Genomic DNA, 288,358 nt, shown 5'->3' on the forward strand with positions numbered 1-288,358 from the left:
GCTTCTTGGGGGAGGGGACTACTGTCTGTGTTCTGGTGGATGAGGCTGGATCTTGTCTTTCTGGTGGGCAGGTCCACGACTGGTGGTGTGTTTTGGGGTGTTTGCGGACTTTTTATGATTTGAGGCAGCCTCTCTGCTAATGGGTGGTGTTGTGTTCCTGTCTTGCTAGTTGTTTGGCATAGGGTGTCCAGCACTGTAGCTTGCTGGTCGTTGAGTGAAGCTGGGTGCCGGTGTTGAGATGGAGATCTCTGGAAGATTTTCGCCGTTTGATATTATGTGGAGCTGGGAGGTCTCTTGTGGACCAGTGTCCTGAAGTTCGCTCTCCCACCTCAGAGGCACAGCACTGACTCCTGGCTACTCAATTTGGGATGATTTGTTGTCTATTCATGTATTCCACAGATGCAGGGTACATCAAGTTGATTGTGGAGCTTTAATCCGCTGCTTCTGAGGCTGCTGGGAGAGGTTTCCCTTTTTCTTCTTTGTTCTCACAGCTCCTGTGTCTCAGCTTTGGATTTGGCCCCGCCTCTGCGTGTAGGTCGCCGGAGGGCGTCTGTTCTTCGCTCAGACAGGACAGGGTTAAAGGAGCAGCCTCTTCGGGGACTCTGGCTCACTCAGGCCGGGCGGGAGGGAGGGGCACGGAGTGCGGGGCGAGCCTGCAGCGGCAGAGGTCGGCGTGACGTTGCACCAGCCCGAGGCGCGCCGCGCGTTCTCCCAGGGAAGCCGCCCCTGGATCCCGGGACCCCGGCAGTGGCAGGCTGCACAGGCTCCCGGAAGGGCGGTGTGGACAGTGACCTGCGCTCGCACACAGGCTTCTTGGCGGCGGCAGCAGCAGCCCCAGCGTCCCACGCCCGTCTCTGGGCTCCGCGCTTTCAGCCGCGATTCGCGCCCGTCTCTGGAGCTCCTTTACGCGGCGCTCTTAATCCCCTCTCCTCGCGCACCAGGAAACCAAGAGGGAAGAAAAAGTCTCCTGCCTCTTCGGCAGCTCCAGAGTTTTCCCGGACTCCCTCCCGGCTAGCTGTGGCACATTAGCCCCCTTCAGGCTGAGTTCTCGCCGCCAGTCCCAGTCCTCTCCCTGCGCTCTGACCGAAGCCCGAGCCTCAGCTCCAGCGCCGCCCGCCCCGGCGGGGGAGCAGACAAGCCTCTCGGGCTGGTGAGTGCCGCTCGGCACCGCTCCTCTGTGCGGGAATCTCTCTGCTTTGCCCTACCCAGGTATGTGGGGAGTTTCTTGCCTTTTGGGAGGTCTGGGGTCTTCTGCCAGCGTTCAGTAGGTGTTCTGTAGGAGTTGTTGCACGTGTAGCTGTATTTCTGGTGTATCTGTGGGGAGGAAGGTGATCTCCGCGTCTTACTCTTCCGCCATCTTACCCCTTGCCACTCTTATTCTTTTTTATAAAACCACTTTACTGAGATATGATTGACAAGTAAAAGGCAGTACATAAAAAAATTTATACAACTCAATGCGTTTGCAGATCAGTATACAATTGTGACACCATCGCTACCAACAAGACTGTAGATATATCCATCATTTCCCCGTTTCCTGTCACTCCCCTTATCATTACATTTCTGTATTGTGTGTGTGTGTTAATAACACTTAGCATGAGACCAACCCTCTTATCAAATTTTAACTATACAGTACTGTCAGTTATAGCCACTATCCTGTTATTTACCTTGTATAACTGAAACTTTGTACCTTTTGACTATCACCTATTCTCCTCTGCCTCCAGCCCCTGGTAACCACTATTCTACTCTCTGCTTCTGTGAGTTTCACTATTTAAAATCTACCCATAAGTGAGATCATACATTATTTATCTTTTGGTGTCTGACTTATTTCACTCAGCATGATAACCTTCAGGTCCATCCATGTTGTCACAAATGTCAGGATTTTCTTCTTTTGTAAGGCTGAATAATATTCCATTGTATATATATACCACATTTTCTTTATCCATTCATCCATCCATGAGCATTTAGGCTGTTTTCATATCTTGGTTATTGTGAATAATGCTGCAGTGAACATAGGAGTGTAGATATCTTTTTGAGATGCTGATTTTAATTCTTTTGAATAAATACCAAGAAGTGGGATTGCTAGCTCATGTGGTAGTTCTATATTTAATTTTTTTGAGAAATCTCAATACTGTTTTCCATAAAGGCTGCACCAATTTACATTCCCATCAACAGTGTACAAGGATTCATTTTTCTACACATCCTCAACAACACTTGTTTTCTTTTTTTAAAAAATAATATTCATCCTAACAGGAGTGAGATGATATCTCATTGTGGTTTTGATTTGCATTTCCTTCTTGATTTATAGTGTTGAGTACCTTTTCATATACCTATTTGCCATGTGTATGTCCTCTTTGGAGAAATGTCTATTTATTGTTCTTACTACACTGAGCTTATCTGTAACTTAAGACCTCTGTATGAGCAGAACCCTCTAAGAGGGAGACTCTCACTTCAATCTTTGCAAATTTGTGCTTTCAGCCAGATGTCTATGCAGGGATGTTCGTGCAGCTTTCAGCCTAAAGGTGACTTCTTTATAAAGATTTATCCTTCCTATCCAGTCTAAGGTAACCAGTCACATCACCTTCTATCACACTCCAAGATTTAATTCTCTGTATACATATTTTCTAGTTTATTTATGTCCATCTCTTCAGTATTAGTCTTACTTAACTACAATATATGCTACAGTTAAGTGCTGGGACATTTTCAATTCTCTTCATTATGAAGTTACCATTACATAAAAAGTGACTCTCAGACATCTAGGTGTTTAATGAACATGCGGAAGTTGTACAAATAAATGGGCTGTCCCTCCAGATAAGCAGTGTGAAATTAACCAATCACAGATAATATATATGTGAAGCATATGACTGTCTATAATTGATAAAATAATTTATTAGAGTTGTCAATTTGACAAAGAGTAGTATTTTATTGTTTTAATATGCATTTCTTTTATTCATAGCTTAATTTTACCTGTGCTTTAATAGTTATTCATGTTTACTCTTTTGTGAATTACCTATCTTTTCCTTTGACAATTATTTTACCATGAAGCTAATCTCCATTTGAGCTGAGAATGAGGGGATAAGAATAAGCCAGCCTTGTGTGTTGGCTTTGCCTTCCAGGAAGACAGAAAAGAAAATACAGGAGGATCAAGTTTGGCACATCTGAGGAATAAGTAGGCCAGTGTGTGTGGAGGAGAGAAGAGGTGAGTAGCATTGGGGGTTTGGATAAGCAGGGATGGGATCATGCAGGACTTTGTAGGTTATGCTACAATTTATTTTATTTATTTTTATTTTTTTGGTGGTACGCGGGCCTCTCACTGTTGTGACATCTCCCGTTGTGGAGCACAGGCTCCAGACATGCAGGCTCAGCAGCCATGGCTCACGGGCCCAGCTGCTCCGCGGCATGTGGGATCCTCCCGGACCGGGGCACAAACCCGCGACCCCTGCATCGTCAGGCGGACTCTCAACCACTGCGCCACCAGGGAAGCCCAATGCTACAATTTTTATATGGTATCTTAGTTGTATTTGGAAGCCATTAGAGGTGTTTTTTTATTTGGCTGTGCCTGATCTTATTTGCCACATACAGGAAGTTTAGTTGTAGCATGCGGGTTCTTAGTTGCAGCACGCAGGATCTATTTCCCTGACCAGGGATGGAACCCAGGTTTCTTGCATTGGGAGCAGAGTCTTAACCACTGGACCACCAGGGGAAATCTCCATTAGGGGTGTTTTAAACAGAAGAGTAACATCTCTGGTTCAAAGAAAAAAAAATCCCTTTTAAGGGGTTGTGAAAGCTCAAATGTATGATGAGTAAGGTGGAAGATGGAAAACAAGTTGGAGATTATTGCAGAGAGAGACCCAGGCAAGAGGCAATAACAACTTAGTCTAGAAAAGTAGCAGTGGAAATGGTGGGGAAAAGTCAGATCTGAGATATATTTTGAAGGTAGAACCAACAAGATACAAGATTTTGTGTGGAGTTGGAAGAAAGTGAGAAATATTACCAAATGGATGGCAACTATAAAGAAGATTGGAAAATAAGCAGGTTTTGTGGGATGTGGAGGTGAAACAGTGGTTTGGTGACATTATTTAGAGATTGCTCAGGCAGCCAGCTGGATCTGATGAGTAGGCAGTGAATTTTGGACTGTAAGTCTCAGAGGAAAGATGCATTTGAGAGATACGCATTAGGGAATCACGAGGATATAAACGCTGGTGGAAGTGCCTGTACTCACCATAGGAAACTGTAGATAAGGAGGAGGTGTCCCAGAGCTGAGTCCTAGGTCAAGTAGCGAAGGGCAGAGCATCAAAGATGACACAGCAGTGACTGTCACTTACTGACTGCTTCCTTTGCTTGTGGTTTAGAAAGGCCCTGCCCCTCCTGAAATAAGACATTTACCTATATTTCCTTCAATTCTTTGTGTGGCTATTCATGCTCTTTAAAATATTTTAAGGTAATTTTGAAAGACAGATTTCTAACTTCATGTATTTTTCCAACTATGTATCCAGTTGCTCAAGGGTTCTACTAAATAATTCACCACTTTCTCACTCATTTAAATTGGCAACTTGATTATAAATTAAATTGCTATATGTACTTGAGTTCACTTTTGGCCTATCTCTTCTGTTCCATTGTTTCTTCTGTTCAAATACCAGTACTAAACTTTTATTTGTGGTAAAATTTTAATACTTTTTATTGTTTGATCAAGCAAATCCTCAATTACTGATCTTTCACAAAATGTTCTTGGTTATTTGTCTCCATTTATTTTCAAGTTAAATATTTAAATCATCTTGTAGTTTGTCAAAAAAGTTCTCCATTGTATTTTTTTTTTTTTTTTTTTTTTGCGGTACGCCGGCCTCTCACTGTTGTGGCCTCTCCCATTGCAGAGCACAGGCTCTGGACACGCAGGCTCAGTGGCCATGGCTCACAGGCCCAGCCGCTCCGCGGCATGTGGGAGCTTCCCAGACCGGGGCACAAACCCGCGTCCCCTGCCTCGGCAGGTGGACTCTCAACCATTGCGCCACCAGGGAAGCCCCTCCATTAATTTTTAAATAGTGTTAAATTATATGCACACATTGATTTTGAAAAAGTCACATATTTGCAATATTTTTTTCCCATAAGGAATCTGGTTTATCTCATTTATTCAAGTCTTTCTTAAATCCCTCCAAAATTTTTTTTAGTTTGATTCCCACATTTAATCTGTATTCATTATTTGATTCCTATTCCTAACTTTTTGAGGTTAGTGCCATGGAATAAAAAACAGATTTATACAAAACAATTCTTGGGAATAGAGAGAAAGCAAAAGAGGTCTTATTATTATGACATTTTATAAAGTCTTGGGATACGAGGCAGCTCCAAGGCAAAGTAAGTTTGTATAATTATAAAACATTACCATTAAAAAGAAAGCCACCCTGTAGATCTGTGTACAGGTTTTACACAGTTTCCTTAAGATGTCCTTCAGGAAATGTCACCAACAGCTGTGTGACCAGGCCAATGTATTTACCCTGGTTCAAAGCTAGTTCCCTCCCAAGGAAAATGGGCATAATTATATGCCTATAGTGTTGCTGTGAATTAAGCCAGGTAACATGTGCTAAGCAAGTTTTATGGGGACTAGCACACAGTAAGCACTCAACAAATGTTAGTTCTTAATTCGAGAAAGTTTCTCTGGTACATAATTAAGACAAAGAACCACAATGTTGGAAAACAAGATTTTTCTTTGATAGTAATCTTTTCCCCTTCTCTTCTACTTTATATCTCCAAATGCCTGCATTTTAAACATGCCTCTTTTTAAAATGGTATTTTATTATTGTGTTAGTTTCCTGTGGCTGCCATAACAAATTACTATAAACTTGGTGGCTTAAAACAGCAGAATTAAAATCAGCACCACTGAGCTGAATTAAGGAGTCAGCAGGACCATGCTCCCTCTGGAGGCTGTAGGGAAGAAATTGTTCTTTGCCTCTTCCAGCTTCTGGTGGCTGTGGGCATTCCTTAGCTTGCGGCCACATCACTCTAATCATCAGGGCCAGCATCTTCAAATCTCTCTCTGCTCCTTCTTCATGTTTTCTTCTCTGTGTGTGATCAAATCTCCCTCTGCTCCATCTTCATGTTTTCTTCTCTGTGTGTGATCAAATCTCCCTCTGGCTTCTTCTTACAAGGATACATGTGATTGCACTTAGGGCCCACCTGGATAATCCAGGATAATCTCCTAATGTCAAGATCTGTAACATCACATCTGCAAAATCTCTGTCTCATAAGATAACATTCCAGGAATTCAGACTTTATATTTGGTTGGGAGGGCAGTGGCATTCCTCAACTTATTACAATCATGTTCTGCTAAAAGTGATCTGAAATAATATAGAAATACCTGTGATTAATTGAAATAGAAATTGGAATAGTTCTACTTAAAAACAGAAAGAATTCATTTCATAGGTTATATGTTTTCACCATTTCAAACAAATCTTTCTAAAGTTTAAAAACTTTGCTGAACAACTTTATTGCTCTTATTTCTTGAGAGGGTGGGGATGGGCTGGGAACCTTGAAGGTACTGGGGCCGAAGTTTGCTGTGCTCAAAAGAAAATCAAAATCTGATACCACAGGAGTTAATGTTTTTTAAAAATTCTTTTCAACTCCAGAGCCTCTGGAACAATCTATTCAGAACCTTTGAAATACAACATAATGTCATCAGCAGAAGGGAGATACAGTGTGAAGGGTGGCTGATGTCCAAGGCTCGGTAGTAGATTTATGATTATTCTGCTACTTGAGGCAGCAAATTTAATAGGAGGTATAGAAAAAAAGGTTTCTTACTGACTTCCCTTGTGATGATGGAAATAACAGAACAGCCTAAGCTTAAGTGCTATTAAATCTCTTCTGGAGAGTTGGGCACAGAAGGGGAGGAGTGTGCTGTGGGGAAGGCGAGTGTCCCAACAACTTTTGTATTTCATGCACCGAGGGACACTGGAGTGGATTATCCAAGAAAGGAGAGAGCTCCAAGGGCTGTAGGAGGTGAAGTGACCAGACCCTCAAAAGAGAAGTGTAGAGAGGAAAGTAAACACAGATTTTTATAGTTTTCCCAAGAGAGTGGTAAAAAGTAGAAGAAGACCATGACCATCTTGTATACAACACTCTTGATTATGAGGTTGGGTGAATAGGATGGGGGCCGTGGCTCTGAAGGTAGCAACAGAGGACTGGCCCAACTCATTCTCACAGGAGAAGAGGAATTTCTGGGGGGATGCTGAGTGCCAAGGGACCAAGGGACATAGGACATCCAGTGTTGCTGACAGCTATGCATGCAGCATGATGACTGCCACCATGGACACAGGGTGAAGCCTCCTGCTGCTTTTCCCATCTTGAGATTCTCATACAACAATGCTACGGAAAGGAAGGGACCTCCCCATGCCAAACGTGACTGGGATTGAACAATTTCCTAAGTGAGGGAATTTAGAAGAGGTTTTAAATTTATTAGGAAAACAAAAGAAGCAAAATAAAGTGATGTGACCTTTTTAGTGTTGTGTCTCATGTTCATACAAACATGTGACCAAAGTTACAAAACTGGGACAAAGAATAATTGCATTTAAGAAGCTTAGTCTCCATATAAAGACAGAGCTTACAAGTTAACAAATAATTTACAGGAAAATTAACACTCTCTTAAAATATGACCTTGAAAAAAACAAGGATCAGAACAGTGTATACAAAATTTTTCTGTGTGTGTAAAATAAGTAGAGATATATGTATATATGACTTTGCTTAAATATGCATGAAATATCTTTTGAAGGACTCACACGGCATTTACAAGGTTGGGGGACAAGGATGGGAGGAAGATGTTTCATGGCATGTGAGTATGGGAGCAGCAGTCAGACTGGCTCAGTTGCTAAGGAAGACTCACCAGACCCCCAATGTCAATGCTTGTTAATTTACAGTTTATTTCAGGAAAAATACTTAATTTGGTTACAAATTAAAGACAGGACATCACAGCCAAAGGATGCCACCCAGCAAGAAGTCTGAAGAGGCAGGTCCAAGGTCCAGTTTCCTCCCTCTCTAGGGTCATATCAGACTGCTTTTCTCTCTTGAATCAGGAACCACTGGACATATGCAGAGAACAACTCTTGAACTGGGGCTATTACACCTTGCTGGTCAGGTAGGCATACTTCTTACTATGTAACCAAACCCAACAACAAGAGCCCATTGGAAGTGTACTGAGACTAGGTACAAGTGCCCCTGTTATCAAAAATGATGCTGGCAAGCTGGTACAAACTGCCCCCAAACTCCTCAAACCCATGGTTACAACATAACCTTGTGAATCAGTACCTTTCACTTCTTGACCAGGAATCGCTGTCATGCAAGTATTTGAGCCAAACAGTTCAGGCCAATTCCAGGACTGAGCAAATTAACCCTCATATTACAATTCACTTTGGTGACTTTTGAAATTTTAAGTAAGAGACTAAGACGTATGAGACTGTGAGATGTCAGGGTTCAATCGGGGAAGCAAAGCACCATTATTATTATGGAATAAGAGAATAAGAACTTACACAATTGTGCAAGTATTTGGAAAAATAAGGATCTGAACAGAGGAATTGGTAGGTCAGATAAAACCACATGTGGGTGGGCAAGATGAAGTAAGGAAGGGAATCTGGGAAATCAGCACATCTAGCTGCTGTGGGACCTTGAAGGAGACTGGTGGAGAAGTCAGTAGAAGGTCAATTGCCTCGGGACTTTGCTTGTGCTATTCCTCTGCCTGGAACAACCTTCTCTAATCCACCTGCCTTGTTCCATCACATCTTTCCTGTTTACTTAGATGTAACCTTTTCAGGCCACCAATTTAAAATTGCAACCCAACCTTCCCACACTCTTTTTTGTACTTGATTTTTCTTCATGCTACTTATATTTTAAAACACTCTATATTTTACTCATTTATTTTGTTTATTTTTCATCAGGATAGCAGGAATTTTAGTCTGCTTTGATTCCAGTTTTATCAGCTATGCCTGAGACATAGTAGGTACTCAGTAAATGCATGCAGGCTTTAGGAACAATGAAGTCATGCCGATTATTCTTGGCTAGCTTTATTTTTTAGAGAAAAAAAAGTATTTCCATATCCTCTTAAGAAAAATATAGCATGAATACTTATGATAAATTCTCTAGTCTGCATCTAAAGATATACAATTTGCCCCAGGTAGAAGTAATAATCACTTTAATCAGCCTGGCCACTGGTTACATTTCTTTTAATCACTAGATATGAAGTTCCAGAGACAATCTGATTCTGAGTTATAATTAGTACATTTTAGCCTAACCAGTAGTCATAAAATAGTGATACGTAGTGCAAGTCTCTTTTTGTTTGTTGGTTTTGACCCTCAGCTTTAAGGTTCCAAACAAATAGAAGACAAATTGCTAAGTGAAAGAGAAGAATGAATAGTTAAGGTTCATTCTGAATAACTTAATTTTCACATTGTCTCTGGGAAGCGGGGGATAATTTATAGAAGTGTCTCTTCTACAGATTGGGACATAGGCACATGGGGGTCTGTCAGTAATTCAGCAACAGGCTGCAGAAGGGCTCAAATATTGCTGACCCATGATGTTATATTTTTATACAACATTTGTATCATGGGATATATTTAACCTAGAGTTTAGATCAATGGCTTTTTGTGGGACAAGTTTTCATAGTGAAAAAGTTGGGTATGCAGAAGTCAACTTGAACAATTCAACCTTTGATTTCTTTGCTGTGAGCTCAGGTGAAATCCACCCATCACCCTCTTCTGATCTCTGTGTGTCCACCTGCAGTCCCCACCACAAAGTGCTGGTGATCCTCACCACGGCAGACCAGGTGGACACAGTGGTTTGCTCTTTTGGAGACAATTTTTGTCCTTTGGTAACCTTGCAGGTCCCTCTTAGGGCCTGGGGAGAAAGCCGTGGAGGCAAGACCGTCTGTGCCTCACTCTCAGGCTCCCAAGACATGTCAGCCACCCCTGTGTCCCTCCCTGGCTGTGTGGTCTGGGGAGATTTGCTGAACTTCTCTCTTCAAGAGCCAGGTTAGTAAAGGAATTATGGGGCTTAAGTTCTCTGGTTTCTTTTTAGTCTCATAGTTAAAATCATCAGAGTAACTGATATTGCATTTCCCTTCTCACCCCTTCCCATTTCCCATGTTTATACCAGGTTGATGAGAACGCAGTGAATAGCCTCTATACCTCCTCTAAAGCTTTTTATATCCCAAACTACCCCTTCCTCTTACCTGACTCAGAGAAACTTCTCAAGAGGGATACGGGGTGGGATAAAGAAGGAGTGGATTCTGCCTCAGTATTTCCTTGCTCGTATATTCTGTTGTATACCAGTGATACCTTTTGAACCTAGAAATTATGAAATTGTGACATTTTCATTGCTGTTGTTGATGATTGCTCTGTGAACCAATTACTTCCCGATGGCCCAGTGTCTCACAATTTAACTGAAGGATATTGTGAAACAGTTGGTTTACTTCTCAAACAATCTTTCCATCACAGTTTTTAGAGTCTTTCTTTTTAATTCTGAAGTCAATCTGTCCACAGTTATGCTAGTCAGTTGTGAGCGTATTTAGAATCTTCTTAGGCATTTCTGTAGTGCTGTGCTCTATACTAAATACTGCAAAAATCTTTTGGTTGTTGTTGATTCAGAAGGGGATGTGATGGTGAGTAGGGGGGAATCAACCCACGGAAATGGGACAATGGATGATGGAGATAAAATGAGTTTCTTCCTGAAATCTCATTTTGGTAGCCCGACTTAGAATTTTTCAGGTTGCTTCCCATAGAAGAAATAATGGAATCTTTTGTATGGACATCTAAAATTGTGAGGAAATCTGGCTCTTAAATGAAAAGATAGATCTGTACTTAACTGACTCTATGACTGATTTTGTGCCTGATAGGTGGTGTGGTTAGACAGTCTTGGGGTCCAACCTTAGTTCTCTTTGTCCCTGGCATAGTGAACTTACCCAGAAATACTCGCATCTGAATGATGGAGATAATATTTCCACTTCAAATTTTTCAAGCTATTTACATGAGATATTACATGTATCTAGAATGGAATGATTTAGTGGAGAAATATTCTCTTAGCTCGGGATATATGTTGTTTAAAAAGTATTCAAACATTCACTTGAAGATTTTTAAAATCAGTTGTCTATGAAAACATGAGAAATGAAAAAGGGAAGTTAAAGACAACAACACCAGAACTGAGTGAGGCAAGGAAAGGGAGGACAACAGATTATTTTCCAGGTATGAACCTGTTACCAAATCGGGTCCAGCTGCTCACCGCTCAAAAATCAATACTCAAGAGAGAGATGTTGGTAGAAAGGAAAGTTGCTTTTAATCAGAAGGCTGGCAATCTGGGGAGATGGTGGACTCAGTGTCCCCAAAAAACCACCTCCGAAGATTCTGCTTGACCATGAAAGTTTTAAAGGGAAAAAGGGAAGTAATCTCAGTTAATCATTGAAATAAGGGATCAGACTCCTGGCCAGCCCCCACTGCATGCATCCACTTCTTGTGATCTTCCTCTAGATGTTACTTTGTTCACGGTTTGTTCACACAGTTTGTTCTCGAGATTACTGAAGGAGAAGTTAGGAAAGATATCTGGTCATCGGTTAATTACTTATTCTTCATTTATACTTCTTTGATCTACAAAAATAACTAACAAGTTAGACAAGGTATTGTGTGATTAAAAGATTTGAAAGGTGTGCTTAGGCCAGAGATGAGTAGAGCATGCAGGTGCCTGGTTTAAAAGTTAGTTACAATATAGCTCTGCTAAAGTGACAAGAAAAGCAGCTTCCTGATGAGGGCATTTTCCTGCAAAGAACTGCTTACAAAGCCAGGGTGAACTAGATTTGTTCATGCAAAATTGACAGTTATTCTTCTTATTCTATAAAGCTCTTTCTAATGTGCAGAATTTTTAAAAACATTATTTTATGTTTTAGGTAACTCTTCTCTTTTAAAAAAGGAATGTTTCATGCTCTGCTACACTTCAATTTTATAAAGCAGACTCCTCATATATACATTATTATATCCCCTTGGCTATTATGAGGAGAATTTTAAAGATCAGCTTTCTTGCTAAAGATTGATACCTAAAATATAAAAACTAGAGTTTTTCAGATTTATTAAGAAGGAGAAAGAACCAAGCTAGAAGACATAAATGAGAGTGAAATGTTTGTTTACTGAGTTATCCCATTAGTTCAGCAAACATTTAAATAAGAAATATAATGGCAAGTATCCAATTTAACCAGCAGGCAAATTAAAATTATAAGAGGCTTTCATAAAGATTTTGCATACTAAGAGATCCACAATTTCCCTTGAATGGAATTGGAGACTAAAGACATACCAATACTCCCTCCTGCCCTCATTCTTAAGGTAATGCAAATTTTTTGGAGCAGGCTCTTTATCTAATTTATATTCAATCATTTGGAGTCAATAGTTTTTCAGTGAACATTTTCTTTTGTAGCATATGTCACTTCCAGTTCATGCTTTTTGGTTTGCATTAAAATTATTCTCTCTGTGATAAGAGGATTATTCCATCACCCACTGCAGATCTCAGAAATGATTAAAAGATTCTCTCTGTAGTGACTTCCATGTGCCTGTCCATTATACAGCATCTAGCACTCTGCATCAGGGGGTTAGTGAGGGTTCATATACCTCCTCCCATTTGTTTCTCAGGATGAAACCTCTTTCTAATGGTGATCACAAACTTGCGTACATGTATCTTTTCCAAATGTGTTGACATTTCCGGCAGGTAGATGTATCTTCCCCTGGTTTCTGTAGAGGTATGAATTTTTCCCAATGTAATCATTTAGTAATTTCAGTGGATATTTTAAAGAGGGATAAAAGTTTAAAACATGGGCTGAGATCACCAGATTAGACCCCAAATCAGAAGTTAACCCTAAAAAAAAGCTCTTATTTATTTATTTTTTAAGAGTGTTGACTCAGGTCAGAGTTACTCATGAAGTTTATCTGTGTTTCTTGGAATGAATCTTTTGTTCTCTTTTTGATATCACTTTTTATATACTTGAAAAGCATACAAACTTTGTTTAATTAGAGACAGATAATATAATATCAGCAAAAAGTTAATACTTGCAATTATAGAACAAAATACTGTTAATATATTAAAATGCTTATGTTCAAAATAAACCACTTTGTCTCTATTGCTTCTCTGGCCAATCAAAGCATAATATTTCTAATTAATTACTTAGCTGCAAACATCAGGCGTATTTGCTTTTCCTTTTTTCATTCCTCATATATTGATCACTGTGGTAGACTGCTGCAATAATGGCCCCCAATGAAGCATACTTCCCAGTATCTGTGTATAAGTATAGTCTGTCCTCATGGACTTAGGGCTTGGCCGTGTGTCTTACTTTGGTTAGAGAGACATCAGCAAGTGTGACACAAGCAGAGGATTGAGGAATGCTTGCTCCTTGGGACTTGGTTGCTTGAAGGGTCTTGTGAAGACGCAGGTCTAGCATGAGAGACATACTAGGCATAAGAGTGAGGCACCTTAGACCAGCGAGCTTCACTTGAGCCATCAGATAACTGCAGCCATATGATTGACTCCAGGTAAAACCAACAGAAAGCCACCCAGCTGAGCCCAGCCCCAAATCCTAAGCCACAGAATCATGAATAAATAAAATGGTTGTCATTTTAAACTAATAAATTTTGGATTAATTTGTTACATGAGTTTAGATAACTGATACAGTCTTAGTGTAAATACTTGTCAAGAAAATTTTTTTCCTTTTTGAATGGGTGTATGTCTTTAACACATTATAAATTAACACCCCATTGTAAGGTATAAATTCTTCAATTCATATGTATTGCAGTGATGAGAGTGTGCTGCTTGGTTCTCTTTTAAGAGAGAAATTGCTTCAAGGAAGGTGAGAGCTGCCAACTTCCAGCTGCTCCAAGTTCAAGATTGACAATCATTTTCTTGAAGCTTTCTCTGGGCTACTCCTGGTCAATGACTGGGCATAATCAAGATACTAGAGGCAGGCCATTCCTGTCCATTGTGGGGCTCCTCTAATGGGTATTCATTGCTCTGGAGCTCCCCATTGGCCTGGCCAACAATTTGAGCTGCACTCGAGCTGCTCCAATTGTCTTTCCTTCCCTCTCTTCTTCTATAGTCATTAAGACCTGCATAGGATTTGAAAAGTCTTCCTGTTTGGGTCTTTTATATTTTATTCTTTACACACCTTTAAAATGATGTCATACTGTCTTCTATTTTTCTTGTGTTCTGATGAAAATTCTATTGTCATTTTTTTTCAAACTCAGTTCTTTCGTAGCAGACTTTAGAACATCCTAGACTTAAAAAGTAATTTGTTAAAGGCATGCACGGAAGTGTAACAGTGAATAAAATATATTGGTTAGCATTTCAAACTTGTATAACCAATGAACACAGCCTAGGTATTTTTTTTTCATATTAATTTCAGTAACTTGACTCCACAGATATAGGCAGTATGTAACCAGAAAGTTATAAGTAAACACAGATTATACGTGATAATTTTTGTTCACAAAGGTCATGTGTGCAGGTGCATGAATGAAAAGCATGCATAGATTATGATTGAACTGTTTTTTAAAATGCAAAAATGTAAAATTACATCTTGTAATTATAAAGAGATTGTCTATATACTTCAAAAATTAAATGTTGCTTATACCAGGTGTATGAGAGCTACAGGATTCAAGTGACAAGCAATAAGATCTCAAGAAATTAATACTGGTCAAAGAGAACAGGAACATTTGTACATTTCTCTGAAAATACATCCACTACTAGAATATGAAATCTAGCAGGAACTTAGGGAAAAAGTTGGAAAATCTAAAGCCTATTACTTAATATTTCTTATTACCTAAACAACAATATGACATTAAAAAAAAAAAACTGCACCTGTATTTAAATTGCCAGTCTCACGTGATTGTCATTTGAATCGTTGAGTTATTCCTCTATATGAAATGTCTTGTCTTTCTCTGGCTATTTTCTATGTTATCTTTAATATTCTGCCGTTTGCTTACTATGTCTCTGGTTATATTTTCCTTTGAATTTATCTTGTTTGAGTCTCAGTGAACTCCTGGGATCTTTAAATTTATTTCTTTCACAAAAGTTGGGGAGTTTGGGGCCATTATCTTTTCAAATATATATATATATATATTTCTCTGGCTCATTCTCTCTGACTGGTAGCAATAGATGATGTATCTTGAGTAAAAGGAATTGCTGTAGATAGGCCTTTAATAATGTGGTGGTATCACAGCAAGATCTTTTTTGACCCACCTCCTAGAGAAATGGAAATAAAGACAAAAATAAACACATGGGACCTAATGAAACTTCAAAGCTTTTGCACAGCAAAGGAAACCATAAACAAGACCAAAAGACAACCCTCAGAATGGGAGAAAATATTTGCAAATGAAGCAACTGACAAAGGATTAATCTCCAAAATTTATAAGCAGCTCATGCAGCTCAATAGCAAAAAAACAAACAACCCAATCCAAAAATGGGCAGAAGACCTAAATAGACATTTCTCCACAGAAGATATACAGACTGCCAACAAACACATGAAAGGATGCTCAACATCTTTACTCATTAGAGAAATGCAAATCAAAACTACAATGAGATATCATCTCACACCAGTCAGAATGGCCATCATCAAGAAATCTAGAAACAATAAATGCTGGAGAGGGTGTGGAAAAAAGGGAACACTCTTGCACTGCTGGTGGGAATGTGAATTAGTACAGCCACTATGGAGAGCGGTATGGAGGTTCCTCAAAAAACTACAAATAGAACTACCATATGACCCAGCAATCCCACTACTGGGCATATACCCTGAGAAAACCATAATTCAAAAAGAGACATGTACCAAAATGTTCATAGCAGCCCTATTTACAATAGCCCGGAGATGGAAACAACCTAAGTGTCCATCATCGGATGAATGGGTAAAGAAGGTGTGGCACATATATACAATGGAATATTACTCAGCCATAAAAAGAAATGAAATTGAGCTATTTGTAATGAGGTGGATGGACCTAGAGTCTGTCATACAGAGTGAAGTAAGTCAGAAAGAGAAAGACAAATACTGTATGCTGACACATATATATGGAATTTAAGAAAAAAAATGTCATGAAGAACATAGGGGTAAGACAGGAATAAAGACACAGACCTACTAGAGCATGGACTTGAGGATATGGGGAGGGGGAAGGGTAAGCTGTGACAAAGTGAAAGAGCGGCATGGACATATATACACTACCAAACGTAAGGTAGATAGCTAGTGGGAAGCAGCCGCATAGCACAGGGAGATCAGCTCGGTTCTTTGTGACCGCCTGGAGGGGTGGGATAGGGAGGGTGGGAGGGAGACGCAAAAAGGAGGGGATATGGGAACATATGTATATGTATAACTGATTAAATTTGTAAAATAAAAAAAAATAAATTAAAAAATATATATATTCCTGATGTATGATTATGTCTATTTTGGGATTCTCCTTTGAACCAGTTGTAACATTTTCCTACTTTACTCATAAATACTAAGTTAAATAAAATATTTAATACATTAAAAAAAATAATGTGGTGGTGAGGTGTGTAGGGGAAGTGTTCTATAGTCCTATGATTTTGCGTCAGTTTTTCAGTAAGCTTATACCTCTGTATTGTGAACTGCACAAATGCTTCTCATAATTTGTCTCCTCCCTTATGTGGGACAGGATGGTGAAAGTGGACTAGAGTTGGATATTTCCCTTCTCCAGGTCAATTAGGCTCTGATAATATTCCAGCAGGTAGGCTCTGGTTAACTAGTTACCCCTGAAGGCAGACCTTGTTAAGAAGAACAGAGTGCCCTAATGTATTGGGTTGGCCACAAAGTTTGTATGGGTTTTTCCATACCATCTTTGGCCAAACCAATATTTTCAGAATGGTTTCTTTTCCCCTCTCTCTGCTAGAAGCCCAAAGGGATTTTTCTCTGCTATTTACCGAGGGAATCTGGTTGAGCTCCTGGAGATAAACCTCACAATATCTTGGGCCCCCCTATGTCTGGGTTACCCTGCAGGTTTTAACTCTCAGAGTTGTCCACACTGACCCTTCAGCAAATCATCAGTTGAAGTTCAGGTTTTACTGACCCAGCACTGGTTCCCTCAGTCGTTTCCTCTCCTGAGTTTCTGCTCTGCTAGTCAAGACTCCCTGTATTCCCCTGTCTGTCCCTCCAGTCTTGGAGGCAACAGTTTGCCCTGTGTCCTACTGTCTCTTATAGATCCGAGAAGAGTTCTTGCTTTTTTAGTCTGTTCAGTTTGTTACTTGATGTTAGGACAGAATGGTGACTTCCATGCTGCTTACATGTGGAACCAAAACTGGAGGTCATCATACAGTCAGTCTTAGAATCTTTCTTCTCTACCCTTGAAGCACGACTTCTGTTGCATTAAATTTTAGTGCACTCATTCCTTATAATTTTTTCTACCTCTGCTCTAGTCTTTGTGAATTTTAGATAGACTGTGTAAGGGATAATACATCATTTAAAACTAAGTGAACTATATCAGGCATCTGTTTACTGTTCACTTGACTAGAGCAACATTTACCTCCAATCTCTCATCTTTTCTACAACTATATTCACAATGTAGAACTGTCATTATATCATTCTGCTGCAAGTAAACATGCAATGGCTCTTCTTTGCCTAAAATATATGTTTTTTGTTTGTTTTCTTACATGACATTCAAAGCTTTCCACCTTTTGGAAACATCTTCCATTTCTAGATTTCTTTCTCACTCTAAACTCTATAATGTATTTGTAATGAATGTGTAATTTTTTACCCTTCTTATTTACATAAGAGCATTTTGTGCAGCTGCTAATACAGGGACATGCATAAGTGTGGTATAACTAAAACAAATCAGGATGAAATGAAAACCCAAGAAACAAGAAAAGAGAGGAAGAGAAAAAAAGAAAGGTATGACTTCCGGGTAAGATGGCGGAAGAGTAAGACGCGGAGATCACCTTCCTCCCCACAGATACACCAGAAATACAGCTACACGTGCAACAACTCCTACAGAACAACTACTGAACGCTGGCAGAAGACCCCAGACCTCCCAAAAGGCAAGAAACTCCCCACATAGCTGGGTAGGGCAAAGCAGAGAGATTCCCGCAGAGAGGAGCGGTGCCGAGCGGCACTCACCAGCCCGAGAGGCTTGTCTGCTCCCCCGCCAGGGCGGGCGGCGCTGGAGCTGAGGCTCGGGCTTCGGTCAGAGCGCAGGGAGAGGACTGGGACTGGCGGCGAGAACTCAGCCTGAAGGGGGCTAATGTGCCACAGCTAGCCGGGAGGGAGTCCGGGAAAACTCGGGAGCTGCCGAAGAGGCAGGAGACTTTTTCTTCCCTCTTGGTTTCCTGGTGCGCGAGGAGAGGGGATTAAGAGCGCCGCGTAAAGGAGCTCCAGAGACGGGCGCGAGTCGCGGCTGAAAGCGCGGAGCCCAGAGACGGGCGTGGGACGCTGGGGCTGCTGCTGCCGCCGCCAAGAAGCCTGTGTGCGAGCGCAGGACACTGTCCACACCGCCCTTCCGGGAGCCTGTGCAGCCTGCCACTGCCGGGGTCCCGGGATCCAGGGGCGGCTTCCCTGGGAGAACGCACGGCGCGCCTCGGGCTGGTGCAACGTCACGCCGACCTCTGCTGCTGCAGGCTCGCCCCGCACTCCGTGCCCCTCCCTCCCGCCCGGCCTGAGTGAGCCAGAGTCCCCGAAGAGGATGCTCCTTTAACCCTGTCCTGTCTGAGCGAAGAACAGACGCCCTCCGGCGACCTACACGCAGAGGCGGGGCCAAATCCAAAGCTGAGACCCAGGAGCTGTGAGAACAAAGAAGAGAAAGGGAAACCTCTCCCAGCAGCCTCAGAAGCAGCGGATTAAAGCTCCACAATCAACTTCATGTACCCTGCATCTGTGGAATACATGAATAGACAACAAATCATCCCAAATTGAGGAGCCAGGAGTCAGTGCTGTGCCTCTGAGGTGGGAGAGCGAACTTCAGGACACTGGTCCACAAGAGACCTCCCAGCTCCACATAATATCAAACGGCGAAAATCTTCCAGAGATCTCCATCTCAACACCAGCACCCAGCTTCACTCAACGACCAGCAAGCTACAGTGCTGGACACCCTATGCCAAACAACTAGCAAGACAGGAACACAACACCACCCATTAGCAGAGAGGCTGCCTCAAATCATAAAAAGTCCGCAAACACCCCAAAACACACCACCAGTCGTGGACCTGCCCACCAGAAAGACAAGATCCAGCCTCATCCACCAGAACACAGGCAGTAGTCCCCTCCACCAAGAAGCCTACACAACCCACTAAACCAACCTTAGCCACTGGGGACAGACACCAAAAACAACGGGAACTACGAACCTGCAGCCTGCAAAGAGGAGACCCCAAACACAGTAACATAAGCAAAATGAGAAGACAGAAAAACACACAGCAGGAGAAGGAGCAAGATAAAAACCCACCAGACCTAACAAATGAAGAGGTAATAGGCAGTCTATCTGAAAAAGAATTCAGAATAATGATGGTAAAGATGATCCAAAATCTTGGAAATAGAATAGACAAAATGCAAGAAACAGTTAACAAGGACCTAGAAGAACTAAAGACGAATCAAGCATCGATTAAAAACACAATAAATGAAATAAAAAATACTCTAGATGGGATCAATAGCAGAATAACTGAGGCAGAAGAACGGATAAGTGAGGTGGAAGATAAAATAGTGGAAATAACAGCTGCGCAGCAAAATAAAGAAAAAAGAATTAAAGAACAGAGGACAGTCTCAGAGACCTCTGGGACAACATTAAACGCACCAACATTCGAATTATAGGGGTTCCAGAAGAAGAAGAGAAAAAGAAAGGGACTGAGAAAATATTTGAAGAGATTATAGTTGAAAACTTCCCTAATATGGGAAAGGAAATAGTTAATCAAGTCCAGGAGGCACAGAGAGTCCCATACAGAATAAATCCAAGGAGAAATACACCAAGACACATATTAATCAAACTGTCAAAAATTAAACACAAAGAAATCATATTAAAAGCAGCAAGGCAAAAACAACAAATAACACACAAGGGAATCCCCATCAGGATAACAGCTGATCTCTCAGCAGAAACTCTACAAGCCAGAAGGGAGTGGCAGGACATACTTAAAGTGATGAAGGAGAAAAACCTGCAACCAAGATTACTCTACCCAGCAAGGATCTCATTCAGATTTGATGGAGAAATTAAAACCTTTACAGACAAGCAAAAGCTGAGAGAGTTCAGCACCACCAAACCAGCTTTACAACAAATGCTAAAGGAACTTCTCTAGGCAAGAAACACAATAGAAGGAAAAGAACTACAATAACGAACCCAAAACAATTAAGAAAATTCGAATAGGAACATACATATCAATAATTACCTTAAATGTAAATGGACTAAATGCTCCCACCAAAAGACAGACTGGCTGAATGGATACAAAAACAAGACCCATATATATGCTGTCTACAAGAGACCCACTTCAGACCTAGAGATACATACAGACTGAAAGTAAGGGGATGGAAAAAGATATTCCATGCAAATGGAAACCAAAAGAAAGCTGGAGTAGCAATTCTCATATCAGACAAAATAGACTTTAAAATAAAGACTACTAGAAGAGACAAAGAAGGACACTACATAATGATCAAGGGATCAATCCAAGAAGAAGATATAACAATTGTAAATATTTATGCACCAAACATAGGAGCACCTCAATACATAAGGGAAATATTAACAGCCATAAAAGGAGAAATCGACAGTAACACAATCATAGTAGGGGACTTTAACACCCCACTTTCACCAATGGACAGGTCATCCAAAATGAAAATAAATAAGGAAACACAAGCTTTAAATGATACATTAAACAAGATGGACTTAATTGATATTTATAGGACATTCCATCCAAAAACAACAGAATACACATTTTTCTCAAGTGCTCATGGAACATTCTCCAGGATAGATCATATCTTGGGTCACAAATCAAGCCTTGGTAAATTTAAGAAAATTGAAATTGTATCAAGTATCTTTTCCGACCACAATGCTATGAGACTAGATATCAATTACAGGAAAAGAGCTGTAAAACATACAAACACATGGAGGCTAAACAATACACTACTTAATAACGAAGTGATCACTGAAGAAATCAAAGAGGAAATTAAAAAATACCTAGAAACAAATGACAATGGAGACACGACGACCCAAAACCTATGGGATGCAGCAAAAGCAGTTCTAAGAGGGAAGTTTAAGGCAATACAATCCCACCTTAAGAAACAGGAAATATCTCGAATAAACAACCTAACCTTGCACCTAAAGCAATTAGAGAAAGAAGAACAAAAACATCCCAAAGTTAGCAGAAGGAAAGAAATCATAAAAATCAGATCAGAAATAAATGAAAAAGAAATGAAGGAAACGATAGCAAAGATCAATAAAACTAAAAGCTGGTTCTTTGAGAAGTTAAACAAAATTGATAAACCATTAGCCAGACTCATCAAGAAAAAAAGGGAGAAGACTCAAATCAATAGAATTAGAAATGAAAAAGGAGAAGTAACAACTGACACTGCAGAAATACAAAAGATCATGAGAGATTACTATAAGCAACTCTATGCCAATAAAATGGACAACCTGGAAGAAATGGACAAATTCTTAGAAATGCACAACCTGCCAAGACTGACTCAGGAAGAAATAGAAAATATGAATAGACCAATCACAAGCACTGAAATTGAAACTGTGATTAAAAATCTTCCAACAAACAAAAGCCCAGGACCAGATGGCTTCACAGGCGAATTCTATCAAGCATTTAGAGAAGAGCTAACACCTATCCTTCTGAAACTCTTCCAAAATATAGCAGAGGGAGGAACACTCCCAAACTCATTCTACGAGGCCACCATCACCTTGATACCAAAACCAGACAAGGATGTCACAAAGAAAGAAAACTACAGGCCAATATCACTGATGAACATAGATGCAAAAATCCTCAACAAAATACTAGCAAACAGAATCCAACAGCACATTAAAAGGATCATACACCATGATCAAGTGGGGTTTATTCCAGGAATGCAAGGATTCTTCAATATACGCAAATCAATCAACGTGATACACCATATTAACAAGTTGAAGGAGAAAAACCATATGATCATCTCAATAGATGCAGAGAAAGCTTTTGACAAAATTCAACACCCATTTATGATAAAAACCCTGCAGAAAGTAGGCATAGAGGGAACTTTCCTCAACATAATAAAGGCCATATATGACAAACCCACAGCCAGCATCGTCCTCAATGGTGAAAAACTGAAACCATTTCCACTAAGATCAGGAACAAGACAAGGTTGCCCACTCTCACCACTCTTATTCAACATAGTTTTGGAAGTTTTAGCCACAGCAATCAGAGAAGAAAAGGAAATAAAAGGAATCCAAATGGGAAAAGAAGAAGTAAAGCTGTCACTGTTTGCAGATGACATGATACTATACATACAGAATCCTAAAGATGCTACCAGAAAACTGCTAGAGCTAATCAATGAATTTGGTAAAGTTGCAGGATACAAAATTAATGCACAGAAATCTCTGGCATTCCTATATACTAATGATGAAAAATCTGAAAGTGAAATCAAGGAAACACTCCCATTTACCATTGCAACAAAAAGAATAAAATATCTAGGAATAAACCTACCTAAGGAGACAAAAGACCTGTATGCAGAAAATTATAAGACACTGATGAAAGAAATTAAAGATGATACAAATAGATGGAGAGATGTACCATGTTCTTGGATTGGAAGAATCAACATTGTGAAAATGACTCTACTACCCAAAGCAATCTACAGATTCAATGCAATACCTATCAAACTACCAATGGCATTTTTCACAGAACTAGAACAAAAAATTTCACAATTTGTATGGAAACACAAAAGACCCCGAATAGCCAAAGCAATCTTGAGAACGAAAAATGGAGCAGGAGGAATCAGGCTCCCTGACTTCAGACTGTACTACAAAGCTACAGTAATCAAGACAGTATGGTACTGGCACAAAAACAGAAAGATAGATCAATGGAACAGGATAGAAAGCCCAGAGATAAACCCACGGACATATGGTCACCTTATCTTTGATAAAGGAGGCAGGAATGTACAGTGGAGAAAGGACAGTCTCTTCAATAAGTGGTGCTGGGAAAACTGGACAGGGACATGTAAAAGTATGAGATTAGATCACTCCCTAACACCATACACAAAAATTAGCTCAAAATGGATTAAAGACCTAAATGTAAGGCCAGACACTATCAAACTCCTAGAGGAAAACATAGGCAGAACACTCTATGACATAAATCACAGCAAGATCCTTTTTGACCCATCTCCTAGAGAAATGGAAATAAAGACAAAAATAAACACATGGGACCTAATGAAACTTCAAAGCTTTTGCACAGCAAAGGAAACCATAAACAAGACCAAAAGACAACCCTCAGAATGGGAGAAAATATTTGCAAATGAAGCAACTGACAAAGGTTTAATCTCCAAAATTTATAAGCAGCTCATGCAGCTCAATAGCAAAAAAACAAACAACCCAATCCAAAAATGGGCAGAAGACCTAAATAGACATTTCTCCACAGAAGATATACAGACAGCCAACAAACACATGAAAGGATGCTCAACATCTTTACTCATTAGAGAAATGCAAATCAAAACTACAATGAGATATCATCTCACACCAGTCAGAATGGCCATCATCAAAAAATCTAGAAACAATAAATGCTGGAGAGGGTGTGGAAAAAAGGGAACACTCTTGCACTGCTGGTGGGAATGTGAATTGGTACAGCCACTATGGAGAACAGTATGGAGGTTCCTTAAAAAACTACAAATAGAACTACCATATGACCCAGCAATCCCACTACTGGGCATATACCCTGAGAAAACCATAATTCAAAAAGAGACATGTACCAAAATGTTCATAGCAGCCCTATTTACAATAGCCCGGAGATGGAAACAACCTAAGTGTCCATCATCGGATGAATGGATAAAGAAGATGTGGCACATATATACAATGGAATATTACTCAGTCATAAAAAGAAATGAAATTGAGCTATTTGTAATGAGGTGGATGGACCTAGAGTCTGTCATACAGAGTGAAGTAAGTCAGAAAGAGAAAGACAAATACTGTATGCTGACACATATATATGGAATTTAAGAAAAAAATGTCATCAAGAACATAGGGGTAAGACAGGAATAAAGACACAGACCTACTAGAGCATGGACTTGAGGATATGGGGAGGGGGAAGGGTAAGCTGTGACAAAGTGAAAGAGCGGCATGGACATATATACACTACCAAACGTAAGGTAGATAGCTAGTGGGAAGCAGCCGCATAGCACAGGGAGATCAGCTCGGTAAAAAAAAGAAAAAAAAAAAAAAAAAAAAAATGGCTCCTTCTTTACTCCTATAATTTTTAAAATTACCCTTATCTTGGCATTTTATTAGAGTATATTATGTATATAATCACTACTTTGTTATATAACTATTTCATAATCATTCTCAGATTCATAAATGTTATTGTGTTGTTGTTCTTTGATATTTCTTTTAATATTATTTAAAAATATTTTTGTATAACTATTTTTCCTATGTCTTTGATCTTGTCTTTCACTCAATGTTTTAAATATACACTATGTGTCATATTGCTTATGCTAAGCTCATATTCCTATAACAGCAGGTGCCTTTATCCTTTGATTTTATTTTGTATTTAAATGAGGTTTTGATTTTTGATTTACAATAATTTCTTCAAAACAATTACAAATACTAACCATATGTATGTGTTTGTATACGTCTGCTTATGTATGTAATATGAAGATAATGCACAACTTTATTTGTCAGTATACCCATGATACCTGAGGCAGTGTCTGGCATTATGTGTATTTAATAATGAATGATTATGGTTTTATAAAACTTTTCTAATAGTACATGAACCCATTAATCATGTTTCAAAACCTATTCTTGGCAGCTCTCCAAACATTTTGCAAAAGCCTACCTCAATATATTTTAATATTTTAAAGAACTACACAATTTTCTGTGGTAATTTATGGCATGGTTTGTCGTATTTTCGTCCTTGAAAGTATTATTTCAGAAAGATCAATATAGTGTTTTGTGAGGTAGAGTTTATTAATGGTATTACTCTCACCATTTTCCCCACCAACGGTGTTCTTTGATGTAGTTAAAGTATGTAATCCAATTTCTTATGTTAATCTGTCTGCTATGTTGTGCATCAAGTCTTAAAATAAATGGTTCTGCCTGAAGAAAATATGGACCTAACATTCATTGGTTAGTTGACTCTGCCTCTATTATGTAGCAGCAACCCTATCTCTACATGATAATTCTGGTGAAGTATTCCTTACAGCATACTAGTAACTTTTTCTTTATCTGCTCTTAAAAATAGTGAGGGATTCCTCTGACAGCAGATTTCAGTGTGATTCCTTTGCCATTTTATATAGTGAGAAAATAAACTACTTATATTCAAATCAAAAAAAAAAAAAAAAAAAAAAAGAAAGGTATGACAAAAATAAAAACATCATGGCTGAGGAAAGAAAATGTAACAGAACCCCAAATGTAGTTTTTAGTTTTCTAAAAGTATTGATAAAATAGGAAATATGTTGGATAATATATTAGTTGTATTGGAGTTGGAAGACTGCTGTTTACACATATCAAGATTATTTTTTTCCCAAAACAGTCATTTTACTTTCTTGAATTTGATTTTTACTTAGAATTTTCCTCTCAAGTCAATATTTGTCAAAAACCATTAACCCATCAAGACCACATTAAACTGGACCTCCTCCAGGAGATCTCCATGAAGCCAAACTCCCCTATGAGAATAAGTCCTTTTATTTGCCCATTTTTCTGGTTTTTGCACTTATTTATGTGTTGCCTTTTTTGTTAGTTTATAGTGAAGGCCTTTTGTCTTTATCATCATCCTTTGTTTGAATCCCCAGTGACAATCATAATACTTCAGACAATTTTGTTTTCATTGAAGTCTTTGCCTTAAATATGAAACACTAACTGAATTCAAAGGCAATGGATATATGACTTATTTATGTTTCTGTAATCTTCAGTCCTTGTCAGAGAAGAAAAAGAAGAAATTTAAAAATCAGTCAAGTAGTTTACAAAGATATTTCACTGAAATTTCATACCCCAAAGATGAGATGCTATTTCTATGAAGAATCAACCCCCACTGATCTGTAGACTCCTCTCTGGTTGCACAGTGGGGTGCAAGCGGGGAATAAGGAGCATCTTGTTCAGCAGCACCTAAGAATAGACATATTTTATGAAGGTCTAGCAGGAGATAATCCAAGAAAATGATGCAAGCATTTTTTAAAAAATCACAAAGGAGAAGGAATAGTATTATGAGGTTTCAGATAAATAATGCTAAAAAGAATGAGACATGTACACGGGTAATTTATTTTCTGAATTCTATGCATGAAATTCCCATGTTCAAAGCCCAAACTCTAAAGTCTGGTTAGGTCATAATAAATCATTTTAAATCCAGAGAACCACATGACCTTTATGCACTCAAGACAACAGCTTAGGTTTACCTCCTCACCACCATGGTCTTTACTACCATTTGATGTCTAACAGGAGCTATTTTTGTTTTCTATTGCTATCCTGCTCTTCCTTCTTTCTATTTTATTCTTGGCAGTAGATCCTGGCTCAAGACTATGTAGAAGCATCTCTTCTATGACTACTGAACTCTTGAGCTCCCACCTAATCACTACCATCATTGTCATCAGTCATGTATTAAGTCTCTATGTTGTGTAAGGTCCTGGGGATTCGAGATACATCATCTATATATTGGTATTCATGTCCTATACTGGTGATAATTAATGACGTAGGTAGTAATTTATTCAGAAGTTTAGGAAAAGTAAATCTTAGCTAAGTAAAAGGAAGGGAAATCACTCTGGAAGAGAAAAATGGGAAAAAATTCCAGTAAACATGCAGAGACCAACTTCATGGAAGTAAATTGTTCACACAGAGGAGTAAGGGAAGATACTCTTGAAATATATTTTAAGGCAATATTTTATGGAGGTTTGAATGTCAAGAAAAGAAATGTGGATTTTATCCTCCAATAGGGAAATAATTAAATGTTTATTGGGAGGCCACAAATTTATTTATTTACTATGTATTGAATACAACATAGAACTAAATGCCTGGAATAGAAAATGAATAGATGCATTACCTTCCAAAGGGACCATGCATGGCAGAGGGTGAGCAATTGCCACACAGAAATAACAATATGCGTATAGAAAAATGTATGAATATGTTTTCCTCAGGTAGGTCAGAAAAATGGAAGTGTTTTTTTTTTTCTACTTAAGAGGAAACATATCAGACAAGGTAATTATAAATAAGATTTCTTTAACATAATCAAGAAGGAGATAAAGGCAATTTCAACTGCAAAGAACAGTGAGCTAAATGACAGAATCCTGGAAGGTCAGGAAATGCTGAGTACAATATGATTGGAGCTGCAATAAAAGAGCTGACTTTCTGCACTAAACCTTACTTTTACAATATTTTGAAAGAGTTAATGGACTTGAAACATTGGAGAGAAAATAATTTATTACAAAGATCACAAGCAAATGTTTGGCTCAACACTCTACAAGCATAGAGTAGAATTAACTTAAATAAATATACAACTACTGTTGAACTTAATATAATATGAAATAAGTTATTGTTAATTGTACATTCTATGTGTCTGGCTCCCGGCTGAGCACTTCATATTGATTTACATTCTGAGCTAGCTGGTAGACTGAAAGCTATTTCATTCTTTCAATAAATATTTATTGAGAACTTACGATGTGCTTGGCTCTCTAAGGGGAACATCAGTGAGCAAAGCAGGAAGAACTCCCATTCATGGTGATGCTTATGTACTTGATGGCACCATCTTCCTCACTGTTGTACCCTAAAGTCTACACACAATGCTTAGTGCAAGAAAGTTTCACATACACATCTAGCCAAGATTATCTGGGGCATACCTAGGGTCAAAGCGTTGCGTTTATCATTAGTTGCAGTGAGGACGCCTGCACATCATGGGAAACATTGAGACATCTTGGTAAAAGAGTGAGTTCTTCTATAAAGGATCTCCTATGGGATTAGAGTTTGTGTTGGGTGATTTGGGAGAAAGTTCAAGGAAGCCAGGATTTTCTCTATATTAGATACTGTCAGAAAAAGGACAATTCTATGACTGGGAATAATAAGTCTTATCTAGGAGGGAAGACTAGAGCCAGGTTAAAGTTGTAATTGAAAAACAAAATGGAAAAGAGATAGCCATTACTCATATTAGGCAGTAGAGAGGGAAATTTGGCAGTTGGATATTTGTTGTAGCTTCCACAATGACCTGGTTTTTGTTTATGCTGGGACAAAATGATGAGTGGTCTTGTTCTTTGTTTCACTTCATCATGGCTGCAGAATGATGTTGTCTGTTGTTGGTGTCCTGTGAAATTATTCATTTCCAAAAGGAGAACAACGTGGCAGAGCCGTAAGGACCAGACCAGCTCGTAGCAACAGCAAGACTTAGCAGTCAGGATATCAGGGGTGTTTTCTCTTAGAATTAACTGTTTAACCACAATGCTATGAGACAAGAAATCAACTACAAGAAGAAAACTGCAAAAAAAACAAACACATGGATGCTAAATAATAGGCTGCTAAACCCTAATATTTCACTGAAGAAATCAAAGAAGAAATAAGAAAACTACCTGAAGACAAATGAAAATGAAAACATAATGATCCAAAACTACAGAATGCAGCAAAAGAAGTTTTAAGAGGGAAGTTTATAGTGATACAAGCTTACCTAAGGAAACAAGAAAAATGTCAAATAAACAACCTAACCTTACACCTAAAGTAACTAGAAAATAAAAGAACAAACAAAACCCAGGGTGAGTAGAAGGAAAGAAATCATGAAGATCAGAGAGGAAATGAACTAAATAGAGATAAAAGATTGGAAAAGATCAATGAAACTTAGATCTGGTTCTTTGAAAAGATAAACAAAATTGATAAACCTTTAGCCAGACTCATCAAAAAAAAAAAAAAAAAAGAACAACAGAGAGAGAGAGGGAGAGAGAGAGAGAGAGAGAGAGAGAGAGAGAGAGAGAGAGAGAGAGAGGGCCCAAATCAATACAATCAGAAAGGAAAAAGAGAAGTTACAAGTGGCACCACAGAAAAATCATAAGAGATTCCTGGGTACAATTATATGCCAATATACTGGACAATGGAGAAGAAATGGACAAATTCCTAGAAATGTACAATCTCCCAAGACTGAACCAGGAACAAACAGAAAATAAAAATAGACCAATTATCAGTAATGAAATTGAATCAATAATTTAAAAAAAAAAACCTCCCAGTAAACAAAAGTTCAGAATCAGATGATGTCACAGATGAATTCTACCAAACATTTAGAAGAGTCAACACCTAACCTTCTCAAACACTTCTAAACTCATTCTACAAGGCCAACATCACTCTGATACCAAAACCAAAGATATCACAAAACAGAAAATTACAGGCCCATAACACTGATGAACATAAATGCAAAAATCCTCAATGAAATGCAAGAAAACTGAATTCAACACTACATTAAAAGGATCATACACCTGGATGTAATGATATTTATCCCAGGGATGCAAAGATGTTTCAATATTCACAAACCAATCAATGTGATACACCACATTAACATATTGAAGAATAAAAAACATATGATTACTTCAGAAGATACAGAAAAGAATTTGAAAAAATTCAGCATTTAGTTATGATGAAAACTCTTAACAATGTAAGGGAACACACCTCAACATAATAAAGACCATATATGACAGCTAAGTCAATAGTGAAAAGCTGAAAGCATTTTCTGTAAGATCAGAAACAAGACAGGGATGCCCACTCTTGCCACTTTAATTCAACATAGTATTATAAGTCTCAGAAAAAGCAATCAGACAGAGAAAATAAATAAATTTAATCCAAATTGAAAAGGAAGTAGTAAAACAGTCACTCTTTGCAGATGACATGATACTATACAGAGAAAATCTTAAAAGCACCACCAAAAAACTATTATAACTCATCAATGAATTAGGTAAAAATGCAGGATACAGAATGAATATACAGAAATTTGTTGCATTTCTATAAACTAAAAATGAAATATCAGAAAGAGAAAATTAAGGGAAAAATCACATTGATAATTGCATCAAAAGAATAAAATACCTAGGAATAAAACCTGTACTCAGAAAATTCTAAGACACTGATGAAAGAAATTAAGAATGGCACAAACAGATGGAGATATATATGGTGTTCTTGGATGGGAAGAATTAAATTGGTTAGCATACTAACCAAGGCAATCTACAGATTTGGTGTGATACTTATCAAAATACCAATAACATTTCTCAGAGAACTAAAATAAGAAATTCTGAAAGTTATATGGAACAACAAAAGACACTGAATATCTAAAAAAATCTTGAGAAAGGAGAACAAAGCTGGAGGTATCACAATCCCTGATTCAGACTATACTACAAAGCTATAGTCACCAAAACAGTATGGTACCAGCACAGAAAAACAGATGCATAGATCAATGAAACAGAAGAGAGAGCCCAGAAATGAACCCACACATATATGGACAATTAATCTGTAACAAAAGAGACAAGAATATACAATGGGGAATAAGCCTCTTCAATAAATGGTGTTGGGGATATTGGAAAACTATGTGCAAAATAATCATACTGGATTCTTTTCTCACACTATATACAAAGATAAACTCAAAATACATTAAACACTTAAATGTAAGTCCTGAAATCATAAAACACCTAGAAGAAAATATAGGCAGTACTCTCTTGACACTGGTCTTAGAAATATTTTTTTTGGATATGTCTCTTTAGGCAAGGGAAACAAAAGCAAAAATAAACAAATGGGACTATATCAAACTAAAAAGCTTTTGCACAGTGAAGGAAACTATTGATAAAATGAAAAGGCCACCCACTGAATGGGAGAAAATATTTGAAAATGATATATCAAATAAGGGTCTAATATTCAAAAGATACCAAGAACTCATACAACTCAATACCAAAAAAGTAAACAATCCCATTAAAAAATGGACAAAGGATCTGAAAACACTTTTCTCCAGAGAAGACATACAGATGGCTAACAGGCACATGAAAAGATGCTCAACTTCACTAATTATCAGGGAAACACAAATTAAAACCACAATGAGACTTCACATCATATCTGCCAGAAAGACATCTGATAGATGTCTTTTTATTTGATGTTACATCTACCTTTTTATTATAAAAAAGACGATAAATGATAAGTGTTTGCAAGGATGAGGAGAAAGGGGAATCCTCCTGCACTGTTGGTGGGAATGTAAATTGGTGCAGCCACTATGGAAAATGGTATGGAGATTTCTCAAAAAATTAAAAATAGAACTAGCGTATGATCCAGCAATTCCACTCTGGGATATTTATCTGAAGAAAATGAAAACAGTAATTAGAAATGATATATGCACCCTTATGTTCATTACAGCATTATTTACAATAGCCAAGATATGGAAGGAACTTAAGTGCCCACCAATAAATGAATGGACAAAGATGATATGGTACATACATATAATGAATATTAGTCATAAAAAAAGAAGGAAATCTTGCCATTTGTGACAACTTGGATGGACCTAGATGGTATTATGCTAAATGAAATCATTCAGACCGAAAAAGACAAATACTGTATGATTTCACTTATATGTGGAATCTAAAAAACAAAACAAAGAAACAAACATAACAAAACAGTAACAGAGCCATAGATACAGAGAACAAACAGGTGGTTGCCAGAAGGGAGGGAGGTGTAGGAATGAGAGAAATAGGTGAGGGAGACTAAGAGGTACAAACTTCCAGGTGCAAAATAAATGAGTCATGGGTATAAAATGCACAGTGTGGGGAATACTGTCAATAACTATGTGATATCTTCTTTGGTGACATATGGAAACTAGACTTATTGTGGTGATCAGTTCAAAATGCATAGAAATATTGAATCACTTGTTGTGTAACAAAAACTAATGTAGTGCTATAGGTCAATTATACTTCAAAACCAAACAAGCTCATAGTAAAAGAGATCAGATTTGTGGTTACCAAATGTGAGTGTTGGGGGCAGGGGAGAATTGGATGAAGGCAGTCAAAAGATAGAATCTTCAATTTATAAGATAAGTAAATACTAAGGATGAAATGTACAGTATGATGAATGGAATTGACACTGCCTTGTGTTATATATGACAGTGTATAAGAGAGTAAATCCTAAGAATTCTCATCACAAGAAGAAACCCTTTTCTGTTTATTTAATCTTGTATCTGTATGAGATGATGGATGTTCATGCAACCTATTGTGATAATCATTTCATGCTTATGTAAGTCAAATCATTACACTGTACATCTTAAACTTATGAAGTGCTGTATGTCATTTATATCTCAATGAAACTGGAAGAAAAATATAAAGGAGAAATAAGGAATTAACTGTTTAATTAGTTAAGATCTGATGTAAACATTCCCAAATTCTTATCCTCTCACCACATGGGAAATGGTACCCTTTTCTAGCCCAGTTTAGTTTCATACCAGTTGTTGCTATTTTCCGAGTTCACATTGTCTCTGGACTCCTTGCTGGTTCTAGATGGACTGGTTGCCTTCCAGATGTATTGCTACGAAACTAGTAATAGTAAGAGGGGTGCTGGTAATAAGTCTCATCTTACAGACTAAAAGATTTTTCTGGAGTGATTTTTCTTTTTGGTAGTTTCAGCTGTAGTTCCAGTTCTTCTCCATCTAATGTTGAGACCATTGCTATCACTATTTTATTTTCAGGTTTTGTTTTGGCATTTTCTCATTTGTGTTCTATACTTCTGAGAAGATGCTTGCTTTGTCCTCCTCAAGGCAAAAAGCTTTTTATTTTCTTGTTTCCTTTCTGCATTCGCCCACTCTGGCACATGCTGAGATCCCACAAACCGAAGATGTTCCAAGTCTACCCTCCCACTGGGGCTGCTGGTGAGGTGAGGTATAGGACCTCCTGCCTGGGGAAATCCCCACACTAAGTTGATTAATTCATCACAGGATTGGTGGCCTTGTCACTGACCCTTCTCACTCAGTCACCCCTCATGACTCTATTACCAAGAACTGAGAGCACATGTGTCAACTAGTGAGACCTCCTGTTAAGTGGCTTCACATCCCGCTGTTTTTTTCTCATTTAACTTTCCAAAGATACTTTTAGTCCTTTACACACACTGAGAAATGCCATGGATCCTGACATTTTCCTTCTGAGAAGAGCAAGCCCTATTCTGAGCATGCATGGAAGGTTGCCTTGAGGAAATAAGTGACCCTTTGTCATCATTTATATGTCTAACCCTTCAAAACGTACCTAGCTTGCACACACTTATGGGTACTGTATTGACTTGGCATGCTGCTGCTTTCCTAGCATATGATCCCTTCTAACAATCTGTGGATTCTTGAATACTTTCTCGCCCCCAGTACATGTCAGTTTATATATGAATTTGCTGCCCTACCTGAATGATAGCAGCAGAATTTGTATATATTACATTCCAATTAAATGAAAAGAGTATTTAGATATTTTGTGGAACAATAAAGCAAACACACACACACACACACAGAAGCCCCACCAGCTACATGGCAATAATTCACTATTATGTGTGATTTCTAATTAAGTGTGCGATTTCTAATATTGTGTGTGATTTCTGACACGCTAGCCTGGTGTGTCTTGCTGAAGCTGGGCAGACGTTGTGCTTGATCTAAGTGATTCTCAAAAGTCCTCAATTCTTTGAGGCAAATATAAATGATTAGAGATTATGTGACAACATTTCTAAAGATCGCCATTTATAGTTTCCACAGATTCTCACGTGGCTTGTACTGTGACTAGCTGTTTCAGTATACACTGGTCTTTTTATTTATTTTTTCTTTCCTGCCTGGTGTGTGTTATGTAGTAATGTATATTTTTGTTATTTCAAATGAAATTGATTTGCAGTTGGGAAAATAACCACCCTAGAGATCAGTTGATGCTGTATTTGCAGAAAGAAAAGTATACAAGAAAGTCATAAGTGCTAAAAATATGAAAAAGCCCCAGTTTACACCTAATTTAATTTCGTCTATCCACTTTTCTTTGCTTATATTTCCTACAACTGTCCATTAGCACCACTCTTAGAACAAGCAGGCTATTTTCTTGCAGAAGAACATTATGGACACTGAGGATAGCTTAATCATAAAACAAACTGAAAATAAAAAATGCCATCTACATAAGAAACTGCTAAATTGGCTATAAAAACTATTCAAAAACCAATCTAACAGCAGAGGCATAGAAAACACAAACAGGAGGCTCATGTTTCCAACTGCTTTCCCATCTCAATTTCACATTGAAAATTGTCTCATAAAAGACATAGGTAGCAGGTCAGGCACACAGGAAACAATTTTTTTTTCTATCTTCTGATGCCAAAGAAGATACAAGAGATGGAAATTTTTTTTATTAAAAGAGATGCAAATTTCCTGATTTGGGTTTTTGTTTTCTTGACTCTATCTTATAAAAGATAGTGAATACTAGGGGAAAAAAGGAAATTATTCTCCCTGGCATGTGATGTTTATAATGTTCTCACTGAACTGCACATCTGTCACTGGAGTACAGTATTATAAATTGGTAAAGAGCGTGCAATATATTTTTCAGCCGAAGTGTAACATAAACCATTGGACAGAGATGGGAAAGGACTTAATAAACAAAGGAAAAGGCTTTCACTGTCACAAGCTAATGTCAAAAGCAAACAGCAATTACATGGAAAAAGAATTAACATTCAAATTTTAAAGTACATTTGTTGTCTAGTGGACATAACACCCTGTCTGTGAACACTGATGGGAAATGAATTTTTGTTTGTAGCACTGGACAATCCTAAAGGGGAGCAGACCAAGAATAGTATTTTTAAAGAGTGAACAATTATTTCATTATTTAATATTGTATAAAATTTCAAATATGCAAGACATGGAATTCAAAGATTGAATGCATTTTAAGACAAAACTGAAAGGTGTTTTAAAAAATATTAAAACAGGTACAATTTAAATCAGAGAAAGATGTTTAATGTTAAAACTATTAAAAAGTGGACTTTTCATATAAATAAACTATGAAATAATATTTTAAGTTAAGAAGGAAAAAGTAGAGGTTAAAAAAGAGAAATACATTCAAAGCAACTACTGGCATTAGTTTAACTGTTCATTGGGTATTCTTAACTAACTGCTAATTATATATTGGAAAAAAGCTGATTTAGGTAACATTAAAGTATCACTTATGTAACTATATATAGTAGATAAGTAGATAGATAGATAGCTGATAGGTAGTAGAAGTGGGTAGATTATATTAAATGACTGTTTATGTTTTCAATAATGTCCTTATCTCCCCTTGCAAGTGCTGTGAGATACGGAACATTTTTGATGTACATTTTTTGACCTATATCAATCCTTGGGAAGCTGACCCCTTCCCTTAGAAATGAGGAAATGCAAGGATAAAGATATTAGGAGACTGTCACAAAGCAGCCCATGGAGAACCAGAAAGAACATCTAGCTCTTCTGATTCATTCTCTAGGATTTATGAGAGCTGCCTCATTTTATTGTTTGCCAGGTGATCATTTTTATGTTCTGAGAGGTAGGATACCAGCATAAACACTCCAGTTTCTGGCCATAACACTCAACTTGGAATTGAAAGCAGATCCACCATTAATTAAATATAAGATCTTTGAAAAGTTACTTAAAACTCTGTGCCTCATTTCCTCATTTGCAAAATAAGACTATTAAGAGTACCTACTTCGTTTAATAATTGTATTAACTGAGTTAATATAGCATAGGTATTATATGCCTGGCACAAAATAATTGTTCTATTAGTTGAGGTAATGCTATTAATAAAAGATTTGAAAGTGACAAATGCTGAAACCAGGGTAAAACTGCCTTAAGCCATTTGTAAACATGTATCACAGTTCAGGCTTCCCTGGTGGCACAGTGGTTGGGAATCTGCCTGCCAATGCAGGGGACATAGGTTCAGGCCCTGGTCCAGGAAGATTCCACATGCTCCAGAGCAACTAAGTCTGCGTTCCACAACTACTGAGCCTGCGCTCTAGATCCTGCCAGCCACAACTTCTGAGCCCATGTGCCACAGCTACTGAAGCCCGCACACCTAGAGCCCATGCTCCACAACAACAAAAGCCACAACAATGAGAAGCCCACACACCACAAGGAAGAGTAGCCCCTGCTCACTGGAGCTAGAGAAAGCCCATGCACAGCAACGAAGATCCAACACAGCCAAATATAAAAACAAATAAATTTATAAAAAAAGAAAAAAAACATGTATCACAGTTCATAGTACTTCCCCATTGTAGCTCTCATCGTATTGTAATCGAATCACTAATTTTAAAATTAGTTATTTACTCTCAGTTGCCTCAGATAACATATAAGCTTTGCGAGGGTAATTGTTGGGTTTTTAGTGTTCATAACAATATAGCAACAATGACTAGTATAGTCACTGAACAAAATAGACACTTAATATATGTTTGCTTGACCTTTATATTTTACAGTTGAGGAATTAAAGGTAGATAAGCTAAGTGACTTGCCATAGGTTACAGGGTTAATGATACATAAAGCCACATTTAAAAGCCAGAGCAATGTTAGAACAGTCATTACCATCACTAGGGTTGGTTTCATGGGTGTTTGACTTCAACGGTTGCACAGGGCTCTGACTCAGAAGAGCCTTGCACTTTGTTTAGTACTCAAATGTGCTGTCATGAAATTCTTAATAATTTTTTTTATTAAAAACTTTTTTTTTTAATTCTTAGTTTATTTTTTACCTTTTTATTTTTTTGCAGTACGCGGGTCTCTCACTGCTGTGGCCTCTCCCGTTGAGGAGCACAGGCTCCAGATGCGCAGGCTCAGCAACCATGGCTCACGGGACTAGCTGCTCCACAGCATGTGGGATCTTCCCGGACCGGGACACGAACCTGTGTCCCCTGCATCGGCAAGCAGACTCTCAACAACTGCGCCACCAGGGAAGCCCCCTAAAAGTATTTTTAAAAAAGTGTTACTGTTGACACTGACCCATGAGAGGTAATAGCACTCTCTGACTTTTTCTCATTTCTAGGAAGAACTTAGAAGCTACACATGGTCTCAACCAAGGTTAGAGCTTCATCTGCTTCTTCCAAGGAAGACTGAGAAATCTTAAGATAATTTCCTACATCACTGAGACCACTTAGAATTTAATTATATATTCTATTGCATTTTTCTTTGGCTTCATAAACAGAAGAAAAAAATAGGAAGGGGAAGGTCATTTATAGAATGAACACAGGATAAAATTATATGTGTTGAACTGACGATTACTCCAGTATTGAAAAATTTGCTAGCAAGAATTAGATATCATTTTCATCCATTCTATTGACAAATTTTAGTGCAAATGGTAAGGAAAGAACTTAGATAAAATACAGGGATTCTGGAAATATCCTGAGAACTCATTATTCTTTCTTTTCACAAGAATACTCTGGCTCACTTGTCCAAATGACTTTAGGAGATAGTAGATTGCTGGGTATAAGAGAGTCTTTAGCTCTGGGGATTGAGGAATCCTTAGGAAGAGACCTGTGAAGGGCTTTCCTTCCATGGGCCTGGTGATACCATGGTAAGAGATCTTTTAAGAAAAGATTATGGAGGATATTGGAAAGAACATGGCTTACAGAAATCTGTGGACCCCTGGGAAATTAGAGGGGGCAATGCTGAACCCATGTGTACATGTGTGTGTGTGCACACCATGGACCCACAAGTGTCTGAATGGGCTGGTCTCCTTAGCCTTCAAAAGAGAAGGCAGAGCTGAAAAGCTGAACTGATACCTCTGAGGCTAGGAGAGTATGAGACTATTAGGTCACTGGTAGGATTTTTCCTGCTATCTGCCTATTGGCATACCTTTAGCCGACAAAAGTAGATGGTGATTCAACTCCCTTCTGAGAGTTCCTCCACTTAGGGTGCTTCAACAACCAAAGCTGATTCCTAAAGAGATGACAAGGAAAAATAATCCCACTCTGAGCGACCCAAACATCCAGCAAAGGAAACTGAAATAGAGGAGAACCTCTGGAAGGGACAGATGAGGACTCAGACAACACCAGTATATAATAATAACATGGTAAGGAACAGCTATGACTATTCCAGTTAGGTACAAAACAAGACTTTCTAAAATAAAAACTAAATGTTTGAAGTACAAAATTCAGTAGATGAGGTGAAGTATGGGATGATTGTTGTTAAGACTATGATTAGCAGCCTGGAAGAGTGACTGCAAGAATATTATCTCAAAGTACAGACCAAAAATATGAAAAGAGAGAAAATTTGAAGAGATGTGAGATCTGGAGAATAGATTTCAGAAATTTAGTACCCAAATAACAACAATTTCAGAAGAAGAAAAGGAAACTGATGGGAAATATACAATAACTATACTAGTGACTAAAGAATGTTTCTCTGAGCTAAAAGATTGCTTTCTACAGAATGGGAAATTACATTAAGTTTCTGGAAATAGTCATGAGAAAGACATGCTAGATTCTTGAACTCAAGGATAAAAGGAAAGAGAAGATGGTTTCTATTAATTTTGCCTATTTTCTGCAAAGTGACTTGGTAAGGGATAGGATGGTAAAACATTTTTATGAATGGTGACAATTAAATATTAATTTATACAACTTTCTGAAGTATTTGTCTTTATACATTATTATTCTAATGAATTAAACAGTTTAATGAAAGGAAATTAATGTCTCCAAAAAGTTAATCTTTTTCACATATACAACTTCCATTCTCATGTACAAATTAAACCACCATCCTAAAGTAACATTGTGCATAGTGTTTCATATAGATTATTTCAGCCACTTATGACTTCAAAGAGAAAAGAGAACATGAAATTATAAAAGAGATGATTTTAAAAGCATAGTAATGATGAAAACGATAAGGTCACTGGTGCTGTAAATGCATCTGTAGTTTTTTCTTTCATGGGGCTATTTTCATAATAGCAGGACATCAAGTACTTTTTATTATAATTCAAACGATTTGAGAAATAAATGTTTGGTACAAAATGATAACATTTTAAAACATATTATACATTATAGTCAGCAAAAATATAAGTGTAAAACTAATGCTGTGGGAAAATAAGCCATAATACTTAAAGCAAGCAGCTGCCTCTAATCCTGCTTCTGTTTTCCATGAAGTGTAACATTGGTCATCACAATAGAAATGCAGGTTCCCATTCTTTCCCTCTTCATCTGCAGGGATTTGAGAAACCAACCTTATTTCCCCGGACATCCTCTCATTTTATAAAAAACAACAGTGATAGTTTCTATGTGAGGTTTGTTAGAGACAGTGCCTATACAGCACTTATTATAAAACCTGGTACATTGTTAGTGGTGAAAAAATATTAATGGTGATCATGACTAATGACATTATTTGTTTACCCACATGGAGAAGGGACAAGACCAAAGAATTTAGAAATAGACAAAACTAGGTTGAAATTCTTCTCTGCCTCTTATTATCTTTGTGGTCTTGTGAAAATTAGTTAATTTTTCTGAGTCTATTTTTCTTAACAGTACATGACAGGCTAATGAGCCCCTCTCATTACTGGATGAGGATTAAGTGAGATGGAAAGTGGAGGGGACGGAGTCAAGATGGCAGACTAGGAGGATGTGGAATTCGCATCTACTCACAACTAGGGCACCTACCAGGCACCAGTGGGGGACCACAAGCACCTAAGGGGACAGGAAGAACCCCCGCAACTGGGTAGGACGTGGGGCGTGGGAGGGAGTGAAGGGGGAGGACAAGTGGAGGCGGGACGGGACTGGTGCCCCTGAGGGCAGCTGGGGGAGGGGAAGGGATCCCACGCCCAAAGGGGGAAATTGGGAAACTATTGGGAGGGCAGAGCATCAAAAGAGAGCATGGCCAGGTTTCCCCTGCCCACTGGGGCCCCCAGGAAACTGCTGAGATCCCAGACCTGATCCCCTGACTACTGAGGCCCCCTCCAGCCACGCAGGTCCTGAGGGAGTGGGAGGGATGGAAGGTGGAGCAAAAGTAAAGGCCAGACCACCAGGACGGCACCTCTGAGGGGTGGCTGGGGGAGGGGGAGAGTTCCTACACCCAGCGAGACCCACCCATGGTTAGGGGTCCATTGGCCATGGGAGAGACCCTAGGGGAGACGGTGCGGGACAGGCGTGAAGGAGTGGAAAGCCAGTGCTTTCCCTGTGCACTTAGGTAGCAGGGAGCCTTTTGGGCTCCTGGGACTAATCCTCTGCCCTTGGAGCCTCCTTTCTGGGGAGCAGAACCCAAGCCCCACCCCTACACCCCCACCCAGGGCCCTACCTCTACATTTGGATACCCCCTGTGAGACCCCCTCCAACACACCCACACTCAGGGCCCAACCTCCAAACTCCAGAACTCCACACTCTGGAGGTTCTCCTTTCCACATGGTGCCTCTCTCCTTCCATGCAGGTCCTAAGCAGAGGCCCCACCCCATGCTTGAACGTCACCCTGCCTAGGCCCCGCCCTCAGGGCCTTTTCCGACTATGTCGGTCCTGAGTCTAGGCCCTGCCCCACGCACAAACCTCAACCCCCAACCTGCCTGGATCCAGCCCCATCCTAAACTCCGCCCCTGCTTAAGTTTCACCCCCACCTAAACTCTGTCCCCATAGCCAAGGCTTTTTTTTTTTTCCTCTTTTAGATTGGGGTTCTGTTTTACCTTGTTGATTCATTGTTGGTGATTCTTTTATATTTTTATTTTTGCTAACAGATCTTTTAGTTTTCTAATTTTATTTTATTCTTTATACTTTGTTATTGTTCTCTCCGTTTGGCTTGTCCCCCACCCACACCTTTCTTTTTTCTTTTTTCTGTTGTAGTTTTACTTTACCTTGTTGCAGTTGTTTCAATTATAGTTTTATTTTTCCTAATATATTTTTTATCTTTCTAATTTTATTTTGTTTTTTATTCTTTGATATTGTACTGCTCCTTTTTTCTTTCTTTCCTTCTTTCTTTCCTTCTTTCTTTCTTTCTTTCTTTCTTTAGTTCTTTCTTTTTATTAACCATGCAATGAAACTTGTGGGATCTTGGTGCCCAGGCCAGAGGTCAGTCCTGAGCTCCTGTGGTGGGAGCTCTGAGTCCAAACCACTGGACTAACAGAGAACTTAAGACTCCAGGGAATATTAATCAGAGTGAGGCCTCCCAGAATTCCTCATCTCAGCACAAAGACCCAGCTTTATCCAGCTGCCTGCAAACTCTTGTGCTGGGTGTCTCAGGCCAAACAACAAGTAAGACAGGAATACAGCACCACCCATCAAAAAAAAAAAAAAAAAAAGAAAAACAAAAAGAAAAGAAATGACAAAAATATAAAAATATATACTACAGATGAAGAAGCAAGGTAAAAACCTACAAGACCAAATAAATGAAGGTGAAATAGGCAACCTACCTGAAAAAGAAGTCAGAGTAATGATAATAAAGATGATCCAAAATCTCAGAAACAGAATGGAGAATATACAAGAAACATTTAACAAGGATCTAGAACAACTAAAGAGCAAAGAAACTGTGATGAACAACACAATTACTGAAATCAAAAATACTCTAGAAGGAATCAATAGCAGAATAACTGAGGCAGAAGAACAGATAAGTCAGCTGGAAGATAAAATGGTGGAAATAACAGCCAGGGAGCAGAATAAAGAAAAAAGAGTGACAAGAAATGAGGACAGTCTCAGAGACCTCTGGGACAACATTAAATGCACTAACATTTGAATTTAGGGGTCCCAGAAGAAGAAGAGAAAAAGAAAGGGTATGAGAAAGCATTTGATGAGATTATAGTCAAAAACTTCCCTACCATGGGAAAGAAAATAGTCAAGTCCAGGAAGCACAGAGAGTACTATACTGGATAAACGCAAAGAGAATCACTCTGAGACACATATTAATCGAAATATCAAAAACTAAATACAAGGAAAAAAATATTAAAAGCAGCAAGGGTAAAGCAACAAATAACATACAAGGGAATCCCCATAACATTAACAGCTGACATTTCAGCAGAAACTCTGCAAGCCAGAAGGGAGTGGCAGAACATATTTAAAGTGATGAAAGGGAAGAACCTACAACCAAGATTATTCTACCCAGCAAGGATCTCTTTCAGATTCGATGGAGAAATTAAAACCTTTACAGATAGACAAAAGTTAAAAGAATTCAGCATCACTAAACCAGATTTACAACAAATGCTAAAGGAACTTTTCTAGTCAGTAAACACAAGAGAAGACCTACAAAAACAAACCCAAAACAATTGAGAAACTGTTAATACGGACATACATATTGATAACTACCTTAAATGTAAATGGATTAAATGCTACAACCAAAATAAATAGACTGGCTGAATGGATACAAAAACAAGACCTGTATATATACTGTCTATAAGAGACCCACTTCAGACCTAAGGACACATACAGAATGAATGTGAGAGGATAGAAAAAGATATTCCATGCAAATGGAAATCAAAAGAAAGTTGGAGTAGCAATTCTCATATGAGACAAAATAGACTTTAAAATAAAGACTATTACAAGAGACAAAGGACACTACATAATGATTAAGTGATCAATCCAAGAAGAGGATATAACAATGGTAAATATTTATGCAGCCAACATAGGAGCACCTCAATAAATAAGGCAAATGCTAACAGCCATAAAAGGGGAAATCGACAGTAACACAATCATAGTAGGAGACTTTAACACCCCACGTTCACCAATGGACAAATCAACCAAAATGAAAATAAATAAGGAAACACAAGCTTTGAATGATACATTGGACAAGATAGACTTAATTGATATTTATAGGAAATTCCATCTCAAAACATCAAAATACACTTTCTTCTCAAGTGCTCATGGAACACTTGGATAGACCATATCTTGGATCACAATTCAAACCTTGGTAAATTTAATAAAGCTGAAATCATGTCAAGTATCTTTTCTGACCACAATGCTATGAGACTAGATATCAATTACAGGAAAACCTGTAAAAAATACAAACACATAGAGGCTAAACAATATACTATTAAATATCCAAGAGATCATTGAAGAAATCAAAGAGGAAATCAAAAAATAACTAGAAACAAATGACAAAGAAAACACAATGACCCAAAACCTGTGGCATTCAGCAAAAGCAGTTCAAGAGGGAATTTTATAGCAATAAAATCGTACCTCAAGAAACAAGAAAAGTTTCAAAAAACAAAGTAACCTTACACCTAAAGCAATTAGATAAAGAAGAACAAGAAAACCCCAAAGTTAGCAGAAGGAAATAACTCATAAAGATCAGATCAGAAATAAATGAAAAAGAAATGAAGAAAACCATAGCAAAGATCAATAAAACTAAAAGCTGGTTCTTTGAAAAGATAAACAAAATTGATAAACCATTAGCCAGACTCATCAAGAAAAAAAGGGGAATATTCAAATCAACAGAATTAGAAATGACAAAGGAGAGATAACAACTGACACTGCAGAAATACAAAGGATTATGAGAGATTACTACAAATGAATCTATGCCAATCAAATGGACAACCTGGAAGAAATGGAAAAATTCTTAGAAATGCACAACCTGCCAAGACTGAACCAGGAAGAAATAGAAAATATAAACAGACCAATCACAAGTACTGAAATTGAAACTGTGATTAAAAATCTTCCAACAAACAAAAGCTCAGAACAAGATCGCTTCACAGGCGAATTCTATCAAACATTTAGAGAAGAGCTAACACCTTTCGTTCTCAAGCTCTTCCAAAATATAGCAGAGGGAGGAACACTCCCAAACCTATCCTTGAGGGCACAATTACCCTGATACCAAAACCAGACAAAGATGTCATAAAAAAAGGAAACTACAGGCAAATATCTCTGATGAACATAGATGCAAAAGTCCTCAACAAACTACTAGCAAACAGAATCCAACAGCACATTAAAAGGATCATACACCATGATCAAGTGGGGTTTATCTCAGGAATGCAAGGATTCTTCTGTATATGCAGATGAATCAATGTGATATACCATATTAACAAACTGAAGGATAAAACCATATGATAATCTCAATAGATGCAGAAAGATCTTTTGACAAAATTCAACACCATTTATGATAAAAACTCTCTAGAAAGTAGGCATACAGAGAACCTACCTCAACCTAATAAAGGCCATATATGACACGCCCACAGCCAATATCATTCTCAATGGTGGAAAATTGAAACCATTACCTCTAAGATCAGGAACAAGACAAGGTTACCCACTCTCACCACTGTTATTCAACACAGTTTTGGAAGATTTAGCAACAGCAATCAGAGATGAAAAAGACCTCTGCTGGAACTTGCTGTTCAATTGCTCCCTCCTTCCTGAGGAGCCTCAGAGGCTGCGGTGGGTAGGTAGGCTGAGACCCCACCACCACAGGTCGAGTGAGGTCCCCTGATTGAGGACTTCACCCCTTGATTAAAGTCACTTATGCTTCAAAAAAAAAAAAGGAAAAGAAAAAGAAATAAAAGGAATCCAAATCGGAAAAGAAGAAGTAAAACTGTCATTGTTTGCAAATGACATGATACTATGCGTAGAGAATCCTAGAGATGTTACCAGAAAACTACTAGAGGTAATCAATGAATTTGGTAGAGTAGCAGGATACAAAATTAATGCACAAAAATATCTTGCATTCCTATACACGAATGATGAAAAATCTGAAAGAGAAATTAAGGGAACACTGCCATTTACCACTGCAACAAAAAGTATAAAATTCCTAGGAATAAACCTACCTAAGGAGACAAAAGATCTGTATGCAAAAAACTGTAAGACACTGATGAAAGAATTAAAAGTGATACAAACAGATGGAGAGATATACCATGTTCTTGGATTGGAAGAATCAACATTGTGAAAATGCCTATACTACCAAAAGCAATCTACAGATTCAATGTGATCTCTATCAAACTACCAATGGCATTTTTCACAGAAGTAGAACAAAAAATTGAACAATTTTTATGGAAAAACAAAAGACCCCAAATAGCTAAAGCAATCTTGAGAAAGAAAAACAGAGCTGGAGAAATCAGGCTCCCTGACTTCAGACTATACTACAAAGCTACATTAATCAAGACAGTATGGTACTGTCACAAAAATAGAAATATAGATCAATGGAACAGGATAGAAAGCCCAGAGATAAACCCACACAGATATGGTCAACCTCTCTTTGATAAAGGAGGCAAGAATGTACAATGGAGAAAAGACAGCCTCTTCAATAAGTGGTGCTGCAAAAACTCGACAGTTTCATGTAACAGAATGAAACTAGAACAATCCTTAACGCCATACACAAAAATAAACTCGAAAAGGATTAAAGACCTAAATGTAAGTCCAGACAGTATAAAACTCTTAGAGGAAAACATAGGCAGAACACTCTATGACATAAATCACAGCAAGATCCTTGTGACCCACCTCCTAGAGCAATGGAAATAAAAACAAAAATAAACAAGTGGGACTTAATGAAACTTAAAAGCATTTGCACAGCAAAGAAACCATAAACAAGACAAAAAGACAGTCCTCAAAATGGGAGAAAATATTTGCAAATGAAGCAACTGACAAAGGATTAATCTCCAAAATTTACAAGCAGCTCATGCAGCTCAATATCAAATAAACAAATAACCCTATCCAAAAATGGGCAGAAGACTTAAACAGACATCTCTCCAAAGAAGATATACAGATTGCCAACAAACATATGAAAAGATGCGCAACATCACTAATCATTAGAGAAAGCAAATCAAAACTACAGTGAGGCATCACTTCACACCAATCAGAATGGCCATCATCAAAAAATCTACAAGCAGTAAATGCTGGAGAGGGTGTGGAGAAAAGGGAACCCTCTTGCACTGTTAGTGGGAATGTAAATTGATACAGCCACTATGGAGAACAGCATGGAGATTCCTTAAAAACTAAAAATAAAACTATTATATTACCCAGTAATCCCACTATTGGCATATACCCTGAGAAAACCGTAATTCAAAAATAGTCATGTACCACAATATTCATTGCAGCACTATTTACAACAGCCAGGACATGGAAGCACCCTAAGTGTCCATCGACAGTTGAATGGATAAGGAAGATGTGGTACACATATACAGTGGAATATTACTCAGCCATAAAAAGAAACGAAATTGAGTTATTTGTAGTGAGGTGGATGGACCTAGTGTGTGTCATACAGTGTGAAGTAAGTCAGAAAGACAAAAACAAATATCGTATGCTAACACATATGTATGGAATCTAAAAAAAAAAGTTCTGAAGAACCTAGCTGTAGGACAGCAATAAATATGCAGACATAGAGTATGGACTTGAGGACATTGGGAATGGGAAGGGTAAGCTGGGAAGAAGTGAGAGAGTGGCATGGACATATATAAACTACCAAATGTAAAATAGATTGCTAGTGGGAAACAGCCGCATAGCACAGGGAGATCAGCTCCATGCTTTGTGACCACCTAGAGAGGTGGGATATGGAGGGTGGGAGGAAGGCACAAGAGGGAGGTTATATGGGGATATATGTATACATATAGCTGATTCACTTTGTTATACAGCAGAAACTAACACAACATTGTAAAGCAATTTTACTCCAATAAAGACATTTTTTAAAAAAGCCCATAGAGATTGTTTTTCATTAAAATCACATCAGAATTTAAAAGACTCCTCAAGGCATTCTACACTTATTGTTTCTACTGGGAGGAGTTTAACAAAAAAAGGTTTTTTGGGAGGCAGGATGACATAGTGGTTTTGTGTATGGCCTGTGGACTAGGACTATCTGTGCTCAAATCCCAGCACAGCCACTTTGTTCTATAGGACTTTGAAAATTTTCTCAAATGTTCTCCACCTCTTTCCTCATCTATTAAGTTCAGATATGAGAAGTAGATTCTTTGCAGAGTTGTTGTGAAGACCAGGTGATGAATATATCTGATGTACTGAGAACCATACCCAGAACATATTGTTCTATAACCATTGATTATTTGGGCACTGGTACTATTTTTACTACTACCTGCCAAAAATGCTTATTGAATTTTCATGTGTATATCACTCTGACATGCAGAAACAGTAAGTTAAAAAAATACTAATTTATCATCAGAAACCTGTATTTCATCCTGGATCTGTTACTTACTGGGTATGTAATCTTGGATATGTTACTGTGTTCTTCCTTGAGTGATGATGTTTAACTTCCTGACTGAAAAATGGGACTAATCCACCTGATTGTCTTGAAAATCAGATGCAATTTTACAAAAGCATAAATATTGAGCTTGAAATGTGATGTGCACGTAAAAATAGTAGTGATGATATGCATAGAATTGGTAAGCATCAAGGATTTGTTGCATAATACAGGGAACTATGTTCAATATCTTGGAATAACCTATAATGGAAAATAATCTGAAATATATGTGTGCATATATATATGTGTGTGTGTGTGTATAAATGAATCACTATGATATACAACTGAAAATAACACAATACTGTAAATCAACTATACTTCAATTAAATAAAAAAAGAAAGTTAAAAAGATAGTAATGATAGGAGAAAGTATAACAGTAGCAATAAGAGTAAGAAGAGTAATTTAGTTAATTATGGAGAAAAAATGAAATCACAGAAAGTTAAAGAAAGAAAAAAGAATATTTCATGTCTTAATGTTAGCATTTAGTCTAATTTTTTCAAAAAATTTGCAAATTCTTGTTTTTAATCTGTTTTAAACATTTGCATAAAGGGTATCACACTATATATAACCTTTTGCAAACTTTTTTTTTACACTTAGCATGACTTTTCTTTGATATTTATTTAACTTGATGCACATAGGACTAGTTCATTTTCTTTAAATTTAAAAATAGAATTTTGCTGTATTATCAAGCACTTTATTTATTCCTGACTTTGCTGAGAGACAGATTTTAATTTTGCTATGACAAATTGTACTGCAATGAATATGCTCATACAAATATCTTCCATACATAGGTAAGAATTTTATCATAAGTAAATTCCTAGTAATGTAATTGCTGGATTGCAGGGCACATGTATATATGTTTTTATTAGATTTTACCAAACTGCTTTCTGAAGTGGTCATCTGTCTTACTGAGAATAACAAGCAGAAATTTTTAAAGCTCTATAATTATTTTCCTGTATGTTTATCCTTAAATAAAAGGTCATTGTCAAGGGCACTGAGGGACACTTTATTCTCATCCCTCTTCACCGTCCATTTGAATGCTGAATGTTGTGGAATTCATAATATTGTTGCTCTGCTTATTAGAATTATGTTGAATGCAGAGCAAGTATAACATTTTTTGATTATTTTGTATACACATATCCCTTTATATAAAATGAGTCATTAATTCCTTGGGATATAACTTCCTATGGAAACACTTTTATGAGAAAACCAGATTTAACTTGCATCATTTCACTTTATGGTGCCTTTTGTTAATCATTAATCATCTTAATCATCTTAATCTTCTGCAAGTATAATAAATTTCTGTAGCTAGAAAATATCTAGTGAATGTAAAAAATGCAGAAAAGTTAAAGAGAGTCCTTGAAGAAAACAAAATCATTAGGAAGGAAGGATGGATAAATGAATGGAGGAATGGATACATGCATAGAAAGATGATAAACTTGTAATGAAACAAGTATAGTAAAATATTAATAGAATTTAGGTAGTGGCTTTAGAGGTATTCACCACAAATTCTTCAAATTTTTCTATATATTTGCATGTTTTCTTATTAAACTGTTGAGGGAAAATAAAAAGATAATGGAGAAAACAATCCATGAAGAATATATGTGTCATTAAAGCAGATGAAACTTGAACTAAAGTAACTTTAATAACTAAACCAAATATAATAATAATCAAAAGAAAAAATGTTATTTTTCCTAGGTATAGACATTTCTGCTAATGCAACTTCTATTCCAAGATAGCCCGTTGATTCTTGATTGAAACTGAAGCAATCAAAATCAACCACTATCCATTAGTTTCAAAACATACTTCCTGTGCTTCCCTGGTGGCGCAGTGGTTGAGAGTCCTCCTGCCGATGCAGGGGACACGGGTTCATGCCCCAGTCTGGTAAGATCCCACATGATGCGGAGCGGCTGCGCCCGTGAGCCATGGCCGCTGAGCCTGTGTGTTCGGAGCCTGTGCTCCACAACGGGAGAGGTCACAACAGTGAGAGGCTCGTGCACCGCAAAAAAGACAAAAACAAAACAAACAAACAAAAAACATACTTCCTATTCTGTGTAAATGGATTCTGCATTCTTGGCAGGTATACTGACTAATTCTGCATACGCAGTAATCAGTGTATTGGGAAATTCTACCAGGAAGCATGAAACTTATTCATTTACCTGTTTTTGGAGCCTCTGCAGGAGAACCTCCTACTAGGTGAATCTACTTTACATGAAATTCTTTCTTTTCTTTCTTTTTTTTTGTAGTATAGAAAAATAACTTATTGAATGGGTTTCAAAACATCATTTTACAGCAAAAACTGATTTTTATTTCAAGTTTTTGCTCTATAAGTAAATAAGAAAAATACATCTATTGAACAGAAAACCGTGATAGAGTACATCAGTCAGGATCCCAGCAAGAGGTGAATGGCATATTTACCAGGGTAATTGAGGAGAGCTTAATAAAGAAACTGTTTACAAAAATGAATGTAAGCTTAAGAAAACCATAAAGCAATGGTAAAGCAAGGAATGACAAATCAGATGTGAACAATCATCACACCTAGACCCAAAAGGGCAGGAGAGGGAAGCAGGTACCAGTTATAGTGATGGAGAGGGCCCCTTGATGGAAGCTGTGTCCTTTTGTGGAGTAACACAGCCAACTCGCAACAGGGGGAGGACAGCCTGGGAAAGGGTACCCCAGTCTTTCTCTTCTCCTGTCCTGCAAACGCCTGCCACTATCTATGAACAGCTGAACCTATTAAGAAGTTAGAGAGCCTGTTGGTATCGATACAAGACTGTAAAAGTCAGCAGATGGACACAATTTGAGTATTTAGCTAGGAGATCAAAGCTACCCAGCTCATAAATCTCTTACAGATTACAAGCATTTTTATACTTTTAAAAAGTCTCACAATATCCTTCTTTGTCAGTGACTTTGTAAGGATAAGTAGATAAAAAATGAAGACATGCTATGTCTCTAGAAATGTTATTTACCATAATGTTATACATATTTACCAAATGGTCCTATCTAGAAAAAAATTAAGACTTTCAATTAAATAAACATTCAACATCAGTCACTTAAAAAAAAATCTTAGTTACTGAGTAAAGGGTGCAGAAAAGGACAGAAGAAAATAACGCTTCGTATGATGGGAAGCAAGATCCAACTGGCCATTCTCCCTCAGGTCATTATAAGTAAAACTAAAACTTTTAATTTTCTTTAGCTTATTTCACACTTATCAAATTTTGGTAAGCAAGGACTAATTATTGGTTTTACTGATTTATTTGGTCTTGAGTGACATATTCAAAATACTAAATTTAGTTGTAGCCAGATCTTGCTAAGACTACAAGATTATGTCTAATTCATCTAAAATCTAATTCAAAACATATTCAACATTTAAACTGAAGCATATTCATCATGACTTTCATCTTATTTTTACAGAATTTGACATGAAGTTAAAAATATTCTGAATAATACTGTATAAAATAATTGTACATAATTATTTTAATGTGAGATTGAACTAAGGAAAATGAGTGGTTTGATTTTTAAAGTTTTTGTATGTCCTGTAAAATACATCCTTAAAATACCATCTGTGTTTGAAGATCCATTGAATACCTAAATATTCTCATACTTATTATTAAGTTAGAAATATGAACTGGTGCAGCCATTCAAGAGAAAAATGTGGTAATATTTATGAAATGCTATAAAATAGGCATAAATTTTAACCCATTAGTTTTACTTCTGAGAATTTATCCTAAGAAAATAACTAGACATTTAGACCAAGATTTATGTACGCAATTTTGTTCACCCATACAGAAAATGAATGGTAAGAAATTATCAAAGAAATAATGCAAGAAAAAAATTTCAGGGTTGAAAGAAAACTCGAATGGTCTAACTGAAAGGAATGCAAAGTAAGATGAATAACAGATACCCACACCTAGACATGAGATAAATATTCACAGCTTCATGGATAAAAATAAAAATTTTTAAAGTTTCCCAAGGAAAAAAAGTGCTATCACCTTCAAAAGAATGAGAGTCAGTCTAGGTTCATACTTCCCATTAGAAAACACTGATTGCTTGAAAACAATGGAAGGGTAGTTTGAAAATTCTGAGGAAATGTAACTCTTAACTCATTATTATATACAAAAATAAATTTTGAATCAAATGTGAGTATAATTGAATGAGAGCATAGACAAATGCCTTGTCTCTACATCCTAACACACACAACCTCCTCTTCAGGGAGAAAAAAAAAAGAGTAGAAAATCATATGTTGACTTTAAACTGGAAATGAATAAGAAAACTCAGAAATGTCTGAGTTTATCTGGAAATGACCAGACTAATCTTTCTGTCATCCTGTACAATAGGAATTCAAGAGAAAAGTTAAAGTATAAAAAAGTTATTTTTTTTCTTTTTTCACGTCTGCGTGTGTGGCTTGTGAAATTCATAACTATTAATATTACCATTGCTAATAGTAATTATTTCTGAACACTTACTATCTGTCAGATAATTTGCTAAATGCCCTAATATATAAGCACATTGAATCCTCATAAATTTTATGGGATTTAAGTATGACTGATATTATCTCCAGTTTATGGATGACAAATTAAGTTTCAGGAAAATTAAGTAACTTTCTCAAAGTCACATATTTAGCAAGTGGTAAAGCCTAAATTAGAACCAGATTTTTGTGGCTCTCAAGACAATTGTCTTGAACATCAACCACAAATTTTGACTAAGGTCCAACTGACTGTCCTCTAGAAACAGCACATGTACCTTCTTTGACCTCCCAATAATTCACTGCTTTCTTTAAAATTCCCATTTTTGTGTGTGTGGAGAGAAATAATTAGAATTTTTTCAATCCTGTAACTCCAGAACATTCCTAGTATTCTCCATCTCAATTCTCTCCCTGCAGCTACATGACTCATCTCTACCCTCTGCTGAAAATGTCCTAGCATTCCCTGTTTTCAGCTGATAAGTTTGCATTGAATAAGTACCTATGTAGGGGCATGCAGAGTTGGCTGAACTCAGACCTAAGGGCAACTTAACTCTGCCAAAACTTTTCCAAAAATCCTGGGAAAATGCTTGGAGGGCTATTGTAAGTATTAATGGAAAAATGTTGAAAGGATATTTCAGCAAAAGAGAAATACATTGTTTTTTTCTACTAATAAAAGCAAACACTGAACTTTATGCAGTCAGCATGTCTAAAATTGATTATAGCATACTCTTGGATAATAGGCCATTTATCTTCCATGAACATTTAAATAATGATTAGACCACCTGTTCTTCCCTCTTTCACCCTCCTCTCTGAACTCAGACTCCATCCCCAACTTGGTAGAGTGGACATGGAAAGTTCTGTAAGGATTTCCTTTACACTGAAGAAGCCTAGTGCCAGAGGTGTTTTGAAGCTCACGTATATTGCTAATCTTAGTGCAGTTTGAATGTCTCAGTCCTGAGTTAAGTCTACAACTGAAGGTTGCTTGCTCACTGTCCAGCTTATTGTGTATTTTTAATCTCAGATATTTAATTTTGTTTTTGCCTATAAGTAATATTATAAACAAATGTGTGTATGGCATGTAACAAAGAAAAAATGAATGATCTGTTTTCCTAGTTTACCTAATTCCATATTAATTAAACTTTCAAAATGTATACCAAATACAATCATCCTGACATTTTCGTGGCTCTTATTTTCTGTTTCACAACTCCCTGAGGAAACCCTTACAATTCTTTCTACTACTTCTGGTTTTGCTTACTTTTATATTTTCCATAATATTTTAGTCACTGATAGGGAAGCCGATTGAACTTGCTTTCACTTGGGTAAGAATCATTTGATCTAAAGGCACTTTCCTACCTAACTTTGTCAGAAATAATATCAACTTTGTAACTGACATTCTGCAGGCTCTTGCAGCTACCTGCTAATACATCTTCAGAGACCTTCCAAAGCAATGTCAGAGCTATCCTGGAAGTCTCTCATATATTCTCTAAAAGAAAATCACTGTGCTTTCTGCTCCACTACCACTTCACATACCTTGTTCCCCTAACCCTCATCCATGTTTGCAGCTTGATTCTCATCTGTGGAGTACTATTGTGGCCTCCAGGAGCTTCCCAGCCATCCAGCAACCTGCCTCTGCTTAAAGCATCACCATTTTTGTCGATCAGCTGGTTCACGAATATTTACAGAGCACCTACAAAATGCCCAGCACCGATGCATATATCAAAGATGAGAGCAAATGTCTTTCCCCTGTGAGTCTTACATTTCAGTGTAAGGGGAAAGTATAATGAAAGACAATCTCTCCATATCACCCCAGAAAAATCTCTTCACAAAAGTAGAAAACATTTTTGTTATTAAATAATCATTAAACCAAAATGTGATGTGTGGCACAGTCAATCCACAAAAAAGAGATTGCAAAGACAGAAAGAAATCTCATCCTCCTATGCAGTTAAGCAGATACAACTTATTGCATGCATATTTTCAAGAGAAACAAACTAGTCCTTAATTAAAATGATGTGACAGCATCATTCATCATAGCTAGTCATTCATCATCATTCGTCTATCTTAAATTTATTGGTAATTAAAGTAGCTACCTGCTTTGCAAAAGTCTTTTAAAAAATAATTTTCTCACATCACTATGACCTGAAGCAGTTTGCAACCTGGAGCCAGCACCCACTGAAGTTAAGGTCTTAGCACCCCAGGAAACTATGGATTGGGGCATTATATTCCTTGATGATTACATTTCAAAGAGATCTCCTTAAGGCCCTTAAGGAAACATTCCTGACTTGTAAAATTAACAGAAGATCAATTTAGCTCTATAAAAAGATTTACATACACTTCAAAGAAACAGGGAAAGAGCTTACAACTACCAGTTTTCTAAAGTAAATGCATTAAGAAGCAGGAAGGAGTCTCTTCCCTTATTTTCAGCAGGGTAAATTAAGTCCCTTATTTTTCACTTGTATTTGCTTTTTAAAGGGACATAGGCCATCAATAAGTAGATGAAAAGATGAAAGAATGTACATATTTAAAAGTAAAATGTGTTATAAAAATTAAATAAGCCAATGTATTTGAGAGGTACTTTAGGTAGAATATCAAGGGTGTACTGTCTGAGGACGTGACATTTGACTTGAGACCTGAGAAGACAAATGTGAAAGTTCCAAGCAGAATAAGTAAATATCAAGGCCCTGAAAGAGGAACAAGAGTGAATCATTCAACGGACGTCAAAAAGCCAGTACCACTGGGATATAGTGAAATTGGAGAGAGTAAAGAAGACAAAGGTGGAGAAGAAGGTTGAGGCAAGATCAAGTGTTTGTAGGCCACAGAATGGAACTTAGATGTTCTTCATGTTGCAGGGAATTATTTCAAGCAGGAGAATGACAGGATCTAATTTATGCTTTAGAAAGATGTCTGGCTGCTATGCAGCAGATGAACTGTTTGGAACTGCTGGTGGTGGTTGTATTGGGGAAAAAATGCAGTTAGAGAAACTGGAGAAGAAGCTGTTGTGAAACTCCAAACAAGGGATGAGTTTGCTGGCACTCTGGTTGCTGCAGTAGAGGTGCTGAATTCTGTGATAGATTTGAAAATGTAATAGAAGCAAAAGAACACATTGGTGGATTGGATGCACCCTACATCATGTAGATTATGAGGCAAAGAATGAACCTAAGCATGATTTCAAGGTTTCTGGTCTGAGAAACATGGTAGGTAGTGGTGCCATTTATAAAAATGGTGTATACTTCAATTGAGCTAGATTTTGGAGGAGAGAAAAATTATGGTATACTTATTAGGCATTCAAATGGTAGTATTAAGCAGTGAAAGAGTCTGGAGCTATAAGGGGAGTGTGTATTTACATTTCTTGTTCCAAGTTTCCCCTGGGGATTGCTAACTCTACTGGGCACCTATGCCTCTGCTGGGCACCTACGTATCAAGGTGGCAGGATATTCTACTGCCTATGGGTGTTGAACAAATCTCTATTTTTGCTGTTACTTTCCCTTTATCAGGTTCAAAGACACTGTTTTTAGGTGCCACGATGTATTAACAAATCTGAATTACAACCAGTATGCCACATTTAATATCACCCCTCCTGATCATTCACGATTCTGCCTAGATCAAGCTTGTTTTGCCATCTCTGTTTTTTCTTTTTTTTTCTTTTTTTTTTTCTTGGTGAATTATTTCAGATTATGTCCCTGTACCCAGCATGATCTAGTTCAGCTGGATCTCTGCTCTGAGCATCTCAAATCTGAAATCATTTTGGCAGAGTTAAGATTCTCTCTGGAGGTTCTGGGCATGAATCTTTTCACAAGGATTCTGACCACTAAGTTTGTTAGCAGAATTCAGTTTATGGGGTGTAGGACTGAGGTCTGTTTCCTTGCAGGCTCTCAGCTTGGAGTCATTCTCACCTTCTAGAGGTAGTTCAAGTGGCCCAGCTTTGGCCCCCTTCTTCCAAATTTCAAGCCAGCAGTGAGTTCTTCCTATTCTTCAAATCTCTCTGCATCTCCTTTGGCCTCATCTCTCCTCTTTTTATCTCCTCTGATGTTCTCTTCTGTAATCAGCTGGAGAATACTCTCTGCTTTTGAGGGCCCTTGTGATTAGATTGGGTGTACCTGGATAATCCCAACTATTCTCCTTATTTTAAGAACTCTTATGTGGTAACCCTAATTCCAAGAGGAAAATTCCTTCAGCAGGACTAGATTCATGTTTAACTGAATAACCAGAGAATAGAAATATCAGGAGGAATTTTTCAGAAACATGCCTACCCAATTCTTCTGTCCTAAAAGGGTTTATTTTTTGAGCTGACCCACCAATTCTTTAGTCCTACACAGATGTGTCTTAATCTAAGCAGCTGACAGTTTAGCGCCAAAATTAGGACAGCAGCTACAATCACATATTATTCATTCATTTATTCATGTATTTAATAAGTATATTTTGAGCTCTTTTCATGTTTTGAGCACTGGAGATAAGACAGCAAACAAGATAAACGGATCTTTTGTTTACCATGTAGTTTACATGCTAAGGATAGATGTTAACAGATGTCATTTTTGATATCTTACTTAATAAGACCGGTAGTCAGAAAATAGAGAAACTTTGGCTAAGCAACAGATGTTCCAGCCTGCTTTTAAAACATTAGCCTGAAAATGATCAGATCAATGTGTTGGTCACTTGCCTGATGCCTCTCTTTGCCATTATCTCAACAGGAATAGCAGAAATAACCTCACTCTCTACATTCTTTTTTTTTTTTTCCTTAAGCTTAAGGTCTATAGCATAGAGTTCATCCATCTGCAGAATAATTTGAGGTAGAAAACGCTATGTACTCCAAGGGAATTTGACCCTTTGGATAACCAACAGGCACCTAGGAGACTTACTCTGCAAACAGCAATAACCTCTAAGATTCTCAAAGACACAGATAAGTGGATTCAGAATGGAATTAGTGGTCTTTGGGGTCATATGGAGCATACAGAGAAATCTAAATGAGTCAACCTTTTCAAAGAGCTAATGATGGCTTGAGGAGGAGGAGGTGATGAAAGAAATTTTGTTCTGACCTGCTTTGTTGTCAGGTCCCTGGTTTGAGCCTGGAATTAGAGCACATTTCCTGAAGTGGCTATTCTTAATTCATCTCAGACCCCATCTGAGCCCTCAGCTGTTATTCTTTTGCATCCATGTGATACCATATGCACCCCACAACTTGACATTTCAATGACAAAGTACAAGTAAATTTATTATCTTATCTCAAAGGACAAACTGGTTAAAAACAGAGAGCAATCCTACCACACTGCCCACAAACTATGTAAGTTAATTTGCCTACATCAATGATTTTATGTTAAGGTTTGCATTGTGTTGGGTTCCTTGATATCACTCGTTCTACAACTAGGAGGTATAAAGAAAGGAGCTTAATAAACCTTGAGAACAGATTGATTAATTGGATTTAGATGGGTTGAATAGTTTTGTTTTGTTTTAATGCCACAAATATTAGGCATATTTAATTTATAGTAAAGAGGAAGGAAACATGGAGGGGAGGCACATGAAAGGCAAAATGTCCTCAGGTTTCTGGAGGCATTTTGCTTTAACAACGAATGGCTGTGATGGCTTTGCTGACTGAGAGGTAAAGGGCTTGGTAGGGTTCCACAGTTTCAACTGTGCAATTGTCTTTTGAAATGATGAGTGGTTGAAAACATGGTATTTAGAAAGCCCAGCGAACTTTCCTACTCCCCTTCACCCCAGTCTTTCAAAATCTTTTTGAAATGAAGGCAAGAACCAAAGTCTGATAAAGGCAACTCATTTGAGCAAACTTTTATTCAGTCTTTACTAAGTCCCAAGCTCTATCTTGAAATTATCTTGAAGTTCCAGATCATTCCAGAGAGTTAGTAGGAAAATTTGCACTAAAAGGCAGAAATAATACCTGGTGAAGACTGGACCACATCTGGATGACCTGTCTCTCCTTCCATGTTTCTTTAGAAGCTAGACAATCCCTCCAGAAGTGCCAGAAAGTGTTCAAGTTTCATAAGAAGATTCCAAGAGTAAATAGTTAAATAAGTGTAACACTTGCTGATGTTAACCATACAATAAGCATGTTGCTTTTTGTATTTTCATTATTAAAAGACATTTGTTTATTTAAGAATGGGTGGGAGAGATACGCTATTCTTTATCACAAGCATTCAGTGGATTGTATAATCATTAGTTGGAGTCTTTCCCTTCCCTCCACCTCATGATAAAAGTTTGAGAGTCATTCATACACTATTGATTTGTAATCCAAGCTTAGAGAGAGGCTTTCATTCCCACACGAAGATAAATTTCAGTCAGAAAAAAAAAATTCAAAATGCCTTGTGTACTTTTGTTCCTCACTGTTTTCTTTCTCTTTTGCCTCACTAAATTTTTGTACTCAATAATTTTTACAGGTTAATAAAAAAAAGCAGGCCCAGAGTGGTAAATACATGTGATTCTGTAATATATGCAAACATAATGAAGGTTATGCCCTGGGGATTTTCCTGAGACAAAAATTATAAGAGCTTATTATTTATTTGAGAAGAGAGAAGAAGCAAGCAAAACATGAGCAACAAAGGAAGATTGGATTGTTTGGTAACTTTTATTTTCTCCCAACACTCGCCTCAGCCCTAGAGACAATTACATGACTGTTCCTAAGAAAGACAGAGATAAGACCTATGAATACTCCTCACTTTGATGTCTGCACTTGTGGTAAAATATCTGGACATACATCACCCACAGAGAGTGGCGGGCAGTCACCAGCTCACATGCAGAAGAGGTTGACATGTTCTAATATCCATTCCCCTCTGCTCACCGTCAGCATAAAGCCTTCAGAAACTGAATCCATCAGGCTCTGAGTAATCTCAGAGTTGAGGTTTATCCGTTCAGTAGAAAGGGTTTCACTCCAGTATCCAGGCAAGGAGCATTACACAACCTCACGACCTTTGCATACAGTTCCACATGATAAGAAATAACTTTTCTCAATAATCAAATTTGTATTGGACTTGTGCCTCTACCTTGCATTTATTGACTTCTGACTCTATACAACAGTCACACTTGTTCACTAATATAAACAGAACAAAATGCCCTCCACTCCAGCAGGATAAACCCTACTGGGGGGACCTCACATATTAACATATCAGTGATTAGAATCCTCGACATGGACTGAGAATTGCTAAAGGTCAAGTATAAACAAGATACTATGGGAGCATGGAGGCATGTTTGATGACCCAGGAGTGGGAAGACCAGAAAAGGTTTCATGAAGGACGTGGCAGCAGGATTAAATCTTTTCAATCACATAACCATAGACTTATGTGATTCAAAAGATTAGAAAAAAGGCATTCCCAACTTGAGATTAGTGATAGGAAAAATTCAGCTGTGTGAAAGCACTTTTAGTGTTAGGAAATTACACGTGTATCAGTGGTATGATGGTTAATTTATGTGTCAACTTGACTAATCCACAATATCCCAATATTTGGTACCAATATTGGGTGGATCAGAGTCATTTAATGGTAGAACATCAATGGAATCTTAGGGATTTTAGATTACACAAAATGCACGTACTGGGAAGTTATTACTAACTTCCAGTCCCACTATTGGAGTCCAGATGTTTACTGCCTAGATCACTTCAGTTCATCTAGCAGCAGGAATTCAACCTCCTGAAACTGTCATTTAGGTATTTCTCACATGAACCTAAAAACCAGTTAGAACCAGCTGCATCTTCTACTCCCTCCCTTTTTTCTACTTCTCTTCTCTTTTTTTAAAATTAATTAATCAATTAATTTTTTAACATCTTTATTGGAATATAATTGCTTTACAATGGTGTGTTAGCTTCTGCTTTATAACAAAGTGAATCAGCTATACAAATACATATATCCCCATATTCCCTCCCTCTTGCATCTCCTTCCCACCCTCCTTATCCTACCCCTCTAGGTGGACACAAAGCACTGAGCTGATCTCCCTGTGCTCTGCAGCTGCTTCCCACTAGTTACCTATTTTACATTTGGTAGTATATATAATTCCATGCCATGTCTACTTCTCTTCTATTCAAATTCCTCAATTCCAAATTCCTGCTTAAAAGCCAACTGGGTGAAACCAAATTTACTACTACCTAACTTGAAAAAAAAATACGTGTAACAAGGATGTTACCTCTGGATACTCCCAATTTAGAGTCCTTGGGATGCCAAACTGACATGAGAGCCCAAATGGGATTGGGAGGGCCCCTTCTTCAATTCATTACCACCCACTGTCCTTCAGGGATACAGCAACAGAATTTTGCAAAGTCCTTCTTGAAAATATTTGTCAGCCTCTTCCTCTTACTCCTATCTTTAAGATGTTCAACACCATCATGTATGGTCCCTTGTGATGAAGTGTTCTTCATTAAATTTAGTCCCATTAATATTTGAAAGATAGGGCTTCCCTTGTGACGCAGTGGTTGAGAGTCCGCCTGCCGATGCAGGGGACACGGGTTTGTGCCCCGGTCCGGGAAGATCCCAAATGCTGCAGAGCAGCTGGGCCTGTGAGCCATGGCTGCTGAGCCTGTGTGTCCGGAGCCTGTGCTCCGCAATGGGAAGGCCACACAACAGTCAGAGGCATGTGTACCGCAAAAAAAAAAAAAAAAAAAAAAATTGAAAGATAAATGTCTTATTTCTATTCATTTAGTAGTTGATTTTTAAAAATTTTTAAGAGACATATTTAACCAAGCATTTTTATCATCATGTAGTTAAAAATCTTTTATCTTAAGATAATAAAACAGGCACTCAAGCATTTTTAAACAAAGGTTTTCACTGAAGGCATTTTAACATAATATAGAAAAACATGGAAAGAACCTAAATTTGTAACAGTATCAGAGTTTTCTAAAACAAATATATGCTCCAATTAAATTGAAAAGGTTAATTAAATGTTCATATACTTTTAGGATGGATGTAATATAACCCAAACATCATAATAATTTTCTAAAAAACTTAAGTGGTAAATCATTTCCAAGAAATATTTAATGGGAGATGCAGGGCACAAATGTTATATATTATTTAATTGCAAATATGCATATATGTGTCTTTATATATTTCATGCCAAATTAAATATAATACTTCCTTATATTATGAGTAAAAAGATTGAACCAAATATACTAAAGGAAGTGATGGTGATCTCTGTTTGGTGAAATATTTTTTGTATATATAATTTTCAACTTTTCACATGGCTCATATTTAGCATTCATAATCAGATAAAAATAATGAACGTGATTTGAGGAAGGAGCAAGTTAAGAGAAAGCAGTGGAAGTGATAGTTACTATGAGGGATTGCCCTCATTACATCAATATAGGAACTATTTTGCCAAAAAGTGGATGGTACCTGCTTATAATTCACACTTTTACTCATAAATCTCCTGCTTTATGGTATCTCTATTAAGGATTCAAGATGTATCAAGTTAAACCACCAAAATGCAGTGAGACAGTCAGTAGACCATGGTGAAGTCAGACAAGTATAAATTAAAATTAAGCTTAACAATGTCACTGAAATTATCAATGAACCTGGCAACATTCAACCTCTGTGAGTCTCAGTTTCCTCATCTGTGCAATGGGGGAGTAATATCTACCTCATCAACTTTTTAGAAAAATTAAAATATAAAAAATGATATAGGTAAAGAGAATAGCTCACTGACTGGCACAGTTTCACTTAATGGTAATGTTAAAAGTAATTGATGCTATTATTCCTTCTACTTTAGAATTAACTTGTCACCATGAAGCCACTCTGCAAGAATGGGGAGGTATCATTTCAAGTAAAAAGCATAATGGTCATAAAAAGAACAATAGTGATAGCAATGTTAACTTCAGGCATGGGTTTGGCTGTATGTTTCTCCATATTGTGAGTCAGCATTGAGTTTGTAAAGTTGCTTGGCAAAAATAAATAAATAAATAAATAAATAAATACTAAATGGAACCATATGGTTATAACCAAAAAAAAGTTCTGATATTGGCACTTTATTTGAATAAATACATCAGTTATCTCTGCTTGAGAAAAAGAATGAAAACTTAAAATATTAGTAACTCAAATCTCATGCAATGAAGTGGAAATGAAACACAAGTGTAACCACTAATTGGAAGCTATTTCAGCAAAAGTGTTTACAGGTCTTTGGTCGCAGCATCATACTGTACATTACTCACTTTACATGAGACAACAAGGAAACACTAGATGACCATTGACTATGCATGAGTCTCTATGGGAGCTGAGGGCACAAGATAGAGTTTATTGGTTGCTCAATCTTTGTGATTTGATCTACATTCATATTCATGTCTTATCAAATGGTAGCAGACTATTTATTACTTTTGTTATCTCTTATTTTCTACATAAGCATATTAACTAATTATTTTTGGAGATAACATCTAAGACCCAAAATATAATCAATAAAAAAAAAGATTTTCAAAACAGTGAAATAGGGTACACATAAAGGAGAGTAGAGTAACACTTATAAAAAACTATGTATAACATGAAGAGCTAGACCCTAATCTCCATTTACAAATAGGAAACTGAGTGACAGAGAGAGGGTAACAATTTGTTCAAAGTTCTGAAGCTACTTAGTAGCAAGACAGAAGTCTAACTACAAAAGTTCTGTTTTATTACAAAGGTCTTGATCCCCTCCCCCAAACTAAAGTATAAATGCCAAATCCTTCCTATCTGCATTGCTGAACAGTTGTGGACAACTCTACATTTACACACATGTGAGACAATAGAAAATGAGATATAATCAACAGATTTCTAGTCAGCTTAACCTTTCAATTATTTTGCAAGACGTTAACATGCCCCTAAATATCTTTGATGTTTGTGTTATTAAGTATCTAGGAAACTAAACTGCAAAAAAACTCAAGTATCTCCAAACCCAATATAACAATAGCTCTTATTTCATTTCATGTACAGTCTTCATAAACTCTTCCATGCATAAAGCACATTCATACAGAATACTACAAGTAAAATAATTTTCAGCCTTCTGGGGTTTCCTTAAAATCCAGTGAGTCATCTGTGGCCACACACAAGGGCAATGTGTGCTTGGTCTGAACACATCAGCATTGCAGGAATGGGACCAGGAGGACTGATAATTATACATCTACATTATTTTTATTGGATATTGGAAAGTATCTCATGAGGAAAAGAGGAATACATGACAGCTTTAAAATCAAAACTGAAAGCTTATTTATTTTGTTTAACTACTAGTCATATACTTGAGCACAGTCAAAAAAAATTATCCTTCTCAGATTCCCTTTTATTGGTGCTTCCTTATTCATATATCACCCCATCCCTCTTCCTCCTTGCTTTGACTTCCTGAAAACACAAACGTGATGATTTGAAGAGATTTCATAGATCTTTAATTTAAAATGAAAACAATAATGTATTCCACTATTACTGAGTTTTATCTTAATTAAAATAAGGCATAGTGGTAAAAAGTATGGCTTATGGAGTCAAACTGTCTCTGAATTTTGTTCTGCAACGTACTAGCCATGTGACCCTGAGCAAGTTCTTTATCCTCTGATTTCTTTAGTTTTTATAATCTGAAAAATGGACATAATAATGTTGAGAAGATCAAAAGGTGAATATTCTGTATGTTTAAACACTGAGACTTTCATTTTGGACTACGAGAGAACCTGTGATTGGATATAATCCAGACATACAAAATAATCTACTGATTAACCATTAGGATAAGTTTATCTGGAAAGTCATTAGTCACAGGGTCAGTATACAAAACTCGAGTGTATGACTGTAGGTTAGACATGTATGATTAAAATTACAAGGACAAATATTCCATTACACTAATGTTTAAATACATCAAATAAATAGTAAATAAATGTAATGAGAGATGTGTAAGAACTCTACATTGAAATATATAAAACATTAGTGAATGTTTCGCTTCTGGTATAGCCAAATAAGGTCTTTCCTACAGACAAAAAACCTAAGTGCTGAAGGGATAAGTCTGAAATCACAGGAGTGCAACAAAAACAGGTTTTGAATGGGAGAAATCCGGTACAAAAAGAACATGGCATGGCGTCTGATTCCTATATTTTAATGGTTGTATCTAACGGCAGCTACAGTCAGCAGCAGGCAGAGCAATTAAAACTCCAATAGAGCACTCGCAGGACCAGAGGACTGAGTTTCAGTACTCCCTGTGCTTTAAAACATAAAATATTCACATTAGTGTGTCATATTCTTACAATGAATCAACACTTTTATCAATATAAAATGTTTTTTCCCCCCTCTGGCAATACACATTTTATTGCAAAATACCTTAGCTTAGCACCTTTTGAGGAGGTATGGAAGGAACCATTAGGAGTTTTCTGGGTTGCTAGAATATTTTGTTACATGAAGGGCACGGGTTACTTGGGGGTGTTCAGTATGTGACAATTCATAAAGCTATATTCTATAACAATTTACTTTTCTGTATGTATTTCATGCTTTAATAATGTTTTAAAAACATTTCTAGTTAAACAGTGTTCTAAAAGTGCTTAAAGTTGGAGCTGGCAGAACCCATGGAAACAAAGGTTTATTCAATCTGAGAGTTACAGTACCTTAGAAAACCTACAGTGTCAGCACCTCTTCTTCTGGATGAAGGAGATTCGACACAGAAGGAAGCAGAGCTGTGCCTAGGACAGAGCCTGAGCCCAGCTGCTCCACCAAGGCCAGAGCTTGCAGTCTTTGGTTGCCATGCTATCAGTGCTATTCGAACCTGCCATTTACCTTGGCATTTCCAGAGGGTGTGAAGGGAAGTGCCTCATGGACTTTAAGGGTCTTCGATAAAAGTAGACAAAGAGAACAAAGCTGCTCTCCTTTATTTGTCCTCTGAGTTAGCGTTGTCCTCAACGATGTCCTTATTCTGTTTTCAAAAGATTTTCCTGTGAAGTCGTTTTCTCCCAGGAAGAGCGCACTTGCATGATTGGGAAAACATTGAAAATGGAAGAGGGGTTGAGAGATTTTGCCAAGAAAATAATGCTTTGATCACATAAAATTCTCACTGACAAAGACTAAGGAATAATCCCTAAAGTGTCATCTAACTCTGATAATACTTACTTAATTGTGAGTTGGAATATGGGCACACGAACCTTAGATAAAATAACAGGGGAGGGCCTCCCTGGTGGCGCAGTGGTTGAGAGTCCGCCTGCCGATGCAGGGGATACGGGTTCGTGCCCCGGTCTGGGAGGATCCCATATGCCGCGGAGCGGCTGGGCCCGTGAGCCATGGCCGCTGGGCCTGCGCATCCGGAGCCTGCGCATCCGGAGCCTGTGCTCCGCAACGGGGGAGGCCGCAACAGTGAGAGGCCCGCATACCACCAAAAAATAAAAAATAAAAATAACAGGGGAAATTTAGAAAAGAGCAATTTATGGAGCTGAGGCATCAGTGTTTTGAGAGAGGAAGGCAGCGTGGATAAAGTTTAGAAGTGGCATTTCATCATTGTACCTTTGCATTTTTTCAATGAGTTTTTAATCATCTTCCCCAGAAGTAAAGAGATAATGATGAATGTCTTAGGGCATCAGACTGCTATAACAAAATACCACAGATTGTTTATAAACAACAGAAGTTTATCTCTCACAGTTCTGGAGACTGGAAGTCTAAGATCAATGTGCCAGCATGGTCATGTTCTGGTGAAGGCCCTCTTCTGTTTGCAGACTGCCTGTTTTTCTCTGTGTTCTCACATAGTAGAAGGGGCTAGGGATGTCTGTGGTGTCTCTTTTATAAGGCACTAATCCTATTCATGAGGGCTCCACCTTCATGACTTAAGAAACTCCCAAAGTCCCCAACTTCTAATACCATCATCTTTGGGGATTAAGACATCAACATGTGAATCTGAGTGGGGGATACAAACATTCAGACCATAGCAATGGGTATTTTTGTGAAAGCCAGACACAGCATTCATTGTGCAATCATTATATTAGTTGTTAGAGTGAGAAAATAATGTCTCACTAAGCATCAAGCAGTACTTCTGGGCAACTGTTCATTCACTCAGTGGGTTGGATTGAATTTGGGCATCAACTGTGATACCAGCAGCTCCCTTTAGAGCACAAGGGGTGACTGCACACATAGCACAACCTCAGCTCACTCTAAAACCTGTAGCATTTCCATGGGTGGCTGCTATGGAGACAGAACTAACAATGAGTGCAGCCTGGCCATAGACTTCTGAGAGTGCTTTCTAGCTACATCTCCAGAACTGATGGTGTCAAGCATCAATATAAAATAACTTGAGCCTGAGATGAAAATTCACAAAACAGGAGTCACAAAAGGTTTGGTTGAGAAAATCAAAGTTCATCATTGGGTAAGAGAGAACTCAGTCTCAGGACACAGGCAAGATCAAAGTCAGTGCACATCAAAATCACAACACTATAATTCAGTGCCAGGCTTGCAATTTGAGGAAAGGTAAAATTGGAACAGGCGAGCAGCTAAGAAAATAATGGAAAGCTGTTTTAGCTGTTAGTGTGTTGATTTTATTTTTTGTAAAAAAGCAATCAGTAGCTTCATCTCTGAGGTTGCATAATATGGGGAGCAGCAGTGGGTCACAAGTGCCCAGAGCTGATGCTCAGGCATTGGCAGAGTGTGCACTGAAATCCATCTGCATAACATTCCCACCAGGGGAAGGAGAAGGCAGCAAGAGAGTAGAGGCAATTAGTCTAAAGATTCTGCTGCACCCCTATACCCACTCCCACTCACCACCTATCTTAGTTTCAACCCATAGCACTATCTAACCACTGTGAATCATTTCTCTAACCAGTGTATATAACACCTGTATAATCAATTTCCTGCATTATTTTTTGTTTTATTATAAAGTGGATCTGGAACTTCTGATAGAGGTGGTCCATGGATTACATTTTGAGAAGACTTTCTTTAAATATGTTTAAAGTCTCAAATCTATCCATATTACAGTGCAAACATTTTGGGAAGACTTATTTTGCTCACAATACGCACAAGAAAGTAAGTTTTCTCTACTAATTGGTAGTCTGAAACTAAGTGGATCTGATTGACTTACCAAATTATGTCATGAGCTGTACAAATAGATTGACAAAATATGTAAGGCATGTTGTCCGTCAGCTCCATTCAAGGCTCTGATTCCGGAAAATCTTAGACAAAGACTAAGGAATAATCTCTTATTGGATTTCCCAGACTTCCTTGCCAGTTAGATTCTGGTTTGATTTTCCATTGAGAGGTACTGGCAAGACATTGGAAGAAGAAAAAAATGGATGAATATGGCAATACTTCTAGGAGTTGAGCACAAGAAGGTGTGTGGGCTACTGAGCTTCTATTCAGTTGCACTGGTGCAGTTTCAAAGCAGCAGCAATAGTAGTGACAGTGCCTCCCGTGGAGCAGGGACAAGTGACAGGTGGACACCAGCCCAGGGATAGCTACAGTTTCCATCTCTCTGGATAAGCCCTTCCTTGTTTGGGCTCCTCTAGTGGCCTCTCTGCCCCATTCACTCCACCAGCCCTTCTGACACCTGTCTAAGCAATTCCCTGCATTACAGCCCTCCCTGCCTGAAAGACCTGGAACTGTTTCCTATTCCCCTGTCTGGATGCTGACTGTTACAGTTGATAAATTATTAAACTATTTCAAGCTATTTTTCTCAGCAATCTGCCCTATACCTTTAAGAAAAACCAGGAAAACAAAAAGGATATATAAGGAAAAAATGTGTTACTTCCCTTCATTTTTAAATAAAAATGTCATGCAGTCATCATTTTGTAGCTTATAAATTATTTCCAGAGATTGTCTCATTTAATCCTCACATTAATACTGGGGTTCAATTTTTTTTTAATTACCATTTGCTTCATAGTTAATGGAGAATGTAAGTTATTTGCCCAAGGTCATATACAAAATGGCAGAAGTACAACTTGAACTCTGTTCTCTCCAAGAACAAAGCCCTTTCTCTTAAAATTTCTTCACTAATTTAAGAAAATCACATTTAAAAAATAAATCCTGGGCTTCCCTGGTGGTGCAGTGGTTGAGGGCCCACCTGCCGATGCAGGGGACACGGGTTCATGCCCCGGTCCGGGAAGATCCCATATGCCGCAGAGCGGCTGGGCCCGTGAGCCATGGTCTGAGCCTGCGTGTCCAGAGCCTGTGTTCTGCAACGGGAGAGGAAACAACAGTGAGAGGCCTGCATACCACAAATAAATAAATAAATAAATAAATAAATCCTTAGGTTTTATTAATTTTTCTGATCCATAAGAAGAAAATTTATACATCAGCCCAAATGCACATACTTTCTCTACCCATATGGTTACAGTATTTTCTTGTTTGGGCATATGTGAGAGCAAATTATTTCCCTGGATCTTAGCATCTTAAGATAGATGGATGTAAATATGATAGGATGAAATAGTAAAAGTTCCTTTCTAACCATCAGATTCTTACACTTCTGTGACTCTAGTCAGTGATTCTTAATTGTTCATCTCAGTGGCATGTTGTTGAGGAAAATGCAAAATTTTAATTATTTGGGATAATGAGAGACAGCATGCAGCCTCCACAGATAGTGTCCCAAGCTTGCAGAATTTTTTCGCACAAGATCACACTTATACATTGTGACAGGTTACATCATTTCCCACAATGATTCACCATCTGGCCCAGGGAAGAAAACAAGTATGGGCTCTGTTGTTGTTTAAATATGATGCTGTTTTCAAAGCTGAGATTCAATAAATATTCACCAAGCCATAGAGGAGACTCATAGGTCTTTTTAAATCACAATCTTTATTTAGATTCATGGTCAGGCCATGGAAAGGGGTAAATAGCAGCAACTGCATTGTCCTGAAATTATTGAACAATCACTTTATTTTTAAGTGATAATAATGATAATCTACAAACTGAGGACATAAAAAGTTAAAAGGAAGTTTTCTTGGTTTTGGTTTTGGTCAATATAACTCTATGAGATTGCTTGCATATTAAGGCATGTAAAAAAGCATATTAAAATGTCCCCTTATTGACACAGATAAGTATCTCTTGTAAATGCTTTAACAAGATATCAATTGCTTTTGACTAGAACCCTGACTTGTGATTATTTTTATAGATACCCTGTCAGGAACACAGTATGATACATTTTAGGCAATTTTCTAGTAAGACCACTAGAATAAAGCAAATAACATTCCAGTTAATTATTTTTGTGAAAGTGTTATTTTTTATTCTTTAATTTCTCATTTTCTCTTTCCATTTTCCAAAGTTGAAACCACATGAAAGTTTGAAAGTTTATTGAGGGAAGAGAAACATAGGGGCATTTTAAAATACTTTCCCAACTAGAGTTAGACTGTAAAATAAAAAGTTTTGAAGATCACGTATGCTTTAAGCATGAAGTCATATGGAAAAACAGGAAGAAATGTATGTACTAGGTAAATAAAATCATCAGGCTGAGATATTTATTCATTTTTTTCTTTAGTATTCCAAAGGGATCCCAGCAGTCTTAGGATTCTTGAGAGCTTGAAGTCAGTGCCAATTGATATTTTTTTTTAGTCCCTGTTGACTTTCAGGAGGCTCACAGAACCTTGCACTTGGCAGTGCCCTCCTGACTTTTGATAGTCCAGGGAAAGTGGTACAGGTCAGTAGTTAAGAAAGTGGGTTGAGGAGTCAGGTCACCTGATTAACTGTAATTGCTTCTCTCCCTGGCTCATTCTTTGAAGTTGTGCAAATTACTTACCTATTCTACACCTCAAATTTCCTGTTGGTTGGCGCAGTACTTTATGATGTTTGCAAAGACCTGGGAAAGCACTCAAAACAGGAAACTGTCATATAACTACCCAAGCCAATTTACAAACACTACCATACCAGGAGACTGATCTCAACTGTCCTTCATTTCTGTCATTTCCTCAGTATGGCAGTGGTCATGCATTTAGACCACAAAAGATAATACAGAAACTTAAAATATTTAAAGTTTCTCATTAACCAAATCAATGGGAGATATCCTAGGTCTATGATGTTCACAAACTTGAAAACTGTTGTTTTCAAGCATTGTTATTTGCAAGAATTCTGTTCTTACCCTCAAACTAACCACAACTTTGCCCTTAGACACTACTTCATGATGGAGCTAGCTAGAGCATAAGTTTTCCTACTCTAGATAAGTGCTGGTATTATTTACTTGTACCTTTTTATGTTATATTATTAACATTAACTAAGGGCTCAAGTAAGGGTACATGCACAGTTTAATATTTATAGGTAACTTTGTCCCATTTTACTAAATTCCAAATGTGCCCTTGACTTCATTGCAAATATTATCAATCTTTATCTTTATTTAATTCCTGAAAACAGTTCTTATGAGCTATTTCTCCTTTTCTTGAATTTGAGAAAATTTAAGCACAGTACTGATAACAAATATTTAAGCCTACATGTTAACCTTGCTACATTACAATATATATTATATAATACTATTCTTAATATAATATCCTACTATGTTATAACATATCTTATGATTTCCCGTATGTATTATGGAGGCAATACACACCATCTCTCTTCAAAGGTCATTGTGAATATTTAATTAGAGGGATCAGATAATGCTCTAAGCAAACTGGCCACACATAATAAATATTCAATACATTAAAATTAATCAATATGTAATTCAAAAGGGTAAGGTGAAATTTAAATGAAAACCTTATGTAAAGGAATAGATTTCATGGTAGCACTACACATCTTAGTTTCCTCTATTTCTATTTGGGCAGCTGCTGGGCTCAAGGGAACTCAGGCAGGCCATTGATTCAAGAATGAATAAAGCAGAGTAATTGGCTCTTTGGGTCATTCAACAATCTCACTAGATGTTATACAGAGAAAAAAAAGTAATGAGCAATGTGGAGAGACTAAACATTGACCAAACTCCTAACCTAAAGTTTCCAATAAAGCAAATTTCAATTCAGATCAATCAGTAATATTGAGTAACTAGTATGTCCCTTTCCTTGTGCAACAGCAAAAGAAAGTGTCACATCTAAGATTTCTTAAATTTAAGTTTGCTTAATAATAATATTTTATTGTTTTCTTAATATAATTGAGTCCAGAAAATTATGTCTGAAAAACATAGTATTCACCTTAAGACAAAAGCAAAGGAAAAGCAAGTTAAGCACAATTGAAGCAGAAGAAAGAATAATAAAGATCAAAGTAGACAGAAGGTGGGGTGAAGATGGCGGAAGAGTAAGAGGCAGAGATCACCTTCCTCCCCACAGATACATCAGAAATTCATCTACACGTGGAACAACTCCTACAGAACACCTGCTGAATGCTGACAGAAGACCTCAGACCCCCAAAAAGGCAAGAAACTCCCCACATACCTGGGTAGGGCAAAAGAAAAAAGAATAAACAGAGACAAAAGGATAGGGACGGGACCTGCACCAGTGGGAGGGAGCCGTGAAGGAGGAAAGGTTTCCACACACTAGGAAGCCCCTTCGCGGGCGGAGACTGTGGGTGGCAGAGGGGGAAACCTTCGGAGTAGCAGAGGAGAGCGGAGCAACAGGGGTGCAGAGGACAAAGCGGAGAGATTCCCACACAGAGGATCGGTGCCAACGGGCACTCAACAACCCGAGAGGCTTGTCTGCTCGGCCGCCGGGGTGGGCGGGGCTGGGAGCTGAGGCTCGGGTATCGGGTTTCAGTCGGCGCGCAGGGAGAGGACTGAGGTTGGCGGCGGGAAGAGAGCCTGAAGGGGTTAGTGCACCACGGCTAGCCCGGAGGGAGTCCGGGGAAAGGGTCTGGAGCTGCCGAAGAGGCAAGAGACTTTTTCTTCCCTCTTTGTTTCCTGGTGCGCGAGGAGAGGGCATTAAGAGCACTGCTTAAAGGAGCCCAGAGACGGGCGTGAGCCGCAGATAAAGACACAGACCCCGGAGACAGGCGTGGGACGCTGGGGCTGCTGCTGCCGCTGCCACGAGGTCTGTGTGGGAGCGCAGGTGACTGTCCACGCCCCCTTTATGGGGAGCCTGTGCAGCCCGCCACTGCCGGGGTCCCGGGATCCAGGGACGGCTTCCCAAGGAAAGCGTATGGAGCGCCTCGGGCTGGTGCAACGTCACTTCGGCCTCTGCCATCGCAGGCTTGCCCAGCACTCCATGTCCCTCCCTCCCCACCAGCTTGAGTGAGCCAGAGCCCCCGAATCAGCGGCTCCTTTAAACCCATCCTGTCTGAGCCAAAAACAGACGCCCTCCAGCGACCCACACGCAGAGGTGGGGCCAAATCCAAAGCTGAGACCCGGGAGCTGTGAGAACAAAGAAGAGACAGGGAAATTTCTCTGTGCAGCCTCAGAAACAGCGGATTAAAGCTCCACAATCAACTTGATGTAACCTGCATCTGTGGAATACATGAATAGACAACGAATCACCCAAATTGAGGAGGTGGACTTTGAGGACAAGATTTAAGTACATTTTTTTTCCCATTTTACTCTTTTTACAACAAATTATCCCAAATTGAGGAGGTGGACTTTGAGAGCAAGATTTAAGACTTTTTCCCCTTTTCCTCTTTATACAACGAATTATCACAAATTGAGGAGGTGGACTTTGAGAGAAAGATTTACGATTTTTTCCCCCATTCTCTTTTTGTGAATGTGTATGTGTATGCTTCTCTGTGACATTTTCTCTGTATAGCTTTGCTTCCACCATTTGTCCCAGGATTCTATCCGTCCGTTTTTTTTAATTACATTTTTATTTTAATAATGCTACTATATTTTATCATACTTTATTCTATTTTACTTTATCTTCTCTCTTTCTTTTTTCCTACCTTCCCTTCCTCCCTCCCTCCCTCGGCCCCACCTTTATTTCTGTCTTTCTTTCCTTCCTCCCTCCCTCCCTTCTTTCTTCCTTTCTCTCTTTCTTTTTCTTACCTTCCTTCCTCCTTCCCTCCCTCCCTCCTTTCTTTCTCTCCTCCTTCTGTCCTTCCTTTCTTTCCTTCTTCCTTTCTTTCTTTCTCTCTTTCTTTCTTCAACTAATTCTTTCTTTCTACTTTTTCTCCCTTTTATTCTGAGCCAGGTAGATGAAAGGCTTTTGGTGCTGCAGCCAGGAGTCAGGGCTGTGCCTCTGAAGTGGGAGAGCCAACTTCAGGACACGGGTCCACAAGAGACCTCCCAGCTCCACATAATATCAAGTGGCAAAAATCTCCCAGAGATCTCCATCTCAACAACAGCACCCAGCTTCAGTCAATGACCAGCAAGCTACAGAGCTGGTCACCCTGTGCCAAGCAACTAGCAAGACAGAAACACAACGCCACCCATTAGCAGAGAGGCTGCCTAAAAACATAATAAGGCCACAGGCACCCCAAAACACACCACCAGACGTGGACCTATCCACCAGAAAAACAAGATCGAGCCTCAACCACCAGAACACAGGCACTAGTCCCCCCCACTGGGAAGCTTACACAACCTACTGAAACAACCTTAGCCACGGGGGACAGTCACCAAAAACAACAGGAACTACGAATCTGCAGCCTGCAAAAAGGAGACCCCAAACACAGTAACATAAGCAAAATGAGAAGACAAAAAACACACAGCAGTTGAAGGAGCAAGATAAAAACCTACCAGACCTAACAAATGAAGAGGTAATAAGCAGTCTACCTGAAAAAGAATTCAGAATAATGATAGTAAAGATGATCCAAGATTCTATTTCCAAGATCCAAAATCTTGGAAATAGAATAGACAAAATGCAAGAAACAGTTAACAAGGACCTAGAAGAATTAAAGATGAATCAAGCATCGATTATAAACACAATAGATGAAATGAAAAATACTCCAGATGGGATCATAGCAGAATAACTGAGGCAGAAGAATGGATAAGTGACGTGGAAGATAAAATAGTGGAAATAACTGCTGCAGAGCAGAATAAAGAAAAAAGAATGAAAAGAACAGAGGACAGTCTCAGAGGCCTCTGGGACAACATTAAACACACCAACATTCGAATTATAGGGGTTCCAGAAGAAGAGGAGAAAAAGAAAGGGACTGAGAAAATATTTTAAGAGATTATAGTTGAAAACTTCCCTAATATGGGAAAGGAAATAGTTAATCAAGTCCAGGAGACACAGAGAGTCCCATACAGAATAAATCCAAGGAGAAATACGCCAAGAGACATATTAATCAAACTGTCAAAAATTAAACACAAAGAAATCATATTAAAAGCAGCAAGGCAAAAACAACAAATAACACACAAGGGAATCCCCATCAGGTTAACAGCTGATCTCTCAGCAGAAACTCTGTAAGGTAGAAGGGAGTGGCAGGACATATTTAAAGTGATGAAGGAGAAAAAACTGCAACCAAGATTACTCTACCCAGCAAGGATCTCATTCAGATTTGATGGAGAAATTAAAACCTTCACAGACAAGCCAAAGCTGAGAGAGTTCAGCACCACCAAACCAGCTTTACAACAAAGGCTAAAGGAATTTCTCTAGGCAAGAAACACAACAGAAGGAAAAGACCTACAATAACGAACCCAAAACAATTAAGGAAATGGGAATAGGAACATACATATCAATAATTACCTTAAATGTAAATGGACTAAATGCTCCCACCAAAGGACACAGATTGGCTGAATGGATACAAAAACAAGACCCATATATAAGCTGTCTACAAGAGACCCACTTCAGACCTAGAGACACATGCAGATTGAAAGTAAAGGGATGGAAAAAGATATTCCATGAAAATGGAAATCAAAAGAAAGCTGGAGTAGCAATTCTTATATCAGACAAAATAGACTTTAAAATAAAGACTAGTAGAAGAGACAAAGAAGGACACTACATAATGATCAAGGGATCGATCCAAGAAGAAGATATAACAATTGTAAATATTTATGCACCCAACATAGGACAACCTCAATACATAAGGCAAATACTAACAGCCATAAAAGGGGAAATTGACAGTAACACACTCATAGTAGGGGACTTCAACACCTAACTTTCACCAATGGACAAATCATCCAAAATGAAAATAAATAAGGAAACACAAGCTTTAAATGATACATTAAACAAGATGGACTTAGTTGATATTTATAGGACATTCCATCCAAAAACAACAGAATACACATTTTTCTCAAGTGCTCATGGAACATTCTCCAGGATAGATCATATCTTGGGTCACAAATCAAGCCTTGGTAAATTTAAGAAAATTGAAATTGTATCAAGTATCTTTTCCGACCACAATGCTATGAGACTAGACATCAATTACAGGAAAAGATCCGTAAAAAATACAAACACATGGAGGCTAAACAATACACTACTTAATAACGAAGTCATCAGTGAAGAAATCAAAGAGGAAATAAAAAAATACCTAGAAACAAATGACAATGGAGACAAGACAACCCAAAACCTATGTGACACAGCAAAAGCAGTTTTAAGGGGGAAGTTTACAGCAATACAATCCCACCTTAAGAAACAGGAAATATCTCGAGTAAGCAACCTGATCCTGCATCTAAAGCAATTAGAGAAAGAAGAACAAAAACCCCCCAAAGTTAGCAGAAGGAAAGAAATCATAAAAATCAGATCAGAAATAAATGAAAAAGAAATGAAGGAAATGATAGCAAAGATCAATAAAACTAAAAGCTGGTTCTTTGAGAAGATAAACAAAATTGATAAACCATTAGCCAGACTCATCAAGAAAAAAAGGGAGAAGACTCAAACCAATAGAATTAGAAATGAAAAAGGAGAAGTAACAACTGACACTGCAGAAATACAAAAGATCATGAGAGATTACTACAAGCAACTCTATGCCAATAAAATGGACAACCTGGAAGCAATGGACAAATTCTTAGAAATGCACAACCTGCCAAGACTTAATCAGGAAGAAATAGAAAGTATGAATAGACCAATCACAAGCACTGAAATTGAAACTGTGATTAGAAATCTTCCAACAAACAAAAGCCCAGGACCAGATGGCTTCTCAGGCGAATTCTACCAAACATATAGAAAAGAGCTAACACCTATCCTTCTCAAATTCTTCCAAAATATAGCAGAGGGAGGAGCACTCCCAAACTCATTCTACGAGGCCACCATCACATTGATACCAAAACCAGGCATGGATGTCACAAAGAAAGAAAACTACAGGCCAATATCACTGATGAACATAGATGCAAAAATCCTCAACAAAATACTAGCAAACAGAATCCAACAGCACATTAAAAGGATCATACACCATGATCAAGTGGGGTTTATTCCAGGAATGCAAGGATTCTTCAATATACGCAAATCAATCAATGTGATACACCATATTAACAAACTGAAGGAGAAAAACCATATGATCATCTCAATAGATGCAGAGAAAGCTTTCGACAAAATTCAACACCCATTTATGATAAAAACCCTGCAGAAAGTAGGCATAGAGGGAACTTTCCTCAACATAATAAAGGCCATATATGACAAACCCACAGCCAACATCGTCCTCAATGGTGAAAAACTGAAACCATTTCCACTAAGATCAGGAACAAGACAAGGCTGCCCACTCTCACCACTCTTATTCAACTTAGTTTTGGAAGTTTTAGCCACAGCAATCAGAGAAGAAAAGGAAATAAAAGGAATCCAAATGGGAAAAGAAGAAGTAAAGCTGTCACTGTTTGCAGATGACATGATACTATACATACAGAATCCTAAAGATGCTACCGGAAAACTACTAGAGCTAATCAATGAATTTGGTAAAGTAGCAGGATACAAAATTAATGCACAGAAATCTCTGGCATTCCTGTACACTAATGACAAAAAATCTGAAAGTGAAATTACAAAAACACTGCCATTTACCATTGCAATATAAAGAATAAAATATCTAGGAATAAACCTACCTAAGGAGACAAAAGACCTGTATGCAGAAAATTATAAGACACTGATGAAAGAAATTAAAGATGATACAAATAGATGGAGAGATATACCATGCTCCTGGATTGGAAGAATCAATATTGTGAAAATGACTCTACTACCCAAAACCATCTACAGATTCAATGCAATCCCTATCAAACTACCACTGGCATTTTTCACAGAACTAGAACAAAAATTTCAAAATTTGTTTGGAAAAACAAAAGACCCCGAATATCCAAAGCAATCTTGAGAACGAAAAACGGAGCTGGAGGAATCAGGCTCCCTGACTTCAGTCTCTACTACAAAGCTACAGTAATCAAGACAGTGTGGTACTGGCACAAAAACAGAAAGATAGATTAATGATGGAGCAGGACAGAAAGCCCAGAGATAAACTCATGCACATATGGTCAACTTATCTTTGATAAAGGAGGCAAGAATGTACAGTGGAGAAAGGACAGTCTCTTCAATAAGTGGTGCTGGGAAAACTGGACAGGGACATGTAAAAGTATGAGATTAGATCATTCCCTCACACCATACACAAAAATAAGCTCAAAATGGATTAAAGACCTAAATGTAAGGCCAGAAACTATCAAACTCTTAGAGGAAAACCTAGGTAGAACACTCTATGACATAAATCACAGCAAGATCCTTTTGGACCCACCTCCTAGAGAAATGGAAATAAAAACAAAGATAAACAAATGGGACCTAATGAAACTTCAAAGCTTTTGCACAGCAAAGGAAACCATAAACAATTCAAAAGACAACCCTCAGAAAGGAAGAATATATTTGCAAATGAAGCAATTGACAAAGGATTTATCTCCAAAATTTACAAGCAGCTCATGCAGCTCAATAGCAAAAACACAACCCAATCCAAAAATGGGCAGAAGACTTAAATAGGCATTTCTCCAAAGAAGATATACAGACTGCCAACAAACACATGAAAGAATGCTCAACATCATTAATCATTAGAGAAATGCAAATCAAATCTACAATGAGATATCATCTCACACCAGTCAGAATGGCCATCATCAAGAAATCTAGAAACAATAAATGCTGGAGAGGGTGTGGAGAAAAGGGAACACTCTTGCACTGCTGGTGGGAATGTGAATTGGTACAGACACTATGGAGAACAGTATGGAGGTTCCTTAAAAAACTAAAAATAGAACTACCATATGCCCCCGCAATCCCACTGCTAGGCATATACCCTGAGAAAACAATAATTCAAAAAGAGACATGTACCAAAATGTTCATTGCAGCTCTATTCACAGTAGCCTGGAGATGGAAACAACCTAAGTGTCCATCATCGGACGAATGGATAAAGAAGATGTGTCACATATATATAACGGAATATTACTCAGCCATAAAAAGAAACGAAACTGAGCTATTTGTAATGAGGTGGATAGACCTAGAGTCTGTCGTACAGAGTGAAGTAAGTCAGAAAGAGAAAGACAAATACCATATGCTAACACATATATATGGAATTTAAGAAAAAATAATGTCATGAAGAACCTAGGGGTAAAACAGGAATAAAGACACAGACCTACTTGAGAATGGACTTGAGGATATGGGGAGGGGGAAGGGTAAGCTGTGACAAAGCGAGAGAGAGGCATGGACATATATACAGTACCAAACGTAAGGTAGATAGATAGTGGGAAGCAGCTGCATAGCACAGGGTGATGAGCTCGGTGCTTGGGGACCGCCTGGAGGGGTGGGATAGGGAGGGTGGGAGGGAGGGAGACGCAAGAGGGAAGGGATGTGGGAACAGATGTATATGTATGACTGATTCACTTTGTTATAAAGCAGAAGAAAAAAAAAGATCAAAGTAGAAATCAATGAAATAGAAAACAAAAAACCCATAAGGAAAATCAATAAAATGAAATCTGATACTTTGAAAATATTATAATTGATAAACCTCTAACCTCACTAAAAATCAGGAATAAAAGAGAAAAGACACAATTACCAATATCAAGAATGATAGAGGTGATATCATTGCAGGTTCTACAAACATTGAATGGCTAATAAGGAATAGAATGAAAAAATTCAACTATTTGGATGAAATGGATGAATTATTTGAATGATACAAGCCGCTAAATCTCACAAAGAAATAGATAATCTAAATAGCCCTATAAATATTAAAAAAATTTTTTTTTATTTAAAAACCTTCCCAAGGGACTTCCCTGGTGGCGCAGTGGTTGAAAGTCCACCTGCCGATGCAGGGGACATGGGTTCGTGCCCCGGTTGGGGAAGATCCCACATGCCGGGGAGCAGCTGGGCCCGTGAGCCATGGCCGCTGAGCCTGCGCATCCGGAGCCTGTGCTCCGCAATGGGAGAGGCCACAACAGTGAGAGGCCCGCGTACCGCAAAAAAAAAAAAAAAAAACCTTCCCAATTAGAATACTCCAGGGCCAGGTGGAATTTTATCAAATTTTAAAGAAGCAATAACACCAGTCTTACAAATGTTTTTTTAGAAAACAAAGGATAAGTGAACATTGGTAACCTCATTATAAGAGATCAGCAGACCCTAACTAATAAAACCTGACAGATATGACAAAAATTAAAGGAATGGGAAAAGAGAGAGAGAGATTGCATACTATTTCTCCTATGAATAAAGAAAAAAAATTTTAGAAAATATTATCAAGCACTGGTGTTGTGGGCTGAATTGCGTTAACACTGAAATTCATACATTAAAGTCCTAATCCCTGTTACATCAGAATGTGACTGAAATTAGAGATAAGATCTTCAAACAGTTAATTAAGTCAAAAAAAGGTCAATAAAGTGGGCTCTAAACCAGTATTACTGCTGCCCTTATAAGAAGAGGAAATTTAGACACAGACATGCACATAGGAAAGATAATGAGAAGATAACAGGGAAAAGACAGTCATCTAAAAGCCAAAAAGAGGGACTTCCCTGGTGGCGCAGTTGGTAAGAATCTGTCTGCCAATGCAGGGGACAAGGGTTCAAGCCCTGGTCTGGGATGATTCCACATGCTGCAGAACAACTAAGCCTGTGCATCACAACTACTGAGCCTGTGCTCTAGAGCCTGTGAGCCACAACTACTGAAGCCGGTGTGACACAACTACTGAAGCCCATGTGCCTAAAGCCTGTGCTCCACAACAGGAGAAGCCACCGCAATGAGAAGCCAGTGCACCTCAACAAAGAGTAGCCCCTGCTCGCCGCAACTAGAAAAAGCTCACACACAGCAACAAAGACCCAACACAGCCAAAAATAAATAAATAAATAAATAAATAAATAAATAAATAAATAAATGTATTTAAAAAATAAAAATAAAAAAGCCAAAAAGAGAGGCCTGGAACAGATCCTTCCCTCACAACCCTCAGAAAAAATCAACCTTGCTGATGCCTTGCTCTTGAAATTCTAGCCTCCAGAATTGTCAGAAAATAAATTTCTGTTGTTTAAGCCATCTATCCTGTGGTACTTAGTTACAGCAGCCTGCTACTGCTACTACAATTGATAAATTATCCAGCAATATATAAATAGAACAATACGTCATAATGTAGTAGGGTTTATCCCGCAAATGAAAGGTTAGTTAGCTGAATATTTGATAAGCAATCAAAGTAATTCACCATATTAAAGAAAGAGTAAATGACAGTGACTATGTGGTCATTTAAGTAGACGAAGAAATATCATTTGAAAAAATTTAACACCAATTCATGTTGAAAATAAAAACCTCTTAGCAAGCTAGGACAGTACCTAAATATTATAAAGGTTAAATAAGTATTATATCTAGGAACAATCTACTGCTAATTATTATATCTAGCCACAGTCTACCAGTAAAATCATTCTTAATGGTATTGATGGAATTGTGTAGCTCAAGATAAGGACAAGGGCAAAGGTTTCTTCTCGTAACCAATGCTGTTAAACATTTACTCTGAGGCCTAAGACATTGCCGTAAGTTAAGAGGGAAAAAAAAATCATAGAAAGATGAAACACTGCCCAATTGTTTTTAGGAAGCCTGCATACCTCTAAGATCAAAGCTGAACAAGCACATTATGAAAAAATAAAATTATGGATAAATTCCACTCATAAATATAGGCTCAAAAATTCTCAACAATGTATAAGCAAATTGGATCCAACAGATTAAACTCCTTGAAGTTGTATTAGTATACACACACACACACACACACACACAGTTGATTCCAGGAATACAAGTTTAACATACAAAAATCAGACAAAATAATTACTCGTTCAGGGAAAAAAATGAGAAAAATAAATAACCATTCAAAAACTAGAGGAAAATTATTTGGCAAAGTTAACACACATTCACACACAAACACAAAATATATCAGTAAACTAGGAATTTAAAAAACTTCCATCTTATAAAGGCACCTAAGAAAAACCAACAGCTATCATCATAGTTAACAGGGAAATGTTGAATGCTTTCCACCTAAGATCAGAAACAAGTCAAGGATGTTTCCTCTTTCAATTACATTCAATATTATACTAGGAATCCTTGAAAATATGCTAATGCTATAAAAATAAGGCATAACTATTGAGAAAAGAAGTTTATTCTCAATTAACATGTATGTAGAAAATATGCAAATGGAATATAAAAATGTAATTTAATAAATTAATTCAGCAACTCTTGATATAAGTTCAATATACAAAAATCAATTGTATTTCTATATACCAAAAATAAGAAACAGAATTACACGAACAGTACTATTGGTAATATCACCAAAGAACATTTAAAAACTGGAAATAAATATAATGAAAAATGTAAAAGATCACTATAATAAAAACTACAAAACATTGCTGAAAAATTAAAGAACTGAATAAATAGACAGATATGCTGTGCTTCTGGGCTGGAAGACTAGATAATGTGAAGATGTCAATTTCCTCAAAATTCTAAATTATATTCAAAAGTTTAGCATTTTTAGTAGCAACTGACAGCCTGAATAATTAAATTTATAACCGGAAAACACTGAAAATACAAAAAGTTTTCTAACAATAGAACAAATCTTGAAGACTTAAACTATCTCAGTTTTAAAACATAAATCTAGTCATTAAGAGAGATATTGACATAAACATAGTTAGATTGACCAATGGAGCAAAATAGAGCCCAGAAATAGATCCTCACATATACAGAAAATTGATTTTCATCACTGAGACAAAGAATGTCTTTAAAACAAATGATGGCAAAACAGTGGATATATGTTGGGGGAAAAATACCATAAATCTTGACCCTTACCCCACACCATAAATAAAATTTACTTAAATTGGGATCCTAGGGAGGATCCTAACAGCAAACTTAGGAAAACATCTTTGTGACTTTGGAATAGATGAAAATTTCTTAAATAGATCACAGAAACCACTGTCGTAAAAGAAATGTATTGATAAACTAGTCATAATCAAAAATGAAAACTGCTCGTCAAAAAAAGCCACCAAAATGAAAAGAGCAAGTCATAGACCAAGAGAAAACATTCATAATACATATATATATACAGAAGTACTGGCAGCAGATGTCACAATTTCCCTCATATATGAAGAACTGCCACCAACTAGTAAACAGATCAGTGTCCCAAAAGGAAACATGGCAAACAGACGTAAACTCAGAGTTCACAGAAAGGGGCATACAAATGGCTATTAACTATAGCATTAGATATTCATTCTCATCAATGAAATGAGAAATGCAAAAAAAAAAAAAAAAAAAAAACACTGAAATAACACTTTTCTCCTAATAGGTTACCAAAAAATTTTTTGATGTTAACTTGTTTATAGGATATTATGAAATATGCACTATCATGCATTATGGGTGGTAATTTAATTTCAAGAAAATTGGCAACATTATAAAATATACTTCCTCCATATAATTCCATATCTGCTGGGAATTGTACCCTGGACCAGAGCAAATATCTAAAGATATTCAAATCCCTCTTATAAACTGGTTTAGTATTTGCATATAACCTACACACATCGTCCCATATATTTAAATCATCTCTACATTACTTATAGTATTTAATGCAATGTAAATGCTGTTTAAATAGTTTCCAGCCCAAATTCAAGTTTTGCCTTTTGGAAATTTATGGATTTTTTTTCAAATATTTTTGATATGCAATTGGTAGAATCTGGGGATTCTACCCACAGATACGGAGAGCTGATGGAATCTATAAAATTTAAAACCCACTCATACTTTGTTAGAGTATGCCAGAGGTGTATAACTACTTACACTCTGTTCAATCTTTTCTTGTCAGTCCCTGATGAAAATGTTATGCTAGCATCCCAGTCCTGTTACTGCCTTCCTGTGGATTCCTTTTGTATATTGAACTTATACCAGGGGACAGACTAAATTGTTATGAGTTTCAACCGTTATTTTTTCAGTTATTATTCACAGCTGAATGCAAACCCAAATTTATGCACATAATTTCATTTCTAGGAAATTATCATGTAAATATAATTCCAAAGGTGTGCAATTGCAACAGTATGTAATTATATTATCATTTATAAATAGGCAAAATCCTTAAGTATCCATCCATAGAAGACTGTTTAAATAAATAGTAGTACATTTTAATCTATTAGCAGTTAAAAAGAATGGTGCTGCTTTTTAATGACGGGTAGGAAATCATCTCTATGATATATTACTTGGTAAAGAAATAAAATATAGAGCTCTGTGTATAAGAAGGTGCTATTTGTGATATATAATTTAAACAGAAGCATAAATATACATACACACAAATGCACACACATGTAAATACATGAACACTCCCAGCTACCCACCCTACACAGATGTGCTGGCCAAATACCACATAGCTACACACAAATACGCACACACACACACACACACACTGTTGTATATGCTTAGAAACTTCTGAAAAGATCTTCAAGAGATTGTCAAGAATGACAGTATAAGGAATTTTTTTTTGGTAACGTTTTTTGTCATTACTAAGAAAAAATTTAAACCAGATAATTGAAGTAAAGCAAAAGTCACCCTAATGCCAAGAAAAATGTCATCAATGACATTTTTTTAAATAAAACTACTACCTTCCCAGCATTCCTCTTTGAATAAAACAATTGGTCTTTGGGAATTCCCTGGCAGTCCAGTGGTTAGGACTCTGAGTTTTCACTGCCCAGGGCACAGGTTCAATCCCCGGTCCGGGAACTAAGATCCCGGAAGCCACACAGCATGGCCAAAAAATAAAAAAACAAAAAAAGTGGTCTTCCTGCCCATTGAATTAATACTTTTCTTTATCAGCCTCTTGCTTATTATAGGGCATTTCCAAAATGCCAAGTACAAAGCAAATCAATTGAAGGGTAAAATTGAAAACTTGTAAATTATACAAGATTTCCTAAATCAATGCAAATGATAGTGATGTCTGTTCCAATCAGCAGCCATATCAGGAACAAGGGAGGATCTAGCAGAGCTTGGCTAGATAACCATTGGAGTAAAGAAAGGTTGTGGGCAACACAAGTATCAGTGATTAAAAGTAAACAATTTAAATATCAAAAGTATAAGGTAGTCATATATTCAATATTATAAAATCTACTTATGTGGTATTTTATTTTGAGGATTAAAATATAAAGTAAAAGATGTCCTGTTATGTTTACATACAATTTTGAACTGAAAATTACACTGAAAAGAAAAAAAATCAACACAAAATTCATTAGAAGAATTAATGCAATATTATGGGTATAATTATAGTTTTTGGTTAGATACAAGCTATAACTTGCATTTAGTTTTCAAGCCAAGTCACAACCAGACTTTCTCTTTATATAAGATTGCCAAATTAAAGACAAGACAGTTAAATTTTATTTTCATATAAACAATGAAAAAATTTTAGTATCAGTATACCTCACATGCATGTCTTATGCAATGTTCATATGGGACGTACTGATACTAAAAATATTATTTGTTGTTTTTCTGACATTCTAATTTATCTTTGTGTCCTGTATTTATATTTACTAAGTCTAGCAGCCTCAATACAATGATATGCTAGTTCCCATTTTAATTGGATTTTGTTTGCATCATTTTTCTAGTACCAATTACCTCAGGAAAAAACTTTCTGAATTGTATTTAAAAACTAAAAGGAAATATTATCAGTTTTTTTTCTTTTTTTTTACTTCCTTGTATTTTGCAAAGTTTCTACAAGGAATAAATATTACACTTGAATTCAGAAAAACGGTGCTTCAAAGCAAAATAACAAAGCAACATGCTAGACTAGCCAGAAATGCCTGGAGTCTAAAGGGAATTAGTCCAATTACAAAGGCAATGCGTCTAAAAGGGGGGGGGGGAAGCTGAGGATTGGGGGATGGGACATAAAGTAAATGTATTTTTTTTCTTTCCTTTTATTGCATTTTTGTTATGGTTTCAGGCAGTGTTTCAATTTGAACTTTCTGTAAGCTTTTAAAATGTGTTTGTGCTTTCAAACCCTGATAAAGTGAGAAACAAACTAAACAGATTGATAAAGGGTGACATTGTTTAAGAAGTTAAATGTTTAATAAAGAGTAGACTTTGTATAGAACAGTGTATTTTAAATATACATGAGAATTAATAAAAAATATGAAGTAAAATGATGTTAAATAAAGAGCAGATATGTGTTAGTACATTCAGTTAAGTCCTGCTTGCAAATTTATTTTAATGTTAACCATTTTGATCTATGTCTTCCTTGAGTGCCTACGATGGTGCTTGTAGCAGAAAAGATTATCAATCAACGTTTGCTGAATCATTGATTAATACACAATGAAGGAACAAATTGCATAAAAACGGGGTATGTGGCTGCTCCATTATTTACATGCCATTGCCAGTCAATAGCTGCTTTACATTTTATATGACAGTATCTCCGCTCTGTTGTGCACAATTACTTACAGAGTGCAACATATTTTCACAGAAACAAGTTGTTAAGACACATACCATTAGGGATGCTTCTTTCTTATACTTCCCAGATGGAACTGAATATTGAGCAACAGTGCCTCAATTATAATCATGTTAATATAATGAAATATCTTTGGAAAATTTCCAGGCTGTTCATGTTGCAATACTGGAAGTCAACTTGAAGGCTTCCTTTAAATCATTCTCCTGATGGTCTCTAATCTCAGACAATAGCAGATCCACTAAGTCATTCATTTTGCAGTATGGTGTGTGTCACACTAAGAATAATATAGACAAATAAGTTAACTTTTTTCAACCTACTTGGTTTGCATTTTCCCTGCTAGGATAATTTTTATTATCATCAGTAATTGTGTTGATGCCCATGGCTGGTGTAACACAGCTGGTACTAAAGCGATTTGCAGAATTGAGATAGAAAATACTGTACTTAGTGATATGAGTATAAACTCAAGAATAATGTTTTTTGTGAACTCATATTACTTTTACCAACTTTCCACAATTGAATTTTTCATTTTTCTCATACTCTCTCTCTCTCTCATTAAGGCTCATTCTCATAATTTGAACTACAGGGAATATTTATTGATTATATTTTAGTGAGCAACCATTATGTCAGAAATCAGCTACAAAAATGAAAATGGGGGCCTCCCTGGTGGCGCAGTGGTTGAGAGTCCGCCTGCCGATGCAGGGGACGCGGGTTCGTGCCCCGATCCCGGAGGATCCCACATGCCGCGGAGCGGCTGGGCCCGCGAGCCATGGCCGCGGAGCCTGTGTGTCCGGAGCCTGTGCTCCGCAACGGGAGAGGCCACAGCAGTGAGAGGCCCGCGTACAGCAAAAAAAAAATAATAATAATAATAAAAAATGAAAATGTATCTGCTTGCATCATAATTGACATTTTTCCCATTTAGGTAGTGTTACTTGAATGTAAAATTGAAACGCTTTCATGTTGATCTTTCTTTAAGGTTTTTTTAAATCATTTCTATATTGAATTTTGGGTTTGGTTTTAAAATGTCATAGGTGAGAAATAATCTGAATCTGGGTTCTGATAGTAACATTTTTTTTCATATTGCCCCTTAAAAAATACTGAAAGATAATATTTTGAAGGGATTCTTTGCTAAGACAAATGATGATAGTTTCCTTGATGCCATTAACCCCTTTAAAGTCTCATCTAAAGAAAGAAATACACAAAATCCTCAATAACCTGGACTTTCTCATCTGTTTTGGTCTCAGATCTTCTATCCCAAGCACCACTGCCAGCAAATGTTTCTTTTTTGGAAAGGCTTTGAAGGTCAAGCTATGCCAGGCTATTGACTAGAAGTGGTGAGTGCTGAATTGTCTTATGAGTTGGAATATAACCAGAATTTCTCCTGCCACAAGGATGTCTCTGACTTGATCCAAAATGAAAACTATGCCCAGATAGTCCTTTACAAGAACAAGTAATTATGAAGGATATAAAGAACAACCATGCTTGCTTCTAAGTATGCATGTTGAATTAATGAAATACAAAGGTTTGTCATGATGAAATGCTGGCAGTAAGGCCCCAAGGTGGACTTGTTGATACAAAGAAATGGGGGCAAGCTTACATCCGTTAGCTTTCACATGGATTACATTTTCTTTACCAACAAAAATGTGTATATAAACTTAATATTTATTTTTAACAGTGTCTACAGTCTGTGATCAAGTCAGATATTATCTCACTTCTATTTTTTTCCTATGTACACTGAACTAGTTTTGTGGTGAGATTTATCATCTTCTTACTTGGGAATTAATGATGTGTGAAGGACTTAATAGCCAAACAGTATCTGATCCTCCTGAGGATACTGTGTTGAAATTAAAGCTGTTTTACTTTGGAAATCTGTTGCACTAAGTGAAATAACTGTGCCTAGGGTGTTTTTTCTGTCACTTTAATCTATCACATAAATTAGTTTTTCAAACACTTTAAGTTAGCCCAAAAATAGAGCTCTCTCACCGTGAAGGAGAGTTGACTTTTATATGACCCTAGAATGGAGAAACATACCAAATGAGTCTGTGGACAGAAGCTCTGGGAGAGCCGCAATCAAACTGGTATTTAAAGATTCAGTGAAAAGGGCACAAGAAGGTACAAAATATAAAAAATGATGATGTGAATGTATGACATTTCTGCAAGATAGTGGCACATTTTCACAAAGTAAGACTGTGTCATCTGGTAGCTAATAAATCAGTCTTCTCACTTCTTTCTGCTTGACAGTGTCATCTGTTAAAATCACCTGCTCAAACCTTTCTGACTTCCAATTGAAACAAAAATTCAAGACCTTACAACACTTAGAACTAGGATTGAGAGTTAATTTGTTTCCAAAATCTTTAGGAAATTTACGGTAGTCAAAAAACTCACCGTCTAGCAAATGGCACTAAATTGAGACATGCAGTAGATCATCCCAGACAAGCTTCCAGACAAAGAGCAGAACGGTCATCTAGAAAGAAGGAAAGAATCTTGTGACTGACCCCTTAATTTAGAATATACCTCCTCTGCTGCTTAGGGTTTTCGATTTGTGGGACATGAAGTTTATCCCACTTTTATTTCATAACCACCTTCCTCAAAGAGGCTCTCACTGATGCCTTGCCATTCTACTATATACATTTTCCTAGCCATTTATTCTCTCACTATGTCATAAAACTACTCCATATGCTCTTCTATTTGCAAGCCCCAAGATCCCCTCCCCTCTTCATTCTCAGACGATGACCTTTTTTCTTATTTCACAGAGAAACAGAAACAGTGAGAAGAAACTTTCCACGTGTTTCCAACACAAAAATTGACTGATCTATTCATATGTGTGTCCATTTTCTCCTCTTTTCCCTGTAGTATTACAATGCATGAACTCTTCATCATTGTATACTGGGCTCCAGACTCTCTCAGGGATATGCTTTTGCAATTACTCCTCCTTTTTCTTTTATTGTCAAATTTCTCTGCATAAAATTCTCATCTGCATAAAAACATGCTTTAAGAACTTCTTCTTTAAATACACACACACATACACACAACCTCCCTTGATCTCATTTCTTCTCTGGCCACCATCAACTTTCTATGCCCTTATTTAATGAACAAATCTTTGAATGTAGTTTATAACTCAGTCTCCATGTGTCTCCTTTCATTCTCTCGATTGCACTCTAATTAGCCTTTAGTTCCCAAAACTCCAATAAACTTAATTTTGTTGAGGTCATCAATAGTTCCATATTGCTGAAGATAACAATTAACTCTCACTACTGACATTACTCAAGTCTTAATTATTATGCACATGATGAAAAAGCCTCATAATATGTTAAAATTTACAAGTCTTCAAATATATAAAATTTGACAGAACTAAAAGGAGAAATAGGCAAATTCATGTTATACTGGGAGATTTTACCACACCTCTCTCAGGAACTGGGAGCTCAAGTAAAAAAGGAAAAGCAAGAAGTGTTATTTAAAATTTAAACATCTCCATCCATAAACGTGACCCAGTTGAAATTGTGTAGTATGGAATACAGATTATTTTCAAGTGCCCAAGTAGTATTTAACAAGATCATCCAATGAAGCTCAATAAAGTTTAATGAGTATGAAAGAATTATAATAAATCCAAATATTTTTATGCCACAGAGAAAATAAGAAATCAGTAACAAAAGATATTTTAACAGATCAAATGTTTAGACACTAAGAAATACACATCTAGATGCCTCTGGATTTTAAGAAGCAATTAAATGAAAGTTATAAAATGCTTACATACATAATTATGAAAAAAATAAAATGTGTAGGATGCAACTAAACAATACTAAGAGGAAAACACCTCAGGTGTATAATAAGAATAGAGAATAAGGCTGAAAAAAATTAATGATATAGGCATCCATCTCAAAAATTGAGAAAAAGAACAGGAAATTAACCCAAAGAATGTAGACAGAAGGAAATAATAAAGATAAGAGCAGAAACCAGGGAGTAAGAAACAAATACACAATGGAGAAAAGTCAACAAATCCAAAATATTATATTTTAAAAACACTAATAAATTTCATAAGCCTCTGACAAGGCTAATCTAAAAAAAGAAGAGAGAGGAGAGAAGATAGAGGAAAACAGGGAGAGGAGAGAGTGGATGGATGGAGAGAGAGAAAGAGCTCGATTATCAGTATTAGAAATATTAAAAAAGATATACCTATCTACATATGGGTATACATGATATAAAACTTTTGAGTATAATATTAACAACTATATGTCAATATTTTTAATTTTTTTTGATAAAATGTTTAAATTTCCAGAAAAAGATAGCAGCAGTACTGACCTAAAGTAAATAAAAATATAAATAAACCTTTATATATGAAACATAAATTGATTCTGAAATTCAAAATTATGCCATAAGAACAGAGTAAACTGAATCTAGCAATGTGTAAAAAAATAATACATCATGACAAAGTGGAGTTTATTCATAAAATGCAAAGCCACCTTAACATTTTAAAATCTAATGTTATTCTTCCCATTAACTCAATAAAAAGAAAAGTCTTGAAATCATCTGAAAAGGTATAGAAAAGGCATTTATATTCATCAGAAAAGTTCTTAACACACTAGGAATAAAAGACAACTTTCTAATCTTATAAAAAACATCTAGGAAATTCTATAGCAAAAATCATACTTAATGATGAGGTATTGAAACCTTTTCCATGAGGCTTAAAATGTTACCTTGCCACCACTTGTATTTAACATCATATTAAAGATCTTTGCAGTAGTATAAGACCAGAAAAAGAAATAAGACTTATGGTTATTGGAAAGAAAGAAATAATTTGAAGACTAGTAGTTGAATACTTAGAAAATCAAAAGAATAATCTATTAAAATTAATATGTGAACTTAGCAATAGATCTAATATCAATACATAAACATCATTTGTATTTTTATATACCAGCAACAAATAACCAATAAAAGATTCAAAACATTACACTTTAAGGAGCATCCAAAAAAATTTAAATATCTAAGAATACATCTAATGAAAGAGTTCCACTTTGTCCAACATGTAGAAAGCTAGAAATGCTGGCTGTCCCAACCTAACAATAAGAAATAGCCAGATAAATTACAGAGTCACAATCTTCTGGAAGCCTTCAGGGAACTGAGATCACATGGTAAGTAGCATGGATTCCACTGAGGCACAGGTTTCCCCCAAAGGAAAGGGGAGGTGGGACTGGCTCACATAGGGCAGGCCCAGGAGGAAGAGGTGTGGCCATCATAAAAGAGGGAGGTAAGAAGAAATCAGCTAACTCATTGGTAGTAAGGCAACGTTAGAAGAAGAAAAAACCCCATAACTCTGGGTGAAGGGCAGAAAAGCATCCTGGGCCCAATATCACTAGTGATCTCCTGCAGCTGGGGAAGAAGAAAGAGCATCTCTCCTGCATAAGAAATTCCACAGATACAAATTGGAGCATGCTGGCATGAAGAGGGAAAGCAGGAAGGTTTAGATTACCTCATCTGCAAAGCCCAAGGCACACAGGATCGACCTAAGTTGGAGGATAAACCAGGACAACAGAGAACAGCCCCACGCTGCACACCATCAGCCTAAGGAGCCCTGGGGGGCAAGAATATGAACACAGATTCTCTCTGAGGTGTAGATGAAAAAGAGCAGGACCCTATGGTCCTTCCCTCCTGCCCCCCATGTCCTCAGCCTGTCTTTTGTCTGGGCAAAAACTTTAGCCAAAGAATAAGTTTAATCAGAGAAGTGAGAAAATACAGAAGCAAAGGAAAACAGTCAAACTAAACCAAATGATAATAGTTTAGTCATTAAGCAAAGTCAAGTCCTCCTCAAGGGCTACAGATAATATTCTGAGCCGTATCCTCTGAGCTGTCTTATATCCAATATGTGCAGAAAGCCACACCAGGTGGAAGAAGGTAACTACATGATGACCAGACAGTAGCCATGACATAAGCTGCCACAATTCTGAGAATTTGCCTCAAAGAAATGGAAATAAGCCAACCCTGGAACTGAAGACTAACTGTACCTAAAACAATCAAGATGAGGTTGGTCAGAACACCACATGACCAATTTCAAGATGCCTGTCAGAGCTGCCTATGCTGTTTCTTCATGTAGACCCCTCCCTCTGTCTATAAATCTCTTGCCCACTGATTGTCAGTAGTGGGGGGGAGTTGGAGTCTACCCTCTCCCCCGGCCCCGGCCCCGGTTGCCAGCATCTGAAATAAAGCAATAAAGCAATAAGAAATAAAGCATCTGAAATAAAGGTTCCACCAACCTTGCCTCCTCATTGGCTTTTGAGCTGCAAGCAGCCAGACTCCACTTTTGGTTACATAGTCATTCAATGAGGATCCAGCACAAACACAGGCAACTCAGCCCCCAGCCTAAGCACAAGGCAACCCTAGAGGAATCTGAAGCTTGTGCGGTTGAAATTTACCACAGCAATAGCAAAATCCAAACTCAGCACAACTCTTGACTACTCAACACCCTGCACAAATAGCCTGGCAGAAGAACAGGAAACCCCCTTTCTGGGCATAAATGTCATTTACCTCAGTCCTTACTATACTACACGCAATGTCTGGGATTCCATCAAAACTTATGAGGTGTACAAAAATGTGAGGAAAAACAATTCACTGTCAAGATATTTGGCCATCAACAAAACCAGACTTAGGATCACCCAGCTGTTAGAACTATCAGAGAGGGAATTTAAAGTAACTGTCATTACTACATTAAAGATTTAGTGGAAAAAGTGGATATCATGCACAAACAGTTTGAGAATTTCAGCAGAGGGATAAAAATGATGAGTGAATGGAGAAAAATGAATTCCTTCAATGGCTCATAATAGATTTGACACAGCTGTAGAAATAATCAGTGGACTTGAAGATATATTAATAGAAATTTTCTAAATTAAAACACACACACATTCCCACATACACACACACAAGGCAGTAAAAAAAGAAGAAAGGCATCTAAAGGTTGTAGAACAACGAGCAATGGTGTAACATACAGGTAATTGCTGTCCTACAAGCAGAAAAGAGAGAGAATAAGGCACTAGAAATTAGATAGTTAGCAGTGAAGATCTGTGATCCTGAGATAAGGAAAGCAAATGAGGTGAGCAGTCCTACTAGCCCAGTTTTCTGTCTGCTGGAGGAGTTTCAAGACCACAGCACAGATCTGGAGTGCTGGAGACCACCGGTGGGTACTCTTCACAGGGCAAAACCCTGGAGGGGAGGGAGCTGCACAGAGAGGAAGCTTAGGAGATCTGCAGAAGGTACTTGGGGTCTGAGAACAGATGGCACATGCATGAGAGGGAGCTAATCAAATCTGGGAAAAGAAACACCCAAAATATCTGGGGTTTCTCCCCTTACTTTTCTTACTATACTTGTAGCCCCTGCCCTGTGATAATTTCTCAGCCCATTGAGTTTGCTGCTTTGAGTCTGAACTCTATTCCACTTACTGGGGAGTGGACTGGGAAGGGCCCTCAGGGGAGAAATCTATTTAAATGTGAATCTCACCCCCTGGTTTTCCCTTCTTTCAAGGTTTGCAACCTCTCTGATTTCTGACTTCCCTTCATCCCTCTTCAGTACCTTCTTATCATTGTTTTTTACACTTTGCCTAAAGCTTGCCATTTTTGTCAACAGAAGGGTTGCTTTGACAGTTACTCTGTCACTATGGAATCTCTAAGTCCATGCGGTTGTAAATGCTCAAAACAGTGATCAAATACACTTTCTGCCATTAGACTGTTATTGCCAAGTTATTTACTGTCAAGTGATTTAATCAAGTTGGCACCCAGTGACACATCCATTGTTGGTATTCTTTCAGTTTTAAATAAACAACTGGGAATAACTCAAGGACTGTCTCTAATTTAAAAGCCTTTAGGCAACATCAGAGGCTTTGTTGAGGCTCCTATAATTTTGCAACTGAGCAAATATTGAATGAAAATTCAACTGCATTCATTGTTAGCAAGAGCTGAAGTTTTTTTATCCTTGGGAAAACTGTTGGGGAATTTTCTAACTTCCAGTTAGTGTTCTCCCTCTGTTCTGGAAAGTTTCTATCTAAAAAATAAAACACAAATCTCTATCCTCACCTTTTCCATTCACATAAAAATACTCTAATTAATCCCAATACCCTTTTATATGTACAAAAATAATATATAAAACTGGGTGAGAAATTCATTTATTTACTTTGTATACCTTAAATACCTGACCTGCATCAGGAACCACAGTAAAACTTACAATGTACTTGTATCTATGTCCTCTTGATTTAGAATATTGTTTTATTTGTTTTTATTTTTTTAAGTTTTAAAATTTTTAATTTTGTTTATTGGAGTATAATTGCTTTACAATGTTGTGTTAGTTCCTGCTGTACAATGAAGTGAATCAGCTATGTGTATACATATATCCCTTCCCTCTTGGACCTCCCTCCCCCACCCCCATCCCACCCATCTAGGTCATCACAGAGCACTGAGCTGAGCTCCCCATGCTATACAACAGGTTCCCACTAGCTATCTATTTTACGCATGGTAGTATAGATATATCAATCATAATCTCTCAATTCATCCCACCCTCCCCTTCCTCCACTGTGTCCACATGTCCGTTCTCTACATCTGCTTCTCTATTCCTGCCTTGCAAATAGGTTCATCTGTACCATTTTTCTAGATTCCATACATATGCGTTAATATACAACATTTGTTTTACTCTTTAAGGCTTACTTCACTCTATATGACAGACTCTAGGTCCATCCACGTCTCTACAAATGACCCAATTTCGTTCCTTTTTATGACTGAGTAATATTACATTGTATATATGTACAACATCTTCTTTATCCATTCGTCTGTAGATGGGCATTTAGGTTGCTTCCATGACCTGGCTATTGTAAATAATGTTGCAATGAACATTGGGGTGTATGTGTCTTTTTGAATTATAGTTTTCTCTGGGGGGATTGCTGGGTCATATGGTAATTCTATTTTTAGTTTTATAAGGAACCTCCATACTGTTCTCTATAGTGGCTGTATCAATTTACATTCCCACCAACAGTGCAAGAGGGTTCCCTTTTCTACATACCCTCACCAGCATTTGTTGTTTGTAGATTTTCTGATGATGCCCATTCTAACCAGTGTGAGGTGATACCTCATTGTAGTTTTGATTTGCATTTCTCTAATAATTAGTGAGGTTGAGCAGCCTTTCAAGTGCCTCTTGGCCATCTGTATATCTTCTTTGGAGAAATATCTATTTAGGTCTTCTGCTCATTTTTTAATTGGGTTGTTTGTTTTTTTAATATTGAGCTGCATGAACTATTTATATTTATATATATATTATATATAAAGATAGCTGTGGCAATTTGACAAGGGTTGGCAGTGGGATGAGAGCAAAAAGGAGGAAGAAGTTAACGTTTGCAGAGGAAAACCTCAGCAAAATTTTCCCAGAGGGGATGAAAATTGAGTTGAGCCCTAAAGTTTACATGAACTTCAGCAAGTGAATTCATGGGGGAGAAGGGAGTGTGACCATTCTTAAAACCAAAAGTACATGGAAAACTGGAAGGTGGAAAACCACTGCTTATTGGGCTTTAGGTTGACTTTAACTTCAGGTAAACCACAAAAATCAAGAAATCCTGCCTAGACCTATATGACACCAGATAGTATATAGGCAAAAATCTGTAATCTTAATAACAGAAAAAATGTAGGCATATATTAAGTCCCTAGCACACTGTAGCTTCTTGAGTGTTGGTGGAATGAAAAAGTCAGAATATGTATACATAGGTACAAAAATGTTTGACCCATCCTATGTGGTAGGCAGAATAATGGTTCCGAAAGATATCCACGTCTAAATTCCTAGAACCTGTAAATAGTCTATCTTGTCTGGTAAAAGAGACTTTGAAGGTGTGATTAAATTAAGAATTGGGGGATGGGGAGTTTAGCCTGAATTGTTCAGGTGGGTCCCATGTAATCACAAGGCTCATTATAAATGGAAGAAGGAGGCAAGAGAATCAGTGTCAGGGTGAAGCAGCTTGACAAAACCTTGACCAGCCACTACTGCTTTGAAGGTAGAGGAAGCAGCCAGGATCCAAGGAATTCAGGAGGCCTAGAGAAGCTGGAAAAGCCAAGGGAACAGATCCTGCTCTAGGGCCTCCCGAAGGAACACAGCCCTGCCAGTATCTCTCTTTTATCCCACTATGACCCCTTTCAAACTTCTGACCTCCAGAAAGCTAAGATTATAAACCTGTGTTGTTGTAAGCCACTGAATTTGTGGTAAATTGTTACAGCAGCAATAGAAAACTAATACACTCTACTCCCAGAGCAAGCTGCAGAAAAAAATTTCACAGTGTAAAAAAAGGCAGTGAGAAGGATGGAAAAGTTCATTCAATTTTGATTTTTAAGAAGTATTTAAAGAGGTCAGGCAGTTCAGACTTCAGGCCAGTTTGATTTTGTCCTAGCTGGTCAATTTATAATTTTTGTATTTCCCTAGGATTAAGAGATCAGGTGACAACCTCTGAAAGACAAGATTCCTGAAGGAGTCTTGATTTCAATACTAGAAAGGGAAAGAAAAAAACAAGCCTTTGAATTTTGGTAGTGGCTAATATTTTTTTTCATTTAGTTATAGCTTGTTTCTCCAAGCACACTGCACTGTGAAATCACTTAGCAAGTTTAAATGAAGTATGAAATAACACTGAGATTGGCCAGCTGCTCTCAGTTGGATAGGAGAGAATATACTTTGAACTGCTGTTTGCAGTCCTACCAAATGAAAACAGTCACGTAAAATGCAGCTGTTGTTTCCAGTTGAAATATGGCAAATCTGACGTAAATACATTTAACATAAAATAATATGTGTTCTATAAACTCTACTTATTCTAAATTGCAACTAATAGTCAAATATTTAGGCTAGGATTTGATTGATCCACGATGGCAGCAGCTGGATTTAAATAAATTCTTCACCTTTCTCAAGCATATGAGAAGCACAAGGATAGTTTAGTTTTTACCGGTAAACACTGCTGATTCCCTTCCAATTTTTTTTTTTTTTTTACAGAACCCCAATTTTGCTTCTGTGATTCAGAGGAACATGGCTCCAACCCAGCTCCAGAGGAAGCCTCTAATTAGTTTAAACCAACCCCACCGTTATTTCCCTGGTAACTATTTTTAGTCCAGGAATAGCTGCTTAACCTAAGCTAGCAAGTTAGCCATTATATGCCACTCACCCCTGATTGCCACTGAAGGTTTATTGTGACAGCAAGAGGAACCAGTTTTAGACAAAACTGACTATAATGATAACATTGACAGAAAATGGACAAACAAACAAATTAAAAAAAAAAAAAGCTTGATGCCCACTCTTCCTCTGAACTGATTATGTATGAAAATAATATTATCACTTAGGTCATTTTGATTCAGTTTTTCTTTTACTTACAGGTACAGTAAGGATGCTAATGACCTCAGATATTTACCTATTTTCCACTGACACTGACTCTCAGTATGTTAATTTGAGTTCTTAATAGTTATGATAAAGACAGTGTCCAAACTTTTGTGTTGGGCAAAGATAGCTTCTCAATGCATCTCAAAAGTCATTAGCATATATGTAAGATTCATAATACCAGTGCCTCTTCTTGACCTGGTCTTGGCCTGGTTAGCATATAAAAACCTAGTTGTGAGCTCCTGCCTCATTTCTGACTCCCCAGATGCGGTGGACAAAACAATGCATCCCAAAAATGCCCAAGTCTTATTCCCTGAAACCTGTGCATGAGTCACTTTACATGGCAAAAGGGAGTTTTCAATTGTGATTAAGTTAAGGGTCTTGAGATAGGAAGATCATTCTGGATTATCCTGGAAAACCCAACATAATCACAAGGGTCCTCATAAGTGAAAGGAAGAGGAAGAAGAGTCAGGGTCAGAGAAGGAGATGTATTGGTGGCAGCAGAAGCTTGAGTGACAGGAAAAAGGGGCCATGGGCCAAGGATGCAAGTGGCCTTCAAAGGATGGGAAAGGCAAGGAAATAGATTCCACTCTAAAGCCTCCAGAAGAAATTCAGGCCTTTTGACACCTTGATTTTAGTCTAGAAAGACCCATTTCAATATTCTGACCTCCAGAATGATGAGATAATAAATTTGTGTCAGGTCACTACATTTGTAATAATTAAGAAATAAATACATCAAGTTTAATTGCTATTTTAGACCCACAGACCATGGCTCTATTTGGTCTTCTTGACTGAGTGCACCAGAGCTGTATTCTTTTTGCCTGAAAAGCTTCATGAAGACCAGAAATTCTGAGGTTCCTTCAGTATTTTCCTCTTACAGCCTGACCGAGGAGTGTAGAGTACATTAAGAGGCTCTCCATCACCCCCCGGTGGAGGCTGGCTCAGTGACTTCTCTGTTCCTAGCTCTGAGGCTAAAACCAGTGGTTCTCCATTTGGCTACACAGCAGAAAGCTTCTTAAGCTTTGTTGCACCTAGGAAGCTTTTGAAAGCTCAGGATGCACTGGGTTGCACCCCATACCAATTAAATCAGCATACTTGGGGTGAAAGCCAAGTATCAGCATGGTTTAACTCCCCTTAGGTGATTTCAGGATGCAGCCACACTTGAGAATCATTAGGCAAAATAACTTTTCCTCACTTGTTCAGAAGTGGTTATAAATCAAAATGGGAATCTAGCTGTACTTTACGCTACTGTATGGAATAGTCACAATGGCTCAAAGTTCTTTTCCTGCCCCTGGCATAGTGCACCCTGAATTTCTCCGGCATTTGGTAGCAAAAGCCTGAACAAATACAGTGTAATAGCCCAGATGGGATTGGATTCTGGCACAGAAAAAGGACATTAGTGGAAAAACTGGTGAAACCCAAATAAATTCTGAAACCCAAATAAATTTGATTTTAATGTACCAATAGTAGTGATGCACCATAGATATGTAAGAATAAGGACAACTAGGGGGAGGGTATATGGAAATCTTAGTACTCTCTTTACGATCTCTCTGTAAACCTAAATTTATTTGAAAGTAAAATGTGTAATTGAAAACAAAGCCTGAACTAATTTCTCTATAGCAGCAGCCAAGACCAACGTCAGATCTTACCCGCTGGAATAAGAAAACGCCTTGAATGTGTCTGGACATATCTGCCACCAATGGCAATTCCACCTCATAAAAGGATTTCAATTTCTTAAGAAATTAGATAGCTCTAGATGCTGAGTTAACTAACCATTTAATTTTGCTTATTTTAATAGGAGGTTTTCAGATTCATTTAGCAAAGTCACATGTAGCTGCTTAAATCAAATCATCTGCTTAGAATCCTTCACAACGAACCTTATATACTCACAGTGCTTGTCACTGTGGAATCTCTTCAGCTTTCTGGTAATTGTTTAAGAGCACAGCAAGCAGAGGTCTGGCCCATCTTCATCCTTTGCCATCATTCTGTCAATAGTTAAACTGTCTGAGGTAGAATGTTGTTCTTTTTGTTTCCAAAGTAGGCTTCTCCCTGGTGATCTAGCTGTGTCACATTAAAAAATAATAATAATAATAAAGTAAAAGAAAAAGAGAGAGGAAAGAAAAACAGGAAAAGCAGTCAATTCAGAAGCCTTGAAAGTTCAATTGTCCATTAATAAGATGGCAACAGGTTTCAGGAAGCACATCACAGCATGCCTAAAACTCTGTCATCAACACCTTGCCCCCAATTTCTCATTCATGGCGTCCGTTAGTGTTCTCTGTCCACATGAGATGCCCACACTTCAACCCACAGAAGGTCACATCCACTTTCTCTCAGGAAGGAGCCCTCCTAACAGTTCCCTGAAGCACAAGCCCCCTCAATATTGTGGAAAAAAGCCCCTTCCTACTTCTTTTCTTAGGAGTATCTACTGGTCTAGAATTCTGGCTACTTCCTTACATTTCATTGATATTGTTTGGAATTTGGGAATCACCTTACGAGAGGTGTCAATCAAAACTTTGCTTGTTGAGGTAGTCCACAGAAAATAATATTTAATATCCTAAATGCTAATTTCTGCCAAAACAGTGTTAACCAAAGTATAATTTGTTTTAACAAATAGAAATACAGGACACTCAGTTAAATTGGAATTTCAGACAAAAAATACCTTTTTTTAGAATCATGTCATACTGATGCTAAAATATGACTAGTTATTTACCTTAAATTCCAGTTTAATTGGGCATCCTGTATTTTATCTGGAGATTCTAAGAGTGACTTTTGTGATCCAAGGAATACCTTCCTGTGTAGGCCAGTACTTGAGGGCACAATTCTTTGTGGCCTGAAATGGTGTAGGGAGACATCCTTTCCAAGAAGTCAAGAATAGAAAAGTGACTTTTATCTTTGATGATGACATCTATGGCCCTGAGTAATGCTTTTTCTTACTCCTGTACTTTCCATAATGTCTTTCCATTGTGTAATTTATTTTTGACATTTATAAAAGTACTATAGATAGCAATTTTGAATAGTAATAAAATTACTTTTTGCTTTTTCCTGTACCTAAGAAAGACTTTCCAGGAGAGAGTGAAGTATAGTACCTATCAACAGGTGATATCAAAATAACACAATTCAACTTTTGGTTTAAAAATAGAGTGATATTATCCACAAGCCCTCCTGAGTGAAATATATATGCCATAGATAAGTGTTTCTCTTGCATCCCAGAACTAAATTATTCCTTAAAAATGGTTTGTCTAAAGTTTGCTGTGATAAAAATACCATTTTTATGATTGCTATAAAAATTACCATTGAAAAATAGGTCATCATATTTGCTGCAGATTATTGTTTGTTTTCTTTTGACTTGAAAGCTTTACAATATGAGTTTTATGTTTTTTTTTCTGATGAGAGCCAGAAATTAGTGCTTTGTAATTGACATATGTCTTTAAATTGGAAGTTTAAACAAATGCTTCCATTTGACTTTAAATTATTTTCCCTGATAATTTTCTATTGGGTTATAGAGAAATGAATTCTTTGTTATATCTTTAAAAAGGTTTATAACAGTTCATCACAATAAACAGGATTTTTCCATTTCGTTTGAGATGTACAAAAAGATTAGGAAAAAAGTAAATATAAAATTACCCTCCTAAACCATATTACCCACCAGATTACATATTTCCAGCTTTCTAGTATTCTGGAACTTTATGTCTAGGTATATGAGTCTCCTGTATCATTATTCCAAAAATTATTTCTCAGAACTTTGTTAAAATGTATCCCAAAGTAAAGTAAAGTTATATTTCTCACCTGCTGGTGAGAAATATAAAACACATCTACCATTCTTTTCCTTTTTTTTTTTTTTTTTTTTTTTTTTTAGCAAAACAGTGTCCAACCCAAATAGTAAGACATTTAAATTCACTGGGATAAATGACCAATCTCCCTTCTCAACATTGACCTTGATCATCTACACTCATGTTTATGTGAATCACCCAGCAGTTCTCTTCCCAACAGACTAAATCTGGGCAATCAAGTTTAAAGAATAAATGATAGCATGATGACAAAATAGATGAACAATATTTAAACAATAATTATAATAACACAATTCCCTGAGATCTATAAAAATTTGTAGTTAGTCTAGGCTTTTCCATCCATACTTCGTTAGATACTCATAATAACCCTATAAAATAAACAGTTAGTCATTATTATTTCATTTAATACATGAAGACACAAGCTCGGAATGGTTAATGGCTTGTGCCTAAGGTTATGACATTAATGAGAGATGGGCAGAGCCAGGAGCAGTGCTCGTTAATTTTTGAACACCAACCCATGTTCTCTCTGGTATTTACAGGGGAAAAAATTCTCAAGCTATAAGGAAAAGCATAGCAATAATTTGAGGCTTGGGAGAAAACTGCTGCAATCCATCTGAATAAGAAGCATGATAAGAAAATATTTTATTATGAAACCCTTAAAAATTAAATCATGATATTTTGAGTAAAGCCTCAGGGTTAACCCCAAGTCTAAGGATCACACTTTAAGTAGCAGCAGGCACTGACAACAATGTCCAGAGCCACCAAAACAAAGATGTATTTTACAGGAGCACAGTATGGGACCTCTGCTTCCAACACTGGCTCCTCCAAATCCACCCATCCAAAATGCCTCCTGCTCTCCTCAGAATCCCACAGCACATAGCATTCCTCTTAGGACACACATATGCTCCACTTCAATGGCTAGTGACTGGTCATTGTGTGTGCTGTGCTTTTAAAATAATACACATTCTTGTTATAACCATAGTGTATCACCTAAATCAGATTCTTAGAAAGTAGAGACAAGAAAATATTAGCAAACCAAATCCAACAATACTTTAAAAGGGTCATACACCATGATCAAGTGGGTTTTATCCCAGGGATGCAAGGATTTTTCAATTTCCATAAATCAATCAATGTGGTACATCACATTAACAAATTGAAGAATAAAAACCATATGATCATCTCAATAGATATGGAAAAAGCTTTTACAAAATTCAACATTCATTTATTTTTTATTTTATTTATTTATTTATTATTTATTTATTTTTTTTGGATGTTGGGGGTAGGAGTTTTTATTAATTAATTTATTTATTTTTGCTGTGTTGCGTCTTCATTTCTGTGTGAGGGCTTTCTCTAGTTGTGGCAAGCGGGGGCCACTCTTCATCGCGGTGCGCGGGCCTTTCACTATCGCGGCCTCTTGTTGCGGAGCACAGGCTCCAGACGCGCAGGCTCAGTAGTCGTGGCTCATGGGCCTAGTTGCTCCGCGGCATGTGGGATCCTCCCAGACCAGGGCTCGAACCCGTGTCCCCTGCATTAGCAGGCAGATTCTCAACCACTGCACCACCAGGGAAGCCCCAACATTCATTTATGATAAAAACTCTCCAGACAGTAGGCTCAGAGGGAACATACCTCAACATAATAAACACCATATATGACAAACCCACAGCTAATATCATACTCAATGGTGAACAAATAAGATCAGGAACAAGACGAGAATGCCCACTCTCACCACTTTCATTCAACATAGTTTTGGAAGTTCTATCCACAGCAATCATAGAAGAAATAGAAATAAAAGGAATCCAAATGGGCAAAGAAGTAGCAAAACTGTCACTGTTTACAGATTGCATGATGCTATGCATAGAAAATCCTAAGTATGCCACCAGAAAACTACTAGAGCTCATCAATGAATTCGGTAAAGTTGCAGGATACCAAATTAATATGAAGACCTTTATATTTTTAGAAGATACTCAGGCAACTGTGATGCATATGTAGATTTACTCAAGGTTATGCCTTGAATTAGTAAACTGCTAATTACTTTCGAACAACATTTATTGAGCGTCTACTATATCTGAGGTACAGAAAAGAGGATCTGAATAAGATCTAGAAACTTTCTTCAAAGGGCTCATAGTTGGTTAGGAAATAGAGCCTGTAAGTAAATTCAGTATAAATGTGACCATGATGCAACTACTGTAGTAACAACTAAGCAATGGAGTCTTTATATGAGAACTACAGTGGAATGACAGCTGGGCAGGGTCTATGCTTATTCTTCTCCATACACCACATCACACTTAATGTAATCCTGGAATAAATGTCAAATAATCCCATGAGTTGGGATGATTAATGGCCTCATATTTTTCTTTTTAAAACCTGATTTTTATGTTTTTAAAATTAATTCCATGTTCAAAGTACAAAACTTAAAAAAAAATAAGAAACAAAGAAGCAAAGTTCTTTCCCACCTGCTCCTTATTCTGGATTCCTATTCCCAAAGGCAAACTTTCCACTCCCATAGAAGTCTCATCTGTTCTTTACCTCTAGGTTTCCAAATAACCTGCTACTGCTATATCTCTTGAGTTTAGGTTTAGATCGTATCTATTGGTTTCTGCACACTATTCTCTACTTGAATCACTCATATATTCCCCTCCCATCTTCAACATAATAATACACATTATTTGTTAAATCAATATTCAGTGTTTGCATTATTATATTATGTAGACATTATTTAAAGACAAATTACTATTTCTAAATTAATGTGCATTTTAAAATTGTTGTTTGATGATAACAATTACCTTTTAAAATTATTTAGCTTTATATATACATATATATTTCATATGCACATATATGTGTATTTCTTATACTTATATAATATATTTATATGTTTGTGTGTGTGAATAGATAGATGCATACATGGATTAACTATTAATTCAGTCACAAATTAAGTAGCTCTTGCTTAAAATTTCTTTTATCATCGTTAAATCTTATAACCAAAAATATCAGGTAAACTCCGTGTCCATTCTTTCTCTCTTTTTTTTTCTTTCTGCTTCATGATGGTCTGTTTATTCTCAAGCCTTACACACATGTGTGCGCGTACATGTGATCCTGCCTATGTTACCTTCCTCTCTTCCTCTATCTTGATTGATTCTTCTCTTTCAGTGAGCATTCTTACTATAGCTTCTGAGAAGGGTAGATACATCTGAATATCTTTGGTCTACCTTTATATTTGATTGATCATTTAGATTGGGGTAAAGTCTAAGTTAGAAATAATTTCTTCCATTTTGAAGACATTGCTTCATCATTTGCTCATTTGTTGCTATTTAGAAGTCTGATGCCATCAGATGCTCAATTTTATAAAAGTTACCAGTTTATTTTTTCAATCCTTTCTCTGGGATTTGAAACTTTCTGGTAGCAGGTGTCATTGGTCATTCATTGTACTGAGAATTTGCTAGAAAATGGATCATTAAATAAAACCACTAATATTCATATCCCTTAAATTTAGGTCTTTAATCCATTTTGAGTTTATTTTTGTGTATGGTGTTAGGAAGTGTTCAAATTTCATTTTTTTTTTTACATGCAGCTGTCCAGTTTTTGCAGCACCACTTATTCAAGAGGCTGTCTTTTCTCCACCGTATATTCTTGCCTCCTTTATCAAAGATAAGGTGACCATATGTGCATGTGTTTATCTCTGGTCTTTCTATCCTGTTCCATTGATCTATATTTCTGTTTTTGTGCCAGTGCCATACTGTCTTGATTACTGTAGCTTTGTAGTATAGTCTGAAGTCAGGGACCCTGATTCCTCCAGCTCCATGTTTCTTCCTCAAGATGGCTTTGGCTATTTGAGGTCTTTTGTGTTTCCATACAAATTGTAAAATTGTTTGCTCTAATACTCTGAAAAATGCCATTAGTAGTTTGATAGGGATTGCATTGAATCTGTATATTGTAGTATAGTCATTTTCACCATGCTGATTCTTCCAATCCAAGAACATGGTATAGCTCTCCATCTATTTGTATTGTCTTTAATTTCTTTCATCAGTGTCTTATAGTTATCAGCATACAGGATTTTTGTTTCCTTGGGTAGCCAAAAATGGGCTGAAAACCTAAACAGTCATTTCTCCAAAGAAGACATACAGATTGCCAACAAACACATGAAAGGATGCTCAACATCACTAATCATTAGAGAAATGCAAATCAAAACTACAATGAGGTATCACCTCACATCAGTCAGAATTGCCATCATCACAAAGTCTACAAACAATAAATGCTGGAGATAATGTGGAGAAAAGACAACCTTCTTGCACTGTTGGTTGGAATGTAAATTGGTACAGCTGCTTAAAAAACTAAAAATAGACCTACCATATGACCCAGCAATCCCACTACAGGACATATACCCTGAGAAAACCATAATTCAAAAAGAATAATGTACCACAATGTTCATTGCAACACTATATACAATAGCCAGGATATGGAAGCAACCTAAGTGTCCATCAACAAGTGAATGGACAAAGAAGATGTGGCACATATATACAATGCAATATTACTCAGCAATAAATAGAAACAAAATTGAGTTATTTGTAGTGAGGTGGATCGACCTAGAGTCTGTCATACAGAGTGAAGTAAGTCAGAAATATGCTAACACATATATATGGTTGTGATGGACCTAGGGGCAGGACAGGAATAAAGATGCAGACATAGAGAATGGACTTGAGGACATCAGGAGGGGAAAGGGTAAGTTGGGGTGAAGTAAGAGAGTAACATTGACATATATACATTGCCAAACGTAAAATAGATAGCTAGTGGGAAGCAGCTGCATAGCACAGGGAGATCAGCTCAGTGCTTTGTGACCACCTAGAGGGGTGGGATATAGAGTGTGGGAGGGAGGTGCAAGAGAGAGCGGATATGGGGGTATATGTATACATATAGCTGATTCACTTTGTTATACAGCAGAAACTAACACAACACTGTTAAGCAATTATACTCCAATAAAGATGTTAAAAAATAAATAGTCTATGAAAAAATCCAATTAAGAGCATGGGTAGTGGTTACAAGCAATAATACTTACAATTTGTTTTTTTCTTTCTTCTGAAAATCTGATTAGGACTATGGACACTTTCTCCAGGAAAAAATAGCACACAAACAAACAGTACACACAGGATTTTGCATAAAATCAAGTATTCATGAATTCCCTGATGATTATGATACCTCCAGATTAGGAATTCCTGTATAATAAAATTTTACACATTTATTTAACTCAACAAACATTGCTTGAGCACCTGTGATATACCTAGAGCACTGATAAACATAATAAATAAACATACAAGGATAAACAGAGTGAATAAGCAAATTACATAAGCACAGTGTTATTAAAGTGTTCAGTGCCATGGAGAAAAGAAGGGGCCAGCAGGGAAGGTGTGATCTTACAGCTGAGGTCTAAGGGCTTTGTGGACATGGAGCTATGTTTAAATAAGGGGTTCAGGGCTATCCTCCCGAGAAAGTGACATTTGCACAAACACTTATCAGAGGTAAGAGAGTTAGTCATGGAGATGTTGAGAAGAATGATGCAGAGAAACAAACTGTAACAATATATTAAGGTGGAGCATGGCTGGTGAGTATGAGGGACAGCAAGGCAGTTGTTATGGCAGGAGCAGAGTTAGTGAGCGGGAGAGAATAAGGAAAGAGTTTGGAAAGGTGAAGCATCATGATAAGGCTTTAAAAGGGCATAGGTTTTTACTCTGAGTGAAACAGAGATCCATTATAGGGTTTTGAATGCAGGAATAATTTGACTCAACAGAGTTCAAGAGGTAGTTGTGTTGCATTACCAATGTTGGGGGAAGTGCAAGGCATGTGTGAAAGTGGAAGATCCAGCAGGTGAGAGGCTAGTGCACCAGGGCAGCTGCTGTGGAGATGCTGCAAAGCTGTCACGCTCTAAATTGTGCTGAAGGTGCGGCCAACAGGATTTCTTTACTTTTTTTTTTGAAGAGCAGTTTATTGACATATTACACATTTACCATAAAGCTCATTCTTCTAAAGTGTACACGTCAGTGACTTTTACGTATATTCACAGTTATGCATTGATCCCCACTTTCAAATTCCAGACAAATTTCATAAGTCTTAACCATTTTTTCAACTTTTTCAGATGTTATTTTGACTTCCTGTGTCCCTAAACACAGTGATAAAAGTTTTTAACATCAAAAATGAAAGAAAAGAAATGTATGATTTTGTTCTATTATCCAATGCACTTATGTTGAGAAGAACTGGAGTGGAAAGTGTGTACTGACCAAAAATATGACATAGGAATGACTGTCTCAGTGTCAACTCTGCTTAAATTGTAGCTATAATAATTCAGAGGAAGCATTCAAAGTGCATGTGACATGGCCATGGGATGAGATAATCATGGCCTGGACTCCAGGTTGGGTTAGAGACCTCTCTGAATCAGAGAAGAGCCCAGCTATGAATGTGCCATAACAGAGTGACCTGCTTGCTGCCATATGTGCCATTGGGAACAACACATCAGGATAATGCCATAGAAGGTGGAAAGTATCAATGCCTCTAATACATGTTAATCTTTGACAATTTGCAGTAATATGTTCATTTAAAAATATATTTTCAACACTGATCCAACCACAAACTGTGCTCTTCTAGACCCACTATTTAATTTTCCTTAGTTTCACCTCCTCCCTGATCAAATTCCATGTTGGATGAGCTGATGTCTAGCACAGGTTTGCAGGAGCTCAGGATGCAGCCTGTTGTGCAGAGTACCACGATAATTTCACCCACTTGGTGTAAATTTTGTTGTAATGTTAGTAGCACTGAGTAAAGAAAGACTGAGCAAAAATAGCATTAATTTTAGAATTCTCAGTGTATTTAAGAAAATGAATAGTGGAGTTTTTCTGGGCATGTTTGTATGAGAGTTCATGATCAAACTATTAGTATTAGAAAAGCCGTATTGGAAAAGGCAGAAAGTATATCAGCAGCAATAAGGGGCAGAACTACAATAGAGTCCTAGTTAATTAAACCCAAATTTCATCCACAGAAATATGTATCTCGGAAAGGAAACAGTCTCAAAATTACTCATTCCTAGAAACTTTCATCCCATCACAAATTGACTGAACATCAAAATTCAGTAAATAGATTCAATAAATAGCAATTCATGGGGCTTCCCTGGTGGCGCAGTGGTTGAGAATCTGCCTGCCGATGCAGGGGACACGGGTTCATGCCCCGGTCCGGGAGGATCCCACATGCCGTGGAGTGGCTGGGCCTGTGAGCCATGGCCTCTGAGCCTGCGCGTCCGGAGTCTGTACTCCGCAACAGGAGAGGCCACAACAGTGAGAGGCCCGCGTACCGAAAAAATAAATAAATAAAATAAATAAAATAAATAAATAAATAACAATTCAGCCCTTTTGCAAGGCATATATTAAAAATGTAACTTAACAAGAAATCACATTGTTGGGAGAATTTCAGTTAGGAACAGCTAAGAAACTCAGCTGTAGAAGCTAATTTCCTCTGAAACCAGTAACTCCTTTATATGACCTGGATAATATTTATCAAACACTCTGGGTGACTACTGAGACCCAAAATTATGTTAAATAAGACAAGGGTCTTAAGATGTCCATGACCATAAACTTATGATTTTATCCAGTTCCTGATGACTAAAAGTTATAATTATGTTCTACTTTCAAAATGTTGTTGAAGGTTCTTGTGCCTCCATCCTAGCAGATGGAGGAGAAGAAAGTATAGTTTATCACTTGTGCTTAATTATTAGTAGAACTACTTTCTCTATCTAATACCTACTTTTATGAATACCACTTGCAGACACTGGGTAGGAGAAGGACAAGAAAAGGAAGGGTAAGAAAGGGAGAAGGAAAATAGAAAGGAAAGAAGGATAAATTAAATGTGTAAAAGGAGAAAGAAACAATGAGTGAAAAAGAAAATGAGAGGGTAAGAGTTAAGAGAAAGAAATGTCAAAAGTGAGCAGGTGTAGGGAGATCCCATCATTATCCCCAAGAGTTATCCAGTGCCTTTATTAAATCTGTTTCCTAAAATATAGCTGGATTCCAATGGAATTGTCATTACATGTGCAACACTATAGTATTAAAACAAGATATATCCCAGACTGGAATCAGGTAACTGTCTGTGATGAAACTGTAGGAAAACAATGGAATATAAGGAATCTGGTCAATTAAATGTAGAAGTGACTCACACTTAAGTAATAATCAATAAGGAAGTCCCCAAAAATCTAGATAAATATATTTATTCTAATTGTGTTAATGTACTGGGTTGGCCAGAAATTTCATTTGGCGTTTTCCATAAGATGTTATGGAAAACGCCAAATGAACATTCAGTTTTACTGTGTATTAAGAAAGATGGTACTAGAAAAAAGAGGATTATCTGCTTGGAAGCTTAAAAAAGGGAGCTCCAAAATGCTTTTCCTACCAGCCTATACCAAGGCAAAGGGTAACCTACAAGATGACCCCAACACCACGTCTGGTAGGTAGACATATTGCCTTGGTGGAAATGACGTAAGGGTATGACAGGTGGATGGTGCAGTTGATAAATTCTCCGCAATTACCAACAACCTCTAAATGCCAAATGACATCTCACACAAGCTAATCTCTAGGGAGACAGTACACTGACTGATAGATTATAGGGTGTGGTCCTTGTGACACTATTTTTTAGTACAAATTACTAAATTGGCTTTGTGGTTTCTGTATTAATCTATTATAATATTGATTAGGGAATCTAAAATACTCTGTATACCAGAAATAAATCAAGATTTTAAAACAAGTATGAAGACTTGTCCCATGATCATTGTGACCTCAACAATATACCACAGTACTTTTCTGCAGTACTGCAGTACTCTGGTGAGCCAAAAGTTCTTCTTAAGGACATAGCAGACCGTTCCATTATAAACACAATGTCTAAGTTCCATGTTTCTTTCTTTGAAGTTTGCCCAAATTTTAACTATAAACTTTAAAAAAGACTAACACATATTTGAGTAATGAAACTACAAACAAATTTGAAGCACTTACATAATGTACATATCTGAAAGGAAGATGATGTAGAATAACTCTGTCCTTAGCAATTATAACACACTCAGAAAAACAAGTCATTGGGAAATAAGTTTCCTTTCTTCTTAACCTCCTTTAGTTTATGTGGCTTTGGAGACTGCATAAAATCACAATCTCTGTTTCTAAAATGTTCCATCTGTTTCTGCCTCTTATTCCCCCACTTGAAGACTAAATCCTTTTGCTTCTCATTATCCTCAGCATCCAACTGTGATGATGGCAAAGGGGGTGGTAGAAGACAGTATGAGGAACTAAGAAATGACAATTGAGTTTTCATCAAAATATGTCCAGTAAGAAATAATAGAGAGAGAGGTGAAGGAAATCTAGATAATATCACTGGAGTTTCATAATTATTCCAGCTTCATTTGTATATATTGGATTCCAGATGAATTTGTTCTTTGTATAACGTTTCTCTCTTACATATAGACATCTACATATATTGACCATGATAAGTAAGAGGAAAGGGCTCCATAATAAGACACATGAGTTTGAATCCCAGACTTGCCACTTTCCACTGTGCAATTTTAGGCCAGCTACCTCTTTGAATCTGCTTCCTCTTCTGTAAAATTTATGTAATAATAATGCTTATCATACAGACTTATGATGATGATTGTGACATAGTGTATTTAAACTATTTAGCATATTAGCTGTGTAGTTAATAATATAAGCCATTTATTCAGAAATATCATTAAAGAATGAAATCTACATCAGAATCAGGCTAGTACATTGTAAGTGGTCCCACAACATTAAAACTCTTAATGTTAAATTTTATAATCAACACAAATTGGCTGAGATCAGATTTGTACCCAAGATACCTTGGAGGGAAAACATTGTTATGGGCCAGAAACATTTATATTGTACAGCTTTCCCAATTTCTTTATTTGAAGATGGTTTAGCCCTTACATGTAAAATATCACCTATGAACAAGCAATAAAAGATAAAGGCAAGACCACAAAACCAACTTAATTATCCCAAACCCTTTCTGTAATGTTGTTTTGTCCTTAAGCCCCAGTTGTGTTTGAAATACAGTTGTTCCTCGATATCTATGGGGGATTGATTCCAGGAGGTCTGACGGATACCAAAATCCACAGAAGCTCAAGTCCATCACATAAAATCCACAGAGGCTCAAGTCCATCGCAGTACAATGAATATAGTGCAACTTCCATATGCCTGAGTTCCGCATCTGCAGATTCAACCAACCATGGTCCAAGGGTACAGAAGGCAGACTGTGTGTGTTTCTTCGAAGTTAAAGGACGTCTTGCCTTACCTGTTATATGTATTATTTTCTAAAATGTTTATAGTTAACAAAAACTCTTGAACCTTATATGTTTGTTGTGAAATATATACTTGCCTATATGGCTTCAATCTACTTCTTTAAAATCAATTTACTTTCAACATTTAAGTTGTATAGAATAATTGATATCCCCGGCCCTAGAATGCATTGGCCATACTTCCCCTAGTACATTGAGCTATCTAATATAAAGCAATTTCCTCAATGTTTGGTAACTTTTTCCTTGTTTCCTTTCTCCAGCACTAAATGCATCAAATACAAACATTATCTCTTTTTTAAGATTGGGTATCCTACATGGATGGTGCCCAAAAATGTTCATTAGATAAATACATGGGTAACTGACTGCAGGAATCACATACTACATGCCTGTAAACAAACGAGAAAAAAAAAGCACTATAAAAACTCTAAGAATCTAACTATTAAATCAATACAAAACAGAGGACATCATGTTAATATAAAACAATTTAAGTTGAAAATGTTTCCTTGGGCCAGAGAGAGAAATATCAGAGTATTCACACAATCCTAACAGAAAGAGAAAATAGTTTAGCTAGATGCCCATTCTTAATCTTATCAACGGTGTATGTGTGTATGTATAGAAATATTGTAATCTAGTACAAAATAGTCAGCAGTGGACCACAGAACAATGAGATGGTAAAGAGCAGAATGGAAAATATCCAAGGATGAGGAACTCTTCAACAAATACCAATGTGTGGCTAGGAAGCACACAGTGGAGGATAATGGATTTGAGTCAGTCAGCCCCTTGCCATAATTCCACACTCACCAAGCAAACTTTCATTTATGGAATGGATGCCTTTGTGTCTCACAGTTACCTCAAGTACATCTTCTTTTTATACACCAATGTCCTGAGGAATTTTTAATGCCAGCCAATCTCCCTGGAATGAATCAACTCTGAGGCTTTAACAGAATTTACTTCTTGAAGCTGTTAGTCTGAGAAGACATAAGACATAAGACAAAGGACTATGGAAAAGGCAATTAAGTGGTACCATCTTGTGAAACTTCTAAGTCACTGGCAAGTTAATCAACTTTTCAAAGTGAAAACTCCTGTATTTTCTGCATATAGAAATAGAGGGACATCACCCTCACCCCTTATAAAAGGCACAGGGAATAAGAACGAGATAATTTCCAATGTTGATTACCTATAATTATTATAAATAATAGCTGTAGGTAGTGCCATCTAACAAAAGCAGTATGGACTTTGAGTTCAGTTCTCCTCCCCAGTACTTACTATCTGACTTCAGCCAAGTTACTTAAACTCTAAAACAATTTCCTGAGATGTAAATTAGAGATGTTAACATCTGTTTATCAGTACAAGGCAGCTAGAGCAAAATGCTGGTGAGATCTGAATATGAAGTAAATAAGAATGTCTTCTGAAAGATAAACTAAAAGACTGATCTGAAAAGGATCATAACAAATAATAGCAAAAAATAGAAATAAAGAGACAAAATGGCTCAAAATGCAGTGATATTTGACTGCAACACTTATCTATAGAAATAAAGTATCAATTAGAAATGGGAGAGGGTGTTCTAAAAACACCACAAAAGTCAAAGTTGGAAATGCCCATCCAATATGTAACAGGAAATTTTATACCTATTTTGAGAAAAATGCATTGAGTCATTTTAATCTAAGTCCATGAAGTTATATTAACTTCTCTGATTTTGGTTGGATCCTCACCAATTTGATGATTAAAATTTGGCATCTCTGAAATTGTCCCTACAGAGTGGGAAACAACTGCTCATAAAGACTATCTCCTGTCCCTCTAATTTTTTTATGGTGTTGAATATTATTGTTCCTATAATAATTTTTTCTCATCATTAGTCAAAAAGTCAATGCATATCTGTTAAGTATCTATGATGTGCCTAGAAATTCATGACAGGTACTAAGGAAAGAACAGCAAACAAAGCATATGGAATCCCAGACCTAATAGAGCAAACTAGAGAAATTTCACTGCACATTCATCAGTTGTCATTCTATTTTAAACATTATTTTCATGAGCCTGTCCAATGTAAGTTAAGTTCGTATAATAAGGCCACCTCTAGTGTCTCACCACATCAGGCTAATAACACTGAAAAACTGATGGCCAGGTTCTCAGCTTAGATAAATTCACCAAATAGTTAATTGCTTTTATCTTACTTTTCTTAGGAAAATTCTAAGCATTAACATGAGGGGTAAAGTCTTAACATCACAGCTGGCTGAGTAGGATATCTAATTTGTTTTCAAAGACAACCACAGCTCTGGTTGAGTGAGGTTTCTAACTTGTTTTGGAAGACATCTACATAAATGTGTGATGACTGAAGAGAAATTATTTGATACCTCTGATATAGTGTCAAGTGTCTAATAGATGCTCAACAACTGATAACAATAGTAATATTGATAATAATAATAACTAAACCAACCTGTGTCATTCCATTTAATGATAATAATAACTTTATTTTAGGGTGACTTAATTGAGACACAGAACAGTAAGTAATTTTCCCAATGCCAGACTGTTAGTGATTGTACAGTGGGAGTAAGTTTTTAACTCAAGCAGTCTTACTACAGGTCCTATGATTTTAATGTACTATATAATTGTTCTTATTTTATTACTATGTTTTTATTATTATCATCATCATTAGTATCAATATTATTTAGAGTTTCTTAACCTGTGAACCAACATTCCTAAGATAAAAGTGAAATTTGATTGACCTGTTTTGGCTATTCTTAGAGAGTGGATTATTTCAGCATGGTTTCAGAAATTTATAGTCATAATTCTCAGTGGGCTCACACTAAAAAAAGGTCATGATATGGATTTTTTTAAATCCAGAAGGATAATGAATTAATGTGCAAAATAATTAACTAATATATTTTCCTCAAGCAATAATTTCTACCAAATGGGAAGACTAGATATATGAATGCAATACAACCACAATAACATTACTACAGGATTATTATTATTATTATTATTATTATTATTATTATTTATTTATTTATTTGTGGTACACGGGCCTCTCACTGTTGTGGCCTCTCCCGTTGCGGAGCACAGGCTCCGGATGCGCAGGCTCAGCGGCCATGGTTCACGGGCCCAGCCACTCCATGGCATGTGGGATCTTCTCGGACCGGGGCATGAATCCGTGTCCCCTGCATTGGCAGGCGGACTCTCAACCACTGCGCCACCAGGGAAGCCCTACAGGATTATTTTTGAATGTAAAAGTAAATAAAGCTAATCTGAGAAGATAAGCATGCAAATATGTCAAGGAATATTCTGAGAAAATAAGAAAAAAGACACACTCTTTCAGAGATCAGTATATTTTAAAGACACACAAAACTAGATTGTAGATATAAAATAGTATAAAAGTCTTAAAATACATTTAAAATTATGTGGGAATTTAACTTATATTAATATATGTTAACATAAGAAAATGTTGATATTAAAAATAAATGTGAAAGAATACATAATTTATTAAGTGGTTCTGAAATGACTGGATAGCCATTTCTGTAAAAAATAGAAAAAATGAAATATGTATTTCTATAGCAACCCATGAAAATAACTCCAGATGTACCAAATACTTGAATATAAAATATGGAACAATATTACTAATAAAATACAGATATACATCATAACATTGGTGATAGAGAAAATCTTTCTAAGAATGATATAGAGCAAAACCATATGGGAGAAGCAAAATAAAGGCCACATATAGTTTTTAAAAGATTAGATGTCAAAAATGCCACAATTGGATTGAAAAATAAACTAGGAAAATAAATTTAAGTTATATGAAGTTTAGAATGTTAATATCCTTAATTTAAAAATAGCTCTTATAAAAAAAGCTCTTCTAATAAATAAAGAAAAATTATTAACAGAAAAATAGGCAAAGGATGTTAACAAATAAAATGTAGAAAAAATAGTCACTACACATAAAAAAAGCTATTTCATCTGACTAGAAATCAAACTAATGGGAAAAAGTTATATCATTTTTTCCTACTATAATTCATGCAATATGCAATTATTTAGGCACTAAAAATAGCTTTGTACTTTTATGACCAATCCTGATAGAGTAGATTTTGGCTGACAAATGCTTTTGCCAAGAACAATTTGAAAATATAGGTAAAACACATATACCACCTATTTGAAGACATTGGAGTGTTAATGAAGCAACCAAGACGTAAGTAGCCAAAATCCATGAGAAAAGAGAACATCAGAGGGGTGAAATGACATTCTGCAAGCTGCTTTTTCCAAAAATGTTTTGAAGGTCCTTGGTGTAGGGCAAGAAACTGAGAAGCATAGCAGAAGGCCATGACTATAGGATGGAAAAGAAAGAGGAGCTTTTGAAAAACTCCAAGGGGATCAAGAGGGTAAATGTGGTATTTGGGGTTCCCTATCTGACCTGATTGAGGCACCAAATCCTAGAAAGATGGGAGACACAAGATGGGGAGTGTAACACTATGTGTTTCAGGTGCATGGAATTTGCTAAATTCTTAAACAGAGGAAGAGGAGAAACTGGGAATATAAGCAAGAAACTGCTAGACATAAAAACAGATTTTAGAGTGGTGTGGTCCAAGAAGACAAAAAATTGAAGTTAGGATCCACCAAAACATGTCCCTAATAAAAATTCTAGGTCTCAGCTATGTCCCATGGAGAGTTTCACTCCTAATAAATAGGATGAAACAGATGTACACTAAACCTTACTAAAAAACTGCAACCCAGCCTCAAGGCAGATTTATTCTCAATAGCATTAAGGTGAACTGCTTGCCTTCAAGCTGCCTGCCAGAGGATAGGGTAAAACTTTTCTGAAAAAAATATATCCAAAGTCACTTCAATTTTTTTTATGAACAACATCCAGCATTTAAATGAAAAAAATCACAAGGCAGCCTAAGAAATAGAACACAATCCCCACCACCATCACCAAACAAATCTAATCAGACAGTACCACAGTTGACTTATTTGAAATTACCAGATGCTGACTTTAAAAATAATGGTGACTAACATTCAATAAACAGATTAAAAGGTGAAGAATATCACTAGAAAACTTTTTTTTAAATAACCAGATAGAAATTCTAAAGCTAAAACAATGTAATAATTGAAATTAGCAATGCAGTAGGTAGACTTAACACAGATTAGCTTTAAGAGAAATGAAGATGAGGAAAGTGGAAGAAATATAATAGAAAATATCTGTGTTAACAGATAGCAAAACAGAATGGAAAATACAGAGAACAACAAAAGAATCTAGATAAAATGTTCTAACATACATGTAATAAGATTCTCAAAAGAGATGAGAGAACAAGGAAGAAACAATAATTGAAGAGCTAATGGCTAAAAATATCCCTCAATTAAGTAAAACACACACACACACACACACACACATACACACACACCATTAGATGTACGGTAGTAAAACTACTGAAAACAAAATAGATAAAATCTCAAAAGTAACTGGAGGTGCTTCCTTGGTGGCGCAGTGGTTGGGAGTCCACCTGCCAATTCAGGGGACACGCGTTCGTGCCCTGGTCCGGGAAGATCCCACATGCCGCGAAGCGGCTGGGCCCGTGAGCCATGGCCGCTGAGCCTGAGCGTCCGGAGCCTGTGCTCTGCGACGGGAGAGGCCACAGCAGTGAGAGGCCCGCGTACCGAAAAAAAAAAAAAAATCCTCTAGTTGCACACTTATGAGTTGTATAATTTTCTATGTGTGTACTTCAATAAAAAACTAACAAAAAAATCAGAAAAGTATGTAAATCATTATTTAGTGTCATGGAATAATGCCCACACCAGATTGTCAAGGGGTGTTTTAAAAGAGTATGTAGAATATGAGCCCCTTTTAATTTTAAAAAACCTTATATACATTTATAGATTTTTATATAAATGTAAATGCATGAAGAAATGCCTAAAAATATGTTCACCAAAACATATTGAATGTTATCTCTGGGTGGTAGATATATGGTGATTTTCCTTTCTTCATGATATATTTTCTGTATTGTTTGAATTACATTTTAACTGAGCATGATCTATTTTTGATAATAAAATGAGAAGGCTATTTTCATTTTGTAAAATAAAAAAATTAACATCCCAACTCAGTAGTTCTCTCCATGTTAAATATGTAAATGTAGTGCCAATTACAAAGAGAAGATTTTCTAGCCTTAATTGAAGCCACAGAAAATCGCCAGCGATAACTCTAGCCAATGCTCTTGCGTCCACCTTTCCTTGACACCCCTAATCCCCTTCTACCTCCCATATTCTAATTTTGCCAATACATCTTAGGTTAAGTTAATTTTAAATTTTAAAAGCAATAATTAACATTTATTATTTTGAATGGAGATCTAAAGCCCAGTAGAATGTGAGCCATGCATTTCTTTCCTCCTGAACTCAATTTCACGTCTCTCCCCACTCAAAAGAAAATATTCTTGTAACCAGCTTCAAATAGATTCACCTTTCTTATCTCTTATTACAAACTTAGTTTTTTTTTTTTTCCAATGTTCCAATATTTCTATTTTCTCTCTTCATTTCCTGAGAATTCTTTCTGGTACTCAGCACCAATCTGCTCTACTAAACCTGTTTTTGTTCTGCAGAGGCTGGATGTCTGGAAACTATCTCTATCTTAACCATCCATCCAGCAGTCCTCTGGTCCAGATTACCTCACAATGTAATGTGGCTTTTCGACATTTTCTTGAGGGTAGCTGCTTCAGAATAGAAGGCAGCTGAGATGATCAGCATCAGTTTGTTGTGGTCCCTGAAACACGCTGATTTCCTAAGACTTTTAAAATTTTTATTGGAGTCTAGTTGTTTTACAATATTGTGTTAGTTTCTGCTGTACAGCAAAGTGAATCAGCTATATGTATACATATATCCCCTCTTTTTTGGATTTCCTTCCCATTTAGGTCACCAAAGAGCACTGAGTAGAGTTCCCTGTGCTATACAGTAGGTTCTCATTAGTTATCTCTTTTATACATAGCAGTGTATACATGACAATCCCAATCTCCCAATTCATCCCACCACCACCTTTCTCCCTTTGGTGTCCATACATTTGTTCTCTACGTCTGTGTCTCTATTTCTGCTTTGCAAATAGGTTCATCTGTACCATTTTTCTCTATTCCTTTTTGACAGCTACCTTAGAAGTACTGCTCCTCCAGCCCTTCCAAAGGATTTTAGAAGCATCTCCTATGTTAATTTCTATTGTGCCTCAAATATTTAGATTAGTTTCTTTTTTCTTAACTGATGCCTAAAGGATAGACCCTTTAAACTCCTGCTCTAATTTGGATAGTTTTCCTTTTTTAAATTGAAACCCACTTTGCATTTTTTTTACTGCATTGATTTTCCTTCATAAGCCACCTGGATTAGATCCACTGTTTCTTGGATATATGTCTTGATATTTTTACTTATCTCTGCATGCTTCCTCCTAATTGAATGTTCAAGGAAACTGCTTTAATTTGGTACAATGAGATTGTAGCCATGTATTACTTGTTTAGGCTGAAAAATATTTTTTTAATAAGGCATGCTCCATATAATCTTGTTTAATCCTCAAAACAGCTAGATAAATTGAAGCTGTTTTATTATCATTTTGCAAATGTAAGAACTGAAACACAAATTTATGAATTAAGTTAATATACCCTCTTGTTCAAAAGTATGTTATTTCTACCACAGAGTAACATCTCTCTAAGCACAAATTAAAAGCTAAAACATATCTTTCTTTCATTATATCTACAAGTTAGCTTTTGATTCCTACAAACTAATATAATACTTCCTGAAATTAAAAAGTTGGGTCAAAAATGTCCAATAGTGGATATTGGTAAGTTTATTTATAAATGGAATGGAAAGTATCAAGGTCATAATGGTAATAATATCACTAAATAATTTGAAAATTATAGACTTCTAAATTATGAAACATTTTATTTTTCTATGAATCCATCTTTGTATGATAATAAAATACTATGTAACATTAGCAGTGGAGAAAAAAAAACATACACAAACATACACCAAGAAGTGAAGACAATTTCCACTCAAGCTACCCATGAAAGACTGATACTTGGAGCTCATAATTTTTAATAGCATCTAATTCCCCCCAAAATATCACTGTGCCTACAGTCAAGATGGAATTTATTGTTCCTAGCTTAAATCATCCTAATTAGTACAGATATTCCTCTATTTTTGATGGGATTTTGTCCTGACAGACCCATCATAAATTGAAAATAGCCCCAAATGCATTTAATATACTTAACCTACCAAACATCATAGCTTAGTGTCCCATCTTTAACATGCTCAGAACACTTACCCTAGCCTATAGCTGGGCAATATCATCTAACAAAAAGCCTCTTTTATAATAAACTATTGAATATCTCATATAGTTTCTTTGAATACTGCACTGAAAGTGAAAAACAGTATGGTTGTCTGAGTCCAGGATGGTTGTAAGAGTATTCATTGTTTTTCCTCATGATTGTCTGGCTGACTGAGAGCTGTGACTCCTTGCCATTGTCCAGCATCACTAGAGAATATCAGACCACATATTGCTAGCCTGGGAAAAGATAAAAATTCAAAATTTGAAGTACAGTTTATACCGAATGCATATTGCTTTTGCACCATCATAAAGTCGAAAAATCATTAAGTTGAACCATCACAAGTCAGAGACCATCTATATGTGGACATAGGTCTTTACAAATTATGGACTGCAGATTTTGAACTTCTACTGGAGAAAGTTTAGTGGCTTGTGATTAAGGCATGAATTTAGACTTTGATTCAAGTCCTAGTTCTGCCACTTTGTCAAGTGTACCTTAGTAAGTTACAAAACTCCTCTAAGCCTCGGTTTCCTTATCAGTAAATTACTATACTGAACACATAGACTGTACTTATGATTAAATGACATAATGCCTATAAAGAGCTAAACAAGGTGCCAAGCACAAATATTTTTCTCAATGTCGGTTATTAATATTGCTGTTTCAAAAGATATGAGGTTGGTGGGGGAAGGAAAATGTATGCTGATGGCATGCATCAGGGTATCATTTATTGTAAAATGGTTAAAAGAAGAGAAATTTTTAAAAATTGCTACCACACTATAATCTTCCCTCTGTAACAAATATTCTAAGTTCTATGATATAATTTAATAATCACTCTCACTTACTGCTTTCCCTGCAGTACAAGGAAAACAAAATGTGTATCACACTGAAGTTCAGCTTCTTTCCAACACTGCATTTTGCCAGTGACACACCCACAGAGCATATGGTCAAAGGAACATTCTCTTCTACATTCTGCACTTAAATCTTCCCTTTGGGGAGGTCCTCTTTTTTTTTCCAGTTTTATTGAGAAATAATTAACATACATCACTATATAAGTTTAAGGTATACGGCATGATGGTTTGATTTACATATGTTTTGAACTGATTACAATACATTCAGCTAACATCCATCTTCCCATAGAGATCAATAAAAAAAAAATGGAAAAAAGAAAAAAGGGAAACAGTTTTCTCTTTGTGATGGGAACTTTTATGGTTAACTCTCTTAACAGCTTTCCTATATATCCCACAGCAGTGTCAGCCATAGTCATCAGGTTCAGGTCCTCTTGCTTTAAGATGTACTGCACTAATACTACCCTCTATGGGTAATCTCGAAACTGAAAAAAAAAAAAAAGAGAGAACATTTTTTCTCCAACATAATTGACAATTCAGTGTCAGATTGGGTCCACATGTAAAGGGAGTCACTTGAGCCTATGTTAGACCATATGTGTCAATGCCGACAAGTTCTATAAAATATGTCTTCCTTACAAAAAAAAAAAAGATGTACTGCACTGTTTCAACTCTATTTAATAGTAGAGAAGGAAGATGCACTCATCTGTAGCCTTCACTTGATTTTGCACTAATATGTAAGAATGAAAATTTGTCTGATGTGTTTTAGTTGATACTATATAGTATCCTTCACAGAATTGCACTGCATTTGCTCATCCATTTGGAGTCCAGTTTTTAAGTGAGTCTGTTTAAATCAAAATGGTAGTGATCAGTAAGATAATTTTTGGAGAAAATGAGAGGCAACAGCTATCAATCACAAACAAGAGTACATTTCTTCCTTTTATGAAACTGATTTACCTGATTATGCTCACAAAGTCAGTTCCTGCATAGATACTGGTTGAATAGCCAGCATTTATGTAAGCACTCCTGGCAGACCAGGGCAAGTACCACCTTTACATATGAACCAATTTTGCTGAGTGCATCTGGAAGCAAATGTTTCTGCTTTAACAACACTTGCAAGAGATTCCTTAACTTTGATCTCTGGACAGGAAGATATGGTTAATTGAGGTAAACCAGAAAAATACTCAATGTGAACTATATACAGTATAACCAACAGCTTGTTAAGATAAGTAGTAAGGCTATATAGACTCTTTAAATGACCAAAGAGTACATACTGTTGCGTATTTAACTTATATGTTGAAGTTATCAAAGATCTTCAAATAAAGGAATCAATCATTGCCTTCAATTAATTTAATATGCAATGTTTCAAAAATGGGCAATATCTTGACTTTGTCAACACCTTCAAATCTAAATTGGAGTATTTCTAGAATAACATACTTTTTTTCTATGCATAAGTTGAAGCAAAAGAGGATCAGCGTTTGCTATAGCTTTTCTAACTTTAACAGCAGGATATTTGGCCTGATTTGTTTCATTATCTCCATGCTATTGACTGTCATGAATATCAAAGGCCTTAATTACAGAGAGGAAAGACATGATTCACAGTGGATAAGAAAGAAAGTCATTAGAATCTCACAAGCAACCTGCTTTCCTGAGCAATGATGTGGTCTGATTGAGGAACATTGCACTGTAATTATGGTATCCTTTTAGGCATGATTGTAACTGTAAAAGATTTGTCCTCTGACCACAATCTGCTTTTTGTTCATGAGATAAATTGTCTCTTGTTCAGCAACTAACATATTTTTGTGCTTTGTCTTGATTTGCCAGATGATCAAGAACTCAACCAAATTTGCAGTTGTTTCTGTTTCACTGAAGCAAATATTGAGAAGGAGTGAATATTTGAGTTATTTTGGAAATTGTTCCCAGTGAAAAGCTTTAAGGACTATTAACTGCCATTCACATGGCACAAAAGAAACAAGTTTTCATTTTTGAAATGGAACCTGTCTTAGGCTGGGGATCCATTAAAAACATTAGTAATGGCAAGTTAGATTCAAATGATCAGTTTTCTATTTCAGGGTCATCCTTACTCGAATATTAAGATTGACAGCCAATCACTTACATTCTCAATTTATAAAATTTAGACAGAAATTCCCAAGTGCAGAATGTCTGTTTATAATAAGCTTTCCAAATAATCTGCATACATTTTTCCCCTTTTTTTGTATTTTTTTTATTAGTTTCTGCTTTACAATAAAGTGAATCAGTCATACACATACATCTGTTCCCACATCCCTTCCCTCATGCATCTCCCTCCCTCCCACCCTCCCTATCCCACCCCTCCAGGTGGTCACAAAGCACTGAGCTGATCTCCCCGTGCTCTGTGGCTGCTTCCCACTATCTATCTACCTTACGTTTGGTAGTGTATATATGTCCATGCCTCTCTTTCGCTTTGTCACAGCTTACCTTTCCCCCTCCCCATACCCTCAAGTCCATTCTCAAGTAGGTCTGTGTCTTTATTCCCATTTTACCCCTAGGTTCTTCATGATATGTATTTTTTAATTCTATATATATGTGTTAGCATACAGTATTTGTCTTTCTCTTTCTGACTTACTTCACTCTGTATGACAGACTCTAGGTCTATCCACCTCATTACAAATAGCTCAGTTTCGTTTCTTTTTATGGCTGAGTAATATTCCATTATATATATGTGCCACATCTTCTTTATCCATTCATCCGATGATGGACACTTAGGTTGTTTCTATCTCCGGGCTATTGTGAATAGAGCTGCAATGAACATTTTGGTACATGTCTCTTTTTTAATTATGGTTTTCTCAGGGTATATGCCTAGTAGTGGGATTGCTGGGTCATATGGTAGTTCTATTTTTAGTTTTTTAAGGAACCTCCATACTGTTCTCCATAGTGTCTGTACCAATTCACATTCCCACCAGCAGTGCAAGAGTGTTCCCTTTTCTCCACACCCTCTCCAGCATTTATTGTTTCTAGATTTCTTGATGATGGCCATTCTGACTGGTGTGAGATGATAGCCTCTTCAATAAGTGGTGCTGGGAAAACTGGACAGGGACATGTAAAAGTATGAGATTAGATCATTCCCTAACACCATATACAAAAATAACCTCAAAATGGATTAAAGACTTAAATGTAAGGCCAGAAACTATCAAACTCTTAGAGGAAAACATAGGCAGAACATTCTATGACATAAATCACAGCAAGATCCTTTTGGACCCAACTCCTAGAGAAATAGAAATAAAAACAAAGATAAACAAATGGGACCTAATGAAACTTCAAAGCTTTTGCACAGCAAAGGAAACCATAAACAAGACCAAAAGACAACCCTCAGAATGGGAGAAAGTATTTGCAAATGAAGCAACTGACAAAGGATTAATCTCCAAAATTTATAAACAGCTCATGCAGCTCAATAGCAAAAAAACAAACAACCCAATCCATAAATGGGCAGAAGACTTAAATAGGCATTTCTCCAAAGAAGATATACCGACTGCCAACAAACACATGAAAGAATGCTTAACATCATTAATCATTAGAGAAATGCAAATCAAAACTACATTTTTTCCACTTAATGATAAAATGGAAGTCCAAACTCATACCATAGAAGTCTTCTAGGGAATGGCTTAAAAAAGTATTGACATAGGCAGGTGTGCTACCTCCCCACAAAAACCTTCCTCCGAAACCTCAAGTCATTTCTTAAAACCACGCTTAGTTTTTTCACGTAGGTTAATTCAAATTGCAAGCCCTCTCTAGGGATCTTGCGTTTCTCATTTATAAAATATTTTCTGAGTACAATCAGCAACATATCATAAGGCAATTATCTCACTGCAGGAATTATTGCACTAAAGAAGAATATAAGACTTGGAATAATCACCCCTTTGTGGTCTTAACACAGCTTTCCCTACCACGATGTACCACACACATGCACAAACACACACACACACACACACACACACACACACACACCTCTGAATCTGCAGCATCTTGGAGGTGGAGGGATATTGAAGTCACTTCTATTTAGGTTAGTACTTCTCACCGTGGTAATTAGCTTTCAGTATCCTGGCAGACTCAGGTATATTTTAGGATTTCAATTCTGTGTAACCATCTGGGTTATATATAGATTTTTCCCTACAAATTTATTTTTTCTCTTCCTCATTACCAATCTAAAATATTCCTCCTTTAGTAATGATATGCTGCTTATTAGACATCAGTCCAAGAGTTGAACATTCAAATATTTTCCAAGATAATTACAGAAAAAAAATGTTTATTTCTTTCAAGTATGAGGGAATTTGTCATTTTTTATTAGTTTCAGGTATGCAATATAATGATTTGATATTTGTATACACTGCAAAGTGATCACTACAATAAGTCTAGCTAATATCATTAACACCTGGGAATTAGCATTTTAATTATTACAGGGTATCTGAAAATCAGTAAGTATTTTATATTAAAATTTAAAAAGTTAGACTTTAATATATAATAATTTTACATTTAATTAATTTAATTTGAACAATAAATTAAAATGACAGCTCAATAGCAACATCTATGTACAACTCTTTATGAGTCAACAAATCTGAATTCATTTTATTGGATTTCTTTGTTTTTAGCTAATATGAAAGCTTTTTAATTTTTAATAAGAAAGTTTATTCATTTACATTTATTATGATAACTGATGTTGTTGTAACTTTTTTGCACATTTTTCTCTTTGCCCTGATTTATAGCTACATCCACTAATATTGTTTTAACCTTTTCAATATTTTACCTTATGGGCAGATTAGAATCATTTCATTTTGACACAGAGAGTACTTAATAATTAAATGATAATTTACCTTTTAAAAAGACTCAAAATTTTCCTTTGTTTTCTTAAAATTCAGCACTTATCACGTTATTCTCTTGCTTAAAGTATCCTAAAAGCTTCCCAGCAAAGACAGAATAAAACAAGTTCCTTGCTCTGATTGACAGAGCCCTCCATGGTCTTGCCAGCCAAGTGCTCTCACCTTGTCTTCTGTGACACTCCCCACTCTGCTCCAGCCACACTGACTTCCTCTCTGTATTTCACTCTTACCAAGCAATTTCCTGATGGCCTTTGCAAAATAAAATTCAGAATCTTTGTTTAGAAACCATACTCTCAGACCAGCATCCCTGATCACCAAATCTGGACTACCAAAAATGTCCTGCCATGATGTGCCTCCATGACATTAACCTATTTTTTTCTCTGTGTTCCTTTTTTTTCATTGGCACTTTCCTAATGTTGGTCTCTCTCTAACATTATTAGTCTCTCCAATTCAAGATCTTGTCTATCTTATTCACCATTTTATCTTCACTTCTTTCTAGGCAGTCATTCAGTAATATTTGTGGACTATATAAATGAATAAGTAAGTACTCATAAGGTAGATTTTAAGAATTGTCATCCAAGCTTATTGTAATGCTTGGTGTCAACTGTCCTGTTGCTGCTGGTTTCTAAATAGGTCTGGAAGAGTAGTCTATTCTGAAAAGATTACGATTACAATTAACCCACTTTTACGTGGCCAATTCATTGATGGACCGATGAACATACAAAATGTATAACCTGACTCTCTACAGTATCATGCATTACACTGAAACAAACAAACAAACAAACAAAAAATAGAAAATTATTCCTGAAAGTTTATCAGGGAAGACTTCAAGGAAACCTATGGCCCAAATACATGTAACAACTACAAGTGTTTTCCCAGAATAAATGTTTTAGTCCTATTTAAATTGCAAACTTACAGTTTGCTATGAACCAGTGAAATATTCCAGAAATGCTAGTATTTTGGATTTCAGACAATATGCTCAGACTTCTCAAGTCTGAAAGCGGTTCGAATATTTTTTAGCCTATGAATCCAGTTTTGTCTTCCTATAAAATATGTTTACCCTAGGCAAATAGAAGGTATCTGGATTTTCAGTATGGTTATGGTTGCCAGATTTAGCAAATAAAAATAAAGAACACCAAGTTAAATTTGAATTTCAGATAAAAAACAAAAGATTAGTGTAAGTGTTTTGATGCAATATCTGGGGCATACTTAGGGTAAAAATGTTTTGCTCTTTATCTGAAGTTCACAATTAACTGGGAGTCCTGTATTTTATCTGGCAACCCTGACCAGACAATCCTGCTGAGCTGTATCTCCTCTAATTGGTACACTTAGAATATCCATCATATTTATAAAGCAGGAAAGGGTAGCATCCAGTTCTTGATGCATCTTGCTTCCTGATTATAAAAGAACAGATTCACTGATTGCCTTGGACTCTGGATCTTAATGGGCATTTTGACTCTTAGTTTAATAATAAATCGTGCCCGAGATGTGGAAATAAGCATTGGTACATCCCACATCCATGTTTGTTTCTGTTAACAGCACATTTTCTTTTTCTCAGACTCTTCTGAGACACCATTAAAACTCACTTGGGAGATGCATGAGGGAGGGGATGTGGGAACAGATGTATATGTATGACTGATTCACTTTGTTATAAAGCAGAAACTAATAAAAAAAAAATAAAATATCTATAACCTTTCCAGTAAAAAAAATAAAATAAAATAAAATAAAATAATAATAAAAAAAAAATAAAAATGTCTACATTGTAGTCAAAAAAAAAAAAAAAACTCACTTGGTTCCATCATTCACCTATCAGTCTGCTACCTAGTCAGTTATTCAGTCAAAAATCCAAAGTGTTTTAAGATGATAGCACTAGTGGGAAATGGTTTATGTTTCCCAAATAGTATAAAGTACGCCATCAACCTTGATGAGATGTAAAACATGTCTACAACAGGGAGTTACTTCATTTATGTACAGTGTGAGCTGGAAGTTTTCACTTAGCAGGCAGGACTTTTCATACACTGGGGAAATATGATTGCTATATACTATGTTTATTTTGAATAATTGTGTCCCTAGTTTGCTAACTCTATTCTACTTTTCTTATTGGCATTTAACATGGAAAAGAAGACATAAAATGTGAACTTTTCAGATTTCTGCTAATAAACATATAAATGTACCTACATGTTTAACTTCATTTCTTATGTTTACAATAGGGGTAAAGAGAGGCTTAAGGTTTTTCCCCTACCTGTTCTCTCAAGAACCTTAAACTATTGAGTATCATGTCTCTCTGTTGTATAGACAACCTCTCTCAATCGGATACTTTACACTGGTTTTTAGACATTTTCATGACTTCCCATAAAATAACTCTTCCTAGGTCCCAAACCACCCACAGCTACATGCTACTTCCTTTTTTTCACTTACAACCAAACTTCTCATAGTTTTCCAGAGTCACTCCATTTCTCACGACCCACTTCACTCTGCACCTACTGAACTATTACTTCCATCTCTAGCATCCTTCCAAGCAACTGTCTTCAAGATCATCATCATATTACACATCCTGTGGATCAATCCTTAACTTTTGTGGCAGGCAGAATAACGGCTCCCAAAAGACATCCACATTCTAATTCTCAAGACCTGTGAATATGTTATGTTACATGGCAAAGGGGAATTAAGAAAACAGAGGGATTTACAATTGGTAAACAAATGACCTTAAAATAGAGAGATTATCCTGGATTATCCAGGAGAGCTGAATGTAATTATGAGGGTCCTTAAAAGTGGAAAAGGGAGGCAGGAGAGAGAGAACCAGAGAACCAGATGGCAGTATTAAAATGACTTGGATTGATGTTGCTGGCTTTGAAGATTGAGGAAGGGGCCTTGAGCCAAGGAATGCATCCAACCTCTAGAATCTGGTAAAGGCAAGAGAACATACCCTATATAAAGCCTCCAGAAAGGAATGTAACCTTACTTATGGCCTTGATTCAAACCCAGTGAGATCTGCGTCAGACTTCCAGCTGAGAGACTTGTAACATAATACATTTGTGATGTTTTAAACCACTTAGTTTGTGGGAATTTGATACAGCAGCAAGAGGAAACTAATAGAAGTTCCTTGATCTAACTGTCCCCTGGTTTCCCTCCCACCCCTCAGGCTGTCCCACCTTTGCAAACATATCTTCTTCTCCTGAACCTTTAAATCCTCATGCTCGTCCTAGATGCACTTTCTTCTTATTCTGTATTGTCCTCATCCAGGGCTCTCATCACCAACTCTACACAGAGAACTCACACATTTATATTCCAAACACATATTTCTTGTTGGGTTCCAGGTCTATAAATACAATTGCTTGCCTGACAGCTCTTCTCAGGTGAATCGTGGTCACTTCAAAACACATACGACCTAAAAATGAAATCATGACCTTTCCTCCCAGACTAGATCCTCTTCCAGCATGTTCTATCTCTGTAAATGGAACCATCATCCACCTGGCTTTACAAGTCATACACTTAGGGGTCATCTTTGACCCTTCTCCCTCTCTGTCATCTATATGAAAACTACCACTCTCTCCTATCCATTTCACTTACTAAATATTGATAAACTCCATCCATCCTTTTCTTTACATCTCTACTGCCACAATTCTGGCTGTATTGTTTTTCTATTGCTGTGTAACAAGTCAGCACAAATTTCTCATCTTAAACCAACACTGATTTAGATTTATTAGGTCACAGTACTGTAGTTCAGAAGCCCACAGTGTAAGTGGCTTGGTTCTCTGCTCAGGAGGAAATCAAGATGTCAACTGGCAGGACTTCCCTGGTGGCAGAGTGGTTAAGAATCCATCTGCCAATGCAGGGGACATGGGTTTGAGCCCTGGTCCAGGAGGATCCCACATGCCATGTAACTAAGCCCGTGCACCAAAACTACTGAGCCTGTGCTCTAGAACCCACAAGCTACGACTACTGAGCCTGTGTGCTGCAACTATTGAAGCCCATGCTCCTAGAGCCCATCCTGTGCAACAAGAGAAGCCCCAGTGGTGAGAAGCCCATGCACTGCAACGAAGAGTAACCCTTGCTCACAGCAACTAGAGAAAGCCCGAGCTCAGCAATGAAGACCCAATGTAGCCAAATAAGTAAATTAAATAAATAAAACTTAAAAAAAATAAAAGATGTCAACTGGCTGCATTGTCATCTAGGGCTCAGAGTCCCCTTACAAAATCATTCATTTTATTGGTAGAATTTAGCTTCTTGTAGTTATAGCATCAGAGTCCCCAATTCTTTGCTGGCTATCACCAGAGGACTGCTCTCAGCTTCTGAAGGTTCCCCACATGCCTCATCACAATAGCCCCTCCAGCTCCAAGTTAGCAAAGATGCAGTGACTCTTCTACTTTGAAGCTCTCTGACTTCTCCTCCTGCAACTAGCTAGAGAAATCTCTCTATGTTTATGGGCTAATGTGATCAGATCAGGCCCACCAGAATAATCTCCCTCTCTTGAAGTCAACTGTGCATACAACATAGAAAATAATCAAAGGTGTAATATCTCATCACATTCATGGATTCTGGGGATTAGGATGTGATATCTTTGGGAAACCATTTTAGAAATTCTCCTACAATATTGACCTAAATTATTATCGTCATTCTCTGTACCAAGAATTGACCTCCTAATTCATCTTCTCAGATCCACTCTTTCCTGCTCCTCTAGTCTATGCACACTACAACCAGAGTGATCAGCTCCAAACACATGCCTGATAGTGTTACCCACTTCCTAATGTTCTTAAGGACAGCTGTGGCCTGAAGCAGAGATGCCCAATTTGTTGTCTACAGCCCAGTGCCTGTGACTGCTCCTGCCCTGCAGAGAGATCAGCACAGAAACCAAAGGCAAGTATTTAAACACTTTCACAGCGTTTCAGAGTAATTTTCTGTCTGATTAAAATAAATGGGGCACAGGACTTGTATTTTTATGCATTTTTTATTTTTAAATTTTATGTTTTGGGGTAATTTATTTTATTTTTATAAAACTATTAGACCATGAAAATTGAAAAGCAAAACAAAGCAAAACAAATACTGGTTCTTTACCTTGGAAAATTGAGGAGGTGCTCCACCCGTGGGCTCTGCACATCCTGGCCTGGTCTCCTCTAGCTTTATCTCATTCCACATGTCCTCTTACTCTCTGGTCAGTGTCCTTCTTGTAGTTCCCTCCATGTTCCATATTTCTGTACCATGTTTACTGCCCTCCCTAGATTACAATCACCCTATTATATTATCTCATTGCACGATGGATGTCCAATAGGTACCCATCAGAATCTCAATATTAATAAATATGTAAATATTTATTTTTTTAATGTCTGCTTGTCTCCTAAATCGTAAGCTCTGTGGTATCAGAGAGCATATCTTCCAGCTAATGGAGATATATGCAGCTCCCTGCACAGTGCCTGGTGCATTATACGTACTCAACAAATGCATACAGAATGAGGGAATGAATCAATAAATAAATATGATCCATATTATTCAAATCAAATAGTACCTCAACCAATTATCTGTTTCATCTTAATCATGATAGCTAAATCTCCTAAGTTTCATTTTTTATTATAGGCAAAACTAGAATATCATTTCCAGTCTCGTAAGAATGATATGGAAATTAAAGCATGTACAAATGTTTTGTTTCAAAGTGTAAGATGTTTCTAAAATGCAACTGATGAGCTGGTATGAATTATGTCTCATATAACATTGGTAGAAGGGTGAAATGTATAATGAATCTAAAAGCCTTTTGGAAAAATATATTAAAATCTCTTAAAATATCAATTTTTGCTTCCATAATAGATGTTCTAAAATTTCATTCTAAAATATAATTGGATAAATAAACAAATATATACATAGAAGCCTGTTCACTCCAGTGTTGTTTCTAATAAAAACATAGAAATTACATTCTAAATGTGTTCTCATATATGAAAGGGCTGATGGGAGAGGCAACCTGGTTGGCATAATTTAAGAAACAACCTAAATATTTTCTTACTGTGTGAAACTATTTTTTCTTTGCTGGTGGCGAGCTGATCCTGGCACATTGTGTGGCTGATTTACACCCAGTTACATGATGCTGAGAATGTGCTTTGGCTACAATATCAAGAGCATATGAGTGTAAACTAAAGTTGAAGACTTACATAAGCTCAAGCATGGAACAAACTTGACTGAACATGAAATTGAGAAAATAGGTTGAGATCTACACCAACGTTAGTGATAGTAGAGCAGGCGACTCAAGTCCAGTCACATAAGTTGTACAGCTACTTCCATCAGAGATAACACTTCTGAAACAGCCTTAATGATGAGAGGAGAGTCCCTGAGGTCTTTCCTTCTGGTAGCTGTAATACCCTCAGCCACTTCTAAAGTAGATGTTTCAGAGGCAGTTGTAGGTTTGCAATCTCAATAAAACAGGACTTCTGAGTTCTGAAATATCTATACCAAGGCAAGAGAAGTAAAATCCTCTAAGGTTTTAGAAAACATCCAGAATTCTTGATTAATTCTTGGAGGCCCCAAAATTGAAATATTAGATTCCTGTTCATCTGGACAGATAGTGGCTTGAGACACTAATTTGAATTAAAAAAAAAAAGAGGTATAGTATCTCCCCCAAGCTGGTAAATCTGGTCATTCAATCTATAGATCTACCTACCAATATTTCTACTTATTATACATAACAGAATGTCTACACTTTTTAAGTAAGAAAGTAACATATGCTGTTTTGTAACTTCTCTCCCATATCCTTGTGCTGATTTAGGAAAGGATGGACTGAAAAAAATATACCATTGATGAAGATCCATATGTCTGATTCTTGAAGAGCCATGTGGGGAACAGCCCAAAGGAGAAAAGGTATTTTAGGGAATGCTGTCTATAACTTGCTGGAAACCACTCAAATAATCATTCTCACCAGGGAGAACTGAGTAGTGGTGGGGAAACAGGAGTGCCACACCGATGTTACACCACACAGAACTGTATAGTCCTCCACTAACGTAGTGGTCAAACCTAAAAGGATAGATAATGGCTCACTTGATAGTCCACTCAGCTTTAAGACACTCATGTTCAAATTTTTATAATAGTATGGGAGGTCCTTACTTTCTCTAATATAGATTAATTTCACTAGACGTATCCAGAGCATGGGTTGGAAGTAGTGTTAGCTAGGGAAAGATAGGCTTCAGTTATAGCAAAGCATAGAAAAATGTTGTTTTCAGAAGATAGAAGAAATAGAGGATTTTTTTTACAGTGAGTACTGGAAAGAGTTAATAAAAAGGTATGAAACATTGACATGAGACTTATAAGAATAAGTGTGCTTAATAAAAATGAATGCTTCTATATATAAGGTAGAGAAACAACAAGGACCTACTGTATAGCACAGGGAACTATATTCAGTATCTTGTAATAACCTATAATGGGAAAGAATCTGAAAAAGAATGGAGATCTTTTTCAGTATATATATATATATATATATATATATATATATATATATATATATATATATATATGTAATATATATGTATAACTGAATTACTTTGCTACACACCTGAAACATTGTAAATCAACTCTACTTCAATTAAAAGAAAAGGATGCTTCTATAATGCTTGTGATATGCCAGGAGGCACTCCTCCAAGAACTTCATGTGTATTAACTCATTTAATAACCCCTGCACAACTTAAGAGGGCAGTAAAATTATTAACAGAGAACTGAGGAAATTGAGGCACAGAAGGTTGACAACCTGCCCAAGATAAGTGGCTGAACCAACCATCGTGAATCCAGGCATTCTGGCTCTAGACCTGTCCTTTCAACCACCACACCTTGTAAGTTGTAAAGAGAACGTTTGTGTATTAAGAATTTAATGATAAGCAAGAATCTGAAAATTTGGCTGGATGAAACATTTAAAGGTACAGGGAGAAGTTAAATGTGTAGAAAGAATTTGGAAATTTAGCTAATAGCATCATCTAGTCTGGGGGGTTCATATGGCAAAAAATGCCTTGTTTATAGCAACAGCAGCCCTTGAAACCTGATATTCCTGTGCTCTTGCCCAGGGATTTTATTAGTTGAAAAGAATCCATTTGTTATTTCTAGTGAAGGAAATTTCCAGTGGCTATGGGAAATAAAGCTGTAATTACCCAATATTTAACAATCTGTTAGGAATGGCAATGACTGTTCTTAACCTTGAAAAACACTCTCAAATTAACATTGTTTGCAATTTATTTCAAAGGTAAAAAGAACCACAGTTTTAATAATATTTGTGCATTAAGCTCTTGACATATTACTTTGTTACTCCTCAATTGGCTACAATTTTTGCTACAATTATTTTATTTTTGGCCTTTTTTTTTTCTTTGGGGGAGGGGAGCACAATCAATAACTCCTAAAATGACAGGAATTTAAGGTATTCTTAAATCTTATTTTTTTCCTGTTCAGTGATTTTATGTGTTTTAGGATTAAAAATACAAATGACTAAATACTAGTTTAGGCAAAGAAAGGAAATGAAAAAATGTTCACTATTTTAAGATGATAGTATTTTTTAAAAAAATATTTATTTATTTAGGCTGCACCAGGTCTTAGTTGTGGCATGAGGGATCTTCGTTGTGGCGTGCACACTTCTCACTGTGGCATGCAAACTCTTAGTTGTGGCATGCATGCGGGATCTAGTTCCCTGACCAGGGATCAAACCCAAGCTCCCTGCATTGGGAGCACAGAGTCCTACCCATTGGACCACCAGGGAAATCCCAAGATGACAGCATTTTTTTTAAATTATTAATTTATTATTTATTTTTGGCTGTGTTCGGTCTTTGTTTCTGTGCGAGGGCTTTCTCTAGTTGTGGCAAGCAGGGGCCACTCTTCATCACGATGCGCGGGCCTCTCACTATCACGCCCTCTCGTTGTGGAGCACAGGCTCCAGATGCACAGGCTCAGTAGTTGTGGCTCACGGGCCTAGTTGCTCCACGGCATGTGGGATCTTCCCAGACCAGGGCTCGAACCCGTGTCCCCTGCATTGACAGGCAGATTCTCAACCACTGCGCCACCAGGGAAGCCCCAAGTTGGCAGCATTTTATAAAAGAAATAATGGCCATGAAATTTAACTGAATCATGATTTAGTTATACTATTTTCCACCATAACAAACTGTGTTGACACGCGAAGCACTGGAGAGAAGATTGCATCTATATTGCACTATTATCCTTCACTTCAAGTAATAATAATTTATCAGTTTTAAATACAAAGGAATTTGTGAGGGTATTTTGTTACATTTACCACCACGTTACAAATGATATGTTAAGAAACAGGAAGATTTATATAAAATTCTATAATTATCCTGTTTAATCTGATAACAAATAATTCCCATTGAATAACAAAGAGTTAATGATACAACATCATCAATGTGCTGTATAAAACAGTAAACACTTCTAGGGAAATCATTCTTATGAAGCAATTAATAATTTGAATGTAGATAAGACACTATGCTATGCAGCATTCTAAAATGCAGAACTTTGAGCAAAAATGTATGAAGTATAAATAGAAAGTTTATTCAATTATGGAAAACAATACCATAAGAGCTCTAATTTATAATCACATAATCAAAGTAAGTGGGACAGAAATCACTTACTGTTAATAAAAGTGGAGAGACAGTTGGAGAAAGGGGAGGGGAGAGAGAGAAAGAGAGAGAGGCTTGTTTCATGAAGAAATGCTGTAATACATAGACACATTATAGTGGTTGAATTTTGTGTAAGTGGGAGGTAGGTAATTTAAAGTTTGTATATCAAGATATTTTGACATCATAAAGTATCTAGACAATTAGGGTACTGTAAGAAACTTTGATACACAGACTGAGAAAACTGTCTCTTCAGAACAGATTAAGAAAACCAAGAAAACAGTTGAATTAATTAATGAAATGGTAAATCCAGAGAATTGCATACCCAAGATCATATGTCACCTGTATTTCATCCAGGTTTCTGTTCTATGCATAGCTTGTTAATTCAGTGGATTAAAAACTGAGACTTTAAAAGGGAAAGGCAAGTCTTCCTTTTGATGTGCTCTGCAGTTTTCCCTCATGGGCTGTAGATTGTGATTACAGTTATTGTTTGAGAAAAGACCAAGCTTTTGCTCGTTTATTTTTAGGAAAAAAGGATATATATTTCTTTTAAGAACTAAGTAGAATAATTATTTAAATTTGTGTAATTTTTTGAGAAGGACAAAAATCTTAAGAAAGCTGAATCTGTAATGGCTCTTATTTAAAGTCCTATGTCATGTCCAGTATGTTCAAACACATGATTTTGAATCAAGATGTTCCAAACTACTACTTAATAATAAAAATTCTTTGGTTCTAACCTTAAAAAATACAAAGTTATCCTAAATTTCTGTGTATTAAAGTAGCTTTTTCTAAAAATTTAGAGATATAAAATATTAAAATGAAGAAAATAAAATTTTCAGTTTTTTAAAAAAGATTTGTTGTGATTAATATTTTTTCTATGCCCTTCTTTTTAATTCTTTATAAGCTGTTAGTATTCATATTTTGTTTTTCAGTATTTTAGATAAACTAGAGTAAAAAGTTGAATCCATAGTTTAGTGAATATAATCCTCATAGGTGGAAATTCTTACTTCAGTGTCTGTACTACCTAAGTTAACAGTTGGATGTTATATAGATACTCTTAATGAAAAAGGAATTATATAGTCATACACAAAAATGCAGTTAGCATGAAACAAAACACAAAATTTATCCAACCATGCCTTCTATCATGTAAATGCTCATAATTGTAAAAAATTTTAATCTTGGAAATTTGTTCACATTACTATCATTTTCTCAGTGAACTAGACTTTCTCTGCATATATCACTAATTGCTTAACAGCTGTGTACCCAAATCTATTATTTCCTCTTAATCATACACTGAAATATCAAGGTTACTTGAAGTTCAGGTGAATCATCAATTTTTTTTCCCAAGAACAACAATAATTTAAAATCCCATCCCTAGGAGCCAAGCATTTTGTTTCTATCAATCGTGACTCTACGTTATTTTTATAGCATTACTTTGTTTTCTTAATTTTCTAATAAAACAAGGAAATAAAATACCAGAATGTGAAATTCTGAAGAAGATGATAATTTAGATCGAGTTTCACACAGTTGGAAAAAAAAGTCAACCTCCTAAACCTCCAAGCAACACACTTCTAAATACTTAAATAATGGCAGTAATAACTAGACATATTTTGAAGAAAGAATGAGTTTCAAACGCACACAAATACAATCAAACATGTGTGATTGGAATGTTTTCTTCTTAAGACCAAGAAAGAAGTAAAATTTCTCCTCTCACCATTCATTTTTAATGTCACACTGGAAGCCCTAGCCAATACAATAAGACAAGAAAAAAATTTTAAATTATATAGATTCCAGAGGAAAAGATGAAAACATTTTTATTTGCAGACAATATGATTGTCTACAATGAAAGTTCCAAAGAATTCAGGATCCTAAAACCAATGACTGAATGATAGAACTGTTCTATGTGGTACTGTGCTGGTGGATTCACAACTCTATGTGTATTTCAAAACACATAGAAATGTACACCACAAAGAATGGATTTTACTCCATACAAATTTTTAAAAGTCAATGAAGACAGAAAGAGATCTCAAGATGAGGTATAACTGTGACAAAGAATCTAACTATATTACAAATGAGTGACATGACTATTTTAATTTTGTAAAGAAAGAAACTGACCTAAGTAACTTTGAAAAACAACATTTGACCAGACATTGGAATGTTAAAGTTTAAAAATAAGAGTGCACACAGTATTTCGGTTGGTAAATGGTGTATAAGTTAGCAATTCTGAAACTTCTTTACATTTAATTCAAGGACTGAACAAGTAAGTGTAATGTAGACAATGAAAGCTGGTTTGAGAAAAAAATTGAAATAAGCCAAAGTGGAATGTAAGAATAATCCCTATTGTGCTGGGTTGGAGTTGGAAGTGTATGGCCTCTTATTTCTGTAATCATGCAGCAAGATAATCTACATTGAAAACCAAAAATGAAAGTTATAATACATGCTGTATTAAAATCAAAACACAAAAATAAAATATAAAATATTCAATTTATAGAGTTTTTAGAAGTTACCTAGGTAAAAATATAACAGAAGACATATACGAGCCTTTAGAAAAAATAGTAAAACTTTATTGAAGGATAATTAAAGGACCCATATTATTTTCCATATCAAATTTAAGCCATTCATTTGTAGATAACAATAAAGCAAAATTAAAGAAGATTCAAAGACTGAAAAGTGTGTGTTTCTGAATATTTCCCTGTACAAAATAAATACTTATGATAAATTGTATTATTTAATTAAAATTTACAATTAATGAATAGATGTAGAATGTTATACACAAAATAAGTATTTTGGGGTACAGGGTTTTGTTGAGTTGGTTGAAAGAACCTGATCCTTTTCCACAGACTGTACTGATTAAACTACAGATAGTCAATTTGCCTAATGAGTAGAAATACTATGAGTTAATGCAATTTCTATCAATAAGTGGTATTTAAATTGGTTAAGAGACAAGCTCTTGAGTAAGACTATCTGTATTTGATTTCTAGACCATCTGTGATATCTGAAAAAAATGATAGTACTTGCATTGTAGATTTATAAGGTTTTAATGAAGTGACAAATGTGAAGTATATGTAGCATGATGTCTAGCACAAAGTGCCCAGTAAGTAGTAACAATTTATAATATGAATATCATTAACTGAAAAGGAAACATCCAACAACTCTATGGATATGAAAATCTAGATGGTCCTATAAAGGATAAAGATATATTATCACAAGCACACATCCACTGGAAAGGACCTCTCATTCATATTGCTCTCCTATCTGACAGCTTAACACTTAAGAAAGAAGTTAACAGAGCACCTGTGACATCCAGCTTAAACCCCTCCCGACTTCACTTTTCACATAAGCTCAAATTATTGTTACAACACTTCCATATTCAGAATGTTAAATGCATTATTTCCCAGAGGAAGCTGACACCCTCACATTAAATTAAGAAAAAGTGGTATAAAGTATCTAGTAATTTTCCATCAAAATCCAGCATTTGAAAAATAACCAAAGAAATACAATAATGCTCTCTCATTATGTGCCATATTTAAAACATAAAATTTTCTCGTACATGAACTGACAATATTCATCATATTCTTTTAGGAGTCTCCAGGTTTAAAATGTCAAGTGTCTTTAAATATGCCAAATTATGGCCTATAAATATTTTAATAATGATAGTTTAATTTATGTACTTTCTTTTCAAATAATAACAGAATTGAATAGAAATAAAGTATAAAAGTCATTACTATTAAATAATTTAATATTAACTGATCTGTGAAGTACAGACTTTTGATTAAATAAAACAAATTTCCATATTATTTTTACATGTAGTTAAATCCAAAACTATTACCTAGAGCTTTATGCTATCCATACCCTTTTTTATCAATTTAATGAAAGAAGAATAGGTAACATGAAATTATGTAAAAGGGACCTTGTTTTTTTGTTTTGTTTTGTTTTGTTTTGTTTTTGTTTTTATTTTGCAGTATGCGGGCCTCTCACTGTTGTGACCTCTCCTGATGCGGAGCACAGGCTCCAGACGTGCAGGCTCAGTGGCCATGGCTCACAGACCCAGCCACTCCACGGCATGTGGGATCTTCCCGGACCAGGGCACGACCCATGTCCTCTGCATCGGCAGGCAGACTCTCAACCACTGCGCCACCAGGGAAGCCCGGGGACCTTGTTTTGACCTGGGATTTTTAGTCTGCTTTCTCAGCTCACACCCATATATAGGATTTGACTTTCAGTGTATTTTTAACAATAATAAATTAATATTATTAATATTAATATGAATAATAAATTGTTATTACCTTCATATACACATTGTTATATAATATGCATATGTATGTACATATATAATCAAATATATTTAAAAACACAAATGTTTGTTGTGTGAAGACTGAAACAATGAAGCAGCAAAAATTAACATTGATTTTTCTCAGTCACCGTTTCTATGGAAACATGACAGTGAAGAGAAATTATAACACCTGAACCCCTTTGCAGTAACACTGGTATAATTTTCCCACTCATTTCTTGAAAAAAGCAATAGTACTGCTCATGCTTAGGCTTTCAAAATTATGGTTTCAGGATACAAGCTAATGGCTCATTTAGAAACCACCTCCTTTCTCTTTTAAAACAAATTCAAGTTTTTATTATAGTGAATTTATTTTTAAGTTTCTCCTCGAAAAATGTATTAAGCCATTCATAATATAATACCCATGATTATGGTCTATGAATAGATACCATGCCTGTAACTGCCTGATACAATGTCCAGCAGAGTGTGTTCAAAATTGTTTTAAATTCAGTTTTAAATTGTGAACATTTAATATATTTCTTGTTGGTAATATAAAATGACTCGATTTTTGAAGTGAAAATTGAAAGTATTTTGAAACAAAAGCTGCAAAATAAATATGTCTTTATTTTAAGCATATAGGTATCTAGCACGGGCAAGAATTGAGTATATTAAATGTTTTATTTACCAGGTACCATAAATGTTATAGTTAAAAAGAAAATCTTTTAAAAGAACTATAATATAATCAAGAAATTTATCATTAAAATTTGTGCATCTATTTTTCATCTTGATTCAGAAAGCATTTTGATATCTTGCCTAGAAGGTAGTCCTGACATTTCTGATTTTATGTCCCAAAATATTTTTAGAAATTTCAGCTGATTAACAGAAAAATAATAAATATCTCACAATTATTAGATGTTAACTATCAGATATCACTGAATTAATTTAAAACATACCTCATTTAGTCTTGAATACAATTTTGTGAGGAAGTATCTTTATTGTCCTTTTAGGTATTTTATATAATATAGTTAAAACTTATAGAGCTGTGATTAAGATTGTGGGCTCCAAAATCAAAAGATCTTATAGGGAAATGGCTCCACCATGCTGCCCTGATGAGCTTGTACATATCCATATTTGCCGCATAAGCAAAGTCTTGCCCCACAAATTAATCTGTGTCTTGGTGGGACACCTGTGACCCTCTGGAAACATGAAAGGATGTGAGGTTTGTGAGGAGCTGCCTCTCTCCTGTTTCTTAACCTCCTGGGATGCTATCAAGTGACAGTTTCTTATTGCCTCCCATTTCTGATGAGTATGACACTTTCTGCCATGTCCCCTCAAGCTATTGTTGCAGACTATAAAACTCTATAGCAGTAGTATACAACTATACAATTGTACTTAGTATACAATTGGGTCCTCAGCAATGGGGTGTTCCACAACTCATGTTGCTTTGCCACCTGGCTCTTGTTGCTTTGGTGACATTCTTTTGTGTATATAGGACTAGCATCTGGGAGCTGACACCCTTGGCTGCTCATCCTTTCACATGAGTAATAAACTGACTGAATCATTATATCTTTACTGGACAAATCAGTCAAGACTTGCTTTGCTGAGTGTGCTTGACATGTTTCAAGTTTCAAATCCCTTTAGACAACTTATCTTTCCGTTGATTACTTCATAGGATTATTGTGAGGGTTAAATGCTGAAAAGCTGAAAAGAATATCCATACTCAATTTATATTGGTTATTAATATTATAATATTTATATTTCATCCAGGGTCACATAGTGAACAAGTGACATTATAGGAATTTAGTTCCAGATTTCTTGAAAGGCAAAGCCTATTCTTTTAACTACTATCCCCAGCAAATTGCAATCTTTACTACTGTATACATGTATCTATCTGTCCCATTCCAAACTATCAAAGCTTTTCTAGTTACAAAACTTATTTAAATAGGTTTGGTATTTTTAGTTTGAAGAATACTTGAGATAATTATGTGTTATCTATCGCTATATAACAAATCATCCCCAAATTTAGTAGATTTAAAAACCAATAAATATATTACTGTCATAGTTTCTGTGGGTCAGGTTTTCAGGGCTGGCTTATCTGGGCACCTTCTTTCTTTTTCTTTCTTTCTTTCTTCCTTCCTTCTGCCTTTTTAAAAAAATTAATTAGTTAATTAATTTATTTTTGGCTGTTTTGCGTCTTCATTTCTGTGTGAGGGCTTTCTCTAATTGTGGCAAGTGGGGGCCACTCTTCATCGCAGTGCGAGGGCCTCTCCCTGTCATGGCCTCTCTTGTTGTGGAGCACATGCTCCAGACACACAGGCTCAGTAGTTGTGGCTCACAGGCCAAGTTGCTTCACGGCATGTGGGATATTCCCAGACCAGGGCTCGAACCCGTGTCCCCTGCATTGGCAGGCAGATTCTCAATAACTGTGCCACCAGGGAAGCCTTTCTTTCTTTCTTTCTTTCTTTCTTTCTTTCTTTCTTTCTTTCTTTCTTTCTTTCTTTCTTTCTTTCTTTCTTTCTCTCTCTCTCTTTCTTTCTCTCTCTCTCTTTCTCTCTCTTTCTTTCTTTCTTTCTTTCTCTCTCACTCTTTCTTTCTCTCTCTCTCCCTTTCTTTCTTTCTTAATTTCTTTCTTTCTTTCTTTCTCTTTCTTTCTTTCTTTCTTTCTTTCTCTCTCTCATATTCCATTGTGTCCTCCAAAATGTTATTTCATGAAAGTTTCTCTATTAGTTTGAATAAAACTAGGGTTTGCAAACTATAGCCCAAGGGCCAAATCCTGCCAAATATCCAGTTTTTATTGACCATGAATATAGCCATGATATGTATTGTCTGTGGATGCCTTCTCATTACAAAGGTAGAATATATGTCCTCTTGGCATATGAAGCTAAAATATTTACTATCTGATCCTTTGCAGGGAAAATAAAGTTTGAATAAATGAATCTAACTCAAGGCAGAAAGGAACCTTAGAGGTCAACTGATAGTTCACCCTCTTATACCTTCATACTGTGAGATCTGAGGTTGCTTAAGCCTTGTTCTGTGGTTCTTAGTCAGTTATTTGTCCATGAGGGTCACTACACTAAATTTATGCTACTTATTATTCATATAGGCAGTCTAACCAATTGAGATGAGTCAGTGATAACTTACTTCAGCTTTTATATTATCTCAAGAGGATATTCCATTCAATATACATAAAGCATGAATATTCCTTGTTAATCCTGCACTGATTATTTTTCATCTAGTATCATCCATCCCCTATGGTATGCCAAGATCAGTGCCAGTAACTAGGGGTATAATCAGTAAGTCTCAGTTTCTGGGATCTCCACGGCCTGCAGGAAAAAAGATATATTTACAGAGCTAATTATTACAAAGCATAGTGTGTGCTCTACCATTTGAGCTACATTAAAGAGTTATGTAAACAAAGTGACTAATACTGCATGGAATTTAATGTTACAGAAAACTATTATGTAGGGTCTTATGGATAAGATCTAAGGCTGTGAAACTGGAACCATAGCAAGAATTTGACTAAAAATTTGTGCAAATTTGCATGAGTGTGAAGTCCTCAAGGCAGAGATGTCTGCATGGGTTGACAACAAGAAGTTCATAAGCCCATAACGTTTTATGATGAAGTGTGCATGACACATCAATTTTTTTAAAGTTAGGGTTTAAAATTTCATCAGATTTCCCAAAAATCTGTGATGAAAACTTAAGAGTAATGGTTACATGGTGGTAGAAATGGATAGAAACACCCACCCACCATCATATAATAGAAGAGAGAGAATAAAAATGCATATTCTAAAGAGATATTACTGTATTTGTCACATTATCTTCGCTAACATACAAGGCATTTTGATAACCTTTAAATTTGATGTTAAAAATGTATGGTGCATTGATAATAGTCAAAGTGTGTTATTCTTATTGCTACTATATGTCTAATGGAGTGTATTTGATAGCTTAATTTTTTAGAACAGATTTGGATTAGAAGGGCTGAGACCTAAACTCTAGGGTCAACTTGCCTAAATTCTAATCTTAGATCTGCCCTTTACTACCTGTGTGGTAGGTAGCTTCTGAAATGGCCCGCACAATCCAGCCTCTTAACATTCACACCCTATAACTCACTTAGGTGTGAGTTGGACCTAGTGACTTCCTTCTAACAAATGAATACAGCAAAAGTGATGGCATGTCATTCTTGAAATTTGGTTACGAAGACTGAGATTTTCATCTTGTTGATATATTTTCTCTCTCTGGCTCTTCTTGCTTGCTATGATTAAGCAAAGTGTCATGTGGTAAGCTCAACTTTAGAGGGGACCAAGTGTTAAGGACCAGAGAATGTCATCTGGCCAACAGTCAGCAATAAACCAAGGCTCTCAGTCCAACATCCCATGAGGAAATGAATCCAACCAGTAATCAATTGAGTGAGTTTAGAAGTGGGTCCTTCCCCAATTAAGTTGTTATGACTGCACCTCTAGCTGACATCTTGATTGCAGTCTGTGGAAGACCCTGACACAGAAGACCAAGCTAAGCCACACTCCTATTTTTGACCTACAGAAAGAGAGAAAATAAATGTTACTGTTTTGAGCCACTATATTTGGGGGCTAATTTGTTGTGCAGCAATAGATAAATAATATAGATTTTCTTACAATATAGGACTGGGGTAATGTCATAACAAATACCTAAATATTTGGCACTGGCTTAGCAACCAGGAAGTGGACAAAGATTGGAAGGACAGGCAGTGGACAGAGGTTGAAAAGATTTTGAGTGGCATATTAGAGAAAGCCCAAATTGTCTTTAACAGAATATTAGTAAAATTATAGACATTAAGGATATTGTCAGTGCGAGCTTAAAAGGAAGTGAGAAACATGTTATGCAAAACTGGAGGAAGAAAGATCCATATTATATGGTGTCAGAAAATTTATTGACACCATCATCTGCACTTATGTGGAAATCAGAACTATGACTAATAAATGTTGATTTAAGCAAGGAGTTTTCCAAGTAAAATGTTGAAGGAGTTGCTTGTTTTCTTCTTGCTGCTTATTATAAACTGGAAGAGGAGAGAAATAAATTAAGGAACAGGCTGGTGGTAGACAGAATTCTAAGATGACTCTCTAAGGCCCAAACCCTTGTAAAATCTTCTCCCTTTGAGTGTGACTAGGATTTGTGAATGTGATAGATGTCACCACTATGATTGTTATGTGGCAAAGATGGCAGGAATGTGCAGATGTAATCAAGGTCCCTAATCAGATGACTTTGTGTTAATCAAGAGGGAGATTATCCTCAGTGGGCTTGAGCTAATCGGGTAAAATCTTTCAAACAGGGTAAAGCGTCCACAAGATCTTCTTGCTGGCTTTAAGGAGAAGCAACGAGTCACGTGGTGAACTGTCTCTGAATAAGAGTGGGCCAAGGATCTAAATGCCTCAACCGTACAACCATAAAGAACTGAGTCCTTCCAACAACCTGTATAAGCTATGGCTTTTTGTTCCCCTCTCCATTTTGTTCCCCTAGTCCCCCTTCTCTACATCTCCAGAGGATGTGCCTTGGTTGTGTTCTGTCATCTTGCTCAGTTGAGTAAGGGGTCCCCCAATTCTTGGGTATGAGTCTGCACAGGTTACTGTTGTCAGGTTTATTGTCTCTCTGCACATAGTCTGCTTTGGTCTAGTATCACTTTGCTGTTCCTGGGCGCACCCAAGACAAGGTGAATTTTCAAAACCACCTAAGTTTCTTTCCTCTGCTCAAATAAACTGCTTTCCTCTCTGTGGTCTTAGGGCTGCCTTCTGGGTAATTTTAGGAAACAGCTGTTTCTGTTCTGGGATCTGCAGGCATCTCTTAATGCAGTAACTGCTCAAGCTATTGTCCTAGCCCGCACCTTGCCCTCACAATTATGGAATGGAACAGAATAGATAATATTTTGTATGATCTCCAGAGAAGACTAATAGAAAGTAAAACATAAAATAAAACACTTAAAATATTACTCCACTACTCATGAAATGAACCAAAATTTAGGATTAAAGAATGGGAAGTTTGTAATATATTAGGGCTATCAGAGAGCAACGAAATCATTTAAACATAGAACCAACTCTAAGTAATTATTAAAATATGTATATGATTCATAATTCTTTAAAAAAAGATATGTATTTCCAAGTAAATAATAATAAATAATATGTCAAAACCCAAGCTTATAACAAATAAACATTGAGTAGGAAAAGCCTACTCAGTCAAGTGATATTTGTTAGCATCTTCTAAGACCTATGCACATTTCTAGGGGTTGGAACTAGTGTGATTATAAGACTTTAATCCTTATTCTAAGGAGCTTGCCTTCTAGTGGGGAAAGACATCAAAGTTTTTTTTAATAAATACAGTGGATTAGATACCAATATGTGCTGCAGGATTATATGATAAAGAATGAGTCGGAGCTACCCTAGCTAGTTTGATCAGGGATGGTTCTTTTGAGGTAGAGATTTAGATTCATTCATGATTCTTAATACAGTTAACATTTATGGAATATCCAACAGTATAATACAGTTAATATTTATGGAATATCCAACATGATCCAAACAAAATTCTAGATAGACAAAAGAAGAAACCTTTTTAGGAAAATAACGAACAAATTTCAGAACACTAATATCAAATGATCCTCTGTCAGGGGAACCATGCTTCTGGAAGTCAGTGGGTCAATAGGAGCCTTACTCTAGTGACCACAGGATCGCCACTGAAAGTCTGTCTGTCCCTAAACACTACTGCTAATAAATGTTTGCCAATGCTTGAATCCCTAAGCTAACCGAAACCTTGTATGGGATAGGCTCTGGCTCTGTTCTGGAAGACTGCACCTGTGTGAAAGTGGTTATAGATCACCACTTCAGTATTTTAACTCTGATCAGCAACAGATCACTTTCAAGCACTTCACATCTGACCCTGATGCTTCAGTCACTGACATGTGAGGCTACAGTGAGAAGACTGCTGTCTGTGACTGCTGCCTGTGCTGTCAGTGTCCCAATAGACACTGAATCTGCCAGCACCTTAACTTAGTCTTCCTAGCCTTCAGAACTGGTATTGGCGCTCTGGCCGGGTGTCAGTCCTGAGTGTCTAAGCTGGGAGAGCTGAGATCAGGACATTGCTCCACCAGAGATGTCCCAGCCCCATGTAATATCAAACAGCAAAAACTCTTACAGAGATCTCCATCTCAATGCTAAGACCTAGCTCCACTCAACAACCAGCAAGCTACAGTGCTGAACACCCTACAACAAACAACTAGCAAGACAGGAACACAACCCCACCCATTAGAGGAGAGGCTGCCTAAAATAATAATAAGTTCACAGATGCCCCAAAACACATCATCGGATGTGGTCCTGCCCACCAGAAAGACAAGATCCAGCCTCATACACCAGTACACAGGCATCAGTCCCCTCTACCAGGAAGCCTACACAATCCACTAAACCAAACTTACCCACTGGAGGCAGACACCAAAAACAGTGGGAACTACAAACCATTTCAGCTTTCTTGTATTGTTTACATTGTCTGCTTCCCATACTAGGGTGCATTTTTTTTTATTAAGACTTTATTTTTTAGAACAGTTTTAGTTTTACAACAAAATTGTGGGGAAGGTACAGAGAGAGATTTCTTGTATATACACTGCCCCCATAAATGGATAACCTCATACATTATTAATGTCCCCACCAGAATGGTACATTTGCTACAATTGACGAAACTACTATGACTACATTATAGTCACACACGAAGAAATAGAAAATATAAATAGACCGATCACAAGCACTGAAATTGAAACTGTGATTAAAAATCTTCCAACAAATAAAAGCCCAGGACCAGATGGCTTCACAGGCGAATTCTATCAAACATTTAGAGAAGAGTTAACACCTATAATTCTCAAAATCTTCCAAAATATAGCAGAGGGAGGAGCACTCCCAAACTCATTCTACAAGACCACCATCACCCTGATACCAAAACCAAACAAAGATGTCACAAAGAAAGGAAACTACAGGCCAATATCACTGATGAATATAGATGCAAAAATCCTCACCAAAATCCTAACAAACAGAATCCAACAGCACACTAAAAGGATCCTACAACCTGATCAAGTGCGGTTTATCCCAGGAATGTAAGGATTCTTCAATATACACAAATCAATCAATGTGATACACCATATTAACAAATTGAAGGAGAAAAACCATACGATCATCTCAAGAGATGCAGAAAAATTTTGACAAAATTCAACAATGATTTATGATAAAAACTCTCCAAAAAGTAGACATAGAGGGAACTTGCCTCAACATAATAAAGGCCTTATATGACAAACCCACAGACAACATCATTCTCAGTGGTGGAAAACTGAAACCATTTCCTCTAAGATCAGGAACAGGACAAGGTTGTCCACTCTCACCACTATTATTCAACATAGTTTTGGAAGTTTTAGCCACAGCAATCACAGAAGAAAAAGAAATAAAAGGAAACAAAATCAGAAAAGAAAAGTAAAACTGTCACCATTTGCAGATATGATAGTATATGTAGAGAATCTTAAAGATGCTACCAGAAAACTTCTAGAATTAATCAATGAATTTGGTAAAGCAGCAGGATACAAAATTAGTGCACAAAAATCTCTTGCATTCCTATACACTAATGATGAAAAATCTGAAAGAGAATTTAAGGAAACACTCCCATTTACCATTTCAACAAAAAGAATAAAATACCTAGGAATAAACTTACCTCAGGAGACAAAAGACTTGTATGCAGAAAACTATAAGACACTGATGAAAGAAATTAAAGGTGATACAAACAGATGGAGAGATATACCATGTTCTTGGATTGGAAGAATCAACATTGTGAAAATGACTAAACTACCCATAGCAATGTACAGATTCAGTGCAATTACTATCAAACTACCAATGGCATTTTTCATGGAATTAGAACAAAAAATTGCACAATTTGTATGGAAACACAAAAGACCCAGAATAGCCAAAGCAGTCTTTTTTTTTTTTTTTTTTTTTTTTTTTTTTTGCAATATGTGGGCCTCTCACTGCTGTGGCCTCTCCTGCTGCCGAGCACAGGCTCCAGACGTGCAGGCTCAGCAGCCATGGCTCATGTGCCTAGCCACTCCATGGCATGTGGGATATTCCTGGACCAGGACATGAACCCGTGTCCCCTGCATTGGCAGGTGGACTCTCGACCACTGTGCCACCAGGGAAGCCCCAAAGCGGTCTTGAGAAAGAAAAATGGAGCTGGAGGAATCAGGTTCCCTGACTCCAGACTATACTACAAAGCTACAGTAATCAACACAGTATGGTACTGGCAGAAAAACAGAAATATATATATCAATGGAAGAGGATAGAAAGCCCAGAGATAAGCCCACACACATATGGTCACCTTATTTTTGATAAAGGAGGCAAGAATGTACAATGGAGAAAAGACAACCTCTTCAACAAATGGTTCTGGGAAAACTGGACAGCTACATGTAAAAGAATGAAATTACAACACTCGGTAACAGCATACACAAAAATAACTGACATCTACATGTAAAAGAATGAAATTAGAACACTCCCTAACACCATACACAAAAATAAATGCAAAATAAATTTAAGACCTAAATGTAAGGCCAGACACTATAAAACTCTTAGAGGAAAACAGACAGAACATGCTACGACAAAAATCACAGCAATATCCTTTTTGACCCACCTCCTAGAGCAATGGGAATAGAAACAAAAATAAACAAATGGGACCTAATGAAACTTAAAAGCTTTTGCACAACAAAGGAAACCATAAACAAGATGAAAAGACAACCCTCAGAATGGGAGAAAATATTTGCAAATGAACCAACTGGCAAAGGATTAATCTACAAAATTTACAAGCAGCTCATGGAGCTCAATATCAAAAAGCAAATAAACCAATCCAAAAATGGGCAGAAGACCAAAATAGACATTTCTCCAAAGAAGATATACAGATAGTCAACAAACGCATGAAGGAATGCTCAAAATCACTAATCATTAGAGAAATGCAAATCAAAAGTACAATGAGGTATCACCGCACACCAGTCAGAATGGCCATCATCAAAAAATCCACAAACAATAAACGCTGGAGTGGGTGTAGAGAAAAGGGAACCCTCTTGCACTTTTGTGGGAGTGTAAATTGATACAGCTACTATGGAGAACTGTATGGAGGATCCTTAAAAAAACTATAAATAGAACTACCATACAACCCAGTAATCCCACTACTGGACATATATCCTGAGGAAGCCATAATTCAAAAAGAGTCATGTACCACAATGTTCACTGTAGCTCTATTTACAACAGGCAGGACATGGAAGCAACCTAAATGTCCATCAACAGATGAATGAATAAAGAAGGTGTGGCACATATATACAGTGCAATATTACTCAGCTATAAATAGAAACAAAATTGAGTTATTTGTAGTGAGGTGGATCAACCTTGAGTCTGTCATACAGAGTGAAGTAAGTCAGAAAGAGATAAACGAATACTGTATGCTAACACATATATATAGAATCTCAAAAAAAAAGTGGTTTTGAAGAACCTAGTGTCAGGACAGGAATAAAGACATAGACGTAGAGAATGGACTTGAGGACATGGGGAGGGGGAAGGGTAAGCTGGGAAGAAGTTAGTGGCATGGACATATATACACTACCAAATGTAAAATAGATAGCTAGTGGGAAGCAGCTGCATAGCACAGGGAAATCACCTCGGTGCTTTGTGTCCACCAGAGGGGTGGGATAGGCAGGGTGGGAGGGAAGGAAAAGCAAGAGGGAGGAGATATGGGAATATATACATATATATATATATGTAGCTGATTCACTTTATTATACACAGAAACTAACACACCATTGTAAAGCAATTATACTCCAATAAAGATGCCAAAAAAAAAAGATTCACATTAAGGATAGAACAGTAAGGATATTATTATTATTATTATTATTATTATTATTATTATTATTATTATTATTATTATTATTATTATTATTATTACATTCTAACCCCTTTATTTTTAGAGTATCAGCACCACTCCCAAAAAAATAACTTCACAGCAGTTTCTTGGTTCCATGATTCTGGGGGGAGAAAAACAAAACTCCCTGGGTAATACCTATTATACCTGTACTCAACTTCCTCTCTCCTTCTCTTCCTCCTCCTCTTCCTCTTTCTTCTTCATTCTATTCTCTTGGATAGATGGGTTGAAGAATTATGTACCCCTAAAATATTGCATTCTAACCCTCAGTACTTGTGAGTGTGACCTTATTTGGAAATAAGGTGTTTGCAGATATCAAGTTAAGATGAGGTCCTTAGGGTGGACCCTAATCTAATATGATTGAGTCCTTATAAAAAGGGGAAACTTAGGGGCTTCCCTCGTGGCACAGTGGTTGAGAGTCTGCTTGCCGATGCAGGGGACACAGGTTCGTGCCCTGGTCCGGGAGGATCCCACATGCCGCAGAGTGGCTGGGCCCGTGAGCCATGGCCGCTGAGCCTGCGCATCCGGAGCCTGTGCTCCACAACGGGAGAGGCCACAACAGTGAGAGGCCCACGTAAAAAAGAAAAAAAATAAAAATAAAGGGGGAAATTTACACACAGAGACGGATGCCTAGAGAGGGAAGATGATGTGAAGACACAAGGAGAATGGCAGCTACCAGCCAAGGAACATCTGAAGATACCAGAAACTACGAACCCTTTGAAACCATCGAGATGCCAGTTTTCTCCTATGGACACCCAGGGGGGAAAGTGGCGGCAGGAGGGGGTGATGGGATGCACTGGGAGATTGGGATTGACACATACACACCAATAAGCATAAGATAGACAACCAATAAGAACCTGCTGTATAAAAAAACAAACAAAACAAAATTCAAAAAAAGATGCCGGTTTTCTGTTTTGTATGTTTACTTTGTGGTTTCCTATGTACCCCAGCATCCATTCACATCCTTTACCTCCTGTTTCCCTACATTTTTATGAGTCAGATTTTGGTTTTCTGAAAGTCTGAATGTTACCTTCATTACAATAAGCATATTATTAAATGTTTTTGACTGTAAAATATATATATCAAATGATCAATACATGCCATTCATTACAGATTTGTCCAAACCTATAGAATGTGCAATGCCAAGAGTGACCCCTAGTGTAAATTACAGACTTTGGGTGACTATAATGGGTCATAGTAGGTTCATCTATTGTAGCAAATTTACCATTCTGGTGGGGACGTTAATAATGGATGAGGTTATCCATTTATGGGGGCAGTGGATATACAAGAAATCTCTATACCTTCCCCACAATTTTGTTGTAAGACTAAAACTGTTCTAAAAAATAAAGTCTTAATAAAAAAAGATGCACCCTAGTATGGGAAGCAGACAATGTAAACAACACAAGAGAGCTGAAATGGAAGAGAGGTCTAGGAGTTGGCATTTTATAGAGGGTGGTTTTATATTGAGGGTATTATTTTGTATACTTGATACCTGAATAATAAAGAGGTAGTACAAGCAAATTTCTAAGGAGCTTTCTAGGAAGAAGGACAGACAAGTACAAAGGCCTGAATATGTGGCTTGAACACGTGGAATAAGCCTCGTGTTTAATGAGTAGAAAGAGCTCTGTTGTATCTCCAGCTTAGTGAACAAGGGGAAGAATAGAGGTACGTTGAGGTCAGAAAAGTAAGCAGAGCCAAACCATTTTTCATCCAAGAGCTGGAAGCGTGTGTGTGTGTGTGTGTGTGTGTGTGTGTGTGTGTGTGTGAGAGAGAGAGAGAGAGAGAGAGAGAGAGAAAGAGAGGATGGTGGCAGGGCTTCTTTATTGATGTAATAAATTATGAGGAGGAAGAGAAATGTCAATGGTACAATGTGCCTGAGGTCAAAGATATCAAACATCCTATAATGTGTGAGACAGATCCTTTACATAAAAAGATTACTGCAAAATACTAATATTGCCCCTATTGAGAAACACTGAGCCTTGTGTGCCATAATGAGAAGTTTTGAATTTTTTTTTCTGTTTGAAATAAAAAGTAATGGAAAAAGATTTATCCTGGGAGGTAAATGATCTTGGAAACAATAAGTTCATCAGGGTTACTATATGGAGGTTGCAATGCAGGACAGGTAGATGTTACACAGTTCAGGTGGGTGATAGTGATGGCTTGTATTGGGCATACAGCAGTGAGGATGTGGGAAAGTGTTTAGTTTAGTGCTGTGTGTGTGTGTGCGTGCATGTGTGTGTGTGTATAAAAGTAGTCAAAGATCATCACTCTCTTGCCTCCTATTTTAGGCTTCTTTAAATTCCTCTACTCAACTCTCTTCAGTTGACCAATGAGTAAAAAGAATGCAAGAAAATGACAAAAATATTTTAAGGAGCCATCATGAAAGTGGCCTATATTACTTCCACATATATTCCTTTGGCTAGAACTCAGTTATATGACCAATACAACTTGCAAAGTAGGCTGGGAAATGAGTAGGAACCACAGACATGTGATAGAACAATTTATTCTGCCAAAATGAGACCAGAATCCACTTCTAAGTATAATAACTCAAGATATTTTTACATATGTACAAAAGTATATTCACTGCAGCATTGTTACAATAGTGAAAATTTGGAAACAACTGAAATATACTTGAGCAGGTGAATGAATTATTAACATATGACATATTTACAAAATGGAATATTGTGTAGAGTTAAAATGAATAAATTAGACACCTATGGACATATATAATACGGACATCTTGAAAATAAAATGCAGAGTGCATAAAGCTAGATGTACTATGATACATTTTCAATAACACCATTTGTAAAAGTTTTAAAAGCAGGGAAATAAATATTTTATTATGCAATAATTATTTTTTAAAATTTTGGAATTACAAATATCGAATCAATAATATTAGTGGCATCTAGTGAAGAAGGCGTGGATGCTGGAAAGGAACCAAAGTGCACTTCAAATGTATCTGTAATGTTTTACTTCTTCAATTGTTTTGAAGAAAATATGCAAAATAAATAAAGTGAATTTAATGTTATTTAGTTAATTAAAATACCATCAAAATATACAGAAAACTGATGTTTCCCTCTACAATATTTCAATCATTTGCTTGATGACTGTCACATTTAATTAGATTGTTGATTTGGCAACATGTACTAAATGGAATTATCATAAATTTTTAAAATTATTTCTATAAAGATTACATTCTCAAACACCAATTACTAATGTTTTGGCATTGTATATTGTCATGTTTAATCTAATAAATGCCAAGTTACCTTCTCAATACAACTTATTACCAAAAACACATTTTTTTAAAAAATCCGACAGACTTACTGCTTTTTCTAAAAGTTAATTATAGAATTGATCATATATATTGAATATTTCTGTTAAGTGATTTTTTTTCTATGTACAAGTTGACTATTTATCTAAGGATAAAAAGAGTTGTTTCAGAAAATCCACCTTTCTAATCAAGTATTTCTATTCTTCTAATTAAAATCTTATCCTACATTGTTTTAAAGTTCCCTAAGAAGGAAAAAATAATAATATATAAATTTTACAATTCATCAGAAATAAACTTTTCTTTAGTGTGTGATCACCATTCTGAGCAGTTAAACTAATGTAAACAGTAAGTCAAAAATTTCAGTTTGTAGATTATGTTATCTTGAGTCTGCTGTTGAGAACACTTATACCTCACCTTTCACTTCATTTCCTAGAAACTGCAACTGTTTTGGACTACATTTTTGTCACCACCACACAAAAATCCATATGTTGAAATGCTAACTCCCCAGTGGGATGGTATTAGGAGGTAAGGCCTTTGGGAGTTAATTAGGTTTAGATGAGGTCATGAGAGTAGAGCTCCAACTATGAGATTAGTGTCCTTATGAGAGAAAAAGACCAGAGCACCTTCACTTGGCCATGTGGGAAACAGCGAGAAGGAACTGTCCACAATCCAGGAAGCAGGGGCTCATCAGAACTGCACCAGGCTGGCACTGTAATCTGGGACTTCCAGCCTCCAAAACTGTGAGAAATAAGTGTGTGTTGTTTAATCCAGTGAAACTATGGTATTTTGTTACAGTAGCCTAGAGCCAACTAAGAGAGGGATCAAGAATAAATGATCGGGAAAGTCACTTTTTTTGCAAACAAGCAAATTTAATATATCATGAAACACTGCTGAAGAAAATTGAATTCAGTGCCTTGGCAGACTCCCAAATAACTGTTCTATTTTAAGCAACAACTCAGTGAATAACTTAACCTACAAGAAAGGAAAGAGACTCAAGTAAATTTTTATAATAAACATAATTATAGTATCCTGTTGTTACAACTCAAAAAAAAAAGTAAAAAGTTAATCACAAAATGCTATCATTACTGTATTCAGTCTGATAATTCAGCAATGGTAATAGCATAAGAATTGATGAATAAAAGTAAACAGACTTCTTATTCTTATGTTAACAGAATTTTCAAATTATTGCATTTTTTGGGCCCAGGTGCATAAAAATGTAGAAACATTACTTTGAGTAACCACATAATATGTACAACAAATTTTCTTCCTAGTATGAGCACTTGAGTCAAGGGTAAATGAGATGATCACATGGGACAAGAAACGAGATGAAGCTTAGGAAGAGTTAAGACTCAAAAATTAGGAGGTTTCAGCAAAAGAGTGAGAATCATAAATAGAATTGGTTTCTAAGATAGCAAGGGGGTGAGATTCAGGGGTAACATGAAACTCATGAAGGTAAGGTTCAGATATGGTTTGAAATTAGGGACTTAGGGAAAACACAGGGAAGCAGCAGGCTCTATGGAGAGGCAGGAGTAGATGCAGAAACAGGTTAATTTCTAATAATTGGTAAGGATACATGTGGTGAACATTCCTTTAGAATAAGACACAATATATCTTGGGCTGCACTAAGATATCCCCAATACCAAACAGCCATGGCACAACTGCTACGTCATGCACCCTGTTCCTTGATTTTGCATCTATACATGGAGGCAAGTCTACAAATAAATCTGGCAGAGTCAGAATAAAACAACACTGAGTTCTGGATCTGCTAAAATGGAATAAGCACAGTCAACCCAATCTATTTCACTGATTACAAATAAAAATTCTGGAAACACTGCATAAGACAGATCTGAGAACTCTGAAAAGTAAATAAAAGCAAGCAGATTAGGGAGGGAATTCAAAATTCGAAGTATGCTGATATGACAATGACTTTCCTATTTGTTTGTTTTTATCCCCTTCCCATTATCTCCTGATCTAGAATAGAAGAACCCAAATTCCAGAACGGCATATGTGGGAAGGACAGAAATTTCTCAAAAAAATAACTATTATTTCTGGTCAGAGAGTAAGGAGTTGTTCCCCTGTGGAAGAAGATGCAGAAAGTCCTTTTTAAACTTTTTTCTATTTTTGCCCTGCTGAATCTGTCCTGAGGCAAGACCCAGGCATGAAACTGCACTTGTTTGGAGGAATTGGTGTCTGCACAGGTTTCTAAAACTCTTAAGACTATGTTTCAGGCTGAGTTTGAAGGCCTAACAACCAGGACATCCAATAGTGTAGTTCCAGTCCAAAACTCGAGACACAGGAAGAGTCCATGTTTCAGTTCAAGTCCAAAGGCAGGAAAAGTGATGTCTCAGTTTGAAAGCCTTTAGACAGGAAGAATTCTTCATTGGGTAAGTCAGCCTTTTTGTTCTATTCAGGCCTTCAACTGATTGGATGAGGCCCACTCACATTATGGAAGGCAATCTCCTTTTTTCAGTCTACCAATATAAATGTTAATCCCATCCAAAACACCCTCACAGAAACACCAAGAACGTTTGATGAGTACGTGGGCCCCCATGGCCCAGTCAAGCTGAGACATAAAATTAACCATCACAGCTGTAAAGCACTGTCCAGGTCCCAGGGAAGCCCTGAAGGCACACACATGAATCAGGTAAGGACAGCACTGCAAAGGGCCTTGTAAACTAAAATGGCACAGATGAGCACTGGGACTCGTAGCCTGAACCTAACCAGATTGAGTGCATGCCAAAGAAGGAAACAACATGATCCAGGGGATTATAAAGGTACCAGGGTTTCATTACATGATTTTCAAAATGTCCAGGATATAATAAAACATTACCTGACATGTAAAGAACCAAGAAAATATTTCACGGAATAATTCTCACAGGAAATGACCATCAATAGAAGGACATCAAACTCAAAATGGCCCTGATGTTAGAAATATCCAACAAAGACTTTAAAGAAGCTATTGTACTCAGGAGCCATGAAGTATGGGTAAGCACTCATGATACAAATGGAAAAATATTAGCTCTCAGGAAAGAAATAGAAACTATAGAAAAGAACAAATGAAATTTTATAACTGATAAAGATACAATGCTGGAAATTTTAAAATTCACTGAGGGGCTTCTATAGCAGAAAAATGATGATAGAGGAAGGAGTCAGTGTCCTTAGAGATCAATAAAAATCAACTAATATGAAAGAAAAAAATGTTTGAAAAATAATGGAAAGAGCCTCAGACACTTGTGGGACAATATTAAAGCATGCATGTTGCCATTAGAATCTGAGAAGGAGAAGAAAAAGAGATTGGTAAGGAAACGATTTTTGATGAAATAATGTCTGAAAACATCCAAATTTGCTGAAAGACATAATTCGACAGACACAAGAAGCTCAACAAACCTGAAATACATTAAAAATCATCTCAGTTATATCATAACTGAACTACTGAAAATCAAATATAAAGAAAAATCTTAAATCATATCAAAAAATGACACATTACATAGAGAAGAATAAGGATTCAAAGACTACAAAGTTTACATACTGTATGATTTCATTTATATGACATTCTGGAAAAGTAAAAACTAAGCATGAAGAACAGATCAGTGGTTTCCAGGGGTAAGATCTGATGACAAAGGAATAGCATTAGATAGTTTGAAAGTTCTGTTTTATATCTTGATTATGTTGGTGGTTATTTGACTCTATTTTTGTGAAAATTCATTAAACTCTACACCAAAAATGTGAATTTTACAAGTGTGTAAATTTTAAAAATAAATAAATCATTAAAATACTAGCCTTTCATAATAGCCAACAGCTTTTACCCACTAACATTCTATCAATATCATATATCATTCCTCACACTTGATTATATGCCTCTATGGCTCTAACTCCTTTTGGTGGGAAAAGCTGAGTAGAAGACTTTGATGTACACTAGTATCTCTCTCTACATATCAGAGAGTGGAGCTATTCAAAGCAAAGCTTGTGATGCTCTCCTGTAAAGCCAAGGTCAGAGGAGGAATCAAACGTAGGACTCTTCAGCATAATAGCAGAGTTATTTCTAAGGTAAGTGCATCACTTTGTTATTAATATGAAAAATATTACTTCCTAAACAGGAATTTATGTCATTTTACCTTCCTGCAATACAATGGTACTTCATAGAAGAATGTAGAAGATAGTCAGAACTCCATGGCAATGGCTTAATCCAGAGCTGCTATTCAGCCAGAATGCAATGATATCAAACTTCTTGCCAAAATACTGTAAAACTTCTGTAACAGTTGGCAAATAACATCTACTCATAACTCTGCAAGTGCCTCATTTTCACCCTAGTCACTCCACCATTTCTCTAGAACCTCCCCACAATCCCGTAACTAAAGAGGTAACATGTGACACAGTAAGGAACCTCTAAGGACAGCTCCAGCAGCCAGGCTGGGTCTGCTCTCACTGGTCAGTGCCTAAGCCAAGCCAGTGGTCACTTGCTTTGATAATGACTCCTGTCCTAGCTTCTCATAGATGCATCTTAAACTTCCTAAAACATGATAGGCTCTTATATATTAGCAATCTTTCTCATAGATGCATCTTAAACTTCCTAAAACATGATAGACTCTTATATATTAGCAATCTTTCTCCCCTACTAGACATGATGGAGAATAATGTTAACAAATGAAGTAGGCTGAAGTCACAATATGATGTAACCTTGAAAGAAACACCAACCCCTCTGTAATATTTGGGTTATGGTAGTGTCCTCAAAGGTGAGGAAGGTGCCTAGCAAATTCTCCGGTTACTCTTCTGTCAAAATCAAGATTCTGTTGAGGATGACTGCCTTATTTTTTGTCTTCAATCCATAAACCTACCAAGTATTTGAGAAATGCTTATTGAGTGAATGAATTGAAAAATATTGAAAAGAAATATTTCTACTTCTAAAAATAAAAAAATATTAAAAGCAAACATTTTAAATGACAGAAGCACAGTGGTCATTAAAAATATGCAATATGTAATGCAGAGAAATAAGTATTTTGTGGTGTTAATAATAAAAATTGCAGTATATATTACTTTCAGTCACTATCCTAAATTTGCTGTAGCGGTAATAAAAGCAGTTGTATAGGATAATTTTACAACTATATTTTTATGTTTACATGTGGTATTTATATACAGAAAAATCTGTTTGCTACTTAGGATGTTTTTTAACAGCTCTTTTGAGGTCTAACTGATACACAAAGAACTGCACACATGTAATCTGTACTACTTAATGAGTCTGGACAGATGCAAACACCCATGAGACTATCACCACAATCAAGGTAATAGATGTAACTAATCCTTCACAGAATTTCCTTATGTATCTTTGGTTTTTTTGCATTTTGTGTGTGTTGTAAGAATACTTAACATGAGATTTACCCTCTTAGCAAATTTTTAAATTATTGTATTGTTAACTACAGGCACTACATTGCAGAGCAGATATCCAGAACTTATTTGTTTAGCATAACTGAAACTCGTTACCCATTAGGATTTAAATGAATACTCAACTTATTTATGTTACAAATTCAAAAATTTAATTTTCCTTGAGCCTCAATGATGCTGTATAAATAGTATTCTATTCATAAATCTAGTAAATTTTAACAATTAATTTCAAGTGTCCTTGATTAATATTTACCAAATCAAACCAAATCCCCTTAATTAATTGTTTCTACTTATAAATTTATAAAAATTCCTCAAGCCTCACTACAAGCAAAATTGTTCACTCTTTAAAAAAATTACATTGTTTCATAAATTAAATCAACTGTAAAATTAAAATTCTTCTAATGTTCCAATATAATTTACAAATTTAGTACAATTCTTACACACCTTTCAACTAAATGTCAAAAATTTAAAATTTGTTAGCATTTACATTGGAACTATAAAGCAAATCTGTTAAACATTTTATAAGACCACATTATCTTACCTATTTTAAATGCCAAATATATGCAAATTGTTCCTAAACTTAGTATAGAATTATTAATGCTGTGATTTAAAAATGTTTAATCACTACAGTTACTTCTAGTACTTCCCTTGTTTTGACATTCACTCAACCACTAAGTGAACATTGATATCATTTCAAATGAATTGATATCACCATTCTGACAATTTGTGGTTATCATCTTAAATTCACTGACTGTATGTACTTAAGAGCCATATATTTTCAGCAAGGAAGTGGGGTAAAATACAGGGTTTTTATCCAGAGAGTCTTATGGCCACACTGATCCTTGTTTCCATAGTTGCTACAAAAAAAGAAAAAAGAAAAAAAGAAAAAGGATTTAATGTAGGTCCATCAAAGGGAGTTACAGCAGCTCACCTTCTTGTTTAATTTTCATCATAATCTAATTCTTTTATTTGACTTTTGTAAACAGAAGTCTGTGACCTCCTATTCAAAGTATTGAAAACTTCCTTCATCCATTCTCTAAGAACATACCAAAATGTGGTGCTGGCATAAAGACAGACATACACATCAAGAAATAGAATTGAGTGTCCAGAAATAAACCCATAAATCTATGGTGAAGTGATTTTCAACAAGGGTGACAAAACCCCTCAATGGGTAGAGTAGTGTTTTCAATAAATAGTGTGAGGAAAAATGGATAATCATATTCAAAAGAATGAAATTGGGAGTTTGAAATTGACACGTACACACTGCTATATTTAAAATGGATAACCAACAAGGACCTACTGTATAGCACAGGGAACTCTGCTCAATATTATGTAACCACCTAAATGGGAAAATAATTTGAAAAAGAATAGATACATGTATATGTATAACTGAATCACTTTGCTGTACACCTGAAACTAACACAACATTGTTAATTAAATTTACTCCAGTATAAAATAAAAAGTTAAAAAAAAAGAAATAGGACCCCTACCTCATATAACATTCAAAAATTCGCTAAAAATAAATCAACAACCTAAATAAAAATATAGCATGAACACTTGTGGCCTTGGATTAGGCAATTGTTTCTTAAAATAACACCAAAAGCACAAGCAATCAAAGGAAAAAATATAGATAAAGTTGACTTCATCAAACTTTAAATATTTTGTGCTTCTAAAGATACTATCAAGAAAGTGAAAAGACAATCAACACAATCGGTGACATTTGTAACATCTGCAAATCATATATGTCATAAAGCACTTGAATCTAGAATATATAAAGAATACTTACAACTCAATAATAAAAAGACAGGGGCCTCCCTGGTGGCGCAAGTGGTTGAGAGTCCGCCTGCCGATGCAGGGGATACGGGTTCGTGCCCCGGTCTGGGAGGATCCCATATGCCGCGGAGCGGCTGGGCCCGTGAGCCATGGCCGCTGAGCCTGCGCGTCCGGAGCCTGCGCTCCGCAACGGGGGAGGCCACAACAGTGAGAGGCCTGCATACAACAACAACAACAACAACAACAAAAAAAAATAATAAAAAGACAAAAATCGAATTAAAAAGTGGACAAAGGGTATGAATAGGCATTTCTTCAAAGAAAATATACAAATGGCTAATACATAAAGAAAAAGATACTTACCATCATTAGACATTAGGAAAATACAAACTACAATGAGATACCACCTCATACCCACTTATTCAAAATGACATACAATAAGTATTGGTGAGGATGTGGAGAAATCAGAACTTTTGTGCATTGCTGGTAGGAATATAAAATTGTGCAGCTACTGTAGAAAAGAGTTTGGCACTTCCTCAAAAAGTTAAACATTAGGGTTACCATGTGACCCAGCAAATCTACTCCTAAGTATTGATACGTATCCGAGACTGGAAATATATATCCACACAAAACCTTGTACACATATGTTCATAGCAAAATTACTCTTAAGAGCAAAAAAGTAGAAACAACCCAAATGTCCATGTACAGATGAATAGAGAAACAAAATGTGGTATATCCATAAAATAGAATAGCATTTGTCAATACAAAGAAATGAAGTATTGGTACATGTTACAACATGGAAGAACATTGAAAACTTTATGCCAGTGAAAGAAACCAGACACAAAAGGACATATATTATATGACTCCATTTATATGAAATATCTAAAATAAAGAAACCCATGGAAACAGAAAATAACTTCATGATTGCCAGGGACTTGGGGAAAAGGGTGTGACTGCTAATGGGCACAGAGAATATTTCTGGGGTGATAAAATGTTCTGGAATTAGAGAGTGGTGATGGTTGCACAACTTTGTGAATATACTAAAACCGCTGAATTGTACATTACAAGTGCGTGAATTTTGCGGTATATGAACTATACCTCCATGAAGGAAAAACAAACTAACAAACTAGACTGGAGAAGTTTGAAGACAAGAGGGTAAGAGGAACCAACACTGCTTGAACAGATTAAGATGACCCAATATCAGAGCTGCCCACACAGCAGATGACTACGTAACAGTGCTACTCTTTGGAAGGCCTGAGCTTTAGCATCATGGAAATGGAAACCCCTGGTCAATGGTAAATATCCCTTTGGAACTGTCTCTTCTAGGGAAACTGGGACCCAAAGCAACTCTAGGTTCAGCACACACACAATTAGCACCAAATTTTGGCCATTTCAAAGCAAACCGCTAAGACCTTAAAAATATCTGGGCAGAAGAGATCTCTAACTAAGTCCAGGCATGTTGTCATCAAGCCAGACAAGAGCTATAGCTCTTCATAACTTATGCAGTAAATGTTAAAATAATTGCATTACTTTTCCGTGCACTAGTGACCTACTAACTATAATTGCAGGCTTTACTTATTTCTTGATATTTCAATGGCCAAAATTATAGTAATTAGTTTGGTTAAGTTGTCAGAGATGTACATTTATGTCTATCTTCACTCAAATGCATTCATAGAAGAAAGTATTTCCACTAGCTAAGACCTTAAATAATTATTTTTAATCTATCTTCATGTAAATCTAGTTTATAGGCTTTTAATCAACCAGAATGTTTTACCCTTACCCTAAATCTGGAATCTCTTTTTCTTTTCTTTTCTTTTTTTTTTTTTTTGCCGTACGCAGGCCTCTCACTGTTGTGGCCTCTCCCGTTGTTCAGCACAGGCTCTGGACGCGCAGGCTCAGCAGCCACAGCTCATGGGCCCAGCCGCTCTGTGGCATGTGGGATCTTCCCGGACTGGGGCACGAACCTGTGTCCCCTGCATCGGCAGGCGGACTCTCAACCACTGTGGCACCAGGAAAGCCCTGGAATCTTAAATTCAAAAACCTACAAGGAATAGGCATGTACTAGTAAGGTTAAAAAAAAAATTAAGCAGGCAGATGTTGAAGGTCGGAAGAGATGAGAACTGTAATAAAAGAGAGAGCCCATGCCCATTTAAAGGAAACTACTTTACTCAGGTGCAGGTAAGTAAAAAAAAAAAAATGCTTAGTATAGACAGATTTCCATTTATTTGAAGGGGTGGAAAGAGTGGGGAATTGTAGAGTTTTATACAGGAAATATGCTCAATTTTTTAAACATTGGATATAGATTTTGAGTTAAGAACAGTACATATCATATCACATTTTTATTTAAAAAAAATAGATTTTAATTAAGGCCCTTATCCATTGTCAGAAAAAAGAAAAAAGGCACTTTGTCTCTAGTACTCCAGATTCTAGATTTCCATATTTCCATATTAGACTTCAAAGACCTTTGATGACACTGTATATTTTTCAAATCTATGCCATCTAATTCTCCAGATGATTGCTCAATTGTTTACCAGATCCATATCAGGCTTTGTATATTCTGTGTAATTAAATTTAACTAAACCAGGTACTGTCAATTGGTTGTTATAATACTTTAAAGCTAATTCTTTTAATCAAAATGGCAAGAGTCTAGTATATTTTTAGAGACACAGTTGTTACTCTCTCTCTGAATTTCCAACTGGTTAGTATTATTTTCCACCCAAAGTCCATGAAGCATCTGAAAATCAAAATGTGTAAAGAATAATAAATGTTTTGATCATTGTATTCCCTATTTCTGTCGCACTCAATACTATCCACATAGCTCCGTCCCCTTGCCTTTCACTATGCAATCAGTTAAGACATTAATTTTCACTCTGAAATACCTCTCATGTCTGTATCCCCTTCTGCATTGTGAGTACCATAGCAATCAGAACCTTTTTACCTTACATGTAAACAATGAATAACATCCACATACTTCTTCCTAGCTCCCCACCCAACTATCTACTCTAGAAAGTGAAGTAATCCTGTATCATCTCACTGACTGGTTTACTCTCCTACTCTAAAAGTTTGAGGACTTTCATTGCTCATAAAAAAAAGACTAAACTCTATAGGGAGGGAAAAAACTTGTATTTTGTGGGTATGCATAATAAAATAACTTCTGGAGTCTGAGAGACCTGGGTTCAAATTCTGGGTTCACATTTATTAGAATACCTCCATCAAATTACATTACATAATATCAAACTCCTTAACTATAACTGGACTCAACGCTTATCTCAGAAGAGGTGGTATAAGGCTCAAATGAGGTAGCCTTTGTGAAGTAGTAACACATCTCAGGTTCTTGGAACTGTACTGCCAGTAATAAACTAGATCTAGAATCTTATCTCCTTTTCTGGCTTCGGAGGGCTCCTGGTTCACCTTCACAGAGGTCAAATCATAAGCAAATATCCTGAAGATAAACCAACAAGATTGTGGATAAGATGGAATTCATCAGTATAACAATGTGCATGTCACACCCACCTCACCTGCTAAACCTCAAAGCCACAAAGAAGTGACCTCATGCATGAGAACCTGCAATTCTTGCTCTGATGAAGATATCTCTTTTTTGTAACCTGTTCACATGGAAAGCAAACATTTAGAAAGTAGAAGTAACTTCATAAGGGCAATAACAAGAACAACAAAAACAATAAATATGCCAGTAAAAGATGGAGTCCTGGAATGTTAGCAAAGATTGTTGAATTTAACCTCTTCCCAGTTTCTCAGTCTTTTATCTCTACTACACATTAAACTTACTACTTCACAACTTCTTCCTTAGTTTGCCCAACATATGGATTGAAATCTAAAATAGCAGTTTATTTTCTGCAGTTTCTATGTTGGAAATTTTCAGTAGGTGTTGGAATCTGCATTTGCATTTGCTGCACCAACAGTTTGGATTACTTTTCCACATTTCTTTGCTGGCAAACAATGCCATGTGGTAATAATAATTTAAAATACCCCTAGTTGTTAATGTCCCTTGTATTGTTTGGGTGCAAGTGGAAGTTATCTTCTGTTCTCCTCATCTCAGAAATATGATGAATATCCTGCCTGACTTTGGAAGGATATGTCCATGGCAGAAGATGGGCTTGCATCTCTCCCATCTTTCTCATGAAAAATAGCCAAGTTTTTACAGGTGTAGTTTGTGACCATGTTAATGATTGTCAGGTCCTGTTACCTGCCTTACACTATTTCCCAGAAACATACTCTGAGACAAGTACCCTGTGCAGATGGATTAGGGGTTATTCTTGGATGATACCTATAAGGAAGTGAGGAAGGCAGGACTGGGCAAAGGGCAAACTGACCTGCACTGCTGTCATAGTTGAAGCTTTAGCCAATTCTATGCAGAGCTCTGGAGCTGGGAAAGACCTTTGGTACTGCCCCCAAATTAAGAAAATGTGGCTAGATCTTTGTATCTTTTCATCAGCCAGTCATCAGCAGCAAGTCACCCCAGAGAGAGACTGTAACCCTGATTGAGGAAGTTTCTTATAGCTGCAGGCAACTCCCAGTGAGGGATGGAGCTATAAATCAGGAGTTAATATTCCCAAAGGTTGATGGGGGAAAGAAATGGGTGTGTCATCCCTGAAGAAGAAATCTGGTAATCACCACAGATCCCCAGAGACATTAAACCCTATGTCATGAACTCATTAGCTCTTGTCTACTCAGCTAACCTGTCACATGAGACTTGACTCACATGGTAGAGGAAATGAGGCTAACCAGCTTATTTCAATGCTCAGAGCACCCCTTATTCTAGTTGAATTATGTAACTCAGGGATAGGAGAAAAACATGAAGAAAATGAAAGTGAAACTCAAATTCTTTATGGACATAAGCTAGTAGAGAGTAACATCTATTTTGCTTTAGATACTATAAAGAGAAGTTGGTTAGATAAAACAAACAACCAATATAAATTAATCCAGAGTGACTAGGTCTCACTTCAATACTGTGGAGGGAACTTCAATATTCAGCTCTCCAGTATTGCAGCATCAGCACAAATTTAAAGCAGGTAAATACCAAGGTTATTCTTGGTGCCGTATCATTATTTCAGATATTGGTCACCAGTTTCACTTCCCCTTCTTGGTTTTTGCTCCAACCCCTCTTGTCTTTCTTGTCTTTGCCCCTTTCCAATTTCATACACCCTCTCTACAAGTGGTCCTGGAATCTCCTTATCATATCACTCCTGCAACTCCCCCAGCTCTTGAATCTCACTTCAACCCCACCCTCCCTTATCTTCACTCTGCAAAAGGTTGATCTTGGACCTGTCAGGAGGACCCTGTGTTATACAAGGAGAGGCATGAGATTAAGGACAGAGTCATTCTTCCCAGATTGGCAAGGCAAACATTCACAATTTTTGCAACATAAAGAACTTGGCTAAGAGAGAAGGAACTAACCAAATGATCAATTTTCATGACTCATTTTTCTGGAGTTTTCAGGAGCATTTGGCACCACTGATCACTCCTTTTGCTTCGACCATTTTGTTTAGGAAGACCTTTCCAGAAATAGGGTTCCCGAAATGTCCAATTAAATACATAAAATTGTGGGAAGTTCTTTGTTTGAAACCATCCATTCTCCTGGGTTTCCTTCTACATTTCTGGCAGTTTCTTCTCCATTTCTGTGCCTAGCTCCTCTTCTTCTATAGGGTGGAGATTATCAGAGTTCTGTTCTTTTTTAAACATAAGCAAAATAGTCAGAGTTGAGTTTTTAGGGTGGAGATTTTGCCGCTTTCATAACACAAAGAGAGAGAGGGGCAAGGGAGTTGAGAGTGATTTCACAACATTGGTAATAATGTTGAATAATGGAATCCAAGTTTTTTAAGGAATGAAATAAGGATATGTGGGGAGTTATGGACAGTGGGAAAATTGAAGAGTCTGTGGATTAGAGACAGTGAAACAAAGATGGTTCAAATAGAGATAATGGAGTGAGTGAAAGACTGGGTGTGGTAAAAAAGAATAAGATGGTCAAAATAGAGGTTATTGACATGGCAATAAAACGTCAAAGATAAGATTGGAACTGGATCTAGGGTAGGGTGTTTTTCACTCACTTATATAAATGTAAAATATTAGTAATGAAAAGAAAGATGATGAGACCAGGTGTTACAATCTTCAGTGATGCGAGAGAGATATTGTGGTATTGGTAGGCAATCACCATGAGTGAGAATAATGTGTAGATAGTATTATTCCATTTACTTCAATGGAATTATGTTTTTTTTAATTTTTCTTTACCTTTACATTTATATATTTATTGTTAATGTAGGAAGAGGAAGAAGATATCTACCTAATCTCAAGAATCTCTGTAAATTGTATTATAGGGTGCAGGGAAAGATAGGAACAACCATTTCTTGAGAGACCTGCCCAGCAAGCAGTTTCCTCAAAAAATTCTCACATTTTAATTAAAGCCATAAGGTAAAGAGAATATTCAGAGAAACATTTAAAGATATAAATACATGTTACAAATGACCATCTGTAAGTTGCACAGGATTTTGAGAGGGTTAGAGATGTATAAAAAATGAGTCCAGTTAGGGTAAGTTTTAGGTCAAATTTTCCACAAAATGACTCAAAACAGAGATTTGCTTGAATGAAGTTTATAGATGAGAGTTCTCAGGTGTAGCACCCATGAAGGAGTGAGGGAAACAGTATTGCACAGAAGTAGAAGTTATACTTCAGTGCAGTTTTAGCACAGGCTTCAGCTGATCCCAAGGGGAATTTGGAAGCTAAGATGGCCCTTCAGAGATTCACTGAATTTAATCAAGGAGGTAGGCCTTTAAAAGGCCTCATCTCACTCATCTCACCTGCATTGAGTAGGCTTTGTGTTTGGACTGTCCTCAGGGAGAATATATTTGGATGAGGTTGCCTTAGACCATGTGCAAGTTCTGCTGATGGACTCAGCTATGAGCTATTAGCGGGCAACACTTCTGGCATCTAAGGGAATGAGTCACTCAGACTTGAAAGGGGAATCTGAATAGAATAGAACAGCATTCACTATTGTCCAACACTTGGACCACTCAGATCCACTTGCTTCCTTCACCTCCTCCAGGAGGTGGCATAAACCAGGTGGCATCTATAGTTTACAACTGATAAAACCCTTGCTGTGTTTCCTAATGAAATCATTACTGCTCTGAGAACCAGGACTACTAGACCTTCAGAGACTAGAATTGCAAGGTTAGGAAGCATGAATTCCTCAAATGATTCTCTAAGAATCAAATTCTAGTGTCTGGTAACCTTGGCTCTATCCTGAGGTCACAGAGCCTAAGGAATCTACAGGTTACTTAAATCCTCATATAAATTAGTTACTATTTGCCCAATACTTTGGTTTAGTGATTGCTTTTCTACATCTATTTTCAACATCTACTAAAGATAAAAATAGTAACTCACTTCATGTTGCTGCTTTAAAATTAGGTTCCTTATATAAGTAGCCTTATGCAAAGCACTTGAATGTAGAACCATTCAAATATTCCTTGGGGCTATAGGGAAAAATATAAACCTAAAAAGTCTTTATGACTATTCCGGTTATGCATTGCTGCATAATAAACCTTCTTAAAACTTGGTGGGTTAAAATGACAATTTATTATCTGTCATGTTTCTGTGGGTTGACTGGTCTCAGCAGGGTGGTTCTCATGAAATGAGAAGCTGACAATTGCAGTCAGATAACAGATGGGGCTGCAGTCATCTGAAAGCTAGATTAGGCTGAATGTCCAAGGAGGCTTACTCATGTGGCTGTCAGCTTCTGCTGGATGGCTTTTGGGAACTCAGGTGGAGTTGTTGACCAGAGCCCATACACACTGTCTCTTTATGTAACTTGAGCTTCTAAGAGCATGGCAGTTGGGTTCCAAGGGGGAGTGTTCCACAGAGGGAGTGTTCCAAGAGGCAGGAAGCCTTCCTAAGGGCTGAGTAGAAACTGCAGAGTGTCACTTTATTCAATTATTTTGTTCAAAGGAATTGCTGGGTCTGCCCAGACATCAAGGGGGTGGAAAAGTAAACTCCATCTTTCCATAGTGAATAGCAAGGTTATATCACTGAAAATGTGAATGCAATCAGCAACAATGATTGAATTCAATAAAATCTGTGACAAATAGTACTTATTCTAAAGTAAACTAATTTCATACAGGAAGTAAATTTTATGATACTTTTCCAGTATGGATTTTGACATATGTCACAATAATTTTCAAATTAATTTGCAGTTAAAAGGAAATGCTATCTAAGTATTCAATGAACTATAGTTTCCTTTAAAACTAGTTTATTGGCTTTCATTTCAATAAGAGCTCTTAGTTTAGATCTTCTTACTGTGCAATGTTCCCTGAAACAAGCTAAGCCCTGAAATGACTGTAAAAGGCAGGAGGTTACATGGGTTGAACAACTCACTCAGCGAGTAGAGAATGGAACAGTCTTGCCATCTTAGAGAAAGCAGATAAATCACTAAAAAAAAAACTGGCACAATGCTTAAGGATCAGGTTTTGCAGTCATTCAGAATCGGGTTTGAATCCCAATTCTGCCCCAAGACAGTTTTCCCTTTTGAAAAATGTGGATATTACCTACTTCAATGTATCCTGGCAAGCAGTAAATGACATTGTGTTTCTTGTTTACAACTTTTATAATATTTTTTTGAAAATTATGTTTTCCACCATCTTTAGTGAGAAAGTAGTTATATGCACAGAGCACCATTTTATCTACTCTCGAAGTACATTGTTAAAGCAGTTACCTTATGGAAACCATTTTCATGGTTCTATAGAGAATAGACCTCTATTTTTAAAGAGTTTATTTAAAAATGTAGAGATTAACAATGTATTTCTCAAACTAATGCTAATATACTTATAAGATAACATGTCTTGGTACATCCTCTTGCTTTCCAACATCATGATACTTTGTAGAACAGTACTTGCAAGTAGTTTGTATATATTAGATATTACATTAATATTTATTAATTTAATAATTTTTAAATATTAATAATGTTCATCATCATCAAAATTGTACCCTTTAAGTGACCATTTACTTGATCCTAATGAGGGACAATTATGCTGCTAAAAGAAGTATTAAATCCAAATCATTCTAGTATTTTCTAGTAATTAACAGAGTTAATTTCATGTATGCTACTAAATTACTTCAATGGTTTTCATTCACTAATTGCCTTACCTCTGTTCTGTTGTCATTCCTTAGCATTATCAATCAGGTATTTGACCTTACATTTAGACAGAAATAGCACTTGCTAAAATTGTAGATGGCATGTCTTGGTGCTAAAAACAGTTTCAGAGTCCTTTGAAGATAGCTAAATTTCAGTTCTCGTTACTGACTAAACCAATCACATGTTAGCTTGACAAACTGTATTTTGGTTTGAAATATGAATTAGTGGTCATATTTGTTAAGTATTGGTAAATTCCCTTTCAGCACATGGCAGGCTAAGCTTTAAGAAAATCCTATTCTAGGAAAACTTGGTACAAAATTAATAAGGTGAAATTCAACAGTAATATATATACAGCCCTAAAATAAGATGATTCAAAGTGAATCATACAGGACTGAATGGGAAAGCTCCTTTTTAAGATCAACTCTTGTGAAAAAGATACTCAAAACTTAGCTAAAGTCAAGAAGAAGATGATGTAGATACATTAAAAATTGAAGTCTTAGGCTGAATACAAAGAAACATAATATCTTTATTTACTGTAGTACGAGCCACTGCACCATGCTTGTGTGGTTTTTAGAAAAGTTAAGACAGCTAGAGGGACTTCCTTGGTGGTCCAGTGGTTATGACTTTACCTTCCAATGCAGGGGGTGAGGGTTCAATCCTTGGTCAGGGAGCTAAGACCCCACATGCCTCCCGGCCAAAAAAACAAAACATAAAACAGAAGCAATATTGTAAAAAATTCAATAAAGACTTTAAAGGTGGTGCACATCAAAAAAAAAAAAAAACACTTTAAAACAAAGACAGCTAGAATATAACATTATAATGATATCATGAACATAGGTACATAGACTTATGCAAATGAGAAAAAACTCTGTGGCCATGATAGAATAGCCAATATCTGACCTACAATGTTGCTGCAAATAACTAATACATTTGAATGTATGCTTTGTAACACTGTTTGAATATTCCCAAGTGTTGAACAGCAATCAACATTAAAGTCCTTGAGAGAACAGATGCACAACAGGTGACCCACATTCACCTGGCTTTCCCATTCAAGAACATTCTTCATAACTATGGTGCAAAGAAATAGAACACAGAAAGAGACCAGAAGTCTTTCTGGATGGGAAAAAAAAAAAAAACAGAGATTAAAGTTTCGGTTGCTAAGGCAGTTGGGAGAAGATTACTACAGAAGAGGGACCTGCAGAAAATGAGCCCTGAATATCTGCCCCCCAAAAAATTATTTCAGTTCCTTGGATGAATCCCACCTGCGCATGTACAGGGAAAAGCTTTGGAAGACTTAGCAGGAAACAGCTACTGAGAGCTTGGAGAGATGAACATAGATTTCAGAGATCTCAACATGTGGGAAGGTAAAGGAATTTGGATATAACTAGATGGAGAGACCTTGGTGAACATCCTGGGTTGCCAGTTGAGGCTCCAAATGCTCTCCAAGTAAGAACCGTTATCTAGGGGAGTAAAGTCTGTTGTGGATGCATCAGGTGGAAAGTAAAAGTTGTAATATAGGACACTGAGCATTGAACACAGCAGCAAAATGTCCCCAACCATGGGACTAAGCAGATTAAGCTAGCAGTCTTTTAAGGAAGTGCCCTATCATACCAAGTATGGTTTAGAATACATTGTTTCACTTGCCATAAAGGTGAAATGAGATCTAGTGCTGCCAGGCAGTTGGCAGGGAACTTAGGGTTTTGCAAGTGTTTTGATAGAGGAAAGTTTCACAAGATAAGCAGCTAGCAATTTCAGAAAAATAGTATTCTATGGGGTCCTCAGGGTGGATCAGTTGGAGGTATTGTCGCAAGCTGGCCTCCAGGTCATTTCACTCTTGGTGGGAAGGCAATCTAGGGAAGGCAGGAATTACAATGTCTAATAAGGTTGTGGCGTGTTGTCTCCCTTTGTTGTTGTCTTGGGCTGGAGTGACAACATCTGAATCACTTGTGTACTTGAAGGTGTCAGAGGCCAGCCCAGGAGAGGGGATGGGGGGGCTTGTCTTCCCATGTAGGGGCTCATGAAAAGTGGGTAGGAGCAGGCTGGTGTTAAGTTCTGATATGTGCTAGAAGCCTGGCTCAGGATGGAATTACACGTAGGGGCTTTATTGCTGTTTGAGTCGAATTCATTAAGCTCCTTTGAATCATCAGGGACTCATCTTGCAAAGAAGCATTGGGCACCCTGACTGAGCTTTGTGGGGACCCTATCCATGATGCATACAAATTCTGGGCACATTGGTTAAGGACATTTTGTGGATGGCGGCTTTACAATCCTGAGATTGTCCCATTAAAATTATAGTAAGATTATTTACACACAAACCTGCCAGCCAGATGGGTCTGATTTGGTTACATTGGGAGAGCCACTTTACCTGGGATATAATTTGAGGTATAGTATAAGGAGAAAGAGACTCATTCAAGCATCATTTCCATTAGTATCATTTCATGTAAAGGGATGTGAGCTCTGGTTTAGAATCCAAGCCTGGTGGCACTCTAGCTGAAACCCTTCTAATAGAGCCTGCCAGCACCTGGTGCTCAGTTATCCTGGGTACATTTGTGCACATGTTTGAATTTGTTCCAGCACATGTCCTGGGACAGGGGTAAGCCTGAGTGGTCTACTAGCAACCTTATTATCCAAGCTGTACACGATAACAGCAATAGCCACACCAAAGGAGTACATTTGCATTTGCATTAGTTTTCAGGGGCCTCCTTTAGGGCAAGAAACATGGTTACTGACCCATGGAGGAGTGTGGTTGCTTTGGAGCTTGTTCACTTCCTTGTATAAAGTGGGGTAGGGACCTGGCTCGAATCTGCTGATAGGACCACTGGATTCTGGTGTTCCTTTGTGGTGTAGGGGAGGAAAAGTCATTCTCTCTCCATCCTTCTGTGTTTTGACTGAGACCCCTGTAATAATAGACAAATTAACAGAAGAAAAATAAGCAAAAGTTTAATAAAATGTATACCTCCTGTATACATGAGAGATGTTACCAAACCAAACTTGGGTCTGCTCACCTGACACACAGCAAAGCCAAACTACTGACACCGAGCTGTGCTGAAGGCAAGTACAGCATTTACTGCAGGGCACCAAGCAAGAAAAAGGGGTAGCTAATGCGGAAAACTGGAACTCCACAATGGCTTTCAGGGAAGTGTTTTTTAAAGTAACATTTAGAGTGAGGGTTCCAGGGTGTGTGATTTTCTTCTCACTGGTTGGTGATGAGGTAATAGGGTGATGATTTGGGAATCTTAATCATCAGCTTTCTGCTTCCAACTACTCTGGGGTCTCTGTGCTTGTGGTCAGCGTGTAGTCACCATCCTTCACCTGGGTGGCCGGGGGCGAGGTATCTTAGTTTCTACAGAAAAACTCAAAGATATGTGTCAGATTGTCATGTATATCACTTGAGGAGGAACTAAGACTCTGTCTTATTGTTAAACTATTATTTAAGCTATTATTACTTTTCTTACTTGACTGCTTTCCTTTGTTTCTGCATTCCCTCACTTCTCTAGTTAGTATCTGCTTGAGTTTGCTCTTTGGAACTCAGGGAGGGCCTAGGAGAGTAAAGGCTTTTTCTATAAACATGAATCAGGGGACACAGAGGGGCTTTTGTACCTGGGAGGACCCTGCAGGGTCCTGCTCAGTTTCAATCCCTCCTTTTCACTGATACTCCTCAATCCTGAGGGGAACAGGGGAGGGACAAGAAAAGGAATACAGTTTTGGATAGACAGGTTATTCATAAACTTGGCAGGAGAACTCAGTTTTAGAAAGACTCAGTTTCAGAGAAACTCAGTTACTCCCAAGATGGGTCAAGCCACCACCTGACAACTGAGTAACTCCCAAGATGGGTCAAATCACCATCTTAAAGACTGTTTCCAGCTAAAACCGCAAAATATGGGCATGGGAGAGGCCAGTTTGGGGAGGTAACCAGGAAAAGCACAATGAGCAAGTACATGGTTATTATGCAGATTTAAATCCTAGCTTTCTCCATTAATAAGAGTTTCTAGAGATGTAGTCACCCTCCTCTTCCAGGTACAGAGAGTAAGACTCCCTTACAAACAGATATTTCCCTTATAAATGTACATATCTCTTACAAAAGAGTAACTTCTTGGTTTCCAGAGCTTTCCCTGTGTTTGCCATTTCCAAAAAATAACCTTTTAAAATAATTCTTTTGCCAAAGGAGCATATTTTGGGGTAGCAATTTCTGCTCCTTTTAGTGGATTTTATTTTCTAATGTGACTGGCATCCACTTGGCAAAAGACCTCTTTTCCTCTCTCTCAGATCCACACAGTTTCACTAGTGGATCCTGGGGCTATAATTCCAATTGCTTGCAAAAGTTTTGATGAATATGGTTTAATTAACTGATGTTTATAACCCAACAGTGAGACAAAGCTGGTTGCCTTAACTTTGCAGCTGGTATTGAGCTATTGTCTGAGCCAATAAAATCTGTATAATCATGATCTCTCAGAAATTTAGTAGGCATTCATCTCCTTGGGCTATTATAAGAGGGTCATATTTCACAAGGAAAAAAGTCATAAATACCTTGTGTATTAGTTTCCTCTTAATGCTATAAAAATTACAACAAAATTTAGTAGCTTAACAAAACACAATTTTACTGTCTTACAGTTCTGTAGGTTGGAAGTCCTAAAATCAAAGGGTCAGCAGGACTGTTTGTTCTGGAGGCTGTGGAGGAGAATCCACTTTCTTGCCTTTTCCAGCTTCTGCATTCCTTGGCCTTACAGAGGCTATCTGCATTCCTTGGCTCACGAATGCTTCTACTCATCACACCAATTTTGCTTTTACCTTGACATTTCCTACTCTGCCTCTAACACTACTGCTTTCCTCTTATAGAGATCCTTGTGATTTTAATGGAGACAATCTGGATAAGCCAGGAAAATCTCCCATCTCAACATCCTTAATTTATTCACATCTGCAAAGTCCCTTTCACTTATTCACACATTTACTGGTTCTGGAAATTTGGACATGGACGTCTATTGTTTGGTGGGGAGGGAATTATTCAGCCTACTGCACCTGGTAAGTTGAACAAGAGACACAAATAATAGTGCAAAACAAGAATCAACAAGTGATAAGCGTGGCAACCTGGAATATACCATTAGGATTTCCCTTCAAGAAAGAACTTGCAAGATGCGCACTTTGCTGACAGCCTTTAGCTGCAGTAGTTTCTGTAACCACCACAGCTTTGGAGCAAATGTGAGGCTCTTCTTGGATGATCTCCAACCAATGACTGAGTACAACAAGTCTACTAGAGCTTGTAGAGACATTTCTGCCCAACACAACACTCTTCTAATAGCTAATCTTTGCCCTCAATTCCCTTTTCCACTGAGTGTGACTGTCAGACCTGCATCAAAGCTGATGCCTTGTCTATTCTGTCTATTCTATTCCTTGTCTATTTCTGCTTTCTTTCTTCTTTCCTTTCACAGATGTCAGATCTACATCACAATCTGAAGGCTTTTCCTGCACCATCTTGAGTCCTTCTTCATGATCTTTCCCAGGCACCCCCTCCCCAATAAACCTCTCTATTCCTAACCCCATCTCAGTGTCTTCGTGTTGAACTGGCACAAGACAGTATACTAGGAATGCCTGATTTACCACTGGACTTTATGTGGTTTAGAAGTAGAGAAAAGTGTAGAATAGAGAAATTAGGTAGAACTTCATGGAAGGAGAAAGAAGTTGGATGTGTATTCAGAGGCTGTGTAAGATTTACATAAGCAGCAGAAAAAAGACAGGGCAATTTTGGCAAGAGGAACACAAGAAAGGGTGGGGGCAAACATAAGGTATCCTTGAAGGACCAGAGATAGATCCTTCTTCCTTGGGGAGTTCCATTGCTGAAAGTTAGAAATGAAAATTCTTCATAATAAGCAATATGTGAATCCTGATGCCAGTGTCTGAGATGTCTTTCAAGACATCTTGGTCTAAGAGCATCATTATGGGCTCACCTTAAGGTCTAAATACATAAGATCTACTTCCTTTGTATTTACTGCAGATTTTTATTTTTATTTTTTTGTTAATTCAAAAGAGGAAGCACACCTGAGGGGTTTTTTTCGGGCAAAAGTGAGGCAACCTTTGTTAGCTGTTAGCTTGAGTGGAGCACAGAATATAGTGTTCATTGAACTCCCTTTTCTAAATAATCTTAGAATGAGTCTTCACTCTTATAGACTTACACACTTCACTCTTACAGGGAGCAGGCACAGCATTATTTTGTTCATCTCTTTTTAATGAAACAAAACCATAGCTGATCTAACTTCTAGGCTCCGCAGCTGTGAGGGAAAAAATAGTCATTTGGCCAAGAATTCACTCCTTGAATATTCCTTTTAAGATTCAGGAATTAGGTTCACAGTGACTTTATAAATATGGTGAAAACCTTTAGTTTTGAGTCTGGACTTTCCTATTCATGGATTATTCTCAGATTACATTTTCAAGTTAGTGTGTTCCTTGCAGAAGGCATGATATACTCAGTCCTCTTTTCAATTACTTTTATTTTGCATTAATGTCAAATTTTAATACCCTACCATCCTCTCCAAGCACACCCTTCCCTCCATGTATATTTATCTTCCCACCCCAATAATGCTTACTTCTAGTGAAAAAGAGAAGGAATTCAGTGGCTAAAAGGAAGTCTTGGTGAGTTACAGGTTTCATTTTAACCTTAAGAACAAGCCTGAAAATGATTCTCCCAATGTATAAATTGAGTCCCAAAATAGTAACACACTTGTGCTGACAGATGGAGATACAGATAGAGGAATGTGTATGGCAATTGCTGCCTGAAGCACTTCCATCTGTCACCAGGTCTCTGCTGCGTCTGTACATTCAAAACTACTCTGTCCACTAACAGGCAATTGTACCTGCTTTCTTTCTTCATTCATTTTGCTATGAAGTGGACTAAATGGCCCAAAAGGATCTCTGAAGCAATAATAATTAAAAATATAACCAGAGTTCTATCTCTCTGGAACTAAAAGTTAACCATTTTAAAATAACCTCTCATGATTTTCTCCAGATAACAAATCTAGGGGAAAAAAAGGTGATGAGTGGAATGGGGAGGGGGGGGGGAAGGAGGAAAAAGAGAGAACAATTTCCCACTCAAGTGTCAAGAAACTATGCTTTCTTTCCTTAAAAAAATTCTTTTCTTTTTCTTCCCATCTATATAATAAAAATAGCCATATGAATGTTAACAATCTAATTTATTATTCTTATATGTAGGTAACACAATAAATATGAATACAGAGTCTGCAACCAGATTATCTGGGCTAAATCCAGGCAGCCACCACTACCAGCATCGGGACCTTGGGCAAATTTCTGAACTTTCTATGTGTCAATTTTCTCACTTGTGAGATGAAGCTTAATAAAAAGGGTTATTCTATTGGTCTGATGAAGGTTAAATCAATAAATATATGTAAAGCTCTCAGAGAAGTGCCTGGCACATGATCATCCCTGACAAACCTGGACCAGGGCATCTCGCCTGTTGACACCAGTGCAGACCTGCCTGGGCCCCATAACACTTACTGAGACATGATATGAATGCAGCAATGGCTTCTGGTCACCACAACCCCAGGGAGGCTCCCCTAGACTACAGCACAGCATCTCTAACCAGCCACTGCCTATCTGACCACAGCCCAAAGATGGCCAGCTAACTGTCAGTGCCCAGAATTTCTGCTTTCCTAATATGAGAAGTTTGTGATATTTTGGCTTTAAAAGGCCTACCTTGGCAGGATGGAGACACAATATAGTCAAGATCCACACTGTTGGGTAGGCAATCCACACATGGGAGGATAATCACAATTGCAGAGATTCTCCCCAAAGAGTGAAGGGTCTGAGCCCCACATCAGACTCCCTAGCTCAGGGGTCCTGCACCAAGAAGACAAGCCCAAGAATATCTGACTTTGAAGGTCAGCAGGGAGAACAGCAATGTTGTAGGAAACAGTGACTCCACTCCTAAAGGGTGCATGCAAAATCTCACATGCTCTGAGACCCAGCACAGAAGAAGTAATTTGAAAGGAGCCTGGGTCACAGCCACTTACTGACCTTGGAGAGCTTCCCAGGGAAGCAGGAGGCAATTGGGACTCCCCCTGGGGACATAGTAATTGGCGGCATCTATGTTGAGGAGCTCATTTTACCACAAGGATGTTGGTGCTGGTAAGTGTCAATTTGTACTCCTCCCTCTAGCCTTTTAGTGCTGGGGGTTTACCTGTCCACCAGTGGGCTTGCAGCCACTGTATGAGGTAGGTCCTGACAGCCAAATGGGCCAGGAGCCAGTCATACCTAAAGCATGTCCCAGTAGTTGACCCCACCACAAGAGAAGAGTCCAAGTGGTACACATAGAGACATACCTCTAGAGCATACAGCTTTGGTGACCAAAGAGGAGAACGCTGCTGGGTCCATAAGATATATCCTTTATAGGTCACTTCTCAAAGATGGGGAAATGTAACTGAACTAACTAATGCATAGAAATAAATATAGAAAAGTATACAGAATGGCGAGACAAAGGAATATGTTTCAAAAGAAGGAACAAGAAAAAGCCTCAGAAAAAGAAGTAAGCAAAGTAGAGACAGGCAATCTACCCAATAAAGAGCTCAAAGTAATGATCATAAAGCTGCCCAATGAACTCTGGAGAAGAATGGATGGACATAGTAGGAAGTTTAACAAAGAAAAAATATAAATAAGAACTAAACAGAGTTGAACAACATAAGACTGATAAATAAAATATTCTAGAAGGAATCAACAGTAAATTAGATGATACAGAGGAATGGATATGTCACCTGGAAGATAGAGTAGTAAAAATCACCCAGGGTAAGCAGAAAAAAGAAAAAAGAATGGTTAAAAATGAGGATAGTTTAAGAGACTTCTGTGACAACACCAAGTCTACTAACATTTGCATTACAGGGGTCCCAGAAGGAGAAGAGAGAAAGTTAAAGGTGCAGAGAACTTATTTGAAAAAATAATAGCTGAAAAACTCCTTAATCTGGGAAAGGAAACAGACATTCAGGTCCAGAAAGCACAGAGTCCCAAATAAGATGAACCCAAAAAGTTCACACCAGGACACATTCATTAAAATTGCAAAAATTTAAGATAGAGACTTCAAAGAAGCAAAAGGAAAAGCAACTAGTTGCACACAATATAACTCCCTTAAGACAATCAGCTGAATTTTAGGCAGATATCTGCAGGCCAGAAGGGAATAGCATAAAATACACAAAGTAATAAAAGGAAAAAAAAATTACAACCAAGAATACTCTACCTAGCAAGGATATCATTCAGGTTTGAATGAGAGATAGAGTTTTACAGACAAGCAGAAGCTAAAAGAGTTCAACACCACTAAACAAGCTTTCTAAGAAATGTTACAAGGATTTTTCTAAGCAGAAAAGAAAAGACAACAACTAGAAACATAATTGTTAAAGGAAAAACCTCATTGGTAAAGGCAAACATATGGAAAAGAGAAGGGAGTTCCTTCAAAAAATTAAAAATAGAACTGCCATATGATACAGCAATTTCACTTCGGGTATTTAGTCTAAAAAAAGAATAAACACTAATTTGAGAAGATATATGTACCCCCTTGTTCATTGCAACACTGTATACAATACCTAAGATATGGAAACAACCTAAGTGTCCATCAGTAGATGAATGGATAAAGAAATATATACCAGTGTTAGTCAAAAAAAAAAAAAAAGAAATCTTGCCATTTGTGACAAAATAGATGGATAGATCTAGAGGGTGTTATGCTAAGTGAAATAAGTGAGACAGAGAAAGACAAATATCCCATGATCTCATTAATATATAGAATCTAAAAAACAAAACAAAAAAAAAATAATGAGAACAGATTCACAGAAACAGAGAACATATGGGGTGTTGCCAGAAGGGAGGAGGTTGGGGGTTGAGCAAAATAGGTGAGGGAGATTAAGAGGTTCAGACCTCCAGTTATATACTAAGTCACAGGGATGTAATATGCAGCCTAAGTAATATGTCCAATAAATTGTGATAATACAAAAGTATGAGAACTGATGGTTATTAGACTTACCATGCTGATCAGTTCATAATGGATGCAAATGTGAAATCATTATGTAGTTCACCTAAAACTAACATAATATAGTATGTCAACTATATTTCAAAGAAAAAAAAAAGACCTCCCTCATTTCTCCTAACCTGAACTTCATCCCCAGAGTCTGGACTCTTGTTCCAGACTTGAAAGTAAGACCCCTCTACTCAGTGAAGTCTTTGATCACTTGGTATGTGTGTATATATGTATGTATGTATGTATTTTAAAACTATGTAAAGTTTCAGCTTTTATTATTTGACAATCCATGGTAAAAATCACTAGAATAAACAAAATTAAATATAATTGGAGTAGGTAAGTTTGAATTTCTCATCTAGAAAACAAACTTAATGAGTTGGTGATGGAGAAAATACCCGGGTGTTTGTACAGTTCTACCACACAGCTTATTCATTTCCATACAATTCAGTAGGGGAGGCAGAATGGGAAGGTAAGCTTTGATTAGGGGACCCATTGTTCTTCTGCTTTTTACTTATAAAATTTAGCTGCTCAATAGGAATATCAGTGTCTTGCATAGTTCTTAATTCTATGGAACACCCAGTATGTTAGGCTTATTTGGCATTCTGTATGGTAAGTACTCTGTCCCTGAACAGTAAGAGTACGTGGACAGGAACTTGCTAAAAATAGATTTATGAGCACTTTACAAAAAGTGTGTTGGGCCCATTAGGGGGAAGGAGAATGATATGATAACTAATATTGTCACTTTCTTTCTTTGTCTCTTCAAAGCTCTCAAGATTTCTGGGTACAGTTATTCAACTTGGGAATTTGTTCACCTGTCCCCATCCAGACTGAAACACCTAGATGGATTGAGGATGGTTGACAAATAACTGCTACTCGCTGTGAGACAATAACCACTGTGAAAAGATAAACAGTAACTCTCTTTCTTCTCTCACATATTCTATTTTCTCATTTTCCTTGAAGAGTTTTAAATCAATAGAACCCAAATTCCTTGGAATCATCCAAACAAGCAAGCAAACCAGAAACAGAAAATCCAGACAACCGTGGCTATAGCTATAAATTTACCTTTCTGTTTTTCGATTTCAAAAAACAAAAACAAAAATTTACCTGCAGAAGGCAGGAAATTTCTAGATGTTGTTTGAAGTCATGCAAGCAATTCATAATGGTTTCTCCTACTAAGAGTAGGAGCAAGGCATAAAACTCTCTGGGTTGTGCAGAATGAGGAAGAGTAAGACTAAATTCCCCCCTAATTCTAAAATTCAGTTATCTTATAAATGTACTCATTTGGCTTGTAAGTTGTGGGAGGCAGACCAAATCATTTAGCACAGGGTGGCCCTCTCTCCAGGCAGTCCTACTTCGCATCCTTCTGCTTCTCCCCTCCATCCAAGGTCTTCTCCATAATTTCTGATCTCCCCAGTCCCAACGACAACCCTGCTGCTACATGGGTCTGAGGCCCCTTCTTGTGCAGGTCAGCACTGCCAGGAAAGGGTCCTGTTTGAGGTCCCTTTGTGTATCATGTACTTTTCCAGAAAAATTCAATTTCTTAGTTCTATATACACCCATTACAGGTCAATATATGAAAGATGAGACATTTGAGAGGACACAACACATAGATTTCTAAATAAGCAAACTTCTCTTCTTATTCTAAAGACACAGGTAATATTTATGTCCCTAGAATTAGAAATACCTTTACAATTTTTCAGAAAAATAAATCCCCGAGTATAAATAGCCATTGACAACACTAGTGATGGAATAACAGCTTCCTTTAAGAAGGTTAAAGACTCATATTTTAATATAAAACATATATAAAATATTTTTTCTTACAGTGTGCCAAACCATCTATATCTGAGTGTTCCCCTTGTATGTATATTAACTACTGAGACAAGTAAAAGCTAACCTTTGTTTTTGCAAAGGTTTATTGTGTAGCATAATGACCAACACATTCTAAGACTGCAATAAATACTTACTGATAGAATAGATAAAGGATTGGGATGAACAACTTTCCAGCATGTTGCAAATATTTGACTTCACATTTTGACATACACTTTCATATTTACTTCTGATGCTTATGAATGTATACATTCTAGTTTATGTTAATGGGCTTTAATACATATACTGGTGTAAAGTATAAAATTAATGTTTAATTTTCACCAATTATCTAAAATGTCATAATCATTATATGTAAAATCTTCATATCACAGTCAGAAGTCTATTCAGTTCCATTGACTTGTTTCACTTTCTTCTTTCCAAATGTCTTAATTAATACACTCTAATGTCTAGTCAAAACAGAGTCCTGCTCCTATTACTTCTCATTTTCAGAACAACCCTGGATATTTCTGCATGATTATTTTTCCAAAAACTTTTAGCTATAATTTTTCTTTATGAAATCCCACAGAACAAATTCCTAGAGACACTTTAACTGGACGGCTTTGAATTTATGGACTAGCTTAGGAAAACTTTAACTTTACAAAAGTGAATTTTTCATTCTATGTTCAAATATGTTTTTCCAGTGACTTTCATAACTTAATAAAAATGCCATCAGACTGAAGCCAAAATAGGACCCACCCTAGTCCAATCTTGACTATGTTTGGGGATGGATTTAGGAATGAGAGCCTGAAAATCTACCTTAGACAATCCATTCTGTGAAAATGAGGTTGGTCAAAGACTTCTCAAATAATACTTCTGATGTAAAGGGTAAGCAAAATAATTTATAAAAATAGACTGTCACTTCATGCATCAGAGAAATAGTTCAAAGATAAATTGTACCATAGAAAGATATTGCTTCTCTTCATGCATGAAGCAATTATTGATTTCCATCCCTAATGTGCAGGGGGCTCTTTTCTCCACAGTTGATTGATATTTCACTGAACCATCCACATTTTGTCACTTGATTCCCATTAAGAACAACGACATGCCTTTATCAAGAGGCCGTTTGGGGCTTGTCTGGGCAGGCAGCTTGAGCCTTGCATCTGATCATAAGTAAAAGGCCACTAAGGGATTAAGCGGATCCCCTGGCCAGTAGTAACTCTGTTTTCTAACCAACTGAGCTAACCAGCCATGGGTATCTTCTACACAAGTCCCTCCTCACTCTTTTTGTGCCACCTAGAACTTTCTGAAATAAGAATGGATGCTGAACTCCTTTGACACATATTCATATTCGTTCAGAAATGTGAAGTTTAATAGATTCAACAGGATGCAGTGAAACATTTTTTAAATGCCAGTTGTTGGAATTAGAAAAGTAACACATGTTTATTTTAACAATTCAAACAATAATTGCTTGAATAATTTATATAGAAGCATTCAACTTAATGCCAACCTTCTGAAGTAAGCCCTACTATCTACTTGGTTTAGAAGCAAAAGCACATACACATATAAAGACATGGACTTTCCATGGATTTCACTTCAGGAAGGCCGAGGAGACACAAAATATGTATTTAAAGGGAGAGCAATTGTGGTGCCTCCTGCATTGCAGTGGGTGAAGCCAATTGCCTCAGCTTTGGAAGTATTGGAAGTATTTTATGGCATTTTCCAAGTTCTGAACAAAGGTTTGCATTCTCTGTTTTAAAAGAAATGATATAGTCAACCAACAGGCTTTTCTTACTCTAGAATCATACCTCCAGAATGAGGAAACCCCTCTGTTATCCTCTCTGAGGAGCCAGAAGCCCTTAGCAAGTCTTTCTTCTCTTAGGTTGTCTAGGTCCCCCCAAAACTCCCCTTAATCTTCCCACCAACAGGAACCCATGACATTTATTATCTCTCCCATTCATTTGACACTTGTTCTCAGTCTTTTGAAACTGCTTGCATTCTCTTGTCAATGTTATTTAACATTCTGTAAGTCTTGTCTCATTAACTAGGACACAAATTTCCTGAGAAAAGGGACATTGTATTTTACTTATTTATATTTGTCATAAAGTCCAAGACACCATTATGCTCATAACAAGCACTTGATAAGAAGTGATCTTAAAGTTTAACACACACACACACACACACACACACACACACACATATATTTGGGTTTGAGTTTCACTTGGGCCAATCAAGAGCTGTGGGATTTTGGAAAAGTCACCCAGTTTCCTTCCGTTTTCTTCTTGATAATATCGGGATAAAATACCCTTTTACAGAATTGCTGTCAAGGCTAAATATCACCTATAAATGCTTCACTATTTACTATAGAAAAGCCAGGTACAGATATAGTTGATAAATATTTATTGAAAAAATATACCTAAGTCCCAGTTTATAATCACTAACATAATTAGGGAATAAGATTTGAAAATGATCTTAGAGATTACCTATCCTAATCTTGTTTGACAGATGAGAAAAAAAAAACACAGAAATGACTTGTTCCAAAACTACACAGCTAGTGTAGTGCTATACATGTTTAATAGATTTTTTGTTAAATAAAACCTCACACCTTCCAATGTATTTACTGTTATGATAATCTACTTCAAGTCAAAAAATATTTTATTGGTAACTAACTAGAGTTGATTATAATCATTTTAGTAGTCCCCTTGGTCGAGAATAAAAGAAGTATGAATAGACCCTAAGTGATTAATTTGCTCAATATCCTTACCTGTTGAAGATGTCAGGTTGATGTTTTATCTTTGAGCTGTTACATAAATATCTAGGGCTAGGAAAATTGAATGTACCTGATGGTGAATTGAAAATTGTGTTCACATAACATCTAACGTATGCAGATTTTAAACGTACATATGGTGAAATCATATCTCCTGATGCTGAGGAAAAAATACACTTAAAAATGAACAGTACCTTAGAGAGTTCCCATCTCCTTGTTATGTAATAATTATATAACTAGCTATAATACTGAAATTTTTAAAAAAGGAAAGAAAACATGTGTCCGGTTTATTCTGAATTTGTGGTTGAGAGCCCTGGGCAAGGTATGTAGGGCAACTGTGGAGATGCTGGGGCCCCTAAAAGGAAAGGTGACTGTCCACCCATCTTGACAATTATCTGCTTTTGCTTGCCTAGTCTTTATTTAAATCTGCATGATTAAAATACAGGCCTGCCAATGGAAAAGGGTTGGCTGAGATTTCTGACAACTGCATATTTAACTAGCCAGCAGTGATGATGCATATGCTACAATATCTATCAGCACTTTTGCATTTGCCAGGAGGGAGAGCAAGAAAACTGCATTTTAAATATCAGGCTCAGAAAGTCATTAGGCCATTGGTTCATTTTAATAAAGAACAAACAAGCTTTTCCCAAAGGAAAAAAAAAAGGCTTCATCTTAGGATTTGCCTTTTAAAACTCTTTAATAGAATCACTGTGGGGAATCTTCATTATATCACCTCATAAATGCTGGCTTCTGAAATCAGATGGAAGATAATTACTGAAAGACTTACTACCATTTCAATAATTTTACATAAACAATCTCTGTTTCCATGCCCAGTCTTCCTGGACAGGTAGACTATATTCTTTTCATTAGGGATTTGGACAGTTCAGACACAAGAGGCACAAATGAAAATACATACTGTCAAAGGATGACCCCAGGAAGATTCTCCCAACAAAAATATTACTTCCTATCTTAGACTCCTGCCACATGGCTGCTAAATATTTTTTTCATTTTCTTTTCTTTGTTTTTATAATTCAACAGGAGTATAATATAAGTGATCTTTGGAGAAAAAAATCAAAGTGTTGAATGAAATTGGATTGAAGGTATGGATGAATGATACCAAATCCACCTTTCCCTCCCTCCCTCCCTCCCTTCTTCCTTCTCCTCCCCCCTTTCTTTGGAAGAGAGTTGAGGCAGGAAAGAAACCATTTAGTGCTTGAAGGCTGGCATGCAGGTAATGGCTTCTCAGATGGGAGAAACAGCTACTATAAAAGAGCTGCTGACAACGCCAGCACCAAATTTTGCCTGCTTCACAATTTTTCTCAGACCTAACAGTTAATAATATTTCTTTCCCAATAGAACATTCTATTCTCTTTTGAACTGCAGCTTGAGACAGTCTGAAAGAAATAGATTCATTTAAAAGGGATAAAGGCAGCTAAGTTTTGTTTTAATGCTATAATTTTCTTTTCAAAAAGAGGTGATAGTTACTAACTGCAGCAATCTCTATTTTCCTAGACAAAAATGAATCCTAAATTCAACAGCCAAATTTAACTGAAAAACATAGACTTCATTACATTATGAATTTGAGAGACTTATTACATAAACAGGTCATCTTTTTTCTATTTGCAGTTAAAGACATGACTATCCAGATGCTGTAGAATTCCAAGGCTGATATTGGGAGACTTTCAAATCAGGAGCGCATGGGGTTATTTCATATGGAAATATCAGCACACTCTTTTTTTTTTTGCATTTTTTAACTGTATGTGAATTATTCATAAGTATTAAATACTGAGATTTATTTTTCAGCGTGAATGCACAAAAAAAGAGGGAGGAGAATGTGTCATAATCTGCTGAATTTACATCTTTACAAATAGCTTGACTTCTCAAAGGATTCTTGACTAAGAAAAGCATGACAATTTTAACATGATTTTTTACTGAGTATTTCTGCAGAAACTCCTGGGCAGCTCATCAGTGTAAACAGACTCACAAAGGAAATTAGTTCTTTGTACCAAAAGTGAGATCTGACAAGTGTCAGAAACTGCAGCACAGCTTTTCATGTTTGTGTGGATGAAAGAAACAGAAAGAAATGCAGTATCTGACTCTTTCTGCTAATGATTAAGCAAAACTCTTCTTTTTCCTGTTATTTCTCAGAGTTTTGGTGCCCATGGAAATATATTTTAAATATCAGGGAGGTCACATAAAAAAATCTTGCTCACCTGTCTCACCCCTGGAGATCCTACATCAATAGATCTGTAGCTGTGCCTGGCAATCTGTGTTCCCCAAAGGCCACAAAAATTTTTGATACAATGGATCCCTAGACCAAATTCTCAACATCTCAAAAGCATAGTAAAAGCCTGAGATTTGAACATCATAGTCACAGGTGGAGAGGTGGGAGAAAAAAATTACCCTTTGTTAATTTTAACAAAGGCCTTCCCTGGGGGTTAGCATAGATGGCACATCCTTGGATTGTAGGCAAAGAACTGTAATCAGCTCCAGCCGAAGTGACGGGTGCTCAGCACTGAAAAGCTCTCTCTGCTGACTGCAGTGACAGAGCTGGCAAAGATGCTAAAGTGCTGGTTGGGTTGGGAAGGGGGGATGGGAAAGCAGTGTGTGTGTGTGTGTGTGTGTGTGTTTGTATGCGTGTGTGGGGGTGCATCACTGAAGACAGCCACTGTGAATTGAAACTCCACTCTTTCTCCCTCTCAGTACTCTGTCACTCTGGCCAGCAGTAAATGTTACCTTATTAGTAGTAATGCTTACATCGGTATAAAAATCTTTAAAAATGCCAAATATTGTAAAGTCATTTCTAATATTTGGTGTCTCCAAAGTACAAAGGTCAAGGACTCAAGCCCTAAGAATTTCAATATTCTGTAATTCAGAAGTCATTCAGAAATGAATTAGTTTGTGCATAGTAAACACTTGGAGATTTTTTGATGATGCCCATTCTGACTGGTGTGAGGTGATACCTCATTGTAGTTTTGATTTGCATTTCTCTAATGATTAGTGATGTTGAGCATCCTTTCATGTGTTTGTTGGCAATCCGTATATCTTTGGAGAAATGTCTACTTAGGTCTTCTGCCCATTTTTGGATTGGGTTGTTTGGTTTTTTTGATATTGAGCTGCATGAGCTGCTTGTAAATTTTGGAGATTAATCCTTTGTCAGTTGCTTCATTAGCAAATATTTTCTCCCATTCTGAGGACTGTCTTTTCCTCTTGTTTTTGGTTTCTTTGCTGTGCAAATGCTTTTAAGTTTCATTAGGTCCCATTTGTTTATTTTTATTTTTATTTCCATTTCTCTAGGAGGTGGGTCAAAAAGGATCTTGCTGTGATTTATGTCATAGCATGTTCTGCCTATGTTTTCCTCTGAGTTTTATTCTGTCTGTCCTTACATTTACACAAATAATTTAATAAAAATGAGTTGTTCCAACTAAAAAAAGCAAAAAACACTTGGAGAGCTTGTCATGTAAGGTGGCAGGATTAACTTTCCTGGAGATTAAAAAGCCAGAGACACACTTAGTTATATGCCTTAAGATACACTAAATAGACCTCTATTCGCTGTTAAGGCAGTGAATCTGCCTCAAAGGGGCTGATACTTCCCTAAAGTTTTCCTTCTCTCTAGCCTCCTTGGACTATTTCTGTCCAAGATGCCTCCATTCCTAACCTGCCCACAGGATTACTCAACATCTGAAATAAACAGGTGAACCTTAAGATTAGAATTTCTCTGCCTGAGTTGTTTCTTCTTAGAAAGAAATAAAGAATATACTACGTGTGGTCCAGAAGATGGGTGGCACAGTCAATTGATGATCAGATGGTGGTATTTCTGTCTTTGGGTTTCTTACTCAGGGTACATGTAGAGTAGTTTTCCCATCAGGAAAATTATAGGGAACAAAACATGGTGTTTTATTATGAGGGCACTTGAAAAATTCAAAAAGTTTCTGTTTAGCAGAGTAAAAAGAGGACAGTGGAGGTGACTCTTGTGTGAGGCTGTGTAGAAGGGAAGAAATAATTGATGCAGATTTCGTTTGATAGTGGTTGAATAGAACTTTCTCTCCTCTCCCCTACAGTCTAACTTCTTGGATAAAAGTTGATATGTAAGGTGGTGAAATAACACCAATTGTATTAATTAATTCATTAATTCAATAAATGTGCATTGAAGGCTGGCTATGAGGCAAGCCCTTTTCTAAGTACTAAGATTACATCAGTGAAGAAAGCAAGAAAATAAGAAATGTCTGCTATTGTGAAACTTACGTGCTAGTATAAGGATACAGAAAATAAACATAGTAAGTAGGTAAATAATACACTATGTGAGAATGTGATAAGTACTATGGAAAAAATAAGACAGAGTTACAGAGCATCCAATGAACAATAACTGCCTTTTGACCACATCCTCAGTCAGGTACTGTGTTAGATGTAAGGGATTCAGCAGTGTCCAAGAGAGAATCCTGACTCCTAAGGAGTGAGAGCCCCGGGCTGTGACTGTCATAATCCAGAGTTGGTCAAGATGAGTATATGGGTTGCCTCTCAGCCTTACCTGGCCATGGAGGGTATTCATCATGGATCATAGCACTGTTTCTCACTGGGCTGCCTAGTTCATCTCAGGACAGTGTTTCAGGCAGTTTTGACCCATGAGTCAGAGCTGACACTTGAGAGTAACACGGTTTACAACCTACGTACAATCAGTATAAGGATAGAAGTTGATCAGTGCATGAATATATCAAAACAGGAGGTCATACCTGACAGAGAGAATGGCCTTTATCCTATTATCCCACGCACAAAAATTAACCCTTGTTAACCTGCATTAAGATTTTATAACATTTATTCAGTACAGCTTTCTTTTAGTTGTGTTGTTAACGAGGTTTATTACATTTTCTCTTGAGTGATGAATACTATCCCAGGAATAAATTATTTTCCCAAATAATATATAACTCATTAAAAAATAATGCACCATGAATAAGTATAATCGAGTTTAGCAAAAATTCAAAATAATAAAAAACTCTGTAAGTATATACTATATGCCATAGAAGAGGGGCATCAGCAATATATGATAAACTCTCTGACATCATTTCCTCTGTTACTAAGAATAGTGATGCCACTCCTTGATGTCAGATATTGTGTGATTCAGAGAAGGCATTACATATATACATATACATAATAGGGAGGGAGAGAGAGTTAAAAGAATTAAGAGGTTATTATCACCAATCAATTAACAAAAGAATGGGGCCTGGTTCCTCTTAGAGAAAAAAGACAAAGAACAATAAACCATACTATCAAATAGTCAGTGGTCCATATCTGGAGCATATCCAGTTTTGTGAGGCTTAAAATTTATACAATTGTAGAGCCCTCTTTACAAAAAGAATACAAAATTATAAATACAAAGTTATGTTAGAAAGTGAGTTGTTATTAAGAACGAAAAAAGAAAATACAACAAAATTGCATATTTTAAAAAGCTGACACATATCACAAATATCCTAAAATTCATAAAAATAATATATTGTTATCAATTATGTAAAAGTGTAGTCACCAAAGGTCATCTCCTGGCAAGTAGAGCTGGACACAGAATTGTGAAATTAACAGCCACAAATATAGCATCATTGGCAGAGTTCTACCCCAAAATGTTTATCACCTTCCAATTAGTCATTGCCATGGTAATGTACAATGTTGAAGTTCATATTAAATGTCTAATATTTTGACCTAGAAGGGAAGCATTTTTAAATGACTCTTGCCCACTAACAAGTTTAAACAAAATTTGAGGCCACTCAAATTATGGCAATCAGACTGACTAAACCCAAATCCCAAATTTCTAATTTATTTGGGCCACAGAATATTGAAATTCTGGGTGGCATTTTAAGTTAATCTTCCATGGTTACTTAAATTTGTACAGTTTTCAAAGAGGATGTGACCTCTATGATTCTAATTTTAAAATGATCTCCACAGATATACAGATTTATTTTATTAGAGCTAGATTATGGAGTACATAATGAGTTAATTTTCAGGTTTATGGATAAAATCAACCTTATTTGGAAAATATAGTTTACAACTTTGAGTAAACAAATTTTAACAAATACAGTTTTCTTTAAAAAGTATTTTCAATTTTAATAATAGAATAAGCAGTCTTTTAAACTTAAAACTAACCTTTAATTATAAAAAAAAATTTCTTCTCTCTTCTTGGAAAAGAAAACTTAGGTAGAAACTGAAATTTGTGGTTAAACAAAATAAATATAGATTAAAATAATTGCTGTGGTAATTTTATGTAAATATTCACTGACATTTTCCCTATCTGTTTAAACAAGCTATGATGGCTGAATATTTGTCTCCTGGAAGCACCTGTATCAAAAATCTTCCTTTGCTTTGAATTATACAAAGGCTTATGTTCAAGACTGAATTTTAAAATGCAGAGTTTATAATTTTCTATGTATTGTTTTAATATTAGCATGTGACCCTCTACAAGTTACTTGAATTTTCTAATTCTCAATTTCCTTTCCTCTAAAATGGGGATACTAGCAGTACTTATACTATACAAGTATCGAGAGAATTAAATGAGAAAGTAATTCATGTGAAGCATTTAACTCACTGTTTTGAACATATAAAATGTTCAGTAAAATTTGCTTTAAATGTGAATTACTTAAGGATATAAATGAAATATGAGGAGGATGATGCTTGAAGTTAAAGGATGTAAAAATTGAGAGATTAATACAAAAAAGTAACTGAACAAGAAAGATAGTATAATATAGTGAAAAGATACACTGAAAGTAAAAAACCTGATGTTCCAATGCTACTAAGAGCCCTGAATTGTGTGAAATTAGAAATGTTACCGAACTACTTTGCAGCCCAGTTTGCTCCTCTTTAAAGGAAGGAACACTAGATGTTTTCAAAATTCCTGCTAGCTCTGAAATTTAGCATCACTCAGGAAGCATATAATATGTACCAAATGAATTTTATGGACACTCTTGTTCTAGTACACCACCATTGAATATGGGCTGGTTGTAATTACTTATATTTTTACATATTCTTTTTTCTTCCCTGAGGTTTCAAGTTTCTTTGTTTTATAATTTCCTTTCTGTTTACAGAACTTCATTTAGCTATTCTTTTAGAATGAGTCTGCAGATGGCAAATCCTCTTAGTTATTTTTCATCTGGAATGTTTTAATTTCCTCTTCTGGAAGAATAATTTTACAAGGCATAGGGTTCTAGGGTGACAGTTCTTTCTTTCAGTTTTTGAAAAATATTGACCTCCATGGTTTCTGATGAGAAATCTGCTGTCATTCAAATTATTTTCCATTACAGATAAATAATTTTTCTATGGCCACTTTTACAATTTTATCATTGTCTTTTTTTATTCTTGTTGTGGGGGGTTATATTTTTTAACATCATTATTGTAGTATAATTGCTTTACAATGGTGTGTTAGTTTTTGCTTTATGACAAAGTGAAACAGCTATACACATACATATATCTCCATATCTCCTCCCTCTTGCATCTCCCTCTCATTCTCCCTATCCCACCCTCTAGGTGGTCACAAAGCACTGAGCTGATCTCCCTGTGCTATGTGGCTGCTTCTCACTAGCTATCTATTTTACATTTGGTAGTGTATATATGTCCATGCCACTCTCTCATTCATCCCAACTTAAAATTCCCCCTCCCTGTGTCCTCAAGTCCATTCTCTACATCTGTGTCCTCAAGTCCATTCTCTACAGCCTTTATTCCTGTCCTGCCACTAGGTTCTTCAGACCCAGGTTACTTTTTCAGACTCCATATATATGTATTAGTATACAGCATTTGTTTTCTTTTCTGACTTACTTCACTCTGTATGACACACCCTAGGTCTAACCACCTCACTACAAATAACTCAATTTTGTTTCTTTTCATGGCTGAGTAATATGCCATTGTATATATATGCCACATCTTCTTTATCCATTCATTGGTTGATGGACACTTAGGTTGCTTCCATGTCCTGGCTATTGTAAATAGTGTGTCAATGAACACTGTGGTACATGACTCTTTGAATTATGTTTTTCTCACAGTATATGCCCAGAAGTGGGATCGCTGGGTTGTATGGTAGTTCTATTTTTAGTTTTTTAAGGAACCTCCATACTGTTCTCCATGATGGCTGTATCAATTTACATTCCCACCAACAGTGCAAGAGGGTTCCCTTTTCTCCACACCCTCACCAGCGTTTATTCTTTCTAGATTTTTTGATGACGGCCATTCTGACCAGTGTGAGGTGATACCTCATTGTACTGTTGATTTTCAGTTCTCTAATAATTAGTGATGTTGAGCATCCTTTCATGTGTTTGTTTGCAAACTTATATCTTTTTTGGAGAAATGTCTATTTAGGTCTTCTGCCCATTTTTGGATTTTGTTGTTTGTTTTTTTTGATATTGAGCTGCATGAGCTGTTTGTATATTTTGGAGATTAATCCTTTGTCCGTTGCTTCATTGATAAATATTTTCTCCTATTCTGAGTATTGTTTTTTCATCTTGTTTATGGTTTCCTTTGCTGTGCAAAAACTTTTAAGTTTCATTAGGTTCCATTTGTTTATTTTTGTTTTTATTTCCATTTCTCTAGGAGGTGGGTCAAAAAGAATCTTGCTGTGATTTATGTCATAGAGTGCTCTTCTTATGTTTTCCTCTAAGAGTTTTATGGTGTCTGGCCTTACATTTAGGTCTTTAATCCATTTTTAGTTTACTTTTATGAATGGTGTTAGGGAATGTTCTAATTTCATTCTTTTACATGTAGCTTTCCAGTTTTCCCAGCACCACTTATTGAAAAGGCTGTCTTTTCTCCATTGTATATTCTTGCCTCCTTTATCAAAGATAAGGTGACCGTATGTGCGTGGGTTTATCTCTGGGCTTTCTATCCTGTTCCATTGATCTATCTTTCTGTTTTTGTGCCAGTACCATACTGTCTTGATTACTGTAGCTTTGTAGTATAGTCTGAAGTCAGGGAGCCTGATTCCTCCAGCTCCAATTTTCTTTCTCAAGATTTCTTTGGCTATTCGGGGTGTTTTGTGTGTTTCCATACAAATTGTGAAAATGTTTGTTCTATTTCTGTGAAAAACGGTATTGGTGCTTTGATAAGGATTGCACTGAAACTGTACATTGCTTTGGGTAGTAGAGTTATTTTCACAAGGTTGATTCTTCCAATCCAAGTACATGGTATATCCCTCCATCTGTTGGTATCATCTTTAATTTCTTTCATCAGTGTCTTATAGTTTTCTGCATACAGGTCTTTTTTCTCCTTAGGTAGGTTTATTCCTAGGTATCTTATTCTTTTTGTTGCAATGGTAAATTGGAGTGTTTCCTGGCTGCACAGCCTCACAGGATGGCAGGTGTGGATAGTGACCTGTGCTTGGACACAGGATTCTTGGTGCCTGCAGCATCAGCCTTAGCATTTCATGCCCATCTCTGGTGTCCGCGTAGATGGCCATGGCTCACGCCAGTTTCAGAAGCTTGTTTAGGCTGTTCTCTGAATCTCCTATCCTTGTGCCCTCCAAAACAATGGTCTTTTGCCTCTTAGTCAGGTCCAGAGGTTTTCCCACACTCCCTCCTGGCTAGCTGTGACACACTAGCCCCCTCAGGTTGTGTGTACACAGCCAAAACCAGTTCTTTCCCTGGGATCTGACTTCCAAAGCCCGAGCCTCAGCTCTCAGCCCCTTCCTGCCCTGGAAGGTGAGCAGACAAATTTCTCAGGCTGGTGAGTGCTGGTCAGCAATGATCCTCTGTGCTGGAATCTCTCTGCTTTGCCCTTTGAACCCCTGTTGCTCTGCTCTCCTCCATGGCTCCAAATCTTGCCCCCAGCACACACCCCCCGCTTTCCACCAGTGAAAGGGTTTCCTAGTGTGTGGAAACCTTTCCTCCTTCACAGCTTCTTCACAGAGGTGCAGGTCCCATCCCTATTCTTTTGTCTCTGTTTTTTCTTTCTTCTTTTGCCGTGCTCAGGTACGTGGGGAGTTTCTTGCCTTTTGGGAGGTCTGAGGTCTTCTGCCAGCATTCAATAGGTGTTCCCTAGGAGTTGTTCCACATGAAGATGTATTTTTGATGTACTTTTGGGGAGGAAAGTGATCTCCATGCCTTGCTCCTCTGTCATCTTAACGGTCCTCTCTATCATTGTGTTTAGCTTTAGAAATTTCATTTTTTTGTCTTGCTGTAGATTTATTTGTTTGTTCATTTGTTTATTGTCTGAGGTTTGCCCTACTTCTTGAATATGTAGGTTTATATCTCTTGCCAAATTTTGAAAGCTTTCAGAAAATATGTCTTCAAGCACTTTTTCAGCTGAGACTTCATCTAGAGGCTTGACTAGGGAGAGATCTGCTCTAAGGCACCCTCTGACTGAAACCTCTAGGCAACATCATACTTAATAGTGAAAGATTAAATCCTTCCTCCTAATATCGGGAACTAGCTAAGAATGACTGTTCTCAACACTTCTATTCAAAAGTGTATTAGGGGCTCTAGCCAGTGCAATAAGGTAAGAAAACAAAACAAAACAAATACATAAATTCAAAAAGGAGGAAATTAGGCTGTCTTTATTTGTAGAAAACATGAGCCTCTATATAGAAAACTCTACAGAATTTACACACAAAAAAATGCTAATACAATAAAAGACTAGTAAATTAAGTTTAGGAAAATTACAGGATACTAAGTAAATATACAAGAAGCAAATGTATTTCTATATAAAGCAACTAATATTTGGAAATTTAAATAAATGTTACTACTTACAATGGCATCAGATCATTTGAAATACTTGGGAATCAACTGGACAAAATATTTGCAAGGACTGTACAATAAAAAGTGCAAAATATTCCTAAGAGAAATTATACAGGAACTAAATTAATGGGGAGATATGCTCTTTTTATGTGTCACAACATTTATTATTATTAATACACTAATTTTACATTGACCCATAGAGTCAATGGAATCCTAATCAGTATCCCAGCTAACATTTTTGAGGAAATTGATAAGCTGATTCTAATACTTGTATGGAAACTCAAAAGAACTAGGACCACTAAAACAATATTTTGGAGACCCAGGAGCTGTGAGAACAAAGAAGAGAAAGGGAAACTTCTCCCAGCAGCCTCAGAAACAGCGGATTAAAGCTCCACAATCAACTTGATGTACCCTGCATCTGTGGAATACATGAATAGACAACAAATCATCCCAAATTGAGGAGCCAGGAGTCAGTGCTGTGCCTCTGAGGTGGGAGAGCCAACTTCAGGACACTGGTCCACAAGAGACCTCCCAGCTCCACATATTATCTAATGGCGAAAATCTTCCAGAGATCTCCATCTCAACACCAGCACCCAGCATCACTCAACAACCAGCAAGCTACAGTGCTGGACACCCTATGCCAAACAACTAGCAAGACAGGAACACAACATCACCCATTAGCAGAGAGGGTGCCTCAAATCATAAAAAGTCCACAGACACCCAAAACACACCACCAGACGTGGACCTGCCCACCAGAAAGACAAGATTCAGTCTCATCCACCAGAACACAGGCACTAGTCCCCTCCAGCAGGAAGCCTACACAACCCACTAAACCAACTTTAGCCAATGGAGACAGACACCAAAAACAACAAGAACTACGAACCTGCAGACTGCAAAAAGGAGACCCCAAACACAGTAACATAAGCAAAATGAGAAGACAGAAAAACAGACAGCAGGTGAAGGAGCAAGATAAAAACCCACCAGACCTAACAAATGAAGAGGTAATAGGCAGTATACCTGAAAAAGAATTCAGAATAATGATGGTAAAGATGATCCAAGATTCTATTTCCAAGATCCAAAATCTTGGAAATAGAATAGACAAAATGCAAGAAACAGTTAACAAGGACCTAGAAGAACTAAAGATGAATCAAGCATCGATTAAAAACACAATAAATGAAATGAAAAATACTCTAGATGGGATCAATAGCAGAATAACTGAGGCAGAAGAACGGATAAGTGAGGTGGAAGATAAAATAGTGGAAATAACTGCTGCAGAGCAGAATAAAGAAAAAAGAATGAAAAGAACAGAGGACAGTCTCAGAGACCTCTGGGACAACATTAAATGCACCCACATTCAAATTATAGGGGTTCCAGAAGAAGAAGGGAAAAAGAAAGGGACTGAGAAAATATTTGAAGAGATTATAGTTGAAAACTTCCCTAATATGGGAAAGGAAATAGTTAATCAAGTCCAGGAGGCACAGAGAGTCCCATACAGAATAAATCCAAGGAGAAATACACCAAGACACATATTAATCAAACTGTCAAAAATTAAACACAAAGAAATCATATTAAAAGCAGCAAGGCAAAAACAACAAATAACACACAAGGGAATCCCTATCAGGATAACAACTGATCTCTCAGCAGAAACTCTACAAGCCAGAAGGGAGTGGCAGGACATAATTAAAGTGATGAAGGAGAGAAACCTGCAACCAAGATTACTCTACCCAGCAAGGATCTCATTCAGATTTGATGGAGAAATTAAAACGTTTACAGACAAGCAAAAGCTGAGAGAGTTCAGCACCACCAAACCAGCTTTACAACAAATGCTAAAGGAACTTCTCTAGGCAAGAAACACAACAGAAGTAAAAGACCTACAATAACGAACCCAAAACAATTAAGAAAATGGGAATAGGAACATACATATCGATAGTTACCTTAAATGTAAATGGACTAAATGTTCCCACCAAAAGACACAGATTGGCTGAATGGATACAAAAACAAGACCCATATATATGCTGTCTACAAGAGACCCACTTCAGACCTAGAGACACATACAGACTGAAAATAAGGGGATGGAAAAAGATATTCCATGCAAATGGAAACCAAAAGAAAGATGGAGTAACAATTCTTATATCAGACAAAATAGACTTTAAAATAAACACTACTAGAAGAGACAAAGAAGGACACTACATAATGATCAAGGGATCGATCCAAGAAGAAGATATAACAATTGTAAATATTTATGCACCCAACATAGGAGCACCTCAATACATAAGGCAAATACTAACAGCCATAAAAGGAGAAATCGACAGTAACACAATCATAGTAGGGGACATTAACACCCCACTTTCACCAATGGACAGGTCATCCAAAATGAAAATAAATAAGGAAACACAAGCTTTAAATGATACATTAAACAAGATGGACTTAATTGATATTTATAGGACATTCCATCCAAAAACAACAGAATACACATTTTTCTCAAGTGCCCATGGAACATTCTCCAGGATAGATCATATCTTGGGTCACAAATCAAGCCTTGGTAAATTTAAGAAAATTGAAATTGTATCAAGTATCTTTTCCGACCACAATGCTATGAGACTAGACATCAATTACAGGAAAAGATCTGTAAAAAATACAAACACATGGAGGCTAAACAATACAGTACTCAATAACGAAGTGATCACTAAAGAAATCAAAGAGGAAATTAAAAAATACCTAGAAACAAATGACAATGGAGACAAGACAACCCAAAACCTATGGGATGCAGCAAAAGCAGTTCTAAGAGGGAATTTTATAGCAATACAATCCCACCTAAAGAAACAGGAAACATCTCGAATAAACAACCTAACCTTGCACCTAAAGGAATTAGAGAAAGAAGAACAAAAACATCCCAAAGTTAGCAGAAGGAAAGAAATCATAAAAATCAGATCAGAAATAAATGAAAAAGAAATGAAGGAAACGATAGCAAAGATCAATAAAACTAAAAGCTGGTTCTTTGAGAAGATAAACAAAATTGATAAACCATTAGCCAGACTCATCAAGAAAAAAAGGGAGAAGACTCAAATCAATAGAATTAGAAATGAAAAAGGAGAAGTAACAACTGACACTGCAGAAATACAAAAGATCATGAGAGATTACTATAAGCAACTCTATGCCAATAAAATGGACAACCTGGAAGAAATGGACAAATTCTTAGAAATGCACAACCTGCCAAGACTGAATCAGGAAGAAATAGAAAATATGAACAGACCAATCACAAGCACTGAAATTGAAACTGTGATAAAAAATCTTCCAACAAACAAAAGCCCAGGACCAGATGGCTTCACAGGCGAATTCTATCAAGCATTTAGAGAAGAGCTAACACATATCCTTCTCAAACTCTTCCAAAATATAGCAGAGGGAGGAACACTCCCAAACTCATTCTACGAGGCCACCATCACCTTGATACCAAAACCAGACAAGGATGTCACAAAGAAAGAAAACTACAGGCCAATATCACTGATGAACATAGATGCAAAAATCCTCAACAAAATACTAGCAAACAGAATCCAACAGCACATTAAAAGGATCATACACCATGATCAAGTGGGGTTTATTCCAGGAATGCAAGGATTCTTCAATATACGCAAATCAATCAATGTGATACACCATATTAACAAATTGAAGGAGAAAAACCATATGATCATCTCAATAGATGCAGAGAAAGCTTTTGACAAAATTCAACACCCATTTATGATAAAAACCCTGCAGAAAGTAGGCATAGAGGGAACTTTCCTCAACATAATAAAGGCCATATATGACAAACCCACAGCCAGCATCATCCTCAATGGTGAAAAACTGAAACCATTTCCACTAAGATCAGGAACAAGACAAGGTTGCCCACTCTCACCACTCTTATTCAACATCGTTTTGGAAGTTTTAGCCACAGCAATCAGAGAAGAAAAGGAAATAAAAGGAATCCAAATTGGAAAAGAAGAAGTAAAGCTGTCATTGTTTGCAGATGACATGATACTATACATAGAGAGTCCTAAAGATGCTACCAGAAAACTACTAGAGCTAATCAATGAATTTGGTAAAGTAGCAGGATACAAAATTAATGCACAGAAATCTCTGGCATTCCTATATACTAATGATGAAAAATCTGAAAGTAAAATCAAGGAAACACTCCCATTTACCATTGCAACAAAAAGAATAAAATATCTAGGAATAAACCTACCTAAGGAGACAAAAGACCTGTATGCAGAAAATTATAAGACACTGATGAAAGAAATTAAAGATAATACAAATAGATGGAGAGATGTACCATGTTCTTGGATTGGAAGACTCAACATTGTGAAAATGACTCTACTACCCAAAGCAATCTACAGATTCAATGCAATCCCTATCAAACTACCACTGGCATTTTTCACAGAACTAGAGCAAAAAATTTCACAATTTGTTTGGAAAAACAAAAGACCCCGAATAGCCAAAGCAATCTTGAGAACGAAAAATGGAGCTGGAGGAATCAGGCTCCCTGACTTCAGACTATACTACAAAGCTACAGTAATCAAGACAGTGTGGTACTGGCACAAAAACAGAAAGATAGATCAATGGAACAGGATAGAAAGCCCAGAGATAAACCCACGCACATATGGTCAACTTATCTGTGATAAAGGAGGCAGGAATGTACAGTGGAGAAAGGACAGCCTCTTCAATAAGTGGTGCTGGGAAAACTGGACAGGGACATGTAAAAGTATGAGATTAGATCATTCCCTAACACCTTACAAAAAATAAGCTCAAAATGGATTAAAGACCTAAATGTAAGGCCAGAAACTATCAAACTCTTAGAGGAAAACATAGGCAGTACACTCTATGACATAAATCACAGCAAGATCCTTTTGGACCCACCTCCTAGAGAAATGGAAATAAAAACAAAGATAAACAAATGGGACCTAATGAAACTTCAAAGCTTTTGCACAGCAAAGGAAACCATAAACAAGACCAAAAGACAACCCTCAGAATGGGAGAAAATATTTGCAAATGAAGCAACTGACAAAGGATTAATCTCCAAAATTTATAAACAGCTCATGCAGCTCAATAGCAAAAAAACAAACAACCCAATCCAAAAATGGGCAGAAGACTTAAATAGGCATTTCTCCAAAGAAGATATACAGACTGCCAACAAACACATGAAAGAATGCTCAACATCATTAATCATTAGAGAAATGCAAATCAAAACTACAATGAGATATCATCTCACACCAGTCAGAATGGCCAGCATCAAGAAATCTAGAAACAATAAATGCTGGAGAGGGTGTGGAGAAAAGGGAACACTCTTGCACTGCTGGTGGGAATGTGAATTGGTACAGACACTATGGAGAACAGTATGGAGGTTCCTTAAAAAACTAAAAATAGAACTACAATATGACCCAGCAATCCCACTACTAGGCATATACCCTGAGAAAACCATAATTCAAAAAGAGACATGTACCAAAATGTTCATAGCAGCCCTATTTACAATAGCCTGGAGATGGAAACAACCTAAGTGTCCATCATCGGATGAATGGATAAAGAAGATGTGGCACATATATACAATGAAATATTACTCAGCCATAAAAAGAAATGAAATTGAGCTATTTGTAATGAGGTGGATGTACCTAGAGTCTGTCATACAGAATGAGGTAAGTCAGAAAGAGAAAGACAAATACTGTATGCTGACACATATATATGGAATTTAAGAAAAAAAATGTCATGAAGAACCTAGGTGTAAGACAGGAATAAATACACAGATCTACTAGAGAATGGACTTGAGGATATGGGGAGGGGGAATTCTATTAGAGAATTCAGAAATACACCCACATGAATATGGTCAATTTATTTTTAATAGAAATCTCAACATAATTCATTGAACATAATATAATGTTTTCACCAAATGATGTTGAAACACTTGTGTAGCCATATGCAAAATGCCTTGGCCCTTATTTCACACCACATACAGATATTTAGTTGAAATGCATCATAAGAACTAAAACTATGCAAATTCCAGAAGGCAATATAGGAGAAAATATTAGTGATTTAAGTTTAGCAAAGATTTCATAATAGGATGCAAAAAGCACAATTTATAGATTCATCAAAAAAAGTAACAAAAACTTTTGCCCTTCCAAAGACACTGTTATGAAAATGTAAAGACTAGCCAGAGACTGGGAGAAAATATTTGCAAAACATATCCAACAATAGACTTATATCTAGGCAATATAATAAACACAAATGATTAATAGAAAGGTAAAGAAACTAATAAAAATAAATTTTCAAATTTTCTGAACACTTCACCAAAGAACAAACATTCCACCAAACACATGAAATGGTGTTTAATATTTTTAGTCATTAAAGAAATGCAAATTTAAACCACGATGAGATATCATTTCACCCTTAGTATGTTGGCTAAAGTTATAAAAAAGACTGATTATACCAATTATTGGTGAGAATATGGAGGAGTTGAGGATCTGGGACACTCATATATATAGTGAAAATATAGAATGATACAACTACTTTAGAAAACATTTTGGCAGTTTCTTATACCATATGACCCAATCATTCCACTTCTAGGTATTTACCCATGAAAAATGAAAGAATATATCCACACAAAAATTTGCATGCAAATATTCATTGCATTTTTTGTGTGTAGTAGCTAAAAGCAACTCAAATAGTCATCAATAGGTGAGTAACAAACATACTGTAGTATAATCCACACACTGGAATGCTACTCAACAATAATAAAAAATGAGCTACTGATCCATGCACCAATAAGAATGCATTTCAAAATAATTATACTGAGTGAAAGAAGCCAGCCGAAAATAAAATCACGTACTGTATGATATCATTTACATAAAATTCTATAAAATGCAAGCTAACATCTGATGACTGAAAGTATATCAATGGATGCCTGGGGACAGTGGCAGGGAGTACAAGGAATTTAAGGGTGATGACTATGTTTATTAATGTGACTGTGATACTTATTTCATGGGTGTATGCATATGTCAAAATTTATCAAACTGTACACTTTCAATATGTGCAATTTATTGTATTTCAATTATAGTTTAATAAAGGTGTCTTAAAAAAGGTTAAAAAATACTACTTTAGGAGGTATATATTAGGAGGTGTATATCAATTTGCCTGGGAGCTCTTTCTAGCCAGGTCTATCCATCACAGAAAATTTTTTGTAAATTTGGAGCTAACAAAATTCCAGGTAAAAACAAGCCTAATAAAATGCAGATGTTCATCTCTAAATATTAACATCCTAGTTACTATACTTAAGAAAAAATACCATGTAAATAACACCCACAGATGAGAGGCTGATCATACGTCTTTTATTTGGCGTTGTAGTGTTTACTTTGCTTTTTTTTTTTAACTTGGCTAGTAGCAAGATGCAAATAGAAGGATGGAGGTCTTGAAGGAAATTTTACATAAGAATTTTTTTACAGTCTGGCATCAGATTTTGACACGTGTTGTCTGCTAGCAATTTTCAGTTTGTGACATTCTTGAAATATAATAAGGACCCTGTCAATCTGTGCTTCAAAGTATAGAGAAGCCTGAAATATTTCAGGTAAAATAGGTAAAAATGCAACTGAATTTGTGAAAGATTTATCATATTTTTATTTCAAAGATAAGCCATGAAAAAAGCTACTCTTTATCCAAGGGGTTTCTATTAACCAGGACTCAAAATTATGTACATATATATTATTTATATGTATATATTATTTATATGTATATATTTTGTATATATATATATATATATATATATACACACACACACATGTAATATCCTTTAAAATTTCTACATGAGTGACTATTTTAAGGAGATCCCATCTTACATTTCTACAGGGAATAATTTTCCTTTAAAAAGAAAATTATTTTCATATTTATTAGATATCAAACAGTTAACTGAAAACATGAACTAATATTTTAATTTTCAGGACCCTTAAAATAAATAGGTGAAAGCCCTGTTAAAATTTTAAAATCGTTATCCAAGCTCAATACTATAATCCATTTGAGGATAGAATTTAGACTAAAGTTCTACCAAATTTGTGTAGAATAAACTAATTGCTTATTTAGACTATCAGCTGACACCATATTCTCCCATCGTGCATTTCACTGGTCCATATACTAAAGCTGCTTAATGAAGGTCTTCCCCTCAGTTATCAACAACTTTGCTTTCTTCCACAAATAGCTTTGTAAGCCCCAGCATCATTGTCCCTACCTAGTGGCTCATCTTATCCCATATCTAGATGATCTCCCTACCAGGCAGGAGAATTGGGACCGTAGTAAATTAAATAGACCTTGGTGCTTGTAGAAGTGATTTTGTACATATCAGGACATTTATGGAATCCCATAATCCCTTCTCAAAGTGTTTGCCCTGCTCAAGCAACAATGATTTAGTAGAATTTTAAGTCTCTCTGTCTGGGTTAAACCTCTTCTCTAACTTTTGATAGCTCATTTCTCTAACACAATATTTCTCAAAGTATAACCCAATCATATACATTAGACTTGGCAAATCACGTACATCAGACTTTATCAGTGCTACTCAAAAAATGCAGATTTCTAGATCTACCACTAGTATCAATTTGAATATTATTTTTTAATTAAGATGTAGGTGATTATTTGGTGTGCTGAAGGACTGAAGCCCTGTCTTAGGGTGCTGGATTCAGTTTCTCACTGTCTCACTCACACCTCATTCTACTGACGGTCTCAGTTATTAAGAGCACTTTAATATCAGAGAGACCACTGACATTTTTCAGTTCTAAGGAAATTAATTTAATTTAAAATAAAACATGAGATCAGGGAGGGTAATTAAGAACTTAGGGGGTTTTGGGGGAGGATATGTAATAGAAATCTAAGTCTTCTTAGTATAGGATTTGATTAATATTGTCAAATAAATAGCTTTTAAAAGTGTGAGAGAGAGAGAAACAGAAAGAGAAACTGAAGAGATCACCCTTTAGAGACAAGAACAGAATCAAAATCAGCTGTGTTGGTCTTTCAGTGAAAATTGAAATCCCAAATATGACCCCTTACATTAGGGTGCTATTAGTAGGCCTCTCAGAAGACATCATCTTATTTCTTGAAGCATTTCTTTTTTAACAGCAAAGTTATATTTTTAGCCTTTTTCTATATTTACATTTAAAAAAATCTTTCTATGGACTCAAATATTGAGTTATATTGATATTTTTAGTTTTCAAAAGTTGAGAAAGTTCATCACATTCATTTCCCATTGGACCATCATGCTATTGTGAGAAAGATAATGCCATGAGAGATAATGACATCTTGGTTGGAAGATCAGGACAGAAAGTTCACTCCAAAGAAAATAGTGGAATCTCCAAAACTGTGTACCTTTGTACATTCTTGGAAAATCTGGTTGCTTTCTTTTGTTTTATTTTTAATCAAGAAAACATATTTTCTTCTTAGTTTTGATTATACTGTTGATCTAGTACTTAGCTTTGAATGAAGTAAAACGAGAACATAATTCTCTTCTCTCCATAAAATTATTGAATGTGAAATGATAGTAAAACAGTGCTGGATTATTTGTTGTCTCATATATGAATATCAAGGGAATGATAAGGTAGTAAAGGAAAGAAAAATGTGATAGAGTGTGGAAAAATAGCACAGAATACTTCAAGACTTCCAAAATGGCAAATTTTCTGAGATTTAAAATGTCTTTTATTTCTTTCTTATTCTGAAGAGTAATTTTAACCTTCATATTCATGTTTTATTGAATAAAAATTCTGTTTCACTCATATAAGTGTCAGGTCTCTGTACTTAGCCATTGTAGTAAACAAAAGCTTAAATTATGGACCAGGAGAGATAATGACTCAGTTCCAGTTCTTCCACTTAAAGCCATATGAACTTGAGATAATTACTTCAACCACTTTAGGTCTAATTTTTTCTGAATAAGAAAATAAGACTATGCACTATTTCCTAGAGTCATGGTGAGGACTAAAGTGGGTTACATATAAAAATAACTACCAGGGCTTCCCTGGCGGCGCAGTGGTTGAGAGTCCGACTGCCGATGCAGGGGACACGGGTTCGTGCCCCGGTCCAGGAGGATCCCACATGCCGCTGAGTGGCTGGGCCCGTGAGCCATGGCCGCTGAGCCTGCGCATCCGGAGCCTGTGCTCTGCAACAGGAGAGGCCACACAGTGAGAGCCCGCATACTGCAAAAATAAAAAAATAAAAATAAAAAAACTACCACAGGCCCTAGCACATTGTAGGCACCACAGCTGTAAGTCTCTATCACTCTTAGTTCTTTGTAGGCTGCCCTCCTCTACTGATGCACAGCATCCTATAAAGATGGCAGAGAAAGCAATTTCATAACGGTAGTTTTTACCTTTTATAAAAATGTATGGTTTTAACTAGATTTCAAATAGTTAACTGAGATAATGGCTTTTTTTCTCCCCATGATGATGTTGAATATGCTGGAGGTAAATGTGAAGCGACAGCAAAACTGTGCTTAACTATTAGTCGCCATTTGAGTAGGTACCATGTAGACAATGGTATGTCTCTTTAACTTGTGTTCATACATTCCAGGATCACAATTAGAGCTTAGGCTGAATATTTTCATTGAAGGACTGAGAGCTTGTTCAGACTCTTTCCATGATTCAATATGTAAAGATACATTAAAAAATATCATGGGTTTAGGGCATGCTACTACATTGCCCAGTTCACCCAGGGAGTTAGAGTTTGTCTTTGTACCATAATCTCATACTTGGTGCCTGACAGTAATACCTTTTCCTTCCACTGAATACAGAGAAAAGCTATTTTCCTTTGAAGTGTCTGTGATCCAAAACCTGGGCCTTGGCTAGAAATTATAGAAAGAATGTAATAATTCAGAGAATGCCTATGTGACCGGCTTCCAATGGGCTTCCCTGGGTAGAAACATCACATATGTGTGGCTGCATTTTGCTGCCGGAGGGAGAAAGTACTCTTTGTGACCACTTGCGGGAAGGAGAGAGCAGAGAAAGGTGAATGCATATTTATCCAGACTGCTCCTGTATTGTTTTTTCCCTTACAGATCTAGCTATATATGATTACTGTGTTGATGTATAGAAGGATGTAATCTGGAAAGCAGGTTACATTAATTTAATTTTGTAACCACTTAGTAAAATCTATTCTCAGCTTCTTAGATATATCTATTACTTCTCCAAATTGAGCAAACCCAAGGAACATAAAGAAAAGGAGACATAGTCCCCCTTCCAACTTAAAAGTGAGAAGGAGTCCTTCTCCACTTTATAGTATCCATATAACCAGCTTTGCTTTACAAAGTTCCAAATTTAAATGTACATTATTGGCTTCCATCCATATCACCAGCTCCCTTCCTCTCTAGCACTTTCCCCAAGTCTGACAGTTAATTACATCCACCTTTCATGTTAACTCCTTATTTTCCATCAGCCTCTTCTTAAATACAATTTCCCACCCAAATACCATGACCATTACCCTTTGTGCTGATACGGGCTAAAATCATGTTTTAAAAATAGCAAAACGAATGTCACTCAGTAAAGTTAAATATATGATTCTAATTTTATTGTGCTTTTCTAGTGTCTGATAGAAATGTTAAAATTTTGTCAATTTTTTTCTTGTTTACTATATAAGTCATACTTCGGTTACTAAACAAGTCATATACAGCATCAACCTGAAATCATTACAAAATAAACTTGAAATACTTTGACCAATTAAATATGTAATGAATGAGAATGACCCTGCCTAATTTTATTATGTAAATGACAATGTACTGTGCAGAAAATAGTTGACATAGCAGGTCTTAAGCTGCTATCTTTAGGAGATTCTGCTTTCAAGGTTGGCTCTAAGCTTCTGACACTTTCCCTAACTGATAGGGGTGTTTCATTGTGCCTAGACAGTTTGTACATACAATGTGACTTATGTTTAATATCTGCTGGGAGTCTGGAATTTTTCTAGTTGCTAGACAGAGAATGCCTATGTGACCACCTTCCAATGGGTTTTCCTGGGCAGAAACATCACACATGTGTGGCTGCATTTTGCTGCCAGAGGGAGAATGTGCTCTGTGTGACCACTTACAGGAAGGAGAGAGCAGAGAAGGGTGAATGCATATTTATCCAGATCCCTCCTGTATTGTTCTTTCCCTTACAGATTCAGCTGTGTATGTTTGCTGTGTGAATGTAATAAATCTTAAGTAAAACATGACTCGGTGCTGAGAACCTGAGTTATTTTAGCAAATCACTGAATATATGGGGGGTCTTGGGGACCCCTGAAATAATTACCTCATTAGATAAAATACTCATTAGTATAAAATAAAACAATAAAATTTGCCCTTTTCAATCTCTTGAGACAGAGCCAATAATTTTTTCTCTCTTCTCCCATAATACACATGTTACTTCCCTGCTTAAAAACCTGCCTTTATTTGTAAATATTTTCTCCCATTCTGTGGGTTGTCTTTTCCTCTTGTTTATGAGTTCCTTTGCTGTGCAAAAGCTTTTAAGTTGCTTTAAGTCCCATTTCTTTACTTTTGCTTTTATTGCCATTTCTCTAAGAGGTGGGTCAAAAAGGATCTTGCTGTGATTTATGTCAAAGAGTGTTCTTCCTATGTTTTCCTCTAAGAGTTTTATAGTGTCTGGCCTTACATTTAGGTCTTTAACCTATTTTGAGTTTATTTTTGTGTATGGTGTTAGGGAGTGTTGTAATTTCATTCTTTTACATGTAGCTGTCCAGTTTTCCCATCACTACTTATTGAAGAGGCTGTCTTTTCTCCATTGTATATTCTTGCCTCCTTTATTAAAGATAAGATGACCATATGTGCGTGGGTTTATCTCTGGGCTTTCTAACTGACAAAGGATTAACCTCCAAAATACACAAACAACTCATACAGCTCAGTATAAAAAAAAACAAACAACCCAATCCAAAAGTGGGCAGAAGACCTAAATAGACATTTCTCCAAAGAAGACATATAGATTGCCAAAAAACAAATGAAAGGATGCTCAACATCACTAATCATTAGAGAATACAAATTGAAACTACAATGAGGTATCACCTCACACCAGTCAGAATGGCCATCATCAAAATATCTAGAAACAGTAAATGCTGGAGAGGGTGTGGAGAAAAGAGAACCTTCTGGCACTGTTGGTGAGAATGTAAATTGATACAGCCACTATGGAGAACAGTATGGAGGTTCCTTAAAAAACTAAAAATAGAACTACCATATGACCCAGGAATCCCACTACTGGGCATGTACCCTGAGAAAACCATAATTCAAAAAGAGTCATGTACCACAATGTTCATTGCCGCACTATTTACAATAGCCAGGACATGGAAATGACCTAAATGTCCATCGACAGACATATGGATAAAGAAGATGTGGCACATATATACAATGGAGTATTACTCAGCCATAAGAAGAAATGAAGCTGAGTTATTTGTAGTGAGGTGGATGGACCTAGAGTCTGTCATGCAGAGTGAAGTAAGTCAGAAAGAGAAAAACAAATACTGATGCTAACCCATATGTATGGAATTAAAAACAAAAACAAAAACAAAAACAGGTTCTGATGAATCTAGGGACAGGACAGGAATAAAGACACAGACATAGAAAATGGACTTGAGGACACGGGGAAGGGGAAGGGGAAGTTGGGACAAAGTGAGAGAGTAACACTGACATATATACACTACCAAATGTAAAATAGCTAGTGGGGAGCAGCTGCATAGCACAGGGAGATCAGCTCGGTGCTTTGTGACCACCTAGAGGGGTGGGATAGGGAGGGTGGGAGGGAGGGAGATGCAAGAGGGAGGAGATATGGGGATATAATGTATAGCTGATTCACTTTGTTATACAGCAGAAACTAATACACCATTGTAAAGCAATTATACTCCAATAAAGATGTTTAAAAAAAAAAACTTGCCTTTACAACCCACTGCACTTAAGATTCCAGTGCCTCATGAATACCTACCTATTCCCTCCTCAACCTCATCTCAGTTCCCTTGTTCCCTTGCCCACTGGAATTCAGCCATATTCTCCATCCCAGAAGAGAGTCATGCATTACATCTACTCATCAGATGGGCCTGCTTCTCTCCTCCATTCTCCTACTGCTTTCACAAATGTACTGCTCTGCCGCAGCCCTAAAATTTGTATAATCTGAAGCACAGTTAGAAAAGGTGGGGATTGAATATTAAAATTAATCTCCAAATCCGGATGCTTTCTTCATAATGATTTATGAGCCATAAGAGATCTAAAACTAAATTCAGCTGGCAATCCCTTTAGAAACTGCTGCCATTGGTATGATGTCTGCCAAAATGTCAGCATTCACAGTTTTTATCAGTTAAGATTTGTTGACTGAAAATGAAGGAACATCTGACTCTCTGTGGCTTAAACCATAAGGAGAGTATATCTTATCTACCACGAACTCTGGGACAGGTGGTTTCCAGGTTTCTTAGGGGCTCTACAGTATCAGGCCACTGAGTTGGTACTTCTGCATTTCTCTTAGCCTTCCCTTTTTAGCTGCAATTAGGCAGCTGCTATCCCAGACACAACTATATTCATGCAGAAAGCAGGGGGTAGGTGATGTGTTGGTGATTAAAATAGCTTTTTCTTCACAGGGCTGACTCTCGCTTTTATCAGGGAATAGAGTCTTTTCCACAAGAGAACAGTCAGCTTATTTTATAATGCATTGGCTAAAAGTAGTTAGTCCCCTACGACAATCCTGACAAAGATAAGTAGCATGCACAAGACTGGCTTAGACCAGTCAGGACTTGTCTCAATGCCTGGAGGAAAGGCCTGAGCCTGTTGCTACTGAACAAAGTAGGAATTACATTAGCAGTAAATGTTGGGCAGGTCAGTTGTTCGGACACCATTTGCTTCATCATAGTCATCTGGAGTACTGATTAAAATACAGATCTTGGGCCTTAATCCCCAGAGTTTCTGCTTCAGAAGGTCTGATATGGAACCAGAGAACCTGCATTTCTAACTACTTCCCAGGTGATGTTGCTGTGGCTGCTCTGGGGACCACACTTTGAGAACTACCGAGGAAGACAAACATCAGCTTCTACCACAAAACTCCATATGTTCCAGGTGACGTCAAGTTTGACTGCTGGCTTATTTACAGTCATAGGTAAGCATTAATGCTGATCTCATTTGTAGACAAGATTTATCACTGGCCTCACCTACAGTTGTAGACAAGGGTTGATACTGGCCTCACATTCAGAATATAAACAGGAATTGAATCAATGCCAATCTTCATAATTTTAAAATAAATTTTTGATGTGTTTCATCATGTCAAATGTATAGGGAAACAAATTATAAAGTAACAAACACTTTATTTGTGTAAAACACATCAACTTTAACTCAAAATGCTGGCCAGCCCAGATCATTCAAAACATCAAGAATTACTTTAAGAAATGTAAATGCGATAAAATATTGCATTTTCCCAAACTCCTGAATATGTAAAATGAGAAGGATAATAATATTTTACATTTTCTAAAAACATTACATCCTGGAAAATAGAATCTTAGCATGGATTAACAATCTCAAATCAATTACAGGAGTAGAAAAATCAGTTTAGTGAATACACTTTTATGGGTAGAGTTTAGGGAAATTGAGAGAACATGTCTAAGAGACTATATAACATATGCAAATAATGATTTGGATAAGTTTTTTTATTATAATAGGCAGATATGAAAGTGGTAGGTAACATTATTAAAGAATGTCTATTAATACCATAGACCACCATCATGTACTTGTTGATTATGTATTATGTATTATCCAGTGTGGAATAATGTCCTGTTATGTGTGTGTCTGGACAGTCTATAGAGGCAACAAGGTTTACCCACATGAAGTGTCTAAGCAACAAGCAAAGTTACAAGAAATAGATATTTCAATGGCCATAGGCCCAAGTACTATGATAAAGGGTATGCACATCCCTTGTAGTAGATGGAGACATCTTCACAGAGGAAAATTCTGCCTTAGATGGGATAGACTATTTAGAGTTAGGGGCAAGAGAGGAAATACCAAGTTAGGACAACAGAGAGGTGTAACAATATGCCCAGAAAAACGCAAGAAGAAGAAACCACTTTCTCTGGATAATAAGGATGAAGTTTGGCTGACTCGAGGATGAGAATTATAGTCATTAAGAGCACACTGGCTTTTGAATGCAATGCTTATCCTGGTGAACTACATATGTGAGTCAACAAACCTATGGTGAAAATCTATTCAACTAAGCGTTGTCACGGAGTAAATTTCTAAGGTTAAAATTCACAATGAAGGAACTATTAAATGTGAAAATAAGTTCTATATAAAATAGAGATATTCTTTTCCGTAGCCATAAGGGATTATCTTATAGACACACATCACATTTTACATGGGTTAGGAGCCAAGTCGTCCCATCTGTGCTCCAGATATTATTAACCATGTTAGAAAGAACTCAAGTTCTGCCTGAGCCCTATATTTGGATAAACACTTATGATCCCATGTAACTAATTGCTCTTTTGTCATGGATACTTTTATCTTCCTCTTTATAAATCCCATATTTTTGTTAATTTTTACTAGCACTTCCTACACATTGCCTGTATTCTTAAGAAATCTAGGCTAATATTATAAAATTGGTTTACTTCTTATCATTTCAAAAGTAAAGAATCGTTGGAGGAGTGAGAGCAAGAGAAGTAGGGCTTTCTCTTTTCACTTTAGGCACCTCTGTATTGTTGGGAAATCTTAACAAGCATTTACTATTTTTGAAATTTTAAACAATATTATCTTTTTTAACTGGGGTAAAATGTACATAACATAAAATTGATTAGTTAACCATTTTTCATAGTACGATTCATTGGCATTAAGTACATTCACTTTGTTGTGCAACCACCATTACTCTCCATATCCAGAGCTTTTTCATCACTGCATACTGAAACTCTATACCCATTAAACAACAACACTTCATCCCCTTTTGCCTCACCTGTTAGAAACCATTATTCTACTTTCTGTCTCTATGACTTTGACCACTCTAGGTACCACAAATAAGTGGAATTGTACTGTATTTCTATTTTTGTGTCTGGTTTATTTCTCTTATCATAGTACTTTCAAGATTCGTCTATGTTGTAGCATGTATCAGAATTTCACTCCTTTTTAAGGTTGAATATTCCATTTTATTCCTACACCACATTTTGTTTATCAATTCATCCATCAATGGATGCTTGGGCTGCTTCCACCTCTTTGGCTATTGTAAATAATGTTGTCAACATGGGTATAAAAATATATGTTTACGTCCTTGCTTTCAATTCCTTTGAGTATATATATTTAACAGTGGAATATCTGGATTATACAGTAATTCTATGTTTAATTTTTTCAGGAACCACCATACTGTTTTCCATAACAGACACACCATTTTACATCCCTACCAGTAGTGTCAAGAGTTCCAATTTTTCCACATCCTTCATCATCCACACTTGTTATTTTCTGTTTTGTTTTTTTTAATAGTAGCCATTCTATTCGGTGTGAGGTGATTTTATTGTGGGTTTGATTTTCACTTTCCTAACCATTAGTGATGTTGAGCATCTTTTCAAATGTGTATAGAGCCATTTATACACCTTCTTTGGAAAAATGTCTATTTAAATTCTTTGTAAATTTTTTAATGGGATTGTTATTTTGTTGGTCTTCATTCTTTTACATGTGGATATCCAGTTTTCTCAACACTGTTTGTTGAAAAGATTGCCCTTTCCTCACTGATTGGTCTTGACAGCCTTGTCAAAAAACATTTGACCACACATGCAAAGGTTTATTTCTGTTCTCTCTATTCTATTCTATTGTGCTATATATCTTTCCTCATGCCATTATCACACCATTGTGACTACTGTAGCTTTGCAGTAAATTTTGAAATCAGGAAGTTTGAGTCCTCTTACTTTATCCTTTTCCAAGATTGTTTTGGAAAGTAATTATTTCTGTATTTTGCTATTTGTTTTCTATATACGTTACAGATATTTTTGCCCCTCTTTTCTGGCATTACTGTCTTATTAGTGTTTATTCGATTTTTTATCATGAAATTTTAGAATTCTCTTCTCATTTCCTTTTTCTGTATATTCTCTAGCTATTTTCTTTGTGGTTACTATGGGAATGACACAACATCCTAAAGTTTTGACACTCTTATTTGAATTTATACCAGCTTGATGTCAATCACAGACAAAAGAACTCTACTCCTATACAGCTCTATCCCAACTCCCTTTCAGCTGTCAAAGTCATAAGATTCCACCTTTATGCTTTGTGTGTCCAAAACATATACACTAATATTTTTAAATGTATTAAATCTCTTTAATTATGTAGAAAACAAAAAGTAGTTAAACCAAGATTACAATAATTCTAGGGATGCACTAGTTGACCCTAATATTTATGCTGAGGATAAATATGTCAGCATTTATAAACTTTTTGATCTAGAAAATATGGTATGAGTATTTATGTTCGTGTTAAATATGAAATGGCAGCTGAAATTTATAGTTATTTAGACATTGAATTATTCCCTCACTTGAAATCACATACTTAGTCAAAAATTTTTAAATGTATTTAGAGGGCTTCCCTGGTGGCACAGTGGTTAAGAATCTCCCTGCCAAGATAGGGGACACGGGTTCAAGCCCTGGTCCGGGAAGATGTCACATGCCACAGAGCAACTAAGCCCGTGCACCACAACTACTGAGCCTGTGCTCTAGAGCGCACGAGCCACAACTACTGAAGCCTGTGCGCCTAGAACCGGTGCTCTGAAACAAGAGAAGCCACCGCAATGAGAAGCCCATGTACCACAACAAAGAGTAGCCCCCGCTCGCTGCAACTTGAGAAAGCCCGAGCGCAGCAATGAAGACCCAAAGCAGCCAAAAAAAAAAAAAAAGTATTTAGAATATTTCCTTAGAAAAATTTACTTTTATTTCCATACAAATAATGGTTGGGTCAAGTCACTCTAGCAAAGTAAATAGCTATACCCTAGTTTTAAATTTCTTCTCATAAAATGATTAGATTTTATCTTTAAAATTCAATAGTAATTTAAGACTTGCAAAATGTTTTCAATTTTATGATAAATGTTTTCAATATGTCTTGTGGTCTTAAGATCAAATTATAGGAAAATATATTAAATAAAAGTCACATGCTGAAATATATATCACATTTGGGCTAGAATTCAGAAGGACAGTTCTGCTTCAAATGAATATTTTTCCACCTAAGTGTTACAGTGAGCAGTTCTTTTTTCATCAGTCTCCAGCTTCAATTACTTGCACCTGTTAAAAAGCTAATTCATTTCACAGTTTCCTTCTTCACTGTATTTCAAAACAGAGGACAATATCAATAACTTAAGATGTTTTTATGAGACTTCTGGTTTAAATATGTTTATTTACACAGTTTTTATTTCAGAAAATTGCGTATTTTGGGGGCAAGTAGAGAATAGAGTCCTGATTTTTAATTTAAGCATTCCTTACATGAGTATAAATGGAAAGTAGACTAGGAAGAAAAATCCTAAACCAAGATTAAAGAGTATTGTGTACTAAAGGGAAATGCATCACTAAATCGAAATACAAAAGTCAAAAAGCAGCTACCAAAGTCACATAATTTTCAGATAGTATTGAAACATAATAAGATTCATTTCAAAAAACTCTTGCATTCCAAAAAAATTTAGATCAGCAACACTTATGGCCCATAAAAGAGATTGTTATCAAGGCCCACAATTAAAGACAGTAATGGTATGCCAGCCATAGCCACAGCTCCTTTTCTTCCGAAAGCTGAGTGTTATACATGGAGGGAGAGATGCACAAAGGTGGTCTTGTACAGTGATGAAGAGCGAGCACCAGGAGCCAATGTCAGGTATGAGCCTTTCTTGTTCTATGACCTTGGTCAAACTTCTTAACCTCTCTGTGCCTTAGTTTTCTCCTTTGTCAGCTGAGCATAACGATAGCGCCTACCTCAATGGCGGTAACAGTTAATTGGTCACCATATGTAACACACTTACAAGAGTGCTTATTACATAATAGGTATTTTTTAAATGTAAGTTATTGTTATAGTTATTATTATTATTAATTATTATCATGTCTGAGGCAGGGGAGAAACACTTAAGAAAGGAAGGATATCGACTGTAATGGGTTGAATTGTGTTCCCTAAAACTTCATATTAAAGTCCTAACCCCCATAGCTTAGAATGTGACCTTATATAGAAATAACATTACTGCAGATATAATTAATTGAGTTGAGTTCATATTGGAGTAGAGTCAGCCCCTAATTCACTGTAACTAGAGTCATGAAAAGGAGAAATTTGGACACACATATGCATACAGAGAGAATTCCATGTGAAGGTGGAGGCAGAGATTCGGTGATGATCTACAAGCCAAGTCAGGCCAAAAATTGCCAGCAAAGCATCAGAAGCCGGGAGAGAGACATGGAACACATTCTCTCCCCGCACAGTCCTTAGGTGTCACCAGTCCTGCCAACATCTTGATCTTAGACTTTTGGCTTCCAAAACTGAGAGACAATAAATTTATGTAGTTTAAGCCATCGAGTTTATAGCACTGTGTTATGACAGTTCTAGCAAACTAATATGCTGTTCTAAAACTAGTAATATATAAATCCATCCATATTCTTAATTTTCAAAAGTAGAGGTATAGGGGGAAAAGGAAGATGTTCCCTGCTGTACTCCTGCAGTTTTACTGTTTGGTAAGTGGTTGCACACACCATTTTGCTTTGTGAACCTTACACAAGCTTGTGAGAGAGCCTCCAAGTGAACCCTTGAGAGAGACTGGGGTTACCACTGGGCATGGAAGAGGAGCCTTTGTCCACCAGGTGGAATCTTGAAGGGCTCCAGAAACTCATATCCACCATTTGAGGCTACCATGGACAGAGCCCTGAGTGTGAGCCCTTCTGAAAAGCCCATACACACCTCCTGGGGTTTGAGGATGCTCATGAGCTCTACACTGGCACTTCCCTCTCTGGAGAATCCCAAGATGTTTGACTACTTTGACTTGTTTCTTAGGAAATGTATAACAATGTTTTTAAAAAGCTGGCTCTGGAGTCAGATTACCCAGGTTGAAACAATGGTTTCACTTCACCCCACTTACTACAGATGTCCTTTGGGCAAGATATTTAATGTTATTGTGTATCATTTTCCACATTTTGTTAAAGTTGGAATGATAATAATTGCACTTCTTTTATAAGTTTGCTGGAGAAATTAACTATAATGAAAAGTGTGTAAGATAGTGTCTGGCATAGAGGAAGCATTCAATAAATTCTAATTATTATTATTATACTGTAATATAATTTTCTAAACAAACCTGTATTCATTGAAATGTGGAAAAACCATCGAAACTTGCTCAAATAATTCTCATGTAGATCTTTTGTGTTCAGTAGTATGTCTGAATAGAGATACAGTCTTATGGCAGAAAATATATGTCTACATAGTTTCAAAAGAAGTAAGGAATTTCACCCCCAATCCTTCTCCTCATTTGATCACACAAGATTTATTTTTCTAATGTATCTGGAATCAGATCAAGTAGCTGGGACTGAGCAGTGAACAGTGAGGGAAGAAGTGTTCTATTTAAGGCAGAGGCCAGCAGTAACTCAGTTAAGGAAGATGAAAACTGAGCCTTCAGAAGCAGGTTGTAAAATATCTGAGCCTGAGAATCCCATACTGAGTCACAGTGGGGAGGGAGGTGGAAAAAGACCCATATTGGGGATGTTCCTCGGCTATTGACAAAGCTGGGGCAAAACCTATTTAGAGAAAAGTTATCCCAATTAGCATAATGATCTTCCACAAATGAGGTCCAAGCAATAAGTTTGCAAACATCAACAAGCACCAAAAAAAACATGAGACCCAATACATGAGAGAGCCAACAGCAATATAAAATGATATTCTTATTTCTTCAAGGATCAAAGATATTGGAATTGTCAGGTCCAGGATATCAAACAGCTATTGTGCAAGTATTACAGAAATAAAGGGCTCGAAGATGAGCATGCAATAAGAGATCATAAGAACAGATAGAATTACTCAAAAATAGTATATTTAGTGGCATAAAAAACAAAATTTTGAATTAAAAAATTCAGTAGATATCCTAAATATCAGTTTAGAAATAGTTGAACCATTTAGTGAAATAGAGGATATAGAACAGAAGATATATCAGAAATTACAGAGAGAAAGATAAACATTGTATAATCTCTCTTATATATGAAATCTAAACAAACAAAAACTCATAGATACAGACAACAAATTGGTGGTTGCCAGAAGTGTGGGGTGGGAGTGAGAGAAATGGATTAAGTGGGTCAAAAGGTAAAAAGAAAAAAAAAACCTTAGTAGATGGAATAGAAACTTAACTTCTGACAGCACACAGCAAACATGATATTTACTGATGTAAGAGTAGTATTTCCACAAAGACAGGGAAAACAGGGCGTTATCTTCTACCTCTGCTATCATTCTAAAGTATACTAAAAGCCTTACTAAATCAATAAAATAGTATAGAGACTGAAAGGAAGGACTCAACTGTCATTATTTGTAAACAATATGATCATCTGAATAGAAAATGCAAGAAAGTCAATTGAAAAATTGTCAGAAATAACTAGACTTATAAGAAAGATATAAAATCAATTCACCAGGATTCTATTCATTATTGCCACACATACAAAAATAATAGTATACCTAGATATAAATATTACCAGAAATATGTAAGATATAAATAAAACTGTAAAAGTTTATCGAAGGACACAAAAGAAGAACAAAAGAAGTGGAAAGACATTCTAGCAGTTGAGAAGTATTGTTACGGTATAGATGTCAATTTTACCTCAAATTAATCTATAAATTCAACTCAATATTAATCAAATTTGTATTGAATTATTTGTTTATTAATTGAATTCTTAATAAACTTATTTTAAACTTCATATGTATGGACTATTTCTAGAAGGGCAGGTAAGAAGCTGGTAACATCAGTCACTTCTTGAGACAGAACTAAATGATAGGTTATAGGAGAGACTTATTTACTCATTGTTTACCTCCTTGTGTCTTTTGCATATAGCACCAAGCATATTTGTTCCCTAGACAACAAACTAAATAAAATTAAAACATAGGTTTCATATGGGGAAGATCTACTTAAAGAAAAAAAGATGTTTTTTTTAAAAAAAGTGTAATGATATCAAATAGAAAAATATACAATAAAACACTCATAACAAAGGCTTTGGTATTGAGGCAGAAATAGTTGACACATAAATGGAGCAGAATAGAGAGCTAAAAACAGAACTGATGTATATATGGAAATTCAGTTTATGTTAAAGGTGGCATTTTAAATCAACGGGTTAAAGAATGGACTATTGAATAAATACTGAGCAGGATTCTTGGGAGGATTAATTGAAACAATGTTTAAAAAAAAACAGAAATTATACAGAATGTATCATATACAGAGTGGGAAAATGGCAAATCTAAATAAACTTTAAGAGATATGAAGGCTAGGATGAGAATGGGGTACGTATATCTAACTGAGGTTTCTTAAGAAGAGAAGAGAGAAAAAAGAGGCAGTATTTGAAAATATAAAAACTGCAAATATGCTAAACTGATGAAAAACATGATATATATATATATATATATATATATATATATATATATATATGCTAAACACCCATCCATGAAGATAAGTTAAATCCTCAAACTAAAAGCATAAACATTGGAAAAAAACAATTGGAAACTAAGTAAACTTTTAATTTGCAGATTATATGATTATGTACATAAAACCCCACAAAAATCTACAAATTAGTAAAATAGTAAAGATAATTTAGAAACATGGCTGGACATAGGATGGATATACAAAACTCAATTACATTTCTAAATGCAGCAACAAACAGAAATTTTTAAAAATATATAGCCTTTATAATAAACAAATATTGAAATATATCAAAGAATTCATCTAATAAAAGATAAGCATCACCTATATCAAGAAAGTTATATGGTACTGATCAACCTAGTGACAGGACAGGAATAAAGACACAGACATAGAGAAAGGACTTGAGAACACAGCAGGAGAAGGGGAAGCTGGGATGAATTGAGAAAGTAGCATTGATATATATACACTACCAAATGTAAAATGGGTGGCTAGTGAGAAACTGCTGCATAGCACAGAGAGATCAACTCAATGCTTTGTGATGACCTAGAGGGGTGGGATAGGGAGGGTGGGAGGGAGGCTCAAGAGGGAGGGGATATGGGGATATATGTATGCATATAGCTGATTCATTTTGTTGTACAGCAAAAACTAACACAACATTGTAAAGCAATTATACTCCAATAAAGATGTGAAAGAAAGTTATGTAGTTTTATTTAAATATATTGAGACCTTAACAAATAGATATTTTATTTTATTAGAGAGGTAGAATCATTTTTCCATTCTCCATAATTTGATCTGAGTATGCAATATAATTTCAATAAAAATCCCAATAGCATTTATGTGAAATTTGACAAAATTATTTGAAAATTTATTTGGAAAAGCAAAGGGCAAAAGTATACTCAAAACATTTCAAAATTAAAAAAATGAATAAAATGTGGCTCTGTCTATCAGAAATAAAAGCTTATAAAACTATAATAATTAATATAGTTAATTTTGGTATAGGAATTCCCAAATAGTTCAAACAGAGTCCAGAAACAATAATTATGATATATGATAGAAATAGCATTGAAGATCATTAAGAAATGGAAATATTATTCAACACATGAAAATTAGATAATAGGTTGCACAACAGAAAAATGCACAAAGGACATGAAAAAAGCTTTATACAGAAGAGGAAATAGATATGGCTGACATATGAAAAGACATTCAATCTCATTAGTACACTAAGAAATGTGAGTCAAGATGACAATGAGATACAGTTTTACGTTCATTAGATTGACAAATACTTAGAAACTTGACAGTGCTGATAAGGACATGGAGCAACAAAAACACAGGTACTCGTGGAGGTTATAATCAGTACAACCGCTTTGGAAAACATCTCATTTTCCATTTTGTAGCTGTGAAGACATGTATATACATGGCCCAGGAAATGCCTATCCTAAGGAAACTCCTGAATATGTTCACCATAAGAAGGGTACAAGAATGCTCCAAATGCTTAGGTGGCAAAAGCCCATCCATAGGAAAAAGAAGCAAATAAATTTTGTATAATCACCATGGAGTACTACACGGTGGTAAAAATGAATGGGTCTCACGTACAAATGACTTAGATGAATTTTAGAAATATCATACTGAGTTAAAAATGCAAATCATGGGAGACACTACCTATGACTCATTAAAAAAAGAAAAATTAATTGTTATATTGTTAGGCATAATTATATATATATGATAAAATTATTTTTAAAAGCTGGGAACAGATAAACGTAAAATTAAAATATTGCTTACCACTAAGAAAGAGGCAGGGGGAGAAGATGAGGAACCCATGCACAGGTGAAAGTTGTTGTTCAAGGAGCTAAATTATATAATTACAAGGAAAGAAACCCTCTCACTGAAGAAACCTACATATTGGATTCCCATCCCTAAACATAGAAAAATTGAGCTAGTGGTTAGTTTCCATTAGGCATACTGGTAAACTCAGCTAAATGCTATAAAAATAAGAAATTATCCCTGGAAGTAGACATATCTGACTAGCCTCATGTTCTACCACATGACATAACAGTATAAAAATGCCAGTAAATTCAGGGAAAAAAGACTTGCCTTCCCAGAAAACCTACTTAAAACGATAGTATTTTCTTATTGTTTTAGCTGGCTTTTTAATGGAAGGCCACATGGTTTCAAAGGGCAGCTCGTCCACTAAAAGTATGCTGGCTCAAGGCTGCCATTATAAAGGATTGCTTTAGAATATGCACATTGTGATGAAAGTCAAATATAAAAAAACATGTGATGACTCACTGGGTTGGCTAGAAACATCTGTCACTGAAATAATAGAATGTGGAAAAATGGACTTCCTCCAAAGATAAAATAAAACTTTCTGTGGCCTTAAACAGGAATGTGTTCAGGATGCAATTGAAATGTCAGACTTTTTATGAGCAAATTTGCTAAAGCAACCTATAACTCATTTCCCAGGTTCAAGATTAACATTAAAAAACTTGGACTGCAGAAAGAGAAAGGGAACAAGAGTGAAAGTATTTACTTGCTAGGGGTCACTGGTTAAACTATCATCTTTGTATTTCTCTCATATTTAGGTCAATGTTTTTTCTCCTGTTTTTGCTCAGAAAATCATAGGAAATTATCCTTCATCTACCAGACCTGGGATCATGACTATTCTTTTCTCTAAAAATATTTATTTTAAATCACTTAGTGAAAATCCAGGCAGGTATTTTATTAGGCAAATAAGCATAATAAAAAAGCATTATTAGTCTCAAAAAAAGCACACAATTCTGAACAAAAGTCAGAAGTCACTTTAATTTTTAACTGTATATATATATGTATATATATGTATGTATATATACATATATATATATACATATATATATATATATATTTAAATCTTTTATGTTATCAATTAGCTCCAGTGAGAGTTCCAGTGTGCTCAGTGATACTAAAAGACCATCCAGAATCTGTGATGGAAATCTCTGCAGAAAATACATCAATTTCCTTCCAGTTTTAAAAGTCAGCAGGTTATGGACCTTTATTAACTTCATAGGTCAAAACATAACCATGAACATAGAGACCACATTTTGAGAAGTTATTTATGTTAGGCAGTCTACATATGCTGATTTTTTGTCTATAAAACAACCCTTAAAGATCATTGTTATTAAGCCCACTTACAGATTAGGAAGCCCAAGCTCAGAAAGCTAAACAATTTACATGTACAGAATTTATGAGTATAAGCATATAGATTCAAACCAAGACTGGCCTTATTTCAAGGCCAATACCAACTGAAGGGGTGGGAGGTGGCTCTGGAATTATAAAGGTTGGGTTTGGAATCAGAGCTCTGCCATTCACAAGCTGTGCAAACTTGAACAATTAGCTGAACCTTTGCATGTTTGTTTCCTCAACACTAAAACAAGACAATAATAATAACACTCAATTTCTTGTAAAATTTAGAAGAAATCATATAAAGTGTCAGACATACAGGAGGTACGCAAACACTACGACTACTACTATTATTTTTACTCTCCCTAAACTTTCCAGTCATGTACCTAAAACTTCCTCTAACATAGCAGAACATCATTATCCACTCAGGTAAAGGAAGAAAATCATAACACAACAAAGTAGTTTCAATACAGAATTTTCATCTGGGGAAATGTAGATTTAAAAGGAATTTAAATTATAAATAAACGTATGCTGAATATTTTTCCTTTTACATGCTGAAAAACATGATAAATACTTTTGAAGTCAGTTATTATATTTTGAAAAATGTAAGAGCTCAAGTTAAGTGGATTTTGTTCTTTTATTTGGTTAGTCATTAGTCTCCACTGGGTCACCTTCAAACTATGATGTGGAGCCTAGACCTCCCTCTTTGCTTTTGCCAGGAATCCTCACAATTGGATGCTCACTGAAATCACCCACAGAGCTTTAAAATCTACTGGTGTCTGGGTCTTCATTCCCAGAGATTCTGTTTAATTGTCTGAGATGAAACCCTAAAATCAGAATTTTTAAAGAGGTTCTATGTGCAGTCAGGGTTGAGAGCCACCACCTTGCCCATCCCTAAATAACTTCATGATACACTTGTCATTGACTAATTAAAATTCCATGTGTATGTTATAGTAGACAAGAAAATTAGTGAACTGTACACTATAACTGAGGAAATTAACAGAATGTAGCACAAAAAGAGAGAAGGAAAAAATGAATGCAAGATTAAGAAACACAAAGGATAGAATGACAGGTTCAATATGCTCTATATTTCAGAATAAAAAGAAAAAGATGTTAAGGCAGGCATCAATATGGTTAAGAATTGTTGATTCTTGAAAGAAAGTTAAAAATCTGCAGTTTGAAGAAGCACATCAAGTTGGGAGGGAGAATATGCTCTAAAGGACAGGATTTGACATCTAAGATACACGTATATCCCAAAGGGGTCAAGGTTTAGATAATAGATGGAATTTTAAAATATATATAGTTAACTTACAATATTAAGTTAGTTTCAGGTGTACTACATATAAATGGAATATGTTTGCAGTTTAGTTACAAATAGATAAAATACCATTAAATGCAGTAATAAAATGGTAACATCTGTACCAACCACTACATTAGGTATTTATATTTTCACATCTGTTAAAAACCCTACAATAATATCATTGTTATCACCATTTACAGTTGAGGGCACTGAGATTAAGCAGCATTAAAAATAGGTGATAGAGGTTGAACATGACTGAGGCATAATTTGAACCTAGATATATTTGGCTACTGCAGCAAATGAGCCAAAGAATTAACTTTACTCTGAGTCAATGAGTGAAGAATGTCCTTTGAGAGATCACTGGTTATATAAAACAAAGAGAAATTGGATTTCTCTTTAAGTCACCAGTGCAACTCTTTGTTAAGCTAGTGGAAAAGCAAACTTCTGCTCTTCTTTTCACATGTGCTAATCTCACATATGATTGCTTAAAAGCTCTTTCATGGAAGAGCACACATCAGGCAAATAATTTCAGGAGAGAGTAAAGTTGAGATTGCGTTATCTTACTCTGCTTATTTACTAGAAAGTTACATAACATTCAGGAAACACATGTGGGTTTTATTATGATTTTTTGGCAATATTTGTAAGGAAGGTGAGAGACAATAAAATGGTTTCATTTTAATAGACCAAAAAGAGTTGAAAGTGAAGTGTGAAAAAATATTCTCAACAAAAAAATACAAAAAATAATTCAAAACATTACTGGGAGCCTTGCCATTAGTTTGTAGCAGTGCATGTAGAATAGTTTTATTTAGTTAGTTAATTATTTAGTTAGTTACTTTTGAGAATTCATTGCATCTGGACACTTAGCATCTTGTAGTCGTGAAAACTGGATTGCATACATAAATGTTTCTGTATGTGTTAAAGTAAATTACATGTGTTGGTGTTTCCTGGCAGTAGCAATTGCTGATTATGTGTGCATTCAGAATGGATAAATGAGTCAACCACAAACAATGATGAGTATGGAAAAGATGCCCTCAGTAGCCCATGAGATTTCCCTTGCAACAAAGATCTCTCTGCCTCATTTCCTTGGGTCTGGAAGTAACCTGGTGCTCTTCCCCCTTCTTCATCCCCTGTCCCAGGTAGGCTGCATTACACAGCCCAGAGGGCACCATTCACAGTTGAGTTGTGCTCCAGGGGTGCCATTTATATAAACCATAATGTAGAAGGTCCTTCTTGCAATCATGCCACTTTGTGACCCTGACCAGGCTTCCTGCTTACCTTCCCAGCCTCTTCTGGCACCGCGTTGGCTCTTCACATTCCCACCATATTGGCCTCTTTTCAGGTCCCCAAACGTGTCATGCTTGCTCTGCCCTAGAAGCTCTGTATTTAAGCTCCTAACTTCATTCATTCAACAAACATTTAAAATTGGTGGTTGCTGGAGGGTAGGAGGGGTGGAGGGGACAAGACAAACAGGTGAGGGAGATTAAGAGGTGCAAACTTCGTTATAAAATAAATGAGTAATGAGGATGATATGAACAGTGTGGGGAATACAGTCAAGAATAATGTAATATCTTTGTATGTTGACAGACAGTAACTATATTTATTGTGGTGAACATTTTGTAATGTTATAGAAATAGTGAATCCCTATGTTGTGCACCAGGAACTAACATAATGTTGTAGGTCAATTGTACTTCAAAATCAAGCAAACAAACTTGTAGAAAAAGAGATTAGATTTGTTGTTACCAGAGGCAGGGCATGGTGGGAGGGGAAATTGGATAAAGGTATTCAAGGAGTACAGACTTTCAGTTGTAAGATAAATAAGTACTGGGATGTAATGCACACCATGATAATATATTTGACACTACTGTATGTTATATATGAAATTTGTTGAGAGTAAATCTTGAGTTCTCATCACAAGAAAAAATTTTTTTTCTATTCTTTTAATTTTGTATTGTGTGTCCAGATGTCATCATCCACATCTGTGGTAGCTCAGCTGCTGAATGTCCTGCTGGGGGCTTATCATCGACAGATGAATTGAGAAAGAAGATGTGGAATATTACTCAGCCATAAAAAAGAATGAAATAATGCCATTTGCAGCAACATGGAAGGACCTAGATATTATCATACTAAGTCAAGTAAATCAGTAAGAGAAAGACAAATACCATATGATATCACTTGTATGTGGAATCTAAAAATATGATACAAATGAACTTATTTATAAAATGGAAATAGAATCATTGACATAGAAAACAAACTTATGGTTACCAAAGGGGAAAAAGGGGAGGGATAAATTAGGTTTTTCAGATTAACAGACACATACTACTATATGTAAAATAGATAAATAGCAAGGACTTACTGTATAGTACAGGGAACTATATCATATATGTATATATATAACTGAATCACTTTGTTGTACACCTGAAACTAACACAACATTGTAAATCAACTATACTTCAATAAAAAAGTAAATATATATATTTTTACCAAAAATAACATGAAGAAGCAACTATGGTGAGGAGACCCAGCATATTTTATATTTATTTATAATATAAATATTATTTAAATTATGCTATAAATAATTTTATTTATATATACAATAAATATACATCATTATTTCCTATAAATACCCAGAGTTGTTAGGACAATCTGAGAGTGGCCAATCTGGGCAAGGCCACCCTTTGCTGATCTAAATAGTACTCTAAAAACCTTGCATTAGCTCCCGCCATGGTAAAAGTGACTCTTTTACCAGCAGTGGTGAAAGCCGTGCAGCAGCCCCATAAACCATGAAGATCATCTTGCCAGTCAATACCCATGTCATTGTTCCTTAGCAACTTTCTCTAGCGACAGAAGGCTTTTCACTTTCCTTTCCCGACAGCTGGATGTCAGCTTTTGTTGGTTAAACTGCCTCTCTCTAGTCTCAACTCATATAAAGATACACCTCGAATTAAATTTGGGCTGTATTCCTTTCATCTTCCTTTGCCTGGGAACAATAATAGCATAATCAATCTATTATTTGTTTGGAGTATGTTATTTCATTATGGCTTAAGAACCCTCATTCTGTATGCTACTGGCTTGTGAAATTATTATAATTCTCTCAGTAAACCTGTGTTAAATAAATTATTGGCAAGAAGAATCTCAGTCTCTGAGAATGTGTGTGTGTGTGTGTGTGTGTGTGTGTGTGTGTGTGTGCGTGTGCGTGCGTGTTTAGGTTCAGAAGTTCAGCACCTGGTACGAACTATAGTCTGATCCGTGCCATTTTTTGACATGAAAATTAAACTATTTGACTTTATAAACATTAAATATATCATAATTAAATACAACTTTACTTGCTTTTTCATTTAATTCTATTTCAAAGTTATCTCAGAACTCAGACCAGTAGCTAGATAAAGTGAATTCTTGTTAAAAAGAATGCTTTGTCTTAGAAAAGGAATCTCATAAGCAAATGCTCTGCATCTATTTATGTATGTAATATAATTATTGATTCATCAAGTCTCAGTAGCAGGTAGATTAAAATAATCACCTTCAACAAAATGAAAAAATACTGAAGTACTTGCATTAAATAATTTATTTGTACATCTCAAACTTACAATTAGAAAAGCACATATGAATATAGGTTGAAGAAAGATAAGAACTAAAAAGGAAGTGAGGAGGAACAAGCAGTAAGGAAAATCTATTGGAAGATAGATAATTATTTTCTGATTCTTCCAAAATATATTCAAATATGTTCAGCTGCAGCATTAAAAAATTTGCATTTCAAATTTGAAAATCTATGAAAGGAAATCTATTTATTTTTTCATACACAATTTTTGATTAGTTCAAAAACAGGTGTATTTCTTAACCATGAGACAAGACTTAATGGGCATTTAATGGAACTGTGGTGACCCAGAATTGGTACTCAGTAGCATTAAGTGAGCTGAAATGAGAGCAATCTAATGGTCATAATAAATAAAAATACTCATAGGAAAATTCAAAAGAATATGACTGCATTTGGGCAAATGTTTAAAATCTTAAATATTTGCTTAATAATTAGACAAATGTTTATCATCATTCACAAATAGGAGCAGTGATAACTATAGTTTCAACAATCAGCTCTATTCTCAAATCAACATGTGTCTAAAACTATTATATTTGGATATTCAAACTACATTTTACAAGCTTTCTTACTGTGCAATGAAAATGTGCATTCAGATACCCCTAATTTTTGTCTTTAAAATGATGGTCATTGCTTAAATGTCAAGAACAACATTTTAAACCCCCTAGTAGAAATATAGATGAATATCTTAGATTTCGGGTAAAGAAAGATTTTTTTAAACATGACACAATGGTCATCACTTAAATGTCAAGAACAACATTTTAAACCCCCTAGTAGAAATATAGATGAATATCTTAGATTTCGGGTAAAGAAAGATTTTTTTAAACATGACACAATGGTCATCGCTTAAATGTCAAGAACAACATTTTTAACCCCCTAGTAGAAATATAGATGAATATCTTAGATTTCGGGTAAAGAAAGATTTTTTTAAACATGACACAATGGTCATTGCTTAAATGTCAAGAACAACATTTTTAACTCCCTAGTAGAAATATAGATGAATATCTTAGATTTCAGGTAAAGAAAGATTTTTTTAAACATGACACAAAAACATTCACTGAGTGGGATTAGCAATCAATTGTTTGCATTAAAATTAATTTTGTGCATCAAAAATGCTTTAAAGAAAATAAAAAAACATGACTTACAAGCTTGTACACACAACCAAAAAAGGACTAACTCCAAGAACTTTAAGAACACTAAAACTCAATTTTAAAAGCACAAATAACACAATAAAAAGAAAAGTATTTCTAAAAAAATCAGTTCCAGGAAAAAATAATTCCATTAAGCTAAGAAACACCTCTAAGAAGAGATGTTCAACCTCATTAGTGAAAAACTACATTATGAACACAATGACTTGTTATCATTTCATGAGATATAAGTACATACCATTCAACTGGTAAATTTTAAGGCTGACAAAACCAAAGATTGAATGGGATTTTGAATCACAGAATCTTCTGTGCATTGCCACTAGAAGTGATAATTGGTGCAAGTACTTTGGAAAATATCATGTCAATATCTCCTAAAGTTGAATATTCATATACCTAAGGCCCAGTAATTTCACTGTTGGAAATATCCCAAGAGAAGTTCTTGCACAAGAACCAGAGGAGTCAATAACGGTATATCAATAACATTACTGTTCACAATGATAAAAACTTCGAGACAACCCAAGTGTCCACCCAAAGAGAGTAAATGAATTAACTGTTCATACTCTGGAATGCTGCATAATGGTCAACATTTATGAACTGTAATGACATGCGACAACATGGAAGAGTCTTAGAAAAATAAAAGTGAGTGAAAAAAAGAATCTGAAAAGATCAAAAGATTACATACCACACACCATTTTTATAAATTAAAAACAACTAGAATAAAATATACTAACTTTTTCAGAAGTATATATAGATGTAAATCTAAATCTAGATAAAAGTGGAAGCAGAGGAATGATGGATTTTAGACTCAAGATGATGTTCATATCAGGTGGGTGGAAGCAGAATGGACTGGAATGTTAGATGTAACAACCGTTACATCAAGAACTTCACTTTTGAGTGATCAGCTTAAGGGTGCTTATTATACCATTAGAAGTAACTGATTAAATAAATACAAGGGGACCATACATTGGCCAAATGAAGACAGTGTCCCATGACCATGAAATTTATAATTACCCAATTCTTGTGCACCTCAATTCCAAAGAAGAAACACTATGATCCTTGTAGGGGATGAGGGAACTAAGACTCAAAACAAAGAAGTGGAGTAGGGCGTTTCAAACTGAGGACAATGTAAGGTATTGAAGGTGGTTCTTTGGGATTTTCTACAGTAATATTACCAGCTAGCTCTCCTCCACCCCCAGGACCTCTGAGGTACCAGACACACTGACAGATGTGTTTACATGCATTATCCGATTTAATCCATGTTACTTGATACATATCACTTTTTCCATTGGACAGACAAGAAAACTGACATTCAAAGAGTTTATTTTGCCTAAGGATCCAGCCCAGAATGTAGCAGAGAGGACATCTAAGGGGCAGACAGAATAGCTATAACTGAGAGACCTTTAGGCAGTCAGATCAGGGGTCTTATAAAGGGATTGCTGAAAGGGAACAAAAGGCATTGCATTAATCAGAGTCCCAGCAGGAGACAGAAGATGTTTTCAGCTGAGATCGTGGCTCAACCTTAAGGAATGGAGTATTTAAAGAGTTATGGGCAAGCTCAAAGAAATCAACGTGGGATGCTGAGAAAACTCCCTAGGGTCAAATCAGGGTCATGGGATCTGGATAAATTGATATGTTTGGGTCAGTCTCCTTGGAGCACTGACCAGGGCAGAGAAGGATGGAGAATAGATCTCAGGGAGGAGGGACAACAAATGGAGAGTAAACAGCACAGGCACCTTTAAAAGTTGCTGAAGACAACTTGGTTAGAGATTCCTTCGGATAACTATTATACAAATACATATTGTTTACCCATAAATCAGTCATTGGTCAATCAAGCTTGCTCCCTCTCTCCTTTTTTCTCCCAGGCACATACATAAATATTATGGTACATTATTTGAAAGTACATACTCAGTTTATGACACACATTAAGCAATACTTCCCCCTTTTACTTTTGATCCTGACCCTAAAGATCTAGAAAGCTCTTTATGCTCTGTACTTATATCTTGTTATTAGGCAACCATACGATGATGATTTAATAGTATAGAATTAAGAATGGGAATACTAACATTCCAGTTAACATTATTGATGTGTTTTAATTTTGACATTTATTTTATGCTTCACGTGGGTAGAATAATTGATATAGGATTAGAAAACACTTTGCAACTCTAGAAAATAGTATAGTTTTGTAATCATTTTATTGGATAATAATAATAATTCACAGGAAAAGCCTTCATTTTTTCCCTTTCCCTACAAGCAGCGCTGCTCTACTGTAACTTTCTTCTCTATCTCTTGATGACATCTCAGGTAGATGTTATAGCTTTTTGATCACTCTAAGTTATAGTAGTCTCATTTTTGTGCTAATGCCAAATCTCAGATATAAAAGGTGCATTTATCTAAGTCAAAACTTCCTTTACACATCCAGTCCAAATCCTCCACCACCTGCAGCTCAAGCTCAGTCCAGCATTGGGATCAGAAGTGAGCTGAGGCAGTGAAATACTTTGATCAAGGAGATGAGAACAGGATGCCCAGGACGCAGGCAATAATACAACCAATGAAAATTCAGTTTTTTAATCACCGTCAACAAGCAATTTTAAACAATACCAGTAATTAAATATTCCTGTCCCCCAAAAATCTTCCAACATGTAAACACTTGCCAAGGTTACTGGCAAGTTTTAATAATACACATATAAGCTTCAAATGAACACATGTGTCTTACTTTCCTTTAGTAAATATGGTATTAATAAATGTAGTATTCTGTGTGGAAGCTAACTTGGGGAACTTCCAGTTATGGCGTCGACTCCTAACACACACAGCCTCAGAGACACACATTCGTTACAAGAGTAAGTTAGGGAAGTTTTGCCAGATTGATTAGGCACAGTTCACCTCTCCAAACCCTACATATTCTTGGGTGTGAGCAGGAGACTCAGTATAGTGGTAGCTGTATACTACCGTAAATGGTAGCTTATATTTTTTTCTAAGCTATTTTTTCTTCCAATGTGAAGTTTTAGATGAGGCTATTCAGACACAAATTTGCAAACAGCCAGAATCAAACTTGAACAATGTACAGTGATACATTGGGCTTTAAAAATGTCCCTTGTGGAGAATGTCACTGACTATGTAACAATAAAATGTAAGGAAACAGAATTTATATACAGAAAATAATTTCCGAAAATGCCAGGAGAAATGACAGAAGGTTCTGGCCTTGCATTGCCACAGATATCAAAAAGACAATGTTTAAATGCTTTGATCATTTTCACTAAAACTGGACACTTGTTCTCAATCAATGAACCAAGTAGTCATTTAGTCATTTATTCTGCCTTTTGCAGAAGAAAGAACAGGTGGAGGTTTCTTCCAAATATAACAGAAGTGTAAAACGAATTTTTGGCTAAGATATTTTAGTGGAAATGTTTCAACTATAGAGATATTTGATTGCTTCTAGAATTGACTCTGATGAAATAAAGATCTAAATAGGGTTGCAACTTCTGGAATTTTTATGAATTTCTGTCAAACATACTTATGTTTAAGACTTTTGTTAACTATTTTTAGATCTGTTGCTACATGAGAAAGAAACAGATTATAATTAAAATGATAAAATGCATTCATCAATCAGATATGAGCATATCTATGCAAAGAATAATTTTAACAGTCATTGAAAATTTGGAGAAAACTGAAATTATAATATTCATTACGGTGATAGATTCATATATTGGTGTAGGTTTTTTTCTTTTTAAAAATACAGTAATGTAATTTAAATGTATCAATCCATTACTTTTTCCTCTTTTGTATCTTAACATTTATTTTATTTTTAATTTCTTTAATTTTTTTAATTGGTATGATTATGTACATATATATGAAATTCAATTAAAGAAAATTTTCACTTTCTGCATTTCTTTTCTTGCCATATAATTTTTTCAAAAGTATTATTACTGAAAACAACCTTTTCATATGGAGGATGGTGTTAAAAAACGGATCTGGTCCAAGTGTCACTATCAGTTATATCACAGACAAAAATGTGCCTCTTTTTTCTTGAATTATTCCTCCTTATTCTGTACTTCTTCTTCCATCTCATTACTTCTAGTACCTCCAAGGGGCAAGAAACAAGATTAAAGAAAAGGACCAAAATTCACTGCTTCCTGTCCACCTGTTTGAGTCTGTGCTTGATGTTTGATATCCTCTGGGAAACAGTGATTTTTCATGGGCTCCAGGACTAAGTTTCCTTGAGAAGCTCTTCCAGAGCTCTGATCTGCATAATTTCCTGATGTAGCAGACGTGATTTGTGACCATTATTTTATCACTCTCCCACCTAGACTTGTATTTGGAAGTATATACCACAGCCTTCCAAGCTGGAGTCTCCTTATGCTGGCAGACAGGACGTACCCACTAATTTTTGTGCCCACTAAGACCAAGGAAAGGGGCTTCCCTGGTGGCGCAGTGGTTGAGAGTCTGCCTGCCGATGCAGGGGACACGGGTTCATGCCCCGGTCCGGGAAGATCCCACATGCCACGGAGCGGCTGGGCCAGTGAGCCATGGACGCTGAGGCTGCGTGTACGGAGCCTGTGCTCCGCAATGGGAGAAGCCACAACAGTGAGAGGCCCGCGTACCGAAAAAAACAAACAAACAAACAAACAAACAAACAAACAAAAAGACCAAGGAAAATCCATGAATTCTTGCCATCACAAATAGCAGGAACATGGGCTGCCTGAATGCTACTTGCTCTTCTTCTCCTGCATACAGAATTCTCCAGAGTATCAGGTACCTGTCTTGGTGTTCATGTATGCCCCAACTCCAGGATGTGCCTATGAGGCTCTCCCTAAATTCCATGCACAGCACTTTGCCCCACAGCAGGTCCAAATATGCATGGGTGATTTTCTACAGCACGTTTCTATCCAGTAGTACAGTACTGGTCTCTTATTCTTGCTTGAAATCTCAGTCTTGCTCAGGGTTTTTTAAGGGGGGGTTCATCATTAGGCTGTTTGTTCTCTACTAGTTAAGTCTACTGGTTAGGCCAGTTGGGTGGCGAGTCTCAGAATTGGTATGATCAACGTGTAGTATGTCGTGGGGTGAGCACTTATATGGTCACATTAGCACAGAGGAAAACTTCTCACCTTTTTTAGCATTGGGACCTTAGCATTCAATAGAAAGGAGGAGAGAGGCTTGTCCCATAGGGACAAGAGTGGCAGTGACTGTAGGACAAGTATGAACTCAGGAAGACTTTTAGGATGTTTAGGCAGGAATGGAGAGAGCTCCAGTTTCATGATTTCTGTTCTCTCTGTGGAGTAAAAGATGAGACTTTCTATGAAGGGTACAAGTGGAGGTTGGAATGGGTGGTAGATTTAAGGAGAATGAAGAAGTTTTGAAAAAAAAAATTTTTTTGGTAAAATGTGTAAAGATTGGGAAAGCAAGTTTATATGGGAGAACACATCTAATTATACAACTTGCTGAGCATCTACTATGTACAAAATACTACCCCCAAAGAAGGAGGATGCACAGGCTGAAGGGATGACAAAGATGAACCTCAATTATCCAACAATGTCACTTTAGCTGGGCTGAGTGTTCATAGTTAGATTCATGAAATTCCTGAGATTTTTCACTCAAATTATCCCAGACACTTCATTTTTGAAATTAGAAGGGTAGAAAAGAACATGATATGGACAATAAAATGAAGTTATAGTTGCTTGTATTTAATAATGCACGTGTTCTTTTTATTTTGATAATAATATGGCCTCTTAGACATCTTTATATATGTGTGTGTGTATATATATATATATATATATATATACAAATATATTCATATATATTTGTGCATTTATAAATGTTTATATATACATATATATTTATTTATATTTATATATGCTTTTCCTATACTGCTTTTTTTTTTTTTTTTTTTTGCGGTAGGCGGGCCTCTCACTGCCGTGGCCTCTCCCATTGCGGAGCACAGGCTCCGGACGCACAGGCTCAGCGGCCATGGCTCACGGGCCCAGCCGCTCCGCAGCATGCGGGACTCTCCCGAACCAGGGCACGAACCCGTGTCCCCTGCACCTGCAGGCGGACTCTCAACCACTGCGCCACCAGGGAAGCCCTATACTGCTTTTAAAAACTAAAGCTATCAGTTATGGTATAAGGAGCCTATCACATCTCTTGAAAACATAGGTTAAGTATATCTCAGGTAGACAATTGGAAGGAAAAGTTCTAATTTTTCAAGTCCAAGTAATCAGTTTTCAAACAGACCTTCCTTTCTATTGTTTCTACTTACAGAACACATCATGATCTCTTCTTAAATGCAGCACATCACCTCTGCTATTTTTAATCTCCTAATTCTCATTTCAATTGCTCAGTCCACTGCTTGACACATCTTTGGAAATGATCCCCTTGGTTGGCTTAGTATATTTTATAAAGGAGCAAAAAAAAAAAAGACCTTTTATTTTCACGCTTCATGTGTGTTTCCCACTCCTAGCTTCACGGTAAATAACAACAACTTCATGTGCTATGAATGTAATCAATAGTCAAAGATTTCCTCATTTGCTTTTCATCAGCAAGCAGTAGTGCACGTTTGCAACAGCAGAAATATCTTATTTTCACCCATAGGGAAGGACAGGCAGAACTTTCATGTTGCTTGCCTTAGTGACATGCTACTATTATAGAAATGCTATTTGTTTCTGGTTGACTTCATTTGGTTTACGGGGAGAATTTTCCTTTGTGAGTCATCTAATATGACCTGCACATTACTTTCATTTGACATCTCATGTAAAAGACTGTAATTCCCATTTTCATGGAGGAATAATTTGCAGAGCAGCTTCCTGATGGTAGGTCAGCAGTTACGTTCTAACCCTCCTTCCTACAGGTATATTTTCTTTTATGTTTGGCAGAAATATCACCTCAGTTAGCTATCTCTCCCCTATCTAAAATTGTCTGTTATATGTGTCTCCAAACAGAAAAAGATAAAATGAGGGAGCTCATCTCCTTTTCAGCAATGGGTAACCAGGGTTATTACTCCATGTGGTCCTCAGAAACCTACGTTCAAGCACTGAGTTCAAGTCCAAGAGAGGACAGTGGGAAAGCTCAAAGATTAAAATGTGTCCTATATTTTACACCTTGATTTGAGAGGTGGTTAGATGGGTGTGTATACATTTGCCAAAATCCATTGAATTTTATCCTTTAAAGGAGTGTTATATTATCTATGTGTTAGATCTCAATAAAGGTAAGTTTTAAAGTTAAGAAAATTATTAGCTATAAAAATGACAGATTCTATGGAATATGCTTGTGTTATTTTATGAAATCTACTGGGTTTTTTTAACTTTAGAATAGAAAAGAGTGGCTGAAAATAATTTTGCCTGAAAAAATACCATATTCCTGATGTAACCTAGAGTAATATAATTATATTTTTGTAATTAAAAGAATTAATATTAAGAACTTTTTTTAAAAAAAGAAAAACTAATGCTTGGCTCCAGTTCTGGTATCACCATTAAGGTTAATTTCTCTTTCTTTCCTCATCCATAAAATAGGAATTATATCTGTTTTACTAAGATCATAAAATGGTAGTGAACATCACAAGAAATCATACATATGAAACAACTTTATAAAATGACTCATAAATGTTTAAATCTGTAACTCATTTAATGATCTAATTAGATTATAAACTCTTTCTTGTCTTGGACTGTATCTTATTCGTTGTAGTTTCCAGCAACTCTAATAACACAGTGAGTATATACTAGATGCTCAATAAATATTTGTTGACTAAATAAATAAACTGAATCCCCCATCTTTTTACCACAGAATGCAATTTGAAGGAACCCCTTAGTTACATCTACCATTAGAAAATGTATATTTTTTTATTAAAGTTTGCATATCAATCAGAATTTTTTTCTGTAAACCAGTGGGAACGTTTGTTCATTTCTCTGACTTCTTTCTATATAAACTAAGATGCATCCTTATTACCAAGAAAATATCTAGCAGCAGTGCCCAAGCTTAGCTGTGATATGAGCAAACCTTTCATTGTGGAGCACAAATGTTTGTATGCTGGTCTTCCAACAAAGAAGTGCAGGGTATGAAGTTTTATCATTGTTGACTCAACAGAGTACCATCTGTACTAAAAGCTATTTTATGTTGGTCAGCAGGTTGTGTTCCTGAGACATCCTATTCATGTCATCACAGATATTAGGAATATCTCAGACAGCTATTGAAAAATCTGAAACTGCATTCAAGATGAGGGTGGATCATTTAGGCAGGATCCACCTGCCTCATGGAAATCAACCTCCTGTGTCATCTTGTTCTTTAGCCATAGAAGACAGTTTGATGCTCTGGTGAGTATTGCTTTGCCAAAAAAATAAAAATCTAAATCCAGGATTTTACAGGTTTTTCTCTGAAGCAAAACTAGGTTGTGAATTAGGGAATGAAAGTAGTTTACAAATATACTAGAGCTGACATTGACCTTCAGGTTTCCAATCTGGGACACTGGGCTTTATGTTTCCCATGGGTGCATCTGCACATCTTCAGTAAACATAAATGGCTCAGTTAAAATGCTCCCCAGTCAGTGCTTAGACTAACAAGAGTTTCTGCTTGAGTGAAGTAGAGCAACATCTACAGACCTCTATTCCCATGTAACCCTGTTATTCATGGAGATTAATTCCTGCATTTTGTAAAGAAATCTGGCATGATCAGTCAGAGGATGTTTCAAAGTGTCAAATGTGGTGATTTACAAGCACTATCCACTTAAAATCTCCTCTTCATCACCCCCAAATCACCAACAAAAGACAAGATGGCAAAAGTGAATGCTTATAGACCATGTGACAAGTTACTGGGAGTAAATTTGGTTTGGTTAAAAGCTCATGAAGCTGAAAGTTGCACACAATGAAATATTTTTTCAAACTAGGCCAGAAATCTTTCAAGGACAGGTTTTTGGAAAGGTCTCTCACATTTCCAGATTTGAATGAATTGGGAAAATCTTCACAGGCAGCCCTTAAGCTCAGCATCATATGTAAGAACAGTGCATTATACTCTTTCCTCCCCTGTGGATTCCAGGTTGGTTTATAGACAAGTATATGAATTTCAGAGTGAGCAACACATCCTGCTACCTTCACTGTCTGAGAATAATGCTTTCACTCAGTGTTCCAGTCTGAAGACTTGAACTGTTTAATAGATAATATCTCAACAATTTCCTTTGAGGGGGAAACCATTTAAAGGAATTTGTGGGTAGTGCCTATTGTACTAATTTGAGGGGGAGAAAGAGTTGAAAAAGAGTACTGTGCTAAGTGTTCCCTGAGACTCTTGTCTCCATGCCTCTTTCTAGTCTATTCCTGTGCTGGATAGTCTAACAGTAATCCCAGCTCAAACATTTATCTCACAGGAATGTCTCTAAACTCTTTCAGATCATCCTCACGTCACTGACCCCTTAGCTATACAGTACAGTGTCATGGAAATAGCATTAGATTTAAGGTGAGAAGACTTATTTTCTTATCCCAACAATTTACCAGATGCCAGACCCTATGCTGTTCACCTAAATGCCCTGGTATTCAGTATTCTCATTTATTCACTTATTAAACAAATATCCATTGAGTGTCTTCTCCAGGCTCCGTACAGAGCTGGGTACTAACAATACAATGATTACCCTAAACACATTATGGTAGCTGGTCTTCAAGATAGCCATCATCAGTTTCTTCCCTCCCCACATGTTCATTTTCCCCATTGCCAGATGGAATCAATTTCCCCTCCCCTTGAATATAGATAAGCTCTAAATAATTGCCCAACAGAATATAATAAAATTGGTAAGGTGACAGATTCTGGGCCCGGCTTTAAGAGACTGAAGACTTCTACTTCCTCCCTGTTGGAGCACTGGCTTGTGGAATCTTGAGCCCATAATGTAAGAATTCCAACTATCCTGAGGTTCCCATTCTTGAGGAAGCCCAAAGCTAGCTATGTGTAGAAACAATGGGAAGAGAGAAACAGAGAAGGGTAGGGATGGGGGTGGCAGCGGTCAGCCTTGGTCTGTCTCTGGCTACCCTAGCACCAGCACCATACTGTGTGAAGATGTCTTCAAATGAGTCTGTCTCATATGACATTCGACTTCAGCTATATGAAGGACCCAAAGCATGAATTTTCCAGTGGAGTCCATCAATTCCCCAAACTAAAGGGAATAGTAATAAATTGGTCTTCTAAGCAACTAAGCTTTCAGAAGATATTTTCACAGCAATAGATGATGGAATATATACTTGTTGCCCTCCTGGAGCTTAAAGTTTAGTGAGGACAGTGGGAGACAAAGCAAATGATCGCAAAAATGAGTGTCATTGAGGGAAGGTATATGGACCTGTAACATACAAGAGGGGATCAGGACCAAGTTTGGGGTAAAATGTGTTACAGGAAAAGTAAAGCAAAACTACAAGTGAAAACATTTTCTTTAATAATGTTTTCTATTTGGTATGGTATAGCCAAAAGCATAGGGATAAGAGGTCATAAGAGGTCAGAAATTGTGAGTTGTCGCATCACTAATTAGCCCTGTAACCCTGGGCCCGTCTTTTGGACTCTATAGATGTCAGTTTCCCATCTGAAAATGAAGAGATTATACTAACTGGTCTCTTTCCAGTTCTATGATTTAAATTATATCTATTGCCTATAAAATTATTACACACTTAAGGATATGTGAATATATGAAGGGAAAGGAATGTATCATATGTTTTTAATTTCTGAAAAACCTTAAGCCAAAATTGTATATTCATGACGTTCTTTGCACTAATTTATCGCTCATGAACTATGTGTCTTTCAAAGACTAACAGGCCATTCTTGTCAAAGTTACCAGGTATTTTGTTCTTTAATTTTCCAGGAAATACATAAGAACAAATGATCACTCTGAGTCTTATCAGAATAAACTGTTAATACATTCTATAAAAGGTTGATTAGTTCCATTGAAACTAACTCACTATCAGTTTCTGGGCTTCATTTCAAAAAATGGCCTTAAAGTAATTATTGTTTTACACCTACTTAAATGCAACTTCTATCCATCCTATTCAGAGATCTTTTCCTGAAGGAAGATGAATGTTATCAAGCCACATTATGTAAGGTTTTGTAGCCTCAGTTTAGGCAAAATTTCAGGCTCATCTAGATCCATCCATTATTAGAATTTACACGGATATGTATGAATAAATAGAAATGGATTTCTGCAGCACCATCTAATTTAAAGTCTTCTTTCTAGATGAAACTGAGATACATATGAATAACACTTGGTGTCTGTCTCAAGTAGTCTGCAGTTCACTGAAAATTCAAAACACTTATTCAAATAAGTATTTTGTAAATCTGGTAGTATTATATCATGAAAAGAATGAAGTGGGTTTCCCAGCAAGATGGCATAGCAATGGTAAATTTCCAAACCCCATTTCCCAGGCATCAACTCTGAGACATAGCTTCAGGTTTAAACAAATGAAATCAGATTGAAGGAAATTATCAGAGGGGATAAAACAGCATATCAATGTGGTAAAAAAAAAAAGCACACAAGTTTTGTATTCATATACAATTAGGTTAGTGTTCACACTTTATATCCGTGATAATAATAGCAAGTTATGTAAATATTCTGTGTCTGGTCTGCATCTGTAAAATGAGAATGGTATATACCTTCTTCACTGAGTTATTTGCAAATAGTGTTATTGAGAAAATATCTACATCATAGTTATCCTAATGCCTAGAACATAGTACTATATAGATATTACCTACCAGGAAGATAATGTTGGTAAAATTTCTAAATGATGAAAATTAACCTATGGTGTTGTCTGCAGCATTACACATAGGCAGTTATACATAAATAATCATGTCTTATGGACAAACCCAATGTCTCTGTTCATTGGACAGAAAATACCTCTGAAGTAGAAATTCACCAGTAAGTTATGAAATAGTGAAGATTGCATTCTGGAGTCATCACCTGACTGATTTGGTAAAATATTTTCTTCCAGTAGTCAGAGAACTAGTCCACCCTTCTCTGATGTCCAGTATCTTCACACTAGTTCTCCTTTACTCCAATTAAAGCTTATTTTCAGGTACAAAATAAAGAATTTGAGCACTTATAGAGCTACCTTCACACAGAGATTCCCATTTTAAATATCCCAAAATTCTAAAAGAAATGAGCAAATGTAGGCACCAGTTATTGAGCGAATAAAGAATTGTCAATGCTGAGAGGAAGGAAGATTCTTCCCCACACACCCTGAAAATTATATCTAATCATCTATAACTAAAACCAAACTTAGTTCAAGACTTGTGTTTACAATAACTAAAAACTAAACTGTCAATATAGTATGAAATATAAAGACCACTTAAGTTAATTAATGTATAGTTAATGTATAATATTGTCTAGTTAATAAATCTTCATTGATAATGCTTCTGTTATTACAAGGTGAGTTCTTAGTTGAAGGGAAATAATTATGCAAGTAGTACAGGTTTCCTGGTTCTAAAACCAATCTAAAGATAGAAATTCCAAAACCTTCTGGAAATTTTGTCTTATAATACATATTTTGCATCATTAAATAGATGAAGTCCAAAAAGCTATACAATAGGTGTTGGATTTCACATCTCTCCTCTTTTTAAAAGTCTAACTTTTATAGAAATGAAAACTATGTCTTCAAATGCTGGAAAGAAGATGTAAATGTGTGTGTGTGCATGCTAAGTCATTGATCTCATGAAGAACAAAACCTGAGTGTTGATACGTGTGTGTGCATGCACACAGAGCTGCGAGTAAATGTGCACAAGTAATTGCTAACCTGATGGTTATAACAATAGGAAACATGCCATTTATCCATTCCCTAATGTTTAACTGCACTACCTTAGCTTTTTGCACATATTCTTTCTCTACTTTACAAACCACCTGGAGAGGCAGATATTATCTAGAAAGAAACTGAGAATAAGAGAAATTAATGAACTCCCCCCAGAATCACACAGTAATGAGTTGCATATCTATGACTTAAATCCAGTGTCTGAGTTAGGGTTGCTATAAGAAATACCATAGACCAAGTGGCTTAAGCAACAAACACTCATTTCTCACAGTTGTAGAAGCTGAGAAGTCCAAGATCAAGGTGCTGGCAGATTCAGTTTCTGGTAAAGACTCTCTTCCTCGTTTGCAAGTGACCACCTTCTCACTATGTCCTCACATGGTCAGGGGTAGAGGGGCTCAAGGTGGTGTCTCTTCTTATAAAGGCATTAGTCCCATTCATGAGGGCTCAACCCTCATGACATACCTAGAGGCCTCACCTCCAAATATTTTGCGTTGGGAATTAGGGCTTCATCATATGAATTTTCAGGAATGGCGGGAGACATAAACTTTCAGTCCATAGCACGCAGGTTTGACTAATTCCACAGACATCCTTCTCACTCTGCCATACCCTTTCTCATTATTCCCTTCTGTTAACTAGTTTGATTATAACAAAAACAAATATATATTTTTTTCATTTAGAAAAATATACATTCCTCATAATTGTTTTTTGATACCTTAATGATAAGATTTCACCTTTCTGTAGTTTTAAAAAGCCAAGTATGATTTCCATTTATCTAGAAACCACGCTAATGCTGACATTAAGAATCTGCCTTATATTCCCAGTTAACTTTCAGTACTTTGTATTTTGTCATTAAAGATCAGTCTGAAAACCATTGCAGGAAAAAAATGCAAAAGTAGACTTATTGACTTAATACAGCAAGAGAGGACTCTCCAGGAGAACCTCAGTGTTACCCAAGACAAAAGAGAGAAGGAGGTGTTTTTTGTAAAGTTTGAGTTCCCCTGAAAGAGTCAGAAGGAGAGCAGGATCCACTCTTGATTCATTGTTTTTTTCACTCATTAAGTCCAACATTGATTAAGTGCCCACTGCATACTTTAATATTGGATGAGACTTAAATTTGTTAAAGGCAAAGTTAGAGCAGCAATTGCATAATGTCCCATCTCAAATATGATATTAATTTCAATCACATCGTATAATTTTTTTTCTTTTTTTTATTAGTTTCTGCTTTATAACAAAGTGAATCAGTCATACATATACATCCGTTCCCACATCCCTTCCCTCATGCATCTCCCTCCCTCCCACCCTCCCCATCCCACCCCTCCAGGCGGTCACAAAGCACCGAGCTGATCTCCCCGTGCTCTGTGGCTGCTTCCCACTTTCTATCTAACTCACGTTTGGTAGTGTATACATGTCCATGCCTCTCTTTCGCTTTGTCACAGCTTACCCTTCCCCCTCCCCATATCCTCAAGTCCATTCGCAAGTAGGTCTGTGTCTTTATTCCCGTTTTACCCCTAGGTTCTTCATGACATTTTTTTTAATTCCATATATATGTGTTAGCATATGGTATTTGTCTTTATCTTTCTGACTTACTTCACTCTGTATGACAGACTCTAGGTCTATCCACCTCATTACAAATAGCTCAGTTTCGTTTCTTTTTATGGCTGAGTAATATTCCATTGTATATATGTGCCACATCTTCTTTATCCATTCATCCGATGATGGACATTTAGGTTGTTTCCAGCTCCGGGCTATTGTGAATAGAGTTGCAATGAACATTTTGGTACATGTCTCTTTTTGAATTATGGTTTTCTCAGGGTATATGCCTAGTAGTGGGATTGCTGGGTCATATTGTAGTTCTATTTTTAGTTTTTTAAGGAACCTCCATACTGTTCTCCATAGTGTCTGTACCAATTCACATTCCCACCAGCAGTGCAAGAGTGTTCCCTTTTCTCCACACCCTCTCCAGCATTTATTGTTTCTAGATTTCTTGATGCTGGCCATTCTGACTGGTGTGAGATGATATCTCATTGTAGTTTTGATTTGCATTTCTCTAATGATTAATGATGTTGAGCATTCTTTCATGTGTTTGCTGGCAGTCTGTATATCTTCTTTGGAGAAATGCCTATTTAAGTCTTCTGCCCATTTTTGGATTGGGTTGTTTGTTTTTTTGCTATTGAGCTGCATGAGCTGTTTATAAATTTTGGAGATTAATCCTTTGTCAGTTGCTTCATTTGCAAATATTTTCTCCCATTCTGAGGGTTGTCTTTTGGTCTTGTTTATGGTTTCCTTTGCTGTGCAAAAGCTTTGAAGTTTCATTAGGTCCCATTTGTTTATCTTTGTTTTTATTTCCATTTCTCTAGGAGGTGGGTCCAAAAGGATCTTGCTGTGATTTATGTCATAGAGTGTACTGCCTATGTTTTCCTCTAAGAGTTTGATAGTTTCTGGCCTTACATTTAGGTCTTTAATCCATTTTGAGCTTATTTTTGTGTATGGTGTTAGGGAATGATCTAATCTCAAACTTTTACATGTCCCTGTCCAGTTTTCCCAGCACCACTTATTGAAGAGGCTGTCCTTTCTCCACTGTACATTCCTGCCTCCTTTATCAAAGATAACTTGACCATATGTGCGTGGGTTTATCTCTGGGCTTTCTATCCTGTTCCATTGATCTATCTTTCTGTTTTTGTGCCAGTACCACACTGTCTTGATTACTGTAGCTTTGTAGTATAGTCTGAAGTCAGGGAGCCTGATTCCTCCAGCTCCGTTTTTCATTCTCAAGATTGCTTTGGCTACTCGGGGTCTTTTGTTTTTCCAAACAAATTTTGAATTTTTTTTTTTCTAGTTCTGTGAAAAATGCCAGTGGTAGTTTGATAGGGATTGCATTGAATCTGTAGATTGCTTTGGGTAGTAGAGTCATTTTCACAATATTGATTCTTTCAATCCAGGAGTATGGTATATCTCTCCATCTATTTGTATCATTTTTAATTTCTTTCATCAGTGTCTTATAATTTTCTGCATACAGGTCTTTTGTCTCCTTAGGCAGGTTTACGCCTAGATATTTTATTCTTTTTGTTGCAATGGTAAATGGGAGTGTTTTCTTGATTTCATTTGCAGATTTTTCATCATTAGTGTACAGGAATGCCAGAGATTTCTGTGCATTAATTTTGTATCCTGCTACTTTACCAAATTCATTGATTAGCTCTAGTCGTTTTCTGGTAGCATCTTTAGGATTCTCTATGTATAGTATCATGTCATCTGCAAATAGTGACAGCTTTACTTCTTCTTTTCCAATTTGGATTCCTTTTATTTCCTTTTCTTCTCTGATTGCTGTGGCTAGAACTTCCAAAACTAGGTTGAATAAGAGTGGTGAGAGTGGGCAGCCTTGTCTTGTTCCTGATCTTAGTGGAAATGGTTTCAGTTTTTCACCATTGAGGACAATGTTGCCTGTGGGTTTGTCATATATGGCCTTTATTATGTTGAGGAAAGTTCCCTCTATGCCTACTTTCTACAGGGTTTTTATCATAAATGGGTGTTGAATTTTGTCGAAAGCTTTCTCTGCATCTATTGAGATGATCATATGGTTTTTCTCCTTCAACTTGTTAATATGGTGTATCACATTGATTGATTTGCGTATATTGAAGAATCCTTGCATTCCTGGAATAAACCCCACTTGATCATGGTGTATGATCCTTTTAATGTGCTGTTGGATTCTGTTTGCTAGTATTTTGTTGAGGATTTTTGCATCTATGTTCATCAGTGATATTGGCCTGTAGTTTTCTTTCTTTGTGACATCCTTGCCTGGTTTTGGTATCAAGGTGATGGTGGCCTCGTAGAATGAGTTTGGGAGTGTTCCTTCCTCTGAAATTGTTTGGAAGAGTTTGAGAAGGATGGGTGTGAGCTCTTTTCTAAATGTTTGATAGAATTCGCCTCTGAAGCCATCTGGTCCTGGGCTTTTGTTTGTTGGAAGATTTTTAATCACAGTTTCAATTTCAGTGCTTGTGATTGGTCTATTCATATTTTCTATTTCTTCCTGATTCAGTCTTGGCAGGTTGTGCATTTCTAAGAATTTGTCCATTTCTTCCAGGTTGTCCATTTTATTGGCATAGAGTTGCTTGTAGTAATCTCTCATGAACTTTTGTATTTCTGCAGTGTCAGTTGTTACTTCTCCTTTTTCATTTCTGATTCTATTGATTTGAGTCTTCTCCCTTCTTTTCTTGATGAGTCTGGCTAATGGTTTGTCAACTTTGTTTATCTTCTCAAAGAACCAGCTTTTAGTTTTATTGATCTTTGCTATAGTTTCCTTCATTTCTTTTTCATTTATTTCTGATCTGATCTTTATGATTGCTTTCCTTCTGCTAACTTTGGGGGTTTTTTGTTCTTCTTTCTCTAATTGCTTTAGGTGCAGGGTCAGGTTGTTTACTTGAGATGTTTCCTTTTTCTTAAGGTGGGATTGTATTGCTATAAACTTCCCCCTTAGAACTGCTTTTGCTGCATCCCATTGGTTTTGGGTCGTCGTGTCTCCATTGTCATTCGTTTCTAGGTATTTTTTAATTTCCTCTTTGATTTCTTCAGTGATCACTTCGTTATTGAGTACTGTATTGTTTAGCCTCCATGTGTTTGTATTTTTTACAGATCTTTTCCTGTAATTGATGTCTAGTCTCATAGCATTGTGGTCGGAAAAGATACTTGATACAATTTCAATTTTCTTAAATTTACCAAGGCTTGATTTGTGACCCATGATATGATCTATCCTGGAGAATGTTCCATGAGCACTTGAGAAAAATGTGTATTCTGTTGTCTTTGGATGGAATATCCTATAAATATCAACTAAGTCCATCTTGTTTAATGTATCATTTAAAGCTTGTGTTTCCTTATTTATTTTCATTTTGGATGATCTGTCCATTGGTGAAAGTGGAGTGTTAAAGTCCCCTACTATGATTGTGTTACTGTCGATTTCCCCTTTTATGGCTGTTAGTATTTGCCTTATGTATTGAGGTGCTCCTATGTTGGGTGCATAAATATTTACAATTGTTATATCTTCTTCTTGGATCGATCCCTTGATCATTATGTAGTGTCCTTCTTTGTCTCTTCTAATAGTCTTTATTTTAAAGTCTATTTTGTCTGATATATGAATTGCTACTCCAGCTTCCTTTTGATTTCCATTTGCATGGAATATCTTTTTCCATCCCCTTACTTTCAATCTGTATGTGTCACTTGGTCTGAAGTGGGTCTCTTGTAGACAGCATATATATGGGTCTTGTTTTTGTATGCATTCAGCCAATCTGTGTCTTTTGGTGGAAGCATTTAGTCCATTTACATTTAAGGTAATTATTGATATGTATGTTCCTATTCCCATTTCCTTAATTGCTTTGGGTTCGTTATTGTAGGTATATTCCTTCTGCTGTGTTTCTTGCCTAGAGAAGTTCCTTTAGCATTTGTTGTAAAGCTGGTTTGGTGGTGCTGAATTCTCTCAGCTTTTGCTTATCTGTAAAGGTATTAATTTCTCCATCAAATCTGAATGAGATCCTTGCTGGGTAGAGTAATCTTGGTTGCAGGTTTCTCTCCTTCATCACTTTAATTATGTCCTGCCACTCCCTTCTGGCTTGTAGAGTTTCTGCTGAGAGATAAGCTGTTAAGCTGATGGGGATTCCCTTGTGCGTTATTTGTTGTTTTTCCCTTGCTGCTTTTAATATGATTTCTTTGTGTTTAATTTTTGACAGTTTGATTAATATGTGTCTTGGCGTATTTCCCCTTGGATTTATTCTGTATGGGACTCTCTGTGCCTCCTGGACTTGATTAACTATTTCCTTTCCCATATTAGGGAAGTTTTCAACTATAATCTCTTCAAATATTTTCTCAGTCCCTTTCTTTTTCTCTTCTTCTTCTGGAACCCCTGTAATTTTAATGTTGGTGCGTTTAATGTTGTCCCAGAGGTCTCTGAGACTGTCCTCTGTTCTTTTCATTCTTTTTTCTTTATTTTGCTCTGCAGCAGTTATTTCCACTATTTTATCTTCCACCTCACTTATCCGGTCTTCTGCCTCAGTTATTCTGCTATTGATCCCATCTAGAGTATTTTTCCTTTCATTTACTGTGTTTTTAATTGATGCTTGATTCATCTTTAGTTCTTCTAGGTCCTTGTTAACTGTTTCTTGCATTTTGTCTATTCTATTTCCAAGATTTTGGATCTTGGAAATAGAATCTTGGATCAGCTTTACTATCATTATTCTGAATTCCTTTTCAGGTAGACTGCCTATTACCTCTTCATTTGTTAGGTCTGGTAGGTTTTTATCTTGCTCCTTCACCTGCTGTGTGTTTTTCTGTCTTCTCATTTTGCTTATATTACTGTGTTTGGGGTCTCCTTTTTGCAGGCTGCAGATTCGTAGTTCCCGTTGTTTTTGGTGTCTGTCCCCCATGGCTAAGGTTGTTTCAGTAGGTTGTGTAGGCTTCCTGGTGGGGGGGACTAATGCCTCTGTTCTGGTGGTTGAGGCTCGATCTTGTCTTTCTGGTGGACAGGTCCACGTCTGGTGGTGTGTTTTGGGGTGACTGTGGCCTTATTATGTTTTTAGGTAGCCTCTCTGCTAATGTGTGGGGTTGTGTTCCTGCCTTGCTGGTTGCTTGGCATAGGGTGACCAGCACTGTAGCTTGCTGGTCGTTGAGTGAAGCTGGGTGCTGTTGTTGAGATGGAGATCTCTGGGAGATTTTCGCTGCTTGATATTATGTGGAGCTGGGAGGTCTCTTGTGGACCCGTGTCCTGAAGTTGGCTCTCCCACTTCAGAGGCACAGCCCTGACTCCTGGCTGTAGCACCAAGAGCCTTTCATCCACCCGGCTTAGAATAACAGGGAGAAAAATTAGAAAGAAAGAATTAGTAGAAGAAAGAAAGAGAGAGGGAAAGAAAGGAAGAAGGGAAGAAAGGAAGGAAGGAAGGAAGGAAGAAAGAAAGGAGGGAGGGAGGGAGGAATGAAAGCAAAAGAAAGAGTGAATGGAAGATGGGAGGGAGGGAGGGAAGAAGGGAAGGTAGGAAAAAAAGAAAGAGCAGGTAAATTAAAATAGAATAAAGTATGAAATATAGTAGCATTATTAAAATTAAAAAGTAATTATTGAAAAAAAAACGGACATATGGTGGAAGCAAAGCTATACAGAGAGAATCTTACACAGAAGATTACACATACACATTCACAAAAAGAGAGCAGGGGGAAAAATCAAAAATCTTGCTCTCCAAGTCCACCTCCTCAATTTGGGATAATTTGTTGTAAAAAGAGGAAAAGGGCGAGAAGTCTGAAATCTTGCTCTCTAAGTCCACCTCCTTAATTTGGGATAATTCGTTGTAAAAAGAGGAAAAGGGGGGAAAGTCTTAAATCTTGCCCTCAAAGTCCACTTCCTCAATTTGGGATGATTCACTGTCCATTTATGCACTCCACAGATGCAGGGCACATCAAATGGGCCGTGGAGCTTTAATCCGCTGCGTCCGAGGCTGCACAGAGAGATTTCCCTTTCTCTTCTCTGCTCTCACAGCTCCCGGGTCTCAGCTTTGGACCTGGCCCCGCCTCTGTGCGTAGGTCGCTGGAGGGCGTCCGTTCTTCGCTCAGACAGGACGGGTTTAAAGGAGCCGCTGATTCGGGGGCTCTGGCTCACTCAGGCAGAGGGGAGGGAGGGGCGCGCAGTGTGGGGCGGGCCTGCGGCGGCAGAGGCCGGCGTGACGTTGCACCAGACCGAGGCGCTCCGTGCGCTTTCCCGGGAAAGCCGTCCCCGGGTCCCGGAACCCGGGCAGTGGCGGGGTGCACAGGCCCCCCGGAAGGTGGGGCTGACAGTGACCCGCGCTCACACACAGGCCCCGCGGCGGCGGCGCCAGCAGCAGCCCCACCGTCCCACTCCCGTCTCCGAGGTCCACGCCTTACCCGCGGCTCGCGTCTGTCTCCGGCGCTTCCCCAAGCAGCCCTCTTAATGCCCTCTCCTCGCGCACCAGGAAACAAAAGGGAAAAAAGTCTCTTGCCTCTCCGGCAGCTCCAGCCCCTTTCCCCGGACTCCCTCCTGGCTAGCCGTGGTGCACTAACCCCTTCAGGCTCTCTTCCTGCCGCCAGCCCCAGTCCTCTCCCTGCGCTCCGACTGAAAGCCGATACCGAGCCTCAGCTCCCAGCCCCGCCCGCCCCGGCGGCCAAGCAGACAAGCCTCTCGGGCTGGTGTGTGCCTGAGGGCACCGATCCTCTGTTTTGGAATCTCTCCGCTTTGCCCTCCACACCCCTGTTGCTGTGCTCTCCTCCGCTACTCCGAAGCTTTCCCCCTCCGCCACCTGCAGTCTCCGCCTGCGAAGGGGCTTGTAGTGTGTGGAAAGCTTTCCTCCTTCACGGCTCCCTCCCACTGGTGCAGGTCCCGTCCCTATCCTATTGTCTCTGTTTATTCTTTTTTTCTTTTGCCTTACCCAGGTATGCGGGGAGTTTCTTGCCTTTTGGGGGGTCTTCTGCCAGCGTTCAGTAGGTGTTCTGTAGGAGTTGTTCCACGTGTAGGTGAATTTCTGATGTATCTGTGGGGAGGAAGGTGATCTCCACGTCTTACTCTTCCGCCATCTTCCTCCGGGGTCCCACATCGTATAATTTTTAAATTTTTCTACCCTGTTTTGGGAATATAATTGCTATATATCACATTGGATTAGTTTTAGATGTACAACATAATGAATTGATACATGTATATATTGAGAAATTTCAATATATACAATATGGCAATGTCTAGTTACCATCCATCACCACACATAGTTAGCAAATTTTTTTTCTTGTGATAAGAACTTTTAAGATCTGCTCTCTTAGCAACTTTCAAATATACAATAAAGCATTGCTAGCTATAGTCACCATGCTGCACGTCACAACTCCAGGGCTTATTTACCTTATAACTGGAAGTTTGTACTTATTGCTGGTTACTATTTCTGAGGCAGCAATAGAAGCGGTTCTAATTATGAATTGGATACCGACATGTGAGAGAGGTATAGCAATGGTGTTCTAGTAATTATGGGAAAGCAAAGCATGTCTGGAGGTATCATTGACAAGAAAATGGACCCCAAGAGGGGGTCATCATGGCATTTCACAGTTGATGCATGACCCGTGAGAAACGATGTTTCTTGTTAACTTTGCAGCTGGCTTTATCTACATCTGTCCTGGGGCCTGATTTATGAGCTGCTGTGTTTTCTTCCTCCATCCAACCTGATTTTCACTCTTTTAATCTAGGATAGGTATTTGTTCTTTCTGATTGTTGAGGTTATAGATTGTTTCTATTATATTGCTCTATACTTTTTTTTAGCATGTTCCATATCTTGTACAATTGCTTTTAGGATAGGGAAAAATCCAGAAAGTCTTTGTGAAGGAATAGTTAACCAGCAGTAATGAGCATAAAATGAATTTTCAATCAGGACTCCAGAAAAATAACTGTATTTACATTTATTAGTTATTCAGGTCTGCTGTTTGCACTTTTGAGTAATAAATTTACATTTTAGATAATATTTGTGTGAACTGAATGGTTCATATATTCAATCAGAACATTTTTCTAGGTTATTTTAGTCAAAGAATCCAAATATTTTAAAAGGAAGATGAAAAAAGGAAAGAATAGGAAAATAATAAGGTATAATGAATGCTTTGCTTATTAACACAGAGATGGTGTGACTCAAGAGCCATCATGGTATATTTTGTCAATAAGTCCAATGTAAAAGACTTCTGCATAGCACAGTCCACAATCCACCTCCTGTTACTCATGACAATCAGTAACCTTATGTATTTAGCGGCACATTCCAAATCTCAGGGTGACTGCAACTACATTTTGAGGAATTCCAAAAAGATGTATAATCCAACTTTCTTTCTGGATGTTAAAAAAAATGGACAGAAGCAAATCTGTTTTTTGTATTAGTGACTAATAAATTGACTTAAAATTCAATTTGGTTTTTTTACGTCCTGAACAGAGCACTGAAATGTCTGAGGTATCTGGTGTGCCCATGTGCTGAGTAGACCTGTGGGTTCTGGTGGGCAATTCCTCTTATGCTATGTGTGGTGTCAGCAGGCAAAACTCTACACCATCAACTGCTTGACGTCACCAAAACCATCACTGATTTAATACCACCAGCTAAGAGACAGGACACCGCTTGTTTTCCATGACAAAGGAAAGCTAAAATCGCCCTCTTTGGTGTGTTAAACCATCACTCTCTTTTCTTTCATCTATTTTCTCAAATGTTTGATGTACGAAGTAAATTCTGACTGTAGGACTTTCAAGAGTTAAGAAAATGGCACAAATCTTGTTACCAAGATATTTATCTAACTGGCAACTTGGCAGGAATACATGAAGTCCCAGTTCTTTTTTTTTTTTTTTTTTAATTTATTTTTTATTTTTATTTTTTTTATTTTACAAATTTAATCAGTTATACATATACATATGTTCCCATATCCCCTCCCTTTTGCGTCTCCCTCCCACCCTCCCTATCCCACCCCTCCAGGCGGTCACAAAGAACCGAGCTGATCTCCCTGTGCTATGCGGCTGCTTCCCACTAGCTATCTACCTTACATTTGGTAGTGTATATATGTCCATGCCGCTCTTTCACTTTGTCACAGCTTACCTTTCCCCCTCCCCATATCCTCAAGTCCATGCTCTAGTAGGTCTGTGTCTTTATTCCTGTCTTACCCCTATGTTCTTGATGACATTTTTTTCTTAAATTCCATATATATGTGTCAGCATACAGTATTTGTCTTTCTCTTTCTGACTTACTTCACTCTGTATGAGAGACTCTAGGTCCATCCACCTCATTACAAATAGCTCAATTTCATTTCTTTTTATGGCTGAGTAATATTCCATTGTATATATGTGCCACATCTTCTTTATCCATTCATCCGATGATGGACACTTAGGTTGTTTCCATCTCCGGGCTATTGTAAATAGGGCTGCTATGAACATTTTGGTACATGTCTCTTTTTGAATTATGGTTTTCTCAGGGTATATGCCCAGTAGTGGGATTGCTGGGTCATATGGTAGTTCTATTTGTAGTTTTTTAAGGAACCTCCATACTGTTCTCCATAGTGGCTGTACCAATTCACATTCCCACCAGCAGTGTAAGAGTGTTCCCTTTTTTCCACACCCTCTCCAGCATTTATTGTTTCTAGATTTTTTGATGATGGCCATTCTGACTGGTGTGAGATGATATCTCATTGTAGTTTTGATTTGCATTTCTCTAATGAGTAAAGATGTTGAGCATCCTTTCATGTGTTTGTTGGCTGTCTGTATATCTTCTGTGGAGAAATGTCTATTTAGGTCTTCTGCCCATTTTTGGATTGGGTTGTTTGTTTTTTTGCTATTGAGCTGCATGAGCTGCTTATAAATTTTGGAGATTAATCCTTTGTCAGTTGCTTCATTTGCAAATATTTTCTCCCATTCTGAGGGTTGTCTTTTCGTCTTGTTTATGGTTTCCTTTGCTGTGCAAAAGCTTTGAAGTTTCATTAGGTCCCATGTGTTTATTTTTGTCTTTATTTCCATTTCTCTAGGAGGTGGGTCAAAAAGGATCTTGCTGTGATTTATGTCATAGAGTGTTCTGCCTATGTTTTCCTCTAGGAGTTTGATAGTGTCTGGCCTTACATTTAGGTCTTTAATCCATTTTGAGCTAATTTTTGTGTATGGTGTTAGGGAGTGATCTAATCTCATACTTTTACATGTCCCTGTCCAATTTTCCCAGCACCACTTATTGAAGAGACTGTCCTTTCTCCACTGTACATTCCTGCCTCCTTTATCAAAGATAAGGTGACCATATGTCCGTGGGTTTATCTCTGGGCTTTCTATCCTGTTCCATTGATCTATCTTTCTGTTTTTGTGCCAGTACCATACTGTCTTGATTACTGTAGATTTGTAGTATAGTCTGAAGTCAGGGAGCCTGATTCCTCCAGCTCCGTTTTTCGTTCTCAAGATTGCTTTGGCTATTCGGGGTCTTTTGTGTTTCCATACAAATTGTGAAATTTTTTATTCCAGTTCTGTGAAAAATGCCATTGGTAGTTTGATAGGTATTGCATTGAATCTGTAGATTGCTTTGGGTAGTAGAGTCATTTTCACAATGTTGATTCTTCCAATCCAAGAACATGGTACATCTCTCCATCTATTTGTATCATCTTTAATTTCTTTCATCAGTGTCTTATAATTTTCTGCATACAGGTCTTTTGTCTCCTTAGGTAGGTTTATTCCTAGATATTTTATTCTTTTTGTTGCAATGGTAAATGGGAGTGTTTCCTTGATTTCACTTTCAGATTTTTCATCATTAGTATATAGGAATGCCAAAGATTTCTGTGCATTAATTTTGTATCCTGCAACTTTACCAAATTCATTGATTAGCTCTAGTAGTTTTCTGGTAGCATCTTTAGGATTCTCTATGTATAGTATCATGTCATCTGCAAACAGTGACAGCTTTACTTCTTCTTTCCCATTTGGATTCCTTTTATTTCCTTTTCTTCTCTGATTGCTGTGGCTAAAACTTCCAAAACTATGTTGAATAAGAGTGGTGAGAGTGGGCAACCTTGTCTTGTTCCTGATCTTAGTGGAAATGGTTTCAGTTTTTCACCATTGAGGACGATGCTGGCTGTGGGTTTGTCATATATGGCCTTTATTATGTTGAGGAAAGTTCCCTCTATGCCTACTTTCTGCAGGGTTTTTATCATAAATGGGTGTTGAATTTTGTCATAAGCTTTCTCTGCATCTATTGAGATGATCATATGGTTTTTCTTCTTCAGTTTGTTAATATGGTGTATCACATTGATTGATTTGCGTATATTGAAGAATCCTTGCATTCCTGGAATAAACCCCACTTGATCATGGTGTATGATCCTTTTAATGTGCTGTTGGATTCTGTTTGCTAGTATTTTGTTGAGGATTTTTGCATCTATGTTCATCAGTGATATTGGCCTGTAGTTTTCTTTCTTTGTGACATCCTTGTCTGGTTTTGGTATCAAGGTGATGGTGGCCTCGTAGAATGAGTTTGGGAGTGTTCCTCCCTCTGCTATATTTTGGAAGAGTTTGAGAAGGATAGGTGTTAGCTCTTCTCTAAATGCTTGATAGAATTCGCCTGTGAAGCCATCTGGTCCTGGGCTTTTGTTTGTTGGAAGATTTTTAATCACAGTTTCAATTTCAGTGCTTGTGATTGGTCTGTTCATATTTTCTATTTCTTCCTGATTCAGTCTTGGCAGGTTGTGCATTTCTAAGAATTTGTCCATTTCTTCCAGGTTGTCCATTTTATTGGCATAGAGTTGCTTATAGTAATCTCTCATGATCTTTTGTATTTCTGCAGTGTCAGTTGTTACTTCTCCTTTTTCATTTCTAATTCTATTGATTTGAGTCTTCTACCTTTTTTTCTTGATGAGTCTGGCTAATGGTTTATCAATTTTGTTTATCTTCTCAAAGAACCAGCTTTTAGTTTTATTGATCTTTGCTATCGTTTCCTTCATTTCTTTTTCATTTATTTCTGATCTGATTTTTATGATTTCTTTCCTTCTGCTAACTTTGGGATGTTTTTGTTCTTCTTTCTCTAATTGCTTTAGGTGCAAGGTTAGGTTGTTTATTCGAGATATTTCCTGTTTCTTAAGGTGGGATTGTATTGCCTTAAACTTCCCTCTTAAAACTGCTTTTGCTGCATCCCATAGGTTTTGGGTCGTCGTGTCTCCATTGTCATTTGTTTCTAGGTATTTTTTAATTTCCTCTTTGATTTCTTCAGTGATCACTTCGTTATTAAGTAGTGTATTGTTTAGCCTCCATGTGTTTGTATGTTTTACAGCTCTTTTCCTGTAATTGATATCTAGTCTCATAGCATTGTGGTCGGAAAAGATACTTGATACAATTTCAATTTTCTTAAATATACCAAGGCTTGATTTGTGAACCAAGATATGATCAATCCTGGAGAATGTTCCATGAGCACTTGAGAAAAATGTGTATTCTGTTGTTTTTGGATGGAATGTCCTATAAATATCAATTAAGTCCATCTTGTTTAATGTATCATTTAAAGCTTGTGTTTCCTTATTTATTTTCATTTTGGATGACCTGTCCATTGGTGAAAGTGGGGTGTTAAAGTCCCCTACTATGATTGTGTTACTGTCGATTTCTCCTTTTATGGCTGTTAATATTTCCCTTATGTATTGAGGTGCTCCTATGTTTGGTGCATAAATATTTACAATTGTTATATCTTCTTCTTGGATTGATCCCTTGATCATTATGTAGTGTCCTTCTTTGTCTTTTCTAGTAGTCTTTATTTTAAAGTCTATTTTGTCTGATATGAGAATTGCTACTCCAGCTTTCTTTTGGTTTCCATTTGCATGGAATATCTTTTTCCATCCCCTTACTTTCAGTCTGTATGTATCTCTAGGTCTGAAGTGGGTCTCTTGTAGACAGCATATATATGGGTCTTGTTTTTGTATCCATTCAGCCAGTCTGTGTCTTTTGGTGGGAGCATTTAGTCCATTTACATTTAAGGTAATTATTGATATGTATGTTCCTATTCCCATTTTCTTAATTGTTTTGGGTTCGTTATTGTAGTTCTTTTCCTTCTGTTGTGTTTCTTGCCTAGAGAAGTTCCTTTAGCATTTGTTGTAAAGCTGGTTTGGTGGTGCTTAACTCTCTCAGCTTTTGCTTGTCTGTAAACCTTTTAATTTCTCCATCAAATCTGAATGAGATCCTTGCTGGGTAGAGTAATCTTGGTTGCAGGTTTTTCTCCTTCATCACTTTAAGTATGTCCTGCCACTCCCTTCTGGCTTGTAGAGTTTCTGCTGAGAGATCAGCTGTTATCCTGATGGGGATTCCCTTGTGTGTTATTTGTTGTTTTTGCCTTGCTGCTTTTAATATGATTTCTTTGTGTTTAATTTTTGACAGTTTGATTAATATGTGTCTTGGTGTATTTCTCCTTGGATTTATTCTGTATGGGACTCTCTGTGCCTCCTGGACTTGATTAACTATTTCCTTTCCCATATTAGGGAAGTTTTCAACTATAATCTCTTCAAATATTTTCTCAGTCCCTTTCTTTTTCTCTTCTTCTTCTGGAACCCCTATAATTCGAATGTTGGTGCGTTTAATGTTGTCCCAGAGGTCTCTGAGACTGTCCTCTGTTCTTTTCATTCTTTTTTCTTTATTTTGCTCTGCAGCAGTTATTTCCACTATTTTATCTTCCACCTCACTTATCCGTTCTTCTGCCTCAGTTATTCTGCTATTGATCCCATCTAGAGTATTTTTTATTTCATTTATTGTGTTTTTAATCGATGCTTGATTCGTCTTTAGTTCTTCTAGGTCCTTGTTAACTGTTTCTTGCATTTTGTCTATTCTATTTCCAAGATTTTGGATCATCTTTACCATCATTATTCTGAATTCTTTTTCAGATAGACTGCCTATTACCTCTTCATTTGTTAGGTCTGGTGGGTTTTTATCTTGCTCCTTCTCCTGCTGTGTGTTTTTCTGTCTTCTCATTTTGCTTATGTTACTGTGTTTGGGGTCTCCTCTTTGCAGGCTGCAGGTTCGTAGTTCCCGTTGTTTTTGGTGTCTGTCCCCAGTGGCTAAGGTTGGTTTAGTGGGTTGTGTAGGCTTCTTGGTGGAGGGGACTACTGCCTGTGTTCTGGTGGATGAGGCTGGATCTTGTCTTTCTGGTGGGCAGGTCCACGTCTGGTGGTGTGTTTTGGGGTGTTTGCGGACTTTTTATGATTTGAGGCAGCCTCTCTGCTAATGGGTGGTGTTGTGTTCCTGTCTTGCTAGTTGTTTGGCATAGGGTGTCCAGCACTGTAGCTTGCTGGTCGTTGAGTGAAGCTGGGTGCTGGTGTTGAGATGGAGATCTCTGGAAGATTTTTGCCGTTTGATATTATGTGGAGCTGGGAGGTCTCTTGTGGACCAGTGTCCTGAAGTTCGCTCTCCCACCTCAGAGGCACAGCACTGACTCCTGGCTCCTCAATTTGGGATGATTTGTTGTCTATTCATGTATTCCACAGATGCAGGGTACATGAAGTTGATTGTGGAGCTTTAATCCGCTGCTTCTGAGGCTGCTGGGAGAGGTTTCCCTTTCTCTTCTTTGTTCTCACAGCTCCTGGGTCTCAGCTTTGGATTTGGCCCCGCCTCTGCGTGTAGGTCGCCGGAGGGCGTCTGTTCTTCGCTCAGACAGGACAGGGTTAAAGGAGCATCCTCTTCGGGGACTCTGGCTCACTCAGGCCGGGCGGGAGGGAGGGGCACGGAGTGCGGGGCGAGCCTGCAGCGGCAGAGGTCGGCGTGACATTGCACCAGCCCAAGGCGCGCCGTGCGTTCTCCCAGGGAAGCCGCCCCTGGATCCCGGGACCCCGGCAGTGGCAGGCTGCACAGGCTCCCGGAAGGGCGGTGTGGACAGTGACCTGCGCTCGCACACAGGCTTCTTGGCGGCAGCAGCAGCAGCCCCAGCGTCCCACGCCCGTCTCTGGGCTCCGCGCTTTCAGCCGCGACTCGCGCCCGTCTCTGGAGCTCCTTTACGCGGCGCTCTTAATCCCCTCTCCTCGCGCACCAGGAAACCAAGAGGGAAGAAAAAGTCTCCTGCCTCTTCGGCAGCTCCAGAGTTTTCCCGGACTCCCTCCCGGCTAGCTGTGGCACATTAGCCCCCTTCAGGCTGAGTTCTCGCCGCCAGTCCCAGTCCTCTCCCTGCGCTCTGACCGAAGCCCGAGCCTCAGCTCCAGCGCCGCCCGCCCTGGCGGGGGAGCAGACAAGCCTCTCGGGCTGGTGAGTGCCGCTCGGCACCGCTCCTCTGTGCGGGAATCTCTCTGCTTTGCCCTACCCAGGTATGTGGGGAGTTTCTTGCCTTTTGGGAGGTCTGGGGTCTTCTGCCAGCGTTCAGTAGGTGTTCTGTAGGAGTTGTTGCACGTGTAGCTGTATTTCTGGTGTATCTGTGGGGAGGAAGGTGATCTCCGTGTCTTACTCTTCCGCCATCTTACCCGGAAGTCGAAGTCCCAGTTCTTTAACTCCAAGATGTAGGACCAGGAAATGTAAACTTAACTATTTTTTATTACAAACTTCAGAGATGGACTCAGGCTTATTTTTTTCATAATATAATATTATATTCCACTTTATATTTATATGCCTGTCAATAATGACGACTTCTTTCATACTAATCCATTTAACTTTGAATCTTTGTTTCAAGAGGTTATTTATCTTATGGGTTCCTGTGTTAGAAATGTCTTGCTCTCTTCATCTTCATAAATGCATTCTGTGTTTTCTAACACTATAGAATATATACAGAGGTCTTGCCATTCTGAAATCTTTTATTTACTTTGCATATTTCAGAAACAACTCCTAATATCAGTCTTCCAAAAATAACAAAAAAGAATTACTATCCCTTTCATGTCAATCTGCTGCATCTTCCTTAGAATCATATTTAATGTTTGAATCTATTCTAGAAATTCTAGTTCACTGTTGAAAGTCTCCTTCAAGTATTTCCTATTTCCACTATTGTTTTTGTTCTGTTTCATGTTCTATTCAGTTTTTATTCTTCCTAGAGAGAGTCTTAGAATGCTATTTTTCTCTCACCATTTTCTATACCTTAAGGAATTAGATTTGAGTTAGAGAAATTTCCAAGCTTATCAAACGAGTTGTTTTGGAAATAGATAAGAATTTTAAACATTAGCTTCCTATTCCTTTCATGGCATCACCTTAGACTCCTTCAGCTATTAATAGCAGGAGGTTTATTTGTACTTAGCTGACCCACACACTAGTGCAAGCAAACTGAAGTCGTTCCAATGGAACCCTGTCTTCTTTCACTATCTAGCACACTCACTAATGGTTTCAGAGAAAAGAAAATCGAAATCCTAGATAAGGAAAAGCATTGAGTTTTTACCTAAGCTATCGCCTTCATTTAAAGCTATTTGTTAAAACCCAAATTTTTTACTTCAAAGTTAAACTGGCATGGGCTCAATATTTTAAAATATATTGTCACAGTTGTTAATTCACTATCTAACAGAACTTCAGCCTGCTCTCCATTGTCTTCACAATTTCTTTCTTCTTATCATGTGTTATTTCTTTTCTTCCCCCTTGCAACTCTTCCTGTGCAGCCTGTTTTGAAGACCAAAGCATTGGGTTGTTAATAAAACTATTTCCAGGACTTCTCCTCTTTTAGCTTGTGAGGGGCAGTGAAGAAAACTGCATTTAAGGATCTCAGTTCTCCACTCCTTCCTGTAACCACACTGTATTAGTCAGAGTTTTCCAGGGAAACAGAACAAGTAGGATGGGATGTACCAATAGATGATAGATAGATAGATAGATAGATGATAGATAGATAGATAGATAGATAGATAGATAGATAGATAGATTTTAAGGAATTGTTTCACAAGATGATGGAGTAAGCCCAATATCTACAGGGTGGACCAGCAGGCAGGAGACCAGAAAAAGCCAATGTTGCAGTTCAAGTCCAAAGTCTGTCTGCTGGCAGAACTCCTTCCTTCAACCAAGAGGTTAGTCATTTTTCTATTCAGATCATCAGCTGATTGGATGAGGCTTACCTACATAATGGAGAGCCATCTGCTTTACTCAAAATCCACTGATTTAAATGTTAATTTTATCCAAAAATACACTGACAGACACACACAGAATAATGTTTGACCAAATATCTGGGCACCATGGTCCAGCCAAGTAGACACATAACATTAACCATCACACATATCATTTACCTCTGTGCATGCCCACCCCTGGCACCCCGTGTGCCTTACTCTCCTCTTCTTTAAAAGACACCAGTCAGGTTGGACTAAGACACAACCTAAGGACCTTCTACACCCTGAAGCAAGCACAGCCTTCAAGTATATGGGCATGAAATGGTTATGAAAGTCCCAAACTGCCACTTCCAGGGAATAGTAAGATTATTTTCACCTTGGTTCCCAGGCAAAAAAATGATCTTCCTGTTGTAAAGGTTTAAGTACCTTGGCATGTTCACAGGATCCAGAGAATGTCCAGACTATCCTGTTAGTCACAGTAACTAAAGGCAAACCAGGTCCGAATTAAGGAGGAAATCAAGGGCAACGTGATAATAATATCATGTAGCATTTGGAGTTGCACATAATTCTCATTCCAGAATTTGGGTTGAGTCTTTCTTAAGGAAGCCTTCCACTTGTCATTATATGTCCTATAGAGATGCTGAAACTGAACTGGCAAAAGCCTGGCCATGAGAGGCAAGATTCTTCACCAGTAAGAGAAACTCTAAGCAGACATCATCATCATCGTCATCATCATCATCATCATCATCATCATCATCATCATCTCTCTCTCTCTTCCCCCGTCTCCTTCCCTCTCTCTCTTTCTCTCTCATACACACACACACACACACACACACACACACACACACACACACAAATCTTTGAAAAAAGTTTTAGTTTTAGAAGTCTTATGTCTACCTGGTATGCAGATCACCAACTAGCCATCTAGAGATAATGAATATTTAAGGATCATCCTGTTAGAGAAAGTTAGGTATGAGGGGCCTTCAAAGTCACTTAGTGAAACTACCTTCTTTTACACATGATTAAAATGAAACTTGAAGAAGTTAAGAAGTTCAGAGAGTTGCTTGAGTCCATATAGTTTTATTCAATTACCATTTCTAATGTGATGGAGATGCATTGTAAGATATGGCAAACTACATATCTATAGCAAAATTCCCAGACATTGTGTTTAATTTTCTGGAGGAAAAAGAGAGAAAATTACATGTAAACCAACTATGTTAATGGTGTCCTCTTGGAGCCCAGACCCGAAGAATTTTCTTTTTCATCTTATTTACAAATATGTGTGAGTTCAAACATAACTGAAATGATTAACACTTCTAAAATTTTATCAGCTAGTTCTTTAGAAGGAGCAATAGAGGCAGCTAAGAGTAGAGGTAAAAGAAATGCAGAATAGCTAGAAAGGTGGAGGAAATAATAAGAACAAGAGGTGAGAATGAGAAAACCAAACATGACTTATCCACAATTTGCTCTAGACTGATTGGAAGGTGTTAACTGCAATAATATGACTTCCTTTATACACTTTTATAAAGTAGTTAAACCATCAAAACATTTTCTTTGAGCAGAGAAACAACAACAAATCATTTCTCCTGAGCAACCCTGATTTTCCTGCTGTCATTTATTGATACAAAATGATTTAATCCTAATTCAAATCAGTTGTTCCTGGTCAAGCATCTCCTCCACTAGGAGCCTTGAGGAGAGAAAGAAACAACAAATAGGGGTTGCAAAATCCCACTTGCTCTGTGGGATTTTGAGGACAATCAATGGCAGCCAGGAAGCCCACTGTCTCACAGAGACACCAATTATATGAACATGAAATGTAGGTTGTGAAGAGGTGGTGTAAGGGCTTGAAGAATGTTCCTCTCTGCTCCTACTTGGGGAAAGATGAGATCTCTAATAATGAGAATTTCTGTAGTTAGCATTTATTAAGCCCTCAGTATATGTCAGGCAATGTGGGAAACTCTTTTCTCTGGTTCTCATTTAATCTTCACAGCACTCTTCTGAAGCAGCCAAAGGGAAATTAAAACTCATGGCAAGAGGTTGACAATGGAAAATTATACAGAAAAGGAAAGAAAGAGAATAAGCTTTTTCTCAGTCAAGCCACCTAACTGCCTGATTTGAGAAAAAGGTTACATGAACATTATGAAGAAGTAAGAACACTCCGTTCTCCACTAATCGATAAAAGGGTTGATAACCTTATCAAGGAATTGATAATTGCAAGGAATCCTGTTTTCAGGCCACTAAGAAGAGGTACTTCATGGAAGTCTGTTACTCTTTTAGTGACGTTGAGGAAGTCATTCTTAGACCTGGCATGAAACAGCTGTGAGACCAGCCCCAATGCAACTTTAAAAATATGTTACATATTAGGCTGGTTTTCATCTTATCTCTCCTAGGGTGGATTTCTCTTCTTCTCACCCTTTCTGTCATAAGAAATCTCTTCTTCCTTCTCTGCTGTTAAGATTATATTTTGTAAATAAGTTCATTTGTACACCTGAAACTAATATAGCATGGTAAATCAACTGTCTCCAATAGAAATTAAATAAATAATTAATTAATTAAAATAACAATTAAAAAACATTATGTTAGTTTCTGAAATTTAGTTCATTAGCTTTTCTTGTGCCCTCAGTTCTTTGGGGGGATTTGGAAAACATGATTATATAGATTATTCAACTTGTTTTCATTGTTAGCCTGGTAGCAACATTGCACTGCAATTTTCTTTATCTGAGCCAGGAACACTTCTCCCCCCATCACAGTATTTTATGGTACCATTACTGTGTGTACTATGTAATATTTGTTAAGTTTCTTTCTCTAGGTGGTATATCATCTTTACTATGTTTCAAAATGTCATTTGCCCTTTAGGAAGCTTTCTTTTTTTGTTCTAGTGGAAACATTTGTATTTAAATCCTTTAACTATCTCTAATGTCTCTTTTTCATACTTAATCTTTTACTGTCTGATGTGTTGGTTTTAACCAGCATGCTTTGACTCCCACCTATTAACAGTAAAACAGTCAGTGATCTTATTCTACTTATCCTTTCACCTTCCCTTTTCCTCCTATGTTTTACTTGCATTCATTCCACTTTTTCAGAACATGTATTTACCTGGCTGTCTTCCACCCATGTCACCAACCTCACTGTAGTCATAGTTCTACATCTATGTATATTAAATCCTTTCCATCTGTCTTTTACCTGAAGTTTCTCCAGTTATTTCTTGGTAGGATGAAACTCATCATATAGTAGAATCCTTGGCAAAGGCTGATGTGTTTAGTATTCCCTGAGTTACTGAATATTTAAAGCTGCCTTTCTAGAGCCTCAGTATTTCAAATACAGCTTTATTGGTATTACATCCTTGGCTCATGCTCTTTTCCTCTGTGTATCTTAAAAATGCTGCCCTTGGAGCTTCCCTGGTGGTGCAGTGGTTGAGAGTCTGCCTGCCGATGCAGGGGACATGGGTTCGTGCCCCGGTCTGGGAAGATCCCACATGCCACAGAGCAGCTGGGCCCATGAGCCATGGCCACTGAGCCTGCGCGTCCAGAGTCTGTGCTCCACAACAGGAGAGGCCACAACAGTGAGAGGCCCTCGTACCGCAAAAAAAAAAAAAAAAAAAAAATGCTGCCCTACTGTTGCCTTGTCTTGTATTCAGTTCTTGAGAAATCTAATGTTAGCCTAAATTTTTTTTACATTTATGAGTAGTTTGATCTTTCTGTCTTAGGCCCTGAGGATTCTTTATGCTTTGTTTTTAAAGACTATGAGCTTTACTAAGAAAAGTCTTAGAGTTTATTTCCTCCAAGTCAATTTTCTCAAACGAGCTCTTTCAATATCTTATTTCCAAAACAAGTTTTATTGGATTATAATTTTGAATATTAGTTCCGATTTATTTTTTTCATTTGCTTGCTTTTCTTCCTCAAGGATTCCAATTTCATGTATGTTGGAACTTCTTTTCCAGGCTTCCATTTTAACAACATTTTTTCTGAACATTTTTGTTTCTCTCTTTAATTTTCATTCTTCTGGCTCTTTTTCTATCTTTCTTTGATATACCTTATTAAATTTTCCTTGGAATCTGTTTTTCTTTGAGCCTTATGTTTCTGGTATAGTTTGCTTTCTTTTAATCTTTTTTCAAATTATTCCTTACAGGCACTCTAAGTGATAGGGACAGAGTAAAGGGACAAAGTTGGTGATTAAACAGTTAATCCCACTAAGGCATCATAAGTAAAGGAAAAAGTATGGGAGACCCCTGTAAGTTAATGATCACTCAAGAAAGCAGGTTTGCTTAACCACAATACCAAGCAGGCTTGCTTAGCAAGAAAACCATTCAACAGAAGCATGATACATTCTCCAGAACAATAAAACATGGTGGAATGAGACCCACATCCTGCTCAGTGAGCTTAGTAATTTAATGTTTCCCAGGACATGCTCCTCTGTGCACACTAAAAACAAAAATATAAGGAAAAGGTGACATTGTACTGAAACCTGAGATGATTTACCATATTTTAGTATATGTTGCCACCTTTTTGCTCATTTCCATTGTGCCATGACAGTCCCAGTTTGACCATGTAGGGACAGGAAAACTCCCCGGCCCGACTTGGAGGAAGAGCTAATGATGTAAACTTTGATGTCTACTCAAGAATGAGGATGAAGGCGGTCTTCCCCTCCCCACTTTTCCTTTGATCATAAAACTGTAGCCCACTAAGTTCTTGGGATGACACTTCCTTGTCTGCCCATTTGTAAGCCTCACAGCATCCTATTCTAATAAATCACTTCTTATCTATCACTTTGCCTCTTGCTGAATTCTTTCTGTGCAGAGAAAAAAAGAACCAGAGCTCCTTGGAGCACCCCCACCCTGAGACGCATTTCTGTGGCTTCATAAGGACCCCCTGAAACAAAGGGAAATGTAAAAGAAAGGTAGCTAGAGTGGAAAGAAATAGAAGGAAATACATTGCAGTTAAATATTTTACTTTTACTTATTTTATCGCAAATATGACATCATAAATCTCTACAAGGATGTGAAAAGGACCACTAATTAGAGGAGACCTGACGGCTAAGATTTACTAACACCACAGTAATTCCACCTCTGGTGACAACTGGTTGTCAACCACATGCAAAGTGCTTTGCATACATTCTCTCATCCGATAATTCTACATAAGAGAACAATTGTTTGGATACATAGGGTTATAATCCTCATTTTAGGATGAGGAAAATGAGGCAACTAGTGGTAAATCCCAAGTGCTAAACTTTGGCTTAGAATGCAATACCCCATTACTGGAAGGTATGTGTGTCTTCAGCCACTCTTCTCTGATGCCTCCCTGAAGTAGACACGAAATCATCCCCACTATATCCATTTATACCTCATTCAGCTTTTTCTGCCCTATTTGTTTCCAACTCTCACAGATTCTCCATCAATACTTTTTTTAAAAAAATCCTTTTTAGATACATGCATTGATTGGTCTGCCTCCAGTTCTAGTTCAATGTCTTGCTTACTCATTTTGTTGCAATACATTAGAATGGAAAACACATAGGACTTTTTCCACCTTCACAGCCTTCATCGTCATATTAAATATTCCTAGAACACCTAGCAGAGCTGTAAGAGATGATTAAAATAGCATAGGAGCCAGCAACTCTTCAGCATCTCTCCCTGTCCTGAACCACCTTGCCAATTTACTGCTCCCTCTCCATGAATATAGAGGCTAAAAAAATAGAGGGAGAGGGAAAGGGATCAAGGATGATGATTAAATTGTTATTTCAAACTACTGGGTAACTTTAGTATTATTTTCTGAGAAGTGGAAGTTTGGAGAAGGTGACTGGGTTGTTGGAAATCTCTTAATGTCAGCACCTTCTCTTTAAAATGGGAACATCAAAAATGAAGCTAAAAGTTAAGACAGGTATCTTGCAAGAATTAATAGAGCAAGATTTAATTTCATGCTTAATGGATGAAAAAAAAGAATTAAGGGAATTTTAATGCCTTCAATAATCTTAGCAACTTAATATTTTTTAACCAGGAAGAACATGGCAAAGGAATTTTAATATGACTTTTATCAATATATTTATTTGTACATACAGACACTTATTTGATCATAATTGGTTTTGGTTTGTTTGTTTGTCTGTCCCCCAAACTAGGACGTATGTTCCATAGAGACATGAGTCCTGATTTCTTTGTTTACTGATGTATCCAATACTAACTGCAATGCATCTGCATGTATTAGTCACTGTTAACTTATATTGAATGAGACTAAAACAATAACTTCAGCTATCAAATGTTATAATGAATATAAAATATTTGTCAAAAATACATTGGATTCTGGATTATTTTAATATTGAGATCAGTAAGCACTTTTTAAAATTAAATTTTATTTTTTAACATATTTATTGGTGTATAATTGCTTTACAATGGTGTGTTAGTTTCTGCTTTATAACAAAGTGAATCAGTTATACATATACATATATCCCCTTATCTCCTCCCTCTTGCATCTCCCTCCCACCCTCACTATCCGACCCCTAGTAAACACTTTTATTGCTGAAATTAACATTTAAATTTAAAGGTCCATTTTTCAGAAAAAAAGTTATTCTTTTCTATGTCTCCCTTTATACTTACATAAAATGTAAATTAAGAGAGGCTTTTGAACTGCTTGGTGACTAGAGTGAGCAAAGATCTATTTACAGGTGCGGGTTGAAAAATTACTTTCTTGGCATTATAGAATATGTGTTTGTACCACTTATTTCTACCTCTTGAAACACCTGTGAGCCATCCTGGGTTGGGAAGTGGATTTATTCAACCAATGGCTCTACAACAGTGAAAAGTTGCCAGGTTCTTAGTGGTATTTCAGGTGTTCACCATACTTCTCTCTTCTTCAAACACATATCCTGTAATGCCAAGAAAGTAATTTTTCCACCCCCACCTGGTACTTTTTTCCTGAGAATGTCCTGTAAATAGACTTTTGCTCACTTAGCCTACCATTAATTTCTAGCAGTATCTAATTTCCTTTCCTTACAGTATTTATTTCTTCTATAGTTGTATTATACACATATTATATATTATATTATATACACATATATATTATAGTTGTATTATACACATACATACCTATAAAATCTATAGCAAATTGCTATGTTTTTATAGGAAGTACTTATGTCTAGAGAAAATGTAGCCCTTTTAATACATTAATGCAACAGTTTATAAATTCGTTCAGATAGTGTATGGGCTATTTCCAGGTACCATAGTCCCCTTTTATAGAACTTCTAAAAATACCTTAAATATTATATATATATATATACATATACTCTTAACCTAAGTTTAGTTATATTTTTTAAGTTACAAAAAAACTCTATATGAATAATCTCCTGTGGTAGGCTAAATAATGGCCCCCGAGAAGTTCTTGTCCTAATTCTTGACACTTATATATGTTCCTTTATGTGGTAAAAGGGACTTTACAGATATGAGTAAGTTAAGGACTTGATATGGAAAGGTTACCTTAAATTATCTGGGTAGGCTCAAAAAGTAACCACTGGGTTCTTATGAGAGAGGCAAGAAGGACAAATGAAAGAGAAAGTAATGTCAAACAGAAGCAGAGATTAATCATGTGGCCACAAGCCAAGGAAAGCTGGCAGCCTCTAGTATTTGGAAGAGGTAAGGAATGGATTCAGATTCTTCCCTGGAACCCCCAGAAAGAACAAGCCCTACTGACACCATGATCTTAGACTTATGAGATTCTTATCTGACTTTTGACTTTGAAAATTATAAAAGAATAAAAGTGTGTTGTTTTAAGCCACTAAATTTGTGGTCATGTGTTACAGCAGCAATAGGAAGCTAATACACTTGCAATATAAATTGTAAACTTTTAATGAAACCTGACAGCTGCCTTCTCATCTTTGAAGCCAAACTACCTTCTCTCTTTGCTCTACTAGCCTACCTCTTGGGTTCTTGTACCACTTATTGCTACCTCTTGAAAAATCTGTGAGCCATCCTGGGCTGAGAAGTGGGTTTATTCAACCAACGGCTCTACAACACTGAAAAGTTGCCAGCTTCTTAGTGGTATTTCAGGTGTTCACCATACTTCTCTCTTCTTCAAACACATATCCTGTAATGCCAAGAAAGTAATTTTTCCACCCTCACCTGGTACTTTTTTCCTGAGAATGTCCTGTAAATAGACCTTTACTAACTCAGTCTACCATTAATTTCTAGCAGTATCTAATTTCTTCTTCTTACAGTATTTATTTCTTCATCAGTTGTGTTATACACACAATTGGGATGAAAATTAAAATGTATCCTGACAGTTATATCTAAGAAAGAAGCACACCCAGCTTGCCAGATCATAATAACTTTTAAACATTAAAGTTTCTGAATCTGAAGTGTTTTAGTCAATATTGTGATTTTTTAGTATATTATATTCCTACGACTACTGTAACAAACAACATGAATTTATCTTACAGTCTGAGAGTCAGAAGTCCAAAATGGGTCTCACTGGGCTAAAATCAAGATCTTGAAGGGCTATGTTCCTTCTGGAAGCTTTAAGGGAGAATCCATTTGCTTGCCATTTCCAGATTCTAGAGGGCACCTTCATTCTTTGGCTCAAGACCCGTTCCTCCACCTTGAAAACCAGCATTTTGGCATCTTCAAGTCTCTCTCTTTCCTTTCTGCCTCCCTCTTCCACTTGTAAGGATCCATGTGATTACACTGGACCCACTGGAATAATCCAGGGTAATTTATCCATCTCAAAGTTAGATTATTAGCAACCTTAATTCCATTGCAACCTTAATTCTCCTTTGTTGTATAACCTAACATATTCACTGTTTCAAGGGATTAAGACATAGGCATCTTTTCTGAGGAGGGCTCATTATTCTGCCTATCAGAATTGATAAGAATATTTACTGGAATTTTAGTCATATCCTGATACTACTTAGCTGTAGAAACTTTGAAAAGCTAGTCCTTTTTTGTCCCATATGGGAAATTAAGAGTTCTGAACTAGCAACTCTTCTGGATGAAGCAGTGAAAGAATTATTTGTATTTGAAAGATGTAAAAAATCTAAAATAGTTTCCATGCTATAAGCAAAATCTGCTTGGGGGAAAAGTCAGATTACAAAATATTCTTAAGTCCTACAAGGGACATTTTACTTATAACTAAAAGTCTAAAAGAATTCTCTTCTGAATAATGGCTCCTCTGAAAATGTGAAGCTCACATCCGTTAATACTAATAGCCAATATCTTTTAAGCTATATTATTTCAAGTAGTTAACAATAAAAACAATAACTAAATTATTCACAAGTTACAGTCATTGTTCACTTGTCAGCATGCAAATTATTTTCCAAATCAGAGGGGGTTAAAAACACTACACAGAGTCTTTTTCAGAACTACTCCATAAAAGCAAACAGCAAGGCTATATAAATTTCTTTTTCTCTGTGTCTCTCTATAAAATCTCTTTTAATACATACCTCAGAGTATTGTTACCAGGGTTATATTTTCTACTATTTTTTAGGTGAACAATCAAGCTCAAAAACATTATGAGATTTGTCCAAGGCCACCCAGCTAGGAAGCAGTAAAGGAATGAAGCTCGAGCTTCTACCTTCAGAACAACACTGTTTTCTCCACAACAACGTCCCAAACATATTTCCCTCTTTCATTAAAAAATGGAGAGAAAAAATCTAAAAGATTAAAAACAAGTGTCCATTGCCTTGATTGGTTAGGAGAGGGCCTCCTCTTACCATTTCATTGATTATGAATCTTCATTTTGTTTTTGGATTTCTGCCGCTGTTTTAAGCTTTAGTCACTCATTTCTATCATCTGCACAACTTGTACAAAAAGGCTGGTAAGGAATGATGAGAATATACTTCACTAAGGTTTTTTTATGGGTTGAGAGGTTCTTTGATTCCACATCCCCAAATGAGTTTGTGCTGTTATGAGAACTCAATTTACTAGGCCAATATATAAAGTTGTATAAAAAGATAGTAAACAGGATGTAGTAGATGAGGAATGTAAGAATTCATATGAGATTTTAACACCATGAAGCTTCTTTCTTTATAAATAGACTTGACCAAAAACAAAAAAAGGAAAGAAAGAAAATAAGTTAAGGAATAACTTTTAAAGGAGTTATTTGCTTCCTGAAATTTGTTTTATTGCAAATCAGTACATAACAGTTGCTAACCAAATTATATAATAATGATATATTATGTTAATTAATCTTAAATTTTATCAATTAATAGTAAATAATAGTTAAATTAAGCATACATTAAGTACATGAGGATCTCTGAGTAATGGCTTTATTTGTCTGAACATGGAGAAGGTATTCCACAGATGCTGCGTCTTAGACCTGAATAATGACAGAAGTGATGCCTGGCAAAAACAAAAAGGGTGGAGGATGGGAGGGTCACAGAGTCATGGAAGTAAAAGAAAAAATTGACAGACACGTATTATTTTGTGTCATCTTGGCCTGCTGTGCTTGTTGATCAAGCATCTCCCAATTTACTGCCTCCCAAGTTGGCCTCCAGGGCTTAACCAGGAGGAAACTGACCCAAGTACAACCCATGTTTCCAGGGCATGGCAATCACTAGCCTTGGGGTAGGTGAAGACAGCTGCTCAGTTTTAAAACACCCAGACTCCATGGTTAGCTAGCCAGTACATATAGGAACCAAAATTTGACTCATCCTATAAAATAAATTCACAATCTCTTTTTTATTATTTTCTTTATTTTTTCATTAAAATAATGTTTCTTAGTCTCTTCTGATTAGAAAAAAAATTTAGAATGTACAGATCAACACAGAGTAAAATAAGTTGCCTATAATCCTACTACACAGAAAGAACCATCGTTAGCATTTTTATATAAATTATTCTAGTTTTCAGACATATTATTTCTTTAGAAAGTAATAGTAGTTTTTTTTTTTCACCTTGGGATGTAGCAAGCTGAAAACACCCTCATTGCCACTATAAAGACAACAACAAAAGCAGTGAAACAGCAAGTTTATAACTTTCATTAAACCCATCAGAGATGTAGAGTACTGGGTAACCTACTAGCCTAAAGTCTAGGAAGAGACAGGTGCCTCAGAAACATACAGGGAAAAAGTATTTTTTACCTGAGGCAGAAGCTGCCAGACACTAGTAGGAAAAATCCAGCTGGAATAGTTAAGGCATTGGTGGAGGCCAAGTGAGGTCTGGCAAGAGAGTGTATAGCCCCAAGAATTGTAGCTGTGTTGAGAGTTCTCACCCTCTTGCAGGCTATTCTCTATGGATCCCACAAAAATGTTTCATAAGAGTCTGGAAATATGTCCCTGTTGTACAGGCCTGGGGGAGAGGAACAACAGATGTCTGCAGAAAAGGCATGAAACCCACCACACCTGACTCAGAGAACAAAAATCTTAATACTGGGGGGAAGGCGGGAGGACAAACCCCCTATAGCCTTATGCCGTATTGTAACCCATTGCAGCTGGAGAAATGAACAGAAAAATTTCCACCCCTGAGGAAGGAGCAGGAATACCATGATGGGGCTCAGAACTACAGCTGGGGGAGGGAGCAATGACAAAGTCACAGCCAGGAGACCCAGGGCCACAATGCTTGCTTGAGTCTAAGGCTTAATCAGAAGTGAAAGAACACCCCCTGCCCCTCCCTTCACCACCAGAATAACAAGTGTAGAGTACCAAGGAATGTGAAATACTGCTGGGGTAATTGCAGTAGCAAAGAAGCAGATCAGTAAGAAGACAGAACAAAGGGAAGATGTAAAGGTGAAGGTGGAAGAGACACCGAGTAAAGCCATCTGATAAACCAGCCCTCGCCCTAAACACAAGGCATCATCACAGGCATTTGAAGATGGATTCTCCAGCAAGCAGGGTGCAGAAGAAAGGGTAGGGTCTGCAGGACAGGGCCAGCTCTCTCTTCACCTGACAAGTTCCCTCATGGAACTTGGAGGGATATAAGAACCTGGCCTCCAAGGCATTATGAAAATACTTTAATCAAATATAGAGATAAAAACCTGTTTTATTTAAAGCTTTTTAAGTTACTTACTGTTGGAACACAGGGCCTGGGGGCCTCCATTGGTGCACTGTCACAGGTACAGCGTATGTCAGCAGTGTGCCTAGGCGGAAGGTGGCCTTACATAGGATCATTCATCATGTTAGACAGAGAAAGACAAGATCTCCCAGCTTTGATCTTTTGGTTTTTGTTCTGTACTTTTTCTACAACACCATTCACTCTCCCAAAATTCACCTCATCTATTTTCAATACAAGTAGAATGCATGGTTTTCTTTCAAGGGATCTTTCCAAAGGGAAGATGTGAAAAATCAACAAAGGCCAATATTTTTCACATGACATATGAAACTTCTGTAAAATAGTGTACTAAATCTAACAAAGAGACAATAAAAGACAAGTGTCCAATTGTTGAACTTTCACTAGAGCAGTTTTAATTATTTTGTATAAATAAAAAATACAATTTCATAAACGCACAAGTATTTTTCACCATATTTTCTGTATATATCAATATCAAGCCTGCACATTTTTTCTGAGTTGGTCCATAATATCATGTGGTAATTATTTCACAGATATGGGGGTTTTGTTACTCACTGCCAAAAATCACCTTAGCTATTCCACATGTATATGTTTTTCTAATACTTGGAAGTTATAAAGAATTAAACATTCAAAGTACATTTAACTCTGGTATAAGAAATACAGCATTCCAGAAGGTAAGAAAACAACATCTTCCTTATGAGAATGAGTAATTCAAAACCACATTCCCCAAACTGATTTATAAATTCAGTGCAATCCTAATTATAATTCCAGCAAAATTTCTTGTAGATATCTGTTATGGACTGAGTGGATACGTCTTCTCAAAATTTATATGTTGAATCGCCAGCCCCAATGTGACTCTTTGGAGATATGGGTCTTTGTGCAGGTAATTAAGGTTAAATGAGGCCATAAGAGTTGGACTTTGATTCAACAGAACTAGTGTCCTTACAAGAAGAGATAAGAGATATCGCTCTCTTTTTTCCTCTCTCGTGCCATATAAGAACACAAATGAGTCGGCACCTTGATCTGGACTTTCTTGTCTCCAGAACTGTGATAAATAAATTTCCATTGTTTAAACCATGCACTTTTTGATGTTTTGTTACGTCTGCCTGAGCTGACTAACATAAGAGTAATAGCTGACTCTAAAACTTTGTATGGAAAGCAAATAAACTAGAATAGAATAGCCAAAGCACTTTTGATAATGAAAAGCAGTGTTAAAGGGTACAGAGTATACTTATTATTTTAAGACTTATTATGACTTACAGTAATCCAGACTGTATAGTACTGACAAAAGGATAGATACATAGATCAATGGAGCAGAACAGAAAGTACAAAAATAGATGCACACAAATATGGTCAACTGTTGACAAAGGTACAAAGGCTACTCAATGGAGAAAGGACAATCTTTCAAACATATTGTGTTGGAACAATTAGATATCATTATTGAAAAACTTAACATTGACCAATAGCTTATTCTTTATATAAAAATTAACTCAAAATATGGTTATAGACCTAAATGTAAAACATATAATTATGAAACTTTTAGGAAAAATATTTTTTAAATTGGGTTAGGGGAACTGTTCTTAAATATGACTCCAAAATCATGGCTCATCAGATTTAAAAGATTGATAAATTATACTTTATGAAAACAAAAAACTCTGTATCTGTAAAAGATTCTGTTAAAAGAACAAAATACAACCTATAAACTGGGATAAAATATTCATTAATCATACCTCTAACAAAGTATTACATCCAGAATGTGTGTATGTGTTTATATAAATGCAACAATATTCCAATAAAAAACAAACCAACAAACAAAAATGGGCCAAGATTTGAACAGACACTTCCTTAAAGTGGTGTGGATGGCAATGAAGTATAAGAAAGCTGTTTGACACCATTTCACTAGTTAAAAGCAAATTAAAAACATGTTGACATACCATTACACACTCATTAGAATGGCTAAAATAAAGCAAAACTGACCCCACCAAGTATTGATGAGAATGTGGAGAAATAGAACTCTCAAACATTTCTGGTAGGCATGCAAAATGGTGTGATGGGTCTGAAAAACAGTTTTCAGTTTCTAAGGTTAAACATAATCATACCCATATGATCCAGAAATCCCCCTCCCAGGTATTTACTCTAGAGAGATGAAAACTTATATTCACAGAAAAAGTGGTGTGCCCATTTTATAACAGCATTATTCTTATTCTTCAAAAAAAAGGGAAACAGACTAAATGTTCCTAAGTGAGTAAATAAACTGTGGTACATTCATACAATGGAATATTACTCAGCAATAAAAAGGAGTGAATTAATGATACATGCAATCACATGGATGAACCTCAAGTACATAATGCTAAGAAAAGGAAGTCAGACAAATGATTAAAATACCACTTCCATTTATGTGACATTCTGGAAAAAGAAAAACTTGGGAGATGGAAAAGAGGTCAGTGGTTGCCAGGCATTTGGTTTGGGAGGAAGGTTTGACTACGAAGGTCTGAAATAAAGGAAGTTTGGGGGCGGGGGTAGGAAAACGTTCTGTATCCTGATCGAGGTGGTTGTTACCTGACTTGATACATTTGTCAAAACTCATGGAACTGTACACCCTCAAAAGAAAGGAAATTTTACTGTATATACATTTAAAAAACAAATTTTAGAACTGTACCTAAAATCAAACCAACCAAATCACAAAATATAGTCAGAATCCCCCTATTTCTCACCACTGCATTGCCTGCACCATAAATCAGGCAACTGCTTTCTTTCTTGCCCCTCTAGACTCTATTCCCACATCACAGACAGAATAAACTTTCAGAAATGTAAGTCAGTTGTCACTCCTCTGCTCAAAACCCTCCAAAGACTCCCCATTTCATTCAGACTAAAACCAAAGTACTTAAAATGGCCTACAAGGGACTTTTTATGATTTGCTCTTCCCCACTTCCTCTCCTAGGACGCTCCTGTGTCCTATCCTACTCAGGTTTCACTGACTTCCTTATTGACTCGCATTCAACACACACACTCTCTGGCCATGGGGCCTTTGCCCTATTTCCTCCAAATATTCACTCTCCAAATATTCACTCCCATTCAGGATTTCTTCAATGATCACCATCTCAATAAGGCCAAATTTGAACACTTATTTAATGCTAGAAGGTGCCTCTACCTAGTCATCGCAATTCCTCTGTTCAATGATTTTTCCCCTAGCACTTATCATCTTCCATTAAACGAGTTTATTTCCTTCTAAACTAATTGATTTATTTCTTTTTATTTCTATGTGTCGATCATCTGTATCCTAATACTAAAATGTAAGCAACAAGAGGGCAAGAGTTTGGGTATTTTTTATTTACTGACGTACCATAAGTACCTAAAAAAGATTCTGCCATTTCATAGGAGCTTCATAAATATTTGTGGAACAAATAAATAATTGAAAGCTATGGAAGTTTATAAGACTTACTGGGAACTCTTAAGAATGTATAAAAGAATATGACACATTATACTCTGTAATGACTTATATGGGAAAAGAATCTTAAAAAGGGTGGATATATGCACATGTATAACTGATGCACTTTGCTGTACAGCAGAAACTAACACAACATTGTAAATCAACTATACTATAATAAATTTTTTTAAAAAGAATATGACCCATTAAAAGCAAAATTATATTTGTTCTACATGACCTGGCACTTTCACTAGCACTCTCATGGCTTTCTCAAATGGCAAGCTTTACAACAATTCTATTCTAAGCCTGGCTCTATATCTAACTCATTATGAAATCTTAAGCAAGTCATTTTCTCCCTAGACCTGTTTTCTGTTCTACAAAATAAGGTGTTTGGAAAAAAGCTTTTCCAGAGCTGCCATAGAGTTAGTAAAAATTCTTATAGACTTAGCACATTAGAATCATATCAGAAACTTCTATAAAATGCAGATGCCTGGAAAGGCATCATCTCCAAATGTTCTAATATAATTGATCTTTGTGGAGCTTAAGCATATATGTACAGCCAGGATTGGAAGCCACTGACCCAAAGCTCATGGTTCAACCATGTTCAAGAACAGTCTTCCATGGATATGTTAGTGTGTTCAGGTTAAAGTTAAATGTGGATCACATTAAGTTGATCATATTGAGATGTATCTTGCTGAGTTGATCAATATCACCAATGCTGCTGCAGACACCAGGGAAGGATACTAGGAGCCTGAACAGACAAGAGTGGCTGAAGCTGGGCTCTATGGGGGTGTCTTCCCATTTTACTGCTGCCTCTCAGTATATTGACTCTGTTCATCTCCAAACTCCTTAAGCTGCTAAATACACCTCACATCTCACTTGCTTCCCTTCTATTCCTATATCCTTAAAGCTAAGTAGGTTGCTTGCTTATGCCAACACAGGCGGATATTCGTATTTTCATACACTCTTAGGAACTGTGCAGAATTGTACAAAATCCTTTCAAGTTCTATGACTACCATTGATCGAATTTTGAATCTGAAACTTCAGAATCCTCACAGTTAGCTGCTCAGTCTTGTTCCAGAAATCTGAACCAAACCAACTGATTTCTGACTGTGTTTTGAGACCACATTAAAAGAACAGCACCTGGCGCCCTCCCACACCCTCAGGAGCTCAAATTCTGATAGCCATCATCCAGCATCATATGTCTAATTGCACCTGCTTTTTCTTGCTCTCAAAATTGGTAGAAGCCTACATTTCGGAAAGCAGTGCCTCAGGCACCATAATTGAGAACACTGGCAAAGCTAAGAAACTGGAAAGGAAAATTTCAGCCAAACTAATGTTTTTGAGGTTTCCATGATGCCATATCTTCCATTTACATTCTTTTAAATATAAACTTCTCAACTATTTATTTTAACATGATGCACAAAAAAGTTACAAATATCCCCCATTAATTCTTTTGGAACTTCATTGCTTAGTTGTTTTAACAGGTGCCGTGATCACTTGCAATTGCAAAACAGGAGAATGATGTTCTCCTTTTTTGTATAAATTAAGACTCTGAGTCTCAGTAATCAAGAAATTTTTAGGACTTTGAATGCACATAGATATTTTCTTTGTCTCTGAACAAGTTCTATACCCTAATGTGGGACATACAAGTTACACACTGAACCACTTCCCTACAACAGTGATCTCTTTCCTGACACTTTAACTTTTTCTTTTCTCTTACTTTATTTTTAAATGGAGAAATGTATATCATGGCTTTCACGTATCTTGGAAGAAAAGCCTCAATGTTAGTCAGTCAGTAATCAGTACAATCATTACAGATATTCATGGAGACATGAGGAGACTCGGAGGAGAGTAGGGGGAGGAGGATGCTCACTTCTCAGATTTTGCCTTTGCCTTTGTACTCAACCTGGGAATGAATTGTGAAGTGCAAGATTTAGTGGGGCAAATCCTGCATAAGGAAGAGGGAAAGTCATCACGATGAAGAAAATGTGCTCCAACTTTCTTTGCACTCCCAAGCCACTAAGTTCATTGTCACTCTGGGACTGGGTCAGGAACAATTTCAGTAACAGTTCCCTCTGCCTCTTGCCCAAGCTCTTCCCCCAAGATCTCTGTATGTCTGACTCCTTCTGGTCTTGTATGAGCTTAATTGTTCCCTTTTTAGAATTATGTTCTCCAGCCATTCAATCCAAAATTACCTTGATGTAATTTATACTGTGTATCATTATCTAAAAGTTTCTCATTTAGTCTGCTCCCTCCTTCAGAATATAACCTTCACAAGAGCAAGCAGGAACCTTGATATTCCTGTTACTCTTGAAGATGTACATTACCTATAATAGTACCTGGGTCACAGGGTATGCACGGTGGGTATTTACTGATTAATGGGAACATGAATAGTCAGAGGAAAGAGTGAAAGTGTGTCAATAAGTTGAGTCCCTTAGAATCTCCATAATATGGAGGGGCGGGGGCAGAGACAACCTGGGGATCACTGTAATAGTAAATCATGTCTCAGAAAGGAAGAACCTGGCAAGCCACTGCATTTGAGATGCATTTCCCTACCCACCAATCCAGCCCACCAGAACAGCTGATTCTGGTAGGCAGAATAACAGCCTTCCAAAGATGTTCATGCCCCAATCCCCAAAAACTGTGAATGTGTTACCTTACAAGGTCAAAAGGACTTTAGAGATGTGATTATGTTATGGGTTTTGAGTTGAGATTATCCTGGGTTATCCACATGGCCCAATCTAATCGTGTGTGTCGTTAGAATTGGAAGAGCAGTTCAGAAGAGTGGGCCAGAGAGATGGCATGTAAGAAACACTTGACCCGGCATTACTGGCTTTTATCCTCCTTTTATGATGGAGGGACAGAGCCACGAGCCAAGAAATGTGGCAACCTCTAGAATTAGAAACACCCTTGAGTTTCCAGAAGAAAGAAAATGAGGACATTGGCCCTCTGACCATAAGGAACTGAATAACTGAATTCTACAAATAAGCTGAATCACCAGGAAATAGATTCTCCCTTAGAATCTCCAGATAGGAACAAAGCCTGCCAACACTTTGAATTTAGCTTGATGAGATGAAAATCTAACCTCCAACCTCCAGAACTGTGAACAGGTTTTTTGTTGTTTCGTGATAATATTTTACAGCAGCAATAGAAAACTGATCACAACAGCCCTAAATCAAAAAAAATGGCAGAATGAAATGAAAGTAAAATAAGTGTACGCATAAGTGAAGTGCAGACACTTAACCCCTCATCCACTCCTCTGATGTGTCCTTTGATCTGTGTTTCAAATTACATGGAGCTGATCTTTCAGAGACCTTCTTCAACAAAATATTCCAAAATTATTTTATTCAAGTTTTATTTTAAAGCATTGAAAGAATTTAAAGAGCAAAGCCATGATAGCACATCTCTTTATTCCACTGTGGTTAAGAGGGTCTCTCCCTCTCTCTCTTTATCTCTTACTCCTGCATTGCCATTGATTATGTACACTGAGAAGGCAATTTTTTTCTTTCTTTAATGGAGACAGTAAAATCTAGAGGAAAAGTCTAAATTTCCCTATAGGATCTATACTAGTTACTCCATGTAATGTACCAGTTGATAATATTAAAACAATATTTTCTAGAATTACCATATGACCCAGCAGTCCCACTACTGGACATATATCCTGAGAAAACCATAATTCAAAATGACAATGCACCCCAGTGTTCATAGCAACACTATTTACAATAGCCAGGACATGGAAGCAACCCAAATGTCCATCAGCAGAGGAATGGATAAAGAAGACATGGTACATATATACAATGAAATATTACTCAGCCATAAAAAGGAATGAAATTGGGTCATTTGTAGAGATGTGGATGGACCTATAGAGTGTAATACAGAGTGACAGAAATCAGAAAGAGAAAAACAAATATAGTATATTAATACATATATGTGGAATCTAGAAAAATGGTATAGATGACCTTATTTGCAAAGCAGAAATATAGACACAGACAGAGAACAAATGTATGGATACCAAGGGGAAAAGAGGGGTGGGGTGGGAGGAATTGGGAGCTTGGGATTGACATATATACACTACTGATACTATGTATAAAATAAACAACTGAGGGGAACATACTGTATAGCACAGGGAACTCTACTTAATGCACTGTGGTGTCCTAAATGGGAGGGAAATCCAAAATGGAGGGGATATATGTATATGTATGGCTGATTCATTTTGCTGTGCATTAGAAGCTAACACAACATTGTAAAGCAACTATATTCCAATAAAAATTAATTTAAAAAAAAATATTTTATTTTCTTAATTAAACTTTTATGTTTATATAACTATAGCTTCACATAGAGTGGTAAGAAAGAAAAGAGAGTCATCCCATATACTCTTTATCCAACGTTTGGTTCACATCCTCCAGAGCTTCCCAGATGAAATCTGAAACAGGCCCCTACACACAGGGCAAGGAGAGACAGAGGAAGGAGGCAGACCATTATAGATTGGTAGGTGGCAGTGTTAATAAGCAAGGGAATTTACATATGAGAATTGTTTGAGGTGGGCTCAAGACTAGATCTCTGCACTTTACCTCCAGAATCGTAAAAGTTTATACAGAAGCCTTAACTGGGTTAATTCACATATTCCATCCAGATGGTCTCAACAATACCTTTCTCTCTCCAGGCCACATCCTTCAAAGGCTCTCACTGTGGCAACAGTGGGGAGAGTATACATTCCAAGGACAGGGGAGGGGGTGAGGAGGGTTCAATTGCCCAGGTCAAGTTCTCAGGTTAACCGGAGGTCAAGTCTTTTTGATAACCTCCTCCAACACCAATTTACCCCAATGATAACATCTTGTAAAAACTATTTTTGGATATCACAACTAGAATATTGACATATATACAGTAAAGATATACAATATTTCCATAACATCAAGGATCTCTCATGTTGCCTTTTTATATCTACACCCACTTCCCTCCTGCTCCCATCTCCTCCCTGGCAACCATTAACCCACTCTCCATTTCTATAGTTTTGTTATTTCAATATGTTATATAAATACAGTCATACAAAAATGAAACCATTGAGATCACTTTATTCACTCAGCATAATTCTCTGGAGATTTATCCAGGTTATTGCCTATATATATTGATAGATTGTCCTTTTTTTAATTTCTAAGTATTATTTCATGGTATGGATATACCAGTTTGTTTAGCCATTTACCCACTGAAGGATATCTGTGTTGTTTCTAGTTTTCAATTATTATGAACAAAGCTGCTACAAACATTCAAGTAAGGATGTTGTGTGAACCTAAGTCTTCATTTCTCTGAGATGAATGCTCAGGACTGAAATTGCTGGGTCCTGTGACTCTAGCATGTTTAGTTTTTTTTAAGAAGCTGCCAAACTTCCAGAGTGATTTTTTACATTTTGCATTTCTACCAGTAACGGATGAGTGATGAGTGACTCGTTTTGTCTGCATCCTCACCAACACTTTGTCTTGTCACTCTTTTTTATTTTAGTCATTCTGATAGGTATATAGTGAAATATCATTGTGGTTTTAAATTGCATTTCTTTAATGGAGAGTAAGATTGAACATCTTTTCATGAGCTTATTTGTTATCTGTAAATTCTCTTCAGTGAAACACCTGCTTCTGTTTTTTGCCCATGTTCTAGTTGAATTGTTTATTTTTTTTAAGTTGAACTTTGAGAGATTTAAAAATGTATTCTAGACACTAGTCTTTTGTCTGATATCTTGTTGGAAAATATTTTTTTCCAATGTGTAGCTGATCTTTGCATCCTCTTAACAGGGTCATTCACAGAACAAAAAGTTTTAAAAGTCTAAGAACTTTTGCCTAGCCCTAGATCCCCAAAATTTTCTCCAATGTTTTGTACTAAAAGTGTTATAGTTTTATATTTTACATTTCAGTCTGAGATTTGTTATGAGTTAATTTTTGCATGTTGTGTGAAACTTGGTCAAGGTCCATTTTTTTTAACATATGAATGTCCAATTTCTCCAACATTATTTGTTGAAAAGTCAACAAATAATTTTGGAGCAATTGGACATTTGCTCCAATTGCTCTCCTCTATTGAATTGCTTTTGCAGCTTTGTTAAACATCATTTGGGCATATTTGTGTGGGTATATTTCTGGTTTCTCTATTCTATTCCATTGATTTATCTATCTATTTTTCCACCCATACTACAGTCTTAATTAACATAGTAACACGCTAATTCTTGAAATCAAGTTGACTGATTTCTACCATTTTATTCTTCTTTCTCTAAATTGTTATACCTGTTTAATTCCTTTGCATTTCTATATAAATATTTAGAATAATTTTGTCTATATCTCCAAAAAGAAATGGGATTTTGATAGGAACTGTGTTAAGCCTACATATGAATTTGGGGAGAATTGACCTTTTTACTATATTGAGTCTTCTAATTCATGAGCAAAGTATGTCTCTCAATTTATTTAGAGTTTTTCTGATTTCTTTCATCTGTATTTTGACTTTTCAGCTACAATTCCTGTATATGTTTTGTTAGATTTATAGCTCAGTGTTCCGTTTTTTTGAGTAAATTTAAATGGCATTGTATTTTTAATTTCAATGTCCATGTGCTCATTACCAGTAAATAGAAATATAATTTGTTTCTGCATATATCCTGCAACATTGCAAGTTTTTATCTCTAGACTTTTCAAATTTTATTATAAATTCCTTGAGATTTTTTACATAGACAAATAAGGTATTCTGCAATAAGATCAGTTTTATTTCTTCCTTTCCAATCTGTATGCCTTTTATCTCCTTTTCCTGTCTATTGAACTGGCCAGAATTTTCAGTGCTATGTTGAATAAGTATGGCAAGAGTTGACATCTTTGCCTTGTTTTTTATCTTAGGGAGAAATAATTCAATCTCCCATCATTAAACATAACTAAACATAGGCTTTTGCCATGCATTTTTATTCAAGTTGAGGAAGTCCTTCTCTATTCCTATTTCTCTCCAATATTTTTTATCATAAATGGGTGCTCAATTTTGTCCAATGCTTTTTCTGCATCAGTTGATATGATCATGTGTTTTTTCTTTTTACTTGTTAATATGGTGGATTACATTGATTGATTTTCCAATACTGAACCACCCTTGCATCCCTGAAATAATCCCCACTTGGTCATCAGTGTATATAATTCTGTTTACTTGTCACTGAACTCTGTTTGATAATATTTTGTTAAGGATTTCCACATCTATATTCATGTGCTATGTTAGTTCATAGTTTTATTTGTGTCCCTCTGATATGGGTATCAAGGCATACCAACCTCATAAAATAAATTGAGACATATTTACTCCTCTCCTATTTTCTGGGAAAGATTATGTTTAATTAGTGTTAATTTTTTTTCTTTAAGTGTTTGTAGAATTCTTCAGTGAAACCATCTGGGCCTGGAGATTTTTTAAGGAGGCATTTCTTTTACTATAAATTCAATTTCCTTAGCAGTTATAGGGCTATTCAAATTATTTGTTTTCATATTGGGTCAGTTTAGGTAATGTATTAGTTTCCTATGCCCCCCCATAAAAGAATACCATGAACTGGGTGGCTTAGAATCACAGAAATTTATTGCCTTCAGGTTCTGGAAACTAGAAGTCCAAAATTAAGGTGTCGACAAAGTCATGTTCCTTCTAAAACCTGTAGGAGAAGGATCCATGACTTTCTCAGCCTCTGGTAGTCCTGGACATTCCTTGGCTTGTGACCATGTAATTCCAGTCTCAGTTCCCATCATCACATGGCATTCTTCCTGTGTCTCTTCACATCATCTTCGCTCTGTGTGTGTCTGTGTCCACATTTCTCATTGTTATAGGGACATCGGTTATATTGGATTAGGGTCCACCCCAATGACCTTATCTTAACTTGCTTAAACCCACTAAGACTCTATTCCCTAATAAATTCACATTGTGAAACACTGGGGTTAGCACTTCAACGTATCTTTTTGGAGAGGACGCAATTCAAACATAATAACTAATTTCAGTTTTGGGAGGAATTAGTCAATTTCACCTACGCTGTCAAATAAAATGTGTGCAGAGTTTTTCATAGTATTTCCTTTTGATGATTGCAGGATCTGTGGTGATATTCCATATTGTGACTGGTATTGGTAATTTGTACTGTCTCTATTTTTCTGTCTATCTTGCTAAAAATTTGTCAGTTTTACTGAACTTTTCAAAGATGTAACTCTTCATTTCACTGATTTTTCCTACATTTTGTTTCAATTTCATCAGTTTGTACTCTTATCTTTATTATTTCCTTCCTTTTCTTACTCTAGGTTTATTCTGACATTTTTTTTCTAAGTGCTTGAAGTGGGAGCTTAGATTACTGATTTGAGAATTTTCTACTTTTCTAATATATACATTTATCATGATAAGTTTTCTCATCAGGACTGGTTAATTATCTCTCACAAATATTGATATGTTGTATTTTCATCTTCATTGAATTCATTGTGTTTTTTAACTTTCTTTGAGACTTCCTCTTTGAGCCATGGATTATTTAAAAGTATGCTGTTTAGTTTTCAAAGGTTTAGATGTTTTCCTTTTATCTTTCTGTTCTTGATATTTTTGTTTCCATTTTGGTTGGGGAACGCTCTGTGTATGATTTCAATTCTTTTGCATTTGTTGAGGTTTGCTTTGTGCTTCAGATGTATCTTGGTATATGTTTAATGAACACTTGAAAAAATATATATTCTGTTGCTTTTAGGTGGAACATTCTATAAATGTTCATTAGATCCTGTTGGTTTATGGTGTTGTTAAGTCCTTCTATATCCTTTATGATTTTCTGTCTAGTTGTTTTATCATCTGTTGAGAAAAAGTGGTTAAAGTCTGCAACTATAGCTGTAGATTTGTCTATTTCTCCAGTCTGTTCTATGAGTTTGTTTCTTCACGGGTTTTGAAGATGTTTTTTGTCATGTACACATTTAGAGTACCTATGTCATCTTGGTACATCTTGGTACATTGACCTTTTTATCACTGTGTAACCTCCCTTTCTGTCTCTAGTAATTTTCTTTGCTCTGAAGTCTACTGTATCTGATATTAATATAGCTACTCATGATTTCTTTTGACTAATATTAGCATGATATATCTTTTTCTAACTTTCTTATATAGCTATATTTGAAATGAATTTCTTATATACAGCATATAATTGAGTCATGTTTTTTACCCACTCTGCCAATTTTTGTCTTTTACCTGTTGTATTTAGACCATTTAAATTTAATGTAATTATTGATATATTAGAGCTTAAAACTGACTTTTTTTGTTTTTTATTTGTTTTACCTTTTTTGTTTCTATTTCTTTTCTCCCTGCCTTACCGTGTGCTACTTAACATATTTATTTCAATTAGAGTTATCTATAATATTTTGAGCATATCTATTTGTATAGCTTTTCTTAGTGAGTTCTCTACATATTGTACTAAATACACATAACTTATCAAAGTCTTCTGGTGGTACTAATTTACCAGTTTGAGCAAAGTGTAGAAACTTCATGTCGCTTATGTCCCTGTATCGTCTCTCCTTTATAATACAATTGTCTTAAATATTTCCTCTACATATATTTAGAAGTACATCAGACAATGTTATAATTTTTACTTTAACTGTCAAATATGATTTAGAAAACTCAAGAGGAGAAAGGAAACCTATTGTTTTATCATATTACTGATAATCATGTTTTGTTTTGTTTTGTTCCTGATATTCCAAGATTCCTTCCTTATAGTTTCTCTTCTGTTTGGAGAACCACCTTTAGCCATTCTTTTAGGGTAAGACTACTGATGACAAATTTTCTTAGTTTTCCTTCATCTGAGAATGTCTTGATTTCACCTCCATTTCTGAACAATATTTTCACTGGATACTTGATTCTGTGTTGATAGTTCTTTTCCTCAGCAGTGTAAAAATGTTATGTCACTTCTTGCCTCCATGGTTTCTGATGAGAACTCTGTTTTTATTTGTACTGTTGTCCCTTATAGGTAAGGTGATGTTTCTCTACAATTGCTTTCAGTATTTTGTCTTTGTCTTTAATTTTTAGACGTTTGACTCTGATATGTCTGAGTGGATTTCTTTGGGTTTATTATGTTGGGATTTTGCTCAGCTTCTTGAACCTATAGCTTTAAGTCTTTTGCCAAATTTGGGGATTTTCTTCAGCCATTTTTCTTCACATGTTCTTGGGACTGTGTTCTTTTCCTTTCCTTTTTTTTTTTTCTAGCATATATTCTCTCTTTTGTTCATATTGGAAAATCTACATTGTTTATATTCCAGTTCGCTGATTTTTCTTCTCTGTTCACTTTATTATGCTGTTGAAATCATCCAGTTAGTGTTGTATTTTGATTACTGTATTTTCCAGTCATAAAATTTCCATTTTTTTCTTTATGCATTCTATTTACTTGTTGAGTTTTTTCTTCCTTTTATCCTTCTTCCCTTTCTTTCTTTCTTTCTTTTTCTATTTCATGTTTGTTTCAAGTGTGTTTTTAATTGCTCATTGAAGCATTTTTATTATGACTACTTTAAAATCTTTGTCAGAAATTTGTGACATCTTTGTCATCTTAGTTTCTTGATTTTTAAAAAAATCCATTTGAAATCTTCCTTGCTCTTGGTAGGATGAGTAATTTTCTGTAAAGCCTGCACATTTAGGGTACTATGTTAGGAGACTGTGAATCTCATTTGTTTTGTTGGCTTTGGTGACACCAAGGTAGGGAGGGAAGGCTGATACTTCCTGCTGGAGTTTTCACTGATACCACTTGGGCTGGGGGTTTAGGATACCTCCTAAGAGCCTAGGAATGGTATTAATAGAATGAATCTAGGTGCCTCACTTGGCCTTTGATGGCGTGGGTTGAGTGGGGCCACAGGACTTTTTTATTTGATGTTCTGCCTGACTGAAGCTGTTATTTTCTGCAGAGTGTCTGTCTTTCTGGGCTGTCCCTTTCCTGGTCCTTTGGCTAAAGAGAAGAGGCTTTTTTGGTCTGCATTCACGGACATTTCTGGTTTTGTCAGCTCCTTCAGCTCCAAGTCTGGGACATCTGAGGCCAAAAGAAAACCCCGGGAACTCACTATCTTGTCACTTTGGGTCCCAAGGTCTCTAGCTTGCCCACCTTCTTCTGTCTATCCTTTTGTCTTCTTATGTTTGTTTTACAATCTCCAGAGCTTTTATTTGTGATTACCAGGAGGAATAGGGCCAAATGCATGTCCTCCACCTTCCCATTTGAGGAAGTCCCATAGTTTTCTTTAAAATTGTTTTTTATTTAATAAAAAATATCATAATCAACAGCACCCTCATCTTAACAGTCATTTGCTATTATCAATGTCTTCCTTCTTAAAACAATTGTCATTTTTGCTCAAGGAGACACTGAAGCAGAAAATACAGATTATTTTTGTGACAGCCCTTCCTTCCAGGGCCTGGTGCTGGCCTCTGATGGATGACCACTGTCATAGGTTCTGAAATCACTGTGTGCACACAGGTTTCTAACAGATGAGGTATGAGTGAGTCACAATTAAGCAAAATGAGTTTGTTGCAGAATTGTGAGAATAGAGTCTAGTCCAAGCAAAGGCAAAATAGTTGGCAAATCAAAGAGCATTGCTCTGAGTGATGAATGGTAGAAGACATGGTAGAAGACAAATAAAAATAAAATTGAGAGAGGCAGCCAAAGGGGTGGTGCACGACCAGTGGGGAATGTAGGCATTGCCAGGAGTAGAGCCTGAATGTGGGAAAGTGGGTGAACAACTTCAGGGTTCAGACTGGTTTCCCAGAGAGAGAGAGACAGAGAGAAGGGGATGAGACTTTGAGGCGGGGAGAGAAATTCTGTCGGAGTCACCTCTGCTGGGCACCGGGAGAGGCAAGGAAAACTCAGAAGGTGCCACTGGCAACGAAGACTGGAGTTCCCTTGGAGGAGGGCAGGAGCCGTGTAGAAGGGTTGGAGCTTTGGCCAAGCGCACTCGCAAGATCAGAGGGGACGCCTGGGAGGAGACTATCTGGCGGTCGCAGGGTGCAACGCTTCCCCGCCCGGGAGGAGAGAGGCTCAGACAGCACCTGGCCGCGGTGGTCCCAGCCTGCGCGCCTCCGTGCCCGCGCGCGTCTGTCTCTGCGCTCTGGGAACCGGGTCCTAGCACCGCAGACTTCCCATCCCTCGCCCGCACTTTCAGTCTTTCTTCTCAACGCGCCCATAGACAATGGATGGCAACTCCCTGCTCTCCACACTGAGGTAAGACCTGCTTCCCCCTCTGCCCAACCCAACGCCCATCAATCTCCGTTCTCTGCTACGAGTCGCTCACGAACTTGCCCTGCGGACGCCGCGGTCTGTACGGGGCTCGCGCGGAAACCGAGGACTCTGAACTTACAATTAAGTCCGGCCGCGGCTGTGCGAGGAGCTCTAGGGAAGATCGAGGGCCCTGTCAACTGGCCCACAGGGAGCGGTGCTGGGTGAGCCTGCGAGCCAGATCAGCACAGGGTGAGAGAGAGCTCGTGTCAGTCTCTAGGGCGGGGGCGCTGGGGAAGCCTGGAGCTTGGACTTTCTGTGGACCCAGCCTGGAGAGGTTTCGCGCCTTGTAGAGAGACAGGTTCCAAGGTAGGGATGAAAATAGGATGGAGCAGGACTAGGGTAAAGTACCCCTACATCCCGTCCCTCCGGACCCGGGCGAATGTCTGCGGTTGCTGGGCTGGGGAGATAGAGATGGGAGCGATTGCCCCTAACGCCCGACCGACCGGAGACCCTGGATAGAAAAGACCTCTGTCCGCCCCCAGTCCCACCCGCCTCAGCTGCCCCCAACCTCCTGCCAGGCTGCGAGTTCCTCCTTAGCATCTCTGGCCTCCAGCGTTCCCTGGCCACACCAGCCCTGGGGTCCGCAGACGGGGGAGTCAGGCCCGCCACCTTAGACGCTGCCAGGGGACAGCAACACGTTTTCCCTGATTTGCGTTTCGTCCTGTCTCCTCTCCCTTTGCCTCTACTCCGCGGTCCTTCCAACTCAGTCCTTTGCGAATTGAAGAAACAGATTTTAATAGTTCTACCCGCATAAACCGCAGGGGTGAATTGAGGCGATCACTGGTTGGGTTCCGCCAGCCGGGCTTTTGCGCTCTTTGTGCTCCGCGCGGAGCGTGCGCACCGAGAGCACGGGATGCAGCCGCCCAGGGCTGAAGGTGTCTCACTGCCGCCTGCACAGCCCCACCTTTCCTAGGCAAAAGGGGCTTCGTGTTGACCATTCTTTTCCCCAAGCAAACGTTTAGGCAGCTTCCAGCCGCGTTATCAGGCCCTGGGATAAACATATGAAGCTCGAATTCTTGGAGAGCACTTAAATCCAACATCCACAGGCTAAAGCACACACGGAGCTGATACTATTCTGCCGAGTAGTCGAGCTGGGGGTGGGACTGAAGTGGGGAGTGGTAGAAGGGGATGGACGCCGCTTTTCAACCCTGTTAAAGACTGCCATCTAGAGGCTTGAAGTAGTTGTATTCCGTAAGGAAATAGAGCTTTCCCAACTCCACAGGCATTTCCTCTTTGAGCATCCCTTCCCTGGCGGGTTAGCAAAGGGCTCTAAAAGGATTTGTAAGCATGGCCTGAAGCTGCTCAAATCTCTGTGAAGCCAAACACGGTCAAACTACCACTAAGTCATTCCATTCCATCCTAATGTATGAAAAGGACAATAAGAACCACAGGAACACTTCTTAAAACTTTAGATAGATGGATGGATAGATAGATAGATAGATAGATAGACAGTCATTATTTTTAGTTTAACGTGTGAGGCATTTGAAAGTCAAGCAAACTGGGGGCTCACTTTCTGCACTGTCTGTTCTACAGCCTGAGGTCTTTAGTATTGAAACGGTGAGCTGTGTAGTCCCAACATCCCAATAGAGACATTTTCGATAGGAGAGTGCTTGCTCTAAATCCAGTTTTGCTGATCAATACTGTCGTGCTCGAATCGGGATTATATATCTATTCAAATGCTGAGACATTTTCTAAAATATTAGAAACTCATTATGCCAATAACTCCTTAAAATTATTTCTATTGCAGTACTCTAAAATGACCTTCTAAAGAGCAAACTAACTGCAATGAAATTGCTCTGTATCTTGTAGTAGCCTGTAAAAATGTTAATATAGAATTAACATCAGCTGAAGCAAATTAAACCTTTTGAATATTGCTGTTTATTCACCAAGACACGTCACATTTCTACCACTCAGTGTAATAATTCAGCTACTTTATTAGGGTCCTTATTCATATAAAAAGATTCAGTTCATTTTATTGCCTATTTCATTGACTACAAGAAATCCAATTTTCTTTCTATAATATTTAATTGATATGCCAAAAATGAACTAGAATTTTAAAACAGTAGAAATATTATATTCATTGTACCACTTGTCCACAAAGCTTTGAAATTTAGATAATTGATGATGATACTTTATACAAACTTTTCAAGAAAATGGCAGTTAAGGGGAAAATCAAATTGTTATAAATCAATATCTGTGTTGTCTAAATCTCAAATATTTTCAGTATCTAATAAAATTAAGCTGGTGATTATAAATCACTGTTTCTCTTAAGAATTATAAAACAATTTGACACTCTAACAATTGGGCAGATATGACAAAATGATTTTGTAATATATCAAGTTAATTATATATTTTTGTGTTGGATTTTAAATGTCTTAATGAATCAAAGATATAAATTACTGAAATTTTAATCACAGTATTCTGTGGAGATTGATCTTATAATTTTATTTGATTCATATACTTTAGAAATT

The sequence above is a fragment of the Mesoplodon densirostris genome, chromosome 8 (assembly GCF_025265405.1).
Source record: "Mesoplodon densirostris isolate mMesDen1 chromosome 8, mMesDen1 primary haplotype, whole genome shotgun sequence".
In the NCBI taxonomy this organism is placed as follows: Eukaryota; Metazoa; Chordata; class Mammalia; order Artiodactyla; family Ziphiidae; genus Mesoplodon; species Mesoplodon densirostris.